The sequence below is a fragment of the Perna viridis genome, chromosome 13, assembly GCF_037379345.1.
Source record: "Perna viridis isolate PV_CMFRI_1.1 ecotype Kerala chromosome 13, ASM3737934v1, whole genome shotgun sequence".
In the NCBI taxonomy this organism is placed as follows: domain Eukaryota; kingdom Metazoa; phylum Mollusca; class Bivalvia; order Mytilida; family Mytilidae; genus Perna; species Perna viridis.
This window is the reverse complement of record NC_142457.1, coordinates 7501-227169: the sequence shown is the minus strand read 5'-3', so window position 1 is coordinate 227169 and position 219669 is coordinate 7501. Positions and strand designations below refer to the sequence as shown.

General features: G+C 33.0%; 7 protein-coding genes and 3 long non-coding RNA genes across 29 annotated transcripts; 6 read left to right on the top strand and 4 right to left on the bottom strand.

Annotated features, from left to right (window-relative positions):
- The first annotated feature begins 10066 nt into the window (after window positions 1–10066).
- LOC148599136 (uncharacterized) lies at window positions 10067–12106 on the top strand. 2 transcript variants are annotated; one of them, XR_015918002.1, is made up of 3 exons: window positions 10071–10414; window positions 11306–11344; window positions 11554–12106. It is a non-coding gene; the product is annotated as an uncharacterized LOC148599136 (long non-coding RNA). The 2 variants fall into 2 exon arrangements; XR_015918001.1 differs by lacking the exon at window positions 11306–11344 and having other exon boundaries at window positions 10067–10414.
- Window positions 12107–33170: 21064 nt separating this feature from the next.
- LOC148599135 (uncharacterized) lies at window positions 33171–46208 on the top strand. The gene is made up of 13 exons (XM_088557686.1): window positions 33171–33462; window positions 33798–33878; window positions 34392–34745; window positions 35775–36050; window positions 36404–36667; window positions 36959–37252; window positions 37603–37932; window positions 38326–38430; window positions 38755–38779; window positions 40360–40388; window positions 41311–41436; window positions 42308–42354; window positions 43785–46208. The coding sequence occupies exons 2-13, from the start codon at window positions 33827–33829 to the stop codon at window positions 44007–44009; spliced, it is 2127 nt and encodes a 708-aa protein (XP_088413812.1). The 5' UTR covers window positions 33171–33462; window positions 33798–33826; the 3' UTR covers window positions 44010–46208.
- A 417-nt stretch (window positions 46209–46625) lies between these two features.
- LOC148599132 (uncharacterized) lies at window positions 46626–98265 on the bottom strand. 14 transcript variants are annotated; one of them, XM_088557688.1, is made up of 9 exons: window positions 98208–98247; window positions 80887–81146; window positions 79494–79530; window positions 78219–78313; window positions 70214–70537; window positions 57194–57306; window positions 56358–56541; window positions 54830–54943; window positions 47827–48212 (listed from the first exon to the last, which is right to left on the bottom strand). In XM_088557688.1, the coding sequence occupies exons 4-9, from the start codon at window positions 78265–78267 to the stop codon at window positions 48094–48096; spliced, it is 903 nt and encodes a 300-aa protein (XP_088413814.1). In that variant the 5' UTR covers window positions 78268–78313; window positions 79494–79530; window positions 80887–81146; window positions 98208–98247; the 3' UTR covers window positions 47827–48093. The 14 variants fall into 14 exon arrangements, 12 of the variants coding, with proteins under 12 accessions (XP_088413823.1, XP_088413814.1, XP_088413815.1 ...); XM_088557689.1 differs by lacking the exon at window positions 98208–98247 and adding an exon at window positions 89221–89696; XR_015917806.1 differs by lacking the exons at window positions 47827–48212; window positions 79494–79530; window positions 80887–81146 and adding exons at window positions 46626–46798; window positions 53898–54113 and having other exon boundaries at window positions 98208–98265.
- LOC148599134 (uncharacterized) lies at window positions 79754–81814 on the top strand. The gene is made up of 4 exons (XR_015917809.1): window positions 79754–79844; window positions 80162–80237; window positions 81071–81177; window positions 81672–81814. It is a non-coding gene; the product is annotated as an uncharacterized LOC148599134 (long non-coding RNA).
- On the top strand, window positions 84342–87998 carry LOC148599133 (uncharacterized). Its single transcript, XR_015917808.1, has 2 exons — window positions 84342–85072; window positions 85608–87998. It is a non-coding gene; the product is annotated as an uncharacterized LOC148599133 (long non-coding RNA).
- LOC148599131 (galactose-binding lectin-like) lies at window positions 95628–110529 on the top strand. Of its 2 annotated transcripts, XM_088557700.1 has the most exons (5): window positions 95628–98549; window positions 102672–102721; window positions 104519–105420; window positions 108634–109371; window positions 109795–110529. In XM_088557700.1, exons 4-5 carry the CDS (start codon window positions 108648–108650, stop codon window positions 109917–109919), a joined length of 849 nt encoding a protein of 282 aa, XP_088413826.1. In that variant the 5' UTR covers window positions 95628–98549; window positions 102672–102721; window positions 104519–105420; window positions 108634–108647; the 3' UTR covers window positions 109920–110529. The 2 variants fall into 2 exon arrangements, with proteins under 2 accessions (XP_088413826.1, XP_088413827.1); XM_088557701.1 differs by lacking the exons at window positions 95628–98549; window positions 102672–102721; window positions 104519–105420 and having other exon boundaries at window positions 107443–109371.
- Window positions 110530–115869: 5340 nt separating this feature from the next.
- LOC148599129 (uncharacterized) lies at window positions 115870–134671 on the top strand. Of its 4 annotated transcripts, none has more exons than XM_088558836.1 (9): window positions 115870–115921; window positions 116561–116647; window positions 128760–129639; window positions 130071–130388; window positions 130580–130660; window positions 131037–131064; window positions 132028–132071; window positions 132877–132923; window positions 133980–134671. In XM_088558836.1, the coding sequence occupies exons 3-9, from the start codon at window positions 129549–129551 to the stop codon at window positions 134217–134219; spliced, it is 849 nt and encodes a 282-aa protein (XP_088414962.1). In that variant the 5' UTR covers window positions 115870–115921; window positions 116561–116647; window positions 128760–129548; the 3' UTR covers window positions 134220–134671. The 4 variants fall into 4 exon arrangements, with proteins under 4 accessions (XP_088414962.1, XP_088414959.1, XP_088414963.1 ...); XM_088558833.1 differs by having other exon boundaries at window positions 132838–132923; window positions 133980–134669; XM_088558837.1 differs by lacking the exon at window positions 130071–130388 and having other exon boundaries at window positions 132838–132923.
- Window positions 124360–126340, bottom strand: LOC148599130 (uncharacterized). The gene is given in 2 exon segments (XM_088558831.1): window positions 124360–125259; window positions 125262–126340. Coding segments are annotated over 2 exon segments (1437 nt in total). The 5' UTR covers window positions 126168–126340; the 3' UTR covers window positions 124360–124728.
- Window positions 134672–138772: 4101 nt separating the features above from the next.
- On the bottom strand, window positions 138773–172392 carry LOC148599128 (lupus La protein homolog). 2 transcript variants are annotated; one of them, XR_015918050.1, is made up of 15 exons: window positions 172316–172392; window positions 166938–167100; window positions 165194–165266; window positions 163524–163630; window positions 162892–162993; window positions 162137–162250; window positions 159189–159289; window positions 157925–157996; window positions 156594–156627; window positions 155942–156085; window positions 154647–154761; window positions 152947–153044; window positions 151053–151138; window positions 145681–145749; window positions 138773–140193 (listed from the first exon to the last, which is right to left on the bottom strand). XR_015918050.1 is itself a non-coding variant. In XM_088558832.1 (14 exons), the coding sequence occupies exons 2-13, from the start codon at window positions 167085–167087 to the stop codon at window positions 151091–151093; spliced, it is 1158 nt and encodes a 385-aa protein (XP_088414958.1). In that variant the 5' UTR covers window positions 167088–167100; window positions 172316–172392; the 3' UTR covers window positions 138773–140193; window positions 151053–151090. The 2 variants fall into 2 exon arrangements, 1 of the variants encoding a protein (XP_088414958.1); XM_088558832.1 differs by lacking the exon at window positions 145681–145749.
- Window positions 172393–175250: 2858 nt separating this feature from the next.
- LOC148599127 (uncharacterized) lies at window positions 175251–179675 on the bottom strand. The gene is made up of 2 exons (XM_088558838.1): window positions 178822–179675; window positions 175251–175984 (listed from the first exon to the last, which is right to left on the bottom strand). Exons 1-2 carry the CDS (start codon window positions 179126–179128, stop codon window positions 175527–175529), a joined length of 765 nt encoding a protein of 254 aa, XP_088414964.1. The 5' UTR covers window positions 179129–179675; the 3' UTR covers window positions 175251–175526.
- Between the last annotated feature and the right edge of the window lie 39994 nt (window positions 179676–219669).

Here is a 219669-nt window from a genome sequence, read left to right as displayed (position 1 = left end):
AAAAAATGGCAATGAGACAGGCTAAGTTAAAATTAACTGAATAATCAAATGCAGGAAACGCTTTTAATAGCCTTTTATGACTTAAACCAGAATTTTGCTGAAGGCAACAGTTTTTGAATTATTTTTAAAAAAGCTCTTCTGACCCCTATGTTCTATGTTTAGTACAGGCAGCCATATACATTTTTAATGGATTAAAAAACATAAGTCATTTCGAGCACAATACACTAAAGAATTAATATGCTTTATTTCCATTAACTGCTCTTAAATGGTTTAAGAGAAGAAGATTTTCAAAATTGCACATATACATTGTTTCATGTGTTTCAGGAGCCATAACTACTACATTAGTAAACGAATCGTTTCGAAAATGTCGGTATTAGTCAATCTTTTAATGCTGAACTATATAATCCTCCAAAACAAGGCAACAACCTTTGAGTTGTTTGCAAAAATTGCCTTCTGACCCCTATGTTCTATTTTGCAGTAACAGGGGTTATGTTTTATGTCGAGGATCAAGAACCCCAACATTTATTTTTTGTGGAATACCATACAGAACAATTGTTTTTGAGGAGAATATTTTTGTTGTACATACGAGGAATGCCAAAAAACCTTTTATAGGGGTCATAACTCCTACATTAGTTGTAAATATCGTTTGCAGAATTTCGGCATAGATTTTCTCTTAATCCTGGACAATGTTATCCCCAGCAAGAATTACGCTAAAGACAACGGTTTTTTGAGTAATTTAAAAAAAATGCTTTTTGACACCTATGTTCTATTTCTAGTAACGGCGACTATGGTTTTTCACGGATCATAAATCCCGACAGTCATTTTGTGCACAATTATCTAGAGGAGGAGAATTTCGAAAATTTGTCGACGAGGAGGGACGCCAAGTGATGGCATAAGCTTACTTGGCCTTTGGCAAGGAGAGCTAAAAATAACAAAAGTTTGTTTACTGGCCCGTTACCCTACATCTATTACTTGTAGCTGTCTAGAAACTGTGTGAGAAACAAACATGAGTAACCAAAAATTATACATTAAAACACTTCGGAACAGGACGAGGGTCTTTACACTTGCTCTGCTACAGACAACAATGGGATCACCCCAACAAAGTTCATTCTTTTACAACGTACAAGTAAGTTGATTGATTCCTGAGTACATTTTGCATCAACACTTATAAAATAAACGATCTTCATTCTTCAAGCCTGGAATAAAATGACAAGGGTTTAAACTATACACCTAAGAAGTATGAGACAATAGTGTATAGATTGAAACTATCAACATTATTTAACAGGCTCCGGATTTTAGCTGATTGATACTTATCTACATGGCAAAAAATTGTACAATATCATTTTCATATGTTTTGAAAACATCTAAAAAATATTTGTTATATTTTAGGACAAACAGATTATCAGATGTTTTGGGACAACCACGAAAATATGTGAAAAACATGTGTTTCTAACTATCGAATGGTTTAAGGAATAAAAGAACCCTACGGGAATCATGCTCCAAGTTTTTAGATAAGTCCGAGTTGCTCAGTTACTTTCGTCACTTTTATGTATTATTTTAGTTATTTTATGTTATTTGTTGTGTATGTCTGTTTTCCATGTCTGGTCTTTGTCCCTGGATTACATTCCTTTGATTACCGCTATAACCGTGGTTACCTTGATTTTTTTTCAATGATATTACGTGTATGAAAATAGTATGTTATTCATATGACTATTAAAAGTTCTACCTGCGATTCGTCTGCTTTTATTGTAGCAATTTATTTCCAATTATGGGTTATATTTTGAAGGAAAACCGTCAAAAATTATATTCCAAAATGGAACTGGTGGAAGTGTGGTAACAGGCAAGGAAAACCAAGCCTTAATCATCAATTGTACAGAAAATACGTCTTTACCACCAAGCACCATCTCATTGATATAGAATGGCTGAGTAGTTCACAACTGACTAGGATACATCAAATATACTGTTAATTATAACAAAAACTGACACAAATACAAAATTTCGATGTATAGCAGTTAACTCACATTGGAAAAGTATTAACCACAAATCCATTGTTCTTGATGTACTATGTAAGAAAATTCAAATTTATTCTAAAAATTGTATATATATGCCAATATCGACCGCATCAATTATTTATCAAAAAAGAAAAGAGTACATTTTCTTTATAAGTGGAAAACTGCTAATTCCGATTCAAACATTAATTTAGAATAGGAGAATAAACAATATTTAAAATAAATTAACCAAAACTGGTACTGTTTATAAAGATGTTGAGCACCTTTTTATCATGTTCAAATTTTAGATTTATTTTTAATTTGTAGATGCGCCTTCAGTAGCAATGAACAATATTGATATTAATGAAGGTCAGAGGACCAACATATGTTGTGGTGGAGATAGCAATCCTAAAGTTCAAATGATGATTATACGAAGTAAGGACATGATCTTTAAAACATCCAATAATAGCAACAAAATATGTTACCATTTCCCAAATGTGACAAGAAATCAAAGTGGTACCTACGTCTGTTCAGCTTTAAATGACATCGGAAAGGGTAATGCATTAGCAACAATCAATGTAACATGTATGTAGTGCTTAAAGTTTATTCTCTACATTGATTACAACAATAACAAAGATAATTACGCTTTCCTTACCGGTTGACCTGGTACATGCTCCCTGTTTTCAGTGGAGTCTCAGTTACTTTTGTTGATATGTATGTATCGTTTTGGTCTTTTTATATTCTTTGTTGTGTGTGTATGTTTTTCATATCAGGTCTTTGTTCTATATTAAATTTTTTGGATTCTCGCTTGAATCTGGGTTCCCTAAATTAATTTATTGGTCTTATAATTAAGTCTCAGATTATCGGAATTATCCATACAAAGTGGTTTATTTCACATTTTACCATTACATCTGAAATATACAGTATTCATGACAAAGATCATAACATTTCTGTAGTGATAACTTCAATCTTAAAGCAAACACTTTCATATTCAAGAAGCTTAACTATAAGAAGTCTAGCGAGGTATAAACAGTCTGTGAAGTTACTAAAAGTAATCAAAGGAACCAAGTTTATAGCGGTAATCAAAAGAATGTAATCCAGGGACAAAGACCAGACATGGAAAACAGACATACACAACAAAGAACATAAAGTAACTAAAATCATAAATACAAAAGCAAATGAGCAACTCGGACTCCACTAAAAACTGGGAGCATGGACCAGGTTTCATCTTTTTCTGCAAAATAGTACGGACTGAAATGATCATCCTAAATGATAATGTAAATAGTATTCTAGTTAACAGAGTTAACACGTCGGCGGAATGATACACAAAGTAAAAAGTCTGCTAAATCGAGTTACCTTGTATTGTTACCGAATATTAGATAACTTATTTACTATTTTTGTCATTATGTATTTTTCCATTATGATGATAGCTTAATCTGGTTTTGTTTGTGCTTTAGAACCCTCCAAATGTACACGTGGAAATATTCAATTCGACCAACGCCGATAAAAACACTTTTAAATGTATCGCTCGTGGTTTTCCGACGAACTACACGTATTGTGTTTGGGAACATCGATCCTTTTTTGGAGAGCATATACGGTACCTTGTCTCTAAAACAGGAGAACTAATTTTACCATACGCTCAAGAAAGTTATCAAGACAGTGGGTACTACACCTGTTTCAAATGGAATCCTAGATCCGAACGGTCATTTGTTTCAAGAAGGCTGCTTGTCATTCAAACCAACAGTTACGTTCATAATATTGTTCCCAGTGTACATAAAACCCGTATTTATGTAATTTCCTCTGATTGGTTTTTATACAAAGAGTTCGGTAAATCCATTAAAAGCGTCATTGCAATGGTTAATGTTGACAATTTACATGCATTAAACAATTACAGGTCCAAAAATTTTGCTGCCAGGCCAGAATAAAATTCAACACGGTATAGAAGGAATGCAAGGCAAGATACAACTGGACGTAGTGTTGTTTTTTTCCAATTGTTTGTTTGGAGATGACTCCTTTAAAGATATGGTTTAGTAATGTCAAATCGATGACGACAAACCTTACTACAACTGTGGTTTTTCATAATGTAACGATTACCATTAAGGGTTCAAAGGTCATTTTTACAGTAAAGTGCCTACGACTGGAGCATTTCCATCGATACCAAATAATGGTGTGCAACAGGTTTGGAAATCTTAGTGTTGATGTTGATTTAAAGCAAATAGGTAAGTGTCAGCATAAAATCAGGGTTTCAAATAAATAAAAAATAAAAAAAAATAAAAAAAAAATAAATCACCTTTCTTCTGTAAAAGGTCTAATAGAACACCACAACATCTCCTGATACCTCTCGATGTACATCAAGTCGATTTTTGAAAGAGTAATCAAGGGAACCAAGGTTATAGCGGTAATCAAAAGAATGTAATCCAGGGACAAAGACCAGACATGGAAAACAGACATACACAACAAAGAACATAAAGTAACTAAAATCATACATACAAAGTAACAAAAGTAAATGAGCAACTCGGACTCCACTAAAAACTGGGAGCATGGACCAGGTGCACCGGTAGGGTAAGCGTCCTCTTGAAGGAAACAATTTATATTGTAAACGGTTAGATAAAACTAAATGCTGATTCACATAATATTTATTATAATATTAAGTACATATCCAAAAACATAAAATTTATTGCATTTACCTATGTTTTTGACAATGTGACCAAACAAGCCAAAAAAAAAATAATAATAATAATAATAAAAAAAAAAAAAAAACAAAACAAAACAAATAAACAAACTGTATAACATTTTGAAATGCAGTATGTTCTAACTTGAATTGTAGCGAAAATGATCTTCACCGAAGTCTGAACAAAATATTTCTTTGTAGTGAAACCCGATATGCCAAATCCAGTAATGATGGTCATTATAGTAGTGCTTGTACTCAGTTCGTTTTTAGTTTTGTTGATACCAGCAATTGGTTTTTTGTCGGTAAGAAATCAAAAGGTCTAATATAATTCGATATACTACATTAGCAACAGATAATATAATTGATGTTGCCGACTAGCTGAATTCTAAGCACACACGTTATGATATATTTTAATAACTAAGCGATGATAAACTTATTAGGACAATCTAAAAAATGTACCCAAAAAAAATGCTTAAAGGGTTCCACGCCCAACAGTTGATGTATAATTTACTACTAAACAAATACTCAAGGATTAATCAATTTATGAATATAGGACCTTCAGTTCGTTATATTCCCAGTGCAATATATATCCCATTAAAATGAATCTATGAATACGAGGATCACAAGAGGAAGGTAGGCAAGTGGATTTAAAAACAAATTATTGTATTTCCAGTAAAATCCAGTGGATCGTTACGATGTATCCATCTGCCCCATGAAAATTTGTTAATCGTGTCTTAGTATTTTTTTCCATTTTCATATACCCCGGTCTTGACTTTTTATGAGCAACTCGGCAGGTGTTTCCAGAAAAGCAGAGGACGCTTACCCTACCGTTGCACCTGGTCCATGTTCCCAGTTTTTAGTGGAGTCCGAGTTGCTCATTTGCTCTTGTTACTTTGTATGTATAATTTTAGTTACTTAATGTTCTTTTGTATGTCTGTTTTTCATGTCTGGTCTCTGTCCCTGGATTGTTTTCTTTTTATTTTCACTAAAGAACCTTGGTTCTCTTGATTATTATCTATAATTGAATATTTTACAAATTTTGCAAGACAACTCTAGATAAAATATTAACTGAATATACTGCAAAAGTTAGAGTGAGGGCATTCCGTAATGATGTGTATATCAATTTGTTTATGTATTTAAAGTTGACTCAATTGAAATCTGAAAAGCGGGTTCAGCCCAGGAGGAAAGCCTGTTAAATTGAAGTGAAACAGGTTGAAAACGTTTTTTGTTTTACTGGATTAAGGTTGGGAGAAGTTTTTCTCATACTTATCCGGAGACTTAATATTTAAGGCTTGGAGATGTTCCTCTCATACTTATCCGGAGACTTAATATTAGCAAAACGTGTGTGTCACCTTATATCATATTTACAGTATGTGTTGCTGGTAAAAAAATCTTTTTAGACACAAATCTAGACAATAGGTTTTGACCGTATTAAAAAAAACTTGTACAATATAGACCTGTTTGATAACAGGGTTCATGAAAGCACCCGAAAATGACGTTATCATTACAAAAAAGAAACTTAGGCTGATATTAAATTATTTATTGGATGTTTAGTGTCATGACTTTTATTTTATTGTGTAGTTAAACGGAGAAGGAATGAATTGGGGTAAACACTTTATTTTCATCCGCCACTTGGTTTACATATGCTTTCTTTTTGGTCGAATATGTTACATTTTCAAAAATACAAGTACTAACAAGACGTTGTCAGTGTTTGAAACTACTAAATTTATATCATCTTGCCCAAGCGCATTTAATATACACGCATACTAAATATCTTCTACAATGTTCAATGTCTCATCCTTTTTGTTTAACACATTTAAACATTCTGTTCCTGGTAATATTTCCCCTTTCTATTCCTTTAAGATAAGGTTTATGTAATTTATTCGTGAAATATGTAACACAAAATAACACGACAATTATAGACATGATCTTTATCGTTATAAAATCGGTTTGTTCCGGTTTTGTCATCAACGTCAGATTATGAGGACAAACATCTTTATACCTTGCAACCGATTACGTTGTAACATTTATCAGGAATAAATAAACGAAATGACTATGATAACATTGAATACAAAAATATATGTAAATATGAAAAAATAAAAAAAATCGTACCAATGTTTTAAGACGATATAACGTTTAATCATTGTCAGACAGTCTTTACACAAATGTCGTATAAAAACTGCACATTCTTATTTGTTGAAAATATTTGCTTTTTAACCCTACATCTAGGTCAGAGGATGAAAGCATTGAAATGTAGGGTTAGTAGAACATATGCATCTAATACGATGAACAATGTACACGAGTAATCAAGAGAAGCAAGAATTTCAACGAAAATCAAAAAGAATGTAATCCTCGGAAAAAGACCACACACACACACACACACACACACTACAACATCGAACATAAAATAACCAAAATAATACGTACAGGTAAACAAAAGTAATCGAGCAACTCGGCCTCCACTAAGAACTGGGAGCATGGACCAGGTGCACTGGTAGGGCAAGCGTGCAATGCTTTTTTTTTTTTAAAAACACCCGATTTGCTAATAAAAAGTCTAGTCCAGGACGACAGAGGAAAGGAAAACTAGAGAAACATTTATAAAACGGCATTTAATTACATTTAATATATATTTCTAAAATTGTAGGAATAAATGTTATACAAAGATGATTAAAGATAATTAATGTTCTGTTGTACATATATGTCAGAAAATTCGAAAACATTTGCCATCGTTTCCATAACTTAAGCAGATATGCCAACGGCATATATGAATGTGTAGCCAGGAATGATATAGGGAAAGGCAACGCCTCAATAAATGTTAGTGTCATGTGTAAGTTATATTTTAATTCAAATATCATCTGCAACACGTACGTGATTAATAAATTCGAAACACATGCTTTCATTGTTATCGTAGTTATATTTCAATACTAGCTAACTCCGGAATATTAATAATTGCTTTTATAAACATTGTGCATGTCATTGACTCAAAAGTAAAAATCAATGCATTCTGTTTGATTATATTTTTATTGTCAAGTGATGATAAGTATTCATCTACTGATAGATTAAATCGTTTTTATTATAATTTTGTTTTAATTCTGTCAATTTTCTATTAAAAATACTCCCCGGAAATAATTATTACACAATCTGCTAGTGATAATGGTTCCACGATTTTAAGATGTGACCCAACAGGAATTCCATCAACCTATAGTTATGGTTCTTGGGAACATTGCTCATTTTTTGTAGAACATATACGGTGCCTGAACAAAGGCAATGCAAGGCTTACCTTTCCAAAAAATAGCACTTCAGGAACGATACGAGGACAGTGGGATATATACTTGCAGTGTATCGAACAAGGTCCTGGATCTTAGAGGAAATTTGTTTCAACAAGCAAACTTTACTTTCAAGTCTCAAAGTAAGGCTTGCTTTCATTTGAATGTTTTTTTTTGTAATATAGAGGTTTAAGTCGTACTGAGTTTATATTGATTTCTGTCGAAATTAATTGAATGTATTAAAACACCAAAAAAAAAAAAAAGTCATTGACATTGAAAAATAAACAATGCAACATACATGTAACATATGACGTTGAACCATAAATTAGTTTTCTTGCAGAGAAAAGTGAAATACCTTATGTGATCTATAAATATTAGTTAATGAGGAGTTGAATGACGCATGATTAATCTTATCACGTGCTTTTCGTGTATTACAAGAATAAAGCAAATAAATAGAACTGGCTACAACATACAAAGATAAAACATGTAAGTATCATATGAAAGCTAGGTCATTTGAAAATAACACACGAAAGATGGTTTAAATCACATATCTTATACATTTATTTTAGGTCCACCATTTCTACTTCCTGACAACAAAGAAATTCAAAATGGAACCATTGGAATGAAGGGAGTAATAGAACTTAATTTTGTTTCATATTTTCCGATCACTTGTCAGGAGCTTCATCCCATTAATAGACGGCTTTCATGTCATTCATGTAATAAAGGATATCACCACCAGAGCTGTTTATCATAATGTATCAGTACACGTAAAGAGTTCCAAGGTCATTTTTGTAATGAAATATCTACAACAAAAACATTTCCTACGATACGAAGTAAAATTGTGCAACCAATATGGTAGTCTTAGCTATGAAATCGATCTCATAGCGGTTGAATATTTTGAATATTTTACTTGACGTTAATGTGAATCGATCTTTTTTCTTTGGAAAATAAATATGGTAATCTTAGTTTTGAAGTTGATCTCATAGAGGTCGATGAGTATTTCTGAATTTTTAAAATAATCGAGAATGAAGCCTTAAAATTTCAATCAATATTTGTAAAATAAACAAATTATCAAATACATAATAAGCATTTAACTATAAAATTGGGGTACAATCCTCACAAAAGAAACATTGATTGTTGTTGACTTCTGAATTTCATCACCTTTTTATTAAGACTGATATGGCTTCAATCGGTTTACATCTTTTATTACGTTGCGCAGATGTAACATTTTACACCCTCTTATGTAGTATTTTGATTAAAGTAAATAAGTTTGATATATAAATATTGAATACTTAGTATTGAAATTATGTTTTTTTTAAAAGACAGTATGTTTTGGTATAAACATTGATTTGGCATGGTATGGATTGTGTCCTTGCTGTATTTCTTATGATTTACCGTGGGTCTAAACCACTCATGGTAAGAAATGGAATTGATATTACATACCATGAGGCCATCACTAATTGTTGGTTTAAACAAGTATAGAGCAAGCATGTCAGTAAACTTTTAATAGTCATGAATTTCTGTTTTGTATAATCTTTTTTCTGTTTCTGTTTTTGAAATGTTTTATTGTGTTGTATTTTTTCCACAGTGATCAGATTTAAAAAGGAGAGGAATAAGATCACGCGATAGTACTTGATCCCCGCTGCAGTTTTGCGCTTATCCCAAGTCAAGAATTTCTGGTCTCTGGCTTGTTTCGTTTTTTCTAACATTTGACTTTTATGATATATGGTAGGGAGGTCGGTAGTGCGTTTATCGATATTCTTGCGAGAGCAAAATTCTCAATTTTGAGTCAACTTTAACACGTTAGAAAATGGTTAAAAATCCATTGCATGACAATAAAAAATATATGTAATTGAAGATGAGACATTTCTCTTTCTAAATATACAACTTTCATTGTTATTGGAGTTGATGGTCATTTGGTACAAACGTTTGAAGTGACGATACTTTGAGAAAAATGGCCGCCTGAAAAACTATGTGTCAAAGATCATACCTATTTCAAAATTCATTCCGCAAGCTATTACTGGACCGATTTTCTTCATTTATAGCTTAAATGTTTGGAAATATCTTCAATTTTGATAATCCGGTTGGTTGTCAGGCTAATTTTTTGGTTACAAAACATATTTTTTACGTAATTTCAAGGAAAAACATGTTGAAAAAAAATAGTTTTTGCGTACCCGGAATGCACTGACAGTCGGATTCCGAAAATTTAATCCTTTCTGCGTTCATCCGTAACCCTGGTTTCAGAAGAAAAACAATAATAGCTTGCGGAATCGATTGGATATTAGGGTGGTCAGGGCGTGGTTTTCACAAAAATTAAAGCGGGACCGGTTATCGTTCTTGCTAACCGGATGTTACTGATCCGCCATAGCTTCTGTTAAGATTTTCGAACACTCGTGGATAAATGCCTTTTACCGACTGTTTTCTGGACGGATTTTTGACTGGTGGTGCAGACAACGATGGACCTAGGCCATGGAGGCCAATCACTTACGGTAAGTACCTAAATTATGTCTAATATAAGCCTAATCGCCCTGTTTCCGTAAGGTCAAATTCTAGAATGACCTTTTATCATCTGCAAGCTTAAAAACTATATTCACCTTCTTGGAAGGTCTGATTTTCGTTTGATTCTGCATGAGCTGATTTAAAAAAGATTACTCTCATTTAGCATTAGTTGGAATATGTTTCCATAACATTTTTATTAAACGATGAATATGTAATGAGGTAAATTCTCCCAACGTTTGATTGCAATCCATTCAAAATCTTTCGGACTTTATCGACTTTCCTTTATTATCGGAAGTCTCTGTATTTTACCTAGCTTTTTTCTATTGGTTGGGAGAATTTGCACATATTGCATTTAATTTCCTTGATAATTCAATTTTAATTTATATGTAGTGCCCAATTTATATGAAACTCACATGTTTAAGCATAAACCTTCTTTATATTTATTTTAACTGCATCTTCTTAAGTTTACTTTATATATTCATACTGTACAATTTTAACAGCTAACTTACATATTCATTTTTTAGAGGATTGTAGATGCTCTACTTATTTAATATTCATATACATGTACAATTGCTTGGAAAAGGTTTAAAATCCTAGTAATATACATTATTTATCATTAAATTTTAATTAATTATGGTTTAATATTTTTTTGGCCTTTTTAGGATCACATTGATTGACTCATAATACCAATCTTTTGTTGTATGTATATGAAACATACTTGTACTATTGTTTTTTCTTCTAATTATTGATTTATTTCAGAAGAAAGTATTAGTAAACAGGCTGCCTAAATATTTATTTTATTTTGTCATATAAAAAGTAAACACTGATGTAAATTTTATTATGATTTAGTTTTATTTTCTGTTTGTTTTTCATCATTTTAGTTTCATTTTGTTGAGTTCTGGAGATGTTTCGAATTCATGGTAAGTTAGTTTTTATACTTTGATTTAGTTTAGTAGCTTTATTTATTTTAATAATAAAACTTTTGAGTCTTTTAATTATGGTAACAAATAAGCATTTACATTTGAATCATATATTACTTACAAGAACTGTCGATTAGTTTTGTGTTTAGACTGCTTTAAAACTGCCTCACAGTACATATTCATTGAATTCCACTACTTGTTTATTTCAGATGGCCTGAGCAGCATAGTGGGCTATGCTATGAGACAAATATGGACCGAGTCTGAGGTAGGACCATGTGGGGTACAGTAAGTAGGGTAGTTCCAGACACACCTGAACCCGATAACCTGATTGGTAAGAGAGTTCAACACTTGATAGAAGAACCAGACAGATCACGCAGCGAAATTATTCATATTAAGTTATTTAACATAACATTAATATAACCTTATAAAACAATCTTCTTGTTTTGAAATGAAGATAATTATTCTGGAAAAGGAAGTTTGGTGTTTTTAACTCCTCGCCACATCTTTTGTCAACCGCTTTGTGAGCAACCAACATCAAATAAAGTTTTACATTTTTTCAGATTGTTAGCAAACCAGATTATGATTTAATAGAAAGTAAACTAACTGTAAGTAAATTGATAAGGTAAATGATGTTAATAGGTGTAATGTCCTTATGTACATAATCTCTTTTGTAGATTTGGCAGACATAGTAGATCCTGGTGAAGAAACCCTTCTGGCCTGAAATGGAAACTTCGAAAAGTTCATTAAACTTAATCAAATGATGATATTTTGTTTATTATCATTTAATGTACATAATAGTACACATGAGGAAACAGCTAGGGCTTCAAAGTTCCATAGTGAAAGGATGCGCATTGGTTCAAGTCAATGTATTCATAAAAATTTTCTCAATTTCTTGGGAAAACAGCATTTGTTTTTGAAATTTTATTCAATTTTAACATAATAATGAGATTATTATTATGTTAAAAGACCCTATTTAAACAAGAAAACATTACAAGACTACATTAGGAATCTTAGAATTGACCAGACCTTGATATAATATTATTTTGCCACTTTTTGCGGGAAAAATGTATGTTTATTTTGATTATCGTCTGGCTTCATTTAAGGTATAGGCCTAACAAATTTTCATCCACATTAAACATTTTATAGCAAAATAAGATGAAAGTATCTTCATGTGATAGCTTAGATTCTAAGCTTTAAAATGGTACCACATAAGTATATGGTAGGTTGATATTTTGATAAATATAAGCATAAATATGCGTTTTTTTTTTAAATCTGAAATTTTCAAAAATGTTCGATTTACCCCCATTTTTCAACATTTGCTTGTTGGTTTTTAAATATAATTCAATTATTTCTTGATAAAAATGTGTTTTTACATATTTAATCACAATAACAATAACTGTCATGTGCTAAAAACTGCTTTTAAATTCAAAATGTCTTTTTTTGTCTGACCTTTCGCCATTTTTTCCACTGAAAATAGCTCTAAAATTTACCCTAAAATGTAAATTTTCGACCTCAAAAAATTTTTTTGAACTGAAAAACATGATTTTTCAAGTCAAGCAACTTTATTGCCACACAAAACAAGTGACAGAAAAAATTAAATATTTTTTTTGAATTCTTAGTAAGCAAAAATGTATTTTTTTGTTGAAAAAACGCATTTAAAAAAAAGGGGGTCTGCCGCAGTGTTTCTGATTCCAATGAAAAACAAATCAGAGGTTTTGACATAATATTTGTTTATTTATTTCTGTTTAATGGATTACTCTTGAAAGAACAGCAAAGTATCAGATTTCTACTACCTTCCAATTTCCAAATATGAATATCCAAAAATGGCACTTTAATTCACGATGCTGTTGACACATAGCAAAAAAAAACTAAGTCCAAAGTGTTTTTTTGCCAATTTTAAAAAAAGGTAATTTTCTTTGTATCTAAGATACAAGTTTCCTGAATGGCTTAAATCAAAGTATGAAATGGCTTTATTTAAATGATTAAGACACAATGTATGAATTTCTTTACCTGTTTGACTTATGTGGGCCACAGAAGTGCCCAAAATGTGACATTTTTGCCTTCGCAAGAAAAATGACCAAAATTTTGAACTTTAAATTGTAATAACTTTTGAACCCCTTGACCGATTTTAAAAATTTTTGCACCAGTAAGTTACATTTCTTGGGCTCTTTCAAACTACAATAAACTTGTACATTTTCTATATACTTCATATTTTGACTGACCTCCCTATATATGGAGAATATAAGGGAAACTATTTGGCTGTACCTGAGTATAATGTTGTTTTGAGACCAGTTGCCTCCTGTCCTGCGGTGGGAAGGTTTCCTTGTTTTCTGACGACCAACGGGTGGCTTTGAGCTGACAATCCCAATGGGGTTGTTGTCTCTTTGATATATTCACTATACCCTTTCTCGTTATAATTCATTCAGTGAATGTTTTCGTTGACTGAAAAACTATTATTGTGGTATATGCATAACTAACCTTTCCTAAAAAATCATATTTCATTCTGTTTTGTCTTGTTTAAGATATTTGTTGATTGCAGAAAACCCCGGACACACAGAATATGACAGCTATACCACAGTTGTAATTTTAGCCGTTGTTTGCTTCTTTCTGACAGTCACTACATTACTTTTCGGTAAGTTTAAAACCACCTTTAGGAAGTCAAGACGAAAACCGTCTGACACTTTGCTTTGAACTTTGTTTCGTTCTGTTCTATTATCCCATTTGAACTTGGGTAAAATGTTAGTTTAAAATGTAGATATGTGAATGGGTACATATTGTTATGTGAATCCAAACAAACAATCCTCCTGATATTTAAAAAATAAGCTTCTGGAACAGGGTGATATTGCTACAAGATTGAAGTCATCACTACAGAAGTTTTATGGTCGTCATCTTGGATCGTTACGGTGTATCCATCCATCCATCCATCCATGACTGGTCTTTGTCCCTGGACTACATTCTCCTGATTACCGCTATAACTTTGGTCATGTTGGTTTCCTTGATTATTTTTTCTTTAAGCTTAAAGATCTATGTAGCTTTAATGAGTATAAACTTACTGCAATGAGTCAAATGGTGGAGCAATTTTAGTGCATGCCAGTCCTTTTAAAATACAACATCTGTTCGTGGAAATATAAGTTTGGGCAAACTTATTATTATTATTATTATTATAATTATTATTATTATTATTATATGTCACTAGTTTGGGAGTTCTAGCAGCACCTTTAAATCATTACCACGGGTATTGAAATCCTTTCAATCAATGTCTACTTGCTTAATCATTATTTAGCAATTAATTGTGTCCTCCAATATAGTTCCAGTTTTTATGAAGTGATATTTTATAAAATATAAATATATCTCATTGTTCAGTACAAAGGAGACAGAAACGGTCGAGGTAATAGTACATTTAATTAGTTGTCAGGAAGCTTACAATGTAACTTCTTTTTCCTTGTAAACTAACGTTAGTTTTCTAACTAGCATACTCCTATTAAATATCATAAATGTGATCATCATCTTTTATCGATAGTTTTGTGTGTTAATAATGTTCTTGCATACATGATGTCAAATGCATAAGTATCTCTACTTTATTTTTTTAAAAGTTTGGTTTTGTCAAACAAGTTGGTGAATCATCATATCTCAAGGAGTAATCAAGGGAACCAAAGTTATAGCGGTAATCAAAAGAGTGTAATCCAAAGACAAAGATCAGACATTGAAAACATACATAAACAACAAAGAACATAAAGTAACTAAAATCATACATACAAAGTAGCAAAAGCAAATGAGCAACTAGGACTCCACTAAAAACTGGGAGCATGGACCAGGTGCACCGGTAGGGTAAGCGTCCTCTGTTTTCTAGAAACACCCGCCGAGTTGCACATAAAAAGTCAAGTCCGGGGTAGACAAACGAGGAAAGGAAAACTATGACCTGTCGAATAAATCAGTTTTCATGGTGCAGATGGATACACCATAACGATCCACGAGTTCATGATGACGACCATAAAACCTCTCTGTTCCAGAAGCCTATTTGTGAGAGTTCTAGCGCGATACAAAAAGTCTGCGTAGTTTCGGCAAGCTCTGGCATAACGTATGAGTTGTGATATGAACACTCCATACGCAGGTGCTGAAGGGATGTTGCCACAGATGTAAGGAAAGTTGACAATTCTGAATGAAAAGTCATCACGTTTGTCGTAAAGTTTGGTCAATAGTTTCCCTTTACCATCGATTTCTAAGTGTAAGTCAAGATATGAGGCTGTAGTATCCTTTATCTCAAGTTCTTTTGGATAGATGCGATGTATCAAATCCCCGAAATTAGGATTGTTTAAAGATAATACGTCATCTATATAGCGGAAACTGAGATTGAATGATATAGCCAAACGATATTCTTTCTTTCGGATCAGATCGGCAATAAAGTCAGCCTCATAAAAGTGAAAGAATAGGTCAGCAAGTAAAGGAGCACAATTTGTTCCCATTGGAATGCCCGTTTGTTGAAAAACACGTCCACCACACTGGAAAAAACATGTTGTTTGAAAAAAACAAAAATGGATTGCTGTTTTTAGTAAGTTCCGAAGAAGCTTTTGACTCTATTGAATTGGATTTTTTAACCAAAGCTTTGAAGAGTTTTAATTTGGGTACTTCTATTTCTAATAATGAACTAGAACGTAGTAATAAATGTCTATTTACTTACTATGCTAAGTCAAACTCAAGCAGTACACAAAGAGAGATATCTCTGTTTGAAAAAAATTGGTTTTTCACATAGCTACAAATAATTAAAAAGAATATATTGAAATATCATATAAAAACTAATACAATTTCAAACAGTTTGATTATGTATTGAGGGAGTAATCAAGGGAATCAATAGTGGTAAAAAGGGAAAGGGACATATACAACAAAGAACATAAAATAAATAAAATCATACATACAAAGTAACAAAAGCAAATGAGGAACTCGGACTACATTAAAAACTGGAAGCATTGACCAGATGCACCGTTAGGGTAGGCGTTCTCTGTTGTAATGAGTATACGTCATATAAATGTTCGCGATTTCGGGATTAAGTCGTATGGGCTACATCGTGTGTCTGTTTTCCATGTCTTTATCCCTGGTTTTAAAAGAGTAATCAAGGGGACCAAGGTTATAGCGATAATCAAAAGAATGCAATCCAGGGACAGAGACCAGACATGGAAAACAGACTTAACAACAAAGAACATAAAGTAACTAAAATCATAAAGTAATAAAAGCAAATGAGCAATTCGGACTCCACTGAAAACTGATCTGATCAGTATATTCAGAATTAATATCATCTGATCAGTGTATTCAGATCTTATGTTTGCTAAAATGAAATACATACTTCTTTGATATGCTGCGGTTCTCCACAGGTATCATAATATATTCCGTAAATTATTGAAGGATAGTAATTTATACTTTTTTTAAAAGTAACATGAGACATATTTTTAACCGAACGGCCAGTAACACTGGTAACGTCTGATATGACATTTCTGTTTGCAATCAGGTGACTTGTGTTTCTATAGAAGAGCGTCTTAAAAGTCAAGGGTAAAAAGGCGAAACTATACCGACTGCATCAGCTGATAAATCCTAATTACTTTTTTCTCTAATGTACAATAACTATGTAAATAGTTCTTAGTTCACACTCATCAGTGGCATATGGATATCATTTCCCTTAAATGAACCATACACTAAAAATATACACAATATGATAAAAATACTTCAATTTCATATATAGTGATAATTTAACATAAATTCAAACTTATCAGATATTATGTTTTTAACTGAGGATATCCACGCCTTTTTAAGTTGATATTTCTTGACAGATTATAAACGTTTATACATCGATAGCAACAATAAATGGTTGTCTCAGAAGTATTGTAAGTGAAATATGCAGAAAATTAGATTAAAAAAAATAACTAACTAGATAGTGTTTGTACGTTATTGCCTCAGGTGCTTCAACATGTTCTAGAAGTGCCCTGATTATAAATGTCCACTTCTTGGTAAAACAGAAAATAAACATGTGCATCCATATACGTGTCTGTTTCTTTTTAGCTTAAACATACTTTATTTGCTCAAAACACAAAATGGAGTAGACAAAAGTAAATCATATTTATTTAGTCTTCCCTAGATACACTATACACATATAGAATAAGAATAAGATAACATTAACAATATATGCACTAAACATTACTGTAATGAATGTAACTGAAGGTCAACTGGAGGTTGTACTTCTTTTTATTTTGAAATGTTTGAATTATCCCACTTCTAATAGTTCGGTATTTTTTGTCGATATTTATACATCTTAATTGTTCGACTGATATATTTTTCATTTTGCTTGTAAAAATAGGAGTTTTTGGTTTTACCTAATGAAATAAAGATTCAATTAGACAAACATGAATTAAACGTTTGTAAAATTTATAAGGAAGTGTTGTTTTTGTATGATGATTTGCAACATTTCTGATGTAATATTAATATGTTTACGGAAGTATTTTAAAGCGGCAATATTATGACACTCTTGTTAAGTGGATGGCTATCCCACCCAGTACAAGTAGGGATTAATAATTCTGACGCTGACGATCTTATATTTTACTAACTTTGGTGAATCTGTGTATTTATCAATGTATATACCAAATAGCTTAATAGGGATTTTATACATCGCATCAATATATATTGACCATTCTGCTTTTCAGAATTGATGCAATGTTTATTCACAAAATTGTTGAGTAGAATATGCTTGTGTACCCATCGAGTTGACACTTTGAACACCGAATGTCCTTTCTTAAAATTTATCAAATTAGTTTATACCGCTAACATTAAAACGAAGTTACTTCAATTCAAGTAACAAAATGCTTTACACTGCTTTTTTTTCCTTTGCTGAGGGAATCTGACTGGCTATAAGATAATGAGAGGCAGGTGTAACCTGAAACACCTTTCGGGGACGGGATCACATACTAGAGGCCGGATCAAAAAAAAAAGAAAATTAATCTTTGAAATGAATTTTCTTAAAGGACGCTTACCCTACCGGTGCACCTGGTCCATGCTCCCAGTTTTTAGGGGAGCCCGAGTTGCTCATTTGCTTTTGTTACCTTGTATGTATAATTTTAATGATTTTATGTTCTTAGTTGTGTATGTCTGTTTTCCATGTCGGGTCTTTGTCCCTGGATTACATTCTTTTTTGATAACCGCTATAACCTTGGTTCCCTTTACTCTTAAGAATCTTTTTGATTTTTCAAATTGATCCACGATCTTTATTTAACTGTCTTTATAAGTGGTCGTATGACGTGAAAACTTGGATGCCGACACTCTTTTATGTAATTCTAGCTAATAGACTTTTATGAGGTGATCAGTGTAGTCTAGCGAAGTCTCCAATTCTCTAATGACTTGTCTAGTTATTTCCTCTGTTGCCTTTTTATATCGAGAAGACTGAAATCCGACTCTCATTCATTCAAGGCAATTTAAATGATACTTGAACATACTGGTACATACATTATTAAAGGAAGTCCGGTATTCTATAATTAGTATTGGTGTTGTTAATTCAAGGATTTACAAATAAGATCAGTTCTAATTCACATGTAAATCTTGAGAGTTGTCTCTGCACTTACAGTTTTGTACAAAAGATGCTTGCATTCGTTGGATTTTTGTACAATATTGTAATTTAAGAAAACTTTAATCAAAAACTGTGCTTCCAAGATTTCATTTGAAAATAATACAAGACGATATAACAATGAAAGAATCTAATTCCTTAGTGTTGGTAAATTAATATTTGAAGTTCGAACATTCATACTTTGCTAGTGTTTAATACAGGAACGTGAAGATAAAATAAACTAAAAGAGTTTGTGTTTCTTGGTAAATATATAGTCCTAAGATAAACAAACTTTGATGTTTGTTTTTCTTCAGCCAATGCAGATAAATGAAAAAGTTTCACAACGAATTGAGAAAAAGATGTTCATTATATATGACTGTCATTAAAACTCAAATATGGAGCTACGATGTTTGGTTTTACAAATCAGCTGCACAAACAATGGTGCTCAGCATCCAAGAAACACGCCCTTGTTACTGGATCGTGACAAATCTGAGTTACGTAATTGAATATATTATAAACTGCAAAGTATTAAAAAAAAAGCGTACACAAGATCAATGCGGTACCAGCTGTTCTGTCGGTGTAATATCTAGTTTGCCAGATTCATTTTGGAATTGACTTTATTATGATTCGGATTAGTATTCGGTAGTTTTGCTGTTATCATTATTTGTGTATTTTGTAAATACACATTATGAAGCAGTTTTTCATAGCAGAATGTATTTGAGTTTTTTGATTGGAAGTGATTTTGATATTTTGATATTCTTAAACGATAAATTAAAAGATCAACTTTTGCTTGATTAATAAAAAAAATGATGCATGGTCAAAACGCCGAGTTCTTGATTAAAAGAAGTTAATATACACACTTGATTCCATGATAGGTGAATGCAGTACGCTCTTAATCCAATAGATGATTCCATATTTATTCAATAAACTTAAATATCTAAAGGAAATTTATTATCTGATAATGATATTCATACATCGGAAATATTAAAAAGCCTACCAACTGTACTTTTACAAATAACTCGTCACATATTCAACAATTGAACTGGATGCAAGATAAATTCATAACAAAATACATAATGAATTTGAAACTTCTAAATAAAAACATAATTTGTTCCCTGATACTTAAAATAGTAATGAAAACTCTGAATACATTTAGTGTATCAAAACATAAATCAGAAGAAAAGTCCAATGTTTTATAAGGATTTGTCAATGCCTTTTCTGTTGAGGTTTTCATTTCAAATTTTGAAAGAATTGAGTATATACTAATCAGAAAAGTCCAATGTATTATAAGGATTTGTCAATATCTTCTCTGGTGAGGTTTTATTAGAATTTGTCAATATCTTCACTGGTTTTCATTTCAAATTTTCTTAAATCATTTATACATTTATTACAGTGTGTTCAAGTGAGCTCACTACGTTTAAATATTTGAACGCAAAAATGATCATCTTCTTGTAAAATAACTGATTTATAGTAAAGAAAAAGGTCTTTACAAGCTTTAGACATATCTATTGAACGTTTTGTCAGATGCGACCTGAACATGCAGTTTAATATAACAATTGCAATTTAACCATGTTACCTTCAATATTGGTGTTCATGTTATCTCTACTTGTATATCAACATGGTAAATAAAGTACTATACTATATAAATAGTTCACATGCGGTATTAAAAATCTCAAAACAATTCGGACAAGGCAAGTTTCTGTAATCTTGTAAAGAGTTTTGACGTCCTTAACGTTGGTATTGGCAATTCATACTCAATATACCTAAATAATGACATTTAAATGGTCAAATTCAACGTGTTCAGGTGTTCTTGTTTTTGCCTTTGTTTTTTGGTTTTCTTTTTGTTTTGCCTTGTTATAACGTTTAAGTTATATAGTACAATTGTAGACAATTTAAGCTTGTATTCAAATGACCTTTCTGTTCATAAATCCGTCGGCTCATGTACAAACTTCAACGATTTTTGTCTTGCCCTACTTCTTAATGTTAATTTTGTAAAGAATTAAGGTCATCGGAATTAACCATGGCATTGACTATAATATATGTAATACTACGTGATTATCCTATCAACCATCCTTTTGAAATGTAAATTGCTTGAATGTATGTGGGTTTAGAGGCAGAAAAACAATGCATCAAGATGTTTCTATCGACCCAACGTGTAAATCGCCTTCAATTCGTTCATATTGACCTAACATCTTAAATTGAGGTATTCTTCCTGGAATAGATTTGACCTGTAATTACGACTCTATATGAATTAAAACACAATTCTATATATTTTATGTAGTCTAGAAGAAATACACGTATTGTACTCATGTACTTATTTCTAACTTTATAAGTCTAAATCACCCGATGTGTTTGGGAATAAGTATGTTGTTTTGTTAATGTGCCAAATTAAAAAAAATAATTTCTATGAGTTTAATGAGTAATTCCTTTTTGAAAGGGCATGAAGTAACTACCATAGCGTTTTTACTTTGATGTAAACGTGAAAAGAAAATAACTCATCATTCGTCAATATTTAAAGCTACAAATTGTTCCAATGTAAATTCTACAAATTTGTAGGTCGTGAAAATGTAGTATTTCAAGTAATAAATTCATAGCACGTGCACTTTGTGTTCCTTTTTGCGAATGAGGTTGCAGAAGATTGTTGTATCGGATACAAAAAATTGGTACAGATAACAGTAAAAGTTTATTTTGGCATACAAAACATATGTCGTTCAGACTCCACATACAATTAAAGCTTTAAAACAACCGTAAGGAAAATTTAACTCTGTTTATGATATCAATTGTTGTTTTCGAAAACTTTTGTGATTGACATGTAGAATGGTTGAGGCCTGTTTAAGTGGCTTCCCTGATAAAGCATTAACTAACAGTATGAGTCAAAACCTAGAATCTTGATGTATACATGTATGTATGGATCTTTCCAAAGGATTATCTATCAATACAAGATAAGTTTTATTTTCACAAGTTTGCCTTTGAAAGTATTAACAAATTTGTGAACACCTCGTTATTTATCAACACGTAATCAACCTTTTTAATTTTGTTTCGTCTAATATAAACGACCGCAGACCAAAGTCGTAGTTTTTAACATATCTGCAATTTCTTATGACACCGATAAGATATAGTCAATATAGCCAATAAACTGAAGTAAAGCTAGTTAACTGGAGAGTTCACTGGTACAGACTTTATTGTTTCAACATAATTGTAGCGCCTTTGAAATCCGTACACTAGAATAAAAAAAAGTGATCTAAGAATTTATGTTTACAAATATGCGTCTATATTATTCCTTTTCTCAGATTCGGCCAGTTTTCACTGTACATAAGCTATGCTATATTCAATGTTGGTGTGTTTTCTTTGGTTAATGGTCTATAAACAAGGTAAATAAAGTTCTACGTAATATAAATAGTTTACGTAATTCCATATAATGTTACAATATCTTGGGTAATTTTGAGATCAAATGATTAATTTTTTGTTAAACTTAATTTAATCATTGCATTTGTTAGTTATTGTTTTAAATTTTAATTGCACGATTAAAATGCAAATGCATCCCATAAAGCAATTCGAATATCAACTTTTGGCACTTCCTGTTACTTTAATGTAACCAAATATTCATATCCTTAAATATTACATTTTTATTTGACAAAAATGAAAAAAAAAACGTTATAAAGTAAAATATATTGGAAAATGTACCTACCAAGACTTATTTCCAAGGTTTTGTAAAAAGAAAACACTGACAATTTTGTCATAGTCCTGCATTCAAGACAATAGCATTTCTTCAATATTGTGGTAGATAAATACAAGTAACTGAGATTACATTCACTTTAAGAATAATCAAGTAAACCAAGGTTATAACGGTAATTGAAAGAATGTGATCCAGGGACATAGACCAGGCATGGAAAACAGACATATAAAACAAATAACATGAAGTAACTAAAATAATACATACAAAGTAACAAAAGCAAATGAGCAGCTCGGAGTCTACTAAAAACCTGGGAGAATGGATCAGGTGCACCGGTAGGGTAAGCGTCCTCTGCTTTTCTAGAAACACCCACCGAGTTGCTCATAAAGTCAAGTCCGGGGTAGACAAACGAAGAAAAGAAAACTATTACACGTTGAATAAATGAATTTAACTTACTAAAGGTAAAACTTGAAATTTTTCAAATTTTGTTTACATCGTGTCAAGTTCAATGGGAGATAACTTTGTATCGGGATTTACTAAAAACATGAATTTGACCCTGGTTCATTATCACAAACTGTGTAAATGGTGTTTTAATTGTGTGATTAAAGTTTTTATTCAGGTCCAGTGGGTAAATTAAATTAAATGACATGATTAGCATTTTTAATGATTCATTAAAATAGATGACTTGTTGAACAACAAGTTAATTATATAATTAATTTTAATAAATTGATTAAGGTATTTTAATAACTTTTTAAGATTAATGACAAGTTGAACAGAACAGACCCCTGAAAAGTTAAATAGAGCAATGAGCTAATAATCACAATTTTCTACACACCTCCATATCTTTGACTGACAAATATGTTTTGTATATTCGAATTATACAAAAACTAAGTGATCAAGTAGTTTTTAACGGATTTCCAGGGTCATTATTCGAACCTCTTTTCAGCAAGGGCTGTAAATGGTGTGATGTATTTAGCGTATATACTTCAACTATAATTTGATAAAACCTTAAAATGTTTTTAGACGTTATTTTCAGGGCTGTTTTTCTCGTTATTTCAGTCATGTCAGAATTGAAATATGAATACATTTGACCAGGACATACGAAGATTTTAAAGTGCAAAACAAATCAAAAAGCATTTACTGGAATTGACCTGCAATGAACATATCCGACATCTACGGTGATACCAATGAGTGAAGAATCGACTTGTATTGAACCAACAAGAAAACAAATCCAAATTTTTCTCATAGAAACAGGATTAAAATAACAAAAAGTTGACGGGAAATTCAATTCGGTTAAAGAAAATGCGTCTAAAAACGATGCAGGACTGTATGTTTGTGAAGAAGGTTTTGATGTTATTTCGAGAGATCCCACTTTGATGAGTGAGCAATTCACATATTACAAAAAAAAAAAAAAGAATATTTTCTCGTAGTAGATCATGGTATTCAATTTCAATAATTTTAAGGCTGAAATATCACTAAAAAATATATAAAACAAAAATAAAACAAAAAAAAAAAAAAAAAAGAATAAAAAAAAAAACAAAAAAAACTGAGAAATGAACAATAATGGAAAAGACTAAAGCAATGACCTGAGCAGTGTAAAAACTGTACAAGCTAACACATACAAACATACATGAAATACTTCGTACTTCAAATAATCAAACATTTGCTATGAAAATATCTTGCAGATCAATTTAACAAAAATGGTAATGGTGAAATTGTCAAAGACACGACAACACCACTGCAATGCGAAATGTCAGTTCAAGGCGTCCAATTGGTCTTCAATTAACAAGTAGGAAACCTTCATCATGAGTTAGGCTGTGGCTGGCCCGAACGCAACATTATTCACAGGTACATCAGTCACATAAAAGCAAACTGAAAGTGAAAACGAAACAATACAGAGGTCAGAAATACAAAAGATTGATTTGTATGCTGATTTTGTTTTTTTTCTTCGTAAGTTATTATTTTGTGCAGTTTGTTAGAATACTATATTTCTCTTGTAAAATGACATGAAAATAGCGAATTATAAATAGTCTGTATGTTTGTTGTTAGTAAAATTCACACTTTCCATTTACAATGAACGATCTTGATAACGAATGATTCTAACTTCTTCGTCTTGACGGGTCTATTAATCAATTGCTCGAATTTTGAACTTTGTGCAACATATTGAAATAGATAGAGTGATGAGATAATAACAAATAATAATGATATTGCAGGGCGACCATCTATTCATACATTCACAGGACAACTGGCAAATCTGTGGTGAATTGAACAAAGAATCAATATGTAACAATCAGCTGCACGGAAACTAATGTTCCTTTCCAAGCCATGTATCCTTATTACGGAATAACGAAACAGTCATACAATGACATCGGAAACATCATCCACACTATAAACCTAAAAAGAACAGATGATATATTGTGTTGTAGTTAGATAACTCGTAGTGGAATATTACGGAAGTAAAAATTTTTAAAGGATATTTTCTTTTGGTCTCTCAACCAAGGGCGATGACTGTGATTTACCGTCTATGTAATTGATTTCTTAACTAAGCATCCTAACAAACAACGTTGCATAGTTGGATCTGCAAAATGTACCATCGAACCTCTTTCAAAACTTTTAACTTCTATACTCACAGCTGTCAAAAGGGTTTGCAGTCCTACCACAACACTTGTTACTCCCGTAGTGGTATTAATGCAATGTGGATCCTGAAAAATTCGAAAGATCTTTTGGAGACAATCAGTTCAAGACTATTATAAGAATATAACATTAAAACCTATGATTATTCAACACTGTATACTTCTATTCCACATACTCAGTAAAACTCCCGACTTAAAAACATTATATAACGTTATTTTTATTTTCCAATAAAGATGGTACACCTAGATACAAATATATAGTTCTTGTTAGAGATTCCTCATACTTTGTAAGAAATAATTCCAAACCATCTTCCAAATATACAGAAGATGTTTACAAAATGCTGGAATTTTTAATCGACAACATATTTGTGCAGTGTGGTTGGCGTGTTTTTCAACAAACGGTCGGCATTCCAATAGGAACTAATTGTGCTCCTGTACTTGCTGATCTATTCATTCACTCTTATGAGGCTGACTTTATAGCCGATCTGATCCGAAAGAAAAAATATCGTTTAGCTAGATCCTTTAATCAAAGTTTCTGCTATATGATGCAAGGAACTTTAGATAAAGGATACTACAGACACTGTGAAGTCAGCCTCATATCTTGACCTACACTTAGAAATCGATGGTAAAGGAAAACTATTGACCAAACTTTACGACAAACGTGATGAATTTTCATTCTAAACTGTCAACTTTCCTTTCATCTGTGGTAACATCCCTTCAGCACCTGCGTATTGAGTGTTCATATCATAACTCATACGTTATGCCAGAGCTTTCCGAGACTACGCAGATTTTTTGTATCGCGCTAGAATTCTAACCAATAGGCTTCTGCAGCAGGGTTATTTGCTTCAAGATTGACGTCATCACTACATTTTTTTTATGACCGTCATCATGAACTCGTGAATCGTTACGGTGTATCCATCTGCACCATGAAAACTGATTTGTTCAACGTGTCATAGTTTTCCTTTTCTCTTTCGTCTACAATGGACTTGACTTTTTATGAGCAACTCGGCGGGTGTTTCAAAAAAAGCAGAGGACGCTTACCCGGCCTGTGCATCTGGTCCAGGCTCTCAGTTTTTAGTGTTTTTAGAGTTGCTCATTTGCTTTTGTTACTTTATATGTATGATTTTGGTTACTTTATGTTATGTTGAAAAAAAGCATAAAAAAGGTCATAAATTTTAGACCCCAATGGAAATAAAAAGTGCTCACACATATACATTTTGTAGGAATGTGACATTATTTAAGAATTTTGACTCTAATGTGTCGCAGTCAACACATGATATTTTTATTGAAAAAAATAAGCATTTTAGTCATTATTTTAGATCCCCATAAAATTAAAAGTGCTCGCACTCATACATTTTGCAAGAATATGATCTTTTTGAAGAATTTTGACTCAAATTGATATGTCACAGCCACTATTTGACTGTATAACAATGCACAATCTTCTACGTTATGTTTTTCTTAATTCATTTATCATGTAGAAATAATTATTTGTCATATTTATCGGTATTTTTACACAGGAAGAGTTTCGATTTTGGCACTTAACTCAACGTTCTATAAATGACCAATCTCTATGCTTTTTTAATAGTAGATTAGGACCAATTCTCGTGTGTTTGCTTTCTAATCACCACTGGTATATTCAAGCCACAATGGAAGAGGAAGGTTTAAATTTAACCCATTCTTTCATTTGGAATGCCTGTAACAAATCAGGACAATTGCTGTACCAGCTGTTCGTTTTGTTTTGTTATAAAATTATAATTGCATAACACAGTTTTAGACAATTTAAGCTTGTATACAAATTACCTCTCGGTTCTTGAAATGGTTGGCTCATGTGCAAATTATAACGTTATTTGTCTTGTCCAAGTTCAAATGGTTGGAACAATTTTGTCTAGAAGTATGTTAATTGTTGTACAAGCTGCTCCGGTGGTGTAAAATCTATTTTGCCAGATTTATTTTGGGCTTGTTTTAATTATGACTCGAATTAGTGTTCGGTAATTTTGTTGTTACCTTTATTTTAGTATTTTTTAAAATACGTAGTGCAAAGCAGAATATAATTGTTTGATTGGAAGTGCTTTTGATATTCTTAAACGCTAAATTAAAAAAAAAACTTTTGCTTGATTAAAATAAAAAAAAAATGATGCATGGTCAAAGAGTAATCAAGGGAACCAAGATTATAGCGGTAATCAAAAGAATGCAATCCAGGGACAAAGACCAGATATGGAAAAAAGACATACACAACAAAGAACATAAAGTAACTAAAATTATACATATAAAGTAACAAAAGCAAATGAGCAACTCGGACTCTACTAAAATCTGGGAACATGGACCAGGTGCACTGGTAGGGTAAGCGTCCTCTGCTTTTCTAGAAACACCAGGCAAGTTGTTCATAAAAAGTCAAGTCGGGGTAGACAAACGAGGAAAGGAAAACTATGACCCGTTGAATAAATCAGTTTGGATACACCATTACGATCCACGAGATCATGATGACGACCATAAAATTTCTGCAGCGACGACCTCAATCCCGTAGCAACATAACCCTGTTCCAGAAGCCTATTTGTTAGAGTTCTAGCGCGATACAAAAAAAGTCTGCGTAGTTTCTGCAAGCTCTGGCATAACGTATGAGTTGTGATATGAACACTCCATACGCAGGAGCCAAAGGGATGTTGCTACAGATGAAAGGAAAGTTGACAATTCTGAGCGAAAAGTCATCACGTCTGTCGTAAAGTTTTGTCAATAGTTTTCCCTTACCATCGATATCTAATTGTAGGTCAAGATATGAGGCTGACTTCACAGTGTCTGTAGCATCCTTTATCTTAAGTTCTTTTGGGTAGATGCGATGTATCAAATCCCTGAAATTAGGATTGTTTAAAGATAATACGTCATCTATATAGCGGAAACTGAGATTGAAGGATCTAGCCAAACGATATTCTTTCTTTCTGATCAAATCAGCTATAAAGTCAGCCTCATAAGAGTGAAGAAATAGGTCAGCAAGTAAAGGAGCACAAATTGTTCCCATTGGAATGCCAACCGTTTGTTGAAAAATACGTCCACCACACTGGACAAATATGTTGTCGATTACAAATTCCAGCATTTTGTAAACATCTTCCTCTGTATATTTGAAAGATGATTTGGAATTATTTCTTACAAAATATGAGGAATCTTTACCAAGAACTATATATTTGTACCATCTATTTTTTAAAGTCATTTTGACAGTAAAATCGACAATTTATTTGTTTAATACATTTACACATGGCAGAAACACTTCCATCGCATGCCTTTAAAGGTAAGGTCTCATATTTTTTTCATATTTTAGTACATTGTAGTTAAAAGTGGTTGGGTTGGACATTTTACCGTTTTTTGTTTTTGTTTTTTGTTTTTTGTTTTTTTTTGTTTTTGATAAAAAATTTATATTATGCCAATCCACACCTGGACTCTGGAAATAAAAAATGATTGTCGCTAAGTGGAGATAAAAAAATTAATGTCCGTAAGTGTTAACCATATGCAATGCATTCGATCTAGTTTTATGATCGAAAAATATTTTTGTCAACATCATGAACATGCGTCATCAGATAATGTACCTCAATCACTACTGGCTTAGTGATCTAATTGGCCAGCACATATAATTCCCAAGCACCTAATTGAAAGGTAAATATACATGCACATACATATACAATGGCATGTTCAGATACTTGTACTTGCTAGGCATGATTCAATACAAAAATTCATGGAAAGCAAGTGAGACCCCATGTCACAATGCTTTTAAGCAACAACAACAGTAGCTTTTATCATCCTCTTGTTGTACTCTTAGTCTATGCATGCATACCTGTGATATGCTTACAATTAACTTTGTCCCTTTTTGTCTACTGAAGTAAATATGTGTATATAAATCAGTTGATAACTGGGATATATTTCCATGGAGCATTTTTTATACACATATATGTACCCCAGATCTGACAGTGCATCCTGGCTCCTGCACAAGCACTTGTTGCTGTCAAAATAGGTGGAGGGGTTCCCCCCCCCACTTTACTAATGACAGAAACAAGTGAGTGTACTGTGTGATACAAAGCAATCAGATTACAAACTTTATAAATAATGTACACAACTCACAGGAAGAAAAGAAGGAGTGCAAGTCAGTGTAACTTTACTTTCAATTCCTTTTTGGTGGCAAACCTATGGTTGTGGACGCTTTTCCTGAACCTAAGGTTGATTACGATTGATCAGACGTATAAATTAACATAAAATACCTACCATTCCCCCGCTTTTGTCTTCAGTTCTTGGTGAAATCATGCCGAACCTGAGCTGACATCGTCGAAAATCTTCACGTTGTTCATGATGAATGACTAAAAGCCGTTGATTGGTCGAAAGTTATCGATGGCAAGATTTTTCAAGTTTTCTTCAAAATACGCTTGCCGATCAGTTTTAAACCGAAAAAAAAGTTTTTACAACTACTGACTGTCATTTTCCTCATATTATACTAAAGGTTTAGTGTCAAACGACAGAGTAATCAAGGGAACCAAGGCTGTAGCGGTAATCAAAAGAATGTAAGCAAGGTACAAAGACCAGACATGGACAACAGACGTACACAACAAAGAACATAAAGTAACTAAAATCATACATACAAAGTTACAAAAGCAAATGAGCAACTCGCAACTAGAAACACCCGCCGAGTTGCTCATAAAAAGTCAAGTCTGGGGTAGACGAAAGAGGAAAGGAAACTATTAAACGTTGAACAAATCAGTTTTCATAGCGCAGATGGATACATCGTAACGATGATGACGGACATAAAATTTTTGTAGTGATGACTTCAATCTGGTCGCAACATAACACTGTTCCAGAAGCATATTTGTTAGAGATCTAGCGCGATACAAAGAGTCTGCGTTGTTTCGGCAAGCTCTGGCATAACGTATGAGTTATAATATGAACACCCCAGTCACTTTGCTTTACGTCGACGAAATGGTGGAAAAACAGACCCAGATTTGATGTTGTTGTACAGACATTAAAATCTGTATGGTACGAGAGGCCAAACAAGAAACAGTACACTATTTTGCTAAAGTTAATTTCATACAACAAAATCATTATTCAGGGAACTAGATTAATATTTACTCATCTATGAGACGACTGAGAATACTAGAATTGACCAACTACGTCAACTGTACCTGAAAAAGACAATATAAACATTTTGAGTTTTCAAATGTCGAACTGAGTAGAGCTGTATTCAATTGTCATTTTTACAATTCGAATGTTAGCGTTGGGTTTTAACGTTCAAATAGAACGGTTAAATAAAAGTTTGGGAAAAAAAACATTTTAATCTATGAAACAATTTTTTTTCAAACAATCAATCGTCACTGATAATAAACACGTAATATTTAGTTCCCATCAACTTTAGATGTAATTTCTCATATATTTAACACTTGAACTTTGATACACATACAATATTGTAAAATTGAAATGTTCTGATACAAATCAAACTCGATAGATTGAAAAACGAATATTTTGTCCTAGATATAATAGATAATATATGCCATATTATCGTCAAACCATCCTAATTTCGAGATTTCATACATTGTATATACCCTAAAGAACTTGAGATAAAGGATACTACAGACACTGTAAAGTCAGCATCATATCTTGACCTACACTCAAGATTGATGTAAAAGAAAACTACCGACCAAACTATACGACAAATGTGATGACTGTTCATTCCGTATTATCAACTTTCAAACATTATGGAAAATGTTGATATTTTACTTTAAATGCAATATAAACCACATAAATAGAATATTTCAGAATATACACGATATTTGCAAGTAGAAATATATTTACGAAGGGTGTGTCTGGGTCGATAATGCACTTTAATTTATGACTTCATTTTCAGACGTTTAGAGATTAAGATGATTAAGCTTTAAAGGTGATGCACAAGAGAGAGAATATGTTATTTATGTCATTTAAAGGACCAATCATTGCGTTACCGTCCAATTACAGGTACAGAAGAATTTGCAATTCAAAAATCTTCATCAATGTGCGTATCTTAGTTTCTCGGTTAGGAGATGAATATCACAATCAAAGGACGTTTAAGATATTTAGGTATTTACAAGCTATATACACTATATACAAATATATTTCTAAAGGAGATATATATTTGGTGTAAGTAACTAATTGTTCTTATTTATTTATTTTGTTATGGGCCAAATATAATTCAGGAGTTAACCAACTTTATATAATCCAAAATTAATGACTAGACAGAAGAAATTGGCACATACAACAGAGACATGAAATAACTACGATAACATGTAAAAAGAAATAAAGGTAAAAGAGTGACCTGGACTCCAATAAAAAACTGGAAGCATGGACCAGGTGCAATGGTTGGATGAGCGTCCTCTGCTTTTCTAGGTAAAAACAACCGTCCAATGGATTATAAAAAATAACACATCCATGGTAGACAAAACATGAAATGAAATTCATGACATGATGAACAAATCTGTTCTTATGATACCGATGGATACACCATAACGATCCATGAGTTAATTATGACGACCATAAAACATTTGTAGTGATGATCTTTTTTTCTTGTAGCATCATATTCCTGTTCAAGAAGCCTAATTGTAAGAAGTCTAGCCTGGTAAAATAGTTTTGGTAAGTTCTGGTATAACGTATGAGTTGTGATATGAAAACTCCATATGCAGGTTCAGAACTAATGTAACCAAAGATAAAGGAAAATTTTACAACAAGGAATCAGAAGTCATCGTTTTTGTCGTATAGTGTGGTAATAAGGTTTTATTTTAACGTTGATGAATCAAAGAAATTAAAGAAAGCAATTGATATACATAACAGTACGCAAAATGTTGACAATTAGTAGCGCATAACTTTGGGTAATCTTAACAAAAACAAATATATTGTGAATGTAATAGTGAGCACCGCGAAGCGACTTGAGCTCTACGGTTATTACATATACTATCTAAATTTCACTTACGGTTCCTCAATATACTAACGAAAACAAAATCATGTCCCGGAAGTTAAAAAAGTGACTGTCCTTACCGAGAAAATTCATCGTTTCCTTAAACCAAATAAAAGTACATAGGTCAAGATTACAGTAAAAATAAATTTATCTTTTCTTTTCGAGTCTTTTTCTTTTTTTTTTTTTATCAAAAAGTGAATATGAAGTTCGAGAAACACGTGGACGTGCGTACGTGTATCTTCGCTGTTCCACTGTCGCTCTTGTAAAGAACCTAACCCGCCTTGGGAAAAATGTAACATCTATTACACTATCAGAATCGAAGCATATATTTTCTAAGAAAGGAAAGGCAATCATTTTCTTGTTTGGAATTTACAGCCGTCGTCTGCATTTTGTTTACGTCACATATGTGTAAAATATTCCCACAATCAGTAGAGAACTATAATATTTCTGTACAGATAGATCTGACCGGCCAAAACTGAAATGGATGTTGTTAAAGATGCCCTTAAGGAATAACAAAAGGAAAATTATTGCGAAGCGCTATAAAGTTATCGACCATTTTGAGAGCGAGGGGATAGGGGGTATGGGGTTGGAATTTTTGGGGAAAATACTTCAAATTATTAATTTATTATAAAGAATTCCTCCATTAATTAACAGATTTTCAAATAGAAATATTGATTACGCTTGGTGCTTAAATATTGATTAAAATATTACACATTTTCATCCGGGTCGGCCCCCCCTTTTCCAATGTCATTTATTATTTTAACGAGTTTCACACAATCGGTACATGTATGGTAAAGCTCACGGTGCTCGTTGATTTTGGTAGAGCTTATCCCATAGTAAAATCAATAAATATGAACGAACGTCACATTTAAATAGTATAAGGGAACTGAATAATTCTAATGTAATAGTTTTTCTGTTGTAGTCCTCTCTTTAAGTACTGACCTCACTTTCTGTATTTTGATACATTTTATTTATACCTTACTCGAATTAAGTTGCATTTTACCTTTTAAATAGGGCTATTGTCCATGTATATTATCTAATTAATAAAAAAAAAAAACAAAAAAACAAAGTAATTTCTATCATATTATTTTGTAAATATTGATACCAATGTATTTGATATCAGTTTGCGTTTGCGGAAGTTTTCTAATTGAGAATGTTGACGCCTGTCTGAGTGCTAATTCCTGACACACGAGATATTGTATTAACATCGACTTCCAAATGAGTCACAACTTATAAGTTTAATGGATATATATGGATGTGTCCAAGGGATTTTCTATTCTTGTAAGATAAGTTTTATATCAACAAGTTTGTCCTTAAAAGTCTGGAAAAATACGATAACACTGTGATATACCAACGTGTACGCAACCTTTTTTCATATCATTTGTCTGATGTAAACAACCGTAGAACAAAGTTATACTTCTTAACATACATGTATATGTGATTTCAAATGACAACGTTGTTCCAAATCAAGTATACTTTACAAAGCCAATAAACTGAAGTAAATCCAGTAAACCGAGCAAGTAATCTCGTACTTTCTAATCCATTGGTTCATTATTTGCAGTTTTAACATAATTTTATTTGAACAAAGAGTGTTTATTTTATTTCTTTTTTTTCAGATTTAGCCAGTTTGCACTGTAAATAAGCTATGCATTATTCAATGTTGGTGTGTTTTCTATGGTTAATTGTCCACCAACAAGGTAGATAACGTTTTCTATTATGTGAATAGTTTACGTGGTCCATTAAATTGTTCCAATCTCTAGGATATTATAATTTGTCTTAGTCTCCATAAACGCCCAATACAAAACGATGCTATCATCGGTGCTACACTGAAAGCGCTGGAAAATGAATCATTAATGTTTTGATTTTTATTTAATAACACCAGGTAGTATTTTGAGATAATGTAGATCGTTGATTATTCGTCAGGACTCTTAACTATATTCCTTGGCCAGTGAGTAATCAAGGGAACCAAGGTTATATCGGTAATCAAAAGAATGTAATCCAGGGACAAAGACCAGACACGGAAAATAATTTATGGGTCCTTTACGCGTTTTGACTGCAGATAATTCGAATGTTTCTATACCTAAACGCCATATTCCATGCATATTACGATAATAGAGATAGCAGAGGTATACATTTCAACAATAATTTGATGAAACCTTAAAATATGTTTAAAGTCGTAATTTTTACGGCTGTTTATCTCATTGTTTCAGTCATGTCAGAAGTGAAATATGAATACTTTTCACCGGGAAATACGAAGATTTTAAACTGCAAAGCAAAGTCAAACTCCATTTACTGGATTGGACCTGCTTTCAATGAAACTTCTGGTTATCCAATGAACGTATCCGACATATACGGTGATATCAAAGAATGGAGAATCGACACGTATGGAAGCAACAACAAAACAAATCCAAATCTTGATCACAGAAACAGGATAAAAATAGAAAAAAGTGATGGGACATTCAATTTGGTCATAAAAAATACGTCAAAAAATGATGCAGGACTGTATGCTTGTGAAGAAGGGCTTAATGTTACTACGAGAAAACTTACTTTGTTGCAAATGATAAGTGAGCAATTTACATACAAGTTTTTCTTCCTGTTTATAGGAAAACTGGGCAATTAATTTCAATAACACTAGGGATCAAATATTAAGGAATGATAGAAGAAAAACAAAAACAAACAAACAAAACAGACAAATGAACAAAGCGCAACAAGGGAAAAGACTAGAGCAACATACATTAACAAAAACTAAAAACTGCAAGCTAACGAACTGACATACCTGAAATACTTCGTAACAGAAAAATACTAAAACATTACCTTTTGCGCCTGTCCCTAGTCAGGAATTTCTGGCCTCTGTATGTTTTGTTTTGTTGTGACCTTTAATGTATTGTTTATGTTATTTGAGTATATAGGGGCAATTTTTCGTGGTACCTGTGTTAAATGATGTTTTGGGACCTACTGCAGCTTGTCCTTTAGTTTGAGGGTTTCCTCGTCGTTCAATAAAGACCAATGGGTGGTCTAGGGCTGATATTTTTATTGTCTCTTTGACATATACACCATAGCTATTCTCGTTAATTTATGACAATAATTTTGGGAATAGCTTTTAAATCAATATAACGAAAATGGTAATCATCCAGTGGGACATAAAATATCAGTTCAAGGCGTCGCATGGGTCTTAAATAAATGACGAGGAAATCCTCACATGACATAGAAGCTGGCCCTAAAAGAATTTTATTAACAGGTACAGCAAAGTAGTTTCCCCTTTCTACTCTAGTAACATACAAGTAACTGAAAGTGAAAACAAAACAATACATAGAGGGACCACAAATAAAAAATAATGAATTGTATGCTGACTTTGAGGTCTTTTTCGTGAGTAACTGTCATGTATATGTTGTTAGAATTTCCTGAAAATAGTGAAATATATTCAGCATTTTTATTTGTGAATTTGATGGCATAGTAATAATACTGCGCATTCCCGATCTTGATATTGAATGATTTAACTTCTTCGTTTTGACGGGTCTATTAATCAGTTGCTCGATTTTTTTTAATTTTGTGCAACAGAGTGTAACAGATATTGTGATGAGATGATTTTGCAGGGCGACCATCTGATCTTACATTTCACGGTATAACTGGCAAATCAACGGTGGATGGAACAGAGAATCAAAATATAACCATAAGCTGCACAGAAACTAATGCTCTCCCTCCAAGCAACCTATCCTTATTACGGAATAACGAAACAGTGTTAAGCAATGCCATCGGAAGCATCATCTACACTATAAAACTAAAAAGAACAGATGACATATTGCGTTGTAAATTAGAAAACTCGTACTGGAATACTACGGAAGTTAGGGATATTTTTCTACACGTTCAATGTAAGACCCTTTTACACCTCTATTAATTAAGCGAAAAGTCCACGGTCGTTTAGCATTCAATATAGGTCGCTTACATTACTTACTATTAAAAGATTGTCAAAACATCAAACTTTCTTTTGTATATTTATAATTATCGTTAATATTTTAATTTCTTTCAAATTCCTTGTATTACAACGCACGCAAACTAATTAACACTACATTGACATGTTTTGATAATTGAGAACTGCTCTGTAAGACATAATATGCAATTATGATTTGATGTTAACACGTCAAGATTTTAAATCAAATTGACAATATTTACTCGCAACTAATGTTCAATCTCATTTTTGTTTTTTTCCCATTGGTGTCCTTAGATAAACCAGACGTTAACTTCAGCAATAAAACTGTTAAAATGATAGAAGGAACGACGGTCACGCTATGTTGTAACGCCGTAAGCAGTCCTTCAATACGAATTATTAAAATCTTGCATGGCAGATATGTTGTGAATACAACTAAAGACAAGCCTTACATATGCCATCATTTCCATAACCTAAGCAGATATGACAACGGCATATATGAATGTGTAGCCAGGAATGATATAGGGAAAGGCAACGCCTCAATCAAAGTTACTGTTATGTGTAAGTTATATATTTAAATCTTAATATAATCTGCAACATTTACGTGATGAAAAAAAAATAGAAAAAAAACTGGAATCGTATAGTTTCATTGTTATCTAATATATTTCAAGATGTGTCAACTGAAGACAATTAATAATTTCTGTTGCAAACCTTTGGTGTGTCATTTGCTCATAAGTAAAAATCACTACGTCTCGTTCTATTATATTTTTATTGAAATATAATGTGACGTTATCATTTATGGATATGATTGAATCATTTTATTAACAATGTTGTAAATTTTCTTTCATAAAGACGCCCCGAAAATTAGTATTACACAATATATCAATGAAAATGGTTCCACGATCTTAAGATGTGATCCAACGGGAAATCCATCAACATATAATTATAGTTTTTGGGAACATCGCTCCTTTTTGGGGGAACATATACGGTACCTGAACAAAGGCAATGCAAAGCTTACGTTACCAAATAAAGCACTACAAGAAAGATACCAGGACAGCGGGATATACACTTGCAATGCATCGAACAACGTCGTGGATCTTAGAGGAAAATTGTTTCAACAAGGACATTTCACTTTCAAGTCTCAAAGTAAGCTTTAATTTGAATGTTTTGGAATGATGTGTTTAACTTTCGTTTGTCTTACAGAGTTTATATTGATTTCTATCGAAAATATGGGTTTTTTTTTTGCACAGAAAAGTAAAATGGCCTCCGTATTTTTTGTTTATATCTAATAAATTGGAACCGTATTAGATAACTGAGAAGTTGAATTACGCATGCTTAATCTTGCTTTTCATGTATTACTTACATAGTGCAAATCAATATTTAGAACTTGCTATTACATACAAAGATAAAACACATAAGTATCATATGAAAGCTGGGTCAAGTGAAAATAAGACAAGAAAATGGTTTGAGGAACACATGTTATACATTAATTTTAGGTCCACCATTTCTACTACCTGGCAACAAAGAAATTCAAAATGGAACCATTGGAATAAAGGGAATAATAGAACTTGACTTTGTTTCATATTTTCCGATCAGTTGTCAGGAGCTTCATCCCATTGAGACACAGACAAAAGATTTTCATGTCATTCATAATATAATGGATATCACTGCAAGTGCTGTTTATCATAATGTATCAGTTCAGGTAAAGGCATCGAAGGTCATGTTTGTAATGAAACATCTGCAACAAAAACATTTCCAACGATACATAGTAACAGTGTGCAACCAGTATGGTAATCTTAGTTTTGAAATTGATCTCATACAGGTTGGTAAGTATTTTGAATACTTTACTTGACGCCAAATCAAATTGTGAATTAATCTTTTTTATCGAGAACATTTTTTTGTTTATGCAAAATATAAACTGTCAATTTTAAAGTGCAGTGCAAACATAAATTTTAGCACTGTAGTATTACTGATCACGCCAAAACTTCAAATCTGGTTATGATTGTACTGTTGGTAACGTAGAAACCGGAAATTAAAATGACATTAAGATGAAAATTGTTTATAATATGTACACGAATATGCCGTGTGCGTATATCAAAGAAATGAAAGAGCGTTAAAAAGTAAATAATAATAAAAAGAAAAAAACGTTTTCATGTTCTTTTCAGAAAACAAGATAAGCGTTTAAAAAAAAAAAACCGTGATTTTCTTTATGTTTTCAGAAACTGGACAGACAATGAGGAATAAAACAATAACAACTATAACTTTAGTAGTCATCGTCATTTTGATTTCATTTCTTTTGATGTTTGTCACGTTATATCTTCTCGGTAAGGCAAATTCTTAATGGATAATACATACACAAATTGTTTACTTATAGAGGAGAATGTCAAGCATTAATATTTTATACAATACTTGATTTTAAGCCTTTTTATCTTTACAAATTGTGACAAAAGTAACGGATAGTTGTGTTGCCAATTGTATTGCCTTTCGATAAAGTCAATTCAATCTCATAATGAGAATACAGGGCAGTTGATGGATGCATAAGCAAATGGGGGCATTATGCAACCATGGTTAAAAGATAACGCTAACATATTATACACATTGAAAGCTTGGATGGTAATAATCTAATCATGGTTTATAATATTTCCTAGTCAAAAGAAGATGGACCCGTTCTGGGTAAATACCCTTTTTTACTTGTTTATCTTTAATTAAATCTTTGGTTAAACAAATGTGTCTGGTATTCTAGTGTAGAGAGATATAATCATACACATTAATCATCTTGACCTATACAGAAGGAAGACCTTACTAGCTTCGATTTTCCATTAAACCGGGTTAAATCATACACAAAAGCAACAGGGACAAAGATTTGTTTTTCATATAATAAATCCATTTACTAAACGTTCGAAGGTAGGTGCCCTTATTTTATTAACGGAAAACGTGTCTGTTTTCACAATGAGAAACATTCGAATTTGTAAAAGATTACCTTGTTTTCTCAACATGCAGCAAGGCTTGTGTCTCGCAAGAAGCAGGAACTTCATACCTTTCTGGAGATAGCATTTAGTGAAAACCTTGGTGGTGATGTTAGTTTTCTGCTTTCATGTAAAAGATCCCTTGTCTTGTGTGATTTGTTTTTAGTATCTTTCAATTTTGTGGCCGGGATTAATTTATTGAAGATCATTTCGATGTCCTTTCCTTTTGTTTTGCTAACTTTTCTTCATTCTATTTTAACAACATGAGCATCTAACCATGTCTTCAATTCAAAGAGTAATCAAGGGAACCAAGGTTATAGCGGTAATTAAAAGAATGTAATCCAGGGACAAAGACTAGACATGGAAAACAGACATACACAACAAAGAACATAAAGTAACTAAAATCATACATAAAAAGTAGCAAAAGTAAATGAGCAACTCGGACTCCACTAAAAACTGGGAGCATGGACCTGATGCACCGGTAGGGTAAGCGTCCTTTACTTTTCTAGGAACACCCGCCGAGTTGCTCATAAAAAGTCAAGTCCGGGGTAGACAAACGAGGAACGGCAAACTATGACCTGTGGAATAAGTCAGTTTTCATGGTGCTGATGGATACATCATAACGATCCACGAGTTCACGATGACGACCATAAAACTTCTGTAGTGATGACTTCAATCTTGTAGCAACATAACCCTGTTCCAGAAGCCTATTTGTTAGAGTTCTAGCGCGGTACAAAAAGTCTGCGTAGTTTTGGCAAGCTCTGGCATAACATATGAGTTGTGATATGAACACTCCATACGCAGGAGCCGAAGGAATGTTGCCATAGATGAAAGGAAAGTTGACAATTCTGAATGAAAAGTCATCACGTTTGCGGTAAAGTTTGGTCAATATTTTTCCTTTACCATCGATTTCTAATTGTAGGTCAAGATATGAGGCTGACTAAAACAGTTACATATATTCGATAAACAGCTTTGTTTTTCTTTTGATTTCCGCTAGAACCTTGTTTTCCTCGATTACTCTTTCAATAGAATGTATTAGACATTTATGGACATGGTTTTGATTACTATGTTCTACGTTTATTTATTCAATGTAAAACACACACTGAGGAATGTTCTGCTATTTGTTTGAAAGGAACTGTAGAATATCTTTTGCGATTTCTGCATTGAGAATTGATTCGCCGTCTAACTTAACTCTCTTGAAATAGAATCATGTTTAATAAAAAAATTAATATCTACAGTGCTATTTCCGATGATTTTATTTATATATATTTTATTCTTTTATTTAAGGTCTGCTGCTGTAGACATCGAAATAGAAGGTAATAAAAACCCCAATTTAGCACGTCTAACCTTAACTTTTGAAAAAATTATTACATTTTCGAAACCCGCGAATAATGAAGTTCGGTAGAGTAAAATTACTACAGATTAATACTAAATGACAAAATATGGCTTTCAAGTATTATTGTACTATAGCTACCTTTTTGACAACAATAACTAATAAATTTGAGATAAATACTATAATCTGCTTGGTTAAAATAATTTTGTTATATCTCAATGGAAAAAAAAATATTGACACGCCCCTATTCAGTTAAATTCAGAGCTACTTTTCTCATGTTTAAAGATAAAAATATGTTTTAAAAATAATTGATAAGAATTGGCTATGATAAAAATTGTGTCTATTGAAAAATAACAAATTTTCTGTGTGCATATTTGTTTATTCTTCCACTTCGCGCAATAAAAAATATGCACATCAACAATTTATGTTATTTTTCAATAGACAATTTTTTTATTATTGCCAATTCTTAAATAAAATAATTACTACGTTTTAAAGTGCAAATTACAATCTCGAATCTGAACGACGATGAATAATAAAAAAATACAGCAGGAATCGTTTAGTGTTACAAATGATATTTAGATTCATGCTTCTTTTCGGTTTGTGTGTAATTTTATACAAGTTGTAATGTATTGAAATCAAGAAAGCCAATATTCAAACCGTGATTCAAAATAAATTAATCGATGAATAACGACTCCTTTAAAACTGAGAATATGGACTATCTGTAAATATAAGCAAGAATCCTCTCCTTTTCTAAGAGCGCTCTGCTATACTTAATGTTTAGGTTAAATTGATTTGATTTTTACATCATAATATCTCAACATAAAATTATTTACATATGTCTATGATATATGCAAAACAAATGTGTACTGATCTATTTGGCTTCCAATGAGTCATTTTATTCTTAGGTAACTTTTATGCAATTGAAAACAGATTGTACAATGGTCTTTTAAATGGTCAAATTCCAGACAGTAATGCCAATTTATCACCAGGAAGTACACTGCTTTTTGATACTACAAACCATGATAGATCAGGTAAAACTAGAAAATCACAAAATAAAAGGAATTTTGTATAATTGGTACTGAAATATGTTATTAAGTCAAATTTATAAACAACGAACACACTAAACCTACACACAGCATACATCTCAAACCCTCTACTGACATTAGATGAAAGCGTTATCAAGGCAACCAAAATCCTAGCGAAAATCACAAGAATGTAATCCAGGGACAAAAACATACATGGAAAACAGACACAAGCAACAAAAAACATAAAATAACCAAAATTATACAAGGAACTGGGAATAATAAAAGTAACTGGGCAACTTGGACTCCACTTAAAACTGGCATATAGCATTTTTCTATTTGTGCTACAAACCTTTGATAGGCAATTTTCATAATTTATCATTTTTATACTTTTCATATAGAAAAATGAGTTTTCATCTTGAATTCAAACTACAATTTTAGACACTGATTTGAAAATTGCATACATGTACAACGAAAATTTAAATCAAAATGGTACATTTATGTGATAAAAGAGCGACAACAGTGGTGTTTTTCATTGAACAATTTACATTTATTTGTCATTTGATAGTATAATACGTTAATAAATTATTCAAAATGGTTTATATTTTATTTTCTTTTATTATTATTAAACCTACTATATTTTCCATTCGGGTGTGAGATCGTAAGTTGTCAATGATATGATAAATGTATTACTTCTTAGTATTGTTTGATCTGATTCAAAATTTGAATATTTCAAATATTTTTTTATCGTAAATAATGTAGATATCCTATTGCATCGCATCCTGTCCATGCTTAATCGAATACACCATTAAATTCAATAGCCATTTTAGATTACATTGATATCAGTGATAATTTAGCTTTGACATTTGTTTTGTCGCAGCCCACGGTACCCTTAGTCAAACAACAGAGGAACTAGGACAATCTGAGGTATATTGCTTAAGACACATCAAAGATTATTTATCCTGCAATTAAGATTTCTATTATACATAAACATGGTGTTTAATTAAGCAAAGCTTTATTTCTCCAATGTATAATATATTCTCCTGGTTACCTGTTAAGTTTTGAGCTACGTCAAAAACAGGAAACAGGTAACAAATTTAAAGGTGTCCTCACCGACATCCGCCCTTAAAGGATTGTTAAAAGAAAAAAAAATATCTTGGACAAATTTCCCCATGTTTCATTAAAGATGTGGTTGTAGGATATAACAATACCGAAAATATCAATATAATTATTTGTACTCGCTTCGAAACAATCAGTTTAGCTCGGGGAACTATATCGTTTTGATTTGATTTATCTTATAATGAGAAGATAAAAGTACAATAAATTTACTTTAACCAGTTTCCATACTAAAGTTTACGTGTCGTTTTAAATAAAATGAAATAGGATAATGTTTATTATATTTGAACTATGATAGCCTAATTATCATGAGTGGAAAAGTCAAATTGCTTAAATATCATAATAAATTATTTTTAAAATATTTCATTTCAAATTACCTTAAAGTGATCCTGAAACATATTATACTTCTAAATTCACCTCTTCATGCAATGTTGTAAAACTTGTTTTTATGCTTACACAAATAAAAGTTTGTACTTCGGAACATTTATAAATATATGAATAATAAAAGCTATTATCTACTATACAGCCCAAACAATTGTTCCGTGCAAAACGGAATGAAGCAAACGTTCTAGATTCAACAGCCCCGTGCAAGTCCATGTGTCAAAAGAATATGCCTGCAGCAGCGCTAAGCTTGTCGTAAAAGGCGACTAGATAGTGATCAGAAACCTAGCCGGGGGCTAGGCGCTCTGCCAACAGAGCAACTGGGATGTGTACCCCAGGTGGTGGAATGGGGTACCCCTGGCGTGGTACATGCTGGGGTTGTCCGGCTATATTACGAAAAACCTGACCGGTGGTGCATCGTGTTGGGAACGTTCCTCGCATGTTAAAAAACTCTGCTGTGGTATTCGATTGGAGTAGGAACCTTTGCATTCCGCCACAGGAGGCTAAATTGCCCGACCCTACCAATCCCTTTTTTCTAGTGGCAATCTAAATTTTATCGACCCTGTTGCCTTTGTGTCCCATCCCTTTTTTCATTTCATCATCATCATTTCGTGTTCATTTTATCATTAATTTCATGTTCATCGGTTGCATATAGCTAAAATATCGCTGCTCGGGCGTTAAACCCCAACAATCAATCAATCTAGGTTCAACATGTGAAAGAAATGAAAAATGTGTGTATAACGCTATTATGTTTTCCAATGTTCAAGCTTAAAAAATCACAACAAAAACTATTAACATCATACGCATCATTTCGTTTAGCATAAATATATAAATAAAATAAAGCCAATACTTAATTTTAGGAAGGTCAACTAAACTACGCTGACGTTGTGTTTGATGCCACATCTGCCAATCAGGAAAGGGCGGTCAGACCTGTAAATAATAGATCACAATATGCCGATATTGATCCAACACGTGTTGGCCAACTTCCAGACCCTAGCAGCAGTAGTAGCAGTAGTGAAAACGATTTTATGTACCTGCAGGGAATCGAAAACTACATAGAGAGGAGGAGAGAACCATTTTTGTGATGAAGCATTCTTAGTATTGAATTGTAAATATTGTTTACAGATATACAACATGTAAAGTGTAAATAGCAGTAATGTTTTTTTCCATACCACAACTAAAACAAATCGCATACAGTTGAACATTATCAAACTTTCATAAAATTCGTTAATACTTGATATAAGTAAACTTCTATTTCACGTGTGCGTGTACTTTGATTAGAATTAACAACGCCATCTCCTTTTTATTTAAGAAGGACAATGCTTGACTTACACTCCCAAATGTTCATATATTGACTATGTAATCGCAGTTCCTCATTACTACGATATGGCGGTTAAGTATCTTGTATTTCTGAGAGATTCATTAAAGGATAGCGTCATGTATTTGCAAAGCACACCAGTCCAACTTACGGATTTAAGATACAACTTTATAGGGAAATACATAGATCTGTTAAATCTAAGATTATGTAACAAAATTCATTTTTTTTATAAGATCAAAATAATTGTTTTTTTTTAATTAATACCTCGTCATGTAAACAATAGAATAGAATACCATTACTTTAAAACGTACTTATACATATCACCTATTCTCCAATTTATCATTTATCATCGGCCTGTAATTCCTAGTACATGTAGTATGAAACATACTTGGGGTGCCAAATCACATGCAAATACAAGCTTTTAATAATAACACTAATGAGATCAATCCAATCAATGTTTCCATAGTTTAATATCTCGTTTATACTAATACTATGCTACAGGTAAGAATATATCTTGAAATTTGTTAAATGTACAATGGCGAATTTTTCCTTTTTATAAGCAGCTTGTTGGGTGTTTCTTGAAAAGCAGAGGATGCTTACCCTACCAGTGGACTTGGTCCAAGCACCCAGTTTTTAGTGGAGTCCGAGATGCTTTTGACTTTTGTTGCTTTGAACGTATTATTTTGGTTATTTTCATGTTTTTGTTGTCTGTGTGTCTGTTTTTCATGTCTGGTCTTTTAAAAACCCTTTTTACCCATGTCAGAATTCAAAATTGTGTTTTGCTATTTTTGTGTAAATACTATCGAAATTCTTCTCAAGTAAAACTACTGGATAGAACTCAATGAAAGCCGCTGTTGTTGTTCCTTGGGTATGAACGACAGGAAGTTTTATCCAAGAAAAATTATGACTGCTTTAACTTAAAGGTGAATGAGCCAGATGCGCGGTTCGGGCTCGTCGTTTGGAGAATCTAGTTTTACTTCGGATGTTTTTTTTTTTAATTTTCATGTTACATGTATTTACTTTATTCACACAATGTACATTTGATATAAATTAATGCCTATGAGTGAATTGCTCCGTCGTTTTTATTGGGCCTGTTTATCATTTTTCCTCGACTGTGCATCGAGCTAATGTGCCGGGTAATTATAAGCTGGTGGGGCACTTAATGATACTCCTGTTTTGTTCAGTTTATACATTTGTATTGCTAGGGTTTTAATTGTTTCTGTGATATCTTGTTTTCTTACATATTCTCAGTTTGTTTGAGATATTGTGTTTTATTCTGCTGTGCATCTAAATCTTCCTAGTTTCCTGATTTTACGCCGATCAGGTCATAAACTTGGATTTTGATGTATATTTATTTTCCAAATACGCTTCTGTATTTTATAAACGAAATACATCAAGCAAAATCTGTGAACACAATAGTGGTGTGGCGCTTTGACCCGCCTAGGATGTATGATATTACAATTATGCTGTACAAGATGTATGTTTTGTTTTGTATAAAATAAATTCTCTCTTTTGTTCTGTAGTATGATCTATACCAATTTGTAATCATATCTGTCACTTAGTTTGAATTTTTTCATGGAGCTTTATTCGATAAAATATGCAAGTTCCACATAACGTGTTTACAAACGCCAAAGCACATCTTAAAATGTTTAATGAAAAACAATTGGCAAAAGATCACGCATATATTTCGTTGGTGTAGACTGTTTTTTAAAGTGAATTAAGATAGGGCGAATGACCTTTATAAAGACTCTACAGAGTCATACCGACAAGGTCGGCGCGTTAAAAGTTCTACGGTTGTCATCTTAAGCTATTTGACCAAAACGGGGTGACCTTTACCTTTCGCAATCACAGAAATGAAATTCTTTCTCTTTCACTGACCTCAACCATCCTAAAGCAGCACGACGACCAACATCATGGTAATAAGGAACTGAAGTCAATCTTAATATAATTTTAAGTTGTTGGTGTCTCTGTACACGACGTTCTTTGTGCTGTTTATACTGTATTTTGCTGTCGTCTCTAAGTGTTTCTGGAAACATCAAATTGACGGATTTCCCTCAGGTGGAAAATCCTCATAAATAAGATTATTTTTTTTGTAAGAAGAACCAGAGCAGTCAAATTAACGATACCTATTGATTATAGATAAACTAACAAATACGCAAGACATTTTGTCTGCAGATAAATGTAAGATAACATTACTACAACAACAACTACAAAAAAAATTAAGAAGCATTCTACATTCTGTGGATCAATATCATAGAAATAAAAGAGTATTGAAAAATTAATGTTAAACAACCCAAATATTCGTTGAATATTTAAGATTTAAGGCAAATCATTAAGCGTTTTCAACATTTCCATATCTATAAAATAAAATATTAACGTAAAATAATATTTTGTCCTGTTTTTATTTTTCAACGTCCATCACAAAATGTATTTTTTTCAGTGAAGTGTTCTGTATATATTGCTTGTCTTTCGCAAAATTTAAACAATCAATATGAAATGCGCCATTTCAAACAGACTGTTCCGGGTCACTGATTACATGAAACTCTCCTTGATTGTCTGAAAAAAAGTAAGAAGGAAGTGCAAGACAGGTTTATATGTTTGTCATTAATTTAAGTTTCAAATATCTATAATTACAACTTTTTTTTCAAAACAGGACTGCAAATCATTTTGTAGATGTCTAGCAATGATGCATACATTTCACACGTAAACACTAAATTCCAACTGCTACATTGTTTTTATTAATATCATTAGTGACTTCTATGGCAGTGTGCCGATAAGCCGCATATAGTCTGCCTGTTATGAGAACAACACCATTATATTATGCAAGTGTAGCAGGCCATATTTTCCTGGCAAACCACCTTATGTCACTCCTGTGATGTTGGATTTCATAATTTTTGTTTTATTTTTGTGTTTGATATCTTTTGTACACATTATTCAAAAAATCAATTCATTAATGAAGTTATTTTCCATCCATTTTGGTTTTCAAGATACTTGCTAAATCGAACTGCAAACATTTCGACCTACACCGGGAAAATTACAACATACATGTATGTTTTTTATACCAAAGCTTGTCGAAACTACGCAGACATTTTGTATCGCCCTAGAGTTCAAACCAATAGATTCTGAAACATGGTTAGGTTGCTACAAGATTGAAAGAGTAATTAAATGAACCAAGGTTATAGCGGTAATCAAAAAGAATGTTATCCAGGGACAAAGACCAGAAATGGAAAACAGACAAACACAACAAAGAACATAAAGTAACTACAATCATACATACAAAGTAACAAAAGCAAATGAGCAACTCGGATTCCACTAAAAATGGGAGCATGGAGCAGGTGCATCGGTAAAGTAATATTACAGACAACAGTAGGATGCAGAGTACCTATATTTACAATTTAAAACATTTTTTACAGAAAATTTAGATCTTTATGAAACTTACAAGTGTTCATACTCCTGTTTCTGACCCCACTTCACCATTATACAGACTTGTTGCCATCATTTTGGATATTGGTTGACACAGACTCTTTAAACCAGTTTGTGTGCAAAGTCAAGATGAAGAAAAACGATCATTTCTTCCACTACCGTTTGTCAACAAAGGTATAGATGCAATTAATTTGGCTAACATCCTCCATCACAAAAACGTTACCAACAAAATTCCCCCATATTTCAAAGACAAATCCATACCAATTATTTCATTTTCCTATACTTCACCCATAACATCCAAAATTTTCAATTATAAAAGGCTATTGCAGAACCTCGAGATTGAGGACTTCAAGGCTAAACCACTTGACTGTTCTTGCAAGACCTCTCCATTCAAATATGGTCCTTCTGGTCACGTCGTTACGGAGGATTTAACCATTATCGAAAACGAATCTCTGCGTAATATCCTTTCTAAAGGTCTCAAGTACCGTGAACCACGCTCCATAAATTGGAATTATAACTTTAAAGTTCTTATGGATGCCGTCGAGGACTATGCAAGAAAATGGATAAAACGAGAACAAGAAGACATTGATTCTCTGTCAGAGTGGTTGAAGGCCGTGAGGTCTTTAATTTTGAAACAAATGAACGTTTTAAGTAGGTCAATGAGTGCCAAGGCTACATCAGTTTTCAAAGACCCCGATGTAGCAAAAACATTGTCTACTATACATGACAAATATGTTGTCGTACCAGCAGACTAAGCCCAAAACAACATTGTTTTTGTCTGCAAAACGTTTTATATCCAATGTTTATTATCAAAGGTAGACGTAGAAAATAATAGCAGTGATAAGACCTACACTGCTACCACTCTTTCCAAAGAAGAGATTGTGGAAAACCATAAATCTGTGATATCCTCTTTTGGTCTCTCTACCAAGGACGATGATTGTGATTTACCATCTATGTACTGGATTCCTAAACTTCACAAGAATCCATACAAACAACGTTTCATAGCTGGATCTGCAAAATGTACCACCAAACCTCTTTCAAAACTTTTAACTTCTATACTCACAGCTGTCATAGAGGGTCTACAGTCCTACCACAAAACTTGTTACTCCCGTAGTGGTATTAATTCTATGTGGATCCTGAAAAATTCAAAAGATCCTTTGGAGACAATCAGTTAAAGACTATTATCTGAATATAATAGCATTAAAACCTATGATTTTTCAACACTGTATACTTCTATTCACCATACTCAGTTAAAATCCCGACTTAAAAACATTATACATCGTTGTTTTTCCAAAAAAGATGGTACACCTAGATACAAATATATAGTTCTTGGTAGAGATTCCTCATACTTTGTAAGAAATAATTCCAAATCATCTTCCAAATATACAGAGGAAGATGTTTACAAAATGCTGGAATTTTTAATCGACAACATATTTGTCCAGTGTGGTGGACGTGTTTTTCAACAAACGGTCGGCATTCCAATGGGAACAAATTGTGCTCCTTTACTAGCTGACCTATTCCTTCACTCTTATGAGGCTGACTTTATAGCTGATCTGATCAGAAAGAAAGAATATTGTTTGGCTAGATCCTTCAATCCCAGTTTCCGCTATATAGATGACATATTATCTTTAAACAATCCTAATTTCGGGGATTTGATACATCGCATCTACCCAAAAGAGCTTGAGATAAAAGATACTACAGACACTGTGAAGTCAGCCTCATATCTTGACCTACACTTAGAACTCGATGGTAAAGGAAAACTATTGACCAAACTTTACGACAAACGTGATGACTTTTCATTCAGAATTGTCAACTTTCCTTTCATCTGTGGCAACATTCCTTCGGCTCCTGCGTATGGAGTGTTCATATCACAACTATTATGTTATGCCAGAGCTTGCCGAAACTACGCAGACTTTTTGTATCGCGATAGAACTCTAACAAATAGGCTTCTGGAACAGGGTTATGTTGCTACAAGATTGAAGTCATCACTACAGAAGATTTATGGTCGTCATCATGAACTCGTGGATCGTTATGGTGTATCCATCAGCACCATGAAAACTGATTTATTCAACGGGTCATAGTTTGCCTTTCCTCGTTTGTCTACCCCGGACTTGACTTTTTATGAAGCAACTCGGCGGGTGTTTCTAGAAAAGCAGAGGACGCTTACCCTACCGGTGCACCTGGTCCATGCTCCCAGTTTTTAGTGGAGTCCGAGTTGCTCATTTACTTTTGTTACTTTGTATGTATGATTTTAGTTACTTTATGTTCTTTGTTGTGTATGTCTGTTTTCCATGTCTGGTCTTTGTCCCTGAATTACATTCTTTTGATTACCGCTATAACCTTGGTTCCCTTGATTACTCTTACATGTTGAAAGATTTTGACATATTTGAAGAATTTTGACTAACATAAATTTGCCTCAGCTACCCAAATGATAGTCATATCAGAAAACATTAGCATTTTAGTCAATAAATTAGGCTCTCATTGAAATTAAAAGTTCTCGCACTTATACATTTTGCAAAAAAATGGTGTTCTTAAAGAAATTTGACTCAAATTAGTGTGTCTCAGCCACCTACACGATAGCTAAATTGAAAAATTAGCATTATAGTCAATAGCATTAGAGCATTATGAACAATAAACCGGCTCGCAATCGTACATTTTGCAGAATTTCATAATTTTCACTTAAATACAGATGTCAGAATCACTAAGATGAAACTAATATTTATAAGTTCTACATTTTATATTCATAAGACCATAGAGTTCTCACACTCACATTCGTTGCTAAAAATTGCATTTGGAAGAATTTTGACCAAAATATTAACAGTTGCGATCACTTCTTACCTCTCGTCGATATTGTCGGCATTCCCTGTCATTGAACGGTTCTAAACTGTTAAAAACTGACCCCCGACACACCTTGTCAGGGCCTGTCAGGACTTTGGATAAGGTCTGACATAATCTGTCATGGGTCATGACACCCTCCTATCAGGAACTGTTCTAGGTAGAACAGATACGTAGATGAGAAGAGTTCCTGACAGATTATGAGAGTCATTAGCTCGAAAATACTTCTCTGACTGAATTACAGACGGTCATGTAATTATGTACGTAATTACAAAAAAGGGCGTAGCACCCGAATCCCGATTCGTACGACGGGAAGGAAGCCTTACTATGTTTAAACTTGATTTTCTTTCCCCATTTTTTACCCGACTTTTATGTATGGCATGCAGTACCAACAAAAATATTGCCTGCCGCACTTGCTATGCACCAGACTTTAAAGAATTTGGACTGAATGTTTTTGTTACAGATACAGAGTACTATATAAAATGACAATTTTAAACAGTTTATACAGAAATTTTAGACCTTTCTGGAACTTTAGTGTTCACATTCATACACTTTGAAGGAATATAACATTTTTGACTGATGTATATATACGTTTTTGAACAATTTTGTCTGAAATATATAAGTATCTGTCATCCACATGGTAGTTATATTACAAAAAAAATAGCTTTTTAGTCAATAATGTCAGAAACTCATGGAAATCAAACGTGCTCGCACTCATACATATTGCAAGAATAAGATATTTGTTTAAAGATTTTGACTGAAACAAATGTGCCACAATCACCCACATGAGAGTTATATTGAAAAATTTAGTAATTCAGCCATTAATTTTAGACCCTCATCGAAAATAAAAGTGCTCGCACTCATATATTTTGCAAGAATATGACATTTTAAACAAATATTGACTCACATTAATGAGTCACAACCCCTATAATATAGTTATATTAAACAAATGGCATTTGAATCAAGAGTTTCATACCCTCAAAGAGTAATCAATTGTTATAGTGGTAATCAAAAGAATGTAATCCAGAGACAAAGACCAGACAAACGTACAAAGTAACAAAAGCAAATGAGCAAGTCGGACCCCACTTAAAACTGGGAGCATGGACCAAGTATACCGGTAGGGTAAGCGTCCTCTGCTTTTCTAGAAACAACCGCCGAGTTGCTCATAAAAAGTCAAGTCCGGGTTAGACAAACGAGGAAAGGAAAAATATGACCTGTGGAATAAATCAGTTTTCATGTTGCAGATGGATACACCATAACGATCCACGAGTTCATTATGACGACCATAAAACTTCTGTAGTGATGACTTCAATCTTGTAGCAACATAACCCTGTTCCAGAAGCCTATTTGTTAGAGTTCTATCGCGATACAAAAAGTCTGCGTAGTTTCGGCAAGCTCTGGCATAACGTATTAGTTGTGATATGAACACTCCATACGCAGGTGCCGAAGGGATGTTGCCACAGATGAAAGGAAAGTTGACAAAGAATGAAAAGTCATCACGTTTGTCGTAATGTTTGGTCAATAGTTTTCCTTTACCATCGATTTACTAAGTGTAGGTCAAGATATGAGGCTGACTTCACAGTGTCTGTAGTATCTTTTATCTCAAGTTCTTTTGGGTAGATGCGATGTATCAAATCCCCGAAATTAGGATTGTTTAAAGATAACACGTCATCTATTTAGCGGAAACTGTTAAATTTAAAAGTGTGCACCTCATACATTTTGCAAGAATATGACATTTTTAAAGACTCAAATTAAGGTGCCACAGCCACCACATGACATCTATATGCAAAAAGTAAGCATTTCAGTCAATAATTTTATACCCTCAGAAAATTAAAAGTTGTGCACACTCATACATTTTGCAAAAATATGACATTTTTTTTTAAAGAATTTTGACTCAAATCAAGGTGTCACAGCCATCACATGATATTTACATTGCAAAATTTAGCATTTCAGTCATTGATTTTAGACTCTCATTGAAATTAAAAGTGCTCGCACTCATACATTTTGCAAGAATATGACATTTTTAACAAGAATTTTGACTCCAATTTATGTGTCGCAGCCCCTATATGATATTTATATTTTTAAAAAATTGGCATTTTAGTCAAAAATTCGATATCCTAAAACAAATTAAAAGTGCGCGCTTATACATTTTAGAAGAATATGACATTTTGTTAAAGAATTTTGACTCAAATTAAGGTGTCACAGCTACCAAGATATTAAATTGAAAAATTAAACATTTCAGTGATTAATTTTAAACCCCCATGGAAATTTAGAGTTCTCGCACTCATAAATTTTGCAAGAATATGATGTTTTTTAAAGAATTTTGAATCATATTAATGTTTTACAGCCACCACATGATATTTTTATTTAACAATTAAGCATTTCAGTCATTAATTTTAGATTCTCATGGAAATTAAAAGTGCGTGCGGTCATACGTTTTGCAAGAATATGACATTTTTAAAGAATTTCTTTGTCACAACCCATGCAGAACAGTCTCTGTCAAGGTCTGTCAGCAAATAGGGCAAATTGCATCATGACCAAGGACAGCCTCCGTCAGATCCCGTCAGCATCTGTCATGGTTTCTGTTCTAACTACTGTCGTAGAACAGTTTTCATGACAGATTTTTAAAGAATCTAAGGGAAGCTAGAAGTAATCGTAACTGTAAACAATAAAAAGACCTTCACCGAAAGAATAAATAAGACTTGGTAAAAGTGTACGTCCTACTTAATCCCCGAGACATCCATATTAAACCCTAAATCTCCACTGAAGAGAATAATGCACAATATTTACAGAAAAATGCGGAATGGTTTCCGCTATATCACTAAGCATATCACTTAGTTAACTGAAGACAATAACAATATGCAAATATTAAAACGTGACATTATACAAAGATTCAGTTTATAAAGTTAAGTTACCGATACCCGAGTTTTGCGAATAAAAAGCAAAAACAAAACAAAAAACAAAACGGTTTGATAATGGGCATAACTTACAATGCTCTCAATTGTTCTTTGGTTTTCAATGAGACGTTCAATAATTTGGATTATTGGAATAAAAAAATAAACTGGAACTTTCTTTAACCAATAAAAAGGAATGCAATTGCAAAACGTAGCCCGAACAAACTTCCAACGTCACAAATATGTTTTAACCAAAAACAAGTCTGTTTTCGGACCCTTGGTCAACTGTTTTGGTTTAAGAGCTTTAACACCGATGGTTGTAGTATAGTATGAGTTTCAGAAGTCGTATTTTTCGGGTGGTGCACCCCAATGCGCATGCGCATGACGTCACATCCGATGGTCATGGACCGGAAGTGACCCTTGGGTGTGACCGGAAGTGATCCTCTTGACCACTGACCATTCTTACCCTTTTGACCACTGACCATTCTAACTCTTGACCTTACCACCCCCACGCTATAGAGTATTACTCCGTCAAAAGCCTTTGGTCCTTTTCTAAGCAGGAGTTCCAGCAAGGCTCTCGCCCTCGCCGCTCTTGTCGACTGATTCACAATGTATTCGCTTTTTTCTTCGGATAATATAGCACTTTCTACGAGATACGGTATCACTTTTTCTGTTGGTGTTCTTTCACATGTTTCGCGTAGTTTTTAGTCAGGCTGGTTCTGTTCAGAAAACAAAAACAAAAAAAAGTCAGTACTGAACCTTACTCAAAAGGGGCCCTGGTTGCAAGTAAGCGAGCATACTTCGAGGCTGGGGTTCCACACAAACAAACACTACAATGAACCCAACCATGGAGGAAACCAATTGCTAACTTCGAAGTTAAGATTTTTACCTTTTCTTCTATGGAAGTCCGCAAAAGAATGACAATTTCGAAAAAAATCCGGGCTGTTTATCCTCCCCGCAACCGCACGTGATAGAATCTCACACATTTGAATTTCATTGGTCGCAATCAACACATCTGAATTTCATTGGTCGCTTAATCATTTGAATCCATAGGGCGACGCTTATGAGAAGGCAGATATCATCTTGAACTCTTCCGCGTCGGACTAATACACTATAGCGTGAGGGTGGTAAGGTCAAAAGGGTCAGAAGGGTCAGGGGTCAAAAGGGTCAGAATGGTTATTGTCCACAAGATGTGACGTCATGCGTATGCGCATTGGGGTGCATAATCCTGAACCACCCGAAAAATACGACTTTTATAACTCATAGTATATTAATTATGGTGGATGCATTGCAAACAGAATGAGAGAATGGTAAATGTTTTGTCTTTCCCAGCCTTACAGATATGATTTTTTGGGTTATATTTGTAAACAATGCGTATGCTCTATTCGCTATCATTCAAAATAACGACATCTTGAGTAAAACATAAATGCATTACCTGTTCTGTCCTTTTTACTGCAGGGATACCCTTTGAAACGCACAATCAAAACTATAACCCCAATTAACACAACACACACACAAATGATCACAGCAATTATCCCTGCGGAAGACCCTAAAACATATATCACCAACTCATTACTGTATGGTGTAGTAAAACATGATCTAATCAACCAACACACAAGACAGTAGCAGAATTGAATTAAGTACAAACATGCAACTTTCCTGAGAAGGATTTACGAAGATCGCAAGGGTCAATTATCATCAATATTCATGTAATTAGTACCCTTTTATCATTAAGTTAGAAACGTTATTCTAGTGTTTCTGAAGTATCATTTTATGCTGATGTTTGTGCTTATCTACTAAGAATAGTGTTTCTTCAAGGTATTCAATTTTTTTTTCAATTATTCTCCCTAGCAAAATATGAATAGTGTAAAAAAGGAGAAAATGCACCAGTGCAAGTCGTTTCGGCCACACTACAACCTTGGCCGTGGTAACTTCACTTATCTATTGCTACATTATTCACGAGGTGCAATATGAAACTCTGTGAGGGTCAATATTCATCAAAATATATGCAATTACCATTTTTATTATATAATAATATTTTTTGTGTTTCTGGAGTAATACGTTTTTTTTTCTTCTATAAAAGAAAGGCGTTTTCTTGTTCCGCCACTGTGTTGTGTTTACCACAATACAGCTGCGCAGTATGAATCTATATTAGGAACGTCTCCGTATTTATGTATTTTAGCCACATCAATTAGAAATCGAATTTAAAAAGATTTTTTTTTACCAACCAAAGTTGTGCTTCCATCATAAGGACAGCTTACGCTTGTTCATAAATCGCGTCGCCGATAATGAAGCGCAAACTTCCCAAGTGAATTTATGTCTTAGGGAATAAATGAATTTCTGATGTAAATCAATATATTAAATATTTTATTATTTTCACACTCAGCTTTAAGGTGGACGCAAACCGTTTTCCTTCGAATTAGTCTATATAGTAATGGCCAAATAATGAAGCGGAATTGGATTGGTCAACCAATCAAAGAATACGTGTAGGAACCGTCCACGCAATTTTCTGCTTAGACAGTCTGGACAATGTGATTTTACTCCGTATTCCTCATTTATCTCATGGAATGGAATATGCCTTTTAGGTCTAAATGGTATGCCAATGTCGGGGTCATCCCTTTTAAGACATGTTAGCACCTATTCAGAACTAAAATTGGTGCAAGTGCTATACAGACGTCGTCGTTGGAAGATATGTAATATAGCTTATGGGATTAGGTAAGGTTTTAGCAAATCATTGAATTGGTTATTTCGCATACAGTGTAACCTAGTAAATAAAAATTTCCTTATATATTGCACAATGTTTCGTCATAGATTTAATAGGAGAAATTGTTACCATATAAAGAATATATGCACGATGAATTTTATAAGAGAAACATTATAACTATATCAGAAGAATAAATAACGCAGAGCTTAAACAAAGAGAATACTAAAGTATCATTTGTACTGATGTTCAACTATATTACCTTGACTTTGGTTTTTAGGAGGTCGGACAACTTCCAGTACCGTTTTCCCTATGGTACATTTCACATCTAATTTCATTACATCTTTCTTTGGGTATGTTGTGGTATAATTTATTGAAAGTGTTGACTTGTAGAGAAGTCCACTTTGTGCTGTTTCTACTGTCAGAAAGGAGGTTATATTTTTGTTCTGAAATTACAAAACAATCAAGCAATGTTTATCATATTTTCGACAACGATAAACAGAAGATGACATTTTATACATACAAGCAAGATAGTTATTGTACTCTCTTCAAGGCAACCTCATTTTAGCTTTGGAGGTGATGAAGTTCGACAAATAGTCGTTTTAAAGTCTATGTAATGTTTTTAACCAATTAAATAGCTAGTTTAACCCATACGGAGATTTCAGGAGCCTGCCCATAGTCAGGAGATGTTGGTCATTAATTTGTCGATGTGCATTACTATTATTTTGGCGTGTCAGTGTGAAGAATTATCATCGTTCAGTTAATGCAGATTGTATTACTTTGTAGACGGAGCCATTTCAGACCTTACTTAAAGGTCTGTTTACACTAGATGAAGACATTTGGGTTAACTCTGAAAATATTTCCTAGTTTGTTTTTAGTCTTGTTACATTTCATCACACCTGTCTTTTTTTCTATGGTATACATGTAACTGTTTATATCCGATAGTAATCTTCTTTGGAATCAATGATATTGATAAACAACCCTGTAAAGCGTTTTAGCCTTTCACTAACTGAACACTTAAATTAAGGATTAAGCATGTTTTTGTTGACATGTGAAAAAAAAATTCTCAGTATCTAAAACCAACCAGCAGATTCTTACCCCTATATATGCTGAGCAAATAGGACGGGGATAGACTTTATGAAAGGTAATAGCAAACTGTAACAAATCGTCTGTTACGTTCGGTGTTACGGGTAACACAGCAGTGGGGTGATCTGTAATAGTCAGTAGACATGTATCACTAATCTAGAAGTTTGACGTAAAATACAACAGGCCCAAAAAGTAATGTTACAATGTGTAATGATATGATTAAAAAGATGTTCATCTAATACGTCTAACAAAATAAATTCCATTTTTATCATAATACAAGAATAATGTTTATAAGTTTGATGTAAATAAAATATGCATTATAGAAAAAAAGTAATCTTTGAAGCCGGACCTCTGTACCCGAATGTCATTTTAACGTTTACATCAACCAGCATAATCTGATCGTCAAATGCATCTTCTCCCTTATACATATAATAAATTTACAAAATTAGTATTTAAACGGTAGCAAGCAGAGCACGTGTTAGTATTTTGGCATATGTAAAGCTTGGCATGGAGGGCTAATACAAAACGTTAGATGAGTAATATATTATAGTTTAAATCATTAAGATCACAGATGTTACATGCTAAACAAGAGACTCCCAGGAGCCTGAATCGCTCACCTGATTAAATATTTCCCTTTCAAGGCCAATAACTCAAACAAAAAGTTGTCCGACAATTTTGACTCCATGAAAACATTAGTAGGACTTTTTATGAGGACCATTTCGTCAATTGGAAATTTTATTCAATCTATTTTAATTTTCAAGATATTGACTGAAATCTCATCATGCTAAATACTTTAACCCAATCACAATTTGGCTAAACCTACCGGTTTTGGAGATTTATGCAAAAATCTGCTGTCTGACCCATATGTTCTATTTTCAGTAACGGCGGCTATGTTTTTAACCGATCAAACATCCAAACGGTCATTTCGTGAAGTATACTCTAAGAAACAATCATTATAAGTTTCATGCAAATCTATTCAGTACTTTCAGAGAAGAAGATGTTTATGCATATTTACATGGCCACGTGAGCTAAAAATGTGATAAAACATCCACTGTCAAGTATAAAGTACATGTACACGTAGGGTACATTACCGTTGAGAAAAATTAATATTAAAGTTTAGATAGTCATTTTATGATTCCAGAAACAAAAATACAGGTAAGGTATTTACTTCAATTTTGTCAATTCAAAATTAATATATACAATGACATCACTGCTACCAAGTTAGCAAAAAAAAAAAAAATTCTACCCAGCATCTGATGTAAGTTAAATGTTAATGTTAAATGCGAGCTCCTATTTTAAATCATCCCTCTTCAGAGTTCTCCAACAATAATGATATTCCTTTATGCATATCCATACACTGTATGATACCCAAATTTCCTATCAAGTTTAATCATAATCCTTTAAGCGTTTTTAAAGGAGTTGCGCTTAAAAGATTTAAACATGACAGTCAATTTGATCTATGTTAAGAATACTTTCATGCATATTAACATATGATGTCCAGCCTTCTTCTTGAATTTTATCATAATCCCTTGAGGAAGAGTTGGGCTTATAACGAATGTGGACAGACAAACAGACTGGCAAACCGATGGGGTGATTATTATATATCCCAAAAACTTTGTCTGTGTGGGGGTATTACAACAGTTTCAAGAATATTAATATTAGATATGTTTTCAGCGATAACCTGAAAAAAGAACCTAAGTAATAATCGTCGCATTGATACATGAACTCCACATTTACTTTAATTAATTATTGTAAAAGTACATTAAATCTATAGAGATTTTTAATTACGCTTTGTGGCAATAGAGCCAACCTAAAAAAAAACGATATTGATGTTAATCTCTTTACAATGAATCAAGACCACTTGCTGCTTCTTGCTTCCCTTGGCGGACCGAAGACTATTCTTATTGGTATCAGGTACTAGACCATTAATAGTTTTATTGAAGAATATAAACAAGGGAAAGGGTAATCACTAGCGGAAATCAAAATAATTTAATCCAGGGATAACATATGGTATTGATGAAATCATTGCCCTTATGCTGAAACAACGTAGGATTTCATAATATTGAACCTCATTAGTGCTTAGAGATTTAGTGTTAAACAAGAATGCCTTTTTTCGCCCACATTATTTTCAACCATGACCATGAAAATGATAGAGTGAAGAGTGTTACTTAAGACTGGTATTGTCTATGACAAATGTTCATTTTTGACGCTATTGAATTTATCGCAAAAATTTCCAAACAAGGTTTGACGTGGTTTCAAGCAATTCAACTAATAAATCGAATTTCGAACTTTATCGAAAAAGACTAAAGCTCTTGTCGGAACGCATCGCAATTTTACAGTGCCTACTTATGAGAATGATGGTCGATGTATGAATCGTTCTTTTATCATGACCATCTAAAAGGTTAGGGTTGGCAATATTCAACAACGTCTCCTACGGGTCGGTTAATCATATACGGTCGAGTAATATAAAAGTGTCTTATTTTCTCGTTTGTATAAGTAGAAATATGATTCAGTCTATTCGTTCCCAAAATGATAGATTTGAAAATGCACGATGAGGGAATAAAAGGACGAAATGATTTACAGAAGCAACATGCATAATTAGTTTTTGCATTATAAATTTACTAAAAGCCTTTCCTTGATTAATTTCTAAAACTAAACGAGCATCTTCAAGTTGTAAAATTTATCTCACTGTTATCGTGTTACATTTATTTAAATGTAATAGTCCGCTGTACCTGAAATAAAACTGTGAACCTGGAGAAATGACCCATGAGACAATAAATACAAATAGAACACATAATATTGGATACATGTTACAAAAAAAGGAATATTATAATTCTGTGCGGGACAAATATACCATTCCGGAAATGGCAAATTTGACATGCTTAAGGGAAAGTGTAAAAGAATTTTTTTTTGCTAATCATGTAACACTTCAGTAGCCTAAGCATCCCTTAAATGCAAAGAGATGACAAAAACTATTAAGAAAAAAGTTAAGGATTTAAATAATACTTCCCATGGGAACTTTTCCCATGAGAGGATTTACTTTTCCCATGGGAAGAGTGGACTCTTCCATAGGAAATCTGATAAGCTATAGTAATCATTCTAAAAATCCAGTTTTTTTTTCTATAATTTCATAATTTCAAATTTATAACATTTGATTTCTTGAGATGAATTTGTTTTAACCAAGAAAGGTTATTTTGTTGCATTAGACAAAGGGCAGATAATTTTAATGAAATTTTTCATATCTTTTTCAAAAATATCACAATTTGATTGTATCTTTTGTTCTTATACTGTTTAAAAAAACAATCCATTAAACCATATCATGATTTACAAAAATTAGAATTACAAGGATATTTTACCAAAAATTGAAACAAAGAATTTGTTTAATGTGTATTATTTCTTCCAACAGAAGAATTACTGTTTATGCAATATCTACAACAAAACAAATTTGAATAGCATATCAAAAGGTATTACAATCACCACACATACTAGTTTTTTCTCTCTCTTTTACAAAGTATGATCAATCAATAACAACTGAAATCCACTAGTCTATCTTCAAACAGGTCATGTCTTGTAATATAATCTTGTCTGAAAAGATCACCAAAAGTTGTACATCATACTTTTTGCCTACAGATCTCCATGTATTTTATAGGGCTGTTAACTGCATATTCTTGTGATAATCCTGCCAAAACAATTACCTCTTTTATCACGCATGTAAATATAGGATATGATAGTATGATGACTAAAAAACAAAGAAACAGGGAATCCACACTAATGTAACTGTCTGTACAAAAAAAATAATAAATTCAAGGCTAATTATCAAAGAAGAAAAAAAGGGAAAAAAATGAAAATTACTAATACATGTGTAACATTACAGTAAATATAAAGCATATTTCTATGAGGAAAATATATTTATACATTATATATTGAATATGTCAAAATCTGTATTACATATGGTACCAACCCTAAACCTACATGTATGTCACCCTTAGGCCAGTGGCCCTTGGGATGATATAGGAGTCTCTGGTTGATACTGCATGCGATACATATTTTGACATGTCATTTTCATTATATTCAGCACATATATTTTAAGGTTTTTATTTGTGTGCTATCTTAGATATATCTACCAGTCCATGTTATAATGTATCGACCATCTCATTTTTTCAAATTAAGAATGTGACTACATTGGGAAAGTATATGACAAATATTTCATGATACTTGAGCCAAACTGTAGTATATGGACCTATTGGTTGCCAAAAAATATTCAAAAGATCTCAGCTGCACATGATACAGATTAATTTGGGGGCTATCATCTAATTTGTATATGGCTCTCAGCATCATGAACTATTTGTTACACATGTTATACATGATTAAACAGAACAATATCAGGCATAAATCAAATGACAGGCATGTGTCGCATACATCTCCTGAAATTAGAGGGAAGGGGGTGCACGAAATCATAATTTTTCACAATGTACTACAAAAACTTCTTTTCTAACTTCATTCTGCATTTAGTTCTATAAACACTCTCCCCTTTTCTCTCCTTCCTAAAATCCTAGATGCACCCCTGAATATATTACTATTTTCTTACAAGTATACTGTAAATTAAAAAAGTTATCATGATTTTTTATCATTTAAAAAAATGACTAAAATGGAAATAACAAAGACTTGCATTAGGTTTGTTATCAGGTCAGCATAATTAGCACAATTTTCAATGGAGATTTGTTACACATTGGATAAAATCAGGGTTTCAATTCTTCCATATACACTCAAGGGCTACTGTTCAAGTGCTTCCATACACAAATGATCATGTGCAGAATTTTTATAAAAATAAATTTTATCAGGGACATGTTTTTTTTCATTCAGTACATATAAATAACCTCACTTTTTGCCAAGCAAAATTTCAGTGTTACAGTGCATCAAAAAATTAAGATGAAAACAACGAAAGCAAAGATAAATGTTCTATTAACATCAGACAACAATTGAAAAATATGTTCCAGAGAGAAGGGCAAAGAATCCAAGTTTGAGTTAAGTTTAAGTTTTTATTCAATTTTGGGTTGTTTTTTCCAAATTTAAAATTTATCTGATACTTGAACACACACCTTTCATTTGGGCATGTTTTCTTTCGAGGCTAGAAATAATCAGGGATACACCAGCAAAGGCAGATAATATGGTAGACCTCAGGTGTGCCATCTCATGCAGTCCCCTTATGCTTGTAAAGTTTTGGCTATTATATGATAAATATTAAAATAACTAGAGCAGTGGCAGATCCAGATGAGGTAGAGGAAAACCTCCTACAGTTTGGGAAGGATTTCCTGAAAATTTACCCTCCCCGTGCAGGTCCGGGTGTTTAAAGAATAGGCCTGCAGCAGCGCTAAGCTTGTCGTAAAAGGCGACTAAATAGCGCTCAGAAATCTTGCTGGGGTTAGGCGCTCTGCCCACAGAGCAACTGGGATGTGTGCCCCAGGTGGTGGAATGGGGTACCCCTAGCGTGTTACATGCTGGGGTTATCAGGCTATGATAAGGGAAACCTGACCGCAAACCACAGTGGTGCACCGTGTTGGGATAGATGCCACGTTCCTGCTGTGGAATTCGATAGTGGGAACCTTTGCACTCCGCCACAGGAGGTTAAATTGTCCAACTATTCCTCCCTCTTTCTAGTGGCAATCAAAATTTGTCGACCATATTATCCTTATGTCCCATCCTTTTTTTTCATTTTATCATCATGTCATGTTCATTTTATCATCCATTTCTTGTTCAGTGTCTGAATATAGCTGAAATATTGCTGCTCGGACGTAAAACCCAAACAATCAATCAATCTTTGAAAATCTACCCCCCATTTTCAAATTTGATTCATGCCTCCTCCCCCGCCACTTGATGAATGCCCTACCTTTCTTAGGTCAGTCACCCCACCCACACACCCCTGAATGTCCCACTGTCCAGTAATACCAAGAAGAAAGGAAAGTTCAAACATGCAATGAAATTGCTGGTTACGTAACTTTGTCTAATATAGAAATTATAGGCTTGGGTCAAGCTTATACAAACTAATTCCATGACAGATCATGTCAATAGATGAACGAGTCACTTTTTAACGCTATTAAGTAACTCACTTCATAATTATGTTCACCATTAATTACATGCCTGGAGCGGGGATAACGGTTAAGGGAGTGAAACGGATGGACAAATTATTATGAATCCTTTAGTCGGATCAAGCGTGCAATGTACATAAATTGCAAGGCGGATCGAGAAATTTTGAAAAGGATGAGGTTCTGGCCATTAAGCACGAAATCAAAACTTACAACAGGAGTTTTCAGCCCAGAACTCTTTTTAAAATTAATTACAGTCCTATGTACCACCTTGGTTCATATATCATTGGGATTTTATTAATGTGACGAACGAGTGAATTATCCGGCATATGAGGTGTGGCACACATAAAATTTGAAACTGACAGATACAAGGTTTATCAATCGAAAATAGAATATGTTTTTATGAGGAATGTGTTATGATCAATTTTATAGAAAACGAAAAACATGTTGTACTTGTATGTCCTTTATATACCAAATTACGCAATGAGTTATTTAACAGAGCTTGTGATATTTGTCTGATATTATACAAGATAATACTTTTATACATTTTGTACCTTTCTTTGATAAACTAATTAAGAAGTTAAATATCTAGTATATGTATAGATTAACAGGTGATTTGAAGGGTTGCAATTTTCTCAATTGACACACGCGAAAACAAACAAATGCATGTATGGCTTAAGGAAAAGAACGTTGGAACAGAAAGTCACAGGACAAAAAGTTAAGTCTTGGTTTTAGTGCAAATTAGGATATAAGTTCTTAAATAATTATATTTTTGGGAATTATCCACAAAATTATGTTATTTTATTAAATTGTATTCAATATTTAATCTGTCATGAATGCATAGAAAAAGATGGTCGAAACAAATAATTATATTTATTTAACGGGGAAAGTTCTATTAGGAAAGATTATGTATTTAGCATTATTTTTAATAGATCGGGGTTTCGATCCCGGGGACACCCTCTGGATCCGCCACTGTGTTATCAAAATTAATCAGAGGTATTGCATTACAGTACACAATCGAATGACAGGTCCGTTAATTAAAATTTAATAAACAGGAAATATGTATCGACCTGTACCCAAGGCTCTTATCAACAAAATTATACATGTGTGCACGTATTACATGTACCATAACAATTCTAGCATTCCATTGAAATGGGTGTTTTTAAATCATGATATATCAGAATGATAAAAAAAAGTTAGGACATTTGAGGGACTTATCACTCCATGGCTATACATGTACACATATACGAGATTGGACATTGTCAGCTTCTGTCACATGGTTTTCAGACTAGCGTTTTGAAATATTAATTACAAATACTATATCAACTTCTACGGATATCTTATATTTAATACACCCCATCGAAGAATAGTTTATTTACCAGGGGCGGATCCAGAGAATTTGGAAATGGGTATTGAAAAAATATGCTATTATCTACTTATTTTTGCCTAACTTTTTCATAGTTTTAGTAAAATTTTCGAACCAGAAGGGCATTTTAAAAATACGAGGCAGTCAAAATTTATATGCATTGTTTGCTTTATTCATAAACTGTGGGCATACAACCAAACTTTTCATACTATCAATACCTAAAAATTTTAATATTGATATACCCTATTATAAAATACTCCCATTTGACGTCCATCCACACATATACACATTTTGACCATCTAACGTACTTAGAATTCGGAGTCCTTGGTACTACTATCTCATATTAAGCATTAATCTCCTGACTTTTCCTAATATTCCTCGTTGCTCATACTGACATTTTATCTATCAATTTATAAAGAAATTGAATATATTATTAAAACTAATTACAGGTTTATGATACATTGTAGTGCCGGTTTTATTTTATAAAATGTCAAAATAGTTCAAAAACTAAGAAAAAAACAACAACAACAAACAAACAAAAATGGAACGTCCGCGAGAGACCCGATATTGACAAAACTATCAACGTAAAATCAAGGCATGATTCATGATTCAGGTATGTAATAACTAAGAAGAAAACGACAATTTATTTGGTAAGGATATTGACAATTTAGAAAAGCTTCTTGAGTAATTGGTTTATGTAACCTTGCAACCATGTTAATCTAGACAAAAATGTATGAATTTAGTGGTCAAAACAAAACAAGCAATCTCTTTAAGATAGCCAATGGCAATGGATTTTGTTAATTATTTTAAGAAGAGTAGGCATCACATGTAAATGTGATTATTATTACTGTTGACGAACTCCGGAGGGAGATAATTGGGTGTGCAGACATTTCAGCTAGTGGACCTTATAGTCTACAGGTTTTTTTTAGCATGGCCTTGGATTTTTCGGGCAATGGCCGTTTCGTCTGAAAATATGTAACTTTTGTGCTATTTGCTATTCTTTGCATATAAAATTTATTCAGTATTTGGTTTTTAATTTAGATTTCAAATAAGGCAAATTTATAACCCATTTTAAAACTGCACACAATTTTTCTTCAGAACAAACTTACATTAGAAATTTAAAACAAAATTACTGGTAGATAAAGGATTCGTTACACACTTAGTGTCAAATTTTAATTGTGAATATAAAAAAGGTTTTAAAGTTTGAAAAGAAATGATTTTTTTTGTGTGGAAAATAACTAGATAATGAGTAATAAATGGTTTCAATGATTGATGAACTACAGTGCATATGTACTATCATGTTTGGACAGTACTTTTTATTACACTTCATTGTCAGTTTAATGAAGCAATGTATCAACCATGGTCATTATTTTATTTTAAATGATAAACATACGTCTATTCTAAATCATCGCTGAAACATCCACCTTTTTCAAAGTTTCCTGTTCAAAACGTACAAGGCCTAAATTTCCTAGGCCGAAAAGTCGACTGGCTGAAATGTCCTACATTCAATAATTGAACTGAACGGTTTTTAAAAATATAATTTAGTATCATTGGAAGTAAAGATCATGGTTCTTTAATGTAAGCTAGCATTCTAGTTTTTACTTAATATATCATATTTTGTTGACATTTCTGCCAATTTTCATGCGATAGAAATCAGTAATAATCATCTAGGCATCTTTCTTTAAAGTTGTGTACTGCATGGGCTTTTTGCCTTTCTGGTGACGGTGTTATGGCTGAATAAAAGATGAATATTATTTTTATTCATAATTTTAAATCTGTGTTCGTCAGTTATTAAAATGTCTGTCAGTTTGTCGATCCACCATTCTGTCCTAGGTAGAAGTTCTTTATTACTTTGGTTCAATGTTTAATGTATAAGTTTAATTGATAGAAAAATACAGTTATTTTGTTACATTTTATGTAAAATATAAATTTTGAAACTGTGGTACTAGTGTACTTAGAATAATTACTATTTTCTTTTTGTTATTTAGGATATTACCATGTTGCAACCATTTGTTTACATTTGCCTGACTATCAGTATACTTTGTAAGTGCATATCTGTTCAATGGATTTGGTGAAACTTGCTTGCAATTTTATGCTTAAGGCGGGAGATAATCTAACAAAAGAGTTTGACATGCATAAGTTACCAAACCAAGTTACCAATGCCATTGACATTCATAGAGATTGCTCACAGTTTGAGGTATTTTAAATAAAAATGCAAGCACGGATTTTGAAACAAGTATATTATATGCTGAAGACATGTGAGTCATATTTTAGCTGGTATTACAATTTATAATTATCTTGTTCTTATATCTATGTGAATATTTAACAATACCTGTAAAATATTTCTCTTCTCTCAACAGGGTCTCAAAGATTCACAGATTTTTGTGACTGTGGCCTTGTTCTATTCAACAAGCTCCGTCTGTCTAGTGAGAGTAGAGACTGGAACATTTAGGTATGTCGATTTGTACATACATTGTAACTGGTTAATTAACATTATTACCATATTTCTAAACTTCCATGTACATGGAAATTATTGAAAAATTTGGCTATGATAATGATTGTTGTTGTTAAAAATCTTAACTTTTATATATATTGCTTTTTTTCAATGTTAATGATGCTTTTAAGATTTGTATATATTTAAATACATCCACCTTGAAGATATAATGGTGTGTATTTACATTTTCTACTTTGTTGTTTTAGAATTTCAAGCATTCAGATGCTGTACTTGTTCTTATTTTTTTCCAGTAAACATGGTGCATTTTTATTAGAACATCCCATTTTTTCCTCCCCTGTGCAGGTCCGGGTGTTAAAAGAATAGGCCCGCAACAGCTCTAAGCTTGTCGTAAAAAGTGACTAAATAGTGCTCTGAAACCTAGCCGGGGGTTGTCCACAGAGCAACTGGAATGTGTGCCCAAGGTGATGGCATAGGGTATCCCTGGCGTGTTACATGCTGGGGTTGTCAGGCTACAATACGGAAAACCTGTCACGTGCCTCGCACGTTAAAGAACCATGCTGTGGTATTTGATAGGAGTAGGAACCTTTGCGCTCTGCCACAGAAGGCTAAATTTCCCAACCTTACCCTTCCCATTTTTGCTAGTGACAATCAAAATTTTTCGACCCTATTATCCTTAAGTCCCATCCTGTTTTTTTTCAATTCATCATCATTTCATGTTCATTTTATTATCCACTTCATGTTCATCGTCTGAATATAGCTGAAATATTGCTGCTCGGACGTTAAAACCCCAACAATCAATCAATCAATCCCATTTTTGAAAGGTGAATTAAAGTTTTTTTTTATCTCCAAAATCAATTTACTATTGAAAGATGATCAGTATTTCAAATCAAAGTAATTATTATGATAAATTGTACATGTATGTAATTTGAGGAGGATTGTAACTACATGTATAGTCATATTTTCCATTCAGGTTCAAACCAATGGACGAGTTTGGATTTGACATCACACAGATACAGGATGTGAAGTGGCATGCTGATGAATAATATTTTTAGATTATTGGAATAATTTCCTATAAAGGGTAGCAAACTTTGGTACAAATGTAAGTGAGACTAAATGTCCATATATAACTAACTTTTTTAAAAAGATAACAAAGCACAGCAGTATTTATATGCCATCTTTTAATTAAAATACTCAGTCATGTACCATGTATACTGTCTATATTAATATTACACAATAAATTTATTCTTAAATATCACAAAATTAAAAGAAATATATAAACTATCTACAAAATGCCAGGAAGATACATACCAGTAGAAATGGGATAACTTGTCAAGGTGTCGTTGATTATTCCAAGCATTAATTTTTTTTACATTCGGTTTATGAAGATTTTTCATGGAAATTACCACTGTGATTCATGAATGAAATATGCTAACTTTAATATTTAGAAGTCATATCTCAATTAATATAACTGATATTCTGATTGGACCAGAGAAAGGGTTAAATTGAAATTCACTAGAACAACATAGATATATCAGTAATGTACTTATTTTAGGTTGCTCCTTGTTAAAAATGTCTCGTTTCTGAAGCTTGACAAATCATTGAACAATCTTACACTGTTACTATGGTAAAAGTAGATACAGACTTCTGAACAGTTTTGAAAAAAATGCATGATATGCCTCATTGTTCATATTCTAAGGTAAATTTTTTTCAGGGTTACCGAAAGCAAATCTTAGTTACATGAAGATCAAGATATCAGTCGTATACATGATTATTCATTCAAAGACTGTTTCTTTGGACTACTTAGGCAAAAGAATTGTGCAGACCAGATACATGTACCATGTGATATGCTTTAGTTCAAGATCCTGTGTAAGATTCATCAGTAGATAGTTACATTACCTGATCACAGATATTTCTAAAACTTTGTTTGTGATTGTACTAGTACCAACAGGACAGATTTATTTCATTGTGAAAATTGTTCATTATTTAAGACAAGAAAAAGACCTGTTTGAAGACATACCAATGAAATACAGTAGTAAGTTATCACTGAAAAAGAAAATGCTCTTATGTGTGGTGATTTTTATACCTTTGATATCATTTTTTTTCCAAATTGTTTTGTTGTAGATATTACATAAACAGTAAAACTACTGGTCGAAGAAATAATACACATAAGACAAAAATTGTTTGTTTCAATTTCTTGCAAAATGTTCTTGTATTTGTTAATTTTTCAAAACTCATGATGAGGTTTATTGCATTTCTTTTTAAAACAGTATAAGAATTGAAGATATTATCAATTTGTGATATTTTAAAAGAAGATCTGTAATATTTCATCAAATTATCTCCCCTTTTCTTAATGCAACAAAATTACCTCCCTTGGTTAAAACAAATTTATCTAAAGAAATCAAATGTTATAAATTTGTAATTCTGAAATTAAAAAATGTATTTTTTAGAATGATTAATAAAACTTATCAGATTTTCCCATGGAAAGAGTTCCTATGGGAAAAGTAAATCATCCCATGGGAAAACAAGTTCCCATTGGAAGTTTACACTTTCCATGCAAAATGTAGATTTCCCATGGGAAATATGTGATTTTCCCATATGAACTCCAAATTTTCCAATGGAAAAAGTAATTTTCCCATGGGAAATCTTATTTAAATCCTTAATAACTTTTCTTGATAGTTTATTTTTCATCTCTTTGCATGTCAGGTATGCTTAGGCTACTAAAGTACTACATGATCAGCAAAAACAAAATTCTTCTACATTTTCTTTAAGCATGTCAAATTTGCCATTTCCGGAATGGTAAATTTGTCCCGCAGAGTTTAAGGTTGTCTTATTCGGTGGAAAATCTCTCTTTAAATGCAAAAAAAAATGGTTAACAAGGAGAATAGCACTTGAGTAATATTATTTTAGCTCTGTGTTACATTACTTATTCAAAACAAGTCTGACAGAAACTCACTTTTTGTCAAAATTTGCTGATATACTCTATGTTGTCTTACAAAAATGTACCACAATTAAGGTACATTTTTAACCCTTAGGTAGTCGGTAGAAAGGGAGATCGTTTAAAGTAATCCCATAAACATCAACATTTCAGAATTTTTTTGCAGTTTCTTACATTCAATTAAAATACTTACATTCAAATTTTTGCTCGTTCAAACCGAGATATCCTCTATACTTATCGAACTCATACCAGCACTCGTAATCCGCATTCACGTCGTTTTCATTAAAATTGTTAATTGCCAACACGGACTCCCGACTACCCTCCAACAAATTTTCAATATATTTAGTTTTATTGGTCGATGCTCCATTCATAGCCACTAAAATAAATGTTCCTCCCGTGCTTTTCATCCACTTCCGGTTTGAGTCACAACATGGCGTTTGTGGTGGTATAGTGCAGACTAGATGTACAGTAGTACCAAATACGACCGTCTTCTCCCTCAAGGTCCAAAATATTTCACCTATATAATAAGAAAGCATTCACGTGTATATTTAACGCCAATTTTTAGTATCAATATGTCAATGTACAAATTAACAAATACTATCTTCCAATCTAGTGACATTTTGTATTTTTCCATAAACATGTTACTTGAATTTTCATAGAAGAGGGTCTTTTAGGTAAAAAGGTAACAAGAGAAACTATATTGACTTAGTTGGGAAAAATATTGAAAAGGCCATGTATTATTTGTCAATTACACATTTGTATTTATTCAATAATTTCTTCATTGTTTTTTATCAGTATATTTTACTTGATGTCACAATAAAGTTTAAATCACTCCGATAACAATGTCATTAAAATGAATCAAGCCGTCAATACTAGCCCACACGGAAGCTAGCCGTCAATAATATTCACGAGCGGTGCGTTCAAAATTTGAATCGAATTATTTATGTAGTAAAAACGATATATAGGATTACTAGGGGCGGGAATGGGTCTAGACATTTTGAAAAAGACGGTTCTAAATGTGTTTTCGCAAAGGGTGGTGGTTCTTTTTTGCTCATTTTTGCCTAAATTTTAACAATTAAAAAATCGAATATTAGCACAATTTTCCAACAAACAAGAGGCTCCCAGGTGCCTGAATCACTCACCTATTTAAGTTTGTGTTTCAATGGCAATAAATCTAACAAGGAGTTGTCCAACAATTTTGACTCAAGAAGACATTGGTAGGACTTATCATAAGGATCATTTCAGAAATTGAAAGTTTCTTTTTTTCTATTATTTTAAGATATTGCTGAAAACTGTTAAAAAAACGTCATTTCTCATATTCCAAAGGCAATATCACTTACAAGGGGTCGCCTGACAACTTTGGTCCCCGAAGACTTTTGAAGGCTTTATAATAAGGATCATGTCAGCAATTTAAAGAGTTTGGCTAAACCTAATGGTTTCGGAGATGTATTCCAAAAACTACTGTTTGACTCCTAAATTTTATTTTTACATGTAGTAACGGCAGCCATGTTTTTTTTCGGGGGATCAGTATTCACTACATCAGTTCTATGCAAGATACCTCAAAGAACATTCATAACAAGTTTTGTTCCAATTGGTCAAGTTAGAGGAGAAGAGTTATGAAAAAAATGTGGACGACGACGACGGACGCCAAATGATGGCGGGCAGGTGAGCTAAAAGAGGGGTCGGATCCCGTTCCTTGGATCCAAAACTGACTATAAGATGTTGTTTTCTCGCGTTTTGATAACTCACCGTAATACATATTTTAATAATATTTTAAAAATGCTTATTAATTAACAAAGTTCTGTTAAGAATTTTATAATCAACTGTGCAATCTAATACCGCTTGTTAAGAATTATTTTTTTTGCTAAATCATCCTTCCATGCTCTCGTTTAGTATGTGAAATTGGCAACATTAGGAATCTATATTGATACAAAATGTATGCATTGACGTAATACATGTATTACTACACAATGTACATGTAAATTGTATCGGTGCTATCGGTGCTACATATTGTCCATATGAGATACATGGATAAATATATGCAACCGGCGTTTTAAACATGGTCTGGTAATCAAGTTTTCGCAAGTTTTCCGATATTTTTTTTTATTTTTCCGAGCTTTTGACACAATGCACGAGAAGAATCAAACTCGTTCAGACGACAAAGAGAACTTGTATTATACGTAATTAAATTCAACATCCATATAGAACATGTAGAAAGCGGTAACTTGTAAATTTGTTTATTTGATAGTCCATTCGTAACAATCACATGTCTAATATTTATGAACTAATGTTAATTCGTTTTAATTACTAGGACAATTGGAACTTCAACAGTGATTGGCCCTTGATTATGTTCTTAACTGTTTTATAAACAATTTTTATTTTTTTAAGCTCGTACTTTCAACTAAAAAATCGATATATGGTGTAATAAAACTCTATTTTGAAAGAGCACAGAGTAATCAAAGTTATTTATCATTATTCAATTAAAAATCTAATACATATCCTTAATCATTACTGCATCATCCAAACCAACTATATTTACTTATATCTACAAACCCTAAAGGTTTGTCTTATTCTTTCCCAGCAGAGATTTCCCTGTACCTCGAATACAATCCCTATCTAAAACAACGTTTTAAAAGGAAATTTGACACTTTCTAGTTGGATGTTCGGCTAAATAAAACATGTATCTTATTTCAATAGAAAGATCAATCGACACCAATACAATGTGATAAGTAATTAAAGTTAAATCGTTCATTGTAGGTATTTAGAAATATGTAACATGTAAAGATCACATGTATAGAATGTCAAAAACGTAAAAAGAACTTTTCTCGACAAAAGTTGACTCCATATGGCTAAAAACCACTAATTCCACTTTCCATAGGCTTCTATGCTAATTTCACAATATTCAATGGCTTCTCTGGACTTTATCTTAACTTTAATAAGCAGAGGACTATATATCAGCATGATTCTACATATGTCAGCTCACAATCCTCAGAATGGCATGTGGGGTTAGCAGACTTGCAGTGCAGTACTGGTCACCGGAAGTGAAGGGTCTATAAATAGCATGGGAAATCCCAGTGTTTTCACAAGATAGGGGTATACTTAAAAATCATTATGGAGATTAGGCTTCACATCACAAGAAGCAAAATGCACCTATAAAATGTACAGAAATGTTTTTCCTTTCAGAAACCGTTTAAATTTTTTAAATAAGATGAGAACTTTTTTCACAGCACTATGAGGAACAGGGGTAATTTCTGCGTAGGTCTATTATTGCGTACCAAATGCTCATTGGTTGAATTGGTGGTCTGTAACCATAATCACTGAACAAAATTGCCTCTAAAAATGGTTGCATTTTAGTGCATTTTCAATGATTAAGAGATAATAAGACACCGTATACTATTCCAATGTATACCTACATATTCTGTACAGAATAACAAATAAAACAAACACAACGTCCTCGATTGGATCTGCAATATGAACTTTGGAAAATGAGTTTGAAGTTGCATATTTTCACATAATTATCTAAACTATCATTACACTAAAACTGTAAAATACGAAATTACTTCCTGGACACACCTGTCCTGTTTCCGAACTGTTGGAACGGAAAGGTTGAAAGTTATCCGAAGTAACATTCTTTTTTTTACACAATCAATATTTTAAATGCTTTTTAAGCAAATAGATAACAGTTTGACTTTTTTTTTAATTCAATAACTGAGCGCCCAACATGTTTCCCAATACCTACAATGAACGATTTAACTTATGGAGGAACATTTGATTTTTAGGGGGGTGGGGGCTAGGATTGTATTTGAAAAAAAATCATTAGGTTAAAAAAGAAGCAGGATGCATCTGTTGACAAAACTCAGAATACGCTTTTCTTGTAAATACTTTAATGTAACAATTATTTGTTATTTGTATCATAAAAAAGCCAGGACAGACTGGAAATAAAAAATAAAAAGCAAAGATAGTCGTAACACCACTAAAAACATGTCCAGGACAAAACATTTGATAATCAAATGGTTACTCCATTAAATTACCTATCGAAGTGTATTGGGTTCGATTGATCTTTGAACCCCCTCTTACTAATGCAAAATAGCAGAAAACTCTACCACTTTTCAGTTAAAAAAGAATGTTATACAAAAACTACATTGATTTATCTTTCCATGACATACATTGTATAATATAACCGTATACCCTCTAAGCCCATTAAAGTTCTGAAAAAACCTTAGCCTGGACGGCTATATGTATGAACTGCACTATATGTATGAAACAGAAAACGTCTAGATAACAGCAGAAGAATATCTAAAATATCTAGTGATTCTTCGGAAACTTTAAAGAAGTTTGATTGGTCCTATTAAGAGAATTACAAAATTTAGCAAAAGTAACTCCTGTCAATTCTGGATCAACTTCGAAATCGGTAGCTGGGACCAAGGTCCATCAGTCTATCTTGGGACTGGGATGATATTTTAGGCCTACTCAAGGAATATCGATTCCCAAATATTGGGAATTTCAATATTTTCCAATATTTCAAATAGAATGGGAAATGATAGTCCAAGAAAAGGCCTAAAATTCCAGTCTGGTCCCAAGATGGATTAATGGACCTTGGTCCCTAAGGCTGACTTCGAACTTGGTACATAAATGTAATTGGCAAGAGGCCCCCTTTTTAACATATTTTTCAACGAAAGAGGAAGATATGGAAATTTCCATAACTTTGGGAAATGATATCCTTAGAGTAGGCCTAAAATCCCATTCCGGTCCCAAGATGGACTAATTGACATTGGTCCCCAGGTTAACTTCGATATTGGTATATTTTTTCAAACTTTTTGACGTTCACTGGTAGACGTGTGGCTCAATCTAACTACACTAAGAACTGGTTAGGGGGGAAGCTCGAATTTGAATATATATAAATTATTAAAGTAACCCATTTTGTTAATTTTACTGTAAGAAAGATCGTACAACAGTCGTTATAATATCTTCGAAAGAAAAATTCTTCACGAACATATACCTTCTATTTCGTCATGCACAAGTTTGCTATCAAATTCGTATCCCTTTGTTTATTATCGCTATCAATACAACGAAAAGAAAACTGTTCCATTTATACATGTACATGTATATTCCAAAATACTTGAATAGACTAAGTAGTAACTATACAACATAATATACGTTTATATTATTACAATCTAAGGCTTGCTTTAATTATAACAAGTTCACAAAACACATTCTATTAAAAACTAGAATTCGTTCACAACGGCTAGACGAATTATATGCCGTCTGAGGCATGAGAAGTTCAAAGAGAAAGAATGATTGATTGATTGATTGTTGGGGTTTAACGCCCAAGCAATATTTCAGCTATATTCAGACAATGAACATGGAATGGATGATAAAATGAACATGAAATGATGATGAAATGAAAAAAAAGGGATAGGACACAAGGAAAATAGGTTCGACAAATTTTGATTGCCACTAGAAAAAGGGAGGGATGGGTAAAGTCGGGCAATTTAGCCTCCTGTGGCGGAGCCCTAAGGTTCCTACTCCGGGAGAATACCACAATAGGGTTCTTTAACGTGCGAGGAAGGTGGCATCTTTCCCAACACGGTGCACCACTATGGTTAGCGGTCAGGTTTTCCGTATTACAGCCTGACAACCCCAGCATGTAACACACCAGGGGTACCCCATTCCACCACCTGGGGTACACAACCCAGCTGCTCTGTAGGCAGAGCGTCCTAGCCCCGGCTATGGTTTTGAACATTATTTAGTCGCCTTTTACGGCAAGCTTAGCGCTGCTGCAGGCCTATTCTTTTGACAACCGGACCTGCACGGGGCAAAAGAGAAAGAATAGAACCCTTCCAGTTTGCCAACTTCTATATGATTCAACTCAATTCAATACCTTAATTCCTCCTGGAATTTCGTACAAAGTAAACTGAACAGAGTTAACTTTAAATTTGTTTTATGATTGCAAATAACGCCCACAATTTAACATGTTTATTTGAAATGCCTTAATAGTTTAATTTGCAAGTATTTTTTTCTTCTATGACACGGAAACAGTAATTAAATCAAGCCGGTACTATTTTAATACATTTTTTTTAAATTGCAAAGTGTATGAAACATGAAAATTTTACAAATTATTCAAAATTCTTGCAACATCATATACAGGTAGTATATTTATATCATTGTGAAATAATGTTTCTGTTTTAAATTTCCATGAAACTTTAAAGTTATTATCATAAGTGACAATGATTTTGCTATTAGCAAAATGACCTGAAAGGGAGGTAATATTAACGAATTAATTTATTATACTTCCCTGCGTTGAAGTATTTTTTGTTAATTATTATTATAATCCTAGACTAATACAATTTTGGATACTTATTTTTTTAAGCTTAATATATTAATCATGTTAATTTTCAATCTTATCCTGAGTAGGGCGGATCCAGGGTTTTAGATTGGGGGGCACACAGTAAAGATTTTTTGTGTTAAATTTTTGAGTTGAAATATTCTTCTAGAGTGGGTGCAACGTAGATATCTTCTGTGGTAAAATTAGCGAGCAATTACATGTAGTTTCAACCTAAAACCGCGTAAATCTGCCCCTGACAACCCATGCTTTGCAAATTTTATGGGGGCGCACGCCCGCCACGCCCCCGCCTGACTCCGCCCATAATGAGGACTAGACGATATACCTGTGTGGGTAAAATTTTAAGTGTATAATGATATAAGTAACTGCGTATTCGATAAGGTAAATTATTCCACTGAATTTATTTGTCATATATTTCTTAAAATATTACACCTTAAGTGCGTCAGAGTATACAAATATACGTTGTATCATTATTGTATTTATCTGTACTCAAAACATAAAGAATAGCTTAAATCAAATTTGCGAATTTCAAAATCTGAAAAAAAAATATGTTGTATGAACGCACCCAAATCTCATGAATATTATTGATGGCTAGAGTCCATGCGGGCTGGTATCGACGGCTAGCTTCACACTTGTGTGTATACAAATCGCCAAAAAATATCAAATTCGCCTAAATGTCGACATGAAACTGAAACCTTGTGCCTTTCGAAATAAACGATCCGTAGTTAAAACATTGAAATGCACGAATAAAGACCTAATATTTTTAAATGTTGTCTACCATTTTGTGATTAACCCCTTTCGATAGATTCATACATGTATACTAGATAGTGTAGAAGCACGCCAGTATCCTGACAAACAGGACCAGAGCTGACACATTGAACCCGGAACCAATAAAATGGGTGGTGAACAAGGTACATGTGTAGGTTCAGGAACTTTTTCCACAGAAGGAAAGCGATAAATTTAAGAATAAGTAAGAGAGTTGAATAATATTGTAGTGAGCAAGTCACTTTGTTAATTCATTTTCGATGCGTTCAGCATCTAAAAGCAGTCGAAAGCAAATATACATATAGCCAAGGTCAAATCGATTTCAATGTCACATTGAAGGTGAAAAGAAAGTTTAATATCTTTTTTTACAAGGATTATTTACTTCTTTCGGGAAACTAGATATATTTATTTAGGAGTACATTTACTTTTCCATTCTTAACGGAGTGCGTTTCATGTGTCAAAGACGTAAATCCATACGATGTATATGATACAATGTCATTAGCTTAATACGAAGATATACATGATCACAACAGTATTACTTTTCATATTACTTTCATTTCAGAAAACAACACGAAGACGCATATTATCATGTGCAGTTTGTAAAGACAACAGTTGTCATGCCCCGTCTTCGGGCATTAGATTTCACTAATATTCGTACGTACATGCACATGTACGTCTGAATAGTAAATTTTCCTCAGCAAAATCGTGGATGGAGCAATGAAAACAGATCATATAAAACATTATTTCACATTTATAATACACATACAGGCACAAGAAGTAATGAAGTGTACTTATTCAAATGTCTATGACTGGGTCGCATACCAAATACATGTATCTGTTTAACATGCGTCTGTTTTAATCTGAGTGTACATTTGAAGTGCTTCGTAAAGATTCATTTAAAAAAAATGTTTTAACTCTTAGGATGACTGGATGCGACCTCCGTGACTTCATAAATACAAACGTAGTCAGTTTATGGGCAAACTCCACTACACTGTAAAAAAGTAAAATAAAAAAAAAAACAAAACAAAAAAACCAAAAAAAACCAAAAAAACAAAAAAAAAAAACAAAACAAAACAAAAGAGTTGCTTACCAGAGACAAACGTTGATATCAATAATGCTACATGAATGTGAACAAACATTTGTTCAAAGTGATGGTCACTACCTCAAACATGGCTATATGAATTCCTGAAAAAAAAAAAATTACAAAAAAAAAAGAATACAGGTGTGAAAAGATATAAAATATATCGTTCTGTAGATATATGAAAACATGACAAAATATAAGAGTTTCTTTTTATTATTCGAAAGCGTTCTTAACCAGCCAATAGTTCAAGTGTAAGATCAAAGCTATTCAGAGCATTAAAGAGAACATTTCTGTAATAATATCATACAACTTGCGCTTAAAGAGAATATTCTCTCAATCTTCAACTGGATATACACATGAACAAGTTAAACCCTTCATAATATTTAAAAGATAAAGACGACAGGTAGGCGTTCAATAAGCTCACATGAATCAGCTTTGAAATTAGATGTTAATATCTTGCTAGAATTCTAACAATTAGGCTTCTGGAACAGGATTATGTTGCTACAAGATCGAAGTCATCACTACTGAAGTTTTATGGTCGACATCATGAACTCGTGGATCGTTACGGTGTATCCATCTGCGCCATGAAAACTGATTTATTCAACGTGCCATAGTTTTCCTTTCCTCTTTCGTAAACTCGGCGTGTGTTTCTAGAAAAGCAGTGGACGCTTACCCTACCGGTGCACCTGGTCCATTCTCCAAGTTTTTAGTGGAGTCCTAGTTGCTCATTTGCTTTTGTTACTTTGTATGTATGATTTTAGTTACCTTATGTGCTTTGTTGTGTATGTCTGTTTTCCATGTCTGGTCTTTGTCCCTTGATTACATTCTTTTGATTACCGCTATAACATTGGTTCCCTTGATTATTCTTGCGACAGGATACACAATGAAATAACTAATTAATTTGTTTTTAGGTCTACAGTTTATTAGCATGACTGGAACCAGACTGAAATTTTGTCAAGGTCTATATATATTCATTACTTCTTTAATCGCAAGTGGAGATTCTAGTAAAACTAAAAAAGAATCATCAGCAATGTCATATATTTATTTATGCATTACATATACATGCATGTTATTTACTATTTAGACTGAAATAAGCATAGCATTCACGACTAAAATTCAAAGCATGAAAAATGTCTCCCTTTAAAAATGAATTTTAGTAAGTTAAATGAAAATATACAAAAATAAATTACTTACAAAATGTCAAAAACGTTCACTATTTGCTTTACATTTTAAATCCTTAATCTATTGTTTAAAAATCAAAAAGCAGTATTTGGTATGACTTACATTGTAACTGTATAACTCTTTCTTTATGGCCAGTGTTCTAGATAAAGGATCTTTTATATTAATATTTTGTTTGTTCCGTAATACGTATATTTTTTATGCGGGTTACGTCGTTGATTCACTTTTTCGTAATATCTTGAATGGTTCCGGCATTTCAAAACTCACATGTTTTGCGTATTTTCAGCCGGTGGTTACAGGAGTTCGGAATTCTCGGACTTTTACGTGACTTTTGAAGTAAAATCAGACTTCCGAACGGTATTTTGTGAAAAACCATGCTGTCACATTGGGGGGGGGGGGGGGTCGTCTGAATTTGAGTTTCGTGTACTCACATATGGACATATATTCCACCAAAAAGTAAGTGACACATTAAGGTGAATACAAATGAACCTGAAAATCGTAGTTTGAGATAATTCCAAACCTTCTACAAAAAACACCAAACTATTTAAAATTTTCTCCATTGTGTTTTTATATCAGCAGCTTGCTTATGAACTTCGGCATATTTGTCGCTAAATTAATGTTTTATTTGAGTATATTTTTTTCATTTCGAACATGACAGTTTGTTTTTATTTCAATTGTTTGCTATATTTTCTTGTTTTTATATTTTTATATATCAAAAAATTGATTAGCAAAACGAACGAACATTAATGATATGCATTCATTATTGTTTACAGTGCCGCCATGATGAAAATACAAATATTTTATTTAGCTCGAACACAGTTACAATAATGAAGAATTATGATAAATAACGTAAGTGTTTATCATATACCATATATATATATGTATTTGTTAATTATAATTTGTCTAAATCATGTGCTGTAGTCTAAGTAAATGTGTGCAGTATAAATTACAGGAGATATGGTACACAAGAAACTTTCTTAAGCCTTACATGTGTACTGACTACTGTATACATGTTCCATAGTCCATACAAACATTTTTATAAAGACATGAAGAGTTGTCGTTGAGTCAATGACTGTTGATTTTCATTTAAATGAAACAGTCTATGATACAAACTTGTTGAACATGATGAGGGTAACACAAACAAAACCTTACAAGAATCTGTTATACAGTACCCCATATTTCATTTTTGAGAACAAAAATAAATTCATGTACAAGGTCAAGGAAACTCCAGTGAAACAAGTATTGCTGAACAGTTGACCAAGAGCAAAAAGCAATATTTAATGTTCCAATGTATTGTACATGTAAGTCATATGAGAACATTTCATACATAACTTGAAGTAAACTACATGAATTATATGATTTGGAAATTAATGTAAACATTAACATATACATTTGTATGACCTTGTATATGACACAATTTTCAATTTTTTAAGAAGTTTATCGTGCTATTTTTTTTTTACTTTTTTAATAGATCCATAAATACAAGCTGTTGACTTACATTATATATCAGCAACTAAGGATAATGAACTAGTTTTATCAGTCATCAGATTTCTTTTGCACAGAATGTTGTCATGAACATGTACAATTATACCATAGTCATCACAGTATGATAAAAGTCTATCCATGTTGATTTTCAGTATCTCTTTCCATATTAAAAGAAAATATGTTTTGATATTTTCCAGAAAATTTTGGATGCAGCCGTCATGTTGACGTACCAATGATACAAGTTACCAGACAAATCATGCATAACAGGAAGCTCTGTTCAAATGAAGTATGATAAATAGATTGTGTAGGTATTTGAGGTTCAGTATACAATATTTTTATGCCTTTAAAAAAAAAAATTAATATTGATTTGGGGTGTTCCAAAGGTAGGACCCACCTCTTTTGTTGGGAAATGTTGGAAGTAATGTGGAAAATTTCTGCAAAAATGAGGAAATTATTATATTGGACCCCCACTTTCAAAGTTTTTTGATTGTTCACTAGAAACTCTCATTAGTCAATTTATTTTTATTATTTCTACATGTGTAATGTAGATAGATCCCATATGTGTTTATCGCTTAAAATGTAGCACTACAGTTCCCATGACACTTAAATGAAGGTTGTAACATAGACATAATATTTTAGCATAATGGGATGTTTTGTTTGAAGAAAAGAAAACATCCAATGATCCATATAATGTAGGGTTTACTTAAATAGAGGTCTACTTCAATACAGGATTCATGAATCACAATAACTTTGAATATGAGTATTATGTATATTTATTACTGATTTTTATACTTCCAGGTCATCCATGGCATATATATGACTGAAAAGAATTCATACACGTATAATTTAGATGATCTTCAATGCTGCTTAAATCTCTGCTTGCACTGTAATGAAAGCTGATATGAAGCTGAAGTTTGAAAATAAATATTTTCAAAATCATATTTCTTATTCAAATGTACAAGGTTTAAATGTGTTGTGCTTCAAAGGTAAAAGTCACTTTCATACATGTATACAATAACAGCCATGTACACTTCTTGACAGTACCATCCTGGAATACAACCTAGAATCCCTTGCATTTTTAACCCTTAACCCTTTGTCACTCTATCAACTGAGCTAAAAAATTCCTTCATTGTTTTCTGTAGATTAGGTTGATTATGGTCTTTTGTAAATAGTTTTACTTTATTTGTTTTTGGGCCTTTTTATAGATTGCTTAATGGTATGTGGTTTGCCCATTATTGATATCCATGTGGTGATTTCACTTGTACAAGCTTAATCGTTACTTGCTTTGTTTTTTGAATGACTATCTCATTGGCAAACATAAATGGTACATGTATTTAAGTTTTCTAGTTATGACTAGCGAGTGCTAAATCTTTCACTACTTCTCGAACAAGTAATTTTGTGTAACAACTATTTGGCTAAGCAACTGTTGATTCTGTGAGGTAGCACTATGAAACCGCCTCAAAATGTCATAATAGTGGAGTAGTATAAAGCAGGATCATTTCATACAGTAAAACATTCTTGTCCTGAAATGCAAGAAATAATTGCAGTATGCATTGAAACCACAACCAATCAATGAAAAAAAAAACCAAATTCCATGGGTAAATAGAATGAAATATAAACATTCACAGACATTAAACATTTGGAAAAAGAAGAGATTTATTGTTGAATTTTGAGCCAATCATAATCATGCCATGTACTTGTACCTATAATTTACACTGAATTGATCTGAATTCATGGTTTCCTTGTATAAACTCTACAAGACTGGTAAGTTGTGATTTTTTTTGTTCACAAGTTAAGAGAGATAATCATACCATAAGCTCATGATGCACCTGTTTAATAGGACATCTTATCGAATGATAATTATTAGTCAACTGTGCTGGTAATACCTGTTCATTGATCAGAGGGGGTTGGCACACCTCCTTTTTACCAGAAAATTAGTCATTTTCATGTGTAAAATTGACAAAACATGGAAAATAATGTGTTAGCATCACCATCACTTTGGCTTGCACCCCTCCTTTTCAAAGTGTCTGGAGCGGTCCCTGTTCACTAATCTGTGAATAGCTTTCATCATATTTTGCTTTAACCGTCTAGCATGAAACAAGTTGCCTGTTTTGAAACTATTTTAATATTCTCCATAAAAGCAATAAAGAAATATATAAAAAAAACCAATACAATGCTTAGGTAGCAAACCATATTATACTCCAGCAATGCTAAAGGTTGTCTGGCAAGCTATTTTCTGACTTGGTGCCATCCTAGGGTATAGAGGAACGGAATTCTAACCTCTTACATTGTAGGAGTAACAGGGACGGATCCAGGATTTTAGATAGGGGCGCACAGTAAAAATTCTGCCGGGCGGAGCGAGGTGACACAAATTTTGAGGTTAAATTTTTGAAACATTATAGAGTGGTACAATTTTGATATCTTTTGTGGTAAAATTAGCGAGAAATTTTAAGTTTCAACTTGAAACCGCCTAAATCTACCCATGACAACCCATGCTTTGCAAATTTTAGGGGGCACACTCCCCCACCAGAATACGCCTCCGAGTAACCATGTTGATTTTTATGAGTGGGGTCGGGGCTAGGATCACATTTGAAATAGAAAGGCAGGTCAATGATATATGATTTTATATAAATACAAAGATGCTATAGGCGAAAAAAAAGGTTCTGGTTTGAATATTACATAAAAAGATCCTGGACACAAAATTTGACTATATAGTCCCCTTTTTCCCCTTACGATTCAAATGGATATAGGAATGTATCATTATTTACCTGGGAGGGGGGACTGGTCATTTTGAAATCCTATAAAATTTTCTTGACCCCCCATGATATTTTCTTATCCCCCTTAAAAACATTTTGTTTTAAATGTGATACCCCTTCTATTAAACATGCGTATTGAGTTTTCATATACAACTACTACATTATGCCAGAGCTTGTCGAAACTACGCAGAGTTTTTGTATCGCGATAGAATTCTAACAAATAAACTTCTGGAACAGGGTTGTGTTGCTACAAGATTGAAGTCATCCCTATAGAAGTTTTATGTTATGGTCGTCATCCTGAAATCGCTATGGTGTATCCATCTGCGCCATGAAAACTGAATTGTTCAACGTGTCATGGTTTTCCTTTCCTCTTTCGTCTACCCCGGACTTGTCTTTTTATGAGCAACTCGGTGGGTGTATCTAGAAAAGCAGAGGACGCTTACCCTACTGGCGCACCTGGTCCATGCTCCAAGTTTATAGTGAAGTCATAGTTGCTCATTTGCTTTTGTTAATTTGTATATTTGATTTTAACAAAATTTCATGTTCTTTGTACGTCTGTTTTCCATGTCTGGCCTTTGTCCCTGGATAACATTCTTATTACCGTTATAACCGTAGTTTCCTTCACTACTCTTTAAAGCAAAAGCAGTTGAGATGTTAAAGAATTCTTACAATAAAAAATTCAAGTCTTCAATTCCAAAACTTGATACTTTGGAAAAGTCTTATCAAAATCAAGCAGAATCAGACACAGCTCTTGAGATTAAAGATATTGGTAAGGAAATTGAATCGTCAGCAGATAAGTCGGACCAATTTGATTTAATAACTGTAAATGTTTAAGGTCCTGATGGTTATGTTGATATGTGAACTTGATTTTACCAGAGATCATGCATGTGACAATGAAATAAAATGTTGAATGGTGGTAAAATATGTTTTAATTTGACTGGTGTAATGCTCTGCTTAACTAAAAATTTGGATCCCCCTTGAAATCCATGTGCAAAAAAATGATCCCCCTCTTTGAAGTTATAAAACAACTGAACCCCCTTTTCCACTTACAGAAAAAAATGACCCCCTGGATATATGTACTTGGTATGTTTAAATTTTCAAATAAATGTCTACGGTTTGAATATTATTTGTAAATTATTATATAAAGGATGCCGCATCTAGAGGTTTAACCTTAAAAAAAAGAGCTGTTATGCACGTGGCTAATTACAATATTCGTTATGTTTCGGCTAAGTTTACAGCCAATGAAATGAACATCTCGTTAGCGAGAACACAGCGTTACTTTATATATTTATCGGGCATTTTTAAAGAACCCAAAGCTTTTCCGAGAGGAAATAATCGCCATTTTCTTGTAGTATATTTCTCTGTTTCCTTCCCCTTTCCCTATGATATCCCCTGGTATTTTATACTTTTCATATACTTCTAAGTAGCTCATGGAACCAAAGTGTAAGTTTATAACATATTATAATACTTTTGAGATATATTTAAAGTCCTGGTTAACCTGTATTTTGCATATCTTTCGGTAGTTCATGATGTTACATTGATTTCCCATTGTGTCATACAATTCGTTGTATGTTTTCTTATTTTTTAACTGTAAACCCATAAAATATCCATATAAACCCCTTCTTATGATCTTAAGCAACCCTTTACGCCCTTATTTTTTATTTGTTGCTTCGCAATAGGGTCACGTTTGGTGATTTTGTTAATGTCCTAAATTTTGACCTTTTATGTATTGAAAATCACTGTAGGAATACATGCGAATCGATCTGTCATTTTTCATGGAAAGTAATGTGGGCATCGATTTTCTGCTTTTTCTTGTTAATCGCCAATATTTTACCGCAACTTTTCTATATGTTTTCAAACCTTTTTGGGAGTTGAATCATTTTCATAATATGATTTGTGTATTGCCATATTTTATGTACATGTATTCATTTATTTCTGTAGTACATGTTGTAAGGACTGTCATATTTTGTATTTTCAGTGTTTTACCCTCTCCGGAGGTTGGTTCACCAATAAAGCTTAAAGAATTATCAAAACTTCTTCTCTGTGTGACAAAACAGTAAAACAACTTTGAAATGGCTATGGCTATGGAACGGGAAAGGAAACTCACTGACGCTGGAACTGAGATATTTATGGATAAGTGTCGAAATATGGTCGACAATTGAAACTTATACACAAAGACATTGATATATTGATACGTGGAATTGAAGAACATCCAGATGATCCAGGTATTGATTCCACATATGAACAATGAAATCAAGCTTGTGGTGATTTCGAGGCTCTGTCTGATCATTATGTAGACTTCCTTATATAGACAAGAACAGCAGAAAGTGAAGAAGAGAGAATTGCACATCTTACTTTCAGAGATCATGTAAAAATAGTAGTAACACAGGTTCTAAGTCAATGTAGAAACACCACAAGTAAACGAGCGAGCAGTATTGTGTCAAATCGTACAAATGGTTCGGGTAAGTCAGTTATTCAGAAAAAGGTTGAATTAGAAGCAGCCAAGACGAAAATGAAATAGGTTCAGCAACAGGCAATGATCATGAAACAGAAAGCAGCTTTAGATGCAGAAATGAGTCTGCTACAAGTGAAACAGGAAGCGGATGTTATAGAAACAGAACTAAAGGTAATGGAAAGTGCTGAGGTAGTTGATAAAGCAGAAACAGACTCTGTTGTTAGTGAAACTCGTCGATTTAGAACAAATGAGATTATAGAAAAACACTTTACAGACAATAAAACTGAAACACCTGTTAAATATTTTGAACACATATTCACAACACCTGTGTAACCACAGTCACTTACACAGCCCTCGAGTAATGGCATGTTGACTTCAACTACTCAAACTTTTGTGCATTCAAATGAACCGTTCATGTCTTTACCAACTCGTACAAATATACAATCTGACTATAGGAATATACGTGTAAACCATCAAATATCGCATCAAACTCATAGTCATTCAGTGCTTACATTTGTACCGCCAATGCCTACATATAATTCGCCACCTGCATTTGTTCCTCAATCTGGCGTACCTTTTCAATCAGTGACAACTAGTGTGCCTATGACACCATTTTACCAGCAATATGCACCAGTTAATGTGCTGCAGTTTCAAAATGACCCTCAAGTAGGTTTGTGTGAAACGATCGCTAAAATCATGGCAAGGAAAGATGTAGTACTTTCACGTCTCATTTAATATAATGACAGCCCTATTCAATATTTGTCATGGAAGCAGACGTTTAAGGACGTCATGTCTGAACTTGAAGTTACACCATCAGAACAACTTGATCTTATGATCAAATGGTTGGATCCAGACTCATCTAAACAGGCGGAATGTATTAAAAGGGCGAGTGCAGGATCTCACGCGGAGGCCGTAAACAAGGTCTGGGATAGGCTCGATAATAGGTATGGCAATCCTGAATTAATTGAAGCATGCTTGAGGAAAAAACTTGCTAGTTTTCCTTAACTTTCAAACTCAGCTACTGACAGTCAGCGTTTGTACGACTTATATGCTATATTGTGTGAGATTCAATGTGCAAAAACCAACCCTTTGTATTCTGCAGTACTTGCGATGTACGGTTCGTCTACTGGTGCGAATCAGGTTGTATCTCGTTTACCTACAAGTATTCAGGATAAATGGTCATCGCGAGCCAACAGTTACAAAAGTCAACATGGTATGCTTTTTCCTCATTTTGACTATTTTGTGAACTTCATTTACGATATGGCAAAATGGCGTACCGACCCAAGTTTTCAATTCGATAGTAGTACTACGTCTGTCAAACCACCCGCTAGTAATCAGCCACAGTTTCGAGTAAGTGCAAGGAAAACTGAACTATCTGCAAGCTCTCCATCAGAGGAGTTAGTTTGTCCATTACACAACTCTACGACTCACAATTTGAATCAGTGCAGGGGTTTTCAAATTAAACCTCTGAAAGAGCGATTTGAAATTCTTAAGAGAAACAAACTGTGTTTTCGCTGTTGTGGCTTAAAACGGCATACTCAGAATAAGTGTAGAGAAACGATAAAATGTGACATTTGTAATAAGTCAGATCATCCCTCTGGTCTTCATGTGTCGAATGATCAAGGTCCGCGTAAAACCTCTCATGACAAAGGTGCGAATGTTTCAGAACATAACAACCGGCATTGAGGGGAGTATCAGCCTAGTGTCATTTCTTCATGTACCCAAGTTTGTGGTGATAATAGAATCTACAGCAAATCATGTGCTAAGATAATTCAGGTCTATGTCTATCATGAAAACAATCCAACACAGGCCCGCATAGTGTATGTACTCATAGATGATCAAAGCAACTATTCTCTAGGTAAACCCGAGTTCTTTGATAGTTTTAATGACAATTCCGAGTACGTAAACTTTACGTTGTCTACCTGTTCGGGAAAAAACATCATCTAGTGGTAGAAAAGGTAGCAATTACGTTGTTGAACCCTTGGATCATAGTGTCAAGATTAAGATTCCTTCTCTTGTGGAATGTACAGATATTCCCAATAACAGGCATGAAATACCTTCACCGGAAGTAGTTGTAAACTTCTCTCATCTTCGTGATCAAGCGTCATGTATACCACCCATTGATAATGACATTCAGATCGAACTTCTTATTGGGCGTGATGTATTACGAGTGCATCATGTCTTGGAGCAGAGACTAGGTGGTGATGACTTACCTTATGCGCATAGATTGCCGCTTGGATGGGTAGTGGTTGGAGAATCTTGTGTTGCTGCGACACATCGTCATGATATAACAGTTAACATTACTCACATTCTCCCTAATGGACGAGCAACGTGCATGGAACCATGCGTGAACACATTTACTATCAAACAGAATTCTATTTTCGAGAAAACATCACAGGACGAAAGGCTCGGTTCATCGGTGGAAGACAAGATATTCGTAGATCTTATGGAAATGAAAGTTACGAAGGATAATGACAATCGTTGGGTAGCACCACTTCCCTTCCGTAAAAATAGACGGTTATTGCCGAACAATAAAAGTCAAGCTTTGCAGCGAGTTAAGTCATTAGATCGTTTGCTTCAGAGAGACGAGGTCAAGAAGTAACACGTTATTGAATTCATGGGTAAAATGTTCAAATATATATGAAAAAAAACACCATTATTTTTCTTGCCACATTAGAATCTGTCCATTTGAACCACTAAAAAAAGTTCACTAAAAAATTGGCTGTTGACTTTTGTGATATTTCTGTGTTTAAATCAACCACACAGTTATATGGCAACTCATTTTAGCTATTTATTTGAAAGAAAAACAAAAAAATAAAAAAAATATTCATTTTTTCATATATAAGAGGCAATATATGGAGAATGACTACTTTCAAGTCCTAACCACATACTTAAAATGTGTTGTAACTTGAAAACTATCCTTTATGCAGGAGTATTACTTGCTTTAGGTTACCTGAATATAGATATGCTCATCATAAATAGTCAAGATAATAATTTTATTGAACTGATATCCTACAAATTCATGAAATCAAAATGCATTTCCAAATTCGGTAAAGGTTAACCATAAATGCAAAGAACCAGAGCTACCATAAAAAATCAGATTCAAAGGTTGGCTAATTCATCTTAAAAGTGTTACCTGCATTGGGGTACTACTTTTTCAGCTGGTGAGGACCACTTGCTGAATATCCAACTTTACTTGAAAAACTGGCTTACTAGGTCTCAGTATAGTATTAATTTTCCCATAGACTTCTATAGTGAAGTGCATATTTTTAGGATTTCTTTAAAAATATGTAAATTGATTCAATAAAACTTTCACTTATGTAGCATTTCTAAGGACATGTGAAAAAATAATTTCCCGCAAAAAAATAGGGTGAGTCCACGAAGATCGGACAGAAAAGTAGTCGAACTATAAATAGCCATTTTCCCTACTTTCACTTTCGTTTTGCATTCACCAAACCAACCTTTTCAGTGGAACATTTTTATTATATTATGTTAGATTTTCTTTTAAAAACGTTCTTCATCTTCCAGTGTGATGTTTGCTCTATTTTATAAATCATTGTTCATATCTTTCGACAAAACACTAGTTTGTAGAGAGGCAAAAAGAAAATGCACTATATTTTTGTAGCATCCATATTTTGACGTACACCCGCTCAGGGATATGCAATACAATACTGGTACCTATTACTAATAAACATTTCAATATAATCATAAAAGTTGTTGTTTTTCTGCTAGAGTATTCATTTTCATACTGAAAATTTCGAATATCATTGCCCTGCTACAAGCATGAGTTTTCTATTACAATTTTTATATAGGTACCCTATTCCAGGCATAAGACTAATATCTCAATGTTAGCCAGAAAATATTACTTTTGATAAAAAGCTGCTGCATTAGTCAAACTAAGCAAATTTGTGGTTTATTCTGACATGGTAGATACATGAGCTGTACTATGAGTCCCAAATTATTATTTAATCCCCACTTGTGAGTTCCATATATGGAAATATTAATATCCGAACCTCCTTTTTTTGTCTTTAACTCAAGGAAGCCTCTTGTTTAAAGTAAAGTATATGTACCGGTACAACCAACTGTTTTAAACTATAGATATTGTCATTTCAATTATAATAAATCCAGAAAAAATTATACCAATATCATAGTTTTAAAAAAATATAGCTTTTCATATGCAGAAAATACAGATTTTAAGCCATTTTGGTACCACAGGCAGATACAAATGGACCTCAATATGACAGGAAAAGGACTTTTTCTTTAAAACAGATAGCTATGATGCAAGAAAAATTGTTTACTGGTATAAATTTTATAATAACAATTGTCTGCTTTAGATACTTTTTGAATAAAATCAGTTTTTATATGAAAAAACACCATTATTTTTCTTGCCGCATTAGAATCTGTCCATTTGAATCACTAAAAAAAGTTCACTAAAAAATTGGCTGTTGACTTTTGTGACATTTCTGTGTTTAAATCAACCACACAGTTATATGGCAACTCATTTTAGCTATTTATTTGAAAGAAAAACAAAAAATAAAAAAAAATATTCATTTTTCATATATAAGAGGCAATGTATGGAAAATGACTATTTTCAAGTCCTAACCACATACTTAAAATGTGTTGTAACTTGAAAACTATCCTTTATGCAGGAGTATTACTTGCTTTAGGTTACCTGAATATAGATATGCTCATCATAAATAGTCAATATAATAATTTTATTGAACTGATATCCTACAAATTCATGAAAACAAAATGCATTTCCAAATTTGGTAGAGATTAACCATAAATGCAAAAAAACAGAGCTACCATAAAAAATCAGGTTCAAAGGTTGGCTAATTCATCTTAAAAGTGTTACCTGCATTGGGGTACTACTTTTTCAGCTGGTGAGGACCACTTGCTGAATATCCAACTTTACTTGAAAAACTGCCTCACTACTAATAATAATTTCAATATAATCATAAAAGTTGTTGTTTTTCTGCTAGAGTATTCATTTTCATACTGAAAATTCAGAATATCATTGCCCTGCTACAAACATGAGTTTTCTATTACAATTTTTATATAGGTACCCTATTCCAGGCATAAGACTAATATCTCAATGTTAGCCAGAAAATATTACTTTTGATAAAAAGCTGCTGCATTAGTCAAACTAAGCAAATTTGTGGTTTATTCTGACATGGTAGATACATGAGCTGTACTATGAGTCCCAAATCATTATTTAATCCCCACTTGTGAGTTCCATATATGGAAATATTAATATCCGAACCTCCTTTTTTTGTCTTTAACTCAAGGAAGCCTCTTGTTTAAAGTAAAGTATATGTACCGGTACAACCAACTGTTTTAAACTATAGATATTGTCATTTCAATTATAATAAATCCAGAAAAAATTATACCAATATCATAGTTTTAAAAAAATATAGCTTTTCATACGCAGAAAATACAGATTTTAAGCCATTTTGGTACCCAAGGCGGATACAAATGGACCTCAATATGACAGGAAAAGGACTTTTTCTTTAAAACAAATAGCTATGATGCAAGAAAAATTGTTTACTGGTATAAATATTATAATAATAATTGTCTGCTTTAGATACTTTTTGAAAAAAATCAGTTTTTATATGAAAAAACACCATTATTTTTCTTGCCGCATTAGAATCTGTCCATTTGAACCACTAAAAACAGTCCACTAAAAAACTGGCTGTTAACTTTTGTGACATTTCTGTGTTTAAATCAACCACCCAGTTATATGGCAACTCATTTGAGCTATTTATTTGATAGCAAAATAAAAAAAAATATTCATTTTTTCATATATAAGACGCAATATATGGAGAATGACTACTTTCAAGTCCTAACCACATACTTAAAATGTGTTGTAACTTGAAAACTATCCTTTATGCAGGAGTATTACGTGCTTTAGGTTACCTGAATATAGATATGCTCATCATAAATAGTCAAGATAATAATTTTATTGAACTGATATCCTACAAATTCATGAAATCAAAATGCATTTCCAAATTTGGTAAAGGTTAACCATAAATGCAAAAAACCAGAGCTACCATAAAACATCAGATTCAAAGGTTGGCTAATTCATCTTAAAAGTGTTACCTGCATTGGGGTACTACTTTTTCAGCTGGTGAGGACCACTTGCTGAATATCCAACTTTACTTGAAAAACTGGCTTACTACTAATAAACATTTCAATATAATCATAAAAGTTGTTGTTTTTCTGCTAGAGTATTCATTTTCATACTGAAAATTCAGAATATCATTGCCCTGCTACAAACATGAGTTTTCTATTACAATTTTTATATAGGTACCCTATTTCAACCTACTGTTTTAAACTATAGATATGGTCATTTCAATTATAATAAATTCAGAAAAAAATATACCAATATCATAGTTTTAAAAAAATATAGCTTTTCATATGCAGAAAATACATATTTTAAGCCAATTTGGTACCCCAGGCAGATACAAATGGACCTCAATATGACAGGAAAAGGACTTTTTCTTTAAAACAGATAGCTATGATGCAAGAAAAGTAGTTTAACATGTATTTTGTTATGCAAGAACGCTGGAAATTTTGTTTTAACTACCTAAAACAGCTTTATTATTAGACAAAATTTTCAGTATTGACTTAACTGTATAGTACTACCTAAAAGTACTTAACCGTACTTGTATAGTCCAGCCTAAGGAACCCGTGCGGGTCCGGGTATCAAAAGAATAGGCCTGCAGAAGCATGAAGCTTGTCGTAAAAAGCGACTAAATAGATCTCATAACCCTGACCGGGGCTAGGGCACTCTGCCCACAGAACAACTGGGTTGTGTGCCCCCAGGTGATTCAATGCGGTATCTCTGGCATGTGACATGTACATGTACATGCTGGTGTCGTCAGGCCATAATACGGAAAAACTGACCGCAAACCATAGTAATGTAACCTTTTGGGAAAGATGCCACGTTTCTCGCACTTTAAAGAACCCTTTTGTGGTATTCTATCGGAGTAGGAATAATGCTTCGCAAATTTGACAGTTCTAACATCGTTGGGAATATTTCAGACCTATATATTCACACATGAAATTTCTGACACTAAAATTACATTTGTGGATTACTACTACGTTTGTAAAAGACGGTGAAAAGTCAATGGATCTTCACAGCAAACCAACTGATGGTTACCAATATTTATCTCCCAATAGTTGTCATCCAATACATTGTACTAAAAGCATACCATCCATTCAGACACTTCTAATTCGGCGCAATTTGCTCATCTGGCGATACTGCCAACAAACTCCGTGGTCATTTGTTATCGTGTGGCTATAAATCTACAGGTATAGATCGGGGATTTTAACGTGCTAACAACATCAGCCGTAAAGATCTCCTCGAGTACAAACTTAAGAAAAAGAACAAAATGGTTCCTTTTGTGCTTACATACCATCCAGCCTTTGGGAAACTCTCGCAGCTACTGCATTCCAATTGGGAAGACATTCAAAGAGTAATCAAGGGAACCAAGGTTATAGCGGTGATCAAAAGAATGTAATCCAGGGACACAGACCAGACATGGAAAACAAACATACACAACAAAGAATATAAAGTAACTGAAATCATACATACAAAGTAACAAAAGTAAATGAGCAACTCGGACTCCCCTAAAAACTGGGAGCATGGGCCAGGTGCACCGGTAGGGTAAGCATCCTCTGCTTTTCTAGAAACACCCGCCGAGTTGCTCATAAAAAGTCAAGTCCGGGGTAGACAAACGACGAAAGGAAAACTATGACCCATTGAATAAATCAGTTTTCATGGTGCTGATGGATACATCATAACGAGTTCATGATGACGACCATAAAACTTCTGTAGTGATGACATCAATCTTGTAGCAACATTACCCTGTTCCAGAAGCCTATTTGTTAGAGTTATAGCGCGATACAAAAAGTCTGCGTAGTTTCGGCAAGCTCTGGCATAATGTACGAGTTATGATATGAACACTCCATACGCAGGACCCGAAGGGATGTTGCCACAGATGAAAGGAAGGTTGAGAATTCAGAATGAAAAGTCATCACGTTTGTCGTAAAGTTTGGTCAATAGTTTTCCTTTACCATCGATTTCTAAGTGTAGGTCAAGATATGACGCTGATTTCACAGTGTCTGTAGTATCCTTTATCTCAAAAACATCCTAAGCTCTCCAAGCTCTATTCTGGGGCCCCGATCCTGGCATTCCGTATACCTAGGAGCCTAAGAGATGCCTTAGTAAGAGCAGAGATTTCATCTCTGCCCAAACAAAATACAACAGGCCAGTGTCGACCATGTGGAGATAAAAGATGTAAGACCTGTACCCAGATTCTGCACACCAAAACGTTTAAAATCTACTGCACTGGAAAGGAATTTGCCATTTTTTGCGACGTGACTAGCAAAACCGAAAATACCATATACCTTCTCCAGTGCCGATGTGGTATGCAGTAAGTTGGCGAAACAGAACAACCTTTCAACAGGCATATGAATGGTCATCGCAGTGACTACAAAAGTAAACCAGACCTCCATCTAAGTCGCAATCTTAGATCCGCCGGACACACCCTGTTGTTGTTACGATCATAGAACATAATAAAAAAAAACTGGTCAGAATGTAAAAGAGTGCCTCGGGAAAGCTTTTGGATGAAGAAATTACTAACAAATTCTCCAGATGGAATAAACGAGAAAAAATAATCCATTTTTAGGTCTTGGTCTAAGGCTGGTACAGCACTACATGCTATGCATCAATACGCCGTAATATTGTTTTTTAACTTTGTTTTTAATTGTTTCCCACATTTAATTTTTATTTTTTAATTTTGATAGAAAGCCCCCTTTGTTATTTTCATTCAGGCTCCTTATCATTTGCTTATGTCTGCCTTTGATAAAGATACAATCACCTTCAGCGTAAGTGATTCAGCTTCTGAATCTGTTTTTATCTTGAACTTTGTGAGTTTTATGCTCACAAGGTTTTATGAGTTTTATGCTGAAGAAGGATATCAGTTATCCGAAATATTCAATGTAAATTTTTCCATTTTCTGGTGATGTTAAACATATTTAGACGTTAATTTAATTTATTGTTATGTCCATTACCCCGTAAGAGTGATTGTTGACTTTTATTTAGAATATATATATATATATGTCCAAGCGCTGGACTTTGTGCAGGCGGTGTTTCCATAGATGTCACAGCGGTACAAGTTCGAGTCCCGCGGAGGGAACGACCAAAAATTTGCATCGAAAGTTTAAAAGTTCTTACATCTTTGGGAATTTTTCAGACCTTTCTATACGTTTACTTTATCTTCTCTGTATCAATTTGATCCGATGGAGCAGTGTAGTGAATAGAGTCGTCACATTCTGAGACGTTTGTATAATATTGATTTGTTGTGACATGCATCATTAATTTGATCCTCTATCCTACATAATAACACCCAAATGAACTGTCCCGTACAACCATACATTGTGTACTAAGTTACAGTCCTAGATCAATCCTACGAGGAGGAATGACCCGGCCAGCGAAAGCTATATTTTATATAGCCTAGCTGGCCGAGTGGTCTAGGGCGCTGGACTTTGTGCATGCGGTGTTGCCATAGATGTCACAGCGGTACCAGTTCGAGTCAAGCGGAGGGAACGACCAAACATTTGCATCGCAAATTCGACAGTTCTAACATCATTGGGAATTTTTCAGACCTTTCTATATGTAGATATTAGTGCATTAGTCCTATACGCTACGTGATACCATATTCGTGCAATTTTGTTGACGCTTGCTTATACAATGGTCGTGCGTTTTTTCCGTCAGTGATAAAGTAGCAAGGAAATGTTACTCACGACTCAAGTTATCACCTTTAAACACTAACTTGTATACTAGCTTACTAACTAACCTAACTCCTCTCATAGAGTACAATTATAATAACTTATATAGTGAGCAGTATATTTTGCCACTATTTTAGCCTAGATTTATTTAAAAAAACATGGATCCTTCAAGAGTAAAAGCAAAGGACCTTACTGAAGAAGATAAAGCCTTGTGGAAGGCGTTTGACAAACTTTCAGCAAAGCCAAGAGCAAAGACTAGTCAAGAGATAAGGTAATTGATGGAAGAAATGTCTATAGCAAGCCTTGAACTTGAAACAGATCAAAAACAAGCCAGTGCTAATTTTCCAACCGCAAGTTCTGAAAGCAGTACTAGGTCCAACACCACAACTGCTATGGCTCCAAACTATACACCACACATTTCAACCTTCTTTGGAGAACAAGGAAAGAAAGACGCCACCTATGATTTATGGTGTTATGAAGTTATAGTTCTTGGTAGAGATAATAATTCTAAATCATCTTCCAAATATACAGAGGAAGATGTTTACAAAATGCTGGAATTTTTAACCGACAACATATTTGTCCAGTGTGGTGGACGTGTTTTTCAACAAACGGTCGGCATTCCAATGGGAACAAATTGTGCTCCTTTACTAGCTGACTTATTCCTTCACTCTTATGAGGCTGACTTTATAGCTGATCTGATCAGAAAGAAAGAATATTGTTTGGCTAGATTCTTCAATCTCAGTTTCCGCTATATAGATGACGTGTTATCTTTAAACAATCCTAATTTCGGGGATTTGATACATCGCATCTACCCAAAAGAACTTGAGATAAAAGATACTACAGACACTGTGAAGTCAGCCTCATATCTTGACCTATACTTAGAAATCGATGGTAAAGGAAAACTATTGACCCCACTTTACGACAAACGTGATGACTTTTCATTCAGAATTGCAACTTTCCTTTGATATAGGGCAACATCCCTTCAGCACCTGCGTATGGATTGTTCATATCACAACTTATACGTTATGCCAGAGCTTGCCAAAGCTATGCAGACTTATTGTATCGCACTAGAATTTTAAGAAGTAGGCTTCTGGAACAGGGTGATGTTGCTACAAGATTGAAGTCATCATTACAGAAGTTTTAATGGTCGTCGTCATGAACTCGAGGCTCGTTACGGTGTATCCATTTGCACCATAAAAACTGATTTATTCAACGGGTCATAGATTTCCCTACCTCGTTTGTCTACCCCGGACTTGACTTTTTATGAGCAACTCGGCGGGTGTTTTTAGAAAAGCAGAGAACGCTTACCCCACCGGTGCACTTGGTCCATGCTCCCGATTTTTAGTGTCCGAGTTGCTCATTTGCTTTTGTTACTTTGTATTTATGATTTTTAATTACTTTGTGTTATTTGTTGTGCATGTCTGTTTTCCATGTCTGGTCTTTGTCCTTGGATTACATTCTTTTCATTACCGCTATAACCTTGGTTCCCTTGATTACCTTTAAATGTTGAACTCCGTAATTACTATGTATTTAACAAACTATTTCTACTCTATTCTAGGGATTCTCAGGAATCAAAACATATATTTATTTCGCTTTGAAACATTCTGAATGCCGTTCTACCAATACATCTAAATATAGATATGGAAATCCCCACTTTTATTTTAAACAGATTTCCGCGAAATTAAAGGATCTGTTATCTGATTGACGACATAATAATCGATTGGTAACAGCAGGGCATGTACACTAATTCATTCTTTTATAGAACAAAAATATTTTAAAGTATGAAACGTTATAGAAATAAAGATAATATAAATGCTTTTGGTAATAACGAATTCTGATAATAAGAAAAAAAAAATAATACCAATAGCAATAACAATAACAGGAACAAATAAGAATGAAGGAAAAAACGAGTGTTCAGATAACATAAACGTTCTTCATTACTTGTGTTTATTTTAGAGTTTGTTACGCTCTGCTATTCAAGATTTAGAAAAAAGAATCCCCAGTTATGAGCACTACTCTGCGTAGCTGTTTCCAATGTACTGTACTAAAAGGCTTGGGGTTTAGGGCTGAGCAGAGGCAGAGGTGTAAAGCTTTTGACATGTTAAAAATGTCATCATTTCTATCATAATGTGGACCTACACTACTTAATGGTTCAATTAACCAGAATAATAAGTCGTAAAACGAAAGTTAATTCTAAGCAGTTAATTAAAACCTTTAAAGATGATTCTGTGCACCTTTTGAATTTGTCAACTTTTGGACCCGATGTTACAATAGAAATACCATTTAAATAAACAAAACTACAAAGAACGAAAATAGTGAAAAGCCAACCTTTTAAGTTCTGTAAATTCGATCGATATCCTACGATAATTTACTGAAGAATGCGCAGTCGCAATATGATAAAAGCGTTTGTTTATTTTTGGACTTTGATTATTTATTATTATTTTTTTTTTGATTTATCTATTATTTGTATATTTTTTGCTATCATTAATTTATATAATTCCATTAATTTTCATTTTCTTTTTCTTTTCTGTCTTCATTATATGTCAATATTATTATTTTTCGTCGTTCGTCTATCGTGCGTGCATTTAGAAGTGTTCGTTTATCATGCATTTGGTGAGCATTTAGCGTGCTTGCGGGAAACCTAAACGTCTCAAGGAGTGTAAAACAAAGGTAAGCTTGACCACGGCATAATAATTCAATTGAATTATCATATGCTTCTTTTCCTGTATTATGATTGGTTGTTCACCTTTTATGACCTCAGTGGTGACAGTTTTTACAATAATGTAAATTCCATGTACATATCGTGAACAATATTTCTATCATAGCTTCGACAAAAAATAAAGACCGTTTAAAGGCTTTAAACGGTATGACCTGCGTTCTTCCATTATTTTCTGGCATTGTATATATATATTCAAAACAATAATTCTTGAAGGAATAAAGTTATCAGTAGCTAGTAAATACTTTGACTATCGAAATCGATAACCATGTGTCGGTTGAATGCTGCTATTTGCATTGTCGATTTCGGGGGTCAAAGTCACTGTATGAGAGAAAACTTTTGAAATTTTCCAGACAGTAAAGGATTGGAATAACAAAGATTAAACACTGTTTTTCAGAAAGTATGGATGTATAAAATTGGACCATTCACTCACAAACCATACATGAAAGTCCTTTGGACTTTTTTAATGGTCCAATTTAACACATGGATAAAATTCTGAAAAAACAGTGTTTAATCGTATATTAAAGGTAATTTGTTCGTATTTTGAAATTTTGAGCAAGGTAGTTACGTATATCGCAATACTCATTAACTACTATCTGTTAAAGATTTTAACAATTTCGTTAAAAAAAATGTAAAGTTTAAAATATTTTAAAGTTTTTTTTCCTATTTTATGTTTGTGTTTACCCTTGAAGAAAATATACGTTTACTTTGTGTGAGGCGAAGTTTGTATGACTTGCGATCACAAAGGGCCGTTTTATAGTATATATGTTAAACATGAGAACTTTTATTTAACTTCAAAAGTACTATGAATAATCGTTTAAGCAGAAAAGAAAACTGTCCAGCCTTTTTTTTGCAATCACAACGATCAACTATCAAAACGTGCTTAACCGCATTACGATATCGCAATATCGTTATATTGGTAAACATAGATAAATCTTATCGATGATGTCACAAATAAGACCGTCGCACGTCTTTATTACCGGATATATATATATTAAAGACTTTTAAAGCACGTCATATTTAGAAGAGAATAACTGACAGTTGAGTTCATCAGTATACAATTGATAAAAAAAATTATGATAAGGTATTTAGTATTTGGAATCAAGATATTTGATACAAAGTACACCTGCATTAACTTTTGTTTTCTAATTATACAAAAAAAAACAAAGACGGAAAAGAAGTGAGTGTAACAACAAAATGACCAAACACTTATCCTATTAATAGTCAAATCAAGTCCAAAATAAATCTGGGAAACAGAAGAAAAAAAAACCAAAAAACAAAAAACAATCATTACTCACTATTAGAAAAAACTAGTATAAAAGAGTATTTTTCGACCAAATACAGCTATCTAAAAAAAATACTTTGTAAGAGGTCTTTTAAGGCGCATTTCCTCATACCCCTGACTCAAGAGTATCTTACGCAGATATTTATAGCGTTCAATGAATTCAGAGTAGTTAGTACTTGATCTAGCGTAACGAATTGTAAAATATACACCATATGCAGGAGATGAAGGAATATTGCTGCAAGGAAAGGATTGATTGGTTGATTGATTATTCGAATTTAACGCCCGAACAGCAATATTTCAGCTATATTTAGGCGATGAACATAAAGTGGATGATTAAATGAACATTAATTGATGATTATGAGTTGGAAAAAGGGATGGGACACAAGGATAATAGGGTCGATAAATTTTGATTGCCGCTAGGAAAAAGGAAGGGATGGGTAGGGTCGGGCAATGTAGACTCCTGTGGAGTTTTCTTGCACAGTCCTCCAAGGTTATAATTACAATTTATGGAGCGTGGTTCACAGAGTTTTTGACCTTTAGAAAGGATATTACGCAGACATTCATTTTCGATGATGGTTGAATATCCCGTAACGACGTGACAAGACGGACCATTTATTATAGGGGAGAAATTATGAATGACATACAAGTCATCGCTTCTGGTTTCTCTTTCTGGTGAAATGATACCGTAGTGTATTACTTTAAAATTTCTGATGAACTTGGCATTGTTTCTTTGTACACTAGAAAACACGTTATCGATTTGTTGGCAAAAAAAGGTAGAATAAAGCACGGGGTAGGGAAATGGGTTACTGGCGTCCAATTAACCAGAGCATCCGTTTCTCATTTTATGTTATTCATACCATAACGACGCTACAGCCTTTGCTTCCGGGGGCCCACCTGGATACGACTCTGAAACTTACAACAAATTATTTTCCATCTCAGTGGAGCATAAACAAAACAAATGTTCTACTTTTTGCAATGGCATCGTCATGTTAGAATTTGTTTTCACTTGCATATAATCAAGGCAATACATTTAATTATTCAAAAACAAAAATAAATAAAATTAACAAGACATAGGATGTCTTGAGGCAATCCGTATAGTTGATATAAAACAAGTAATTAAACTGAAGATTTGTTTTCCAAATAATTATGTTTATAAAAAATGAAATGTTTATAAGTATTGTAAACTTTGTATGGGTTTGAAATAATGTAATTGATAATATAAAAATGTTTATACATTAAGGCTAAATTACCACGAAGCAACTGCCTAGAATGCAGCCCCAAAACTTCTGTCGAAATTGAACTTTTTTCTCTAGATATTACCAATTAGGCCATTGTAAAATACATAATTGGAACTGTTAAAGCTTTGAAATTCTGAGGGTAATCTAGGCCCCAGGTAAGAAAAGAGCAAATTCCTGGTTGGTGAAATTGAAGGGGTCAATATTAGTTAAGGACCCCTTTATAATAGTTCTAATGAAAAAATGATTTTGTACAAATAGAACTGCTTCTTATGACGGAAACTTTTGACTATACTATAATATTCGAAATATTCATTTCGTATTGATGATCTTAAGAGATTCAAGGAGACTCTGTGGGGTAATAAAAACAATTCATTATGTTTTAGTAAAAGGTAATGAATAAATGTTGTATCCAGTTACAGTGGATACATGTATTCGTCACATTGATCTATAAACTAACATTCTTTGTATATGAGGCTCACGCTTGCTGTACTAATTTTAGAACGAGAATAATTGAACTAAAGGCCCATAACATACTGCATTTCTCAAATTTGACAGGTTACAGTGAACTTTCTGCTGCTCAAGGTCAGCCATTTTGTTTATAAGGAAGCTTGGATATTTCAGTATGGGGGAATTTACTCTGGGTGTATTTAATTTAGATATTTATCATGTAATAAATATAAAAACAAAATTTACCATTTTTGTTGTATCATGAAGCAGATTTTACTACACAAATAAAATCCCAATAAAAAAAATGATTTTCATCCTGTTAAACAATGATTAGTTGATATTTTGATAAATAAAAATGAACACAAAGGAAAGCTGAACAGTGATGCTGGGAGGCTTTTCATTTGGTCATTGGGGTAGTATATCAAATCTGCCAAGGGCGGATTTTTATATTTTGTACAGTTAAGACCATAGAAAGTATTTATTTAATTTCAGTAATTTACAAGCTTCATTTAAGTGGAAAATTTGACTCAAACATAGTGTAAAAATTAAATCTAGAAAATAAGTCCAAGTAAGGACCCCCCTTTTGTTATTTTGTATGTATGATTTTAGTTACTTTGTGTTCTTTGTTGTGTATGTATGTTTTCCATGTCTGGTCTTTGTCCTCGAATTACATTCTTTTGATTACCGCTATAACCTTGGTTCCCTTGATTACTCTTTCTTAATGTCCATTTTCACATTCTTTAGATAACCTATAACACAAAACTTTTTGTTTTTTTTTGTCTTTATTTACATTTGAAATAGGCTAATTTTTAGTGAAATTTCCATATTTTTGTTTATTAATTATGCAAATTAGCTTGTAAGTAATGGTAGTAACATTTAACAAATGTCTAACTTGTGATAATGGATTGTGTTCGGTAGTAACATCTCAAAATTAAACACAAGAATAAATATTGTGGCATGGTTTTCTGGGAGACTTGCACTGAAATATACATCACGTAAAAACTGAGCAATATGGCCTGTCACAACATTTCCAGTCATAATTGTCATTTAACATTGTAAAAAATATGTTATTTTCTTTTAAAAGAAACTCAATTGGTTTGTTTTAGGTTAAAATGTGGATAGAGTTAAAACTGTATAGACCTGGACATCAGAAAAGGTAAATCTCTCTCACACTATTCACTTTTAACAAAATGCAAGCCTCCGTCCATATGTTCTATTGTAAAGCACTCCATAACTTTTGTAACGCTGAGTTGTGCTTCCATGTAATCATAAAAGATGCAAAACCCAAAGATAACTTGGTGACTTACACTCAAACTGTGTCCTGTTGTGACAGTGGTCGATGGCATTATCAAAGGCAAGCCAATATATATTTGGCAAATACGTTGAAAAGTCCTGTTGGTATTGCTATTAGTGCGACAGGTTTACAATAATACCTGGTTGATAAAAGGAATTCAGACCTTACCAATTTTGTTAATACATATGTAGATTTACAAATGATATAATTTAACATCGTACTTTATAAACTATTTCTAAAATAAAGGTCTGAAAGACTATTTAGAATAATCGACAAGGTAATATGCATGCAAAAGCATCGCAAATGTTTGTTTCCCTTTCTGAAATTATGATTTTTGCACAATGTGTGTAAATATTATCAGATGAAAATACTGTACTATCTATTTTTCTACGGATTTGTAATTTTTGCGTTGTGTTCGGTGTACAATAAGACACCCAATATTGATTCGTTGGCGAAACATAGAGGAAATAAAGCACCGAGAATCAGAAACGGGATATTGACTTCAACTTTCCTAAAGCGTCCGTTTCTCATATCTTTTCTCTCTTTGTTTTAATATTTGTGTATCAAAAACGATGATGATAGCCCTACAAAAAGAAGACAATAGATATCCACGAATAAAAATGCGTCCATAGTAGTTCCCATTCAGCAAAGTATAGTGCGGAACTTATACCTGTTTAACATAAAATGAATATATTATAAATATTATTGCATCTACTGATTTCGTTAAAAAATAATAAGCTTTAAGAAGGGATTATCAAAACACACACACACACACACCCACACCCATATATATATATATATATATATATATATAATGTTTTCAGGCGAAACTTTAACTAGGTGTGTATTAACATGTTAACATTATTTATCTTTCCTTATTAGTACACTTCCGGATCCTAAACAGAATAGAATGTTGATATCGAAATAAACATATTGTCCACAAATTTACAAAGAACAAAAGCAAAACAAAACGACAAAAAACAACACAAAAAAATAACTAAAAAAAAACCAATAAAACAAAATAAAACACAACAAAACAAAAAACAAAAAACAAAAAACAAAACAGGAAAAAACAAAAACAGGTCCTCTTGAACTTTAGGTTTCTATTTCTAATTGTATCTTGTTCTCTGTTTCCTGTTTTCAAATTTATACCGTCTTTTTTTTTGACGCTTTGGTATTTTTTACAAAGATGCATGAACCGAAGGCATAGCTTTAACCGTTAACATCATAGACGTTGTTTTATTCTTATCTGTCGATATTTTGATACAGAAATTCAAAATTAATATAAACCCACGTAAAGAATATTATATAATTTGGTTGAATACGGCAATGTTTTCAATTAAGACCAAATCGTATAGTAAATTAATGAAAGAATATTGTGAATCCTTGATAATAACCTATTTTTTTTAGCCCATGTTGATCATTTGCTTCTGGTTCTATGTAGCTGTTGTTTATGGTTATTTTATGTTCTTAGTTGTTAGTGTGTACTTTTTTTTGTCTAGTTGTGATCTTGGGATCATGTTATTTTTTTATAACCGTTCGAATCTTAATGTCCATGATGTAAATATTTGTTTATAAAATTGTCACAATTTTCAGTGTTTAAGCTGATCAAATAACAACCAACTAACAGTAACAGGTTAATTTTGTTCTCTAATACAGAATTTCCCATGACAGAACCAAATAAGAAATATTTTGCTATAAAACATGCCCCAGGAGGAAAATTCGTTCATCCAAAAGAAGGCAATGACACCACACTGGTCTTACATCAAGATTGTCCCGAATATTTTGAATTTGTCCTGGTAGAAAAGGAATGGGGCTATTTAAAACAAAGGTGGAGTGAAAAAGTCGTTCAACCAATAGAAGGGAGCGTCAAGCTGGAAAAGGATACCACATTGGTGCTTCGTAATGATCGCCATTTTGAAGCACTGTTTGCAATCGATTAAGCACGTGGCTGCATTGTCCATAGAAGTGGCAAATTCATTCATCCTCACGATGTCGCTGTGAACCTTGGAAATGATACGCGAAGTGGTCTTCAAAAGTAATATGGTGGCTGATACTGACAGCAAGGACAAAGAACCAATTTAATTCTAAGACAGTTAAATATCCTATATCCAATGTTGTTTTAAGACAATGCTTGCTAAATTAATCCATGTGATTGCTTTTAATCTTCACGTGTAATTAGTGTCATTTTATATGACATAAACGTGATTTTCTCGTTGGGACCTGATTCTGTCGAATTTCACTTTGTCACTCGTTTGTTTTTCTCACTTCATGTGAAAATCATGTGAAATTCGTGTGAAATTCATATGACAAAGTTTGCCAGTGTTTTAAATTATTTTATGTTTGTTTCCGTTTAACATGTTTTGGATATGTGTTTCTTTGTCATAGAAAACAATTGTTGTATATCACAAGTAATGTAAACACTGATAATAACCAAACAGGTTATAAGTTACCAGTAGTGTAAGTCACCAATAATTTAATATAGGATAGTTTTTATGCTGTTTATTTTGTTTTTTAGTTTTTTGTTGAAGTCCCAGTTGCTCATTTGCTTTTGTTACTTTGTAAGTATGATTTTAGTTACTTTATGTCCTTTGTTGTGTATGTCTGTTTTCCATGTCTGGCCTTTGTCCGTGGCTTACATTCTTTTGATTACCCTATAACGGATTTTCTCAAGCCATTTACATAATGCACACAAATATAGAATTGCATGCCAAAACGTAGCTCCTACTTCATTGAATTGCTTAAGTCACAGGTTTCTTGCACACTGCGTGTTAATGTATATTGTATCCGATGAGTATTTTAGTATCATAAGTTCTTACGAATTTTTTTTCCAGTCAGAGTTGTATAGTGTTTAAAATTTGCACACACTTGATACTGATTTTGTTTTCTAGAAAAAAAAATAAAGCATGGGATGGATCTGGGGACGGGTAATTGACATAAACTTGACTACAGCGTCCGTTACTTATTTTTAAGACCTTAAGACGATACGGAAGTGCTGACTTCAAAGCTTCCTTCTGACTACGCCTGTCGAATTATAATTAGATTTCAAAGCTTCCTTCTGACTACGACCATGAAACTATAATTAGAAGTTTAGCTACTTAAGGGTAACATTAAGAAACAAACAATTGTCTTTCGTTTTCCATTTTTGCATTGAAATCAAGGAAACTTTTTACATATTAAACTGTGAATGCGTCAACAGTTACAACAGATAGTGAGAGTGAAGTTTAGTTATAGATATATAGATATATAGTTTTAGTCGATATAATACCAACGCTTACAATGCAATTTGCATAAACACACATATATAAATGACAGGATAAAAAAATGTAGTATATATAACCATACCATGATGATAAATCCCATTAAACATTGTTGATATCCTATCGGAATAACCTATGAATGTTGCATGGCTTATTTCCATTGGGGTCCTTATGTATTTGCATCTTACTAATATAAGATGATGAGATTCAAGCTTGTGTTTTTTCCTTACAGGATGGCATGAGTGGAAATAATACAATAGATTGAGTACCTGTTTATACTGAATATCATATTGTCTTGTAAATATAAGTTCAATGAATAAAATATCATTAATTGTTCGGTTCAAAAGATTTGATCATTGCATGCTTTACTTACACAAAGGATGTGTGTAAGCAATCGCTTCCTGAACAACTGGTCATTTTTCGTAAAATTAACCAAAAAGAAAGAATTATTAAGCAAAGCAAAAGATTAATTTTGATTAAAACAAATTATATGATTGTATCTTCAGATTTTGTAGTGTTGAAAGGGGAGTACTACAACACTGAGTATTCATAATGGTTTTTGGTTAAGCTTTCTCTGTTTGTATCAAAATATTGTCTGAGATTTAAAGTGACCAACACTATACATTAACTTTTAAGAGCTAAATGCAGATGTAATCCCCTGTCATAAGATAAACAAAAACTCCCATATGATTAGATTTAAACTCCGTCATAAATTAGAATCATTACCCTAAAACACGTTTCGAACTATAATCGTGGACAACATAGAATATTGACAATAACTTTGGTGCCGAAAAAAATGTCAAAAACTACTAGATATGATGTCATGATCTTCTGATTGTATCAATGATTGTATTAATAAATATTCTGTTCGCTCCATTGCTACGGAAATATTGAACTTCTTTGTTTCATGCTTTCAGTATTCATGATTTAACAGTAAGTTTTCTGTCATGTTTGTCTATGAATGACTATCTTTGTTTGTTGGGGTTTAACGTCCGAGCAGCAATACTTCAGCTATATTCAGACAATGAACATGAAATGGATGATAAAATGAACATGAAATGAAAAAAAGAAAGGATGGGTCACAAGGATAATAGGGTCGACAAATTTTGATTGCCACTGGAAAAAGGGGGGGATGGGTAAGGTCGGGCAATTTAGCCTCCTGTGGCGGAGCGCAAAGGTTCCTACTCCTATCGAATACCACAGCAGGGTTCTTTAACGTGCGAGGAACATGGCATATTTCCCAACACGGTGCACCACTATGGTTTGCGGTCAGGTTTTCCGTATTATAGCTTGACGACCCCAGCATGTAACACGCCAGGGGTACCCCATTCCACCACCTGGGGCACACATCCCAATTGCTCTGTGGGCAAAGCGCCTAGCCCCCGGCTAGGTTTCTGAGCACTGTTTAGTCGCCTTATACGACAAGCTTAGCGCTGCTGCAGGCCTATTCTTTTAACACCCGGACCTGCACGGGGCGTGAATGACTATCAATTAGTAAAGAAACTCAATTGCAATTGGGTTGTTTTGACGGCGTTCTTGATCTATGATGCATTGGTATTTGTCTTTCTGCCTCATTGAATGGGGCGTAGTTTTGACCTTATTTGTCAGACATCTGATTATCACAGTATTTGTAATTATATAACGATACAATCACTTGCAATATTTCAAAATTTTCAAAATTCATCTAAAAGGTAGGTCTTAAATTTCTAAAACGTGTTGATAATGTATATAATAATATACACTTTACCGTGAAGATAGTTATGTTTTCTTTTAAAGATAGACAAAATGATGTAAAAGTTTTCATTGCAATAAGTATTTCATTTTTATTTAAACATTTTATTTTTTAAATATCCAAACATCATAATGAGTAAACGGTTATTTCAAAACTTCGTATAAATGTAATGGTCCTAAACCCATCTCAACTACTCCCTAACTACCAGCAAACTGTCGTGTCACACATCTGAACTGCACCAATATCAAATTGTTACCCTATGTCAAAGGCTATTTACTGGTACAAATTGCTACCTTTTTGTTGTAATATTCTTCCTCTTCTCTATATTTATTAACACTCTTAAAGAAAATATACATTTTTCCATGAGGCGAAATATGTATTTTATGCTATCGAAAAGGTCATTTATATACCTAAAAACACGAGTGTTTATTAACCCACGACATTTAAACGAGCTCAATAGTTTCACGGTAGCGCACCCTATGCAGATTGTTAAGATGCAGTTGGCGATTGACTATGTTATTAATCCTGTTTAATACAGGCAATGCAAAATGTTCAGGTAGCAATGTACAAATATTGGACCATATTTAATTTTTAGTATACTGAAAATTCTAATAATGATTTAAAGTAAATGACAAACAATATCCATATATCTTTCACCTTTAACCTTTAATCTATTAATCAGGGTAAGTGTAAGTAATGAATTAATTTAAGTTGATTTATCGATTGTCTCCGTTTTTAATTGTTTAGTTAATGTAAACGTAACAATGTGTTTTCCTCTGTAGGACAGTACTTAGTGATGGAGGAGTACATGACAGATTTTGTTATCAAACATGCTTCCGGAAGAAAATTCATTCACCCATATGGAGGGTTGCATAATCCGGACAATGATACCAACCTTGTTTTACATCAAGGTTGCCACGAAAGAATGGTTTTTAGATTTGTCCCGGTAGAAAAGGAATGGGGTTACATAGAACATAAGACGAGCAACAAAATATTTCATCCAAAAGGAGGAAGTCTGAATCCTGGAAACGATACACAATTGGTGCTTCACAATGACCGCCATTTTGGAGCACTGTTTGCAATTGATTCCGCTCGTGACCGCATTGTTCATAAAAGTGGCAAATTCGTTCACCCATATGGTGGCTTTGCGAACCCTGGAAATGATACAGAAATTGTGCTGCACGAAGGTATTCATGATGCAATGAAATTCATTTTAGTTGACCCGGAAAATGTTAATACAGAAAAAGATGTTTATCTTAATTGCAGAGCGACAGGTCATTGGGAATTACTCAGATGTGTTGAAAATCCAATTGCGACCCATGAGTATACCATTGAATACACAGTTGGAAAGTCCGAATCAAAGTCAACTACAACATCTATCGAAATGAAATGGGAAAGCAGTATTCAGGCCACTATAACATTGTTCACTGTAAAGGCTTCGTCATCAGTTGCTACGATGTTGTCTAGGACAGAATCATCAACATGGGCAAAGTCAACAAAATGCACACAAAAAATCATGGGTAAAGTATTGTCAATTTCAAAAAGTCATTTCGATTCATTTAAATGTTATTATTCTTATTATTTTATCATCCCAGGATAATTCTTGACTTTTCCGGTAGAAGAATTTATTTATAATTTATGTTTAGAATTCTGTAGACTTTCAAAATGCATACGATTTCATTAGCGGAAAACAAACCAATTTCATGAAATGACATATAATTTATTTTACGGAGAAGATCATTGTTATTGCTCAGAAATGTTAACAAAACTCTCCTCAAATGTGTTACAATGGAATGCTTAATATTAAACTTCATTGGTAGTGCTGTAAATAGAATGTACTTTACTGTATTAAAACTCAAGCTAAAGAACATTTTAATTTAATTTAAGCCACGAATCATGGACCGTAGCACCAATTTCTAGAATACATTGTTATATTTGTTTAGTTAAACCAGGAAAAACAGTGGCAACATGGCAGTATGTGTTTGCTGCGAACCATGGTGGAAGGGAAGTGGTTTTTGAAAGTAATGTGATAGCCGACACTGACAGTAAGGACAAAGAACCGGTTTGATTCAAACGAAGACTGTTATATATTGACTAATCGCTGTTATTTTAATACAACGCTCGCTTCATTGAATCAAATGTTATTGTGTTTATATCAATTAAACTCATAGTATATAAGAAAAAACGCCAGAAAACACTATTACTGCATGTAAAACAGTTAATGATCCAAATAACAACTTTTCAGATTCTGCCTGCACCACTTATTTCAATTGTTTTTATATAAATATCAAGCTTCACATATTATTCATATAAAATTCACATGAATTTAAAAGCAATTTTCATTGGAGGGCCTATTTACCAGAATTTCACTTGAGAATTATCATACCTTTATTTGCTCATTTCAGGTGAAATTGGACTAAAAGTATGGAATCAAAATAACGTGATATAATGTATCCTGTGTTCAAAATATGGGCAAAACCTATGTTTAGCAAGTATCTTTCAACATGTTACATATATATGTATATCTATACTTGCATACTTTATAAGTAAATGCTTAAAAGTTAATATTGTGCTTCATTTTGCAGATTCTTTTGGCTTCATTAATCAGTGCATATGACTGTATTTCTATTAGTTTTTTGTCACAGATAAACAGAATGAATAAATATTATCAAACGATAGTTTGTTTATTTGTCGACATATTTTCTGGTCATCAATAAAAAAAAAAAAAAACAACAAGTGAACGAGTTAGCTATTTCACTCTCTGTAAAATGTGTGAATTGTAAGTACTTCAGTTATCCATTTCGCTCCAAAGGATTTCGGTATAATATCTTTGTCATATTTTAACTGCCGTAAAAATACAATCAACCAATTAATCTGAAACAGTGAAATAAGATTCATCTACAGGTTTTTCATGTATATTATGGTATTGTTTTTGTTAAGTCGGCAGCCGTCCAGTTTTTCTTCATATACAATGGCTCGGGTTTGATCCATAACATGTATTGTTCAAACTTCCACTGAACTTTGAAAAATCGAAACCGTGCGTTCAAGAACAGGGTTATGTTGCTACAAGATTGAAGTCATCACTACAGAAGTTTTATCGTGAACCCGTGGATCGTTACAGTGTGTTCAACCACGCCATAAAAAATGATTTATTCAACGTGTCATAGTTTTCCTTTCCTCTTTCGTCTACCCCGGACTTGATTTTTTTATTATCAATCTGACGGGTGTATCTAGAAAAAGCAGAGGAATCTTACCCTACCGGTGCACCTGGTCCATGCTCGTCACGGTGTATCAATCATCACCATTATCGTTGCGGTGTAGATTTATTCAACGTGTCGTAGTTTACCTTTCCACTTTCGTCGACACTAGACTTCACTTTTTATGAGAAACTCGATGAGCGTTTCTAAAAAAAGCAGAAGACGGTAGACCTGGTCCATGCGCACAGCTTGCTCATTTACTTTTGTTACTTTGTATGTTTTATTTTGGTTATTTAATGATTTTTATTGTGTGTGTCTGTTTTCCATGTGTGGTTTTGCCCCTTGATTACATTCGTTTGATTTCCACTAGAATCTTTGTTTCCGTGGTTACTCTATCAAAAAAATATCCTTGCTTTTGATTGAGCGAGAAAACGGAAATTTGCATAAAATGTGCCCCTTTCTCATTGGAAGTCTACATTATTGTGGATGAGAAAATTTAAAACTTACACAAACGTTAAATAGAAGTGGTCATTTCAGGTTATGTGGAGTTTATTATTGAGATCTCGTAGTGTTTATGTATACTGCTTCGGTAGTGTACTCGACGTGCGAAAACAGTTATGTTATTTTTTCATAGTTATCTTTTAACCGGAGTGTGGGTCATATTATATATTTGACACCCATTTGTGGTTTGTGGGTCACCTATATTATGACCCATAAACCACCGGCCTAAAAAAGGCACTGTTCAGTTGGATTTTTCGTTAAATGGTGTTGTTTGCACAAAACTGTGAATTAATGACCCACAATATTTTTGGAAAAGTATAGTTATTGAAATTTTTTAGTACTGCCATGTCATTGGCTTTTCGTTAAATCCCAAAATGTTTCTATAACTTTCCTGGAAACCGGTTAAGAGTAACATCATCAACGGCGGGTTGTAAGAACTCCCTGGGGTCGTTGCACCTGTAGTGGGATGCAAAAATGTTATCTAGAGTAAAAAGAGCAGTAAGTCAAGTAATTTCAAATCTTCACATCTCTCTTACTAGATAGCAAAATCAGAAAAAAAGAGAAAAGGATCAAGAGCTAAGTACAATTTCTCAGCTACTGTGAGATACACCAGTAAAAAATAGCAAAGGCCATACAATTGTTTCGAAAGTGCCAATAATGTTTAATTTATAGCATCAAGCGAAATCAAGATACTTTTATCGGTCTTGTAAAATAATTAAGGAAAGAGTAATTTTCAATGATTGAGTAAAAAATGTTGTTTTCTTCTAAAATCCAGGTCACGCTCCCCTACCCCCACCCCTCCCCCGCTTACGAAATGATCTGTAACTTTGTAGCTCTTTGCCATACTTTCAATTTTTATCCCTTAAAGGCATCTCTAGTACAATATGTACATATGCCGATAATATTGCATGTGACTTACACAAAGTTCCGACAGCTACAAATTCCAGAAAGAAAATGATGGCTTTCCTATCTTAGAAAAGTTATGCTTCAATTTGGATAATATAATTGGGAGTTTTTCAGGCGGATAAGGTTCTTGATAACAGCTGCAGTGGAACATCTGAGAAACACGTATATACATGAACGTATACAGCCACATTTTTCCCGAACATTTTAAAAACGCATTATATTTACTTCTTTTTTTTCATGCAGTAAAAACAAATAGAAAAATACTGAAAAACTATCAGAAGAGATGAAGTTATTTTTAATGTTGCGTAATCTTATCCATTATATTTTTGTTTGTTCTAATATGACGTCCTTAACAGGCTTTGAGACCACTACTTATTGGGCGTGGCTTGTGTGTGTGTGTGTAAATTACTGTCCACCTTAATCATGTAAACAAACACATGTAACATTCCAAAGTGTATCAGCTGTTTTCATTCGTTTCAGTAGTTTGAATGATCATCAAATTCATATTTAATAAAGATGTTAAATGTTATGTTTTAGAAACGTTTTAGTATATTCGGTAAAAATCACTTTCACACATAATTGGTAAAACTCACTTATACATGTACACGTTCAGCACTCGCCAAGTGCCACATGCGCCCTCATATATATAACCAAACAACAAAAAAAGTCAATGAATGAAACTTTGTACCTGTCCATGTATGAACACTGTGACCTTATAATGCAAAAACATATTACCGTATCTATTATTGTTGTACTTAATTCGCCTTTTCCTTCATTAAAAAGAATCAAAGCAATGTTTCACTAGCGACCATAGCTAGCGTAAAGTGTACAGCCAAATCTGGACAAATGTGGTGGGTCTAAGGTCACTGTAATAGGTCAAAATGTTAATCGCTTCATTAAATCAAATTAAGAAAAAAATCACGGAACTCCATTATATCATTGTTTTACCACGAGCTGACCATTTATGCTATCGCTCGGGGTAAAAAAATGCGGCATTAATGATCAGCCTGTGGTAAAAAAATTAATAAAATGGAGTTTCCGTGATTTTTTTTCTTAATTTGATTTAATGAAGCGATTAATATTTTTAAGGTTCCTGGACATGACTTGAAGTACATGTATATTGGGGAAATTTAAAGAAAATCAAGATAGTACATGTAACAATGTCTACTTATACATACAAAAACTTGGTTTCTCTTACATCATTGAGAATAAATGCTCCTGTACACATCTTCTAGCATGTATTAAACAAAGAATTATGGATTAATCTATCTACAAAAATGTAGAAGCAAGCATCACTGATATCAAATTCAACTAAACTTAAATTTCGCAAAAATATTTACTCTGCTAATAGACTTAGTAATTACATAGACATTTTACATAAAGATATAGAGAGATCGACATTATGTACAATTCGACTTAGTGTTCATTGCCGTGAAATCAAAAAGGGTAGACATTTTTCGATACAACATTTTTATCCAAATGTAAAACTTATTTGGCTGTTAGGTCCAAGTCTAAAGAAAAATTGTCTAATATACTAAACATTAATATCAACCTAATAATAATGATGATTTTCTCATTAAGTGTATGAATAGTAACTCTCTTGTGGTATTAAGACTAATAATTAATTATGTTTATATTGCACCAATTCCCAAGTCATTCATTTTGTAACGTGTAATCCCGAGCAGTCAATGGATCCGTACCAAGTTACACTATTAGCATTTATGGTTCACAAAAAAGGATATGACAAATGCTATCTGTAAGTCACTATTAGAAATAAAATATATCTTCTTTAACTATACAACTTGGGTCTTGCTTTACTTTACACAAGAAAAGGGTGATTAACTATAAACTTGTTCTAACCAATACATCAATCTATTCCTATATATACTGGCAGTTTCCAATGGCTCTATCCAATGGCACTTTCAATATCAGTTATAGTATCCACTGGCACTATCAATCAAATCGTATAACGAACCCTTATATCACAAATTACTAAGCACATATTTATAGAATAATTAGAAATAATGCCTTGCCCTTGCGAGGGTCAAAAAGGGGGGGGGAATTTGGCCACATAAATCATTTTATTTTCAATAAAATGTTATTTATATTTCACCAATTCCCAAGTTATTACTTTAAAGAAAACGGCCATAGCCGACAGTGAACTGTCAATGGCGCCGCCATACCTGGAGTAGCGAGCACAGGGAGGTTCCGGATAAAATCGAAAGAATAAAACAATATTTTCAACACATTAGAACACATACATGTAAGAGTAATACTGAAATGCAGCGTGTACATTTACCGAAGCAGCCACATGCTGACCAACGGTACATACAATTGAACAGATACCTACATGTATATATGGTATAACAAATATTATGTCGGAAATGAAACATGAGCCATCAGCTAGGGCTGGTGACAACTTTGTCACCCATACGAAATATAATTACATCTAAGCAATCAAATATATCCCAAGACATGTACCCACTTGTTAACAGGAGGGAATTACATATACATACAACCACACCTATCAATGTGCTTTAATGTCATGTCACATAAAAAACAATAACATACGCGTACAATGTACATATAATGTTAAAACTTACAAGGAGCAGGCAAATCCTGGCCTCTTGTCTATTAAGGCAATACGATGTGCTATATTTACATGAAAGTGAATAAGTGAATCCAAACTTGAAAGGTCACTGAACAGGCAAATCCTGGCCTCAGATCTGATAAAAATAAGCACAAGCAATACAACAAACGATTACACATAGTACAAAAACTGTAAATAACAGAAATACATTTGGTATAGGTAAACATACATTGTAATAAATGGATGGAAGTCCGCATGAGCAGGCAAATCCTTGCCTCATTCAATAAGTAAATTCGACAGCTAAATGTACTACAATTTAAAGAGTAATCAAGGGAACCAAGGGTATAGCGGTAATCAAAAGAATATAATCCAGGGACAAAGACCAGACATGGAAAACAGACACACACAACAAAGAACATAAAGTAACTAAAATCATACATACAAAGTGACAAAAGTAAATGAGCAACTCGGACTCCACTAAAAACTGGGAGCATGGGCCAGGTGCACCGGTAGGGTAAGCGTCCTCTGCTTTTCTAGAAACAGTCGCCGAGTTGCTCATAAAAAGTCAAGTCCGGATAGACAAACGAGGAAAGGTAAACTATGACCCGTTGAATAAATCAGTTTTCATGATGCTGATGGATACATCATAACGATCCACGAGTTCATGATGACGACCATAAAACTTCTGTAGTGGTGACTTCAATCTTGTAGCAACATAACCCTATTCCAGAAGCCTACTTGTTAGAGGTCTAGCGCGATACAAAAAGTCTGTGTAGTTTCGGCAAGCTCTGGCATAACGTATGAGTTGTGATATGAACACTCCATAATTCAATTAGTTGAGAATATCCTTGTTAACTCTTAACGTAGAGCTGAAAGGTAAGATATTACTTTTAATGTTTGTGAATTTATTAAAATTTTACATTCACATTATCAACATCCTACATGTTCTAGATAAGGCTATGTTCCAAGTATCCTGTGTTTTTTTTTAATCGAAACAGCAATAAACAACTTGCTACAGAGACAAACTGATTTTGCCTCTGTTAATACATAGTATAACTCGTATAACTGTGTTTTACTATACCTTGCCGACAGGTAAGTTCTTGTGATGTAAGGGTAATCAAGGTAACCAAGATTCTAGCGGAAATCAAAAGAATGTAATCTGGGAACAAAGGCCAACAAGGAAAACAGACAAACACATCAAAGAACATAAAACAACCAAATAAAAGAATAGGTAACTTACTATACATAACAACCAAGAAGAACACAACAAAAATATATCATTTCAAGAACTTACATTGTCTTTTTACATAAAATTTATACAAAAAGCTTACTCTACCGGTGCACCTGGTCCATGTTTCCAGTTTTTAGTTAAGTCCCAGTTGCTCATTTACTTTTACTGTTTGTTTTGTATTTATCTGAAGAATTATTCATCGTGCAAATAATGTAGGGGTATTTGCCGTCCTAAACTTGTTATTAATGAGTAGGACTTAATGTTTACATATTATACTTGTGCAGAAAAAGGACCAAAATAAATGAGTCTACCGAGATACTACATGGTTCTGTTTATGCTATTAATGAATATCACCCAAAATGCTTTGTCAGGTCAGTATCTTGTGGTATATGTGTAGTACTATTACATTGTATCTTGTAGTACAATTTATTCGAAGGAAGACAATTTTATAAAATGAATTGTGCCAATGTTTGTTAAATAAGGTTAACAACACAATTACCGAACACCAATCCGATCTTTAATCAATGAAAGCTTGTTATAGTTTTAACTTCCCTAAATTTAAAGGGTTCCTTTATCCCGAATTTCTAGTGATAGTAGCGTTAGAGATACTTTAAGTTTATAAAACATAGATTTGTTCTTGTTGAGTCAATTGGTGTGTAGTATATATGCATGTAGCCCCAAAAGTTTCAGCAAGACTAAATTTTTTAGCGTAATTACGTCACTTGTTGGAAGACGTGCGTTGTTGGAAAAACGTTCACTTCCAACAAGTTCACAAATATTTTAATAAGAATTTATAAAAAATGCAATAATATTCTAATTGTACATTATTTTAACAATAAAAACATTCTATGGTGTAAAACACATTTGTTTTATATTTTAATCTTAAAGTACAATTCTACTATGCGTAACATACATTGCGCAACCGGAAGTGTAACTTGAAAACGAAAGTACGAGTGTTCAGAACCGATGGACAAAAATGACAAATATCACCAATTAGTGTGAGTAAAATCAGCGAAATACATGATACTTTGTTCCTAAATACTATGTGTATGAACGTTATTACTTTAAAAAGACTTGACAACTCTCGAATCAGTCTTTATGAAAAATTGACTTCTGAGATTGCTAGATTCTATATGTGGCGCAGTGCGCATGTCACCCGGTTCATTCATAAGACCAGAAGATGCTAGTATTTACTGTGTACGTTCCTTATTTCCATGATTTATTGGGAAAACATATCGAGACTCGTATGACAACTTATTCAAAGAAAGCAACAAACAACTACAGAGTTTGATGTTTACAAAACTACCACAAATATGCGTAAAAGCCATTCAACAATGGATCATTCAACTGTGAAACTGAAAGGACTAAACACATGCCATGGTGATCACGTGTTTTGCAGCAGACAAGTGGACACAAGTGGTATCTACTTCAATATTTGTGACTTATGATAATTATATTTTATAATAATTTCTACCTTGCAAATCTTGTAAAAATTGATATGGCAAATATGAACAAAAATGAAAATACATGTCATGTCATGTACATACATAAATAAACATGCTTATTCATAAAATATTAGCCTTCATTTCTTCAACCCATTGAATTACAAATACACATGGTAAAAAAAACCCAACACATCTATCTATATTATATATGGCCTATGGTTATTTAATAACCTGATAAACGACTCAAGTGTGCTTTACTAAAATAAATGTATAGTATACTATGGCTAATAGTGTTCTCTACATTTTACCCCCTTTTCTATCATTTGCGTCCTCGCAAATACTCATTACATAATAATGTATCTTAAAAAAAAAATTGCTACATCTTAACATATGTACAGGTACGTACTTTTGTCTTTCAGGATGCTGTTATCAACAGCCATAACAAAATTCTGGATTGAAAATCAATCATTTATCTGCATGAAAATTGGTAAGTTTCATATCGGGTTATCATAATTTACTAGACTAATAAAAATTTGACTATTTCAATTGGATATTAAGGTTCTTTTTGAACATTTCTTTTTCACTGTAAAAAAAATCTTCTATACTAAATAAATATTTGTACTGTTATGTTATATATCTATATTCTTTCAGGTGGATGAACTACTTAGAAATCAGCTGATCATTTCTACAGCCTGACGCTGGAAATATGACACTACAAATTTAAATGGAATATTCGAACAATTCTATTTAAGGAGAGTATATCTGCACATCAACATTCAGTGATCAAAATGTTCTCAAACTATAAATACCAAGTAATTTTTTTTTAAAATCTAAATATAGATTCATCAATTCGATTTCTGAATTATTCAAAATAAATTTTTGGCTGTAATCAATACCCCTAAAAATCTTAAAAAACACCTGAAACATAATTATTAAATACCCAAATTTTTACATTACAATATCCCTTAAAATATTTTGATTGTCTAAATTAATTCTTTTTTGTTGTAACCACGGACTTCATCTTTCTGTTAGTGAATTTTGGTTTAGGTGGAGGATACTGTATTGATTCTGGTCGGCTGCTTTGATGGTAGTAAGAGTTAAGGCGGTCAACTAACCTTGACTGCCTTGCTAAATTGCGCTCTTGTTGCCTGACTTGACCTCTTAGGCAGCAGATTGTGGACGAAAGGTCCTTGATATACTCACTATTTTTGGTTTGTTGCTCAAGTATTTGTAATTGTTGGTTTGTAATTTGTTTGAGAGCATCTAGTATCGAGTTCGACTCTGAATTAGCACTCCCAGTGATAGCAGGGTTTTTAGGTGTTAATGCTGGATTTATATTGGTTGTTTCTGGAACTGAATTACTGACAGGTTCTGAAAAAGATAGGTTAAATGGCTCATCTGTCCCCATAAGCTGGGACAGAAAGTTCTCAGTTTCTTGAACCTCAGCTTCTCTATCCAGCAGGTGAAAAACTGGAGAGCTCACCTCTGGGGAAAATGGCATGGCAGAGCAGTTTATTTGTTCAGTTACATCAACAGGTGTGGATGATCTGGGCTCAGAAGTAGTTGTTGGGGTCTGAGCAGCAGTTGTCAAATTGGCTGGAACAGGAGAAGATAAGCTGTCACAGGTTGTCAGTTGTACTGTTGTGGTGCTTGAGTGGCTACTGGTTATCTGTGGAGGATCCATTGGCATATACTGGTGTAAAGATGAGATGACATTGTGGGTTGTAATTGGTGTTGGTTGATAGGTTTGTGTTAGTGGTGGCTGATAAAATAACGAAGAGTGCGTGGGACTGTATGGTATGGTAAGAGGAGAATCTGAGGTACTTGTGGTTAAATTAAAATTGTTAGGCTGTTGTGGTGGTGGATATCTTATTTGAGATGAGATGAAAGTCTGTATCTGAGGTTGTTGAGTAGGCACTGGTAGCCTGTTGAAGTTAGTGGGCTGCCTTTCCCTTTCTGCCCAATATTGTGCACTTTGTTGGCGAGATAGTGCCACCATATCAACACCAATTTTAATTATATAAGGATTGAGATTGGTGAAACTATAGGCTTCCTCTCCTTTGAAATTTGGACCCAGAGCACTCCTCTGTCTTTTGTGTGCTTCGAATGTTCTAATGTGCCTCTCAAATTGATGGCGGTTATCACCCCTGTACATACACAAGGTACAAAAGTACCTATGCTGGTCTAGAGCCAGATGAGTCTTCATAATATGACCCTCTACCCTGGTTCTCTCCTCCATATTTCTCTCCCCTTTGTTATGGCAGTGAAAACACTGGTAAACAAGACCTCTTTTATTATATTTTTTGTTAACAGTTAGTCTCAGTTGTGAAGCCATCTGAAAGGAAACCATATTTTAGTTTCTTGGTAGGATTTTACAAGGACTCTTCTCAGATGCCTCACCATGCATAAAAGTTTTGGAGAATTTTTTTTTTTACTACATCATGGATTCCTGCACACATCAATATTTTATTAATGATATGACATTATCCGGTGGATGTAATGTTTTGTTAAAAAGTAAACCTTTATATTTTGGTTTGTACAAGTAAACCTTTGCACATTCCTTGTTTATAACATATATTTAGTTTTAATACATGCGGTTTTATACCTTACTGATGTCATGTCCATGCATAATGTTTATTTAAGTACACCTGAACTCTCAGGCAACATTTGTGTGGGTGTGTAGAAAGGTCATTTATACTCTACACATTTTTCATTTATATTACATTTTAAATATTAAATATACAATTTAGAAGTTCAAATATTTCAAACTACAATTGATCATCAACCTTTGAAGATCAGTAAATTAATAACTAATACTGGTTTTAGTTATATTTATATGTATATTTTTTTTAAACCAATTTTTTCTTTAATAGGGTTTTTATCCATTTTGGACAGTCATCCCCACAGTAAACTTTCAATTTGTCATGATTTATGACCTTTTTTGTACCATTTTCATCCATCTGGATTTCATAGTTTATGTCATTATTTTTTTTTGTGACTAAATAAGGCCCAGTGTACATAGGTTGTAGTTTTGAACATAAACCTTTCTGTTGACCTGACTGATACCAGACTTTATCATTGACATTAAATACAGTTAAATTAGACTTTCTGTCAAAGTAGTCTTTCCTTCTTTTAGCATTTGATTGTAAGTGGTTCCTAGCAACTTCATGTGCTTTATGCGAAGTTTCCCTAATCTGGGAGACCTGTTCCCCAAAATTATTTGTATTTATATCAATTCCTAAGGGAACACCCCCTTTTAATACATCACTTGGAATTCTTATCTCCCGTCCCAAAAGCATAAGGTTTGGTGTAAGTGTAGTTGTCTCATTTGGGGTTGCCCTGTATGCCCCAGCTAGACATCCTAAATTTTGGTCCCAATCTTTTTGTTTTCCCTTTATATAGGATTTAATCATTCCTAATAATGTGCGATTGAATCTTTCGCATTGCCCATTTCCTTTTGGATTTCTAGTCTTGTTCTAGTCTTCCGTATTTCAAGGAGTTGACACAATTCTGTGAAAAGGTCACTTGTATAATTTCTACCTTGGTCTGAGTGTAACGAAAGAGGACAGCCGTAACGGCTTATAATTTCATTTAGAAGTATATTTGCACAAGTGGTTGCAGTTTGGTCAGGGATTGCAAAGACTTCAACCCATTTGGTGAAGTGATCAGTAAAAGTCAGTATATATTTATTTCCTCTAGGTGTTAAGGGGAATGGTCCCATAGTATCTGTTGAGAGTCTATCCCAAGGTGCACCTGTAGGCATACTTCCTAATGGAGCCTTGGCTGATTTCAATGGTAATTTGTTAGCACCACAAGTTTGGCATTTTGCTATCCATATTTTAACATCCTCCCTAACTTCAAACCAATAAAACCTCTGCAATAGTTTTTCTGTAGTTTTTCGTTTCCCCAGATGACCAGATATGATAGAATTATGCATGCTATGCAAAACTTCATTTTTTAATTTCATAGGTGTCAAAAATTGTAAGTAGTGACCGTGACCTGTATTGTTTTGTTTGAAAAATTCTTTAAATAACAACCCATCTTTTACTATTTGACTATCCCATTGGTGGCAATAAAATCTGGTAGCAGGACTCTTGCTTTGCAATTCATTCTCAAGGGGCTTATTGTTGGAGATTTTCCATTTCCGTATATGTCTAATGTCCTCATCTTTGTCTTGTAATTGTCTCAATTCGTCAATACTATGACCCATGTTCCATACAGTAAAGTCATCATTTTGAGATGTTTGATTTCTAGTTTTTACTGCTTTTAATAAAGAGTTTTCTGAATTTTCAGAGTTTTTAGTATATGTTGTCCCTTCTTGGGATATTTTCATGCTACTTACCATATCTCTAGCTCTTTTGGTACATTTTTTACAGGGCCCGCATTTGAGATATTCCATGTTATCATTCATAGGACAGTCACAATCCCTAGGATTTGTGCATCGAGACATAAAATCAGCATTGCCGTGTTTGGACCCTTGTCTGTATTGTATTGTGAAATCAAAGGCTGACATGATTTCTATCCATCTAGCAATTCTGCCCTTAGGTTCTTTTAAGCTAAATAGCCAAATAAGAGCTTGATGGTCAGTTCTCACAGTGAAAGTTCTACCTAAACGATATTGTCTGTAATATTCTATGAAGTATCGTACAGCAAGGAGTTCCTTGTCTGTGATACAATAGTTTCTTTCGGCCTTATTCAAAGTACGACTACCATATGCTATAATTCGAAGTGTACCGTCCTGTACTTGTTGTAAGACTGCCCCCAATGTATCGTCACTTGCATCCGTGTCCAGTATGTATTCACCCTCATCTTTGGGATAAGCTAGAATACCAGGACTGACAAAATGTTGTTTAAGATGGTCAAAGGCCTTTTGGCAACTCTCAGACCACAAGAACGTTTTGGATTTCTTAGTCAGGTCTGTTAATGGTTTAACTAACTTTGAAAAATGATTAATATATCTACGGTAATAACTACCCATACCAAGTACATGTCTCACTTCTTTTACTGTTTTTGGGGTTGGGCACTGTAAAAGTTTGGCAACATTATCAGGGTTTGGCTGTACGCCCTTTTCCGAAACAATATGAACCAGAAATGTAACTTCAGTTTGAAAAATATTACATTTCTCCGGTTTCAATTTTAAGCCAGCATCTTTTATTCTATTTAGGACTATATCTAGTCTCTCTAGATGTTCTGTAAAATTAGATGAAAATAAAATAATATCATCTAGGTATATCAATAAAATTTGCCACTGAAGGCCATTTAGAACAAGTTCCATAAGTCTTTGACAACAAGCAGGTCCATTTGTTAGTCCAAATGGTAATGTTTTATATTCATATAGACCATATTTGGTTGCAAAAGCAGTTTTGTGTATATCTTCATTCTTAACAGGAATCTGATTGAAACCACTTGTAAGATCGAAAGTACTAAATAGAGAAGCTCCGGCTATAGTGTCTAGACAGTCTTGAATTCTTGGAAGGGGCCATGCATCTTTTTGTGTAACAGAATTCAGGATTCTATAATCAACACATGTCCTCACTTTCCCATTTTTATTGAGGACTAACACCAAAGGACTTGACCATGGAGATGTGGACTTTTGTATTATGTCTTGTTTTTCCATTTGTTGAATAATTTTCATTTCTTCATTTGCATAAGCAAATGGAACTCTGCCTGGAGGTTGCTTCACAGGTTTAGCATCTCCTGTTTCAATACTGAAATCCAGGAGTTTAGTTCTACCTAGGTCAGTTTCATCTTTAGAGAAGGTGTTTGAGTATTTTACCAGCAAATTTTCAATTGCTGTCTTTTCAGCTTCTGTTCGGCCTGGAGCAATATTTTCATACATATTTAATAAGTGACTTGGAACATTTCCACTTTTCCCACCCTCTGAAGTCCCCTTTTTGCTTAGACGTCTGATAATGCCCTCAATGGTTTCCCAGTTTACAGGCTTTGGTTTTAGCAATTTCAATCTTTTCAATGTATTTTTATTTCCCCTTTCAGCACTGTCCTCACATTTAAATAATGTTACAGGAGTATTATCAACTATTTCAGCTGAACCAATTATTGTGTTTTGGTATAATGTATTTTCATAGTCATATGGATTCAGAATCCTGGCTTTGCATGCGACACTTTTACTGATGTCAACTAGGCATGGTGCCATGATAAGGGAATATTTATCGGAGAAATCGTCAGAAGGTTCTAGTAAACATTTTTTTCCAAATTCAATAGGATCATCATGCTTGCGATCTACAAAAACATCTATTAAAATTTCACTTCTAGGGGGATATCAAAATTTTCAGCCACGTAAATCTTTCTTATATGGTTGTTAGTATGGCCAATTTGAGTGCATTGAATAACATGATCACCTAACAACATAATTCCATCTTTTAATTTCAATTCTACAGGTCCCCATTTAGATTTCATTAGAACATCTAGCCCCAACAAGGCTTCATCTTCTATATTAGCTACTATCATTTCGATTTCAAAACATAGATCTCCCAACATTACTTCAAAGGTGGCTTTCCCTAACTCCTGCAGGGGTTTGCCATCAGCACAAGATAAGGTGTCAGACTTGACTAAAGTTGGTCTTTTACTATTAGGGATTTTATGGAAAGCATTAACGGACAACACTGTACGAACTGCTCCAGTATCCACTGTAAAATTAACCTCAGACCCAAGGACATGTCCTTCGACGTAGACTCCATCACTTCGAAGTACTTGTCGTTTTATTAATTGGTCTGTTACTATTTGTTCATTTCCTCCTTCAGGATCTGAACTTACAGAATTCTTCTCCTCGACAGAAGTAGAAGATACATTACTATTAACTAAATTACTACTACTTTTGATATCTACAAAAGTGTTACTATTTTCATTCTCAAATACTATTTCCTCTTTCTTACTATGAGTTTCAGGGGTTATGTTGCTAGGTACATGTATCTTGTTTTTCACATCAGTTATATGACCTCTTTCAAAAAATTTACGGGTCAACTCCTGGTCCACGGGATCAACCCGGTTCAGTTTAAAGAGTATCCCTCAGGTTTAGCCTCATTTAAGGGGGAGGTGGAATTTTGTGTAGTTGGTTGAGCTGGGGAAGTATTGAAAGTTTGTCTATTATCACCATTGGGTGCACAATTACTTCGCTGTGCTTGGGGAGGAATGTAAGTTCTTCTACTTTCATAACTAGTTCTGTTATTGCCTGTATTTTGTCTATTTGGATAGCTGTAACAATTCCTGGCAAAGTGTCCAGGTTGGCCACAGCAATAACAAATTGGAATGTTTGATGTGGTATTTTTGTCTATAATAGACTTGCCCACCTCAGTACTCTGATTGAAATAAGGTATTCTTTGTTCAAATGTTTGACTTTGTCCTTTACTAGTCTTGTTATGACCATTTATTTCAAGTTTTCTCTTATTCTCATACATTGTATCAAACATTTCTTTTAGTTCCTGTTTTGTTATCTTAATAATTTCATTTTCTGTCCCATTTTTATTTTCTGATCTATCAATTTTCATCTGTCCCTACTGGACATTTTGTCTAAAAAAATATTTTTCTTTACTTGTCTTAATTTCTTAGATTTTCCCCCGTTATCATAATTAACTTCCACCCTTGATGTGGTTTCCTTGTAAGTTATAACCTCTTGTACTGCTTCTTCGATAGTTTTAGGATCTTTTAATAGTTCAACATGGACCCTTGCATCATTATCTGATAACCCCATTAAGAATCTTTGAAGTAGATCCTCATGTCTAGTTTTAGCATCTCTGTTAGTATATGCTTTCTCATACAACCTTTTTAGTTCAGCTGCATAATCTGCAACACCTTCATTTGATTTTTGGCATCTTCTATTAAATTGTATTTTATAAGTTCTCTTATTTTCAAAGACACCAAATCTATTTTTAAGTTCTCTTACTAGTTTTGAATAATTTTTCAGTGTTTTACTATTCATTTGGTCAAACGTGAAATCACCAGCTTCACCTTGAAGTCTGGTAAGCAATTCACCCAATTTGGTCTTATCATCCCAGTTTTGTAAATTGGCAACTGCCTCAAATCTGTTTCTCCAAACCTCCCATTTTTCTTTTCCTGTAAATGAAGGTAGTTTTGCATTTGAAAACTTAGTTTTGGATCTACTATCTTGACTTCTGGTTATTACACTTGTCCCTATACTGGCAGTGTCAGTATCTGAGTCCACCCCAATTTGTATAGCCTCATCATCAGTCTCTTCACTTTCAGATTCTGATGAAGAATTAGACTGAATTGGTAGGTTTAACTTTGAAGTATGGGATTTTACTGAAAATTTAGTTTTAGAACCTTTTTGTTTCTTTTTAAATGCCTTTTGAGTGTTTGGCTCAGTAACCTTATTTACAGACTGTTTTGTCAGCCCAATGAAAGCATTTTGTATAGCTGTTACTATCTGACCAGTCATATCTTGAATGGAATTTTTAATAGATAGATACATTCCAGTATCACCATGATTTAAGGTTTCATGCTGGTTTTGTATTTCATTAGTATCTTGTCTATTACTCCTAGACCTTCTAGGTGAACCCTTTCTTCTAGGGCTAGATTTTTTATTAAATTGAATTTTAGACCTAGATCTCAGTACTGTTTTTTCCTGTTCAGCGTCTGTGTCAGTGTCTGTTATTTCTGCCAGTTCTGTATCATAATTTTCCAGTGCAGAATGGTGAGATGTGTTTGGAACATTTTCAAAATCTGATGTTTCATCTGGGCCAGTCTCATATTGACTTATATTACCAGTTTCTGCAGTTTCGATGTCCTTGTTAGATTGACGTGTAAATCTTGGTTTACCCATTATTTAATTTTGAAGTTCACAATTTTTTCACTTACTGCTCTAGCTAGGTTCAAATCACTGGATCCAAAAAGAAATGGATCCCGCCGAGGATGCCAAAATTTTGTAGCGGCTAGGGGTGCTACTAGTTATTTATATATATATATATATATTAGACTGAAATGCAGACACTCACTATATTGGGGTTGTTGGCTTTGGATTTACAGTAACTGAGATCTAGTGAAATTCATAATTTTATTTTGTAACAACAATGGTTTGTATAGGTGAATAAATCTATACTAACAACATATCATGAGTATTCACTCATTCACTTTTCATATTATATTCAGTACATGTGGCAAGAATCCATTGTAGTACCAAAATATATCTTCAATACTTAAAGATAGGACAATGAATAATCATAGGTTCCTTACCCATGAAATTACAATAAAATAAAAAAAAATATGCATAGGAAAATATCTGAGTTGAGTCCTGCTAAAAATTATTAAATTTAGAAAAACAATTTTTGATTTGGTAAGAGTTGTCAGAAAACCTTATTCTGACTGTAATATAATTTAAATGACTGGTTTATCACCAATTCATTTAACCAATAGTACTTCTCAACTCCTCGTTGAGGTTGTACAGTGAAAAGTTTATCTGTACAAATATTGTCCTCCAATACGAGTACATTTTTAAAAATAGTTTCTTGCCTCAAGAAAACTCCCTTAAATCCAAATATCTCCTATTTATTCCTATTTAAAAAATTAAACCGATGAATGGCAAAGTTCTATGAAGTTGATATTTAACTTAAGCTTTGCCTGCGAAAGTTCAGAATTTAACTATAATTATAATAAACCAAAATTTCTAATTTACCATTATCCTTGACTTTTCTCTTAAAAGATTAACAAAAAAAAATATATATTTGAAGTAAAAATAAATACTCATTCTTTAAAATTTAGCTCTCTAAAAAAATACTAACGTTTACAGCCAAAAGTTTCAGCAAGACTAAATTTTTTAGCGTAATTACGTCACTTGTTGGAAGACGTGCGTTGTTGGAAAAACGTTCACTTCCAACAAGTTCACAAATATTTTAATAAGAATTTATAAAAAAATGCAATAATATTCTAATTGTACATTATTTTAACAATAAAAACATTCTATGGTGTAAAACACATTTGTTTTATATTTTAATCTTAAAGTACAATTCTACTATGCGTAACATACATTGCGCAACCGGAAGTGTAACTTGAAAACGAAAGTACGAGTGTTCAGAACCGGTGGACAAAAATGACAAATATCACCAATTAGTGTGAGTAAAATCAGCGAAATACATGATACTTTGTTCCTAAATACTATGTGTATGAACGTTATTACTTTAAAAAGACTTGACAACTCTCGAATCAGTCTTTATGAAAAATTGACTTCTGAGATTGCTAGATTCTATATGTGGCGCAGTGCGCATGTCACCCGGTTCATTCATAAGACCAGAAGATGCTAGTATTTACTGTGTACGTTCCTTATTTCCATGATTTATTGGGAAAACATATCGAGACTCGTATGACAACTTATTCAAAGAAAGCAACAAACAACTACAGAGTTTGATGTTTACAAAACTACCACAAATATGCGTAAAAGCCGTTCAACAATGGATCATTCAACTGTGAAACTGAAAGGACTAAACACATGCCATGGTGACCACGTGTTTTGCAGCAGACAAGTGGACACAAGTGGTATCTACTTCAATATTTGTGACTTATGATAATTATATTTTATAATAATTTCTACCTTGCAAATCTTGTAAAAATTGATATGGCAAATATGAACAAAAATGAAAATACATGTCATGTCATGTACATACATAAATAAACATGCTTATTCATAAAATATTAGCCTTCATTTCTTCAACCCATTGAATTACAAATACACATGGTAAAAAAAAAACCAACACATCTATCTATATTATATATGGCCTATGGTTATTTAATAACCTGATAAACGACTCAAGTGTGCTTTACTAAAATAAATGTATAGTATACTATGGCTAATGGTGTTCTCTACAATACAGTCACTTAAATGAAGTTTTCGTTTCAGACATCAAATCTCTCAATTAGCTAACTAAGGCAGTAAATTGTCACTAAATCAAGAGAAGATCATTTTTATTCTCTGAATTTGTGTACCGTTATATCTGTACTATGACAGTGGATGGAGTATGGTTATTCTTCATATCATTTGTACCAAACCATTAAAATTTCTTGAACATTTCAGCCGGACCTTTAGTAACTGACCTGACATTCACTTCAGGGAGAGGAGCTGATGATGTTAAATACCTTTTAAGATGTTTGTGTTGTGAAGCAGCTGGTTATGATATACGCGAAATCTGGTTTTCAGGAAATAAATCAACATTATTAAATACCACAACAAATGCATCACATATTTGTCATGATTTTGGAAAAAAAATGCCATGTTTTATATTTCATGCTTTGTGGAAAGTTCGATGGGAATTTTTGAAGGAAAACAAAAAATATTTATTTCAAGTAACACTTTCTGAGGTTCAATATAGACATATTTTATGTAATACTCTAATTTTTGTTGTGAAAATATCTTGACTTAAATTTATAACAAGGAAATGTAAATGGATACATTCATAGCTCATTTGCCTTGGATTCACAACAGAATTTCACTGAAGTCCATTATGTTGTTTTAAGTTGTTTTTTTAATGTAATAATGTTTCAATATTTTTAGTCATTTCTCAACTATTCAGCCAGTACAATACACTCATATGTTCTCTCTTTTCCTTTTGAAGAGTACTCAAGGGAACAAAGATTCTAGCGGAAATCAAAAGAATATAATCAAGGGACAAAAACCAGACCTGCAAAACAGACAAACACAACAAAGAACATAAAGTAACTAAAATGACACATACAAAGTAACAAAAGTAAATAAGCAACTCTTACTCCAATAATATCTGGGAGCTTAAGATAATACAAAGAGTACTGTGTGTACTTAAGCTTTTTGTTCTTTACAGAAAGCGAACTGCAATTTTTACCTTCTGATATGGAATCTTCTAATGCAACCAATGTTGTTTGTATATATGTAAAGGTTAATTCTGATAACAAGAAAGCGTCAGTAACAATTAATATAAAGGGTTAGTTAAGTAGTTATCTAGTTCATGTTTGTATCTTATTTATTGATTAAGACCAACATAATGGCACTTGCATTTCAATATACCATCCTATTGTAAAACAACGGCGTCTTAATCTTTCAAAAAGATGAGGACTTACAACGAAAAAAAGCGATTATAACTTTCTTTGCTATTTTCATAATATAATTCTAGGTGACAATCAAACTAATTAAACGGCAAGGCGATGGATAAATGAATAAAGTGACTGAACAACAATCGTAAAACAAAACCATTGATACACACGAAAACAGAGAACAGAAAAAAAAAACATATCGGCGAAACAGATTTATGAAAAATAACAGTACAGATATGTATCTTACAGTATAAATATTATAATATAGTACAGATAAACTATATCATAAACTATTAAAACGCGAGTTTGTTTGTTTCTGAAGGTGTACAGGTCTACATACTGGGTGAAAGTCTTCTCTTTCACGGACAATCTGACGTCAATATTAAAGTCTTCATGCGAACCAATAAAACAATACAAACAATGACAAAAGCTACGAGAGACCTTCTTGTACTTGGGAAACACCATGAATCATTTCAGGAAATAGGTTTAAACGGAAATTTACAATATACGAATGAAGTTAAAATGTTTATCAATTTAACAAATGATGACATCATTGAAAGTGAGATCGGAAATTGTTTCAGCAGTTATTACCCGCACCAGCCTTTCTATATTGTGTTCTACCGCAATAGCACCAAATATGGTAAGAAGTTATTAGTGAAATAAAAAAAAAGTAATAATATAGGTTTTGTGAAATAAATTAAATTGATTATTGTTTTAAAGACTTATATATATCAGCCGACATCACTATATCAAAGGGTAGGGTGAAAATCATTTTCATTGTATCTTCGTAAACAGCTTCTTTTATTCATATTACAATAACTTACTTTACAGATACAGCGCCTGAAAGTTCTCGAAATCTTCCCATCGTGACAGCTATAGTTATTTGTATAGCAGTGGCAGTTGCATTAAAAGGTAGTGTCCCAATATACATGCACTGTGCATTTCTTTCTTATAATGAACCGAAAAATATGAATAAAAATGGCATATTTTTGTATACTTCATTTGGTATACTCAATTAAACGCTTCTTTCTTTACGAATATCTTCTAGAATGGTGATATATAGTCACTAATTATTTTGTTTATAACGATATCTAGTTTAGCGTATACATGTTTAAAAAAAAAAAGCCTGAAATTATTATATGGAACAGTTAAAGATGTTTATATAATTGCAAGGCAATTGGATAAGTTACTCATTTCATATAAATAGCATGTTTGAAGATAAAAATAGCTTGATCGTTTTTATTTTCGATTGTTAGTTATATATAGTTTGGTTTTTTTTTCATTTTAGTTATTCACATTATCAGAAAAAGGACGAGGTTTGTAAAGCCAAATGATCTACATGTATTTGAAGATGTTTGTCCTTACTGTGCACCTGGTCCAAGCTTCGAGTATTAAGTGTAGTTCGGTTGCTCATTTACTTTTATTTGAGTGTGCAATTTTGGCAATCTCCTCCACAGACTGATAACCATTTCCTGATAAAGTACGTATCAATCCGCTCGCTTATAGGATGATATATAGGATGTAAAAACAGTCACAGGGCATGAGAACTACCATTTCCAAATCCGCGAAGACGTTTCCGGTGCCCTGAACCAATTCGCATAAAGGTGTTGGCTTAATAATGAATGTGGCAGAGTTGTAAAGCTTTGAAATAGCACATATAACTTTTAAGCACGATATTGTTATTTTAGTTTTTTTAATTTTTGTGTGTGAGTCAACTAAATTGTCAAGTCATTATCATTTGAATCGTGATTTCCCTTGCATAATAAAATGTCCTTGATTTATAATTTCAATAGAGTATTGAGGACGGAAAAGGCTGTTCCCACACATATTCGTTTTTGTTTTGTTTTTTGTTTTGTTTTTGTTTTTGTTTTTTTTGTTTTTTGTTTTGTTTTTTTGTTTGTTTTTGTATTTTGTTTTTGGTTGTTTTTTTTTTTGTATATAGGGATAAGTCTTCTATTGTTTTGCTATCAATTGGGTGGTTGTTTCCTTATTTTTTCCTTGTAGTTAAATATTTGATTTGTAGATGTTTTATTAACCATGATGTGTATATAAATATATACATTTTAAATTTTAATCCTCAATAATAATAATACTCATCACAAGTACAACAATTCTCTGTTAAATATTCTTCAGTAAAAAAAATAAATACCCGACACCCATGACACTATTACAATATATTGTGCAGTACACATAATTTTGAACCATGAAAAAATCATCAGTTTTGTAATACTTTAAGATGAAAATTACGCATTTTGATGGTCAAAAATATTATATTATAGGGCGAGAAGTAGTATCGATGACCATGGAGACGTACCTCCTGGAGGTATGTTTTGTTAAAAGAGATTTGAGATTTTCAATGGTAAATTTGCTGGCACTATGTCATCTTCAAATCTATCAAAATCACCAATTATCATATAGCATTAAGAGTAAAATTGGCAACAGGGTCAATTAGATCATAAATTAGTTTGTGAAAAGAATATCATCAGCAAATATATTATTATTTTTTTAATTAGCAAATATGTATTTTCGATACCCGTTCGAAAACACCAAACTTAAGCAACAATTATCCACCAGATTGTACGTCCAACACAATATATCCAGGAAAGTGGAAATCGATTTATGTAAACAAAGAGCAAATAAAAATTCCCACAGTAAACTATCTAAAATTAAATCATATTCTTTTCTCTCTCCATATAATTTTTGATAGATTAATAAAAACACAAATAACGTTTTATGTAAATCATCATCAGGTGTCAATCCCTGTATGTATCAGCCAGTCGATGAAACATTGTATGAGAACACAACACATTTCATGGAATGCACTGAAAATGAACATTTCCAGGGCAGATAACTCATGTCAAAAACCTCATTTTTCTAACATTCTATCGAACAATTTCTTAGCAAAACCAGTGATGCAGATATCAAATAATGATCTTTTAAAATACAGAAAGTATCCTTGAGTGGTATTACATTGTCAGATCGGTGGGGTTTTGACATGCATTTTGCTAGATTTTTACAGGGACTGTTACTTAAGTCGCAAAACCAATACTCTAATTATGACAATGCTTGAGCCTATCGTTATTCTACAGGTCAACTAAACCAAGTTGCAAACATTCTTTATTACTCAGCAAATCATAATCCGACATCGAGGGCCACGAGTGCTGCAAACACAAGAGTATGTATATGTAAAAGTATTATTGATGGTAATATATAATGTTGTTACGCACATTGTTCCTACATGAATGAGTATCATCAGCAACGCAATCTATACGCGGAAACGTCGTTTTTAGCTCGTGAGACAATATTGTAAGAGTGACAATGCTTCAATCTTATACAATAGAAAAGAATGAAATGTGGATTCTATTAAAATTGGGAAAAACAACAGTCTGAAATTAAACTCGTGAAAAGTACCATTAAACAAATATAGCTGATAACTTCATTCAGTCTCGGACCAAAATTGGAAGTGCGACTTTCCTGTAAGCCTCGGAAAAATATAGCTCATATTTCAAATGACTACGTTTTGCGGAAGATTTTGCTGAGCAATTTTACATTTTAGCAACATAACATTTATTGAGTAATAAGATGTTGACCTTTTTTCAAATATTCGTTCTTTGCTTCTGCAACCAGTTTGCCGTTTTTCATTTTTCTAACAGAAAACAGATGTTCTTTAACACGGAAATTGCAGTTATTGGGCATAATTTCATCCATATGCGCTGATTATTTAATAGAATAGGAAAAGTGCGCGTTACGTCAACGATGTACTCTCATCTAAGACAAAATTAGAAACAACAACTCTGTTAACCATAAACTTATTCGTAATTTGGCATATTATCTTGTATTGAATTGACATAACCAAGTGGTTGCTTGCTGAATAAAATGTAAACTGCTGTAAGAAAACACATAAGCGTTGTTACATCCATTTCAGAATAGAAAGAAAACTTACGTTACATGCTACCACATAGTTAGGAATAATTCATTATAATCGTTTTGGTAGTGTTTCCAATCGTCGTCTATGTGTGTATTTTAATATGTTATCTTTTTTTTTTTTTGTTAACTTGTGTTCTGCCCATAGATTTTACCCCTTCTCATGGGCACGTCTATATTTTCGATTGCATGTGAGTTTGTTTATTATCTTTAATAATGGAACTCGCCTTTTTGATAAAGAAATATTGTATCATCAGAGTTTGAAGTAAAATAATTAGGGTAACAGTTCAATTCACCTTTTTTGCAGAATGGTCATCTTAATTACGCTGAAATAGTGTTCGCTTCCACAAGTTCTAATTTACACAAATTATCGGGCGAAAGAAGTCAGTATTCTGAAGTCGTTCATGCAAGCACAGGAGCAAAACAAAAATGTCTTCAAAGCATAGAAGAAGATCCAAATAGTCCTCAGAGAGTAGGTGAATGGGAAAAGTCTAGTAGTCCTCAAAACACAGAGGCAATGCCTTATAGTCGACCAAACACAGGATGAGGGTCCGAAAGATCCATCGAAATAAAAACAGACAATTAACGGGACCTTAATAAAGAACATATAATGATGGATTCAAAAGAAAACGAAAACCTTAGAGATAAGGAGCGACACAGCGACCATTTTATAGGTGACAATATCGCGTCAGAAGCAACCCAATGCACAAGTTATTATAACCAATCGTCAAATGTGCAAAACCTAAACGTAAACAGATTAGAACAATCAAATGAAATAGTTAAGGGTGTCGGAGTGCCAGTTGACAGGGTGTTTCACACTTTAATGTCAAACAGTCTTAAATCTACAGACAGTGATGAAGATGACTTTGTGGATATAGACACGTTGTATACAAATATCTGATACATTGCACTAAATAATTATATTTAAAACATCTTAGCCGTATTGAGCTCCTGAATAAAAATAAAGAAATAAATAAATTTAAAAACAACTATTAAATTTCTAATTTTATAACAATTGTCCTCGAGACTCATCAAAACAATTACATTAGGTAATTTTCTTTATAATAGGGAAATGAAATATTATTATAATACTAAATAAGATCATAAATATATTTACGCTTGACGAAAAATTGACGCTCCCATGTAGTGACTAGTGGAGCATGCATACCTACAGACTGTATCTACCCTTCCGGAAAGTTTGTGGAAGTTCATGATGCAAGTGCTTCATTTGTTTGGTGAGTGTGCAATCTTGTTCTCCTTATCTTCAGTTTTCATCTGTATTTTATTCAGTTGTCTACGTCGTGTGTGCATATTTGTACATCGTCTGTTTTCCTATTTTTACGTTTTGTCAAAATGTACTTGGGATATAGATGCTTTCTCTATGTTGATGCTGCAGTAAATTATGCCGATATTTCACAAAGCAATATTGAAAAAACCTAAATAAAAATGTCGCACATTTGAATAAATCTAATCCTCTTGTATATTTTTATATGTTCACTTGCGCTCGAACATACACTCAACGTTAAAAACATTAATTTCTATATACTTGCAGCTTGATACGACCGCAACGAAAATTATACGCACACCATTTAAGTCCTATTCTGCTCTTAATTTGGATTGTGATTAAATGTATGAAAGATCACTTGCATACCAAAATGAAATGTTGATTGATCGATTATGGTTTAACATCCTATCACAGATATTTCATGCATGTCAGTACGGGACCAACTGGACTATCGAACAGGCCGGAGATCGAACACAAGACCTCCTGCACTCGATGCGAGCACGGGACCTTGTGATAGAACAGTACTTAGACATTAACATTAATGATTAAATTGTTATTTTGAGAAAGGGAGGAATGTGTTGGTGACTTTAAGAATTAGTATTGTTCATGTTAATTATAAATTGAATTATATATGCTTGGGGGTATGGAACAACCAAAAAGTGGGAATTAAAAGAACGTATTATCAAAACAAGTAACTATACAATAGCAAAAATACCTAAGGCTAAACAATTAAATTAAAAGAACGTATTATCAAAACAAGTAACTATACAATAGCAAAAATACCTAAGGTTAAACAATTAAAGTGTAAGCAAAGGCACAAACAAAATAATTAATTATACACAAATAATAAATGGGTCAGTAAATCATACGCAAGGCAGGTTAACTGGACACATGGGATGTTTATGTCCAGATATACATTGAATTAAGGTTATGTCTTATATAAGTGAATAGTTAACTGGATACATGGAATGTTTATGTCCAGATTTATGTCCAGATGTACATTGAATTAAGGATATGTCTTATATAAGTGAATAGTATATATTCGGAACATGTTGTATATTCTGTGATCCTCGCTTCTACTACTTGTAATAAACGTTACAGTCAGTTTTACTTGTATTGGCATTTAGTCCGTACCAGGCTCTACCACAACCTTGAGACCACTATTGAGGTACTAAAATGAAAGAGGCCGAAGAAATTAAAATTTAAAATTTTGCACTTGGAAGAGATATTGGAATAAACAAAAAAAAAAAAATAAATAAAAAAAAAAAAGAAGAAATTTCAGACTGTCTACGAAAAGTTTGTATTGGCATATACAAAAAAAAAAAAAAGAGCTCCGAGGAGCGCAGCATGATACGATCGCAGCTAGTCCCCGATTGCTCTGACGTTCAATGGCTGCTGGGTTTGTGGGACATCAAAGGCCGTCCCATATTACAAACACGGGATTTTGTGCACCAATTTTGGTAAAATTAAATACTTTTTTGGTTCTTGAAAAGTTAAAACTATGTATGTAATAAAAGTTATTATTACCTAATTTTAAGGTTTTATCTTGTTTATTAGATATAAAAATATTTTTCTCTATTTTCAAAATTTATTCAGGACAGGGTGATCTATTGCACTGTCGATGTACTATTGCACTGACCCCATAATGACCTTTTTCTAAGCCTTTTGATTGGTTGAACTTTTTAAGCGCTTCATTGAATTGGAATTTACACACAAAAAACTCGTGTGTAAAAACGTAGATGTGACTCTCGTCAATTCGTAAACATGGAGCGGTCAATTTCCTATTCCTGGTCGAATGGTTGTCTCTTTGACATATTCCCCATTTCCATTCGTTGGCTCCGTGCAATATAGCACTTGATCATTCTCAGTACCTCAGGACAAATATTCTGGTCTATTGCATCCAACCCATTTAATAACTGTATAATATTATAAACGATATTTTATATAAACTTGTCTGTAGTAATTAGTTTTATGAGAAAGAAATTAAAACAAATATAGCAAAATATCGAGATCGTAAACTATGAGGTTCAAGATCACGGAGTCAAATATTGTGAAGTTTTGTAAAACTTGCAATGTGCAAATTCCATACAGAGTGGAAACATTACATCGTCAATAGTACTGCCTATTGTATATGCAACTACTAATGACTGTCTTTTTTGAATTTACAGAATTTTGCATTTCAAGCCACCGCGTGTTTTTCAAACGGGTCAAGCTCTGTCGTCCCCAATTTGTCTGGCAAATCAGCCGTTGGACGCTAGAGCAATCTCGGACTAGACTGTAGCATGTTGAATTCTGTTCCTTTGGGGTAAGTATGGACAAAATCAATTGCGGATCCAGAGGGGGTGCAGGGGACAGATGTTTGAAGAAAAGTTAAAGACGGACCCCAAGTGACATTTTTTACAATATTTAGGACTGTAGTTACAAGCAAACAACTGCATGTTCTATTCTGTATTCAACTAGACATTGCCACTAAAGGGAATAACACCATGGCCGGATCCAGACACTTACAGGAGGGATGACAACCGAGGTTCCTCAGGAAAGGAGGGTGCTGGGACATTATTTGCCATTTTTCGTCAATTGTACACATGAAAATGACATTATTTTCAATAAGGGAAGTGCTAACCCCCTGCACCCCTTCTGCATCCGCCGCAGCTGGTTGAGCCCTTTACATTTGGAGAACCAATGTAGACACATGATCAATATCCGACGCAAATTTTATGGGGGATAGACTAAGCACTTTTGACACGCAATTTTGCAGCCGACTCCAAAAAGAAATAAGTACTACGTTTTATTGACAACACAATAACAGAATATGACTGCAAATTTACTTTAAGCATTGATTCCTGACAATATGCACATGGTAATCAAACACTCCATTGAGTTTCATTGAAATCCTGCAAGTCGTTAAACATCCGACAATATGCACATTCAAATATGGTAATTTAACAGATCACCAAGTTTTATAACAATTCAGGAAGTCGTGGAGGAGTTTCGGACAACATAAGGCTGAAAAACGCCATTAGACATCATTTCTACAATATTGGCCCTAACTTAAATTCCTGACAGTATGCACATCTCCATGTGGTTATATTACGTCCCACTAAGTTTAAACAATGCTGCAAGCCCCATAGAAAATAGTTGCGGAGAGACGGAGGTTGGGATTTCATATTAATCCTGGAAATTGCGGACTCTGCATGAGACCTAAGTTATCTTAAAACGGCTGAAGTCCAACAACCATCACTTTTAAATTTTTTGTCGAAACATAAAAACATAAATACATCTCCATCTGGTTACACATGTATAACAATTAACATCCTATAAAGCTTTATAACAATACTGCAAGTTACTTAGAATATAAGATGAACAGGTTGTGCAGACAGGGTTAAACCAATATTGCCTCCTCATAACTTCGTTTGGGGGTATAATAGACATGTTAAACAGACTCTATCTTAGACAGACCCTATAACTGTATCACACCACTGCTAGTACGGTAACCGATATAAGCAACTCGTAGCATTATGTCCCTCCCCACTGCCAAAAAAAAAAAAAATGAAGTACAAAGTTCCATAACTCCTGTAAAATTTGTCAAATCAAAATCACTTTGTAATATAATCAAATTTAATACAAATGGTCATAAACAATCCTACAAAATTTGAACAAAATCTGTTATGTTGTACCCGAGGAGTTGCGTGCACAAACATGATCTAATGGACTGAGGCACAGACTCAGGTATTTCTATGACCCCCAAAAAAAACCTGGCTATGTGAACCAAAATGACAAAAATAACATCTACCTTTAAAAAGAAGAACATGGTGTCAGTATGACTATGATTTATTTACATGATGTAAAACATTACTCTAACAATGGACATCTTAACCATTGGTTGGTTGTACAAATGTACGTGGCTTAGTATATTATAACTTAATGAAAATTATCAAAAAAAATCACTTGAGTTCTAGGATTCTGTTTAAAAAAATCTTAATAAATAAAATAGAAAAGCTTACTTCAACAGATAATGCTTTTCTTCTATTGATTAAATGACCACGAAGTGATGAAGTGTGTTATATAGTTAATGACAAGAACTATAAATATTATTCCCTAAAGTAAACTTTTGTACTCAGTGCAAATGAAACAAACATACATTATAAATGCTCAATAAGGTAGAAATAGTCCACACTGTTTAACTTCCCCAAACAATCATTGGAATGCAACCTATTTATAAAGTATAAGAGTGAAAATTGGAGTCAAACTATTTCTAGTATCAAAATGTACTTTCAAAAGAAAAGAATTTACATGGTTCATAATTCTTGCTCAATACTACACAGAAATGTTGATGGCATTATATCATTCTTTACAAATAGTTAAGGAATAACTGCTTTATTTTTTTCGTCTATGAAGAAATAATCTCAATCACATGGTGTACACTAAATTACTGGAGTATCAGGTTATTTTCAAGTGTGGGCCTTAAGCACTGAGGATATTTTAAATAGATCCAATAAAAAATGTAACATTTATTCTTCATTATTTAATTTTAGTATCAAAATTCAATGAGTAGACCGTTGAAAAAGGTTGATGGCATCAGAGTCATATTCAAAATGTGGTCTATGAGATGATACATAATTTTTATCCAATCAGAAAGCATGTTACTTCTGAAATAATGTAAGATAGAATACATTAGAACATTTTATCATGACACTGAACGAACACAAGTGTTTGCCAATTATGTCCAAATTTAAGTTCGCTCTGGATTTCCCCAATTGAAAGCATTCAAAATAAAAAAACTCATTAAAATTCATGTTAGCTACACTTGGGTATATTAATTTAAAACCAGAATATGTGTGTGTGTGTGTGTTTAACTAAATTTATTTTAGTGTAGAAATACTTATGGATCAGATTTCTATAATCAGGTTTAAGCATAAGAGTCTTTTATTGATAAGTTTACAGTCTTAACACTGTGAAAAACCAATTACTATGTTTTGGAATGTGAGTTCGAACACATTCTCAAAAAAATCAATGGGTTGTGGCCAGACCAACAAGCCCCATTAAATTAAAACTTATCTGTCAAATAAAGACATAAAAGATTCTTCATAAGAACACAATGTTCAATAAAAAAAAACATTCATATACAACAACAAAAAAATATTTCACTGTGTTTCCATGACAACATCCTCACATTATAAAAAAAGTGTCCTTTACGTCATTTACTCTTTCATCCTGCCAATGATGTGTTATGGACCTGAAAAATAAAAGAAAAATAACTGAACCCTAACTGCTGTAATTAATGCATCAGTTATTGGAATGTGTAAATGTCATGTCATCCCACCCCCCTCATTTAATAAAGTTAGAACAGAAATGTTAGGTGTCCACCATGTTAAATCAAATTATTTTCAAAAGACGTAAGAGTGTGGTAACTTTGTTGGAGAATAGTTCTGAATCTAACATGGCTGAAAGTGCAAGACGAATACATCTTTCAGATATCCAAGGGAACGACTTAGTTCCACAACTAGGTGATTACTTACACAAGGGCATCAGAGATTTCATAGTCATGTGTGGTGTTTGGTTCTTTTTCTATCTATAATAATTAGTTTTATGGTCTGAAAGCCCTGCTTGCAAAAATTCTTTTATACTATCAAGGGACCATGGAATGTCTCATTGTAATGTCACAAAAGTCACATTTTAACTTACCCATGGGTAAAAAAGGAAAATTTCAAAGGGCTTAAAAAAGGAATACCCTGTCTCAAGTGAAAAGATACAATGAATATTAAATGAACACAATACATACAACATCAGAGATGAAATGTTCAACCATAGGATTCATGTAGAGGAATCCAACATCTTTATCTCATCATTTGTATGAACATTACAGGTTTTTTGTCAAGTCTTTACCCAGTGCTATACTACTGTTATACAGAAAGACTAATCAAGGGAACCAAAGCTATAGCGGTAATCAAAAGAATGCAATCCAGGGACAGACCAGACATGGAAAACAGATATATACAACAAAGAACATAACGTAACTAAAATCATACATATAAAGTAACAAAAGCAAATGAGCAACTCGAACTCCACTAATTAAGCAATAAACACATTTAGGTGCAAAGGATATCATGATTTAACAACTCACGAGATCATTTTTATACTGAGACAAACTGCTGATTGAGGTCATAAATTATATCTCAGAGGTTAATGAATCATGATATCAACTAAAACCTATTGTATTTTTTTTATTACATGAATACTTGTTCATAAACTATCTTAAATGAAAAACAATTTCCTGATACTATATTAGTGTACATGTTGAAGCTTTCACAAAGAAATGAACATCTCACTTGCTCTTTACGATGATTTTCATTGTAATTTGTATTTAGGAGCTTCCTATCCCAGTCATTAGATTTGGTACTACTGTGTTGGTAACTAGCCAACAAGCCTTCTAATTAACTGATGCATACTCTATTTCAATTTCAATCTTGGGATGAAATTTTTAAGAGAAACATCTTAATGTAATTTTTTTTGTGATTTTGCTGATAGAAGTATAACCCAGGATCAGCAACATGTTTTAATCATGGTCTAACATGTATAAACATCATTTCCTGGATTATTCTTTCAGTTGATTTTTTAAACAATGGCAAAAATAGTCAGTCATGGTGAAATGTATCTGATCATAGGTAAATTTTTATTGGGTCTGGTAGAATTTTTTTCAAATGTTCACAATTTCTTGTAGAACACATAGAAAAAAAAAGTCAAAATAACCATTCAGTCAGACAGATTAAAATTCTATTCCACCAAGTCTGAGAATTTGGTTATAATCACACTGTAACTGAAACAAATGTGCCTAGAAGTCACAGATGCCCCTTAAATTGATTGGTTGACTGACTGTTGATGTTTAATGCCCAAGCATCAGTATTTCAGCTATATCCAGGCAATGAACATGAAATGGATAATAAAATGAAAAGTCCACAAATTTTGATTGCCACTGGAAATAAGGAGGGGGGGTGGGGGGAGGGCAGGGTCAGGCAATTTAGCCTCCTATGGTGGACCACAAAGGTTCCTACTCCTATATACCACTGCTGGGTTCTTTAATGTGCAAGGAAGATGGCGTCTTTTCCAACAAGTTGCACCACTATTGTTCGTAGTCATGTTTTGCGTATTACGGCCTGATGACCCAGCATGTAGCATGCCAGGATTACCCCATTCCACCAACAGGGGCACACAACCCAATTGCTCGTTGGGCAGAGTGCCCTAGCCCGTGACCACGGTTCTGACCACTATTTAGTTGCCTTCTATGAAAAGCTTAGCACTGTAATAGGCATATCCTTTTTGACACCACAACCCGTACCAGCCCCTTACCTTGAACTTAAATGACCTAAAGTAACCCATCAAGTATAAGGGTAATTGATAAGACACAGGGTCAGATATATAGGCTTATCATATTTTTGGGTAGATCACTAAAACTATACCCATCTTGAGAGCAATGTTAACATTAAAACCCTAGTAAGTAAAGTTACATCAGAGATGAAATGTTCAATCATTTCAAACTTTCTGTAAGTTCAATATAAAGTTGTGATGTTTGACACTCACAGCTATATCTTACATTAATAAGTGGATTAGCAATTAGTGTTATTAACTGAGTTTTGGCTAAGACAACCTCCCTAACCCATGTCTGCAAGAACAACCAACTAAATCATGTCCATATGGATCATTTACAACATATTTTTAGTCTATATCTCAAATCACACATTATTCAGAAATTGAACACAATCTTGTCAAAATACCTTTTTTTTCACTCTTCAAATTATAAAAAGAGAAAAAGAAAAAAACAGATACTACTATGTACTTTGTACGCACATCCTTTGGCTTTCCTGATCATCGTTAGGTGATCTGTTCATTCAACAATCATAAGTACTAAAGGGTATTATTCAAAAGCAAATATCAATACCAATGTAACTATAACAATCAATACTGCTATCAAGTGTCTTAAGATCTAAAGTAATACGGAAGTCTGGATCAGTAGAATGTTTTAATCACTGTCAATCTTGAGTCTAACATGTGTAAGCATCATTTCCAGACTTCAAAGTAGAACATAAAGGCTAATCATTAAACACATGTACATGTATGTATTGTATAAATGTTATCAGGAAATAAACACTCAATTCAAATCTCTACTGAAATCAACTGCTAGAAATAGCTTAAATTAAGTACAAATCCATATACATGTATACAAATTGAGAGGCGATTCTTGGGAGTAGAAAACCCAAAAGGAACAAATGATGCATTTCCAATCTACTTTTACCACGTAACAGTCCTTTCTGCGGACTGAACAGTATTTTGGAGAAAAAACCCTACACATATCTCCTACTAAAATCAACCAAATTAATCAGGCCAAGTCAGATTTTTCACAAGGTAGCATGTTAAAGAGACACATTAGTCAAAGAAAGCAAATGAGTTTAACTTTATGTCTGATATGACACATGCTTGGTACTGAATGAGTGACTAACTTTCTGAAGTCTTAACTTGAGTTGATCATATAACCCAAATACCACTAAGTCAGCTCAATTGAGTATGACACAAATTCTAAATGTACATCAGAGATGAAAAGTTAAATCATAGGATTCATGTAGGGAAATCCAACATCTTTAACTCATCATTTGTTATTTAATGCATGTTAAGGCCTCATTTCCCCTTTCTTTGTTTGATGCATGAAAGATTTATTATCAATTCAACTTAACCTGTCTTGACACATATAACATCTGGTTGAGGCAGTCCAACTTTCTAAGTAGGTACCAAAGCTGTAACTCAGTTGAATTTTAAATCAATACTTATATTGTAGGGTTTTATTTCACAATCACAGGTTACTGTTATGACTAGTCTACTTCAAATGAATGGCTAGAAACAGCACAATTCTTACAAGACATTAAATGTGGATAATATCAGACTTGAGTAACAAACTTCTACCTTCAATTATTTCAGAGATCAGAAAAGTCATGAAGTAATACATGGGTCAACCTTAGAGAAATATTTCTTAGTAGTATAGTATCAATAAAACCACACAGGAATAACCAACAATGGTGCATTCAGATACACTGGCCCTGGAAAATAGTATTTCAATTCCTTTTAAAAAAACACAAAACTAACAATAACATAGATTGCAAATTTCAATACGCTGCACATGTTTTTGAAGGAAAAACCTCTAAACAGCAGCACTATAAACAAATATATATATAGAAAGATCTTAATCCAAAAAGTAATTTATACAATAAGTACTAAACACCAAAACTACGAAAATAGGAGGCCATATCCATCATTAACCTTTAAAATCATCTATCATAATCAGCAAACAAGAATTGAAGCCTGAAACTACTGTATCAGAGATGAAATGTTCAATCATAGGAATCATGTAGGGGAATCCAACAACTCATCATTTACAGTCAGTTACTTGTATTATTAACAGCTTTCTCAACAAAATTAATTAAACCAAATTCAAGAAGAACATGTCCTTAAGTAGAACTCCAGCTAAGAATCATGAAAAACGTGATTCATGGATGAAAAGCCTATATATTTTTATTTTTGATAATTCTTTTGAATTGCCATAGTAAACAGAAATTAACATTTGGTGTGTAATATAACCCATGTTCTTAGGAGATAAAAATTACATAGAATGCACTGTAGATTTAAAAAATAATGGAGATAACTCTGTAAATGACACTCAAATCAATACAATATTGGATTCTCAATGTTGATTATCACCTAAGAGCAGTCAGATTGTGATGAATAATTACATATTTCATAATAAAGACCTATAAAACAACTTAAGAAAAATAAAAATATGTAGCCTTTTTTCGGGGTGTATCACTTTTTTCAGATTTTGCATGATTCTTACAAAGACTACTACTTAAGAAAACATATTAAGTTTTTTGTGGCTTTATTTTCTGTGGCATAAAATTCATGCAATATTTCAGGAGAAGAAACTACTGTTATTCAAACAGATCCTGCTTTGTAATACTACAATAGGCCAAGTCAGATATTTAATGTGCTAGTTTACAGAAGTAATATTCCACAGAGAGTTATGTTTCCTAGACACATTAGTCCTACTCAAATGAATGCAACTTAATATCTCATTAAGCCACATGCTTGGGATTGAATAAGTGACTACCATTTCTTTAGTCCAATAGTAGAGGGATGAATTACACTTGAGAAGAGCACAATTCCATAAGAGAAGAGAGTCAGTTTCTCATAGTTGACCTTAAGTTAATGTTAATTTCTATTCAGTATGAAAAATGTTCGTAAGGTACATCCGAGATGAAAAGTTCAATCATAGGATTCATGTAGGTGAATCCAACATCTTCATCTCATCATTTGTTATATAAAACATGTAAAAGCCTTGTTTCATTTTTATTCTTTATATATGTGGAAGTATTGATTCAATTTAACTCTACCTAACAACAGATATTTTTTGATATGTCTGCCAGGATCAGCATGAAATTCTAATCATGGATTATCGTGAGTCTAACATGTAGGAACATCATATCCCAGCAGAACCATTTTTGAGAGATTTATCAACATATAAATTTAAAATAAACATCATAATTCTGTTAGTAAATTATCATTGGTTATTTTGACTTATACTATAAATAAGCCACCCATTCACAAGGATCTGACGACCAATAAACCTCCCAGATAAATCACTCTAACATGTATATCACCCTCTTAACTAAAAAATCATTACCAAATTTACAGGTACAAATGTATTCTGTATAATATTATGCAGTGTCTGTAATACCATCCTCGACTGCAACTAGGATGGAATAGTAATTAGGCATGACATACCTCTGTAACACTATGAATATGATACCATTATATAAAGCATTAATATTGTATTACAACATGGTTATAGGTACATACAAAATATGTTTGCAAGTTTCAATAGTTTATTTACATAATTTTGCTTCTATTTCTCTTCATGATAAGCCTGAGTCACTGAAGTTGTGGCAACATTTTCAATGCCATAAAATAACTTAACTGCCATTGTGAAACATGCATACATGTGGTAACACAAGCATGGTATCTGTTCACTTAAGGCTGTTTAATATGATACATCACAATTAGTTTTATAATCTTATCATTTTCAAGATATCTAATTTTGCCAGGATCAGTGTGAAATTTTAATCATGGATTATCTTGAGTCTAACATGTATAAACATCATTTCCCAGCATGATTCACTGATAACACTGTCTTACTATAATTGGATTTAAGTACAGTCAGTTTTGTTGACACAACATCAACAAATTGGTAATAATTTGAAGATGGACATTTTTTTTTTAGTTACACAATAATTAACTCATAACTTGATAAGAACGTACATGTACATTTATCATATATACTCACCTGTATTTTTTGGACAAAATTTTATTAATTGCTAGGAAGGATTCAGACATATAGACAAGGCCTAGCTTATGAATAAAAATTGTCAGCTTTAAAATGTCAAAAGTTTGTTCACTGCCAGGAATGTGACCCTAATATTGAACAGCCAGATTGGTGCCATTCACCCCAATGTTAAATTACCAGGGTATAAACGTCAGTTTAATGAAGACCGTCTTCATCTTCTTCCTTTTTAGAGCAAAAATATGATGCGGTAAAAGAATGTTTTGTCTAAACTTACTGATGTTTTTGTATTTCCCACTAATCCATCTTGTGTATTAGTTTTTACTTGTGTACACTCATATAGCCAAAATACCAAAAGTGTAATAAAAATAGACCCAATAATGTACCATAATTCGTGACAAAATTAATCAGTAATTCAGTTTGTAATTACAATTCATTTTATGAATTTCTTTTTCTTCAAGATAAAAAGCTCTTTAACTTACTGAAATATCTTCCAATAAGTTGTTAGAGTATCATAAATTTTCTGTTTTATTCTTTGATGTTCACTATATTTGTGATTTTAATTTGGGTTATTGGTTGCATCAGAATTAGAAAGAATGAAAAAATGGCCATATTAAAACAATCCACATGGCTAGTCAAAAATTTAGTTATTTACTACTATAAAAACAACTCTGGCTTGTAATTACTTATTTCAACATTTATTAAAGTTATCAAAACAAATAGGTATACTAAATCTAATTAAGGCTAAAAACCACTAATTCCACTTCCCATAGGCTTCTATGCTTATTTCACAATATTCAATGGCTTCTCTGGACTTTACCTGAACTTTAACCTGCAGAGGACTATATATCAGCATGATTCTACATATATCAGCTCACAATCCTCAGAATGGCATGTGGGGTTAGCAGACTTGCAGTGCAGTACTGGTCACCGGAAGTGAAGTGTCTATAAATAGCATGGGAAATCCCAGTGTTTTCACAAGATAGGGGTATATTTAGAAATCATTATGGAGATCAGGCTTCACATCACAAGAAGCAAAATGCACCTATAAAATGTACAGAAATGTTTTTTCTTTCAGAAACTGTTTAAAATTTTGTAAATGAGATTAGAACTTTTTTCACAGCACTATGAGGAACAGGGGTAATTTCTGCTTAGGACTATTTTTGCGTATGTTCCAAATGCTCATTGGTTGAATTGGTGGTCTGTAACCTAAAAGTAATGTTTGCAATGCAGCTGTCAGAAATCTGTCTGACTTACAAGCTGGTCAAGGCTAGGTTCCAGAAATTTTGGGCTGAAAAGGGGGGTCTGACTTGTAGGCAAATTGACTTATACTTGAGGATATACAGTAAGTCAAAGATTAAAAACATTAAAAGAGTAGAAAGTTAGTTGACGAATCTAAACTAATGAGGCAGTAATACAGCTTGTCATTACAATTAAGAAAATTACAAACAAAATTAATTTCTCAGTTTACAGAGATGATTTTGACTCTGCTCACAAAACAAAAGAGTTGAGTACACTAGGAAAAAGATAATTATTTTTTTTTTGAGGAAAGAAAAAATCACATCACATCCATTATCATACCTTTCAATGATTTTCTTCAGTGACCATTTTTTCATAATTGCCAGCAATTAATTTTTTCTAAAGTACATTGATCTTGGAAAAATGATTTTTTTTTTATACAGTATATAAAATTCCTTAATTGAATTTTATTCATCTGAACTATTACTTTTTTTAAATAATCTTACAAGTATGATTTTATTCTATCTCCTGGGTTAAGTTTAGAAGTTCTTAGGCCTACTTCATTTCAAAAATTACATCAGAGATGAAATGCTCAATCATAGGATTCATGTAGGGGAATCCAACATCTTTATCTCATCATTTGTATGAACATTAATAAACTGCTTTAGTCTTTTATAAGGAAAATACAGATTTGTATAAACAAAAAACTTGAAGAATCAGGAACCTAACATAACACTAACAAGTATAGAGGACTTAATCAATGAAGACTATGTGGTGACCTGTAGAAGTTAAATTATTCATTGCTGGACTTGGGACTTAATCATTGAAGACAGTGCGGTGACCTGTAGAAGTTAAATTGGTCATTGCTGGACTTGGTACTTAATCATTGAAGACTATGTGGTGACCTGTAGAAGTTAAATTATTCATTGCTGCACTTGGTACATGCGACTTAATCAATGAAGACTATGTGGTGACCTGTAGAAGTTAAATTATTCATTGCTGGACTTGGGACTTTATCATTGAAGACAGTGCGGTGACCTGTAGAAGTTAAATTGTTCACTGCTTGACTTATGGTGGATGATTATCTCATTGGAAATCACACCACATCTCTTATGTTTATATTAGTGAATTTATACATCTTAAGAATCTGAACTCTTTGAGCCATTGAAACAAGATCAGCTACATTCACAACTTAGCAAGCATGATATTACTGCCACTCCAGAATAAAGCCAACAATTTAAGTTCAAAAAAAAATATGTTTTTTCTGAGCAACAATGGCAAATGGAGCACATGTATTAAAATAAGAGACCAAATAGCTCTGATCTTTGGCCATGCATCTGAACAGGCAATTGCCGCAATATCAAATATCAAAGTATAGTAATACAGACAAATTTAGTATATCATTTAGATCCTTGTCAGGATTCTCTTTGTACAAGGATAAGGATTGCTATTTATGGTAAGTCACATCAGAGATGAAAAGTTCAATCATGGTATTCATGTAGGAGAATCCAAAATCTTTATCTCATCATTTGTGAAAAAAACTACTAAATATAAAAAAAAAATGGACAAACAAAAAGAGAAAAGTGAGACAATAATTCTATAATTCTAATCATAAGATTCTTCGTGCTAATAGCCATTTTTGATTAGTCAAAAACGTTCTTGCCAGAAAGTTCATACTTGCAAGAACTTCACCAGATCATTCATACATGCATGAGCGCCAGTCAACTTGAAACCAATATGGTGGCCATGTAGTTTGAAAGAGTGTGGCAACAACCTAAACGGCATAATATAGCCGTAAAAATAGTTCATTACATCCACATTGATTTTACTGGTACAGTTCGTTTACAAAAAGTAATTTTCAGCTCGGGGGAAAGAAACTTATAAAGGCTTAAATCTGACTGCAAGTAAATTCGCCCCAATATTAAGTTGTCCTAGAACCAGATTCTATAAATATATTTATCGCTTCAACACATTTAAAGGAATAATAATTCCCAAATGTAAGGAGAGAATTATAAGGATTAAACAGCTATTTACGGTCGTTCATGCATGTATGAACAGATCTCTTCACTCTCAAACATCACATAAACGGCATTTGGCCGTTCATTGAGTTTGCAATTGGGAGTTCTGAGATCCGTTCACACATGCATGATTGACCGAAAATAGCTGTTTAATCCTATATTTTCTTTTAACAGTATACCATGACACTAATTCTAAATGAGGTTGAAAACTTAGTTACATCAGAGATGAAAAGTTCAATGTAGGGGAATCCAACATCTTTATCTCATGCTTTGTGAATAAAATACTAAATAATAAAAAAAAATATATAAGACAATACACACACAAAATCTCTAGTAGAAACACATGCATATTCCAATAAATTACCTAAATGTTAAACCTTAAAATAAATTCTTGACCAAATTCTAAGTCATGTACCATGTATGGAAATATATCACTACTTATAAAAATAAATTTTATTTTTTAGGAACAAAAACATGTTGGGGATAATAAAGGAAAGGAAAAGATGAAATGAATAAATTTCATAGTTTTAAATTATTCTTTAAATGATTCTGAATTGCATAAGATTGTTCCAACAATGAGTTTCCACACTTGATCTATGCAGTTTTAATTAAAATGATTGAAATGTTCCTACTTAACAATTATGCCAAAGAGTCCCTTTTCAACACTTGTATAAGTATTTCACAATATTTTCTTCTGTCAGTTGACAATTACTTTTTTGATATGAATACCAGGATCAGTAGAATGTTTTAATCATGGTTAATCTTGAGTCTAACATGTGTAAACATCATTTCCTGGTTACTATATGAAGTTAACAAGGTCAAAATAGAATAAATGTCTGTCTCAAGTTCCATAGTCTTTTTCCTTCATGATCACTGGCTGCCCTAAAATCCCCCCCGCAGACATGCATTTATTGCAGACCCATCAAAATTTTTTTAAGCACATCTGACATTCGGTCAGACACAAGGTGATGACTTGTCTGACCGAACGACAATTTGTCTGACCGAAAAAACTCTGAACAATTTATCGACACGCGAGACAACAGAAGGGACGATATATCAAAGGACGAAATGACGTGTAGCGAATGAACCGGAAGTTACATATTATTGTTTACAATCAAATTGATTGACTATCTCGCTAGACTGTAGACTAATTCACGTAATTATTAAAACGTTCTAGTTTTATTATTCACAAAAACCACTTCAGTTTTGAGAAAATCTTCTTTAACTTAAGAAAAAAACATCGGGCACCCGGGCCGACAAGCAACGTGTATTTACCAGACCCGGGACAATTTTACGGCACAGGTCCGACAGGTTTCGATGGGTCTGTTATTGTTTTTTTTTTGTTAGCACTACTTAAATTATGGTAGTTATATATAAAACGGTAATTTCAGTCAGCCCAGTCTGTGTCAACGATAACTTCAGTCAGCCCTGTCTGTCATTAATGCTTAATATACTTACTTTGTGTAAAAATGAATATAAGATCTAAAACAACAAGTTTATTCATCATCCTCTCCATCATCTCCACTGTCTTTGCTCCTTTTGCTCTGAAATCATACATTGATTGATTGATTAGTTTTACTTCCTGTGGCAGATATTTCAGGAAAGCCAGGACGAGAAAGATTGATCAATGGAACAGACTTTTGTACTAGCCCTTAATACTGATTTAAGTCATGTGGAAGCTCACAGCAGCAACAAATAGTAACCACACTATTTCCTTAATGCAGTGACCAATTTTATGGTATGATTCAAGTGGTGTTGATCACAAAAATTCCTGCACTTTAACTATTGCAGAAATTATACAATAAGAGAACTGATAATTCAGTGAGGGCTGTTCCATTATAGAATATGAGGTACCCATTGATATTCTATTGATGTTTTGTATTAAACTTTATATTTTTGTCAAGAGACCTGAACACTCACCTATATACAAAGAATAAAAGTGCCTTCCCTCTGTCCATCAAGGTTTTAATTTTTTCTACACTATCTTTTTTTTTATTAGAAAGTATTTTGTAAAAAAAGTGTAAAAAATATCATTATCACATCAGAGATGAAAAGTTCAATCATAGGATTCATGTAGGGGAATCCAACATCTTTATCTCATCAGCTGTGAAATAGCTCAATGTACATATTAATTCTTGTCTGACACACAAACAGAAAGGATTACAACATTTTAATGTTTCAGTCTATGCATTTAGTCAGCAGATATACTCATGTCCAAGGTCTAAGGGAGATAACTACAACATTTTTGTCTAGGTTGTGATGTTCTTTTTCCAAAAATACTAAAATTGGCTTATTAAGGTTTAACAAGAATGCTTTGTTGATGATAATCTGCTTAAGGTAGGTCACTCTTATTACTTTATAGAGAGCAGTAATTTTTATATTTTCCCTGAGCAAATATTTTCAATAATTCACAAATATCAATATGCCGTTCACAAAATCTAAAATTTATGTTGAAAATAGCAACCTGCAATGGAGAAAGTCTATATAATAAATAATTAAAATGGTTATTGTAAAAAAAAAACCAAAATATTATCACTTGTGTCAAGAATGCATTAAGATTTAATCTAGGTGACTTTGGTACTCATGATCATATTGTGGTTATTCACTCTTTCCAATTAATTATTCCATTAACAAACAATTCCATCTTTTCTGCATGGATGATTTTAAGAAGACAACAAACAAAGCAGAAATTGGCAAAATCAGAAGTACATATACAGTAAACAAAAGAATCATAATGGTAAAATCTGGATTTGAAACAGCAGAATTCCCCTAAAATGTAAAAAAAAAACAGGGCTGTTTCTGTCATCATGCAAAATCACTGAAACATATTTTTTCAATTAACTTTTAAAGCTTGAAATGATGTTAAATAAAAGGTTAAAATCATTTAAAAGAATTTTTTACATTAAACTTGTATGGTAATATCTAAATTTTTAAAATTTCTTTTTCAGAAAGTTTGTTGAATAAAAAATTCCTTATAGAATATGTATAAGTTGGAAAGAAATTGCTTTTATTAAGGCTCAATTATCGTGAAATCAAGTTTGATTAACTATGTTCTCATGCATTATTATTTAGGTCATTTTAGAGAAAACAAAAAAAAATCTAGGTATGATCTACCTCAAATGAATAGTTTACATGCATTTCATGTGGATAGTTATGGCAGAAAAGTGTGACAATAATTCTATAAATCTTTTTTTAAACAGCATACCATGACACTAATTCTAAAAAGATTTGATAGCTTTGTTACATCAGAGATGAAAAGTTCAATCATAGAACTCATGTAGGGGAATCCAACATCTACAACTCATCATTTGCAACAGTTACTACCTAATTCTTATAGAAAACTGTACAATACCTGTGGTCCATCTGAATCTCTGCCTTTTCTTTTATTTCTTCGTTTATCTTTATTTTTATCACTTAAAATTTTTCGCCAGTGAACAATTTCTTCTTCACCTAAAAAGGATAGCGTTCATTTAATAGCTACACTCCAGATAAGAATCAGGCAAAATGTAAGAGTAATAAAGGGAACCAAGATTATAGCGGTAATCAAAAGAATGTAATCCAGACATGGAAAACAGACATACACAACAAAGAACATAAAGTAACTAAAATTATACATACAAAGTAAAAAAAGTAAATGAGCAACTCAGACTCCACTAAAAACTGGGAGCAAGGACCAGGTGCACCGGTAGATTAGCGTCCTCTGCTTTTCTAGAAACAGCCGCCGAGTTGCTCATAAAAAGTCAAGTCCGGGGTAGACAAACGAGGAAAGGAAAACCATGACCCCTTGAATATATCAGTTTTCATGGTGCTGATGGATACACCATAATGATCCACGAGTTCATAATGACGACCATAAAACTTCTGTAGTGATGACATCAATCTTGCAGCAACATAACCCTGTTCCAGAAGCCTATTTGTTAGAGTTCTAGCGCGATACAAAAAGTCTGCGTAGTTTCTGGCATAACGTATGAGTTGTGATATGAACACTCCATACGCAGGAGCCGAAGGGATGTTGCCACAGACGAAAGGAAAGTTGACAACTCTGAATGAAAAGTCATCACGTTTGTCATAAAGTTTGGTCAATAGTTTTCCTTTACCATCGATTTCTAAGTGTAGGTCAAGATATGAGACTGACTTCACAGTGTAATTCATGGTTGAAAAGCCTACTTATTTTTATTTTTATTTTTAATATTTTGTTTAAAATGTTATAGTAAACAGAAATTAATATGTGGCTTTTCATATAACATGTCTTGATCCGTGTCACCCTCATATATTTGTCAGCACCTAATTTAATAAATATCTAAATACAGTGCACCCTCGAAATATCACCACCTTAGGGACCAGGCAACAGTTTGGCGATAGATCAAGGAAATATTTATAAAAAAAACAATAGCAACTTTAGAAAAAGAGACCTTTGAAAATTGTAGCAATAAGTGATGGACTCCCATTATATAAAGAGGGTGCACTGTAGCGATAAGTGACGGACCCCCATCATATAACATGGGTGCACTTTACAGCATTTTCCAGAAGAAATCCATTAATTAAAGAAAAATATTTGTCAAATATTAAGCAGGTGAGTAAAAATACATTACTTTTAATCCACCGCTCGATGATTACATTTTTGTGTATGTTTCCTATATTTCGCATTTTCCAAGGTATCTATATATTTCATGGAAGAATCAAATTCTCCTGACGCCAATCTTGATTAAAATTATTTATCTAAACTCTTTGGTAAAATTAAGATTAAACATGCTTGTTAATGCTCTTAATTTAATCATCTCAAGAGGAGGACTCAAGAATAAAAATTAGTAGTCGCCCAGGAGCCTATTGCTAGTAGATTCCTAAGTGGTTAAGGAGGAGTTGCACTTGTAAGGTTCCATCATGTAAAACTCTTAATTTGGATTATTTCCCTTAGGAGTCCTCTGACAGTAATTAATTCCTTCATAAACATCTACATATGACACCCAACCTATAAAAATTCATTGGACAGATTCCTATATACCTCCACACACCCTCCCCCCCAATTTATATATCTTGCTAAGTAGTACAAACCTTCTAACACTCGTACTTCGACTTCACAATTATTGATGACTATTTTTCCATCATTAGCTGCCTTTGCTTTTTCTAATGCTTCCTCTGCCTTAGCTTCTTCAAATCTGACACACGCCTATATAACAAATACATAATTTTAGATTAGAATCATTGTATTCTTCTATCAGGGTTTTTATTGACTAGAGTACCCTTTCAGGTCATGCAAATTAAAGTGTGTGTTAAAGGTAAGATGACCAATTTTTGTTGGTGGAAGAGCACAGCCTTGGTATACTTAAGCATCCTGACCAAAGAACTCAAGAGTAAGTCCTAATAATGTCTGGACTACTCCGAGACACATTTTGGGTATGAAAGCATTTCCCCTAATCGCCTTGGTGGTATGCTAACTGGAGAGCACATGATCCTTCTTACTATGAGCAAACGTGTGGAGAAGCACTAATAATTTAATCATGGATGATTAGATACAAGGTCAACAAACAAATCAGAAATTGGCAAGAAATTAAGAAAATATACATTAAAAAAACCAAAGAACTGTGACAGTAAAATCTGGATTTGAAATAATGGATTTCCCCTAAAAAACAAGTTTGTTAATGCAAATGATGAATTGTCCTCTCATTTGATTATCAACTAACATGTTCTGAAAGTATTCAAGGGAACCAAGGTTATAGCTGAAATCAAAAGAATGTAATCCAGGGACAAAGACCAGACATGGAAAACAGACACACACAACAAAGAACATAAAGTAACTGCAAGCATATATACAATGTAACAAAAGCAAATGAGCAACTCAAGACTCCACTAAAAACTGGGAGCATGGACCAGGTACCAGGCAGTAGATGAAACACGGCATAAAATAACTCGTGATTCTAACAGTGAAATTTGACTATTTGTTCTGTAGAGTCAAGCGTTTCAAGAACATTTTGAAAAAAAAAACAAAAACAAAAACAAAAAGTAGTAGTAAGTGCATTACGAGAGCTGATTACTCCTTAATTCTATGATTCTTAAGAAGATTTCTAATGATGTAGACACAATGGTTTGTCATTCCTAACAGCAGAGGCATAGTGTTAGTATTGTTGGATTTTCACATGCATGATTCAGATTTTTAACCATTTTATATGCCTGATTCTAACAAAGACTTCTACTTTAAAATCATCAATTATATTTTTTTTCAATTTTTGACAACAATATCAACTCATTAGTTAGATTTTATACTTGAAAAAAAAGAAGGATTACTTTCAAACCATTTAAAATATAGTCATTCAATATCAAATTATTCAATCAGCAGCATTCAGACAAACCTTAGAGTCTCCAGTATCAAAGTCGACCCAGGCAACAGGGAAGTAGTCGGTAAAATAATTTTTGATTGCCTCCCTTTCTGTATCCATTGCTGTAATGTTACTGATGTGTAAAACTGCTCCAACTGTCATTGCATCAATTACTCTCTAAATTATGAAATTAGGTTTCATTAGGCACTCAATAGATCAGATAAAATGTATCCCATTTTTCTGAATATGTATATGTGAAAATATTTAAGAGATCACAATTTCTTAAATCTTCTGTTTTCTATATACAGTTCAACATTCTGAAGTCGATTAATCTTGTGTTATTTTCCATCGCATTCAATGACAGCTTTTTTCAAGAAGTATAATTTATAAAGAGTTTTATTTTTTAATTCACTATAATCAAATGAGAGCTGCACACATTGTTGTGCTAGGTATACATTGACTTGAACAGCAAGTTGATATCAGACAGCAACCAAAATTATATCCATCTAAACATAATCACATAGCAAACTAGAAATCATTCCTTTTATTTGGAGTTATGGTGACAAAATTCTGATTAAAGGATGGACATATTGATTCCATTCATAAGACACAAGTTTTGAGGTAGTTTTCATTGCGTAAGTACAGATAATGTATTACAAGTATGAGATGTTATTCTTTTCAGTACCTGTCTCTCTTCTTCTTCTCTCTTTTTCTGTTCTCTGTAAAGGAGTAAAACAAAATTATTTGAGAGATAACAGAAACAGATTTATGGACATTTTATAGGATAATACATGTATAATTAATCATTATACTTTAGTATATTTTCTATTATTAACAAAGTGTATTATTTTTCTAATTACTGCAAACAGACATGGTTTTACAAAGCCAACCAAAAAAAAAGAAATTGCGGCATTGTAAGTAAACCTGTGGTAAAAAAAAGAACTGTACTGGTAAATCCATGATTTCAAAGAAACAAATCTGCCCAAAAGGCCTTATTACTCTAATTTCAACAATCATCAATTTATTTCACTTACAAAAAGGTTAACAGTGCCAAAAGGCCTCGCTTATTCTATTGATTCAGATATGATTTTAAGAAGCCAACAAAAAAAAAAGCCAAAATATAAAAGTATAAAGACAATATAAAAGAGAAACATAACAGTAAAATCTGGATTTGAAGAAGTGGAATTCCATTTTAAAGGTGAAGAAAATACTATATCTATTTACACAGTCATTAATCATAAAATCATTAGCAGTGTCATACTTTTATTTCACATTTTCATTTTATCTTTAATTTATTTTCGATTTTGTCGGCTTATCAAATGCCAAAAAGTTGGAATTAAAAGTTTGAGTCTCCCCGTTCCATAGTTGAATGGGGTATAACTCCCACAAATTTCAGTGAATCATAAATTCCTGGTAATGTGTGCAACTCCATATCATATGCTACAAAGTTTCAAAAAATTTGATGCAGAAGTTATTGGCAAAACCAATGTCTACCCATCAAAGTGTGTGTGTGGGGGGGATACATAATTCCACCTACAGTCACAGTGATTTTGTTACTCATTTTCAAAAGTGCCCCCTCTTGTTGGATTTGGGAAGCTAGGGTAAACTGGTACTTTGGGGAGTTTTACATGATTATCAAACAATTTTGCATACAGAAAAATAGCCAATATTCGGAATAAAATTCAGGGTTACAAAATCACTGACAGATACATGAAAAATGGTACTACAGCTTTAAGGAATATCAGTGAAAAAATGTGCCTATGCAAACTGAAGATACATGTATAATGTAGATTGAAGATACATTTATAATGTAGAGTGAAGATACATGTATAGTGTAGATTGAAGATACATGTATAATGTAGATTGAAGATACATTTATAATGTAAAGTGAAGATACATGTATAATGTAGTTATATGATGTGTATAATGTACAGTCAAGATACATGTATAATATAGATTGAAGATACATTTATAATGAAAATTGAAGATACATGTATAATGAACAGTTCTACTTACTCTTTTTTCCTTCTGAGTTGTTCTAATTTTTTCTGCTTCTTCTCTTCTTCCTTATCTTTGAAGTAATCCAGTCTACAATGGAACAAGGATTAATTCAATTATTTGCTATTACTAAATTTCAAGTACAATTCTCTTTTTTCCATTGGTTTACAATCCTTCATGAATACCTCCCTTCCTTCAGAATACACCAGAAACTTTACTTTTCTTACCCTTTCCATATTTTTTTTATACTGAGACTGAAAAAATATAACAGTCATTCCTTATAATTTAGTTTTAATATCAAAATTAATCTAGTATATCATTCTATAAGGTCGATGGCATCACAGTCACATTATTAAATTTTGTCTATGAGATGATTGACATTTTGTTTTTATCCAATCAGAAAGCGTGTTACTTCTGAAATTAATTTTCTTAAACACAAACTTAATGATATTCAGTATAATATAATATACTGCGTACCATCTTAAGCTATATTTTTCCTTTGTGTGGAAATCAATAACACCCTAAACTATAGACAATATGTGTTCGTAACATGTAACTTTGCTGTGATGGCAATGATTAAGAATTAATAATAGAGAATGATTATTGTTTCATGTCTTTATATTTTATGTATTTCAGGATGAAAACAATTGACTAATTAAACACATCCTGCCTTGTACTAGTTCAACAAGCTGAGCCAAATTTCTAGTGTGTTTGCTAACAGAAGCAATAGCACACAGGTAGGCCAGAGTTTCAAATTTGTTTTTGAGGATGAAAGGTCCAGGACCTTTCAAGATTTAAAGTCTATAGTCAACCTAATAAAAACCGAAGGTCCTTAGTAGATTGTACTGTATTGAAGGTCCCTGACCTTTAAAGATTTAAAGTAAATCAAATAAAAACCAAAAGTCCTTAGTAAATGTACTGTACTGAAGGTCCAGGACTCATGTTAATGAAAGTTCTGAATCTCAGAACTACACCAATTTGAACCCTTGTAGGCATGTCACACTACTCAGACACCTTATTCTTACTCTGTGCCAACCAGTCGTCAATCCCCTGTGCTTGGCAGAGAAGCAGCGGGGTATGTAAACCACAATCTTCCACACATAAGCATCAATTTAGGTTTAACATGAGACCAGTGTGGGTGTAGGCTTAACATGAAACCAGCATAGGTGTTGGTTTTACATGAGACCAGCGACAGTGTAGGTTTTACATAAGACCAGTGTTGGTGTAGGCTTAACATGAGACCAGTGTAGATGAAGATTTTTTTCAGTTACATTGTCCTTACTTTGTTTTTCTTTCAAGAATATTGTCTTCATATTTGACTTCTGGTAAGGTCATGAACCTGTCCATGCTATCCTTTGCTCCAAATGTTGCATATACTGAACCCTGAAAAAAAAGAAGTTTTTTAATGAAGGTTAATTAGGTGGTACAGTACAAGTTAAATATTTAAGTTCACATAATTGGATATGGATATTTTGTATGCTCTTCAGCTGTCCCTTTGGGTGTACTCAAGTACTTAAAGTGCAAATCTCCATGATCATCTACTGATGTGAACTTTTGAAAAGAACTTATCCCTGATAGTAGTCCAATTATTTTATTAACCAGTCGATTACCTTCAGGATATATTTGCCTGGTTATTATAGCAACATACTTTGCATTATACTTCTTCCATTATAGGTTTAACCAGTCATTACGACTTATTATGACCTCTTGGACCAGTAATTATGACTAATTATGGCTTTCAAGAATGGTCCAATATGACTTAAATGACTTCTAAAATAGGTCATGTCACATCATTAGATAAGCAAAAACAGGTACAAGTGTTGTGATGTGAATTTCATTATGTAAATATAATTTCCTGTAAAAGCTGCATTACCAATCATTTTCATATATTTTTGTTTCTGTTGAAATATGCCTTAACTTTGAATTTTTTCTACTAAATTGTACTTTTCCTGCATAATTTCATTTGATATCCACAAATAAAATGCATTAAATACATGAAATAAGCGTCTATATATTTGTCTTGCAAGACAAAAACTCAACCTAGATAAATTTGTATGCATGTGACTTCTGGTGACCTTAATCTGCCCATGTGCTGTAAGGGTCGCTTCTTTAATAGCAAATCTGATTGCAGAGCAAAAGTGATTATTCAACAGCAAGGAAGACCAACCGACTCAAGCCATAAAAGAAAAAAAAATTGAATGTAATGCTTTTTGAAATTTACTTATTGTGATATAATGTGGCACAAATATGGTCATTATCTATTTGAAAACCTATCAAGAAATAGATGAAATGAAATGAAAACAAGACATGTGCTTACCTGTGTGTCTGTTATTGTTATTTTTTTAACAAAGTTTAAAGTATTTTTAACCCAGATGAATGTCCTGTCAGCAGTCTTCGAAAGTAATTGCGAAAAATAATTAGATCTGAGCTATTGACCTTCTCTGATTAAAAAAACATTGTTTTCACAATATTCTGGAGGTATTATCGACATTTATTGCTTCAATTGCATTACTACAAACTTATCTCATTGAATCAACAAAATTCAGTAGAATTAAAACTGAACAAATTTGGCAGCTTAATGCAGCTTTAACATGATACAGAAATAAACTAAAATAATTTTATTTTAATGTTGAACTGAGTAAATGTATTCATAAAATGTATTGTTACTGAAGTTTCATGTATGTGTTGACTTAAAAGCAAATCAACATTTTTTTTTTAAAACTGGTTAATCAATGTAAGAAGATGTGTGTTTCTTCTCATAATGGACCAGTAATATATCCTTCATCTGTAATAATGGCTCTTGGAAGACTGCAACTGTCCTCACCATTGCCTCGGACCATTACATTCTTCCTTGGGCCATTATTACAGACCTTGAACATATAACTATTCCATTATGGGAAAACACATTTATAAATATTACATTTTTAATCATAGGGCCAGAACAAAGTCACATAAACCATAATATTTTCTTAACCATTATCTTGATATTGTTACAAATTTGAAAAAAAGAATTAGTTGTTTTGATTCAAGTGTACATTTGGTAGAACCTTGAAGGTCATCAATATACCAGGTTTTAAGAGTCTTTTCTTTGGAATTCATATTTTGAATTTGGTACCAGATTTCTTTGTTGATGCCATCATAATGACGTCAATAAGGTTAATTGGTATATACTGGGAATAAATCTACATATATTTCCTAACAAAAGCAAAACAATCACATCTATTGGGACAGCAGATTCGAAGAAAGGACATTTGAAAATAACTTTTAGAACCTACTAAAAAATGTTTCAGGCACTTTTTCCTCACAAAAGTCAACATACAATGGAAATATACTCTGGTATATTTAAAATGGATGTTGTGTTAATGTAAAAAGTAAGTGACATTTCACAGGAAAAAGATTTCACCTGAGTATCTGTGATTTGAAAAGATGTGTGCCTATAAAAAAATTAGACAATATTCTTGCTTCCCTACCTACTCTAGTTTTTTGTGCCTACCTTAAACATTTTATGCCCATTTTATCTCAAGCACTGTTAAAGTCCAGATCGTTTTCCTATTAACTCAATGTAAATTATTTTTGAAAAATTAAATAATATCCCTACCTACTTATCCTATTTTATTTTCCTTGCTGATAGCAGGATATAAGACTATTATTTTGTTTTTACCTTACTAGGATAATCAGTAAAAGCATTTGACAAGTTCACTGGCTTATTAAAAAGAAGAAAGCTTTCTCGTCCATGTTGCTGAAAATGTGATACTAAAAATTCTTTTCAAATTCAATGAGTGCTTTGGCCTAAATCAAAATAATAACTGTTTACTCTTCCCTTACTCATGATGCTCACTGAGTCAGTAGATATGGAAATCATTTTTTTGTACAATTCACAATACCCAAGTTGGATTTAAAACAGTCAATAACGATGTTTAATTTATTTAAAAAAAAAACAAAAAATTCATGGACAATAAGCATAACATTTTTTGTAGGGTAATTTTTTCTGGGTATGTAGGAAGGTAAAGAGCACACTAAAGTTGTATTAATTAAGGCATTATCTTTAATATTTCTTGTCTTCTGCTACTTTCTATTGATTTAAGAAGAAAAAATAATATTCTTTCACATGTATTTTTTTTTGGACTAGACAGACTGATATTTTGAATATTTCGCAAAAAAGGACTAAGTGCAAAATTAACAATTCCTCTAGAAATATTGGAAGGGTGGTGTATAATACCCCATACAAACCTTGAATTCTCTATCAGGTGTCCTCCTCATGAATACTGTATCAACAGCACCAATATTTAACTTCTCAAGGAATGCTAATATTTTGTCTAAGCTAATTTTCTTTGGAAAACCTTTCTGGAAAACAAAAGAATTTCAGTTTTCTATTAAGATTATTTATTTCAAATTATGTAGTCTTTAGTAGCCTTTGAAAGGGATTATAGAGGAAAATAACACCCATCTCAGCCCTTTGACTTCCTGAAAACAAAAAAACTGGAAATTATTCATTACTGGAAATACTGTGAAAAAGCCCATAACGAACCCCTGCATAAAATGGACTAAATAGTTAGATAATCTTCTTTGCAGACATCAAAACAATAATTAGGTACTGGAATCTGTAAGAATCAAACAAAGTTGAAAATAATGTACTCAGAAATAGTGCATGAAGTTGACAATGTTTGCACATAGTTAACTGTCTTTTGAAGAATATTCTCTATTTGAGTTTATTTCTCTTTAAAGTGTCAGATGATGAAGATAGGTGAGTTCTCAGTTACTAAAGAATGAAAGGGGAAAAGTATGTAATCTCCCTTTGATAATGAAATTACATGCATTTCATATAATTTAATTTATACCTGAATTACTGACACTTAAAAGAAGAAGTGAATCCATTTCTGCACTTCAGGTAACATTTGGAATAAGATTGTGTATTTTTTTCGCTATGATTCACCAACTGCCTCATTCTTTCAGAGAAAAACACTTAAATTCCTTTAAGCACTTACAACATAGGCAGTTCTGGCATTCATATCATCCCTCCATTCTTCTGTATTTTCTGGCATGGGCATATCAGGATTACGTCTTACAAAAACACCATCTTTACTGATCTAAAAATAGAATAAATAGGTCAGGTTATTCCCCATTTCAGGATTTATTCTTACAAAAACATAATCTTTACTGATCTTAAAATAGAATAAATAGGTCAGATTATTCCCCATTTCAGGATTTCTTCTTACAAAGACATCATCTTTGCTGATCTTAAAATAGAATATATATATATGTATATAATTTGAACTTGCTACAGTATTTTATGATACTTAGTAACTGTATATGTTTGGAAAAAATTATTCAACATCTTTCTAAAGTTATTATCTGGAATCTGTCAGGGGATGGATGGACAGACGGACAGACACACAAATTTTCATTGGTTATCACATATTACCTTGCCATTTTATGTAGCCAGTAAAGAGAGAGTCCATACATATGATATTACCTCACCATTTTATGTAGCTGGTACAGAAAGTGCATACATGTGTTTTATGTATCACAGTAAATATAAATACATGTATGGGATCTTCCTAATACAGCTGCCTGTGATCCAGCAGTTAATGGTAGCATCATTGTATAATATACCTACATTAATAAGTCCAGATGTTGCTTTCTTTAGTGCTGTACTGATTATTTTGTGGTTTGTGGTTAGAGCTTTTAATCTGTTAAACCTGGTGAAAACTGCCAGAGCCACCCCTGGTGACAAGATAAGGATGATATATACTGTATGAACAAATCAACTAGGCATGCTAGATTAATAAAAAGTTTACTTTAATACCAGAGGTCATACTACTGGGCAAACGAGGCCAAGAGGATAAAAACATACTCCCTACTGTTCTCTGACAACAAGTTTACTTCTCCCTATTTTCCTGAAGCAGATTGGACTATTCCTCGGAAATAGTATGTGTCTAATGTCAACTAACTTGAAAGTTCTAAATGAATGGACCTTGTTCTGATAAGCGATAAGCGACACATATATTTGTACATTCCAGCTAAAAAAAATTGCTATACATGTATGTAGCAGTATGTATCTAGCTTCTAGTGAAATGTCAAATACTTATATACACACAAAGGTTCAAATTCACATTCAAGACTGGAAGGTCCTGGACTTTTTCAATTTTGAAATCATTTGAAGAAAACCTAAAGTTCCCAAAAAAGTACTAATAAAACAAGTTGAAGGTCCATAACCTAGTTGTATGAAAGACATTAAGAGTAACAGACCTCAGGCGAACACTAATTTGATCCTTTACATCAGCAATCCTAACTAAGTTTGAAGAGGCAAAATTAAAGGGCAAATAACTCAGTCAAAAACCTCATTTATCTCAGATTCTATTGAAAAATTTCTAGACAAATCCAATGACGCACAGATCAAATAATGGTATTACATTGTCTGATCGGTGGAGTTTTAACATGCACATGTTAATGGATACAAAAGCGCAATTATTCACAATGCAACTTCCATATGGGGGGTCCTGACTTAAAATCTAAAAATAGATCTGGGTGAAATTTCTCTAATCTAATGCAATGTTGCTAAAATACACCCATATAACTTTTAATTTTGAAATAAAAACCACTATGTCATGCGGCATTTCTGCCCATAAATTCGTGTTCAAAAAGGAATTACTTTTTCAAACATCATTTTTTCAGTAGCCACCCTAAGCCTTAAGTGCTCCATAAAATACACATGGGCTGCTAGCTTTCAAATGCGATACTTTTGGTTCCTTACTGTTCATACATTTTTTTATGAAAACATCATTTTTATTACCCATCAATCGTGAACATTTCTGCATTTTCCACTGGGCTGCATGTTGGGGTAAAGATCTGACTGAATACCGAGGAGACATAATTGTGCTATTGTAGCCTAATGTGAATGACTTGAAATATTATGTGGTTCCAAGAAGGACAACTCCAATTGATTTGTAATTATATCCCCTTGTTTTTTAATATGGCTGACCATGATGCAGTGTGAAAATAAAGTGAACACATTTAAGTGTTTATTCTGTAGAACCAGTTATAACAGCATGTTTCTGATTTTTCCCATTTTTCCCGATTCTTAATACCACATACTTAACAACTATGAGAAAAGTCTACTCAGCAAAGAAGATGGACTCACAAGTGACAAGTGTTAAGGATTGACAGAAGGACCAGAGAATGGCAGAGATATTAGGAACAATAAATGTGACTACATTCCACCACTAACACCGTGAAATCTCAACAATGGCATAAGTAATTTGTTTGTAAATCAGTAATAAAGGATACATCCATCATTGTCCTGCTTGATTTCATCCAGTAAGAATCTATCCCTGGGTAGGTTTACATCTCCAAAGTAGTACTGTCAAATATAAACAACCTATTACATATATGGGTCACTTATTTTTATGGTTATACATGTACTTTCACTTAAGTTATCTTTTAAAACTTGTGTCTATTGGGGCCTAACCAAGACATCTATGACAATTATCTTTTAAATTTTTTGTCTATTAGGCCCTAACCTAGACATATATGACAATTATCTTTTTAACATTTGTCTCTATCAGCCCCTTACCTAGACATCTATCTGAAGTAAGCACAAACAAGGAGAAGTCCTAGCTCATTTCTCCCTCTAGATTATGCCCCGTCTTAATGTTGTATAGTATTGAAATGTGACAGTCTTGACAATACTATAAGAAAATCACCTTATAAGCTTTATATGTATCAACCAGTTGTACTCAGGGTTCTCCTTGGACTCCGTGAAAAGATAATGGGATTTTGTTTACCAACCATTAATATAAAACATTTAATATTTATTTTACAGTGATTTTAGCTTGAAGCAGGGACTAAAGATTAACACAGATATTTCAATGTGATACAATCCCAGTGTTCTAGGATTCCCATATCCCGTCACCCGTGGAAAGTAATTTTTGAGGTCGGGAAAGTCGTAATTTCATACCTACTGACCCGTGGGGAAGTAATTTTTAAAGTTCAGGATTGTTGAAAATGATATTAAGCTTTCCCGTTACTCTCCGTTTATCTCTAAAATCATCCCCGGGGATTTTATTAAAGTAAAGCATCTTAAATTAGATCGTGAAGTTGACAAGTTTGTTATTTTGAATCGTTGTCTTAACGGCGCTTCTTTTAGTCATAACGGTCATTGCAGTAAAACGCTTTCGAGACTTGATTACTAAAATTGCATCGTGACGGTAAAATCGGAAAATCATGATTCAGCTTGTTTTCTCAAATCTATTTACAAAATAGTTACCTTCACTGTTATAAGCAAATCTGATTCTTAGAAAGGATTAGCTCTTATAATATTTACCTTTAAATTTCAAATGTAGGGGAAAGTCAAACTGAAATGTGGGAAAGTGATTTTTTGTAAGCAACTTTCCCTTGGAAAGTTCAGTAGAGCAAAAAATCCTAGAACACTGAATCCCTGAACTAATTTGGGCAACTATTTGATGGATAGATGACCACTGACTGATCGGTTCATATATATTTTAAAAATTGATCGCAACAAATCCAATCTACTACCATTTACCAAAAAAAAATAAGATATTAAATCCACATATTGTATTTTGTTCAAAATAAAACAAGAGTTAAGTAAGAGTAATGTATTGATGTTTATTGGAATATGAAAATATGTGTAAAATTTGACCAACAAAACAGAGAGATCTGTAAAATATATTCACCGCTCTGTGGTTGTGTTATGAGATCACCAGTTTAATAGATACATGTAGGTTAAATGGACTGATGACTGATTGGTGATCGATCACTAAATGCAATTTTAGTTGCATGGACCGGTCCAAGTACTGTAAGAATAGCCACATGATGAATCTTATGAGCTACGGTACTCAGCTCTCAGTACTGTAAATTATGTCAGCAAGTGTCACATTTTCACTAGTCCCTTTCATTCATTTTCATTGGTCCTGAATGAACTATGAAATCAAAGGACCTAGGGGAGGGAGTCCCTGAGAACTCTTTATACTTAAGTTCAAAATTAAATTCTTTATTCACTGAAGTAATTTACCTCCATCTGTTTGATAATTTTTTTCTCCAGGCCATTTGGAGGACCCAACACTTCAGGTTCTTCCTTCACTTCCTGTTTAATTTCACCATTGGCATCACCAGCTGCTTTCATGTCAAGCTCATTTGGAGCTGTATTTTCTGTATCTGCCATCTTGGTCTAATTTCTGGATTTAGAAATCATTAATATTAACAGGACTCATTATACAGTCGACTCCACTTAATCGCATATCGCTTTATTGCATATTTCGGTTATTAGCATAATTTTCTCTTGCACAAAACCATTTCCTATTATTCTATTAGGGAAAAAATCGCTTATTTGCATAGGCCTTGCATTTCATTTCATTGCATAAAGAATTTTTCCTCATCAAGTTAAAGACAGGTTTTCCCAAATTCTTTTTAAGCCTTCGGGTCATAAATATGTCAATCATATTTATTGTTGTAAAAACTATATTATCATCAATCAGGAGGTGTTAATAATGGATTAAAAACATAATGGACATAAAAGACAATTTAAATGATTTCTAATTACATTAAAATAAACAAGCACCTTGGTGAACAATGACTTTTGACGACATGCCAAACATCACCTTATGATGCGGCTTGGGGTTCGGCTTGGGGTATTTTTTGTCCCTATTTAAATTCTTCCAACTACAAATGATTATCAATGTAAATTTAATTTTCATTAATGAGCTGAACAGTTTTTAGTGAGCTTGGGTTACTAGGCATAAATATCAACCGAAAATTAAAAGTCATCATTCATTCAGTACAATGTCTAATGAAATTCAACTACCATAAGGTGCCCCATACTATCCACACTTCATAGGAATATATCGAGGTCAATGACACATATAATACACAACTATCAGTGTACAGTGGTGATGAACAGAGGAATAAAAACGCACAGACCATTTCAAAAGCCCACAAACTGCAAACATTGATGAATATTACACTGAATCCTGGCTGAAATATGAAATATGGGACTTTCTTTCATAGAAAGGTCAGGAAATTACTTGACTATTTATAGATGAGAAACATGTGGTTTTACTTATAAATACACACAACGTAAAGAAGGTCAATAAACAAGACAAACACAATATATATTATTATTTATTGATGAAAGAACAATACACGGAGAAGGTCTATAACAATTAAATACCAGATCAGAAATGTTGAACAGTGATATCCCTGGTTGATCCACAGTATCGTCTTCTTACCTGAACTCACACTTCCGGTAAAATCGTAATTTCGATTATAAGAATAGCCCAGTTATTTGCATAATTTTTACTGGAAAATAGGCTATGCAATTAAGCGGAATCCACTGTACTGAGGTTTTGGACGAAACAGTCCCCCTGAGGTCTTGGGGTAAATTTATCTCAATTGGTAATTTGGTAGAAAACATGAAGCATTTAATTTGATCTCATTGTTTACTAATTGAACAGTACATGAAAATACTCACTTTCGACAACATTTCGCCAGCTTCAGACAAGTTCATATCGACCACTAAAATATGTGTCAACAAAGTGTCTATCTTAATATGTTAATAATAAATTTCTCAATATTATTGATCTCTAATCCTCCTCTTGATCAACCTAAATAAAGAGGCTGGTTACAGTTGCAATCACTTCTAACCTCTCTTAAATTCTGTCAGAATCTGTCAATATTTCTGTTCTACGACAGCAGATAGATCAGAAATCCTGACAGGGTCTGACAGATGATGTCCTGGGTCAGGACACATTTTGCCCTATTTCCTGACAGAAACTGTCCTGGGTCATGACAAAGAAAATATGAAAAGCTGTTCTAAACTGTCATACCCCTGGACAGTTCCTGACACTAAATCTTTCTATTCTGGGTGACGTAATTTAGAACAGGAAGTCCATGATTAATAAATGAAACCTTGTGACTAATGTAAATTAGCTAACCCGATTAGGAAACAAATCATGATTTCAAAATTTACATTGAATTTCCAATTATATATAGAGAACTTATCGTGATCATCATCCCACAATCACTCGACCATTGTTCATGTTCCAATTTTCGTCGATCACAGTCCAGTCACTCATAATTAAAAAATTATCATTGTTTACATGTATAATTTGTTTACATTCTGTCATTCACCTGTGATACTAATTAAACCAAATTATTTAATTATAAAATTAAAGGTCTATATTTTCTGTTCTAAACAAGTCGTAACAGATAACTTTCAGATGTTTGGTAATGTTCACGAAGTTCAAGATTGACAAAGTACCTTTTTGAGTGAAAGCTACTTTTAATAACATAAAGGTCACAAATCATTAAAAATGTTAAAAATGACAATTTTGCATTAAATGGGTACCTAAATATTTCGGTCAAAATTCTTCAAAATGCCACTTTTAGCTACGAATATGAGTGATAACACTTCCAATTTCCCAACATAGTCTTATATGTTGAAAATGTAGTAACTTAAAATGTTAGTTGCATGTTAGTGACTGTGACAATAATTTCAGTAAAAATACTGCAAAATGTATGAGTGCAGGCAGTTTTATTTTTCATGAGGGTCTAAAACTATTGACTAAAATGTTTATTTTTTTCAATACAACTATCATGTGGGTGACTGTGACTCATGTATATCTGTCAAAATTCTACAAAAATGTCATATTCAAACATATGTAAAAATGCATGAGTTCCCACACTTTTAATTTCTATGAATGTCTAAAATTAATTACTAAAATGCAAAATTTTTCAATATAACTATCATATAGTGGCTCTGATAGATTAATTTGAGTAAAAAAATTCTTCAAAAATGTCATATTCTGGCAAAATGTATGAGTTTGAGCACTTTTTATTTTCACAAGTGTCTAAAATCAATGACTAAAATGCTAATTTTTTCAATATATAAATATCATGTGGTGGCTGCCACACATTAGTTTGAGTCAAAATTTTTATAAATGTCATATTCTTGCAAAATGCATGAGCGAGAGCTGATGTTGGGAATTTTTATTGGAAAAAAATAGCCGCCATTACCAAAAATAGAATGTAGGGGTCAGACAAGAGTTTTTCGCAAATATCTCCAAAACCGTTAGGTTTAGCCAAACTCTGACTCTGGTTAAAAGTGTTCAGCATGATGAGACCTATCTGCGGTCAAATTTTCATTTTAATCTAGTAAGCCATGTTGGAGTTATTGCCCTTTTTCAACGTCTTTTGCTAATTTTAATGTTATTTCTTTCAAAGTAGGTTTGGTAAGTATAAAAGACATATTTATCAGTGAAACGAATTAGCACTGGTAAGTATGAAAACATTACCAAAATGTTTAAAATACATCAAAACATTAAAGAAAGATAATAATAAATTGGATACACAAAAATGAGAGCCAGCACATCAGTCATTATTTTTAAACCCTCATGGAAATTAAGTGCTCTCGCTCATGCATTTTGCAAGAATATGACATTCTAAGGATGGGGTGCCACATGTAATATTTTACACATCTAAAAAATTCACATTTCAACCGAAAGTATTGCAGCAGGATCACCAAACAATTGTAAATGGGATCCAACTAGGTGTTTTCATAATATGGTGTTCCAGTACACACCATTGTTTAGATACACGAAGTAGGCGGTGTTAGTTGATCTCACGTGACCATCTGTGCATGACAGAATCTCATTTGCATACGACAAAATCTCGCTTGTGTCACGCCAAGTTGGAAATCGAAAGTAAATGGCTGCTGACCCAGGGTTAAGGCTTTCAAACTTTTTTTGCCAAGATTCAATGACAAAAAGCTGATAAAACTCACATCAGCATAAAGAAAACTGAATCCTGAATCAAACTAGGTATGCATCACCTACAGGATTTCAACCTGAAAGTCGTTAGAAGCCTGTGAAGGGCGGTACTCTGCGGTACCACTGAATCTTCATTTCTGATTCCGGAATCATTTTCCTGTATGCTGATACCAAATTTGCTACAAAAATTACATATGTTATTGAAATTTCGAAAATATTCCACAAGAGACCCTATTTTGTTGACATTTTGAACCGTAATAGAGTAGGCGGTGCTTGTTTCCTTTGGAATGGAACGGAGCAGAAACGATTTTTAAAACTGGAATCTAACAGAATATTTCAAAATTATGCCGAAAAATTACGTGCCCGCTACCCTTCGTTCCAAAAGTAACAAGCTCCGCCTACTCTCTATTACGGTTCAAAATGTCAACAAAACAGGGTCTCTCGTGGAAAATTATCGAAACTTCAATAATAAATGTAACTTTTGTAGCAAATTTGGTATCAGCATACAGGAAAATGATTCTGGAATCGAACTATACTCGGCGTCACATAAATAACATACTGTTAAAATTTGAATAAAAATATTTTCTACGACTTTATTGAGACCTACCGTCGTTTAAATTGTCTTAAATGACTTGCTCATTTGTTTAGCCAAACGGCTTCTCCCTGAACAAGTCGCTTTTAGCTTAAATCATGCGTAACAAATCGTTACGGGAAAATCCCATACTAATATCCGCCATGTTGGTTTCTACGGGACGATTTGTTTACAAACGAAGTTTGTAAGTTCCCGTCGAACTCCGGTGACAATCGTCTGCTTGATTAACTTCTCGGTATTGTACTTCGTTCGCGTAAAATAAATCTGAGATATCCGAAATAACGCCGAAATGCATTCTTGGTTCTTCGGTTTTTGGACAAACCATTTAAACGTAAACAACATCTCCTAGCAAACCGATCACTGTAAACATGGCCGACTTTTTACAATGTAAATATTGGCACCTAGAATTAAAATCTGACCGGAATTTAACGATTCAATGTTTAGGGAGAAGCCGTTTGGCTAAACGAATGAGCAAGTCATTTAAGACAATTTAAACGATGGTAGGTGTCAATAAAGTCGTAGAAAATATTTTTATTCAAATTTTAACAGTATGTTATTTATGTGACGCCGAGTATAGGTAGGTGTGACATACACAATTTCAACTTGAAATTGTTACAAGCGGTTGAAGGGCGATACTCTGTGGTACCGCTAAATCTCCAAATTTTTGTATGGCACATCTTTGTGACCCTAACCCGACATATCAATATCCAAATAAAAAAGAGGAGGATTGCAGGGTCAGAGGAAATTCGGACTACCTGGATGACGTGATGTTTTAACATCTGTGATTGCATGGATAGCACAGATAATACTCGTCATGAATTTATTGCAGAAAAAAACCGACACAACGTTTAACAATTCTAATTGCTTGACCTTTTTAGACCCAGCATGCAGTACAAAGCAGGTCTTGGGGGAAAAAGATCAAGAAAGACAGGCGTGGACTTCACGGTTAATGCGTGTGGTGTAAGCACTTAATAACAACCATAGTAGTCAACAGTAACGAGAGTTTTGCAATACATCAAGCAGACTAGCAAATACCTGTTAATTCCTTGTAAAAGTTTATTTTCGATTTCACACTCAAACCACGTTTTGCATCATAAAGCCACGCATGCGCTGAAAGAGATTTACCAATTCCGGTTTGTATAAATTTAGAATTAGTTTCGGAACGCGCATAAATCCGGGTTTTTCTAAAGTAATTACAGTCAGTGAAAATCAAACGACCCGTGAAAATATATTTAACGTATTCAAAAATGACACAAAATTGTAATTAAATCATACGATACACTAGTATATATAATTTCCTTATTCGTATTTTCAAAATAATCAAACCATGTTCCATCACTTTAAATGATATATTTGACTACAACGATGACGAACCACATGTTTGTGTTTGTTGGGGTTTAACGTCCGAGCAGCAATATTTCAGCTATATTCAGACGATGAACATGAAATGGATGATAAAATGAACATGAAATGATGATGAAATGAAAAAAGGATGGGACACAAGGATAACAGGGTCAACAAATTTTGATTGCCACTAGAAAAAAGGGGGGATGGGTACGGTCGGGCAATTTAGCCTCCTGTGGCGGAGCGCAAATGTTCCTACCCCTATCGAATACCACAGCAGGGTTCTTTAACGTGCGTGGGACATGACATTTTTCCCAACACGGTGCACTATTATGGTTTGCGGTCAGGTTTTCCGTATTCTAACCTGACAACCCCAGCAAGTAACATGCCATGGGTACCCCATTCCACCAGCTGGGGCACACATCCCAGTTGCTCTGTGGGCAGAGTGCCTAGCCCCTGGCTAGGTTTCTGAGCACTATTTAGTCGCCTTTTACGACAAGCTAAGCGCTGCTGCAGGCCTATTTTTTTAACACCCGGACATGCACGGGGCCGTCAGGAATATCAAAATGTGGTATTAAAAATTGTAAAACATGTAACATTCTTATAAACGACTCTTACTTCTCTAGTTCCCTTACAAACAAAACCTTCTATACAAGAAATCACGACGACTTAAGTTGCAAATCGACAAATTTAATATATGGATTAGAATGCAACTTATGCGTTCTAATTATAAGTAAAAACTACCGTAGGGAAAGAGAGGAGTACTGTATACGCAGAATAGGTGCTGCAATACCTTGCGGATGCAATGACAACATCAAAAGTATAGGAAACCTTCCAAGCCAATATAACAATAGCATAAATGTGATGAATTTATTTGACAAAACTCCAAGACGGGAAAGGAGTCATGGCTATCGCCGTTATACGTCACCTAAGTTACATGATGTCTCAATAGATTGTCTCCTAATTCCTTTCATACAAAAACCTCTTGTACTTCATCACATTAGAATCAAACTCTATTCTGTACCTCTCACTCTTCTACACTCCCTTTACAAAACAAGTCTTGACACTCCTGTTTCTGACCCTACCTCATCATTATACAGACTTGTTGCCATCATTTTAGATATTGGTTTCCACAGACTCTTTAAACCAGTTTGTGTGAAAAGTCAAGATGAAGAAAAACGATCATTTCTTCCACTACCGTTTGTCAACAAAGGTATAGATGCAATTAATTTGGCTAACAACCTCCATCACAAAAACGTTACGTGCAAAATTCCCCCATATTTCAAAGACAAATCCATACCAATTATTTCATATTCCTATACTTCACCCATTGCATCCAAAATTTTCAAACATAAAAGGCTATTGCAAAGCCATATTCAAATATGGTCCTTCCGGTCACGTCGTTACGGGTGATTTGTCCATCATCGAAAACGAATCTCTGCGTAATATCCTTTCTAAGGACTTTTTGTATCTCGCTAGTACTGTAACAAATAGGCTTCCGGAACAGGGTTATATTACCACAAGATTGAAGTCATCATTACAGAAGTTTTAGGGTCGTCATCATGAACTCGTGGATCTTCATGGTGTATCCATTTGTACCATGAAAACTGATTTATTCAACGGGTCATAGTTTTCCTTTCCTCGTTTGTCTACCCCGGACTTGACTTTTTATGAGCAACTCGGCGAGTGTTTCTGGAAAAGCAGAGGACTCTTTTAAATATGCTGCAGCTGTTTTATGGAATTACCTTGACGATTTTAGAAAAATATCAAATCTTAATCAATTCAAAAATATTATATAAAATTTTGGGATGGAAAAAACCATATATGCATTACCAGAAATAAACCAGAACAGTCAAATTGTAGAATGTTGCGAATAAATCAAAAACTGTTGGGTTAAGGTAAAATCTGACAGGTAGTAAAATTATTCAGCATGATGATATGGACCTATGCCAAAATATTCAGAAAGATCAGATGTTTGAGTTATGGATCCTAAAATTGATTTTTTTCACGTATTTTACATTTCCAACTTTAAAGACCTTCTCCTCTGAAACCATCGAATGGATTAGAGCTTAACTTGGCATGAATGTTCCTTACAATAGTTTTAAAAATATGTGTAGCCTTTTGGTCAAAAACTATTGCAGAAAAGTAAACATAAATGCAAATTTTAAGGTACACTTTGAATGGAATGGTAATAACAAATTCTGGGTGGCGAAAGCAGAGGTGGTTCTGGTTCAAATTAACCACGAATGTGCTCGAGGCCGCCTGGTATGGAGTGTCAGATCTGTAGTCCCGATAACTTTACTTTTGCATTCCGACTTGACTGAAACTAAACTTCCAGCTTACCTTATCACGGTAAACGAAAACGCACAGTAACCGCTTGCATCTTATAACATTTGAACCAGTCTATAAAGTGTATCAATCTCTCTGGTTTGCAGTATGCATAGATCATTCTGTTGTTGTTCTTCCTGTACTTTTCTAGCTTCGTGTTTTATATTATATTCTTAGTATTGAGAAATTATGTGTTCCAGGTACGTGCTGTCTCGTCCAATGACTTTTTTATTTGTACATTCGGTATTTATAGTATACAAGTAAATTTAAGAATTAATTTAAGATGAATATAATTACATTCTCCTGCTAAACTATGATATCATTTTAATGTCCCGCTGCTTTGCAATGGTATATGCTATCTATAATAGTAATACAACAACAAAGCGTTTAAACCATATTAACAGATAGAGTCAATATTCATCTTCAATTAAAATCAACGGAATAGGCTCTGGGGAACATTGCAGTGTCATCTATTTGAAAATGCAGTGACTAAATCGAACTTAATTAAACTGAATCGACCATAGCTGCAATATTAAGTTCCCTGTCCCTTTCCTATTCTTTATTGTTAAATTGTCTAGAGCTTCCATCCGGTAAACGAAGATCTTGACCAATCAGAGCTGTAAATATTTCCGACTATCGAGTTGGTTGTAGTGGTGGTTCGGAGAAAGCAGAGGTCGTTCTGGTTTAAGTTCAACACAATTGTGCTCGAGGCCGAAGGATAAGGGGTGTCAGATTTGCTATCTGCCGCTGAAGCCCCGACAACTTTACTGTTGCACACCAACTGGACAGGCATTCGACTTCCAGCATAACCTACCACGGTAAAGGAAAATACATAGTACCCTGCCATCGGAGCAGTGAATACTCCAGAATGTTCACTATATCCGTTTCCACTATTTGTTTTAACTGCGTCAAAAATAATGGTATGGTGGTGTCCTGGGTCTACTTCAGACTTCGAAAGGTAGGCGTAGAAAGCGACAACAGGTGTTGAAGGTTCGGTTGAGTGTTGAAGAAGTCTGTAGTGTCTGATTAGATCTACAAAATAAGGATAACAACAAAATTACCCAACATAAATCCGATTCTTAACCAAGTCAAGCCCAAATTTAATCTGATAAAAAAATATTACACTTCCAGAGTAGCTGGTACCACAATGGTCTTTACAGGTATGTCAAATAAAATTGTGGGTAAAATCTAGGGTTAACAATCCATTTCCATTGCGGCGTAAATATACAGGTGGTGATTAAATAATATTTGCATGCTAAAGTGTCATAATCACTAAATCAGTGGTCACATCAGCACAAAGAATAACTTACAAAAAGCAACCATTATACTGAATATGTTTCAACCAAGGACTGATATCTGAAAAATAATTTGGTAAGATTCCTTTTAAGACGCATTTCCTGATTCAGGAGTCTTACTTAGATAATTATGGCGTTCAAGGTCGAAATCAGGGCGGTAAGCACTTGCTCTAGCGTAGCAGATGGGTTTTGAAATATAAACACCATTTAGGAGATAAAGGTATACTGCTTCACAGGTTAGGACAATTCATGATTTTAACTAAAATCGTCTCTTACCCAAGATAATAGATAAAACGAGAACAATAAGACATTGATTACTGCCAAAGTGGGTTAAGGCTGTTTGGTCTGTAATTTGTAAACGTATGAAAGTTTAAGTAGGTCAATGCGTGTCAATGCAGCTTCAGTTGTCTTAAGACCACGATGTAGCAAAACCATTGTCCACTCTACATGTCAAATATGTTGTCGTACCAGATGACAAAGCCCAAATCAACATTGCTTTTGTCTGTAAAACGTTTTACATCCAACGTTTATTATCAGAGGTAAAAGATAATAGCAATAGTAAGACCTATACACTATCCAAAGAAAAGATAGCGGAAAACCATAAATTTGTGCTATTATCTTTTCGTCTCTACCGAGAACGATGATTGTGATCTACCGGCTACATGTTTGGACTCGACTCCACAGGAATCCACAAAAACAACGCTACATAGCTGGATCTGCAAAATATACCACCAAACCTTTCAAAGCGTTAAACTTCTATATTCACAGCTGTCAAAGAGGGTCTCTACTCATACCACAACACATGTTACTTCAAAAAGGCTAGTGATTCAATGCGGATTCTGAAAAATTCGAAAGATCTTCAGGAAACACTCAATTCAAGATTGTTATCAGAACATAATAGCATAAAGATCTTTGCGTTATTAACTCTCTATACTTCTATTCCCCATACTCAGTTTAAATCCCGACTCCAGAACATTACACATCGTTGTTACTCCTAAAAACGACAGTACACAAGGATACGAACATGTTATTCTTGGTAGAGATTCCTCATACGTTGTAAAAAACGATTCCAAATCATTTTCAAAATATTTTCAGAATGCTGAAATTTTTAATCGACAACACATTTGTTCAGTGTGGTGGACGCGTTTTTCAACAAACAGTCGGCAATCCAAAGGGAATAAATTGCTGACCCAATCATTCACTCTTTATAGCTGATCTGATTCAGAAGATAGAAAGATCGTTATGATAGATCCTTTAATCTCAGTTTCCGCTATATAGATGACGTGTTATTGTTAAGCAATCCTTATTTCGGGGATTTTATACATCGAATCTACCCAAAAGAGCTTGAGATAAATGAAACTTTAGGCACTTTTCAGCCTCATATCTTGATCGATGGTAAAGGAAAACTTTGTACAAACTATACCACAAACACGTTGGCTTTTCGTTCCGTATTGTCAAATTTCTTCATCTGTGGCAACATCCTTTCAACACCTGCAGATTTAGTTTTCATACCACAACTCAAATGTTATGCCAGAGCTTGCCGTAACTTCGCAGACATTTTGTACAACACTAGATTTGTTATAATTAGGCTTCTGAGTTATGTTACTACAAGATTGAAATCATCACTACAGAAGTTTTTTGGTCGTCATCGTGAACTCGTGGATCGTTACGGCGTATCCATCTGCGCCATGAGAACTGATTTGTTTAACGTGTCCTAGTTTTCCTGTCCTCTTTTGTCTACCCTGGACTTGACTTTTTATAATCAACGAGGCGGGTTTTTCTTGAAAAGCATAGGACGCTTACCCTACCGGATCACCTTGGCCAGGAAATTTAGGACCCGGAAGAAAAATCTAAATCAGTTTCCTTTTACCGCATTGAACTCAATAGAACTAAGTGAATGTTTCTCTAAGACCGAACACATACAGCAGGAGATCAAAGGGCTACATCAAAGATATTCCGATCTGGAATACGAATCAATTTGCGATCGACATGATTTTGCAGGAGATATTTTTAAATTAATAGTCGAAAAGGAAAAACCAACTGGCGACATTTACGATCTCAAGTAAAATAAGTATGAAATCATGAAAGAATTTTAAGAGATGCTTGATTGAAAATGCAAAAAAGGAAGAAGTTCAGCGACTAGAATGTACGACCAGCGTTGTGACGCAATAGACAAACAATATAAGTTGCAACATGAAAAAGGCAAACTACAAGAGCAAACGAATAAACTTCAGGACACAATTGAAAAATTTCGAATTAGTTCTCGAAATTTCGATCGGAGAGGACAACCTCGTTTCCATGGAAACTTGGAACGAAGAAACCAGACATGTCTTTATAAATAGAGGTATATTTTAGACTTAGAAAGTAAATTCATGAGTACACTACTTTACTTAAGACATATAATTAAATAAAACAGCATGTACACTTATCCACTGCATGCCTGACTCTTACAGAAACTGGCACTTAAATTGATAAATCACGTTTTGGCAATCGACAGTATCATGCAAATGTTAACATTCTGCTGTTTGACGCATGGTGAAAGCATTTGTGATTTTAATTATTTCAGCTTTTTACCTTGGTCACGTATTACTGCATCCTGTCTTTCAAGCTTGGCAAGCCTTTCATTCTGGAATTCAACAATGGCACCTAGCTGTTTAATCATGTCGGCTTGGACACTGAGTTGCTTTCCGATTGTGTCAATGTGCTCATTGCTAGTGGCTAGGGCAGGATACACAATGCAATGAAAGGCGAGCAAAAAGATACCAAACATTTTTGTCCAAATCTTACTTTGTAAATACAGTCTATATTTATCATGACATCGACAACGATAAGAAATAAGACATGAAATTATAATGAGCGCAAATGTTAGATAAATAAACATATAATGGATGTTTACCCCAATTTGTAAGCAGCGTAAAGGCGCATCTAGATAGTTTCAGAGCTAGTTTACTTATTTACCTTTCAGGACTTTTCGACATGGTATTCATGATCAAAACAAAACAAAACGCTGTTTTTCTTATTATTAACTTCTGAGGTAGTAAATTTTCTTTCATCTGAGTATAACACAGTTTTTTCGGTAATTAAATTGGTACCAAAAGACATTTTCCTTATTCTTGAGGAAAGAAGATGTCCTAGTCGTTAAAAAAATATAATAAAAATGAAATTCCAAAATTCCAAAAGAAGCCATTTATTACATCTTTGTCTTGCTTGTTTTACTAGCAATTATTATATCGTACAAAATACATATAAATTATGATTCGACAGCAATTGTTTGTGCAGTTTTCTTAGATACTTAAAAAAGCAGTTCAGCTGTGTTTTTTGTTGTGTTTATCTGTTTTCCGTGTCTGGTGTTTGTCCCTGGATTACATTCTATTGATTTTCGCTCGAATCTTCGTTCCCTTGATTACTCTTTATAACTTACGGATATTAGTTGCAATTAAGATGCCATTTTGTGTTTGTTATTTCCCTTGTATAAAACTCCTTATCAATCTTCGTTATCTTTTAATTACAATTCAGAGAAGAATAATTTTGTGTTGTATAGATACATAAAAAAAATTAAAGAAAATGCATATTAAATCTGAGCGATCAAGCACTTTTTAACATTATTTCATTCAAACAAATATATACAATACTCCGTCGTCCTAAATCTAGTCCAATATATAGACCTTTGCATAATGTAGCCTTATCTACTTTCATGATAAGGCATAATGGAACAGAATGTATACGTATGTAGACGTCACGTGACTATTAAGGGGCGTAATGTCAAATATATCGATTTGATGATATATTCTGAATATGAAATTAATTTTAAAAATATAGCATGAATAATTCATTAATAGAGAGCTAATTACAAATGAACAATAACATTCGTTCTAATACATACAACACAAAAATCTGTTTCAACCGTTAACTTACAGCTGACTGTGAGGGTCGATGATATAGTTGATTTTGACTTTTCTATGTTTTGAATTATAAAATTTGTCTAAACATTTGTATCATTGTGCCTATATTCATTTTTGATAGGTTTAAAATAATGTTGTATGCAGATTATCAATGTTAAATCATAGAAATGTTGCATGTTTGTCAAATTTGTGTTAAATGATAGCATACAATATGAACTTCCATAAAAACTCTAACGAATAAACAAAGCATTTAGGACAGAATACCCTATTAATACAGCTTCGCACGTAAGCTCTAAAAGGCCCGACAACAAAAGCAACAAAACCCATTTAACAGAATGAAGGCACTTTTTAAAAATAAATTCAATGATGACACGAGAACACTTTAATGACCAACAACTTCTAACTGGCGCGTGTATGTGGTGGTGTTAAACTGGTTTTATAAAGGTTTAACCATATCCATTTAATGTAATGAAACAACAAAACAAATCAACACACCAGCAAATTCTCTATCATGAAATACCTCAACATACCACATATAGACAAAGTAAAATATACAAAAAAGACCGCTCGCATTTACCGTAAGCCAGCTCAGAACATATCAAAGAATGACAATACCATCTAGTTGTAAAAACAAGGTAAAACAAATAATAGACAATAATTTGAAAATCGTATCCCTGACGAATAAACTATAAAGGACAATTGATAAAGCCATCGGATTTTGTTTAAAATAATTTGCTTTGTAAATTATATTTAATACAAAACTCGGTGAGCAACACCATTTTTAATTGAGAACCAGAAGGTGCTATCATCTTTTCAAACTTTTGTAACCGTGAAAAAAACTTAGTAAATGTTTTTAAAAGTTTGTCAAATTGTTATCCCTGTTGTAAAAGTTTTTTTCTGAAAGGAATCTGTTACGTTCATTAAAATCCGACTTTATACAAATAGGAGCAAAACGATTAGAGTTTAGCCATGAAATGTGAATCGTTACATTACAGGAACAAATCGGCTCTGAGAGGAGTACAATTAGTCCCCATTGGAATACTAACAACCTGTCTGTATGTAATATTACCACAACGAATATAAATATTCAGTTGTCAATTAAAAAAATCGATACATGCAGCATATAAATAAGTTGGTGTATTCATTCCGTCTAAAATCACTGAACAAACAGTTGACTGTGACTGTGCTATCTGCCAACGTCAAGCAATGCATATATTTATACAGTTTTAAAACAATTCTTTTGAGAGATTGTTTGTATAGAAAGGAAAGCGATTGTTTAATTTTTAAGTTACATGGACATTCCCGTTAATCACGATTGTCATGTAGTTGAGGTAAAAATATAAAGTTTGGCGACATTTTTTAATTGCATTTTTCAAATTTAAGTGCTCTTTTACAATATGACTTTCTTTGATTCCAGAATGAAGATTCATGTAAATGTTTTTTATAGGAAAGAATATGATACAAACAACATTCGGAGGCAACTACCTTTTCATGGATTCACAAGACGGAAAATTTGGAAGACACAGAGGATCGAAAAAAGTGAGTACTATGTTGTCGATCAAATCTACAATTGACTTCAAATAGAGACTGGAAAAAGGTGATATTCAGTGATGAAACACAAGTGGTCATTGATCCGAACAATCGCGTTTTTGAAGACGCCCCGATGAAAGCTGACGACCTCTTGACTTTCCTGGAGGCAGCAAATTTTCGACGATGTTTTGAGGTTGCTTAACTTATACTTTTACAGAAGTTCAAGGAAATATTAACTCCATAGAAGTATAAGACACTGAATTATAGCCTGTTCTTGCCCGACATTTTGTGACAGTTGATTACTTGTTTCAAGACGACAATGCTCCAGTCCACACCTCTAGAGAGACCAAGCGCTGGAAAACCGAGAATAGTATCATGACATGGTCCTCTCAATTACCAGACATGAAATATATAAAAAAATGTATGGTGTACGATAAAAAATCGCTTGCAGAAAGACGTACATGAAATTGATTCAAGAGCAAAATTATTAGAAAATCTGGTTTTCACTTAAATTGCATTATATCATGAGTCTGTATGCTTTAATTCCAAATCGACTGCTTCATGTGATAAGGTATAAGGGTCATGCATTCAAATATATACAACAAAATGTGTGAATTCTTTTTTATTTAGTTTTAACTGTATTAATTCTTTCTTAAGTGGAAGAAATCAAAGCTTTAGTACTCTAACATGATGTTTTGCAAATAGATTACACAGTTATAATTTTAAATCAAGTACGCCAGGATCAAATATAATTGTAATGGATAAAATCCTCTCAATGAACTTTATCAACATTAATGGTATGTTAATTGTAAGCAATATTAATAGTGACAAGAAAGTTTGTATTAGAACCAACTGATGTCTATGACTAAAATGAACATTTAAAAATCAATGTTCATAATTTCAATTTGGGTAGAGTTATCTAAATAATTCTACACAAAGTTTTATAGACTAATGCATCATTTTAAAGATGATTCATTTTCAAAATTGTAGCTCGTTTTAAAAAGTATTAATCTTGTTATTTTTCATGGTTGTATTTCGAACAAATTAAAATTGTTTCAATTCAAAATGAAGAGGTCATCACATCATATGAAAAGTTAAAAATAACTTAATACATTATTCGGTGCAGTTTTTTTTTTCATTAAGCAGTACTGTTTAATAACTGATCTACTTTTGTTGAAATGTTGTAGTTTCACAAAACTCAGACATATGGAATAGTATAGACATGAAAATATTTGTTTGTCTTGTCTTAAATTAAAACATTAACGGTCTTTGAATGAACTTTAAGATGCAGGATTCAATTTTGATTTCAAGAACTGTTTGAAAAGTTAACAGAAGGAAGCATTTACTTGCCATAATTCATGTGTACATTATACATGTACATTGAAATTGGATGTATTAGTGAAATACAAGTAGTTATGTGTTCAATGGAAAGTGCATTTGAAAAAAAGTTTTGTGCCAAATTGTGTTTTAACTGCATTCCAATGACTGGATGGAGGTGTTATTGGAATCATATCCTATAGGACAGGTACAGTTATCAATGTGATTAACATAACTTTCTATAATCGTGCTAACACATAATATTGTTGTGTATGTATACATGATTATTTTGAAAATAAAATGTGAAAAAAAAAACATAATTCATATCAAATATATTTTGCAGGGAATTTTGTTTGCTGTACATGTTCAAAATATGTTCATTCATGAAAACAGATCATACTTTTTCTTTTGCAATCTTAATCTGAACAAAATTTGAAAACTCAGAACATTTGAAGAAGTATGACTCTTCTTGTTAATCATGCATGTATGTGTTAACTATGAACTATAAAACATACCTTTAAGTATGTTCATAGCCATATTATATAAGAGAAAATAATTGAATAATTGCATAAATATACATGTACATATATCAACACTTAGCCCTAGCATATTTAAACAAATACACGTAGTGATGTAGAGACATATATAAAGCTAAATAAATCTAATTATGTACACCCTTAAAGTAACTGATATATATACATTTATTCCTTGAATGATGATACTTTATTTGCTACTATGGTGAAGTGTATTTGTGTATGTGTGTGTGGGGGGGCTATGTATGAAGACAAAAACACCACCATGTTGTCTATTCTTATTTGGCAAATTGTTCATCAACTTTAAGTATCTATGATGAAACCTCATATTCCTTATAAAAAAAATGCTTTAGAAAGTTCAAATAGAGCATGTACACTCATTTATGGCAAGCCAAAGTGGACAAAAATGGGCATTTTCTAATATTAAAAAATGATTTTTTTTAATATTACAAATTCATTTTCTAATATTACAAATTGGATTTCTTATATCACAAAACACTTTTTCAATATTAAAAAAACATTTTTCAATATTAAAAAAAAACATTTTTTAATATTAAAAATTCAATTGAATTTCTAATATTAAAAAACTATTTTTTGAATATTAGAAATTGATTTTCTAATATAAGAAAATGGATTTGTCGTATTCAATGACGATTTGTTAATATTAGAAAATAATTTTGTGATATTTTTTAATGTGACTTTTTTTCTAATATTACAAATTCTTTTTCTAATATTACAAATTCAATTTGTAATATTACAAAATGTGTGATATTTTATAATATTACTAAATCAGGAATTTGTAATATTAGACAATGAATTTTTAATATTAGAAAATGAATTTATAACATTAATGAATGAAAAATGAAAAATTTAAGAAAATAAGTGTTTTCTAATACTAAAAAATAATTTTATTAATATTACACATTAATTTTCTAATATTATAAACTATATTTTTTATTTCACAAAATACTTTTCTAATATTAAGAATTCAATTGAATTTCTAACATTAAAAAACGATTTTTTAATATCAAAAATTGATTTTCAGAAAGCTTTTTTTTTTAATAACTTGGTATGTAGCGGCTTAGTATTTGGTGTAAATGTGATATGTTTAAGAAATATGGCAAGCCAAAGTGGACAAAAATCAATATTTTGTAGTATTAGAAAATTAATTCCTAATATTAAAAAATCTCTTTTTTAATATTAGAAAAGATTTTTTAATATTAGAACTTCATTTTCTAGTATTACAAATTCCTGATTTAGTAATATTATACAAAAAGTCTACGTAGTTTCGGTAAGCTCTGGCATAACGTATGAGTTGTGAAATGAACACTCCATACGCAGGAGCCGAAGGGATGTTGCCACAGATGACAGGAAAGTTGACAATTCTGAATGAAAAGTCATCACGTTTGTCGTAAAGTTTGGACAATAGTTTTCCTTTACCATCGATTTCTAAGTGTAGGTCAAGACATGAGGCTGACTTCACAGTGTCTGTAGTATCCTTCATCTCAAATTCTTTTGGGTAGATGCGATGTATCAAATCCCCGATATTAGGATTGTTTAAAGAGTAATCAAGGGAACCAAGGTTATAGCGGTAATCAAAATAATATAATCCAGGGACAAAGACCAGACATGGAAAACAGGCACACACTACAAAGAACATAAAGTAACTAAAATCATACATACAAAGTAACTAAAGTAAATAAGCAACTCGGACTCCACTAAAAATTTGGAGCATGGACCAGGTGCACCGGTAGGGTAAGCGTTCTCTGCTTTTCTAGAGATACCCGCCGAGTTGCTCATAAAAAGTCAAGTCCGGGGTAGACAAACGAGGAAAGGTAAACCATGACCCGTTGAATAAATCAGATTTCAAAGATAATACGTCATCTATAAAGCGGAAACTGAGATTGAAGGATCTAGCCAAACGATATTCTTTCTTTCTGATCAGATCAGCTATAAAGTCAGCCTCATAAGAGTGAAGGAATAGGTCAGCAAGTAAAGGAGCCCAATTTGTTCCCATTGGAATGCCGTCCGTTTGTTGAAAGAGTAATCAAGGGAACCAAGGTTATAACGGTAATAAAAAACACGTCCACCACACTGGACAAAGAATTAACAGAATATATGGTTATAATGGATGTCCGAATGGAAAAATGTGTTGTATGTCCAATAAGTGTAAAAGGTGAGGTGAACTTATATGTTATGAATGGACCTATTCAGAAAATAAACTTTCGTCGTTATAAACTAATATACTATGTCTTGAGTGTCATAAACAATTGCAATCCAAGAATGTAAGACATTTTCTGAAGAATCGGTTTATTAGCTTTAAATAATTGTATAATTCAAAATTAGACATTATTTAGAGAAACTATATTGTGTTTACACCATTGAATTAAAAAAAAAAAAAAACTTGTAATGATGATATTATAATATTGGCACATGGTACATGGTATATGGTTTCTTAAATTAACAGCATATAATATCTTTCATAGTTATGTTCCACAAACATAACTATGCATGCGCATATTGAAATTTTTCAAACATGGCCGCCATTTCAAAATAGCCACCTTTTTTTAAAAATGAAGAAAAGTACATACAAAATAGAGGCAAAAATCGAAGAGCCTTGATAACTTTAATGTTGCAACGACATGGTCCTGTTCAAGAAGCCCTTTTGTAAGATGGACATAGTAAAAAGGTCGATAGTTTCGGTTAGCTCTGGCATAGCGTAATAAGTAATGAGTTGCAATACGAAAACTCCAAACGAATTTACTTAAGGGATGTTGGCAAAGATGAAAGTTAAGTTTGCAATACGGAATACGAAGTCAACTCATAAGTCGAAAGATTTGGTCATGATTTTTTACCCTTTCCAACGATCACAGTCCCTAAGGGCTAAAGAAAAAGGCTGACTTCATAGTGTGTGTAGTGGCCTTTATCTCAAGTTACGTTGTGATTAATGCATTGCATATAATATACAAATATGGGATTTTTAAAGACGAAACGACTCGGAAACGATAGACAAGTGATATAGCCAAACGAATTTCTTCTTTAGTATAATATTAGCTATGAAGTCTGCCCCATAAGTGGGACAAAATATGCCAGCAAATAATGGAGCACAATTTGTTTTCATTGGAATGCCAACTGTCTGTTAAATATACGTCCACTATATCTGACGGCTATGTTGTTGATAAAAACCCAGCAATTTGTCAATATCTTCGGTATATTCATGATATTCAGAGACTCGGAACTTTTTTTAAGACAGTAAAATCTCTATCGGGAACTACTAAGTATTTATACAAAGGTGTTTTACCTTTTGTAGCAAAAAGTACACTTTTGAGTCGGAACTTCTACAGAGTTATGGGAATAATAGTTTAAAAAATCGAAAAATAACAGGTCATAATGCTATTATAGTCCGATAATAATTTAGTACTTAAATGATCTGAACTGAAAAGACGGAAAATGTTCACATACATTTTGTAACTATCTTGTCAAATAGCACACAATTTTACTGTTGAAAAAATTCTCAATCAAACAGCAAAGGTACAGCAAAATGAAGTAATCACTTTGTAGAACTGTTTCATTGGCAACAATTCGTTTGTACAATATGGAAGACACATGTAAGTGTTTTAAATACTAAAGTCGTCCTGATGGTCACAAGTTGTACACCTGTATAGGTTGTTCATTTTCTTACACTCCAATGAAAGAGTGTATTACATAAATCTATTGTATGAATGGGAGATTGCCAATGGGACAATAATTTACCAAAATCATGCAACGAATAATCAAACTGTAGGTCATTTAACGGTCTTCGATGATGGGCAAACACTTACCATAACGCAAGACCTGAAAGATGTCAAAACACATGAAGGGAAACTATTCATAATCAGGGACAGGCACATTGTATTTGGTGGGGTAAAACGTATTTGTGAGCACTTAATCTTTCCATGGGACAGCGGTGAGTAAATATGACAATTATGCGAACTATAAGAATCTGTTGAATTAAAATATAATTATTGAGACAGTTACAGTATACAAATACGTTATTAAATAGTACAAAGAACAACAGGCTGCATCTCCTCGAAAGAGTACTCGCTATCATACAATCAGACAAAAAAACGCAAGTTGGGAGTTTTTAAAATGATTTATCACTTAAATATCTTTAAAGCAGTGACTATTTTCTTCTTCACCCCCAAACGATTATAACACTGCAGATCCATTGAATCCGCCACTGTTTTTAGCCTAAACTTGAACTTGATATGTATAGCTTTTAATTTCAACTAAAATAAAAAGAGTGATGTCACGCACTTTACTATGTTTGTGTTTATAAATGTATTCGTACGTAATATTAATTATTTTTCTAGATGATGAAGGCTGTGTCTGCCTAAAGGAGTGTAACTGCAACAAGGTAGAAACATATGGAATGTGTTGTAATAAGAGAATGACGTGCTGCAAGCTGCAATGTAAAGATAAGGCAGTTATCTCCACTTAGAAAGATATATAGCCACACAATTGTATGTTTGATTCTTTTTTTTATTTTCGATCGTTAAATTTTCCTTTTTTATCGTTTGGCCTTTATTTCTAAGTGTTCGTGCCTTATACTTAGGATGAGAACACACGACATAAACAACTTAGTCATTCAAAGATACGATTTGAAGTTTTTAAATGAAGCTAGACCGAGTAAAAATGTCATATATCTGTATAAAATACATTGGTTTTTTTTCTGCCTGGCATTTTCTTGCAATGATTGAAACTATTTCTCACTTTTTCACTTTTTCACACTTACTTCTTTTATAATTAGTATATCATTCAGAACGCTTTGTTTACCAGTATCTGTAAACGTCAGAAAGGCTTTGCTGGGTCATCACAAACGTTGCGTGTTTAATCATAATAATAAGTTTAAATTAGATAACCCACACGGATAAAAATAATGAAATCTATATCTCAAATGTGATACATGATTCTTTTGAAAACCCTACAAAACAAAAAAAAAAAAAAACAAACAAACAAACAAAAATACAAATGCTTGCATTATAATCTACAAAATTACAAATCTACAAATTATTTAAAGATTTATTCCGGGCCTAAAGTCTTCATTATACTTGTTTTTATCGACTTTAGTTACCGATTATACATCAAAAATTAATGATGAAAGGTCCAATGTGTAGCATCTAGCTGGGTCAATGCTTGTAAATGTGTCATACTTTCTCAGACATATGTCAGGATGGTTAAAGCAAGAAGACTGTGATTTGATCAAAGGTCATGATATACATCACCCGAAGAGATTTACTAGATATTAAAGAGTATGTTTCATTTGCCAGAGTCATGTTCCCACTTTTTATATGCTTTCTATCGAAATAATAATATATGATCTCTATTATCACAATCACCATTGATGTTTTGAATATTAATTTGTTTTCTCTACAGTGGATGCTTCTTGTAATTGCAAGGATTTTTGGGATCCTAAAACTGAAGAGGAATATACAAACGGACAATGCTGTAACAACAGTAAAAATGCTGTAAATCATGCAAACGTAAGTGCTCTCATTTGATTTTGCAATGAAAAGAGGGATTTTAACTATATGAAATTGCCTTTAAGTACTGTTTCTATATATATATATATATATATCATAAAGGTCTGAAAAATTCCCAACGATGTTAGAACTGTCAAATTTGCGTTGCAAATCTTTGGTCGTTCCCTCCGCGGGACTCGAACTTGTACCGCTGTGACATCTATGGCAACACCGCCTGCACAAAGACCAGCGCCCTAGACCACTCGGCCAGCTAGGCTATATAAAATACAGATTTCGTTGGCCGGGTCATTCCTCCTCGTAGGATTAATCTAGGGCTGTAACGTAGTACACGATGTATGGTAGTACGGGACAGTTCATTTAAATGTTATTATGTAGGATAGAGGATCAAATTAATGATGCATGTCACAACAAATCAATATTATACAACGTCTCAGAATGTGACGACTCTATTAGCTACACTGCTCCATCGGATCAAATTGATACAGGGAAGATATGTAAACGTATTGAGGGGTCTGAAAAATTCCCAACGATGTTAGAACTGTCAAATTTGCGATGCAAATGTTTGTCGTTCCCTCCGCGGGACTCGAACTCGTACCGCTGTGACATCTATTACAACATCGCGGTGTTAACAATCAATTTGATCCGATGGAGCAGTGTAGCGAATAGAGTCGTCATATTCTGAGACGTTGTATAATATTGATTTGTTGTGACATGCATCATTAATTTGGTCCTCTATCCTACATACTAACACCTAGATGATTGTGTTTTGCATGGGTTATACTTTGTATGTTCCCAATATTTTTATTACTCAAGCATTTCCCCTTTTGGACCTTTATTATCTGTGTATCCTTTGATTTTTAAATACAAAATATATTTACAACTATATTTCAATAAAACCCATTTGTCCTTGTAATCATTGATGCGAGTGCACAACTTAGCACTCAAATTCCAAAGTGAAAGATTACGCGTTTTCGAACGAGATTCCAAAAAGAATGGATAAAAATCATACCTGTGGTTGTATGAAAATTTCTAGTCTTTCAGTTTCTGGCTTCAAGGGTGGTACTTGCGTAGATAGTAGCACATCGTGTTCAGGAAGGAAAAACAATTCCGATTGTTGTCAGCCAAAGACATGTTGCATCGAAGGTCAATAAAACATTAATAAAGGAACATGCTTAAGTTTTCTTATTAATCGCCGGTAATGTCGACGACAGCAGTATATCATATAAATATTAACATTAGAAAAATTGAAGGATGAAATGTTTACGTTTAACAGAAATAAAAACTCAAAACAGCGATAGGCATGAGTAAATAATAGTGAAAGTACTTTCCTCACTTACTTTTGACTAATATTACTTTTCTCCCCTCCTTTTGGCTAATACTACTTTCCTCCCGTCCTTTTGACTAAAACTATTTTCCTCCCCTCCTTTTGACTAAAACTACTTTCCTTCCCCTTCTTCTGACTAATACTTCTTTCCTCCCGCCCTTTTCACTAATACTACTTTCCTCCCCTTCTTTTGACTAATACTACTTTCCTCCCGTCATTTTGACTAATACAACTTTCCTCCGCTCCTGTTGACAAACGCTACTTTCCTCCTCTCCCCTCCTTTTGACTAATACTATCTTCTTCTACTCCATTATTTACCAAATCATTTTGAAAACAAAACTGAGTAAAGTACTTCTTTTACAGCCTTCGTAGATTTCGTCATGTGACCCTGTGGATTCTTACCGCCGATTTAAAGGCATAGGATGTTGCTATTCATCGAGAAAATTTGAAATAGATTCTTTAGCACTGTAATATCCAAGTAATTGTCATTATAAGATTTGGAGTTATCTTTCTTTATATACTACATTGTAATTTCATGTCTATTCCGTATTCGTTTTTTGTAATAGATAATCAAGCATGGTTCCTGAATAAACAATGCAAAATCCTTTGTCTTTATGTCGACACCTTAATACCTCCACAACAGAACATAACATTAGCGACGAGTTAAAAACAGAACCTCAAGCAATAAGTAACAATGGCATGTAGTCTTCCACCTTATCCAACGTTTGATTATGCCAGTGACATGTCCAATGCAGGTCCCAGGTGGGAACGATGGGTCTCTCGCCTTGAAAATTTATTTGTTGGTTTGAAAATTGAAATTGATGATCGTAAGCGTGCCCTACTGCTCCACTATGCTGGTGAAGGGGTTTATGACATTTATGATGCAGAAAAGGGGGAAACTGAGGCCACATACACAGCAACAAAACAGGTGTTAACAAAATACTTTGAACCAAAGAAAAACACACAAATGGAGGTTTACCAATTCCGTTCATACAAACAGAAAGAAGGTCAATCACTTGATGAATTCGTCACCGAGCTAAGAAAACTAGCTAAAACCTGTGAATTCACAAACATGGGCAACGAAATCTTGTCACAAGTCATTCAAAACTGCAAATCAAATAGATTACGCAGAAGAGCCTTACGAGAGCCTGACAAAACAATAAACGACATACTAACACTAGGCAGAACTCTCGAAATGGCTGATGCACATGCCACAGAGATGAAAAGAGAATCAGTAAATATAGTTACAAATGTAAATAAACAAAATCAAATTCCAAACAGAAGAAAGGGGAACATATATAAGTACGAAACTATCCTAAGCGCCCAACAAGGTCAACACAATGCAGAAACTGTGGTGGACATTACCCGCACAAAAATGAACCTTGTCAAGCCAGTGGCAAAACCTGTAACGCATGTCACAAACAAAATCACTTTGTCAAAGTATGTCGCAGCATACAAATTAAGTACACAGGTAAACAGACTACAAAACAACAACACATTAACAAAATTCAAACTGAATCGACCAAAAAAGAGACATTTCAAATTACAGATAGTTCAGATGAAGAGTACTCATACAGCTTAAAGGAAGTAATGTCAGTTTGTTCAGTTCAGAAATCACCCTTTGCTAGAATAAAAGTTAATGCAAAAACATGTGAAATGATGATTGACACGGGAGCGACAGTCAACATTTTAGATGTCAAGACACATAAAAACATTGGGTCTCCAAAACTCAACAAAAGTGACACAAACCTTTGCCCTATGGAGGTGATAAGCTACTTGAAGTTGCAGGTGCATGCAAGCTAGAAACAAAACACAAATATGGTATTTACAAATTCATGTTGTAAAAGATGGACATGGGGCATTAATTGGCTATCAAGCTGCCTCAGAACTAGGATTAGTTAAGATTGTCCAACTGATAAATACACGAGCTCCTGAATGCAAATACCCAGATGTATTCAGAGATGAAATTGGGAAATACAAAGGTGGACCAGTAAAGTTACATACAGACAATAATGTAAAGCCTATTGTAAAGAGAACTAGAAAGACTGCTTTTCACTTAAGGCCCAAAGTAGAAGGAGAGATTCAGAAACTGCTTGATCAAGACATAATAGAGAAAATAGGGAATACTCCAACACCCTGGGTCTCACCAATTGTTACACCGCTTAAGAAGAATCCTGATGAAATTCGTCTATGTATCGACATGCGAGAAGCCAATAAAGCAATTATAAGAGAAAGACATTTGCTACCGACAGTTGAGGAACTTATTCACGAATTAAATGGCGCTTCAGTCTTCAGTAAAATAGATTTAAAAGCTGGTTATCATCAGCTGGAGCTAGATGAACCTTCTAGGTACATAACTACTTTCAGCACACACTTAGGCTTGTTCAAATACAAGAGACTAAGTTTTGGTATCTCCTGAGCATCAGAGATTTTTCAAGAGACAATCCGTCGTGTCATTCAAAACGTACAAAATGCAAAGAACATTTCTGATGACATTATAATATATGGAAAGTCTCAAGAGGAACATGACCGAGCTCTAAACAACACATTACAAGAACTGCAGAGAAATGGTCTCACTGTTAACAAAGATAAGTGTGAATTCAACGAGAATAAAGTAACATTCTTCGGAGTAGTGTTCTCAAAAGAAGGAATCTCACCTGATCCAAACAAGGTACAAGCAGTAAAAGACGCAGCACCGCCAACATCAGTTTCAGAATTTAGGAGTTTTCTCGGTATGACAAATTACTCGTCCAGATTTATTAGACACTATGCATCCATTTGCGAACCATTGCGAAGGTTAACAAGACATATTGTAAGCTGGGAATGGACTTCTGAACAGGAGGAGGCATTCAAGAATCTGAAAAATGAGTTGTCAAGTGAGACAGTAATGACATATTTCAACCCATCACTGCAAACAGATATTTTAGTCGATGCTAGTCCAGTGGGACTCGGAGCTATCATCTCACAAGGCCAAAATACAATTGCATACGCCAGTAGAGCGTTGTATGACGTAGAATCCAGATAGAGTCAGACGGAAAGGGAAGCACTGGCTTTAGTATGGGCTTGCGAACACTTCGATATTTTTATTCGAGGGGCAAGAAATGTTAACATCATAACAGATCATAAGTCACTAGAAAGAATATGGCAGAAAACCAAAATGCCACTGAGAATAGAACGATGGGGTTTACGGTTGCAACCCTAGAAGCTAACTATTAAATATCAGCCTGGAAGTGACCGCTTATGAAAAACATTAAAGCAGCAGAAATAGAAAGACGAAGTTGGAAACAATCAATGTATAATTTTTTGCGACAATACAGCAACTCACCTCATAGTTCTACAGGAGTAACACCATTCAAACTTCTTTTTTGGAAGAGAGTCAAACACAAAACTCCCAGGCGTTTTGAAATCAAAGAAACCAGAAATTGATGCATTTGCCCGTCAAAATGATGAAAATGCAAAGACCAGAATGAAAGAACCAGCCGATCTACGAAATAAAGCTAAACCAAATGACACCCAAGAAGGCGACAATGTCTTAGTTAGAAATGAAGTCAAAGAAAACAAAATTACTCCGTCATTTGACCCAACACCACAAACCGTGATTAAGAAAAAAGGAACTATGATAACTGTTACAGATAATAATGGAAAAGATACAACGAGGAATACATCTTTCTTCAAGAAAACTACTCACAAAGCTAAACTATCTGATAACATGGATGAAAAAGAATTTAATATTACTCATTCACAGGAGAAGAGTAGAAGAGTGAATCAAACAACACTGCTACTACATATACTCCAATTCAAAGCCGTCCGAAACGTATACATAAACCACCGGCTTATCTTCAAGATTATGTGAGATAAATGTAAAGTGAGGGGCATAGTAGTCCCCTATGTCTTATTCAGATAGAAATTCAAATATTCACTGATGTGGAATAATGAACGTGTTGAAAAATGTTATGAGGCATAATAATCCCCTAGAATATGAAATTTATTAGTGCATTGTATATTTGCTTATTAGTGCATTATAAACAGTTTAGTGATTCAAAATTAGATTAGAAGTTTTATGTGAAAACCAAAAAAAGCTGTTTAACATTTTAACTTGAACTTTGACATGTATGAAACAAAACATTTGGAACTTGATAAACTATGAACTTGGTGAACATATGAATGATTTCTAAACTTTAATGAACAGTTAATTCTTTCAGTGCAATTTTAAGTTAATAGACAATCAATTAGTTGAATCCGTCCTTAAAACATTTGTTTACCTGAACACTATAGACTTGTGAAGTTTAGTAACAATTATTCGTGAATTTGCTTCAAGAAATTTTAATTCTAATTTAATGTTTTTATGTATTTATTCATCGAAATCATTACATTTATTTTGTCATTTTATTTATTTGTGTAATTGATAATCTAGTCAAAGAAAAGAGTTTCTAGTCATTTTAATATACATATACATTTCAGTTTCTAAAATTTTTATTATTTTTATTTCAAGATTTATTTTATTAATATTGATTCTAAATTCAAAGAAAGGGAGGAATGTAATATCCCAGTAATTGTCATTATAAGAGTTATTGGAGTTATTGGAGTTATCTTTCTTTATATACTACATTGTAATTTCATGTCTATTCCTTATTCGTTTTTTTTGTAATAGATAATCAAGCATGGTTCCTGAATAAACAATGCAAAATCCTTTGTCTTTATGTCAACACCTAAATACATCCACAACAGAACATAACAAGCACAAATCCCTATGTTTTAAAGTAAGGAAAATAACCATTTTGTCACTAAAATAATTGGTAATATCACAAAATAGAAAGAAAAGTGTAATGCGTGTATAATGTTGGTGTACATATACAAAATATATCTAATGAAGTTGCAAAATAAATTATTGATAACAATAAGTTCGAAGAAATACTTAAACATGCCCTTGTCACTATACTTAATTCGATTGCATAGGCATTTATCATTATGTAAGTTTTGTTTAAAGAACAGACATCCATGTATATGCAAGTGTTGTCTATATAAAAAAAAGATATTTATCCACATGTAAGTGATATCCAAAGATTGATAGCAATCTACAAGTAAGTGTTGTCTAAAGAAAAGACATCAATATACAAGTAAGTATTGTCTAAAGAAAAGACACCAATCTACAAGTAAATGTAAGTGTTGTCTAAAGAAAATAAGATCATCTACATGTAAGCATTGTCTAAATAAAAGACATACATCCTCATAGAAGTGTTGCCTAAAAAAGACATAGATCTACATGTAAGTGTTGTCCAATGAAAATACATCCATTTACAAATAAGTGTTGTCTAAAGAAAATGCATCAATGTACATGTAAGCGTTGTCTAAAGCAACAACTTCCGACTAAAGGTTTGTGTAATCTTAATAAGACATCTATCCACATGTACATGCAGATGGTGACTAAAGAAAGGACGCTACATCTACAAGAACGTGTACAAGATAGTGTTCTCTTAAGCAAAAGCATCAAACTGCATGTAAATACACATATAAATGTTGTCTAAGAAAAGACACCCATGTACAAGTAAGTGCTGCCTAAAGAAAATGCATCCATGTACATGAACGTGCTGTCTTAATAAAAGGCATCCGTCTACAAGTAAGTATTACATTGACATACATATTTAGATTCTAATAGCAGGATGTTTTATTGATTGAATACTTGTTTTGTTTTTATTTACATGTTTTTCTTCGAAATCGTTTTCATTCACTAGGTTTGGCCGTATACTTGTTTTCCACCTTAAACATGATAATTAGCCATTTTATATTCGTGCATGATTAATTTTGTGGATGTGACTTGAATCCCTAAGGGGTGAAATTCAAAGAAACATGTTTTTTTTATGTTTAATACTGGACAATCACTTGACTAGAAGTAAATTAATCTCTTTAAAATTGTATATTACAAGCTGAATATCGAAGAAGAAAATCAGAAATCGATATTATACCTTAAAACGATTGGGAATGAGGGATTAAATTATTACATCTCTTTGAAATTGTACCATAATATGCTATACCAAACACGAAAATCAGAAATTAGTTTAAACAGTTAGGAATTGGGGGCCAAAATGGGCAAGAAAAATATTTATTTTTTAAAAGTGAAAGTGAATGGACCTCTTTGAAATTAAACCACACTATCAATCGAAGGCTGGGATTAAAGTTGGAGGCTGTGCCTGGAACCATATGGGAATGTGTGGCCAACATGTTGACACTTCAGTTCTAATTAAGGTACACCATGGTAAGCATTTTGTTGATATACGGTTGTAAATTATTTATATGTGAATAAATGCATAAATATTGAAGATTTTAATCGGACATTGTTTTAACTTCTCGAGCTTTAGTGTAAGTATTATTTGAACATTTCATGAATACATGTATGTATTACATTTAAAATCTGAAAAAAATCGTTAATTTTTAGGTTTCAAGGGCAATAACTCTAGCAAGTTTTGAGGCTAATGAGACATCATTATAGTTGTCATAGCTGAAGAAGAAAGGCAGTCTTCATTTTTCGCTTACATGGAGTTTTGTTTAGATGTACCTTGAAATAAGTGACTTTTACTCTCCACCCTACCCCCCTTATTTCATAAACAGACATGACAGCCATGCATTTTTACGAATCAATGTTCCTAATTAACGCTCAGTACGTGGTAGTTTGAGATACATTGATGCCAGCTTCAATTAGAATCTGTCAAGTTGTTTTAGAGAATAAGATATTTGAAGTTTACAGACTACAATAACGACGACGCGGGTGCCGAATGATGACATCAGTTAACCTGGCCAAATAAATACGCTGATCTAAATGAATTTTTCTCAAGAATGACACCAACTATTATTTATATGCAAATGGGTACCTCACATATGAAACACTGTTAAGAAGTTAGAAATTAAGATCCCTTCAAACCGTCTGAATTTGCATAAAGGTTGTGTACGAAAAAAACCAACGTTATAACATTCATGTTTTGATGTTTTCAGTGGAATCCACCTACATGTAGGTCAGAATGTTGGCAAAAAAAATACAAACAATTTTAACCTGAAATAGTTGTCGAAATAAACTTATTCATGCCATCTATGCATGCGTGAATATAATTTTCCGGGACATACAGCAGGATCACTTTGTTCTCGGATGGAAATTCTTGACATATCCTAAATAAATAGCAGTTTGTTTAGAAGTATAAGTACATGCATAATGCCTGTAACCGTATAGTAATCATTGAACTTGTTGCGATTATAAAATGTAAAAATACTTATTCGTACATTTGAAATGCATAAAGCGATCACAGTTGGAGTTGTAATGAGTTCTACAGCAACATGCGAGTGCAAAATGTCATCGTCTGTACTGTAAAATGACGTACTTCAAAGCTCTTTAGACCACAGTCATGGTAAAAAAACTGATAAACATAAGACCAACATTTCGTATAACACTTTGTCTGAGTCTATTAAAAATAAGAAGAAACTAGTCCTTACAATAAAATTCAGTTTCCGTGATTCATTTCGTAAACAATAATACTTGCAGTTTTTTTTATTCAACACTCAAATCATATCACGAACGTTTACAAACCAAACTCGAATGGCAAAAGAGGATTAGCGTGTTTCATACCTACGTTGCGATGTAAACTCAGTTCGTAAGACAAACACTATGAACAAAGCAGAATGTTTTATATTAGTCTGTATTGTACAGTTGTGTCCACTTATACTGCCTATATGCCATGCAACTTTGAATATAAGTCAATATAAAAAAAAGTTCTGATAACCGTCTATACCAATTACAATAGTACGTGGGTTGAGATACCTCCCCCCGTGCTACCCCCACTCATCAACCAAAATATGATGTTCAGGTACCCTTATACCTCCCAATTACGAATCTTTTCGTCGCCAAAAATTAAACTGAAGCATATTTCTATTGTTGGGCTACTTTTGATACCTCGATGAGGCAAATATCCATTTTTTACTTCTTTTGTTATTCTTCGAACTTCTTTCTACAAAGCGAAGTAAAATGACATATTTATATTTACAATATATCAACATGTAGCCCAATGTCTCAGCTTTACAATGCTACCAAGAAAACTGCGGTGACACATAGGTTTTTTTGTTTTTGTTTGTTTTTGTTTTTGTTTTTGGGGGTGGGGTGGGGTGGGTTTCAAATGAAAAAAAATTAACCACTTCCCCACCGAAAAATCGCTCAAATTGACATATGTTTCCATGTCAAAACCCCTAGAGTATTTATGCTTCAGTAAAAATTGCTTATTTGGTATTTTCTGTTTAGTATTATTACAATGAATACTTCTTGGGTTCTTTTGGTGAATTTTTGCGGTTTCCGTAGTCAAAATTTTACCAAAAAAGGGAAAATGGGATTTTCGATTTTTATGTAAAAAGTCACATAAATTCGACTCTACAAGTTATCACCAGACTAAAACGTCTAAAATTTGGTATCATTCGATAGATAATTTAATATTCTTTATAAATAAATCACAAAACGAATAATTTTCAAAAATAAATTTTCAAAAGACGTTAAAAATATTACCCCTACCCCTAGAAAACAGGTCTCAATATCAAACAGAACTCTCATTCACAGCATACCGACACAGTAAAACTCATATTTTAGGCATTCATAATTGAAATAATCATGTACCCAACATATCTGATCAATTCAGGCGCTTAGTTTTTCTTTTTGGGTTGACAATTAGTGAAAATTGGTAAAAAAGGGAATTTTCAAAATTTCATAATTTCTTCTAAAATACCCGTTATTTCCCGTTTTTTTAGAATACCGTAGATTAGGTAAGATTTTGTGTGATATAGTACATTAATATAGTGTCTTAGCTTCCAAATGAATCCAAGTAATGAACATTTTTACTTTTTCAAGTCATGTTACATGTAGGTGAAAAGCTGCAACCTCTACCCATGACAAAAATACCTCAACATGAACTAAAATATTAATTTTTGGCACATAAACGGTGTACTATAGACATGTCGGGTATTATTGTTTGAATTATCGATGTATCCAGCATATCTTCTCATTTCAGGCGAGTATTTGTCAATTTCAATGTGAGAATAACGAGTTTTTCATAAAATGGGGAATTTTCTTCCATTTCATCGGTTATTGGCATTTTTGTCAAGTACCCTACTTCAAACAAGCTTTTGCACGGACTACGAAAACCGCCAAAATTCATCAGAAGATCCCCAAAACTATTAATTGTGATAATACTAAACAGTAAATATCAAATAAATATAAATGTCAATTTATACAATATTTCGGTGTTATAGTGGAATATATTTTTTTCATTTTACACCAAAACCCTATGTACTACCGCAATTTTCTTTTACCATTGTAAAGCTGAGATATTGGACTACATGATGATACCTAATTTGTTAAGTTCTTTCCATATGCTGTCCCAGGAATACTTAGACGCAACAATTTATACGGAAAAAGAATCCGAGAATATTCTTTGGTGACAAATTGATTCGGTAATGGAAGGTATATAGGTACCCAAAAATCCCCATGAATTTGATGAGTGGGAGGGGTGCACGGTGGACCCTCCCATCCCATGGACTACATGTATTTGCCCTGATTACGTATACATGTATCTAGTCTGCCAGTTATGTATCAGCAAAATAAATACAACCTCGCATCAGTGTAGGAAACTCATTGCGTAATATGATGAATATTTCTTTTCTCTGTTTTATTCATCTTTTTAAGCGCCAGTCTTTTTAAAAATCAGACAGAAGGTGATTCATGTATGTCAAAACCCACCGAATTAAGATTTATTTCTTGTTCAGAAACAGTTACTGATCACATAACCAGTCTTATTTTTTTCATTTGGTTGTTGCGCTTTAGAGATAAAAATCATATAGATTGAACAAGAAATAGGCACTCTGTATGAGTTATCGTTCTTGATTTGGTTTCATTTAGTTGATTTTAGTGTGAGATGAATGTATGATTTTCTAAAAAGTGCAAATCTGAATGCAGTCATGATTATTGTTATGTAAAAGTATAGCATATTTAGACCGGAAAAGCATCGTTTGTTTAGTGGGTTTTCCACACCATAAATCACCTGAACCAAAGGCAATGTCTGAACTTTATGTGAATTTGAACTTAATTAGGAGAACCAGTATTCGTATATCGACATACCTAATAGATGTGCAGGGTAGTTTGGTACATGTCATTGATATTTACCTTCGACAATTCAAAACGGGAGAATAGATTAGTCAAGGTTTGTTTTCTCGAATGTCTTATATTAAGCAACACACCTTATCTGAATCAAATTCCAATGTCACTGCGACAATTTCCAGTGACATACATAGAACCCTTCCCTAAAAGATAGCACGCCATGTTTCTCTAAATTACAAAGAAAGAAAATTAATGGTTTTCATCAAAATATGTTTTGACAATTATATATACAGAATCAAAAACCGCATCTACTATGGTGGTATATGTCATATAGCAAACAGGAATCCAGTAGGACCCGGAATCCTCCTGGGGCAAACTGGAATCCAGTAGGATCCGGATACACAAATAACAGATAAAACACAAGAAAACTCATAAATTGGATCCAAAGTAAAGTCATATCATCATAAAATATTCAATACATCTAAGTGAGATCAAATATAAGACAGTATAGGGGATATTTGAATTCGCCATGAAGCTTATACCTATAGTCAGCTGTATGACCTATCAATTCAGTCCATAATTTGGCGGATAACGCTTTTATACTGTCCGTCATTCCACCCAAAAGCAAAATCATAAGTTCGTCATCATCTTGCTTGAAAGAACGGATGGAGTTACTGATCGGTAAAATGTCGGCTATTCCATAAAACATTTCAGTTCGATTATTAAGAAAATGCTTACAACTTAGGACTAAGTGTTTAAGTATATCAAGTGAGTAAATGTTGCACAAAGAAGAGTTTGCTGCCTTAATCGGGTATAGAGCCTAGTTTTACATGTATCAACAGTTGTTTGTTATTGTTTGGATATAAAACCGCCAGCCTTAATAGTCTATGTTCAATAAGATTTGTGTGTATTTTCGCATATCGCACCAGTGTTGTTTGTTTCTTTAGTGCGGATCGCCATTGATTTTCTTCATAAGTTTCCAAAGCTTGGTTTATAATTTTCTTCCAGAGTAGTTTGTTCGGGAAATGGCAATCAGTCAACAACTCTTCTAGAAAAAGTGTTAAGTCATATTTGGCCAGAATTAGCATGGCATAATCGTCAAAAAAATAGCAATTTCATTTTGTCGATATATCCATTTAATGACCAAAGTCCCAATTTACTAACACAGGAATCGGAGGGGCTTCTTTTATAAAATCTGAGTATGAATCTTGAGAGTATGAATCATTATCTCTGTGTTATTTCAAGAATATTTATATCTCTGTTTGTAAGTGGTCCCCACGTTTCACAAGCAAAAAGTCCAGTAGGAAGGATTACACGTTTCTTTATATTTCTACTTGTAAGTGAATTCATACCGCGTGGATTTAAACCAACAGAATATAGTGAATGAAGTTTTTGCTTGAGTTTGTTAGCTATGTTTTCAGTTCTTTGAGGTGTGTTATTTTCCATGTCAATTACTGTCCTTGCATAAGTTATTTGTTTCTTCCACTCAATTACAGAATCACCCAGGTTTAATGATATTTGCTCGTTTGAATTACCTTTCTTTTTTGGTAGAAAACGTAAGGCACTACTTTTTGATGCATTATATTTAAGCTTCCATTTCTTCGCATATGCATTAACAATATTTACCATTTTCTGACGACCATTGATCGTTGTACTTAGAATAGTTGTATCATTAGCAAGAAGTATAGCAGGAATATGAGGACCCCCTACGTTAAGTCCACTATCACTTGATAAAAGTTCATGAATCAAATCGTTGATGAAAACTGCAAATAACCAAGCTGACAATACTTGACCTTGTCCCACTCCCTGCTTAATCCGAAAAACATTACTTGAGATTCCATTGAATTGAACATGTGCAGTGGCGCATTTGTACGAAATATAAACAATATTCCAAAAATTCCCAACTATACCTATTTCATTTAGCTTGTATAAGATACCATCTTGCCACACTCTATCGAATGCCTTTTCGTTACCTAGAAATACAGCATAAACGTTAGAATCTCGTTCTAAGTAATAATGTAGCGACTCTTTCAGTGTATAGATTGCAGTTATTGTTCCGTGTTCCTTAACGAACCCGAATTGTAAACAATGAGGAATAACACGATTCGTCTTAGTTCATTTGTTTTGAATACGTCCGAGTAACGTTTTCTCGAAAAGTTTGCCATGATGGTTAATATGACAGCGCGACAGCTGTTCGGGTTTGTCTTGTCCTTATTATTCCCTTTGTATAACGGAAGTATGACGCCGTGTCTGAATTAATTTGGTAGATATTCATATTTCATTATAAGGTTGAATAAAGAACACAGTTTTACCCCCGTGGATTAAATGTACATTTGTTATTTTATCATATCCTCAGGATTTACCAGTTTTTAAAGTACGAACATAGCTTTGCAGTTCATCAATTGATATCAGATTTTCTAAATTGTTACCACTATTATGATTATTTGAAAATAAGTTATGAACAGATTGTATCACGTGAGTTTGAAAACTTGTAACGTTTTCGTCGTGCGAAATACCCGAGTATAACCGTTCAAAATATTATCCTATAGGTCACACACTTCGCCTGACGAGGTTCCTTCCTTATTATCGAAAAGTAATGAAGAAGTTGAAGCATCTCGATTTTTTTCATTTCGGACCGTTTTGTAGAACTCACCAATATCTCATTCAGCTGCTTTCTTTAATTCTTCATACTTTTCGGCATTCCATATCCTTTCTGCTAGGCGCTTCCGCTTTCTAAACTCTCTTTCCGTTTCTTTGTACAGTCTATTCGATATTCCCTTTGGTCTCCCAGCGTCGACCCACTTACGTCGGGCCTTTCGTTGTTTGTAATGGTAATTACCTAAATCGTTACGCTTCCAGTAAGGTTTCAAAAAGGAACGAAACTGTCCATACGGAATACACGAGTCCGCTGCCAAGGGCAGAACATTCGTTATGATACACGCATACTGCTCTCGTTTGTGTTACAGCACCAAATATTAGGACTATTAGGTCTAATAGTTTATTAATTTCAGTTTGATATATTTTAAGTTCAAAATTATCTATTTTTGACCATTTCAGAACACGCTTATGAACACAAGGTCGGCATGATATGTCACACAGCAAATTAATATCTAATGACATAGACAGTGGAAAACGATCAGTGTATTCAAAAGGACAATCATCATGAACCTTAACTAGGGGTACATAATTTGCTAAAAACTCAGGTATACCTATATAATCTATCAGTGTTCTCTGCGATCGATTTTTATTTCTACACGTATAGCAAGGACCTATTCTTTTATGTAGTAAAGGAGCACCTTTATAATCCTTGTTTCAAAATTGAAAAAAAATACCTTAATGAATTACTCTGGGTATTGTACAAAGTATTGTTTATATCAACATTAAAATCTCCCCCAATAATTGTGACATAATCTTCACTCAAAATATCATAGTAACATAGTTAGTATATCATGATGTTTCATATACTCTGATTGTGGAAAATTTATTGATTGCAACAAACTACAAATTAGACAGATATCTTTGAAATGTTCAGAACTCAATACAGCTCCACGTAATCTATCAGTAACTACATCTAGAGGTTTGATTGTTGTACCTGGCAGTTTACGTATGAATAAAGCAGACCACCTGAATCTCTATTTGATTCACTACATTTTTTTTATACTTAAAACAACATGAAAATCTCTATCAAATTCTTGGAAAAAAGATACATTGTTCTCATTTAACCAATGCTCAGAAATATCTGAACATCGCAATAACGTTTCTACGTAATCTGTTCCATACAAGGCACCCCTCATATTCCAACATAAAAAGTAAATTATGATGGAAAGTGAAACAAAACTACTTATGAAATAAGTGTATTTTAACCCATATTTGATTTGAATTGCTGTTGTTATATGGTATGTATTCCCGCCAATAGACTCCCACAGGCCAAAATGACTCATCATTCACAACTTTTTTAAAGTAATTTTCATCAATGTTCACACGCATTGTATACGTGAATCTTCCATGAAAATCACACTGCTTTAAAAGTTTCGTGTAAGTTACTTTAACATCATTTTTCTCAGCATAGGTTACAACAGCCCTGCTCACCATATCATACGGGTTGTCACCCTTAATGTTATAAAGGACAATTCGTTTTGTTCTTTTTCTCACAACACCTTTGAATATATCTGTGTCAGATTCTTTTGAATAACACTGTTTTTCTGTACCATCACCGATTAACGGGATGTCAATTACATTAGAGTTTCTACACAATTTATTGTTTACAACGCGGAGTTGAGTGTACTCTGGTATTGTCCCTTCATCTGAAAGTCTAGTTTCTATGTTAGAGAGTGGTTTGATATATTCTAGTGAATTCTGTTTATCATTTGATTTGTGTTTATTGGGAATGGGTACAACAGTAGTATTATCAGGGTTAACTTCATTACTTTCTCTTACTTTTACTATATCAAAATACTGTTTCTTTTTGCATTAAACAAATTCTGTCAATTGAGTCTAAACGGCTTGTTTTTTTTTGACATTTCTTCCTGATATAAGTCTTTTACATGTTTGTTATCTCTTAAATCTTTAATGTCCTTAGAGTTCAGTTGTATTTCTGCTGGTAGATTCGTATTTTGAATACGCATATACTCTAGTTCACTAGTAAATCTAATTTTGAGTTTGTTTGTGTAATAGAGTCATTTAGTGCCTGTTTTAGTTCAAGAATCATCCCAATGATCACTGAATTGTCAGAGTTTTTAATGTGTGTTTTTGTTTTTGCAAATGTCATTGATGACAGAAGGGCTGTCCTCAACACCTATCGCCCCCTTTTACATTTGAAAATGCACTGTCTCAATTCTGTTGCAGAAGTGGGATTTTCAAAGGAATGAAATATAATATATACATCTTCAACTAGCTTTTCACCTACGGATGAACCAGTTCTATTGATAAGTTTAGCGTCTTGATATGTTGAATCTTGTTTACGCACCAGGTCATAGAGAGATTTTCTAATTGGTCGCATATCGTGCACATCAGTGTGCTTTATAAGTTCTTGTTTAAATGTTCGTCGGTCTAACTGACCGAAGTTACTCGAAATAAGTTCATACATGTCTTCGTCAATGAATTGGTCGTCTTGTGAATTAGTTTGACAACCTTGCTGTGTATTGATATTTTGATTATCAAATACAAATACGTCAATTTATTTGTTCAGGATTTAAATCCTCTCCATGTACCGTTAGAGTTTGAGTTTATGCATTAAAACTTTAATGTCGGTGAGTCAATTTCAGGGTAGGCAATGTTTACATTATATGCGATGGATTTAAGCCACTTCGACACAAAAATGACGAGTTTGGGTTAAGGAATACAACAGCTCTGTTTTGACAAAGAAAGCATACTTGAATAACTAAAGGATACATTCAAAACCTTCAAAATCTTCTCTGTGCAAAAATTATGACAATCTTGCTTGTCTTGCCGGAAGTCCAAGTTTGTCAATCATTCACTGTATATCTTGTTTTTGATTAATGTAACCATTCCTGATTCGGACGTCTAAACAGCCAGTCATAATAAAGTATCTCATTCACAGACCTTTGTATATTTTCAGTCTGCCAAAGACAAGATGTCAGAAGTTTAGCTTCCTGCAGACCACAAATATTGGTCACCTACACATAAGCCTAACTCTGTAAATTCTACCATTGTGGATCTACCACTGTTTATAAGATTTTAGTTTCCATTTTTTTTTGGTAACTCACCGTTATGCAAATGAGAGTTCTCTTAAATATTCAAGTATGTGATCAAAGTGTTCAAAATTATTTTCATTATTTTTTAATCAATCCTTGCATGCTTTCGGATTGCCAAATTGGAAATTCATATTCATATGTATAGACGTATACAGTGAACATGTAAATTGTATTAGTGTTTTATACTGTCCGTATGATATGTATGCAAATGACATTTTTATCACTTGTGAGGTAGTTTTAAAATCGTCAAAAATTTCCATTATTTTTTTTAAATTTTGTGGGTTTTTTACACAATGTAAGTGACGAATCAAACTTGATCAGACAGCAGCGAGATCTTTGTTTTGAAGCACACATTTAAATGAGATATCCATATAGAAAGCAGTGACTTGTAAATTAATTTATTTGAAACACATGTCTGACAGAGAAAATTGGATAATATAAATTCCTTACAATAATCCACAAATCTTTGTTGATATTTGGTACTTAAAGAGTGATTTTTACGACAAGCTTAGTGCTGCTGTTGGCCTATTCTTTTGAAACCAGGACCCGGACGGGACAACAACACATATTCGATATTTGTAGGATACGATCGTTCATTTACTCTTTATTCAATTGTGTCATTTTGTATGGGAAAGTGCACGTGTTCTCTATCAATTCGTGGATCTCACACAGTTAGAATTATGAATTTTATTGTCTCTTTAGTGATAGAAAAATCTGCATAAATGCTATTTATCCCACCAATTAAACTTTGCATAGGTGAGTCCAATTTTTTATGGAGCTTCAACCGAGGCTTCACCCTAAGAAGACAATATATCCCTCAAATTATTATGATGCATGTTTACACTAATATCTCTGAAAATATCATAGGATGTTTACCACTGTACCTGTATGGGATAATTGTCACATTTTATGGGGCATGGGGAATTGGAGGTGGGGCAATGTGACATTGGGGGTGGGGCAATGTGGAATGGGGATGGGGCAATGGGAATGGGGTATATGTATTGGGCAATGGGGAATGGGGCCAAGGAACAATTTTCATTGGTCAATCCAAAAAAAATGTTCTGCCTTTTTCCGCAAGCAACGCACCTATCATAATTCTATGACAGCAATTGAAAGGGTTTTTTAAAAAAAAGTTTGTTTTAGAGTAATTTTTAATGATTACAGGTGTCGCAGATAATTATTCATTGACATTAATATATATTTAACATTTACCAGAAGTAGATTTGTACAATATTTAATTTCTAATCATTATAGACTGAAAATGTTCGCGCTTATACGATTTCTCAACATATGTCATTTTTGAAAATTTGGACTTAAATAATAATGCGTCGGAGACACTCGCATGATTTTAATATTGACAATTTAAACATATTGACCAAAAACAACAATACCATTTAAAAAAAATAAAAATGTTCATTCCCTTTCAATCGGCAGAAATATGTCATTTGTCGCAACCTCGAAAAAGGATAATAATATTACATTTTTTTTTGTATTGTAAACAATAATTTTGGAGCATTATTGAAATTAAAATTGTTCGTACTCATACAATCTGCAGAATTATGTCATGAGGAATTATGTCATTTTTGAGAAAATGGACTGAAATTAATGTGTCACAGTCACACATATGATGGTTATTTTGACAATTTTAACATTTTAAAAAATAATTAAAGATCGTTAAGGATATTTCAAGTATTCGCACTCATTCAATGTGCAAAAATATCTCATTTTCATGAACATGGTATGAAACATATGTATTACAAGAATCAACAAAAAACTTATCTGGACAATTCTAACATTTTAAAAAATAATTTTAGACTAATACGTATAGTAAAATTGTTCGCATACATACAGTTTGCAAAAATATGTCATTTTGAACATTTGTGACTGAAATATGAGTGTCGCAACCACCATCGGGATACTAATATTGCCATACTAGTATTTTAAACAATAATTTTTTATCATTATTGAAATTAAAATTGTTTGCTTCCTTGCAATATGCAGAAATATATCATTCATAGACAATGACGAGCCATGGAAAAGTAATCAAGGGAACCAAGATTAAAGGGGTAATCAAAAGAATGTAATCCGGGGACACAGACCAGACATGGAAAGCAGACATACACAACAAAGAACTTATAATAACTAAAGTATACATACAAAGTAACAAAAGCAAATGAGCAACTCGGACTCCACTAAAAATTGGGACCATAGACCAGGTGCACCGGTAGGGTTAGCTTTTCTAGAAACACCCGCCGAGTTGCTCATAAAAAGTCAAGTCCTGGGTAGACAAATGAGGAAAGGAAAACTATGACTCGTTGAATAAATCAGTTTTTATTGTGCAAATGGATACACCATAACGATCCACGAGTTCATGGTGACGACCATAAAATGCCATATTTCCACGTCGTGTCATAGGCTTTTTTCTAAATCAAAAAAGACAGACACAATGTGTTCATTTTTGGCAAATGCATTTCTGATGAGCTTTTCAAAGCGGACTAAATGGTCAAGAGTACAAAATGTACTTCTGACATGCCTAAAACCATACTGAATGTTAGTGACCAAGTTATGCTCCTCAATGAACCACACAAGGCGATCATTGACTATTCGTACTATTGTTATACAGACGCTAATCTGGAGGATCTGTATGATCTTTTCCTGGTATTGGGATACCATTTAGAAAACGGCTTCAGTTGTCCCTACCACAATACCAGGAACATTTTCTAAATTTTGCTTAATTCTTTGATAAAGTTTGTTAAATTTTGCTACATTTGCCTAAACTTAGCAAAAGTTTGCTAAATTTTGCTAGCTTTTTCCTCAAATTTGATAAATTTTCCTCAATTTTTGCACAAAGTTTGCTAAAATTTGTTGAACTCTGTTAAATTTTCCTAAGTATTTGCTAAATTTTGTTAATTCTTTGCTAAACTTTGATAAATTTTCCTAAATATTTGGTAAACTTTGCTGAATTTTGCTGAAATTTTTGCTGAAATTTAGTAATTTCTTTGCTGAATTTTTGATAAATTTTGGTAAATTGTATGCTATATTTTGCTAAATCTTGTAAAGTATTGGAAAAATTTTCCGATATTTATTAAAGTTTGCTACATTTTTGTTACAAATTGGCCTAATTAGGCTAATTTTTAAAAATTTTGCCTAAAATTTGTTCAATTTTGCTAAATTTGTACTAAATTTTTGCTAATCTTTGCATTTTGCCAAATTTTTAATAATTCTAATATTTTTTTTATGAATATTTGTTAAATTTTGCTAAATTTGTACTAAATTTTTGCTAATCTTTGCATTTTGCCAAATTTTTAATAATTCTAATATTTTTTTATTATGAATATTTGTTAAATTTTGCTAACTTTTTCCAGAAATTTACTAATCTTTGCTATGTTTTGCTACATTTTGTGCAAAATTTTGCTATATTTTTCCAGAAATTTTCTATACTTTCCTAAATTTTTGGTAAAAACGTAGCAAAATTCAGCAAATTTTAACAAATATTTAGCAAAATGTAGGAAAAATTTAGCAAAATTTAGGAAAAATTAGGCAAGATTTAGAAAAATTTACGAAATTATTTTTAAAAATTTATCAAATTTTAGCAAAACATTTAGCAAAATTTAGTAAATTTTAGCAAAAATTGGCTAAACATTTAGCTTAATTAAGCAAATTTTAGCGAAAATTTAGTAAATTTTAGCAAAAATAAAGTAAAATTTAGCAACAATTTACGAAATAATTTATCAAAAATTTGCAAATTTTAGCAAAACATTTAGCAAGTTTTAGCAAAACATTTAGGAAAAATTAGCAAATTTTAGCGAAAATTGGCTACAAAATTAGCATAATTAGGAAATTTAAGCAAAAATGAAGCAAAATTCATTAAAGTAAGGTAAAAATTTAGCAAATCTTAGCAATAATTACAATTACATTATTTACATTATCCAATTATCTTTGACAGACATGTATTTCAAATAAATACATTTACAAGTCACCGCTTTCTATATGAATATCTAATTTAAATGTGTGCTTCAAAACAAACTTCTCGCTGTAGTCTGATCAAGTTTGATTCGTCACGTACATTTTGTAAAAAAAAAACCACAAAACTAAAAAAAAATAACAGACATTTTTGACGATTTTTTAACTACCACACAAGTGGTAACCCTAACCCTAACCCTAACCCTAAGGTTAATTTTGAATTTATTAGGCGTTATGCATTTATAAGCGATATGCAATATTGTTTTAAAGCAAAGGTTTTGTACTTGGTCAAATAAACTATGTGTTTCTAATGGAATTTTCATTTAGACAGTGTTACAGTTACAGAGCCCAGTGCACGAACGTACCACACAACAGGGTGTCTTAATGAAGTTATTTAGTCTGAATATAAGTAGTTGATATAGACACGTACAATCTAGAAAAAGCTAATACATTAGTGAATTTTCGAACATTTTCCATCATTTGTTAGAAGAATAACACACTACGTATATGGTTAGATTGGTATTGCTGTTTTCCTAGATTTCAAAGTGTTAACTGGCCATTTTCACTGAGAAACGTGCACACACAGAAGAGTCCCGTTACAGAACATTGAAGCTGATATGCTATTACTATTGGCGGAAAATATAGAACTATGTTTTGTCAGAACCTGATGATAACTTGTTTGATATATTAAATATTGATACTGTTCAAGAATCACTACATTCAGTTAATATTCTGAAACAAATGAATGTTCCTCTATCTAGATGTAATGAGGATCAGGGTCGACCAAATATCTTTGGATTAAAACTAATTGATTTTTGTATTGACAATGATGTTTTTATAGTAAATGGCATTTGATTATGCGATTGCATCACCTAATTTGTTTGTTTATATAAATGACTTTGAAGTCCTTGAATTTGACCCTATTTTTTCCGATTTACATTGTCGAATACACATTAGATTCCATTCATGTTCGAGTGAGAATACAGATTTAAATAAGAAAGCAGGGGATAATATTCTACCTATTCGTTGGGTAGCAGACACAAAACTAATTTATTCTTAGTATACAAAATGACCGCGAGGCGATTGACGATTCATTTACCGATGTGGAAAAACTAGATGTTCATGATAGTAATTTTCAAACCGGGCTCGATATTGTCATTGAAAAAGGGAATAGTATTTTTATTGGAACGGCTGAATGGACGTTTGGAAATCGAAAACGGGTAAGTCGTGTTAAAAATGTTGATCAGTCTTGGTTCAACGCGGATTGTAAATTGAAGTGTGCAGCTATTCATAAAGCAAAGAAAAACTATGATGATAATAAGAACGAGACGAGCCGACTGTACTTAAAACAAGGAAGTAGCGACTATCATAGAGCCATTAATAGGGCATAACGAGATTACGAATTTAAGGCTGATAGTATAATTCGCGAGAAGGCTAAAAGTTATCCGAATAGGTTATGGAAGATACTAAACGATTTCAGTAATTGTAATAAAAAACAATACCCCAAACATCTCAATTGAAATTTTACGTAATTATTTTGAAGAGTTAAATAAAAATAAAAAGAATGTTATACATTTTATAGATTTTGTACCGAATTTTGAAAATGTTAATGATGATGTAATTAATGATATTATCAATGGATATATATCAGATGAAGAAATAATGGTTATTGTGAAAGGCCTAAAAAACTGGAAAGCCCAGGCATTGCTAATGTTATTTATGAATATTTTAAAAGTACTGTACAAATTGTGTTACATTTCTATGAAAATATATTTAACAAAATACTGGACTCTGGACAAATACCAGAATCCTGGTTAGTTGAAATTAATTAATTGATTTATTTTATAAATAAATTAGCAAATTTTAAAATAAATTAGCAAAATTTAAAATAAATTTAGCAATATTTAAAATAAATTTAGCAAATTATTAGCTAAATGTAGCAAATACTAGCAAAATTTAGCAAGTTTTACAATAAATTTAGCACCAATTTAGGAAGTTTTAAAATAAATTTAGCAAAAAGAAATATGTAGCAGATTTTACAAAAATTAGCAAATTTTTGAATAAATGTTACAAATATTTAGCAATATTTAGTAAAAATTAGGAAATCTTAAAATAAATTTAGCAAAAATTTAGAAATTTTAAAATAAATTTAGCAAAAATTTAGAAATTTTAAAATAAATTTAGCAAAAATTTTGAAATTTTAAGCAAAATTTAGCAAGAAAATTAGCAAACTTTAGCACAATTAAGGAAAAAGCAAAATTTAGCAAAGTTTAGCAAATTTAAGTAAAAATTGAGCAAAATTTAATAAATTTTAGCAAAATGAGCTAAGAATTTCGCGAAATCTTCTGAAAATTTGGGCCCCGTGCAGGTCTGGGTGTTAAAAGAATAGGCCTGCAGCAGCGCCAAGCTTGTCGTAAAAGGCGACTAAATAGTGCTCAGAAACCTAGCCGGGGGCTAGGCGCTCTGCCCACAGAGCAACTGGGATGTGCCCCCAGGTGGTGGAATGGGGTACCCCTGGCGTGATACATGCTGGGGTTGTCAGGCTATAATACGGAAAACCTGACCGCAAACCATAGTGATGCACCGTGTTGGGAAAAATGCCACGTTCCTCGCACGTTAAAGAACCCTGCTGTGGTATTCGATAGGAGTAGGAACCTTTGCGCTCCGCCACAGGAGGCTAAATTGCCCGACCTTACTCATCCCCCTTTTTCCAATGGCAATCAAAATTTGTCGACCCTATTATCCTTGTGACCCATCCTTTTTTTCATTTCATGTTCATTTTATCATCCATTTCATGTTCATTGTCTGAATATAGCTGAAATATTGCTGCTCGGACGTTAAACCCCAACAAACAAACAAACAAACAAACAAACTGAAAATTTGGAATTCTTTTTGCAAATTTTAGCAAATTTTTGGAATTTTTTTACAAAATTTTGCAAATATAAATACAACTTTAGCAAAAATAAGATTATTTTAGCAAAACGTGACTAAAAATTTAGCTAAAAATTGAGGAAAATCTAGCTAAATTTAGCTAAACATTAGCAAATTTTAGTCAAATAAGCAATTTTTAGGAAAAATACCCCAAATTTTGCAAAATGAAACAAATTTGATGAAATATAAAGCAAATTTCAGAAAAAAAATTTCGCAAATATTAGAAAAATTTTACAATAAATTTAGCAAAATTTAGCAAATTTTAGCAAAATGTAGCAAATTTTAGCAAAAATCAGCAAATTTTGGCAAAAATTAACAAATTTTAGAATAAATTAGCAAATTTTAGAATAATTTTAGCAAGTTTTTTGCAACAAATTGATACAAAATTATCAAAATTTAGCTAAAAATTTAGAAAAAAAATTAGCAAACATTTAGCAACATTCAGTAAAATTTAGCAAAAATTTACCAAAATTTATAAATGATATATAAGATTAAGCTCATAATGTAGAATAAGTAAGCATATTTTAGCAAAAATGAAGAAAAGTTTAGAAAATTTTAGCTTAATTTAGCTAAAAATTTAAGAAAATGTAGTGAATTTAGCTAAAAATTTGCAAATTTTTATCAAAACGTAGTAAAATTTAGCAATTTGTAGAAACATTTGGCAAAATTTAGCAAAATTTCCCAAAAACTAGCAAAATTTAGCATTTTATTTCCAAAATTCAGCAAAATTTGGCGATTTGTTGCAAAATTTAGCATAACTTCAGTAAGAGAATAATCAAGGGAACCAAGGTTATAGCGGTAATCAAAAGAATGTAATCCATGGACAAAGACCAGACATGGAAAACAGACATACACAACAAAGAACATAAAGTAACTAAAATCATACATACAAAGTAACAAAAGTAAATGAGCAACTCGGACTCCACTAAAAACTGAGAGCATGGAACAGGTGCACCGGTAGGGTAAGCATCCTCTGCTTTTCTAGAAACACCCGCCGAGTTGCTCATAAAAAGTCAAGTCCGGGGTAGACAAACGAGGAAAGGAAAACCATGACCCGTTGAATAAATCAGATTTCATGGTGCTGATGGATACACCATAACGATCCACGAGTTCATGATGACGACCATGAAACTTCTGTAGTGATGACTTCAATCTTGTAGCAACATAACATGTAGAAAAATTAGGCTGAAAATGCTGGAAAATTTCACAATAATATAGCAAAATCTACGCAATTTAAGCAAATACTAAGCAAAATTTAGAAATTGTTAGCAAAACATAGCAAGAAAAATAGCAAACTTTAGCAGATTTTAGCAGAATTAAGCAAAAAGTTAGCAAAATTTATCAAAATTTAGTAAACTTTTGCAAAATTTGGCAAATAATTTCGCATATTTTAGCAAATCTCGGCAAAATTTATTAAATTTTAACAACATTTAGAAAAAAAACAGAAAAGTTTATATTAAATTTTGCAAAATGTAGAAAATTTTAGTAAAAACCAGCAAATTTTGTTAAATTGGCGAATTTTATAATGATTTTAGCAAGTATTTTGCAATAAATTTATCAAAAGTTATGAAAATTTAGCTAAAAATTTAGAAAAAAAAATAGGAAAAAATTAAGCGAAGTTTAACAAAATATTTAGCCAAATTTAGAACAATTGAGCTCAAGTAAGCACAATGTAGTATATTTTAGCAAAAATTAAGCAAAATTTAGCTAAACAGTGAGTAAAATTTACCAATAATTACTAAATGCTATGAAAGATTTAGCAAATATTAAGCAAAATTTAGCAAATTTCAGAATAAATTTGGCAAACATTTGGTAGCATTTAGTAAAATTTAGGAAAACTTTACAAAAATGTATAAATGTATACATATTACATAAGATTAAGCAAACTCTAGCTAAAAAGTTAGCATTGTTTAGCAAATTTAACAAAAAATTAAGCAAAATTTAGCACATTTTAAGAAAACAAATTAGCAAAATTTAACAAAACTTTTGCAAAATTTGGCTAAAAATTTCGCATATTTTAGCAAATCTCGGCAAAATTTATTATATTTTAGCAAAATTTAGAGAAAAAAACCACAAATTTTAAATGAAATTTAGTAAAAATTTTTATATTGAAGGAAACTTTAGCGAATTGTGGAAAAAAATCAGCAAAAATTTGGTCAAACGTAGCAAATTTTAAAACAAAAATGAGCAAATTTCAGAAAAAACTTCGCAAATATTGGCAAAATGTCGCAAATTTTAGCAATGATCATGGAAATTTAGCAACATTTTTTGGCAAAAATAAACTAAAAATATATGAAACATTAGCAAATTTTAGGCAAATTTAGCAACTTTTTAGGAAAAATTTCGCAAAAGTTTGCAAAATGAAGCAAATTTTAGCAAAATTAAGTAAATTTCAGAAAAAAATTCCCAAATATTTCCAAAATGTTGCAAATTTTAAAAGATTTTAGCAAAAATTTTGCAATTTTTTAGTAAAATGTAGCTATCTTTGGAAAAACCAGCAAATTTTGGCAAAAATTAACAAATTGTAGAATAAATTAGGAAATTTTATGTTAATTTTAGCTAGTTTTTGGCAACAAATTTTATCAAAAGATTATCAAATTTAGCTAAAAATTTAGGAAAAAAATTAGCAAATTTTAACAAAATATTTAGCCAAATTATGATAGGATAGTACTTAGACATTATTGATTAAATTGTTATTGTTGAGAAAGGGAGGAATGTATAATGACTTTAAGAATTAATATTGTCTATGTTAACTATAAATTGAATTATATGCATGTACGGGTAAACATGTACGGGTAATCTGGACATAAACATTCTATGTGTCCAGTTTACCCGTACATGTTTACCCGTACATGCATATAATTCAATTTATAGTTAACATAGACAATATTAATTCTTAAAGTCGTTATACATTCCTCCCTTTCTCAACAATAACAATTTAATCAATAATGTCTAAGTACTGTCCTATCATTCTATGTTAACTATAAATTGAATTATATGCATGTACGTACGGGTAAACATGTACGGGTAAACTGGACACATAGAATGTTTATGTCCAGATTCACATTGATTGATGGATGTGTCTTATATAATTGAATGGTATATATATTTGAACATGTTGTATATTCGGGGAGCGTAACAAGTAATGAGCAAGTCAAAATGGCTAGTTACGTTTGTCATAGATTTACAACCTTTTCAGTCCTTTCTAGATTCCTTATCCATATATTTAGGTCAGGGTACCATTGCAGTTCGTCAAATGTTAAATTTAGCAGTTGATCATACCAATCCTTTGTATGCGGAAGTGTTATCTGCTTATTCGTCACTTACTGTTGAAATTGCGAGATTAAATACTACTAAACAACTAATTCAATATAGTTTCGTTGATTTTAGCATCTTAGGGGATAGAAGGAAAAGAAGCCTTATTCCAATCATAGGTAAAGCTTTAACTTTTCTATTTGGTACAGTCTCTGAGTCTGATTTGAGTTCTATTCGGCGCAATATTGGTAATTTGGCCCGTAATCAGAACACGATTACACATGTAGTGTCCGAAAGTATCTCAATTTTAAATATTACGAGAAATGAGGTCTTCCAAAATAGGGAACTTTTGAATTCATTGGTCACTAAGTATAGGGGTCTCATAGGTCGTCTGCAAAACAATACTGAAATTTTAAAGAAACATATTGTAAGTGTAGAAAATTTCATGGTACTTAGTTTTCATTTGCGGGATTTAGTTAAAGAACTTCATTTTATGATTGAAAAAGGTTTAGTCTATTTAGATAATTTGAAACTTCAATTAAACATGCTATCTTCAGGCCATTTATCACCTTCACTTATTACACCTTCGGAGTTAAGACACCTGTTACTTGGCGTTCAAGGTCATTTACCTTCATTTTTACAATTATCTTCCGATCCCAAAAAGGACTTGTGGAATTATTATAAATCTCTAACATGTTCAACTTTAATTCAAGATGATAAAATTTTAATTATTTTTTCTTTACCTTTGCTTGATTATAAAGGAGAATTAGAAATTTTTCAGGCCCACAATTTACCTATTCCTATGATGTCTAATCGTATTGGTAGATTATCACTGATTGCGAAGTATAAATTAGAAAGTAATTCATTGGCAGTTAATAAGGCTAGAACGCAATATGTGTTGTTAACTTCAGATGAATTAAAACAATGTTCCAATCCATTAGTCGGATTTTGCAACATTAAAAGTCCAGTCTACCCAGTAAACTTAAGTTTATTTGTTTGTTTGTTGGTTGGGGTTTAACGTCCGAGCAGCAATATTTCAGCTATATTCAGACAATGAACATGAAATTGATGATAAAATGAACATGAAATGAAAAAAAGGATGGGTCACAAGGATAATAGGGTCGACAAATTTTGATTGCCACTGGAAAAAGGGGCATAGGTAAGGTCGGGCAATTCAGCCTCCTGTGGCGGAGCGCAAAGGTTCCTACTCCTATCGAATACCACAGCAGGGTTCTTTAACGTGCGAGGAACGTGGCATCTTTCCCAACACGGTGCACCACTATGGTTTGCGGTCAGGTTTTCCGTATTATAGCCTGACAACCCCAGCATGTAACACGCCAGGGGTACCCCATTCCACCACCTGGGGCACACATCCCAGTTGCTCTGTGGGCAGAGCGCCTAGCCCCCGGCTAGGTTTCTGAGCACTATTTAGTCGCCTTTTACGACAAGCTTAGCGCTGCTGCAGGCCTATTCTTTTAACACCCGGACCTGCACGGGGCGTAAACTTAAGTAAGACATGCACTATTACTCTTTTCATGAAAAACAAAAATATCTTAAATACACGTTGCCAAACACTCATTTATCCTAATTCGATTCTACCTATAGCAGATCACATACGGGAAGGTCTTTGGGTAATAGCCACACAAAAAACATTAAGACTCTCTGTAGTTTGTCGTCATCCTTCCCAATTATCTACCACAAAAATAAATCCACCTATTGGATTAGTAAAGTTACAAACTTCTTGTTCTGCTAATAGTGATTCTTTAACACTTTTACCATATCACAAGGGTGAAGACCGTTTTCAAAGTTCACAACCATTAAAAAGATTAATTGAAATTTACAATGTGTCTGAATTCACAATATGGCAACCTTTTCATTTAGCTTTGCCTAATTTTACTATTGATGAGTTTCCTAACACATTGCAACATATGGAAACCATACCAATGGCGAATTTAATCAATCAGTTAAAAGATCGAACAATTGATACTAGTTTTCAAATTCCAAATTGGGGGTATGCAGGTATCTCTTTGTTAATTGCCATCTTAATTGGGGTTGGGATATTTTGTTATTGTCGACAAGCTAGTTTTTGCAGACACTCATGGTTGGCCAGAAAAAAAACAGGCAAGTCGTACATGAAGTAGCTGAAAATGGGTATAAACTGGTGCCAACGGTGTCGACAGATGGTGACTGGGTTACGTAATGGACGATACTGCGACTTGGACAAAAACAAAGTTGAACAAGTGGTCATGAAAACAGTCTCCAAGATATATCCTTCGTTCGAGACGTAACACAATGGATAACAATTTTGCGGTGCTACCAATTACCTGGGAGACGATTTTGGCAGCCTCACACAATGAACGATATTACATAATCATGGAGCGCAGTTGACGGTGTTAGTGAATTTGTAGCTGTATAACCGAACTTTTATAATTTGTAGCTGTATAACCGAACTTTTACAATTTATAGCTGTATAATCGAACTTTTACATTATATAATCATGGAGCAAAGGAGAGCTGGAGCGCAGTTGACGGTGTTAGTGAATTTATAGCTGTATAATCGAACTTTTACGTTTTATAATCATGGAGCAGAGGAGAGCTGGAGCGCGGATGATTTGTAAATAAACTCATTGATCTGTTATTATATTATTGAATTTGATGTTTCGGTAACGATAGGATCGGAACTTCATTTATCATCTTCATGCGGTGTCGGACATTGACAATTCATGTTTACAATCAATTGGACAGACATAACCAATATTAGACAGTGTCCCAATGCTGGTAGTTCTGCAATTGCTGAGGACTTCACTCAGATTCGTACTCATCTTTATATAACTTTTCTCATTTGATGTGTGCCTAGTTTCTGGTGACGGATTTTTCAAAATAAACTTGACTGTACACAATTAGCGAGTACTACCACAATGCAAGTACGGTTACCGGCCTGTTTGCTGAATTATCTACGATAATTCTTTGAGAAAGGGAGGAAATATGATAGGACAGTACTTAGACATTATTAATTAAATTGTTATTGTTGAGAAAGGGAGGAAAGTATAATGACTTTAAGAATTAATATTGTCTATGTTAACTATAAATTGAATCATATGCATGTACGGGTAAACATGTACGGGTAAACTGGACACATAGAATGTTTATGTCCAGATTCACATTGATTGATGGGTGTGTCTTATATAATTGAATGGTATATATATTTGAACATGTTGTATATTCGGGGAGCGTAACAAGTAATGAGCAAGTCAAAAAGAAATGCAATTATACCTAGAGGTCAAAAAAATACTTGTACACAAATAATAAATC

Excerpts from the sequence above, each read along its gene's own strand:
- LOC148599135 (XM_088557686.1), top strand. The coding sequence starts at position 33,827 with ATGCATTATTCAATGTTGGTGTGTTTTCTATGGTTAATTGTCCACCAA. Across the intron at positions 40,389-41,310 it reads TGTAGACATCGAAATAGAAG|GTAACTTTTATGCAATTGAA; the intron begins GTAATAAAAACC and ends TTTTATTCTTAG. Across the intron at positions 42,355-43,784 it reads AGGAACTAGGACAATCTGAG|GAAGGTCAACTAAACTACGC; the intron begins GTATATTGCTTA and ends ACTTAATTTTAG.
- LOC148599132 (XM_088557687.1), bottom strand. The coding sequence starts at position 78,267 with ATGTTTGTTCACATTCATGTAGCATTATTGATATCAACGTTTGTCTCT. Across the intron at positions 70,538-78,218 it reads GATATCAACGTTTGTCTCTG|GTGAAATATTTTGGACCTTG; the intron begins GTAAGCAACTCT and ends CTTATTATATAG. Across the intron at positions 54,944-56,357 it reads TCCTAAAAACCAAAGTCAAG|GGTCTTCCGCAGGGATAATT; the intron begins GTAATATAGTTG and ends TATATGTTTTAG.
- LOC148599131 (XM_088557700.1), top strand. The coding sequence starts at position 108,648 with ATGGAGGAGTACATGACAGATTTTGTTATCAAACATGCTTCCGGAAGA. Across the intron at positions 109,372-109,794 it reads ATGCACACAAAAAATCATGG|TTAAACCAGGAAAAACAGTG; the intron begins GTAAAGTATTGT and ends ATATTTGTTTAG.
- LOC148599129 (XM_088558835.1), top strand. The coding sequence starts at position 129,549 with ATGGAATCTTCTAATGCAACCAATGTTGTTTGTATATATGTAAAGGTT. Across the intron at positions 130,389-130,579 it reads CCGCAATAGCACCAAATATG|ATACAGCGCCTGAAAGTTCT; the intron begins GTAAGAAGTTAT and ends CTTACTTTACAG. Across the intron at positions 131,065-132,027 it reads ATTATCAGAAAAAGGACGAG|GGCGAGAAGTAGTATCGATG; the intron begins GTTTGTAAAGCC and ends ATTATATTATAG.
- LOC148599128 (XM_088558832.1), bottom strand. The coding sequence starts at position 167,087 with ATGGCAGATACAGAAAATACAGCTCCAAATGAGCTTGACATGAAAGCA. Across the intron at positions 162,251-162,891 it reads ATGCCAGAACTGCCTATGTT|AAAGGTTTTCCAAAGAAAAT; the intron begins GTAAGTGCTTAA and ends TTTGTTTTCCAG. Across the intron at positions 153,045-154,646 it reads CGAAGTACGAGTGTTAGAAG|GTGAAGAAGAAATTGTTCAC; the intron begins GTTTGTACTACT and ends TATCCTTTTTAG.
- LOC148599127 (XM_088558838.1), bottom strand. The coding sequence starts at position 179,128 with ATGTTTATTTATCTAACATTTGCGCTCATTATAATTTCATGTCTTATT. Across the intron at positions 175,985-178,821 it reads TGCAGTAATACGTGACCAAG|ATCTAATCAGACACTACAGA; the intron begins GTAAAAAGCTGA and ends CTTATTTTGTAG.